The sequence below is a fragment of the Podarcis vaucheri genome, assembly GCF_965113315.1.
Source record: "Podarcis vaucheri genome assembly, chromosome: Z".
Classification (NCBI taxonomy): domain Eukaryota; kingdom Metazoa; phylum Chordata; class Lepidosauria; order Squamata; family Lacertidae; genus Podarcis; species Podarcis vaucheri.
The window spans coordinates 49,124,270-49,355,868 of NC_138758.1; the positions used below are offsets into that span (position 1 = coordinate 49,124,270).

Sequence of the window (231,599 nt, forward strand, 5' to 3'; positions counted from 1 at the left end):
AAGTTACAGGGAACTAGGCAGAGGGCCTTCCTGGTAGTGGCACCCACCCTGTAGAACACCCTCCCATCAGATGTCAAGGAGATAAATAACCCTACAACTTTTTGAAGACATCTAAAGGCAGCCCTATACAGGGAAGTGTTTAATGTTTGATTATGCTTTTATATTTATTGGAAGCCACCTAGAGTGGGCAGGGTACTACTACTACAACTAATAATAATAATAATAATAATGTGTTGGCTGCCAAAATCACCTGCCAAGGAAAACAGCTGAGTTTTTCTTTTTTAAGAACCGTGGAATCTACTCCAATTAAAGTTGTTTGGAGTTTTTGTATAGAACCTTTTCTTGGTATGTGTAAATAATACCCCAGTGAGATGCTGCACTTTCAGTGGATGGTGATGCTTCCTTTTAAAAACCCCATACAGAAGATGTGTGTGTGTGTGTAACCGTAAAACCAGGACATCAACCTATTGCTCCTGACACTGCCATCATGTGCGCAGCTCTCCATTTGTCTTGCCACAAATAACTTGACAGCATTAAGTATAAGAGCCTGGAAGCACTGAGAGAGTGTTTTATTCTAGACATGGAGTACTCGGTTATACAGAAATAATAGTTTATTTTTCAGCCAATAAACAAGAGTTGACAGATCACAGACAGCATCACAGATACTAGCAGCACTGCGAAGATTCACCACAATTTTGGGGCAACAATAACCCAACCATGTACAGCAGGGAGTTGACAATCTCAGACTTCTGGGTGTGGGTTGTATTTTGTTGGGTGCACATGTGTACATTATATATAATCTCCTTACTCAAGTATTTGCTAAACTCAAACATCAGAAGCATTAAAGGCTTAAAACATCTGGACACCATATATATTTAGATCTTTATATTTATAGATATTTATAGATATTTATATAACAGTAAAGATATGTTTCTCATTACTACAATATAGCTCATTTTTTTGTTTAAATTCCTTTAAAGCAACTGGGAGGAAGAAAAGCCAGTTTCACTAGAGTCACATCTGATATGTGCAAGCCACAAGCTACAACAGAACAAAGCTGTGTTTTTAACATGTGCGTTGGACCATTCCAGGACAGAACAGCTAAGAGGCAGATAAAGGATGGATCTCAAGAAGGGATCAGGGTTACATGTCAAATGGTGGTTTTGGACTCTCCGGGCGGGAGGGACTAGCTTTGCCAGGGCGGCTGGAATTCAAGGAAAGAGAGACAAGAACACAAAAGAAAAAACAAGGGGGGAGAGAGAGAGGGAGAGGGACAAAAATGTAAAACAACAGTTAAAATATGGAAAGGATTGGACATCAGAAGTTGACGTCGAGGATCTTCAACAGAAAATTAAAAGTAACAGCACTGGGGTAAAAGGAACAAAAATTGTAAGTGGGGATGGCTGAAATTTTCCAAGGAGGATGTCTAAAGCTGGCTTTCAAAAAGACAGGATGTTGCAGATCTTTTCCCCCACCCCACGTTAAATATTTCTATATTTACCCCTCAACATATACATAAAGAAGCCAGAGAAGAGGATGTCAAGACTAGCAGTTACACACATTTCCCCCCACATTACATATTTGTACCATCAGCATGCAAGAAGTGAAGGTTGGAAGAATCAACAGAATCGTCATGACATCAAACGAGTAGTGTTTTTGTTTGTTTGTCTGAAGCAATGGTAGTTGCACTAAAACACACAGCCCACTCCTGGAAATATTAGATAGTCCATTTCTGTGGAGAGGAAGGCTATCAACCTCTCTCCTGCTTTGTGGAAAGTCAGTTGTAAGTGGTAATACAAGCCAGCTGCCTGGAAATACCAGCCTCTCTTAACCTTCCTTTGCTACTTCAAAAAACGGAGGGTAGCACATTGTGTTGGTTCCTTCCACCTCGAGATAGTGAGAGAATTCTTGGTCTGCAAGACGGCATTATTCAGTAAGCCCTCCACAACTGCTCTCCTGTCCCCAGCTTGAGAGAAGGCTGTGTCAACTGTTCCCTAAAGTTTGCACTTTGACTCTCAAACCCACATACCAGAAGTTACCAAGAATGTTAAAACGTTTTTGTTAACATTTATCTTCATGTGTTAGCCTCTTCCAGAATTTTCATCTTAACTACAGTAGGGAGGGGGGAATTGTTACGTAGCTATAGATTAGAGCTAGAGGCTACAGCTAACCAACGCAGGCAGGATGCTATGCGCAGACCAGGCAGGTTGTCCACAACTGCCATTTTGGTGCACAGCAATGCTCCTGTAAAAACAATGCTCCAAAGATCTTATGTCCTTCCAAGTTCCCCATGCCACTGAACTAGGACTACTCTACGCTCACAAAGCAATACAGGATGCACGAGAGAAGACGAAGAAGAGCTCAATCACTAACGAGCATTTTACGACATGGGGGAAGGAGGGGAGTGAAGGTGCCTGTGGGAGGAACAAGGGGTTGGGTTGCTGGGGCGGGGAGAACCCCGGGCACAGAACTTGTTGCCAGCTTTCTACAGGCCTCGGGTTATAAATCTAAGAGGGACGGTTCAGCTGGTCGGATTATGGTGGGTCGAGTAGGTGAGGCAGGGCCCTTCCGGCTGTGAGAGCAGAGAGAAGAAGAGAAAGAAAGACGAGAAGAGAACACACACACAGAGGTTAGCCATGGCGGTCAGTCACAATCCCTACATGCTTCTCCACCTCATCCAGACCAGGACCTTGGCCTTCACATAGACCAGAGAGGGCAATGCTGTTATTCACAGCCTTTTAAAAATGGATCAATTTCACTGTTGCTGCTTTAAAAAGGAAGACTAGAAACCACCCTTGACACAGATCTATGAAATCCCCATGGATTACTGGTGTTCACTTAGAATCTCACTGAAGGATCTCTAGAAACCAGAGTCCAATTTCCAGAAAGGAGGTCCTGGTACCCAGGTAAGTGTTGAGAAGCATGCAGCACAACCTTTGTGATGCTACTATACCAAGCGAGTGAGGAGCAATGTTACACAGAATGGGTGGTGTCCTCTGGGAGGTGCTGTTTCAGAAGTTGCCGGCCAGTCTGGATCAGGCACCCCCTGCTCTGAGAGTAAAGGGCACCTTTTTGAGCTTGACCACTAGCTGAGTCCAGCTTTTTCAAACACTTCTTTATAACCCTAGAACAAATTTAGTCAGAAATTAGGTTGCAGCATGCCTCCCTCCACCCTCCTCCAATTGACAACTCCCAGACTTTTTGAACCTCTCCAGCAACAACCAAGGGCTGCTTCATACTGTCAGACTGGTGTGGTCAGAGGTTGGCTTTGAGCTGCTGGATGCTGAAGGTGGAGCACCTCTTAGGTATGTCCTTCAGCTCTAGTAACGGCTTCACCCTTGTTTATGTCACCCCAAACTGCTTCAGCATGAGACAGGCAGGTGCCAGCCTCTGCCAATTTCCATGTGATGTTAGCTTGTTTTTTATTTTATTGCTGCCTGTTTTAATTCATGCTTTTTAATTTTGTTACTATCTTATTATATTTGTTTTATTTTTATTGTGTGAACTGCCTTGAGAAAAGATTGAAGTGTGGCTTAATTTTTGCAAAGCAAATTCATATCCTGGTGCATCCATTTTTAGGTGCTGTAAACCTTGGCAGCACTCATTTTTCCAGTGCTGATTCACTTCCGGGAACTTACCTTAAGTTACTGGATAGTCTCAGTATTATAGGCAAGTCTGCCACATAACCCTTCTGATGGTGGGGGTGGGGTGGTGGGGATTGCCACTGTGTATGGATGTCACGAGGCTTGATCAGGTTGGGTGTCTGGGAACAGATTGGGAGTATCCCAGAGAGGGGCTCTCCATCTCCATGGCCATAGCCCAGTCTAGGATAAACATATCTGTGGGCTCTTGCACAATAAATATAACTAACAGAGAAGTTAAATTATCTGTGTGACAGTCCTACATGCATGTAAACCACTGTGAGCAGAAGTTGTCACCAGGGCTTGCCCTTTACCATGGAAGAGTTTGCTTTGGTCTACCATTTTCCTCTCTCAAACCTACATTTGTATCCCCCCCCCCCGCTTAATGAGCTCCAACCAGAACAAGGCTCTATTTTGTAGTGATCTAAAGTCAGCACTGCCTTGAGGATGCAGAGCTTCCCAGCATGTGTACTGTGTGGCTATTTAGAGGTGTGAAGGATCATAACGCATCATGCTCCACGCACAAAAGCATTTGCTACATAGGAGTTGCATAGGAACTTTGTAATGCACGAAGGCTGCAAATGCAGCTCTTCTCTCAAAACCGGAAGGGAAATGATTGTTTGTGACTTCCTTGGTGCTCTTTGTAAAATCCAGGCTCTGGGCAGGCAAAGTTTCCCAACAGCGAGTCCCAGAAGGATGAACGGGCAACAGCCAAGCCTCCTCAAAAAGACCAGCTCCTGCAACCAAACAGCCTGGCAAGAACTGAATGGCAACCTCTGAGCTGCTGTTGAGGAGGGCTGGCAGGAAGCAGGAAAGAGATGATGTTCTGGAAGCAAGTCAGTTACTGCAAAACTGCCGTGATGATGGAACACCGAGTTACAGTCTCCCTGAGCTGCATGGTATACCTCTCACACTCCACAGCTACAGGTTCACTGGGGATGATACAGAGATGTGCCAGGGAGAAATCACCATCTCCACCTGAACGCCACTGCTCTCCGCTCACTCTCTTCCTCCACACCAATGGCCTTGATCAAACTTAGAAGGGCAGGGGCTGAAGTCTTACTATCATTGAAGGCAGGAAATGCTGTACTTACGCCTCTGTCCAAAACAGGCCTTGAAAATTCATTCTAGTATTACGTAAGGATAATGCATCTACAATTAATTTTAGCACAACAAAGATCATGGTCTTTTCTAGATGCAGATTTATAAGTAAGAGGAGAATAGGTGGTTGGCGTATAGACACAAATCAAGAAGTTTAGATACTTGGGGCATTATGTTTTCCTCCACTCTTTCTTGGACTACCCCCATACAGATGGGCGGTAGAAGCTGCTCAGAGTACAATGAAGTGGGACTCCATTTTTTCTAGAGTAAGGGAGCACAATTTATCCCTGCTGCCGTGAAAGTATATAAGGCTAACATCTTGTCTCAGCTGCTGTATGTCGTTCCGATATGGATTCAGGAATTTAGTTCAACAGTTGAGAGTGTTCTTTCGAACTTTTTGCATCCCTTTTTTGGAATCCCATAGTGAGTGCTAACCACTAGTCAATGGCCAGAGATGGGCCTTGCATCTATAGAATAGAAACAAGGCCAGATTTAACTGCCTCCATTCTGCAACAGACTACTTTGCCCCCTTGCGAATAAACACCCCAGAAGGACACAGGAATGGCACCTGGAATATTTCTTGGCTGATACAAAATAATAACAACAGAATTAGTGGCCAGGTTCCTGTTCTAGGCTCAAAGGTCTCGTAAGAAGATTCATGCTAATTTCCATTTGTATCCCATGCTTTTATCTTTTGTAATCGTATGTTAAGTAAGTGTATGTTTTAATGCTCATGGCGTTTATTCTGTGTATACTCTGTCTTAGTAGGTCTGTGACAATATAAAAAATGATTGATTAATTAAATTTACAGGAGATACTCCTCACAATGGGACATTTTTCAAGATTTTACATTCATGTACAAAGACAAGTATGTACAAAACGTTTTCTATCTCTGCCTCTTTCATGTGACTGCAATTCCACAGCTTGCTGCCTTTGCCCACCCCTTTGGTCACACACATCTTATTCCTTAACAACACGTTCATAATGCAGTCTTTCCCTTCCAGAATTCTGGGTGCTGTAGTTTGTTATGGTTTGCTGGGAACTGAAACTACAGTGCCCAGAATTCTGGAAGGGAAAGACTGCACTACAAATATGCTTAAAAGCTGTAGTGTGTACACAGCGTCAGCCTCTCAGGTCACAAATAACAATAAAACAGATTTTCTAGCTCAGTGTGATTTATTATACTGCCAAATTGCTCCTGCTTCACTGCTCCCCTGGCAACAAACAACCCCCAGGACAGGGGGCTTCCTAACTGGAGCTTGCTAGGGAGCAAGAAAACATCGTCCCTGCTTTGGATATACCAAAAGCCAAGGCTTTTTCCCTTCTCTCTCATTACTGCTGTGGAACAGGCTGTATGAGCCACTCAGAACACTGGTTTGCTGTGCCAGAAAGGCACCTGTCACCTGGCCCAGGCCACACCATTTTTATAATCACACTTCAAAAAACAAAACCAATTTGTCTGGTCCTCATGTTTATGAAGAGGAAAAAAACCCTTTTGCTTGTGTAACTATTCTTGCACGCACACGCAAACATGCACACGAAGCAGGCGAGGGGAACTGAATTACTGAATGTGTAATAAATCCTGTGAATCTAAGTAGAGTTGTGTAATGCATATTATTATTATCTCTGTTACTCTTAGAACCTGTCTTTCTCAGCTGCAGAATCTGCAATTGGGTTTCTTTACTGCCCACCGGGCCCTATTAATACTCAATTCCTCATTGCCGAAGTATCTCTTTTGCTGCCCTACCTTTTGCTGTGAATTCTCTTCCTACCTTAACTGGAAACCCCAAAGAAAATAATGCTTGCAAAGGCCCTTCTTTGGTGTTCAACAAATATGCTGCTGCAAAGTTTTGGAAGAGAGAAAGGAAAATAGAAGCAGAGAAGGCAAGAAAGGCTTAGAAAAGCTCTCTTGTTGCAGTGAAGAAAAAAATGGGTACAGGGGTCAGAAGGTGGAATAAAGTTTACAGCACGAAGTTCAAATGAGATGCTTGGCTCCTTCAGTCTTTTCACATTTACAAGTTCAACGTGGAACAAGCTGACTAAATCTCAAGGCAGTAGGGGTGTAATGGTTAGAGTGCCGCACTTAAGACTAGGGAGACTTGGGCTCAAATCCCCATTCAGTCACAAAGCTTTCTGAGCCAGTCGCTGTCACACAACCAAACTTTATCTTGTGAAGATAAAGGCAGGGAACTATGTACATTATCCTGAACATCTTATAGAATGGGAGGGATAAAGTGAAATTAGGTATCTAGATAGATCAAAGAACTTACTGAGACTTGGTCACCTTGTTAAGGAACAAATAAGGCAGCGTTCCATGGCAGGGGTGTGGCCATGAAATTTGTGCATCCCTGAGTGTCAGTGTGTGAGGCTTGCGAGTCACACCACACCAAATAAAACAGTACCAAGGGATATGGAACCAGAATCCCAAAGGGGTTAAGTTTAAGCACATTCAGTGGGAAGTTTGAGACCCAGCAACTTTTATTGCAAGCTGCTGTGTTTCACAAGGAGGGTGCTGTGTGCCAGTGGTGGGGGTTTGGGGTGGGGTTGGGATGTTTCTTAAGTCACAGAGCTTGGAATGAACTAGTCCAGCGGAACAAAGTTCACTCAACTGGTTCACAAACCTCTGGACTACACCTGAAAGTAGTTCCCATAATTGTTGGGTGAAATAAAGGTGAATTCAAGTTCATTTTGGGATAGAATTTTGAATGATTTTGGGGTCTTCCATGTCCATTCCCTCCTGGACTAGCTTTCATTTTTTAAAAAAGTAAATCAAACAGGAAGTTAGTAAGCAAAACATTGATGCAATGTCCTAAGGCTTGTTAGGCAGATACTGTGCTCTGGTGTTGCTGAGTATGTTGTGTCACTTAATCACTGTTGCTAAGCTCTCAGAAGGAAGGGATGTGAGGTATCTCCTATATCCTGCTGAAGAGAGTCATTCTTCCAACAGGAGCAGCTTGCTGTGAGAAGTTACAGGAATAAAGCAGATGATGCCTTGTGCCTTTAACAACTGTGTGGGTGGCACAACTTAAACAGGGCAAGCCTTTTCTAGGTGTAGATGCATGGCGTCGGGGAATTATTAAATGATTTGTTTCAAACCCAGCGGAAGAGAGCTGGGAAGTCTTCGTGGTTTGCAAGGAGACCCTACCCAGAGACCCAAGCGGATGTCAGTGAGAGTGGAGAAAGCCCCCAAAAGACTTGGTCTTGCTCTGGTACCAGCCCAAGTGAAATGTACGGGATGAAAAAAAGCTCACCAGGGCCTAATTTCTCCTTCTGAATCTGAAGGGAAGCAATGCTAGGGACATAACTCGAGACATAGGGATGGGCATGAGGAACACAAGTTTTTTAAGCAGATGAAGGACCTTGGGTAGCAGAAGGTGATGGGAGAGGCCTCCCTCTTTTCCTGAGTCCAGTCAGAGGAGAGGATCCTGGGATGGAAGGACCAGTGGTCTGCTTTGGCCAATGTTTGTGGAAGAAAGCTTGGGGAGAAAAGACCCTTAATAATGGTGTAGCCTTCACAAACTCACTCTCTTCCTCCCTCCCTCTCAAAATCATGTTCCCAGCTGTCCAATTCTATGGGACTTAAGAGGACTATTAGGGATGGTGGCGGTGGGGAAATTATTTTCTTTTCACATAATTTAATTGCAGTAAAAAAATTCCCACCACATTTCCACTACAACGCTCTAACGAGCAGGAATTTGCAGGGCCTGCTTCTGAAGGCCAGGATATCTCTAAGAACTACCTAGGAGAGGCAGGTGGCAGGACAGGGGAATGGGAAGGCATGGCTGGGTGGGATAAGACTAACACTGAGTCATGCATCACTAGAGGCTGAGGGAGGCAGGGGTGAGTGGGAGTGAAGAACGTACCGTAGCTGCCAATCTTCAAGGGTCACTGATAGTGATTCTGAAAGACAACATGAGAGCAACATGGCTGTTCAGACAATTTGAGGCAAGAGGCCACGCAAGTCTGGAAAATGAGTCACACACTCGTGTGCACATGCACACGTGCGTGCACACAGATACTTGTGAAAAAGCACAATGACCAATACTGCATACATGTGCGAGGACAATGAAAGGAAGATGGAAATCTGCAGCTGCACCCACCCACCCACACAACCGCACACACAAGGATGTCTGCATCCTCGCATACCACAATTCCATTGCAAGGTACAAAACTCTGCCTGCACCAGCATGTACAACAGACACATACGACACACGCCAGGACACTTGCACCCCATGCACACTCACACAGCCACAACCATGCACATCTGTGCACGAGCCAACATTTTCAGCCACCCACAGATATGTGGCCGCTGGCACTTTAAGGGCAGTGGCACACAAAAGGACTGGCAGGCTGTGTACAAACTTACCTGCCTCCAGAAGTGAGTGCAGGGTATTCTTTCCTCCTGCCAGGGGCAGCCCTATCATTAGATAAAGTGAGGCAGCTGCCTTGGGCAGCAGATACTTGGGGGTGGGCGTGCACGTGCAGAGGTGTGGCGAAGGTGTTGGGGGACAGAGCTGAGCCTGCGCCCTTGGGTGCAGCAGAGGGCCTTGCTCTGGAACCCATGCTGGGGTACATGGTGTGTAAAAGGTATGAAATACTATAATATTTTGAATGTTTTAATGAGTCATATTTTTTTTTGTTTACCCCGTTTTATTGTTTTAGTCTGTTTGTAAACTACTCTGAGGTTTATCTGTTTCTTGTTTTTTACAATCAAGGTTGTATAAATTCTATGAATTAAAAATAATAAATAAGACTTAACTAGCAGCCTGACTGACTTTTATACACGGAGGGCAAATGGGGAGGGGGAGGGAGCCATCTGGTTCTTCACCAGAGGCAGCAAAATGTGCTGGATGCCTTGCCAAGCAGACTCCAGCATATAGTTCTGCCCCTCCCTCCACATTTCAGGGAGGCTTTTAAAAACCCACACCATTCCCCACCCCCCAGGTACCTAACTCACTTGTCTAGTTAAAATGTTGTTCGGGTGGCCGGGGACTGACTTTGGAAGTGCCACAAGAGTCAGCCAATCAGCACTTTGCACAGCCAGCTGGCTAAAGAGGAAAAGAGACATTCCAGGATTGGTACAAAGGACGGCCAATCAGCCCTCTGGCATCTACTGGAAACAGGCAAAACTGTTACTCCCAAACTGAATCCAGGTTGGAAGTCTGCACGTCTTTCCAAATAAGAGTGAATGCAGATCCACAGCCAGAATTGCATCGTTCAAGGTATGAATGTCTATTTGAAAGGTACACCTTCTGTGTCCCCCTGATGATCTTTGTATTTTAACTGCCATCGCCTTGATCACTGGCTGTGGCTGATGGGAGCTGGAGTCCATCAACATCTGAAGGGTCAGCTGTTCTTTTCCACAAAGTTTGCACCCCAGTATCTTGCTAGTGCAGGAAAACTGATTCCCTTGTCTTGCTCAGATGGGGTAATTCCTAGAAGACAGCTGTCTGGCAGCAATGCACTTCAGGAAGAATATAAGCCTTCTCCCACAAGTCACACATAAGGTGTTTTAAGGTACTTACAACGCAAATGACTTCCTTTCTCAATCAAACACAGAAGCTGCATTCTCACACATTCAGAACTAAGACTACTCACACACATGCCCAAACAGGGACTATTCTCATTATATTGTGTGAAAATTCCCCTTGCCAAAGCTGCCCTCTTCAGATTACTGGACCATCTCACTAAACCAGAGGTGGCTAGATTGAAGCCTCCCCCCCCCCCGGGTGCATACGGACTCCAACTCCCATCATTCCTGGCTGTTGGCCATGCTGGCTGAGGCTGATAGGAGTTGCAGTCCAGCAACAAGGTCACAGGTTCCCCCATCGCTGCACCAAACAGTTGTCAGGTGTAAGGTTATATTCAACAGCATCTTACACTTGGGTAACAACAAGGCCACAGCTTCAGGGCTACACAAGCAAACATATGCACCTCAGCCCTGCTCATAGACCTTGTAAATTAATTTGTTAAAAAGACCTTTACAGTGCAATTCTACACATACCTACTTAGAAGTATTTCACTGGTGCATACTCCCAGGTAAGTGGGTATAGGATTGCAGCCTTAACCTACTATCTGTCCCCAGTTAACATTCTAAACATATGCAAGCACTTATAAAAACTGCAAACAGCAAATGCCATCTTTAAAAATATATGCCTCCCCTTTCTCTCTATCTTGTAGGACTAACTCTTCTAAGATGATGTCCGCAACAACCTATGGATCATCTAAAATTATAAAGAGGGGATGTTTCTTGCTTCAGAAACAATATGTAAATTTATGTGCACTTAATCAACAAATAACCAATTCAAAAGTCCCATGTCTTATTAGAATTCATTTCTTTAGGTTGCAGCCTTAATAATAATTATTACGTGTGCTCAACCTTTTACCACCTGGCATTTGTATAAATATTGATCTACCCCAAAATACTCCACACAGAAAACAAGGTGCAGGCTTTACACTCTTGTGCACAGGCTTTCTCTCTCATGCACACATTTCAAAGAAAGCAAACAAAGATTTGATACCCATTGATGAAGTGCACGCACGCACACACACACACACACACACAAACGTGTGTAGCTCAAAGGCTGAAATGCTGGGCCCCCCTTCAGTATTCCCCGCGCAATGTGGGAAGGCCAAATTTGTGTTAAAAGAAGAAAAACAAAGAAGAAGAAGAAACAGAACAGCAACAAATGAAGATGGTTGTCTGTTCACTTGTGGCCAGCAAACTCAAGCCCAACTGCCAACGTGAACTCTCTTATTCTATATACAAGAGATGGAGCAAGGAGGACTGACTTGCCATCTGTGGGCTGTTGACCAACGGAGTAGGAGTGGGCCAACGACGGAGTGTAATAAAAGAGTTGGGAGGGGAGAGAAAGAGGGAGAGAGAATCTGGAAACACTTGGAGATCATTTGAGCTGAGCCACTCAAGTATTATCAGCACCTCAGCACCTTAAAGACTAACAAATATTGCTGTAGCATAAATATTTGTGGACATTTGAGTCCCCTTGTGGTCCAGAAAAAGTTTGTGTTAGGTCTCTAATGTATTATAAGACTGTCTTTAAAATGCAACAGCCTAACAGGTCTACTTTCCTGGACGCTGTCAAAATTTCATACCGTATATATCTTTTTCTGAGACATGAATGGTTGCAGAGGCGTAGCAAGGTCAGCTGGTACTTGGTGTGAAAATTTTTTTGTCACCCCCCCCCCACATGGCAATTTCTAGAGAGGGCACCCCAAAATTGTTGAGCTGTTTTTAGGGTACCCCAAAGTGGGTGACCCACCCCAAAGTGGGTGTCTGGCACCCACCCCCAAAGGGATGACTTTTAGGGAGGGTTGGCCACGAAACTGATATGCCAGCCAATATCATGAAAATCTGACCACCGATTGCATAAAACCGCCCGCAAGTGCCACATGCCAGAAGGTGCCAGGCTGATTGCCGGGCATATTTGCGTTATCAGCAGGTGGATTTTCACGATGAAATCCGTCCGCCGGGAGTGCGAGCACCACCACGCCGATCCACCCAGGGGGATTTTGTCACACAAACCAGCATGACACCAAAGGAGGGCCAAAAGATATATTTGCGACGCCCCTGAATGGTTGTATCCAATGTATCCTAAAGCATCTAAATGATCTACACTTGCTCCTGGTACATTTCCAGGCACAATTCAGAGTGTTGGTGCTGACCTGTAGAGCCCAAAATGGCCTCAACCCAGTACACCTGAAGGAGCGTTTCCACTCCATCATTCAGTCTAGCGCCGAGGACCTTCAGGCAGTTCCCTCCCTGCGAGAAGTGAAGTTACAGGGAACCAGGAAGAGGGCCTTCTCGGTAGTGGCGCCCTCCCTGTGGAACGTCTTCCGATCCGATGTCAAGGAAATAAACAACTATCTGACTTTTCGAAGACATCTGCAGGCAGCCCTGTATATAGAAGTTTTTAATGTTTGATGTTTTCTTGTGTTTTTAATATTCTGTTGGGAGCTGCCCAGAGTGGTTGGGGCAACCCAGCCAAATGGGTGGGGTACAAATAAAAAAAGTTACTGTATTTACTCAAGTCTAATGCACCATCAAATTTTATGTGCACCTCAATGTTTAGAACGTTGAAAGTAAAAAAAGTATTTGCTGGCAAATGTAAATGTGCCGTCGAATCTAATGCACACCTTAATTTTTACAACATAATTTGGCCAAGAAGGTAAGCATTAGATTCAAGTAAATATGGTATTATTGGTCCTACTCAAAACAGACCCATTGAAACTGATGGGCAGGACTAACTTAGGTTCACTGTTTTAAATGGGCTTGCTCTGAGTAGGACTTCACTGGATACAACCTGATCTGACTGGTCACTTTCATGTTTCAGCTGAACAATGCAAACAACAAGCTCCCACCCCCTTCCTTGACCCACCCAGTTCTGGCAGCCCCTAGACATTTTGCCAGAGGTTCAGGAAGAGTCATGCAGGCAAAACCCACTTCTGTGCAATTGTGGAAATCCCCCCCCCTAAGGCAGGCTTCCTCAACCTTGGCCCTCCAGATGTTTTGAGACTACAGTTCCCATCATCCCTGAACAATGGTCCTGCTAGCTAGGGATCATGGGAGTTGTAGGCCAAAAAAATATCTGGAGGGCCGAGGTTGAGGACGCCTGCTCTAAGTCATGGGCATAGCCAGGATTTATTGGGGAGGGCAGGCTTTATGTTGGGGGGGGGAATGTTATCTGCAACGCAATTAGTTATTTTTATTTATTTACTTGATTTTTTGAGGGCAGCTGCCCCCCCCCCCTACGCCCATGCTCTAAGTGTCCACAAAACAGCTTCTGATGATATTAAAAGGTGAAGCATTTCAGGGCAAGGAAGGAATAGGGACCCCAGAAGGAAGCTGACTGGGTCACAATGTCTCCCATTCGCTGCCAGATGGACAGGCGATCAGAGGTGTGGTTCTTAGGAGTCAGGTGTGTGCAAACACACACACACTTTCCTTACACTATTCTTTGCTGCAGCCTGGCAGTGCCCCTAGGCCCAGAAACCAAACATTTACAAGGGGGAAATGTGGCGTTGTGTAGGAGATAAAAGTCAGAGAGGAGATGAAGTAGAGAGCAAAACCTCATTCATTTCAGCCTGCCTGTATATAGAATATATAATCCATGAGGATGAGAGAGAGAGAGAGAGAGAGAGAGAGCGCATGGCAATGGAGAAATGTGTTGGGGAGACGGGGAGAACTGCACACAGAGGTAAAGCAGCAGAAAGCAAAGCAGATTAGAACTGAATTCAAAAAAAGGAAAAGGAAGAAGAAAATGGCAGAGAGAAGCAAGGAGAGAGAGAAGCAAGAACAGTCAACAATACAGACAGCAGCAGCAGCAGCACATGGTAACAGGCCCTGGCCAAAGGATGCTGTAAACAAGGAACTGGGCCTGCGGAGAAGACCCTGCGCATCTAGAAAGCAGGTGGGTATAACTAACCATTTGCATGCCAAAGTGTTGCTTTTTCTTCATTATTATTATTATTGTAACCAACACATAAGCCAGTGTCCTGCACCTTCTCCAGGCTCGTCCATGCCTGATCCTAATCTAGATCTGTGGTGTGTTTGCAGAGCAAATATCTGGTTGGAACAAGGCCCCACTCAGCCAGGCAAGGTCATTATCAGCAAGCACCGTCCTGTACCCAAGTGGCCGTCGGAGGCAGTGACCAGTCTATAAACCCTTACAATCAGATATCAATATGAGAGACAGGCCCTCCCCAGAAAGGGTGCCTTCTCACGCACAGCAGCACCCATGAACTTACACAGCAAATTGTCACAGACAGCGAAGTCCTTAAGGATATGCTGCAGCTGCACGTGTCAGCTCTTTTTATGGCACACTCACAGGCACCCACAAACCTCTGGGTGAGCGATGCCCGCATGAGAGCAGCAGGCAGAAAGTGTGGAGGTTTCCTCTCGGCACTGCAAAGCTGAGATTTCCCTCTGGACTTACCTCTGACTCCATCCTGTAACAAGTATGCCCACACAAGTAAGAGTGGTACAGCTGAACAGCCCAGAGCTGGGATTGGGGAAATTATAATTTTCTAGGTTTTGTGCTTTACTTCAAACGATAATGTGAAGGTACAGCAAATGGAACCTGGTGGGTTGCCTGAATCATCAAGCAGAACAAACACAGCTAAATCTTGCATTGCCACTGGCGAAGGGGCAGCATCTCCTACACAAAAGGGCAGGGAGCTGGCTTAAGGGGCCCAAGGCAGGCTACATGCAGTTTTCCTGACACCTGAGGAATCCACCTCACTCTGCCTCATGGCAGAGTGTATCTGCACCACAGACTTAAACTGGTTAAATAGCCATTCCTTCTTCCGAGGAAACTGCCCTGGGACATATAGTTGAGGAGGTGGGTGATGGGGAAATCCCCAGCAGAGTATTCTCAGCAAACTGCAACTCCTGAGATTTGTTAAAACCAATTTTGCTCAGTTTGTAGGTCAGGTGAATTGCTAATGACTTAAGTCTTCTCACTGTTCAAGGGGTGCAAAAAAACAGGAGCATAGTAAAAGTTAATGTGATCAAACAGCCTCATGTTCAGTGACAGAAAAGTCCTGATCCATGTTTTCAACTGAGGTCAAGGGCTTTGCCAGGAAATTCTGCTAATTAAGAGGATAAGGCAAGTCCCAGCCAACTCCTTTAAGACACCCTGAGCAGCCTTTCTCAGTAGGAAGCAACACTGAAACAAAAGCTTTATCGACAATCTTCCCACAGCAGTTTCTCAAGTTCAGCTATTTGAAATGAAGCATTTATACCTAGTTCCCTACTCACACATAAAAAAACCCCCAATACCAGCTCTGGACAGCTACTTGCTATTTAAACAAACAAACAAACAAACAATGAACAAACAAATAAATAAAAGACAGCCTTCTTTTGCTTAAGATCAGCAGTTAAATATCAGCAACAAAACTCTTCCCAAATGTTTCTGTATCATTTGCAAAACAAAGTATTTCCAGACACACAAAACCACGTGCAGCAGCCTGGTCTTTTACATGTCTGTTTGTTAATCAAGGCCCACCGCATTCCACAGGTCATGCTCCCATTGTATGACTTAGCAGTGCAAGTCTCCCAACCATATTTACCCAGAAGTAAGTCTTATTGAAGTCAATGGGGCTTACTCCCAGGCAGTGGGTCAGGACTGCAGCCTAAGTTCTTGGTAAACATGCATAGAATTATGCGTATTTACTTGGGAGTACCTCCACCGAACTCGTTTGTGGACTGATCTTCACGTAAAAGTCCGTGGTGCTGTTCTATAGGAAACAAGTTTTGCTATCATTCTCAGTTGTAGTCTTCTGCATGCCAGGTCCAAAGTGCAACATCTTATTCTGGCTAAACTTTCTTCATGTTATAGAAAGAGAAGTTGGCAGAACCATGTTTCCCCCAGGGAGGACCTGGTTGCTCTGGCTGGAGTGGGGGGTCTGTTTCTATGGGGCTCTCTACCTTGGAAATTCATCACAAAGGGGGTGAAATACAGTTCTCCTCCTCAATCAATAATATAACACTTTCTTTCTTGCAAGAACCACTGGACAGGTGGGGTGGTGTCACACAAGAAAGCCCTAAGACTCTAGACTGAAGTGACTTCCTACTCTGACTGAAAGCCCTGCATCAGAAAAGGATAGAAAATGCTTAGTAAGAAATTCTCTAGAATTCTCTCACTTACATCTTGCGCTCCCAGGCGTTCAAAGGTCTGGGGGCAGTAGCTCATGAGACAGATTTACATGAAATCTGCATAAGTAGTTCCTGTTTGTACTGAACTTGGCCTCTCCTAAATTTCGGAACGTGCTTCCTTATAACCATGCCCACATTTCCCTGGCTGCCAGGATGGACAACCTAAGCAAAGTTTTAAAAATGGTGGAAGAAGGTGATTTGAGGCCCACTATAGGAGCCAGGACTGTCCTAGGCTTTCTCCCTAACGAGGCCCTTGCACCTAGCCATTATGACAGATCTTCTTCAACACCAGCACACCACTCCAGGCAGTGCTGCTGCCTCCAGTGATCTCCCAAACCACCTTTTCCTCAGATCCACCAAAGGATAAAAAAAGATCCCAATATCTTCTCCCAAAGGGAAGCTCAGCATGCAAAGAATGAGCAGGTTCTCATGAGCAGCAGTTGGGGAATCCAGTTACTACCTTGAGCACCGGGAGAGGCCCTTAATGGCACAACCCTAAGCATATTTACTCTGGAGGAATCCTCGCTGTGTTCAATGGGCCTGACTCCCTGGGAAGTGGGCTGAGGTTCATGAGGTTCTAGTGCGGCTGGTGGCCGGAGGCTGTTTTCCCCTTCCCGCCCACCCACTGCACAGCCAGACTTACCTGGGGACACCGGGAGGTGCACGGTTGGGCCGAGATGGAACCTGAGGGGGAGGCCCAAAAGGATCAGGGGAGGCCCCAGGCCTAGAGGGCACAGGAGGAGCACCACCCAGAGTGGGACCACCAGCAGGCGGTGGTCCAGGAGCCGGGCCTCGCGATCCAGGTCTGGCTGGGGGCACTGCAGGAGCTCTCCTCTGGGGTGTAGGGCTGGATGTGGGAGACCTATTGAACAGATAGAGGGTTTCACTGCCGCGGCAAAGTGCTCTGGCACATTTAAAGAACCCTTCAGGCTAGAGACAAAACCACTTTCAAGGGAGATGGCAGCATTTTGAGGGAGGGAGGCACCCATGCTTTTGGTGAATATGTCTTTTGCCTCATGGTCTCTTGCCAAGTAGGTGCAAATCCTGCAGTAGTGTTTACAGGATTTGCAACACTACCACAGCCTACTTGTTTACCTGAGGCAAAGGTGTGAGGATCGTGTACACACCATGTGCAGCAATCCCTCCTAGGGATCTCTTCGGGGGCCCCAATAAAATATTTGAAGGGGCTGAGCCCCACAAAGTGGATGAACATTGCCATTCAAATCGTGTGTGTACAGAATGTCTTGTGATCAATTGTGCGGGACGGGGCTTACCTCCCTTCCCCATTTTATTCAAGTTGGCGCCCCTGGCCGCCATCCACCTCCATCCTCCACAAGCCTTTTGTGCGCTGGGTGAGCACCAAGGTCCCAGCGACCCCTGCGATGCTTTGTGAGCACAAATGTGGCTGCTTTGCTGAGCTGCAATGCTCCAGCGCCCAAGCTTCCCATTCCAGGAGTGGGGCCCACCTAAGTTGCTAAAAGAGGCCTCAGGAAGGTCTGCAGGGGCCTCCCCCTGAGCCTCGGGTACCTGCGTCCGGACGGTATGTTCTGCACCTGCAGCCAGGAGTCGTCCACCGGCGGAGGCAAGGGAGTGCTGATGGTGGTGGTGTTGATGTCCCCGATGATGTGGTGTGCCTCCTTCAAGGCATGGTACATGCGCAGCATCTCGTCGCGCCGCTGGGCTTGCTCGGCTGATTCTTCCATCAGTGTGTTTTGGTCTCCACAGGAATACAGGTTTGCCAGCAGCTCCGAGTGGATAAAGTCCTTTGTCTACCAAAGGGGGAAACAGAGGCAGTCACCATTCAGAGTAGATCTGCAATAGAAACATTTAAACTGCTATCCGCCTAGGCCACTTTTTAGGTAGCCCCTACCCTGAGATTCCTAGCAGTTCAACCTAGCAGTTCAAAAGCACGACAAAGTGCAAGTAGATAAATAGGTACCGCTCCGGCGGGAAGGTAAACGGCGTTTCCGTGCGCTGCTCTGGTTTGCCAGAAGTGGCTTAGTCATGCTGGCCTCATGACCCAGAAGCTGTACGCCGGCTCCCTCGGCCAGTAAAGTGAGATGAGCGCCGCAGAGTCAGTCACGACTGGGCCTAATGGTCAGGGGTCCCTTTACCTTTACCTTACCCTGATGTTCCAGGCCCCTTTGTCTAATATTAAGCATCTATTTTTGCTACTCTATGCTTACTTAACAGGAAGTAAATCCCATTGAATGCAGCTGGACCCACTTTTGAAGAAGCATTTATATAAGACTGTTTTTCCTAATACAATATGCATGCCAACGGCCCAGTCTTCCTAGTCCTAGTCTCCCATTCTAGCTGTTACCTCCCATTGTGCCTCCACTGTCCTAGGTGACATGCAGTCCCATAGACTGTTTTTTGGGATACATACATTGTTTATCATAAGGTGCATGATGGTCTTAGGCATGAGGTCACGGATGGTCTTGTTGACAATGGCCATGTAGGAGTCTACAAGGTTCCTGATGGTTTCCACCTGTCTCTCCAGCTGAGGGTCCATGGAATGCATCAAGCTGTCAGATCCATTCTCTTCCGACTCACTGGCCTATGTAGGATGTTGAAGAAACAGGTTGTGCCTTTAGCAAGGCAAACACACGCCACACCTCCAGGGGCAAAAAAAGGGAAGGGCTGAGGAACTGATGAAACACCATGAGAAGACATGGGGCTTGTCACTTCAGAGCTGATGATCTCATTCTTACCTAATTTCCCAGTATATCCAAATCACACACACACACAACCCAGAAACTCTGGTTGTTCTCAATTCCAGCCTTGGGAGGGGGATGGGAGGGTGCTGAGCTGCTAGATCTTGACCAATCAGGTGCCCCCTTCCCAAAGCAGGAGCGAGAGAGCTTGGAGAATCTCCTACGACACTCCTTGGTTATTTTATTACATATAGATGCACGAGAGGATGCTTTCTGGTTAAATGAATGAGCTTTATGTTGGCTCGCCTTGCCTATAAAACACTATACAGATTAGAAGCCACCTACACCAATTTCTGTGAATTTGCCCAAAGTGTTAAATGGTTAAGATAGCTAGATTAGATAAGCTGAAATAAGTATTCTCAAGAGGCCATGAAAGGGAAGAGACAATTTTGTGGCATTTCTATACGAAGCCTAGACATATACAAGATAAGCCCACGGGAAGCTCACAGCAGCAGTCATTGGCAATAATGCAATCTTCAGCAATGCTCATTTAAAACATCTGTACTGGGAGAGAAGTCAGTGATCTTGATTAATGAGTCCTAAACAAATCAGGAATCAACGTTTGCTGACAAACTCTAGTTCAGCAGTTTACCCATATAAAACTGCCAGATGAGGACACACTTTATGCACATGATGAAGTAGGGTCTAATCCAGGGAAGAGGAACCTGTGGCTCTCCAGATGTTGTTGGACTCCAGTTCCCATCAGCCCCAGCCAGCATGGCCAAGGCTCAAGGAGAGTGGGAGCTGGATCCCAACAACATCTAAAAGACCACAGGTTCTTCGCCCCACTATAGCCCACGACAGGAACAGAGCTAGGGCTCTAGTCCCATGGAAGGAAGGTACCCAGAAGTGCAAGGTGGTCAGGCATGAGGCCAGTCCAGTGGCGAGTAGTCCCACAAGTGGGACAGGTACTACAGGGGTATACTATGCGTATGACAACTGTATGTTTACTTCACTTACTGCTGTGTTAGCCTATGCAACATCGGTTACCTGAAAAGGGGGAGGATGTTAGTATTTCATGCCTCCGATGCTGCAGGTGAGATTGGTGTAAATCACATGCCTGTCTGGGAAGAGTGTGGGAACGGAAGACAGTCTTATCTCTTCCGTTGTATGTATTATTGTACTGTACTTTTGCTTTTACTTGCTCCTCTGTTTCCCTCTCGGAGCTGGAGAGAGAGGACGCCATGACTCCTTTGTCTGTACATAATAATAATAATAATAATAATAATAATAATAATATCTTTATTGTCATTGCCCCCTTCGGGGACAACAAAATTACTTGACTGCTCCATAGTGAGTAAATAAATACGTAGATTAGTCTCATGCTTCTTGATGTTTTGCTAGAAGATTAGTGTGCACATATCATTTGATATATGCTGCTGAAGCACACTGGAGAAGAAGGGAAATGCCTTTTCCAGAGCTGCGCATACCAGAGGACACTCGGAGTTTGGGGGCTGCAGAAGGGGCACCCCCAGGGTGTTTTTCCAACAGCTGTGTGGCACAATGCTTGTTTCCATACTTAGGGTGCCCACCTACTCCTTTTGATCATTCATTTTATTTTCTTCCCTAGAACACCGGGGCATCAAGTGAAGACAGATTTTTTTGGGGCGGCAACAGTCTCTCACAGAGGAAGGTTCTTTCAGCTCAGGTCTCTTTCTCCACCCCCAACCCAACTTTCTTCCTTTGTGGTTTTGTCACAAATGGTTGATGAAAGCATCACTGCGGTTTTGGAAACGGAAGATGAAGGGGATTGGAAACCGGGACAATGAGGGAGCGGAGAGACTCTAAAAACAAGAACCCAAGATGGGGCAAAGGCTCATTTGGATGCAACTCAGAAATTGGGCAATCAAATTCCAAAGACAAGGACACTCAAGACGAGTAAAAGGAAAACAGAAGCAAGAAGAATGGAAAGAAATTAAACAGGCAAATGTGGCAGGAAGTGCAGAGAAGAGGAAGGGAGGAATGCATGTCTTTTGGGACATGGAGACAGAAGGGTGTTTTGGTATTTTTAAAAAAGAAAGTAAAAAAAATAAAAAAAAATAAATTCAAAAAGAGCAATTCAGAAATAGACGATGAGATTCCCACTATAGGGCAGAGCAGGAAAAGGTGGGCCGTCACTTACTTTGTCTTTGTCCTGGAGGGCCATTTGAGCACAAAAAGCAAAAAGGGAAAACAAAAACAAGGAAAAAAATGTGACTTTTTTTTTAAAATCCATGTATTTTACTTTGCATCATCTGGTGCACATCTGGTGTATCAAGTATGGCCTTGAAAATATGGCAAACCTCACCAAAAAATGTATGTTTAAAGGAACTCAAAGATAAGGCAGATAGTTAACCAAATAAAATTGACTGGAACGGAATATCTGCAAAGCAACAGAATAAAAAATAAAAAAGTAAAACTGGCTCAATAAGTATAGATTCCTAGAGAAAATTACTTACCAGTAGTGACAAGGGTTTGTGCCCCCAGAACTTACATTGGATCTAGTTTAAGAATATTGGACAAGGAAGCAGGGCCCATGGAGAGCCCATCCACAAAATATATCAAAGGACAGGGGAATGCAAAGCGAAGGAGGGGAAGCACGTTGATTAAAATGGGGTAAAGCACGACAAGGGCAGAATGGGTTTTAAAGAGTTCAGAAGGACAACACAGCATATGACGGACTCAGAGCCAGAATCATTCCACTGTATCACCAACAAGGTGGCACCACAGTCACTTAGCAAGTCATACAATATGGCAGCCTGGTGGGTTGTGATCCAATGTAGACCAAGTGATCTGCTCCGTGCATGGAAGACATGGTGCGTGTGTGGAGCCTGTGAGAAGGAAGAGGAAGTGGGGAATAATGAGTGGGCAAAGCAGGGAATGGGGGCTGTGAGTGGTACAATAAATGGGATATCTAGAAGAGATGGGGATGAAGAGGGCTGCCACCTCTTCTCCAGGCACTACATGTTGTCCTTGTTGGAGTGGGAGCTGCTTCTCCTCACCCACCCATCCCCCTCATGGTCCTGTCCTCAATTCCCCTCCTATGGAGAAACGCACTCTTGCTCCAAGTGGTAATTTCAAGGGCCTACTGTTGTCTGGGGTGGGAGATAAGCAGCCTTATGACAGGGAACGGTGTTGGTGGTGCCTGAAATGTAGGGAAGGGCCTGTGGACAAAGTTATGATTGGACATCACTGGTGATCCGTTGCTAAAAAATGAAAATAACAACTCCTGTAGGTGGATGCGGGGAGAACCTCACTCTGCCAACAAGCCAAGGAATCTTAATAGTGAGAATCTTGGCCACTGTTACAGGTTCTAATGAAAACAACAACCACAAGACACACCACCTAAGTAATCCTATCAGTTTCGAACCTCCTTCTTCGCAGCATGAGTCTGTGACTCGCCATTATACGAAACACAAGACCTCGCATCAGTTGAAAGCCATTGGTCATTGGCCATGCTTGCTAGGATAATGGGGCTGTAATTCAGCAACATGGGGGGGAGGGAGAGCTTCCCCACACCTGGTTTGAAGCCAGTCAAGAGCCCCTCATAGTTACGCCATTTACATTTCCCCCTTTTTGTTTCATGTCTTAAAGAGGCATGAATTTGTTTTGAAATACATCTGCTTCTCCTCTAATATGATAGGGAATCTCAGATAAGTAAAGAGACCTTGAAAAGGAATACTGTCGAAACAATTCATCTGTGAGATCCAGCTGCCCAGGAAGTTGTTAATTCTAAGGAAAGATGGTCCCTTATCAGAAGATAAATGATCTGTATATACGAAAACAGAGTGACACAAGATTATACTCTGTCTCTTTTATTTTAAATGAAGGCCAGTTGTCGACACTGCCCTCTCCAAGGACAGTCAGCACCAAACATATTTTAGTTGTACTCCACTTTTTAAATTAAAAATCCTAATGGAACAACTAATAACAATGATATTTGAAAGAAATCTAGATGGTGGGAATACCCTCTGGCTCCAACATTTGGACTGATGCTTTGTGTTTTTTGCTGCTTTTATATTTATATGCTCTTTACTTATTTAGAAAATACAAGCTCTGTTTTGCTCCTAAATTTAAAACTTTGATTGTGTTGTCCTTCTTCCTTTCTTCCTTGATTTTACATTAATTGAAATACTTTATAAATATATGGAAATCTGGAAGTGAAGTACTTCTACTATCCTAACGTTCACATTCACTGACATTAGTCCTAAGCTGCTGTTCTTCCTGTATTGGTCACTGCTAGAGTGTTCAGGCAAACAGAAACTACCTTGTGAGTAATCACAAAAGTATATTTTATTTATCTGTTTTTGAAATCATTATAACCCAACCCAATTCAAGATAGCAGTGCGGGCTACAAAATGCAAAATAAAAGTAACCAACCAAAGCATAAAAATAATAGAACCATTAGAACCAAACGAAACATAATGTCAGCTGCCATGTTTGCTGTTCACATCTCTACCCCACCTGCGTATAAAGCAGGGCTGGGCATCCTATTTTAACATCCTCCCCCCTGCATTCCTTCTCAATTGAGAGGAGCAGAACCTTTCTCCTCTCTTGCCTTGCTTAGGGCCCTTCCAGACTAGTAGATGTTTTTTGTGGCCAGCATGCCACTGACACAACAATGGTGTATTAGTGCTAGATCACCACACGCCCGCACATCATTCTGCGTTCCTGCAATGTGTCCCTTGTGTTGCTGCAGTATTGCCACCTGAACAGGTACTGTTGCACTTTAGCAAAAAAAAAAAGGGGGGGGACAAAAAGATAAATCAGAACATTTGTGGCATAAAAAGGTACAAGATTTTCAGCAGGAAGCTACAGGAAGACACGGAAAAGCTAAGAAAGGCAGAGAGGTTGGTGGGTGAAGTCTTCAGGGATGTTAAAGATGCACCCCCGAAGATAGCGCCTCTGCTGTCAGGGGAGAAGGGGGGGCTTGAGGAAGAAGAGTGTTGCTCTGAGGCAGATGGGAATGTTTCTTTTGAATGGACCATTTCCTTGGAGGAAGAAGAGCTATCCTTTCGTGTCAAGGGAAGCTCTCTAGGAGGTGGAGGGATCCTGGCAGCAGCTGATTCAATAGTTAAAAACATAGATTGTTTGGTGCAGGATGGACAAGCAGACCAGAGAGGAAATCACCTGCCTGTCTGGTGTGAAGGTTGTTGGTGTTGCTCATCACCTTGAGAGCCTGGTTGATAGTGCAGGGGAGGAATCAGTGGTTGTGGGGCACATTGACACCACTGACATGGGAAAACCCAGTCATCAGGTCTCAGGAGCCAAATTTAGGTTGCTAGGTAGGATGCTACCTCCAACGCCTTGGCTTCCATGGGCAGGGACAGCTGGAGAGGCACAGCTTTGTGGCCTCCATGTGTGGAAGAGACAATGGTGTCAGGAAGAGGGCTCTGGATTTGTGAGCCAATGGGGAACATTTTGGGGCGAGCTAGGCCTGTACAAAAGGCACAGGCTCCACTTGAACTAGGTTGGAACCAGACCATTGGCACTTGAAATGAAAAAGGTGACAGAGTAGCTATAAAACTGATTGTGGGGGGAGCTGAAGGGAGCCAAGTAGGGTCCAGTTCAAAACAAATTTTCTCCCTGAGATGAAGAGGATGAAACTGAGGGAAATTTAAATGGGGTGTGTGCAAAGCAAGGCATTATATGTGCAAGGGGACAGGGCAGCAATTCAGAGAGGCCACTGCTCCAAAGGCAAGTGTCAAAGACACGTGAAGAGAGAGAGAGACTGTATTCAAGTGTTTGCTTGCTACTGCTAGAAGCCTCCGAGCCAAGATGGCCTTAGAAGACAGCATTGATATAGTGGACATAAAGGAAACTGTGTGGAAGAGAACCAGCAGGGCAAGGTTATCTCTGGTGAAAAACTCAATGGGAAGGACAGGGGAGGACGCATCAGAGATGGTGGCGCTTGGCATGTCAAAGAGGGCATTGAGCACAGCATGTCAGAAATCCCCCAAGCAGCAGACTCTTCCATTGTGGTGATACAGGGCCCCAAGAGCAATCTAAATACAGACATACCTTGTAAGTCGAACGGAATCCATTCGGGAAGTCTGTTCGACTACCAAAATATTCAACTTCCAAGGCGGGGCTTCTGATTGGCTGCAGGAGCGTCCTGCAGCCAATCGGAAGCTGCGCGGGACATTTGGCTTCCAAAAATCGTTCGAAAACTGGAACAATCACTTCCAGTTTTTGATCGTTTGGTAGCTGAAACGTTTGAGTTTACAGGCATTCGGCTTCTGAGGTTCCACTGTACTGGGGACGTGCTATTGTCTCCCAATCAAAATGTTCAGGGAGATCTTGAGATGAGCAGAAATTGAAGGCACAACAAGAAGGACACGCAAGGTTCCACTGCTACAGGTAATGCTACCTTTGGCTGACCTCTGATGCTGGGAGCTGAGGCAATGGACTGTGTGTGAGAACCTGGGGGGAAAGTTTGGCTTCCCACATCCATCACTCATTCCCTCTTTGCTTTGTACATGAACAGAGTAGATCATATGAACAAACAAACATGGCTGCCCCTACCAGGGAGGGTGGTGTCCTTCATAGGCATGGTTTGCTCTAAGATGCTTTCACCCCCACACTCCTTTACCCTTCTGTCGCTGCTGTGGATCAACTCACCCCAACACGCTCCGGGTAAACTCCTGCGCGCAAGAAGGAGGCCTTCCAGCTATCCACCTCCTCCTGGGTTTCACAGGCCAGCTCCAGCTGCCGGTAATCTTTGTACACATTCCTGGGGCAAAAGAAAACAAAAAAAAACCTAATATAAAACACATTTTAAAAGTTATCTTCACACATATATGCATTTTTAAAAAGCACGCTTTATCCTAATATACGTATTTTCTACACATTACTCAGCTAGGAAACTTTATTGCAAAATTCTGAGAAGTGAGAATTTCAAAGGAGGACTGCGTTTCAGTTTGTGGATTGGTCCTGAAAATATGAATTAGGTAGATTTGGCTTTAACTGAGAACTGAGTTGAGTTTCTCTCCCATCTGTAGTCACAAGTTAGGAAACATCTCAGGAAAAGGGGCCAAAAGGAAGTAATCAGTCTATATGCTGCTTGTTGTGAGACTGCCAGCTGACGAACAGTTCCATTTCCAAACATAGTTTGCAAAGCCTCTTCAAACCACAGTTTCAAAAAATGACTTGGAGGTTATCCCTGGCCATATTCGCCCAGTCTGGACATCAAGCAAACCATGTCTCCAGTAGGGATGCTTCATTAACTTGTTTTCTGTTAATCCTGCCATAAAGGGTCCTAATTTGCACCCACCGGTCTAATGTGAGAATGTGAGAATTTGCACTTCTCTGAATTTTGCAATATAGTGCTCAGCTGAAAAAGTGGACCAAAAGGGGTTTTACAAAGGTATATTTTAGGATAAAATATATTTAGAAATGGCAGAGCACATTTTTAAATATAAATTTCCATACAGATTATTATTTTTAATGGCAGATTACTGCACAAGGGGTGGTGGAACTTACATAAGAAAGAACTCATCTGAAAATGACATGAGCTTGAAATATACTGATGCATCCATCTGTAGGCTGAAATCAACAGAGCAATGGAGGAGGGTGCAACCCCCAGTTTTCCAAATAATAATTTGGAGGATCATCTGAACTGAGTTTTATTTGTCAGACAGAGGGTGCAATTTCATATCATACACTGAGGGAGAGCAGGGTGCAGAGAGGCTCCCATTCAGCCTTGGCCTCGTTTGCAACACCAGCTGCATCAATGTGAGGCATAAACCACTTCTTTTCTGTGCAATTTAGCTGGGTTAATCATTTGCAGCCAGGGATCTTCTGCATCCCTCCACCATTGCATTCTGCTGCTGGCTCTTCCACAGGCAGCCACCAGCCTTGTATCAGGAAAGTCACAGAGCCCAGTAGTTCCTTTGAACTTTAAAAAACAAAATGTGATATATCCTGATCACAGATTTCCCATGCCTGAATCCTGCTTGGTCCTTAGAAAGCAGGGCTTTCAGAGTTTAGGACACAGTGCTTTTACACTTTCCTATAGCATCACACACACTCTTGTTCTTTATACACCTAATTATCCCCAGAGTAAATACATCTGCCATCCTCTGCCTTTACTGATGCCTTTACTAATTGTTGCCTTCTGCCACCATGGTGCCAACACCTGTCCTCTTACACCCTCACCTTCCTAATACTTGCCATCCCGCGACCTCACTTTCCTCACACTTGCCATTCTCTGCCCTTCTAAAACCCCAAATTGTGCAGATGGAATGGTATTACTGGAATTTCAGATAAAGGGCAGCACCTCTGCTCAGTGTTGAAGAGGGCAAAGATGTGCTTGCTGGACATGAAGCCCTTCTCGACATCCCGCACCTTCAGATTATCCACTGGCAACATGTATTTCTTCTCTTTTTCCTGAAAGGCACAAAGAGCACCCGCCAGTTATTTCCCAGCCCTGATAAGCATTCAACACCATTGTGGAGTGTGCTGATTTCTATTTAATTAAAGGGGCTAATAGCAATAGCAACCATCATATTTATTTAGCTATAAGTCATAACAGGGAGAAGAAGAAAGATGTTCAGAGTTGAGCCACAAAACTGGCTCTTGATTTCCAGAAGCATGCAAGTTAATGTGATTTCCCTTGTCCAACAGCAAAAAGCACACAATCTCACTTGATGTAATAAAATTATCCCTGTGGACCATTGATCCCCTGCTGGTGAGGCTCGCTGATCTCCTGGAAAAGCAAAAATTTGACCCTCTCCTGTCAGGCTAAGATCATAAGACAACCCAGATGGTCGCCAAATTCTGTGTCCAGATTTGTAGGTGCAGACCACCCCCCAACCCAAACTAGTTCGTTAAGAAAATCCCCAAACTCGGTTCCATGGGTGACTCTGTGTCATCTCTCTGTGGTAGCTTATCTTAAAGTTTTAAGTGTCTATATACTTATCACATTTATAAATTTTAAATTTATTGTTGTACATTGTTTTAAATGTTTGTTTTCCTTCTGGGATTGTACCCCCAAGTGTGTTTTATAAGCTGGTGTCCGACCGTATCTATCTATCTATCTATCTATCTATCTATCTATCTATCTATCTATCTATCTATCTATCTATCATCTATCTATCCCTGTGGATAAACTGAGATATTTTCCCACAAGAATTTTTAAATAGAGGACACGGGCTAATGTAGTGAACAATGTCCTCTATTTTCCAAAACACACAGGAATGCTGTTCCAAAGGTGATTTCTTTTTTTTATATATATAAAATATTTATTAAAGTTTCACAAATTATACAGACAAACACAACAATACAAACACAAACAAAAAAAAAGAGCAAGTATAATTTCAAACCCTCATTTTCATATAACTTACTTCTCCGACCTCCTCATACCTCCCCTTTCTGCATTCCAATTTCAAATTTTAATTCAGCAAATCCTCACCCTTAAATTTATCTAATTTTTAACCTTTCTTTTCTTTTAACTTAATCCTTACAACTGTAATCCACTTAATTTCTAAACCAGCATCATTCTAACATTCCCAAAGGTGATTTCTTAAAGTGGCTACCCAGAAGGGCAGGGGGCATAGCACCAACCCCCCCAAAAAAACCAGTTCTGCACGGAGCAAATGGAAAGTCCTATTCACAGTTAGGAGAATGGTGGGGAAATACAAGGAAAAGTGTGGGAGAAAGATCAATAGACTGGAAGACATAATCTCCCCAACAAACGAATCTGAACAAATGTTCAGTAAGATGGGGCATTGCACAGCCCACACATAAGCTCTGTGCACAGTGGCCACCAAGATGTCTCTGGGAAGCACGCAAGAAGGGCCTGAGCACAAAAGCCCTCTCCCCACTGAGGTTCCCAGCAACTGCAGTTCAGAAGCTATCTCCAGAAATCAAGGCTGGAGAGTCCATGAAGAAGGCTGAGGCAATTTGTCTTGGGTAGCAGCTGCAGGGTGACCTTGGGTAGTCATACTCCTCTGAGGTTTCTCAGCCTCATTCACCTCACAGAGTGTTTGTTGTGGGGGAGGAAGGGAAAGGAGATTGTGAGCCGCTTTGAGACTCCTAGGGTACTGATAAAAGTGGGAAATCAAATCCAAACTCTTTTTCTTCTTCTACTGATAGCGTCATCCTCCATGAATTTGTCTAATCCTCTTTTAAAACCTCCCAAGTTTAGCTATTTATTTGTTTATATCCTACTTTTCGTCCCAAAGGAGTGCTGGGCAGCTAACAACAAATGATTTTTCTAAAACCTCTATGTGTTCTAGGTAGAGGACTTTCTTCCATCTGTCCTGAATACTCCAACATTCAGCTACATAAGATGTCCAGTGAGAGAGTGTTATGCTGTTGTAGTGTTACTGGGATGGTTGATAAGCAGCTCACCCAGTCTAAACCATAGCTGTCAACCTTCCCTTTTTTTGCGGGAAATTTCCTTATTCCAGCGCCGTTTTCCGCTGCTATCCCGGATTGTTAGATATCCCGTAGACTGTCCCCAGGACAGGTGAGGCTGCTGGTCCCTTACTTTTGAGGCTGCTGATACCTTATTTTCAAATCTGAAAGTTGACAGCTATGGTCTAAACCCATAAACACATCTTTCTGTGACCACGTTGCAAATCAGTAGAAAATACTGGTATATTTAAAATGACCTACAGGGGGAACCATTAAACCAGAAAGAGGGAGAAACGTTTCCGTCAGCCCAGAAGCCTCTCCTGCATTCAACTGTGGCTGCTTTATTGGAAAACTGAAGCAACATGATCTCTTACAGCAAGACAGAAAATGGAAAAGGCAGGCTGGCTGGCAATTCTCAGGGGCCAAAATCTAACTAGAAACCACAAAAGCAAAGAAGGGGATGGTGTCTGCATTGTTGTTTGAATTCTGACTACCGCCCTGACTATACCAAACAGGGTTGCTGGGCTTTCTCCTTGCTGTTTGAAAAGAACAGACGGTGTGTCTCACAAACACTGTAGCCACAGGAGATTTTGAACAGTGAGCAGAAATCACTCATTAGCCCCGGGGTGAGAACCTCAGGCCCAGGGACCTGCTATGTCCACACACCTCCTCTCAATATTGGACCTGCCTGGGGTGCAAGTGCAGAGACAGCCTCACTATTCTCCCTTCCATCCATACTTGCTTTTTTAAAGGGATCATTAGACACATTCCTGAAAGTAGGAGGAAAGGTTGCAGCATCCAGTATGTTTTCATTTAGAGAAAAGGCAAGCAACAGGCAACGTCATAGAAGATTATAAGATGATGGATGTGCCCGCAAGGAACCATAGTTCTGGAAATGCATTTTACTCCACGATCCCGTTCAGTTGTTTCATAGGCATGGAAATGGGTGGCCACTTTCAAATCTATGAATCACATTGAGGTCAGGTCATGTTACTAGTCATTTCCTTTGCTTTTCCCGGCATGAAAAAGTGCGTTGTTTGTTTGTTTGTTTTAAACAAATTGCAGCACAACAACTGTGAGTTTTAAGTCAGGCTAAAACTTGACCAAGGCCACCCAGTGAGTTCTTGTGTTCAGGTCCAGCTTGCCTGACCCTGCAGCTTCTGTTATGTTGCTACAGCACCTAAGTTCCTGAGAGCTCTGTTGCATCAAACCAAGGTTCCACTTAACCCAACCCCAGAGTTCAACAGTGACCACCAGATGGTTTTGGGAATCCCACATGCAAGATATGAAGGCAGAAGTCCACCCACCAGGTGACTGGTATTCAGAAAGACAAAGCAAATTATTGGTTCTCCTAGCTCACCACTGCCTATGCTAAATGGTTGTGAGGGGGGGGTCTCCCAGCTTCCCAGCTCTACTGGAAGATGATGGGAGCCAAGCCCTGGACCTTCTTAATGCAAAGCAGGTACCATTGAGCTTCTGTCTGCCAAAAAATAAAATAAGATTCTAGTTCTCATGGTTCTGTATGGGTTGCATTAAAAAGGAACATAGGAATCTGCCTTATACTGAGCCAGAGCACCTGGTACATCAAGCTCAGTGTCATCCATACTGGCTAAGGGCTTATCCTCATTTACCTTTCATCCTGTGCTTCCCAGGCACTGGTCTGCACTTAAAAGCCCTATATCTGAGCATTTTTGCCTTTGCTCTCCTGGTGAAAATCCGCTCTTTAGTGCTCAATCAAAGCAAGCATCAGTTCAGGTTTTCCACGGATTGCCATTGCCTCTGATTCAGCTTTAAAAAGCGGGTTTTTGGGGAGAAATCTCTGGGAGAGAGGTGCTCAGTCATGCCTAGAAAGAACAGAGGAAAGGTAAGTGTGGGTCAGAGGTGCCAGCTTCTCAAGATGATTGAGGGGGTCCGACATGAGGGGGGCCCAGCCCCCTCCAAAAAAAACTATGGAGGGGGGGAAATGCACCAGCCCCCAGGAGCTGGTGCTTATGACATGGGTCAGTGGCTCCCTGGGCCTTCTGACAAGGATTTCCCCCAGTCCTACCCAAAGCCCTACTCATAGATGCCAGGGAACACAACTGCAATATTTCTAATGGAAAGCATGTGCTCTAGCACTGACTTTTTAGCTAATAACCACAGGCAGAACCCTCAAGGTGTACAAGCGTGTTCATTTGCACCATAAAGGCCTTTCCCATCTGATGATTACAGGCTGCAGTGCTTATGAATACTAGTTGCTGGAAATAACGGGGGGGGGGGGGAGAGTGCACATGTTCAGGTCCCACAGAAATCTGTGAGAAGAGGAGGCCAGAATGGATGGACCATTGGCTTCTTCTTAGGTTCTTATGTTGATGCTATGGGAGAAAGCGAAGGTGTACCTGGCTCACAGTCCATTGCCCCGCAATCCTTTGCCACTGCTTACAGTTACTGCTCAATAATTTCTACCCATTTCAAATCCTGAAGCTACAGGATATGGTATCTCACCACCAGGAAGATGTCACTGGGAGGAGGAACACAACTACAACAATTTGCTTTCCGTTTTTCTGGATGAGGTACTTCAATGCTAACATTCATTCAGTTTTCACTGCTAATATGTGCTAAACACAAGAACATTAAGGGCTGCTTCACAACTTAGCTATATGCTGCAGGGAAATCATACGGTGCAGCTCTTGCTGAGATGGAAAACAGTGGACAGCCAGCAATGGGTTTCTTATCTGAGTGTTCTTCTACATTTAAAATTCCTTGCCCATGGAAACATAGCATGTCAGGGATAAATAACCTAGGCTAGGCTTCTTCTGGGGAAAACTGGTTTCTAAGTGCCTGTTGTTGCTGTTTATCCTGGGGAATATTGAAGCTTGTAATCTGGAGTCCAACAAGAACCGCATGATTCTTGCTGGTCACATTGTTTGGCTATGACACGGTCCCTTCCCAAACTTTGGTATGACACATGCATGCTTCTCGTTGCAATAATAACCACATCCGATTATATTATGTGTGTTGTTGTTACATGCATACACGGTAGAAGGTCAAGATTATAAGGTCATGTAGGAATTTCCTAATGTAGGATGCAGTCCTGTAGGCTATATGTTCCTACAGCTGCTCTGCATGTTCTGGTGTTGACTTGCAACTGACCTCCCACAGTATCCACACCCACACCCACACACCCAAGCTACTGAGCTCTTCAAAGGAATTCTGCTCTGAACTAGCAGCTCAGCTCTTGGAAAGCACACATTGCCCCTTGCCAGTTATGTGGCTCAGTTAGGAAACACCAGTGAAGCAAGCTCAAACTTTTGCAGCAGTCCTGGATGCAATAAACCAGGCTAGCAACAAGCAAACTACCCTAGGATTCAAAGTACCAGGTAGGGTTGGAATCTGGCATATCTGGATGTGACCGAAGTGCCTGTAGGACGTGCAGTGCGATGCAAGAGACCTTCTGGGACCCCCCAGTATCATGACCCTTCTCTTGCACACATGATATGCTGTGCCATTGGCCCCCCACTCTAAATTCCTGGCCTCAGCCTCTCAAGTATTTCCATCTTCTCCCCTTTCAGCCAGCCTGTTTTATATCAATGCTCTGACTTCATTTCCTGAATATAGAGACAGGAAAATGTGTAACGAGCTGCCGAGGGCCGAGACCTTCAAAGTGTTGGATGGGAGCCTCCAGCCCATGTGTTAGCAATCAAGCTGTGGGTATGTGTGTGTGTGCAGTGGCTGAAATGACCCAGAAGCATCCCAGCCAAAGGAGTAGGATGGGGCGGGCAGGCGGGGGCTGACTGGCAGTAGGGGCCTGCCTGCTTTGGGGCTGGGGGTGGGATGCATGTTTGGGCTCAGTACCAAGACATCTACAGCCTGCATCTCTCATCCTCTCTCTTTTTTAAATTAATTATAAATTTTATTAGTATTTTCCAAACAACAACAACACGAAAAATATCAAAAGATAACAATACAGTCATACCTTGGGTTGAAGTTGCTTCAGGTTAAGCCTTTTCGGGTTGCGCTCCGCGGCGACCCGGAAGTAACGGAGCACATTACTTCCGGGTTTCGCTGCTCGCAGCTGCGAAGACGCTAAAAATGACGTCATGTGGATGCGTGAAAGTGGCGAATCACGACCTGCACATGCAGAGACGCGGGTTGCGTTCACTTCAGGATGCAAACGGGGCTCCGGAATGGATCCCGTTCGCATCCAGAAGTACCACTGTTCACAAAACACAAAAACCGACATTCAAAAACCCAAATCCATATCTTACAAGTTAATAATATAAACACTAGAAAGAAAAACAAACGTTGACTTCCACCAATCCCACAGCACCTCCTTTACCTCTCATTGTGTCCTCCTGTTTTCCTTATCACCTCTATCCTAGCATCCAGATATAAATCCCTCTTTCTTATCCTTTGACTTCACAAGGTTATTCCAGACTCGAAACTTGGCTTTTAAGGTATTCATTTAGACACTCCCATTCCTTTTTCACTTCACTTTTTGTATCTGCCTTATTATTGACTGCATCTCTCATTCTCAGGCATCTCTCCTTGAGCCTGAGGCTGGAAAGGGAGAAGAAGCTTTAAGTTAACGCAGGCTCAGATGATTTGTGGGTAGTCGTTTTTTTCCAGGACACGGAGCAAAGGGATGTGGTAACATGAGTTCAGTGTTTTAATAGAGGTATAAAACAGAGGTGGGGGAGCACCTATCACATTCTCCCCCCTCTGCAGCCCCCCGCTTCCTCTCACTCACTCACCTACACACATATCCCATCCACGTGCAAGCGTGACTCAGTGGTGAGAGAAAGCAGACTCTGGTCGTAACTCAAATGCACTCCCTTCAAGGATCTACGGACACCCAGGGATCGGGGGGGGGGCGGTGGGGGGGGGGAGGAGACGCAGGGCATCTTCTATCTGTGCCTGTTTAATAGGTATGGATAGGTGGGAGTTATATTCTCATCCTCTCCCACACACTCCAGCTGTCCTTATTTGTGTAACTTGTACCACCCTAATAAACCGCCATCCTGATTTTTGTCTTTTGAGAAATCCCTTGTCAAAATGTCACCGTGGTGAGTTGCTACAGCAAGGCGTGCTATTTGGGTGGGGTGGGGGGTAAAACTTCATTTCGCAAATTTATTGCAAAAAAATAATATGCTTTTGGATGTGAGGAATTCAAATCTGCTGTTATTTTTGTGTTTTGACAACATTTCGCTTGGTAAGTCTCCGTTTGATGGACAAGCATATAAACTGCTTTCGGAAAACCAAAGAAGCTTTATTTTACCGTCTGAAAATGTCGGGTAATGCTAAACAACAACAATGTATAAATGCAAGTACCTGGCAATCGTTTTAAATGATACCAATGCAATTTTACACACATTCTATTTGCCAAGCAAAACTAAATTATATTAATTTAACCAAAATATCTTTTGAATTCCCAAGTCGTGTTACAAATTTTTAGCACCCCACATTTTGGGAATTTGGAAGTTGAAAATTCAACATGCCCTATAATGCTACTGTGCTCATTGTGCAGGGTCTAGGTCCCCATGCCACACCCTCAGACTCCAGAAATAAAATCTCTGGATGAGAGGGTAGGTGTGTCTAATGTACTCATGCACACACATGCATTACACTTAGGTACCGTATAGGGATGGGAAGCCCATGGCTGCCCCCCCATACTGTTAGACTAGAATTCCCATTGTTCCTGGCCACTAGTCACACTCATTTTGTGCTCATGGGAGTTGGCGTCTGGGAACATTCAGAGGGGACCATGTTTGCAAGCCCTGGCTTACAACCCTCTACCTGCAAGCGGGGAGGTGCATGAGTGTGTGTGTGTGTGTGTGTGTGTGTGTGTGTGTGTGTCTCCCTCCTCCCTCCCTCCAGCATCCTCTATGGGAGGTTGTGAAATAAAGATAACAACAACAACAATAAGTTCACACCCTCCCCACACCCACCCCTTGGATGCTGGCGTATTCAGCATTGGAGGGAAATGAAAGTGGATGGATCTCCCTGCCTCTCTATATGTTTCTGTTGCTCACGTGACAAAGATGCTCCACGCCTTAGAGCCAGGGTTGGTACCTGCAGCCCTCCAAGTGATGGAAGGACCCCTAGCTCAGTAGTGGGACATCCATTTTGCATGACATTCAACTCTAGAATTTCCATTTAGGGCTGGGAAAGCCTCTTGCCTGAAATCCTGGAGAACTAGCTGCTGCCGGCCAGTGTAGACAATGCCAAGTTGGATAGACAACAGATCTGCATTGATCGAAAGGCAGCCAACGATGCTCCTATCCTGAACGACTACAACTCCGCCACCCCTGGTCATTGGCCATGCTGGCTAGAGCTGATGGCAGCTGGAGTCCAACAGCCTTAACTGGACCGAAGCCTCTCCACCCCTGCCTTAGATTGGCTTGAGAGCTGAGTTTTGCAAGATGCCTTTCTAAATTGTCCTAAATTGGTTGATGCACTTAAGTCTGAGGCTCAAATGCCTGCTCCACCCCTGAGCACGTGCATGACCAATTCTACTATTTTGCCTTTCGCCTGTTGTCTTTATGTGACTGCAGTTCACCTCCTTGCTGGCACTTCTGCTCATTTCAGGCAACAAGAGGGAGAAGAAAGAAAGAGACTGTGACCGACTAGCATCTGAGCTGGAGGGATGATAAAAGCGAGACAGCAAGGGCAGGTGTGATGGCTGATGTCAGATTCCCATTATAAGCCAATGATGCTCTTTTCAAAGCACACCTTAAAGCAGTGCTTCCCAACCTTGAGTCTTCAGCTGTTGTTGGACTATGCTTCCCTAGTTAGCCGCACCAGTGGTCAAGAATGATGAGAGTTGTAGTCCAACAACAGCGGGGGACTCAAGTTTGAGAAGTGCTGCCCTACAAAAAACCCTTCCACAGCTTGCTGCCCTCTGGACGGTTTGGGCTGTAACTCCCACCAGTGCTTTTTTAAAGGGGGTACTCAAGGATATGCAGTACCTGCACTTTTATTTTTGTTGAAAACAAAACTGTGCCCTATTTTTCTAGGGTGGGGGGAAACACTGATTCCCATCAGCCCCGGCCAAAACATATGGAGGGCACCAGACTGAAGAAAGCTGCCTTGTAGGATCTGAATGGGGAAAGTTTATATACAGTACTCGTGAGCAGATGACCCAGCTCTGCAAGTGATCGTTGTTGCTCACTTCCCCTGAACAGATCATACTTGCGTAACTGCGCCAAATGCCTTGCATCCCACACTCCAGAAGTCAAGGAACGTGAGTATAATGGAAGAATGGTCATGGCGGGCCTCCGAAAAGCAAGGGGAGTGACCCGGGTCCTCCAGATCGGTTGCTAGTTTTGTTTCATCCCTGATAAACCATGGATTCCAAATCTCCCTTTCTTCTGCCTCCCCCCACCCCCATCTTGTGTGTGCTGGTGGGTTTGCATATTGTGCATAAAGCAGCCTTTATCCCTGCAGCAATAGAGAGGAAATAGAGCACATGGCCCTTGGAACATCTGGAATCGCTACACGGGAGCCGCGCACCAGAGGGAAGACAACATTCCTTGAGTTTCCATCCAAGGTATGGAGCCTTCTTTTCCCCTCCCTCGCAACCTTATCCACCAGGCGGCTCAGTTCCTGTCGAACTTTGACCTTCCCAGCAGCTGGCAAGCTCCTCCTTCAAGCCTCGTTAGTTTTGCACTGCCACGTCAATTGAGGCAGAAGTGCAGGAGAGAAGCAGGAGAAGGAAGGGAGGCGCAAAGACCAGAATGACGGAGCCACAATGAGTGCCAGATGCTGGGTGGGGACTGGAGGCCACAAAGGAGGTGTGGGAGGGAGGCAGATCACTCTCCTGGTAGCCAGAGGCTAACTGCAAAGGCAAGTGGCCAACGTGGGAGCAAAGAAGCTTTGTGGCGGACCTGATCACAAATGCCGCACTCCCCGGACATTTGCTGTGGATGCCAAAGCAGAGTTGGAGTTCCTTTGGGGCAACAGCAGCAGCAGCAGCAACCACAAAAACCAATAAAGCGTTTCATGGAAGCGTTGTGTGGATACTACAGGCCCAAGCGATCTTCTACCAAAAGCTGACCAGATGTGGGGGTTCCCTAAAAGGAGTTGAGGATCCATAACTACTCCACCTCCAGCACACGGCTGCATCTTCCAAGAGACCCTTCTCCCAATTTTTCAGTTGGTGACAACTGTTTGCTTTCTTCTTTTATTTAATTTTGTTTCTATTTTCCCTCCCCCTAAGGAACCTGTGATGTGGCCGAAGGGATCTGGGTGGTTTTCCGTATGAAGAAGCTTGGAGAAGAAAGGGGCAGGACGGTTGAATGGATTCTGCGAATGCGGGGATCACCGAACCTGGCGCCGATGTTTCTTCTCTGGCAGCTGGTAAAGTAAGCTGCTTCTTCTGACAGGACTTGGTCTTCCCATTGCCTGTTTCCCCCCCTCTCTCTGTCTTTCTCTCCCCTGAGAACTGTCAGCCCGGAGGCAGGAGCCCGGGAAAGAAGTAAGTGCACCACCTGCTTGCCGGCTTTTTGGACTCAGAGGCTCCACTCCGTCTGCCCAGTGTTCGGACTACCTGTTCAGGATTACAATATTGTACAGTAGTCTGCACATTGGTTAGGCTGTGCTGGGATATACATCGTATGCTGCTGGCACTGTGCAGGGAAAGAGGTGCTTGCCTGGCCAAAGGAAAATGATGCCTGGTTTCTCTCCCCATCCCAGTTTTCATCTCTGAACTTCACCTTTTCTTAGCTGTCTTGCTTCATTCCACGTCCCACCTCCCTCCCCTTGCAGGAAGGTAGGATGCTCTCTTCTTGGGTTTGCAGTGGGGGGGTGCAGACCACAGAAAGTGAGATAGCAGGAGATTTTTGGCTGGCACATGTTTGCGATGCAAGTTTTAGCGGGTCACAGTGAAGCAGCGTTAGCTGTCTACTAAGTACCAGAGATGCTTGCCATGAAGGGTTTGAATAGTACAGTGGTACCTTGGGTTACAGACGCTTCAGGTTACAGACGCTTCAGGTTACAGACTCCGCTAACCCAGAAATAGTACCTTGGGTTAAGAACTTTGCTTCAGGATGAGAACAGAAATTGCGCCGCGGCAGCGGGAGGCCCCATTAGCTAAAGTGGTACCTCCGGTTAAGAACAGTTTCAGGTTAAGAACGGATCTCCAGAACAAACTAAGTTCTTAACCCAAGATGCCACTGTGGTGAGACTGGAGAATTCAGTATAAGTTGCATCTTCAGCTGAAAGCATTCGTTGTGTTGAGCTATTTCAATTGCTTTTGTTGGATCTGCTCATTGTACACAGTCCCTCAGTTAGCTAAGAACTCTTCTTGGGGCTTCCTAGGATGGGAAGCTGGAAGCTGGCAAAAATGCTGCTCATTTTTTAAAAAGCATCAAAAGGATTCTCAGAGCTCTCAAATATTGTTTCAATATTTACTCTGGCACCTTTCTGCAACTTCGGGACGAATGTGGAAGAAAAGGGCTTATCCACACTTCCATTTGGTCCACATTTTATTCTGTTTGCCCCATGCTTTCCAGGCATGGTCCCGATAGGCTTTTTGTTTGCCCTGCCGCTTTCCCCAGGAAAATCCACTCTTTGGTGCTGAACATCAGTCTGCAGAAAGCCCAATTTACATATGCTACAATTCAGCATTAAACAGTGGGTTTTCCCTGTGAAAAGAGCATGAGGCAAATGGAAGTGTGAATGAACCGAGAGAGAGAGAGAGAGAGAATGAATCATGGAAGATGGGGAAAGATGCAGGGAAAGTCACGAGTGCCAATCAATATGAATTGCTGCCATGTTATCTGCAAGGGATTGAGAGTCAGAAAACAAAAGTGTGCTCTCGTATCTCAGAGGCCCTGTGTTTTCATGGTGTGGGCTTTCCCAAACATCAGGCTCTTTCATCGGATGCCTGAAGAACCCCTGGAATCTGGGGGAAGAAGCTGCTGCTCCTTCTGAGACCATTCCACAAGAAATAAATCAGAGCCCTGAGAAGCCGCAGCAGTTTCCTCCCCTTTTTACCTCTTATCTGGGATGAGTTTTCAAGGCAGAAATTGAAATCAGGGAAGGAAACAGTGATAACATTCGGTTCATCCACTAAACTCGCTGGAGTTACTTCTGTCTTAATGACTGATGATGAAGTTCAAGAGGCAAAAGGGAGACAAACTAAGGAAATGAGAAAGCATTTCATGCTGGCTGTGGAGTGCGTGTTCCCCCCTTAAGTGGCTCTTGCAATAAACAAGAGGTTTATTTTACCCAGCTGTCATGTTTGGATCTCTGCCCCTGGGCTCCCTTTTAATCTTGCAAAAATTGCAGAACTCTTTTTGAATGGTGAACAATGAAAGTTTAAATTAGCTTGTGTTCACTGTGCTTAAATCCTGTCACCTGAAAGAAAAATGGATGGGAGGCAATATTCATTCCACGTTTTTCAATAACTGGAGCACCAAGTGAAAAACACAGTGAGATTTTGATTTTCACTCAATGGAGGCATGGTATAATTTGGGACAGGGTAATCTAAGTCAGTTTTCAGCGTCAAGGCCAGGGCCTGGTACCCAAACATACGGAATACAAATAAAAGGGAGAGCAGCTTTGGGCATCTACAGAGGGCTTTCCGTATACAGTGGTACCTCTAGTTATGAACTTAATTCGTTCTGGACCTGAGACTGTTCTTAACTACCGGCGTGCTTTCGCTAATGGGGCCTCTTGCTGCCGCTGTGCCGCCGGCACACAATTTCCGTTCTCATCCTGGGGCAAAGTCCTCAACTTGAGGTAACTCTTCCAGGTTAGTGGAGTTTGTAACCTGAAGCATTTGTAACTCGACGTACACTGTACTGCTTGGTAGTAACACCAGACCCTCAAACATCCAGTAGCTGCATTTTAAATTGCATTTTAGCCTGTATTTTAAATTGGTTTCCTCCCGCCTATTATGTTTTTACTGTAATTTTTAGTGTTGTTAGCCGCCCTGAGCCCAGCTCTAGTCGGGGAGGGTGAGGTATAAATAAATTATTATTATTATTATTATTATTATTATTATTATTATTATTATTATTAATTTCCAATGCGGAGGGGCTGGCTTCAGCTGCAGCATTTCCTGAAGAAATTAAGCCCCAGGAGAAAGTCACAAAACAGAGATTCCTACAAAAATATGCCTAACCCCACCCCCACCTCAGAGGGTTTCAGTGATGGCGGGCCAAGGCACAGATGCATACCGACTCAATGCAGAGACAAGGCATAGGTTAAAAACGCAGATAAATCAAACAGATGCTTGATGAATGTGGCTATTATGCAGAAGGGTAAAATGTCCACCCTTCTTAGTCATTCACACATCATCTTCTTAAGTTCATTTAATATGGATTAGCAACTGCCCATTAACATGCCTTAAGCACCAGTCAAAGAAGGTTAGAGAGTAGGAAAAAGGACGGATCAGTGCCTACTCCCTTCCAGCCATGTGCTGGAAGTAGTGGACTGTCAATTATAGTATTCCTAAAACGGTGCAACCCTATGCACTCAGAAGTAAGTCCCATTTAATTCAATGTGGTTTGCCCCCTGGTTAAGTGGGGCAACTTAAACTAGAGAAAACGTTGGTGATGGGCTTAAAATAATAATAATAATTGTGCACATCTATGGAAGATTCATCAGTGGCAACTAGCTCTACTGTTCAACAGACACTGAAGATTAATAACAAGCAAAAGGCTGAGTCAGAGAGGTCACTGGGATGAATCAGCTAGCATATCCCTCTTCTTCCTCTCTGCCTATCATTAGGCAGGCACCCTCACTGTATAGGCAGCTCTCCCATTTACATGCACAACTGTGTATACGCACATTGTGCTGACCCTGGAAGTGATCCAGAAACATCATAAAGCCATCACTGAAACGTCACTAAAATTGCGGAACAGGGGCAGGAGTGAAATGGGGTGTTTGCAGACTTTTTCAATGGGTTTCAACTGTACGCGATTTCACTGATGTCTGGAAACGTGACCCCCGCATAAATGGGGGGCTACCTGTACTGTTTAAATGCGAGTTGAATACTTTTTTAATTTTAGCATATAATTTTGTTATGCACAGCTGTTTTTAAAGTCTTCCTGTTTTTATTATTGAGAATTATTTTGTATTATTTTGCAGGCACTGCATTTTTTTTAATTAAGCAGTATACAATTCCCCCCCCCCCTACATAAAATAAATACACTTTACAAATGTTTTGTCCCCACCGACAAACACACACGTTTTCTGAGAAGTGGGAAAATTAGGGCAGCCCTTCCAGCTGAGTTAGGGTCCAGTTGTTAGGTTTTTGCCTCCCATTATGGCCAGTGGTCAGGGATGATGGGAGCTGTAGTCCAACAACATCTAGAGAGTTGCACCCCACTGCCTATTACTCAGAAGCAAACTGCCCCTAAACCAAAAGCAAGCTGGTAGCCGTTACCACTTCTTGTGGCAGTGTGTGCTATCAATTAATTGCATGTTGTGTGAAGGAATACTGTCCCGATTTTCAATCCAACTGATTTACTTATGTTTGGCGGGGATACGGGAGAGTGGCTGCTCCCGGACTCTGGAACTCCCTCCCTGGAGAAGCCAGACTGGCTCCCTCCTTGCTGTCCTTCTGCCAGCAGGTAAAGGTGGCTTTATTCTGGCAGGAATGTGGGACCTGACTGCTTTTAAATGTGTTGTTCTATTTTTACTATCTGTATTTTAATAGATTCGTTTTTAAATGATTTTAATTCCATTATAGTTTGTTTTATAACAATTATATTTTAGCTTTCTATGTTTTACCTGTGATTGTTTTAACTTTTGTAAGCATGCCTTGAGTCCTGTCTCTGGGGAAATGTGGAGTATAAAATAAAACAACAACAACAAATTATTTGTTAAATTTATATGAATGGAATGCTTTTTTAAAAATGATATCCCACTTTCCCATGCAAAATGCCAGATTTTCACTGGGCCCCAAGTTCTAGTGATATGAGAGAGGGAGAAAATTTTCACTTTATCCACACCATACCCTGTGTCACAAACCGAATCTTGCAAGCTTTTCTCCCAGGTGAGTTGTTTTGGCCCCGTGACCATATCTGGTTGCCCTTCTGCTGCTCTACAGCACCCTGCTTGAGACACAGCAACCAGAAATATGCACAGTATTACAACCATGGGTTCCCCATAAGTTTTTTTAAAGGCACTGTGATGCAGGCAGTTTTACTTTCAATCCCTTTCCCAATAATCTCTACCACAAAACTCACATACAGCTCTTGCAAAAGTTCCTGTCCTCTACTAGCAGCTTATTGCATTGTTTCGGGAAGCCTTGAGGAAGAGATAACAGTCTGGTAGCATTTGAAATGGATTTGCCTTGAAAGAGGAGCGAAGTGGTGCACTGCAATCCTATGCAAGTTTTCTTGGAAGTAAATCCATCTAGGTTCAATTGGGCTTAGTCCCAGGTTGGTCTGCATAGGACTGGGACCTTGTGTAACACTGCAGAGTCCTGGCATTAAGTAGTCTCCTTTTATAACGTGCTGCTGCCGGCAGGATTGGTCTAAGAGCCTCTTATAAAACAGCACCACTGGATACTGGGGGCATCTCATGAAGAGAAACAACTGGGCAGGTGAGATCACCCCACTTGGTCAACCCACTGGAAGCAATCGGTTCCTAGCTGAAACTATTGCTTCAGTGAATCTATTGCACAATGGCTCTCTACAGATCAGGGATCCAGCCCGTTGGGAGGCTGACAAAGGAAAAGAAAACAGCCAAGAGAATCCAAAAATAAGAGGGGCTCTTGGACGTAGGGCAGTGTAAGGAGTCGGCTTTCTGCCCCTGCTTGGCAAGTCTAACCCCATCCATTTCCCCATTACACACCATCAGCCACTCCTTTCACAGCAGGCAAGAACCCCATCTATGCTAAGACTTTCGCCCCTTTAAGACCCTTTTACATTCCAACCATTTCCTTCAGCGGGGGCGGTGTGTGTGTGTGTGGGGAGAGAGAACAAGGCAGCTTTTGCGGGAAAAGGCCGGGTATTTTGCTAATGGGGCCCAGATGTTTTCACCACCTAGTCTGGCTGCCCAGCTCCACTGCAACAGGGTGGGAATAGGCTGAGCTACTCTCAAGTAACAGAAGTACCTTGCTTGACTCAATGGCCAAACTTGCTCTGCTTCTCTTGTGTAGAAAAAAACAGCCCTTTGGTTTAGCCGCCACAGAGAGGTTGGGACAAAAAAAGCACAACATAACCTTATGAAAGAGGGGGTGTGGGAGGGGGGTTCAAGCCCCCTATTGTGCATATGTGCGCACACACATACAAATGCACACAGCCCTCAAGAGATAATTCACTGAATCCTCAATATGTTAATTTAAAAAAACAATAAGGAAAAGCCTTTGAACTCCATTAAGCTGGGTATTAAATTGGGTGGAGGGGGATTCCAAAACAAACTAACCTGATATTATTATTATTATTATTGAAAAGGTAAAGGTACCCCTGACCGTTAGGCCCAGTCGCAGATGACTCTGGGGTTGCACACTCATCTCGCTCTATAGGCTGAGGGAGCCAGCGTTTGTCCGCAGACAGCTTCCGGGTCATGTGGCCAGCAGGACTAAGTTGCTTCTGGCAAACCAGAGCAGTGCACAGAAATGTCGTTTACCTTCCCGCTGGAGTGGTACCTATTTATCTACTTGCACTTTGACGTGCTTTTGAACTGCTAGGTGGGCAGGAGCTGGGACTGAACAACGGGAGCTCCCCCCGTCGCGGGGATTCAACTTTCTGATTGGCAAGCCCTAGGCTCTGTGGTTTAAACCACAGTGCCACCCGCGTCATTATTATTATTATTATTATTATTATTATTATTATTATTATTATTTCAATGCTACCCTTCCTCTGAAGATCACAGGGCAGCTTACAATATAAAAACACAAAAATGCATACCATAATAACAATCAATAACAACAGCACACCCCACATAGTTTAAAAGGCTATAGATTTTTTAATTAAGCAAAGGCCTGCGAGAAGATGTTTATGACTGGCGCCTAAGTATATACCTGTCTTCCTGCCTTCCTGGGGACAGTATCCCACAAACGGAGCCACTGCAGAAAAGGCCCTGTTCTCATGTTGCCGCCCTGCAGACCCCTTGCAGAGGAGGCACACAAAGAAGGGCCTCAGATTATAATTGCAGGATCTGGGCCATATGTGGAGACTGTCCTTACAGTATTGCGTTCCTAGGCCATTTAAGGCTTTATAGGCCCAGAAACTAATTGGTAGCCAGGGTTGGCGTTATATGCTCAAACTGTCTTGCCCCAGTGGGGAACCTGGCTGTTGAATTCTGCACCAGCTGAAGTTTCTGAACTGTCTCCAGAGGCAACCCCACATAGAATGCGTTGCAGTAATTTAACCTAGAGGTTAGATCTATACCTCCTGGGCTAATGTACATATCAAGACACAGTTATCTTTCAGAATTTGCAGTTGACCGAATTTTGCAATATTGTTCTCAGCTCAAAGAAAAGTATCAAAATCCATTTTTTAAAAAAAATCTTATTTTGGAATTTAGAAATGCATGCACCAAGATTAAATATATACTTTATGATAAAATACATATCTATATATGAATTTAATTTTTCTGCAGATTTTTTTTAAAATTACATATTAATATAGAGACTGGTCTGAACAGTTTTATGAATGAACACATGTGAAACTGACACAGACCAAAACCTATCTATCCATTTATTATACTGCCCTATACTCATTGATCTCAGGGTGTTTCAAATCAGCCGGATCCAGCCATTCTCTCTCTCTCTCTCTCTCTGTGTATCTAGTCTCTAACATGTGTACATGAAAATGCATCGTTATAAACCCTAACCTACTCCCTGGCAGTGCACAGACTGCCATTTTACACCCTGAAGATCCTGGGTTATGCAGTGGAACCTTGGTTGTCAAACGCTTCGGAAGCCAAACAATTTGGAACCAGGAAGTGAATGTTCCCATTTCCGAACGCATCTCGGAAGTCAAATGGTGCGTTTCCCAATTTTCCCCATTCATTTTGCTGACAGCCCTTTGATCCTTGGTTGTTGAACGTTTAAGACAAGGGTCAGCAACCTTTTTCAGCAGGGGACCAGTCTACTGTCCCTCAGACCTTGTGGGGGGCCTGACTATATATATATATATATATATATATATATATATATATTTGGGGGGGAGAACGAATTCCTACGCCCCACAAATAACCCAGAGATGCATTTCAAATAAAAGGACACATTCTACTCATGTAAAAACACGCTGGTTCCCAGACCGTCCGTGGGTCGTATTTAGAAGGCGATTGGGCCAGATCCGGCCCCCTATGCCTTAGGTTGCCTACCCATGGTTGAATGGTCTTCCGGAACGGATTACATTCGACAACCAAGGTTCCACTGTATTTCAAACAGTTGACTACATATTGTAGGTCATACAGCCTTTCCTGGTAATTCTTTAACTCATCACCCTGGCTTTTATATCGGTGGGGACCAGACAACTATATTGGAGAGTAACTGAACACAGCAAGAGCGTAATGAGAGCCAGCTGGATCGTGCCAATGGACAGTGCTTTTTAAAAAAGAAAAAAAAGAAAAAGAAAAATGGTGCTGGTACTAACCATGAGGTGGTCACAGTAAGTGCCATCCTTTAAACATAGGTTGGGGGGAAGTTGCTGGTACCCCCTTGGAAAAAAAGCACTGCCAATGGCGCTTCTAGTCCAGCACAGTTGACTGTGGTCAACTAGATACCTGTGCGGAACCTGCAAGCTGAGCCGAAACACAAGAACAGTCCCCACCCCACCCCTGGGGTTTCCCCCAGTAGTATTCAGAAGCACCTCTTGCCTCCAATTAGGGAGAGAGAGCACAGCCATTGTGGCTAGTGGCCACTGACAGCCTTCTCCTCCGTGAAATTTGTCCAATCCCCTTTTAAAGCCATCTAATTTGGTGGCTATCGCTGCTTCCTGTAGGAGAGAGTTCCATAGTTTAATCATGCACTGTGTGAAGGACATCTGTCCTCAACCTTCCAACCTTCATTTGATGCCCACAAGTTCTCCCCCTTACAAGAGGTGGAGAAATACTTTTGTCTCTCAATTTTCTCCATACTATGCATAATTTGGCAAACTTCTATCATGTTGACTCTTCCTCGCCTTTTCTCTAAACTAAAATGTCCCAAATTCTGCCACCTTTCCTCCTAAGGGAGTCTCTCCATCCCCTTGATCATTTTGCTTGGCCTTTTCTGAACTCTACAACGGCAGACGGAGTAGGGAGCCTTCGGCGATGTGACGGTGGTGGTAAGTCCTTGGGCAATGGTAATAAGATCAGGCAGGGGTGTTACAAATGTGTTCTGTTTTCACCTGTGAAATGCCAGAGGTTATGGCACTCTCCATGAACACTGGAGACAGCTGGCACCCAGGAGCACCCTTCATTGTAAAGCCAACAAGCTGAAAGACATGATCTGCAAAAAAATAATAATCCTAGGGCTCTCTATAAATTCCTACTAAAATATACTGCTTTGCTTCTAAGTGGAGTTCAGCTACAGACTTCCAAGTGAAAACTGCTTATGTTTCCCTCCAAAGAGGCCAAGGAGCGGGACCTATGAAAGAGGAGGTGTGTGTGGGTGTAGGGATATGGTGCTGAAGTGGAGCAGGAGGAGCGGAAATAAAAACATGTTCCCCCTTTCCCTTCCACTCTGGTTGAAACAAAGGCCCCTTTCTTCTGCTCAGCTCCTGCCCCATCAGCACTGCATTTATTCAAGGGATGGTGGCTGGCAGGTAGCTGCCTTAATTGGGCAATGCTGCCTCTCAACATCCATCCAGAAGGGAAACAATACAAATCTGCAGCTGGTATTCAGCCCGAGGGCTGCCCTCACCCAAGGATTAAAAGGAACTGCTATCCCCACACACTTCAGCCCCAACCCCTGCAGCTGGAACTAGTTAAAATGGCTTATGTTTCTGAACTGCAGTCATTCCCATCACCTCTGAGTAACTGGGGGATTCTGGACACCTCTGGAATCCAGATGCAGAGGCCAATTCGACATCGAAACCCAATATTTGTGTCTCTCACACTCTCCTGCCTAACTCACGCCTAACTCTGAGGGGGATGGACAACAAGGCCATATCAATTTGACAGAGATGTGCTGCCTTGGAAGCTTTGTGTCGGCAGCAACGGGGTGAGTGATTGATACTGCAATACCTTTGATAACCAAAGTGCTACTAATTCATGCTTGCCCATCTGATGGATGGGTGAAGATCTCAGAAGGAAAGGGTGCTGTCTCAGGAGCTGCCTAACCAGAAATAAGGGCCATTCATTGTGTACAATAGCACACTGTTGGTCTGAAATGCAGCTATCCTTTATGATAAATCCATGTGGTTTGAAATAAGGAACATCTGGAAACATAGTACTCAAGTTACAAGGGAGAGGCCACTCTCCCCATTACTCCCTTTTCATCAGGCAGAACTGGAAAGGTAGCTAGGGGCCATTTCATACATGATGTTTTATTTACCTAAACGGATTTGGTGGAGGGGCAGGAATAAGTACACCATCATGTGTGAAGACAGTGCACTCATCTATTTCAGTTCCTTGGAGGGTCCTGCAATGGGAACAGGTGCATTTTACTTGGCAAAAGAAGCTAAGAGCATTGCACCATGTTAAAGATCAACAGCAGTTTCACCGGGTGAAATTTACAGACTTTCAGTTGTTTGCAATGAACAAATCAAAGAAAAGCCACTGAAATAGCTCAACACAACAGGTGCTTCAAGTGGTTCCCCCAAATTCAGCTGAAATTGCAACTTATACTGGCTTCCCCAGTCTCACTATTATTCAACCCCTTGAATGGAATCCCTGTAGATTTTGATAATAAACCTGATTTGAAATGGGAGTTGAATAATTTCGATTGCAACTGTACATGCTTGCTGAATATGCACATTTTCTGCAAACAAACAAACAATCTCTATAATCATACATTTGTATGCCACTCTCTCTTCAAGGCCCACTTTGTTGGGGTGTGCACATTTCTGTGCCTGTTACTTGGTTGGAGAAGTTCAGGAAAGTGCAAATCTTGGGTGGCTGTGTTTTAGTTCTCATAAAGTGCAGATTAGGGAGCTTTAAAATGCAAACCAAATCTAGTTTCTCCCCCACCCTTACTATAGAACCATCTCCCAGCCTTTATCTTCTTTTCTCCCTCAAACTGCCATTACCACCCTTTCAGCTGCCCTCAGACCCCTTCCTGATTGGCTGGGTGGCATTTCCTTGAACTCTTGACAGATGAGAGACTCAAGTAGGTAGGTAACCTATCTGAAGGGCTGCTATTTGACCACTTTATAGTAAAACGAAACCTTTGTAGTAAAAGGAACCCTCAGTCTGATTTCAAACCCCCAAACCTCCAAACCTAAGCTGGACAGAGGAAATCCTTGTTAGAGTCTGATTTATTTTCTACACATTCCAATCTGATTTATTAGACAGGATTTGGCTAGGGAATTTGCCTTGCAGAAGCAGACATTATTGCTCATTCAAAACAATACTTTTCTCTCTCGCTCGCTAAAGACTCGCTATACATTTTGAAATCATGAAATGCACTAGCTACTTCAAACCCTTGCATGGTCCATTTGTGTCTGAATTTCCCTCCCTCCCTCTCTCCCATGTGTGTGCAAATGTATCTGTATTTTATTTATTTTTACCTTATTAAAAATAAAATAAAACATCTAGCCCTCTGATCATCTACTGAGGGGATGCAATAACATAAAACTTAAACAAGTGAAAATAGCACAATTCACAAAACAACTGAAAGAGGTTAAATATATTACAGTTAACATACAATCATAAAGCTGCTCTAAAGCTACGGAACATCTCTCTCCCATGGACTGGGGAAAAATAGAACCCCACAAGTGCCTGGGTAAATAAATAGGTTTTAAGCTGGTGCCAAAATGAGATAAAAGTCACTCCCAGAGGGGAAAGCATTCCAAAAAGGAAGACCCTGCTTTCCCAATTGCACAATGAACCTTTTGCCCAACGATGAATTCTGAGGAGGGTTACCTCTGACAATTTTAAAATGGGCCTGCTAAGCACCCCCTAGGGCAATCAGAAATTTGACCCTATTTTTTAAATAATTCAGAAATGGCAATAAACATTTTAAAAAACAACAACAGCATATGTATAATGCAAAAATGTTTTCAAAACTTACCCGCAAGAATGTCTAGAAGTCAAGTTTAAAGGAAGGGAGAGATGAAGATGTGAGCACACTAGTGAGAGTGAGATAATGCTGCCCTCTTCAAAAATTCAGTTGCCAGACCCAATAATTTTAGGTGCCAGTGGATTCTTCCACCTATCCTGATATGATTGACACCTCCCTTTTCAACTCATTCCTGTTGTGCTGAAGTTGGTTAGTTCACTTTACTGTGTGCTGAGCATGTCACATAACTATTTTAACGCAACTTCCAATTTCAAGTTGGTAACTCCTCACAACACTTCCAGAAGTAGGTTAGAGAGAGGAAGTTCAGAGGCATGGCAATTCACACAACCAGCTCACAACGTTGCACATTCAAGCAGAAATTGACTTCACCATGTAATGTCAAAGTAGTGAGTTCAAGATTATCACAACTGACCCACAGACTGATTTGGGGTGAAATGGAAGGGGGAGAACTCAGGGTAAGTTCGTAAGACATGAAGTGTCTGATAAGCTACAACAATATATGGTGCTGCTGCTGAATTTTGTGGACTCCAAAAGTGGATCCAATGAGCCGTCAAGATTCTTTATTTTTAAATGTGTAACCCCCTCTTTTTGAGGAACTTCCTCCACAAAGCTGCTTACAATATCCAGTAAAAACCAACTCCACCTCACAATAAAATGTATTTCTTAAAAATACAAAATACAGTACAACTAAACAATAAACCAGCATAAGTCCCCTTGATGGCAATTCAGAAGGAACAGAAAACACCAACAGAGAGTTCTTACCTCATCGTCCTTGTACCATGAGAGGTTCTCAGCCGTCAGGACGAACCAGTACTCTTTGGAGCCACCCTTCATGATGCCAATGTTGTTGATGGTGAGCCAGCCCTTGCGGATCACCTGTGTTATAAAAACGTATAATTGTTACGCATGCCAGCAGCTGACTCAGTGGATAAGAAGAGAATGGCATTACACACACAAACATAGCAGCATATCAAACAGCAGGGCTGGTCCAACAGCTGCTTGGATATCCTCTATGGAGGATGAACCTACGCCAGCAAACTGAGACCTGCTTAAAAACAGGAGAAAGAGCCAGACCAAGAAGGCAAGAACTTGCTTATCTTAGCTCATATATCCTCTGCCAAGAACACATGAGGAAGGCTCTGGGGCAGAGATCTATAGGGCTGCAGTGAAGAGCAACAAAACCTCTGATGCCTTTGCCGGACACCAGAAAACAAATCATAGTAAGAGGTCCAAGTCTGAAGTCAGGAAGGTACACACCATTCAGCAAGACTTGGAAGGGGAAGTCTTATTGGGTTGCAAGGTGAGTATTAAAAAGACATTTCAAAAGACCAGAATCAAGGGCTATGGTGTTCCAGAATAAAATAAGAGGAACATCTCAAGAACAACAGACATCTGGGAGCCCCAGTTTTTCCATTCTTGATGGTGGGGATAAACAGGGCTCTGTGTACTCTGTAATTCAGTGCAAGTGCAGGGAACCCCCATCCTCACAACTCAGTTTTCATTTTGTCAAAGGAAATTTCTACCTGATATGACTACCAAAATAGATTTGAAAATGTGTTGGCAATATCCAGCCAAATCCCAGGAGCTATATCAGGATTTCCTGTGGTCATCGAAGGTGGTTTCAGGACCACATGCCACTCTCCTTCATACGAATTAAGTATGCAGAATTTGGCATCCCCTGACATATGCCATACAAGCTGGAGAGTTCAGCTTATCTTTGCATGGTACTTGTGTTGCTTTGGCACAGTTTTTTTAAAAATCTGCAGTACACACAACCGTGTTTAGACCCCACTCCGTAGCAAAGATTGAGTAGATCAAACAAAATAAAAAGAGGATTGCAATCAACAAACAATTGAGTTAATAGCATTTTTAAAAAACAACAGTAAGTATCTGGAAGCAAAGGTGCATCTGGAATTGATATCCTGGATTTAATATGTGTTTGTGTGTGAGATAGAGACAGAGACAAAGAGAATGAAAGTGCTGTACTTGGGAGGTGCGTTGTCACTACACCAAGAAACAATCAGCCTGCAGCAAAATACTGTCTGAAAAATCTTTTAGCATGAACCATCTGTGTTCCACGAGGAAAACGGAGTACTACAAAGACTAACACAACTGCTAAACTGACTGATTTTCTTTCTTTCTTTCTTTCTTTCTTTCTTTCTTTCTTTCTTTCTTTCTTTCTTGTGAAGACAATTGCACAACTACTGCCTCTCATTCTGCAACAGCAACACCACCATCAACATGTCTAGCTACATGAGTCAATGACACTCATGCAAGTTGTGGTAAAGCTACAGTTAGTGGTTTGCCATGACCATGCCAATGCCCCCTGCATCCTCTCCTAGCACAAGGGAGGGGGGGAATAAGCCATAGTCCCTGAATTAACATTTGGTCTCAACTGAGGACTGTGGCTTGTTTCCTGCCACATAGCCGAGGGCTTCTCCACACTCACCGTTTGTCCACTCTTTTCCAAGCATAGGTCTGCACTTTGAGGCTCCATGTCTGGGTGCTCTTTCAGGTTTTCTGTGAGTTGCTGGATTCAGCTTTAAAGAGTGGCTTTTCATGGGGGAAGCTCTAGAGCAAAAAAGGGCACTCAGATATGGAGTTCTAAAGCACAGACTGCCTGGAAAGCATAGAGGAAAAGTAAGTGTGGATAAGCCCCAAGATGTAAAGCCAAGGTTTGGTCTTGGTTTCTTTGAGCAAAACAAATCATAGTCCCTGGACAAAAAGGCTTGTGGTTTGTTGTCCCTGCTTGCACTAGAGAGGAAATGAAGAGGAACCAATTTGCACATTGACAGTAAACAATTAACTACAGCTTACTATGATGTGTGCACTGGGCTGTTCATAAGGTAACCATGTGTCCTACTTTGCAATGACAGGTTTCTACCGTATTTTTCGCTCTATAACACGTACCCGACCATAACACGCACGTAGTTTTTAGAGGAGGAAAATCCGTAGGCATGCCACCCGTAGGCATTCCCTCCATAACACGCACAGACATTTCCCCTTACTTTTTAGGAGGAAAAAAGTGAGTGTTATGGTGCAAAAAATACGGTATTTTGAAAGGCTGTCAGATGGCAGCCCTCTATTTGAAAGTATTCTCTATCTGAGGGTTGTCAAGTCCAAGTCTAGTTTAAAAATAAAGGAACCATAAAAAGGGAGAGGAACTTTGAAGTTGCCCACAATGGCTAGTTAGTAGAACCTGGTCAGCAGACTGAGCAGGCGCAGAAATTACCTGGTGCCTTCTCTACTATTGTTTCTATTTAAATTATAGTAATTATTTATAAATTTGCATTTGTACATATGAATTACCACATGCCAGCTTCTGTAATTCTTGAAGATTCTGTATTCTTGGATACCAGGCACTGTATCCATCCCCTTAATGCTTGATAAAACTTTATAATAAAGTTTTAGTGCAGGTATGAGCGCTCAAAACTCAAAGACAGCCTGAACATTTAATTGCCAAATTTCTTTTGCAAACCAGTTTTTTCCCCCAAAAATGGAACCATCACACTTTTTAGCACACCTGGATAAAAATTTAGAAGGGTTGCAAGGGAATAGGGAGGTGGGATAAACTTTTTTGGCGAGGCCCTGGGCTATCATAGCTGTTATAAGGAATAGTTGCTCTGAAAACACCTGGAAGAAAAATCTGGAAGCCAAGAAAACTCCACTTGTTAAATAAAATAAATTCATCCAAGTATGCATGTGTGCCTCCTAAAGGCCCTGAATAAAGAGGGAGGTTTTTGTGGGGAGGGTTGTATTCGGATTCTTTCTTTCTTTAACTCATGGGATGTATTTGAACAATCATCTCTCAGCTTAACAACAAGATAGCATATGAAGCTATAATTTGATGTTGGCTTAAGATCCTGGCTTGTTTTGAAGCCATTAGCCACAGTTTTCTGGTTCAGATAAAATGGAAAACTATGGTTAATTGAAGATTTCCCCCTGATTCAATGACTCCTGGTCCAAAAGTAGGAGTGAAGGGCCAGAATGTACAAACCATACCACTCTTATCTAGACTTTCTTTCTTCTTACTCCTCTTTCTTTATTATTTATTTCATCTTGGAGAGACCTACTTCTGCTCCCACTACACCCTCCTGGTTTTAATCTTCTTATTGATTACAGCTAATCCCCCCCCAGTTATACTCAGAAACAGACTAATTATTAACACATGAAGGGAAGCAACATTACAGAAAAGTAAACTTCACTGGAAGGAAAGCAGTATGAAGATGTGTAAGATATTACGGCATTACAATCACTTATTTAAATAAAGATTGTTTATTTGTTTACAAAGATAGTCAACGTAACTCAAAAGCTTTACACTGCCTCCCTTCCCTTGACTCGTCAATCTTCATTCGTTTTGCTATCTCTGTGACTTTGATGTCAGAGAGCGAGATCTCATGTCGGATCCCCCATTCCTGCTGCCATGGAAACATCTGGGGAGGCCTGGGAAATAGCTCAGATCCAAAGAACCCAAAGCTAACACGCCCCCAAACCAGGAAGAGATTTAGAGCAGCTCCCAAGCTAGTCTGAATTTCCCTTGACAAAAGAAAAAGTGCAGAGGAGCTGAAGGGCGATCCTTTGACCTCACGTCTGCCCTGCCAGTGAGACCTCAGCAGGGCTTTGGATGGGCAGTTAAACCAACTTCAGATTCCACACATCAAAAACATATAATTTAGGATTGCACAGTCATTGGATGAAAATATATTTCATAGTTAATCTTTAATTTAGCAATGCACAAATCATGCAACACCACAATTTATCTTTCCAGTTTTTCCATCGTCTATTTAACCTACATGTGGAATAAGGTATCAGCAAAACGTGTGTGTTTGTACTGGTTCCCTTTAAGGCCAACAAAGGAGAATTCCACCATATCTTTTGCAAACCTTTGGACCTAGATGTCATCCTTCCACATTTTAATGTGAAACTATTTCCTGCCCTAACTTCTAGTTCTAATAAAATGTAAGGGACTCCTTTGTTGCCTTGGAATAATTTCAAATCCAGGTCACAGTGGTTCTCATTTCTGGTTGAAATAAAATCCCTTAATGGGAAATACTGAAATAAATGGAACAGACTCATGATTCATTTGAAGCCCTAGTTCATCTAGGCATCCAGTTCTTCCCTGCTCCACTTCAACAAGTATTGTCAAGCCATGTGCACTCAAATTGAATTTATTCCCAGGCAAGTCTGCTTTTTCCTATTTATAACTTCACTGGTGTTTTAAATATACAGTGTATTTGTATGCTTGTTGTTGTTTAGTCGTTTAGTCGTGTCCGACTCTTCGTGACCCCATGGACCAGAGCATTTCTATATTAAAATATGGTTACATCTTTTAGTGGTGAGCTGCTCTATACTTGCAGCTTGTGGTGTGACTTTAAGCAAGCATGCCTAGCACCTTTGCCTAAAATCCCTTCACACGGCAACATATTGCACTTCAGCAACTGGATTTTCAGTGCTTACAGCCTAGTGCATTACTGCGAAACCAGCTTCCCATTTGCTGCATTACTACTGCAAGTCCTTTCGGAAGCAGTTTCCTTCCTCCAGGCAAGAGTGAGCCATCCAGGCTGCCCCAATTATTGCTCTGTCCAGCCATGAAAACTGTGGAACGAAGGACGCAGTTGCCGTCCAAGTGCATATAAAGAGTTAGGTGCACAGGAAACAATGGGACACAGTCCTTTCCACCAAACTACAGGAAGTAATGGCCACAATAATTCTGGTATTCTCTAAGCAGAAAACACGAAATTCTGCAACCGGAATTAAGAATCTCTCCAGCCACCCCATAGCAGACCTGAGCAACTTAAGACTGAACACAGCTTCAATAGCCATGTATTGCAACCTGCTATCTGATTGACAACTGTCACGTTCATTTTCCCGCCCAAGGCAGCCAGCAACAGAAAGAGGGTTACTGAGCCACCAGACATGGCTGGTATGTACTGCTGGCTGAGTTGTAGAAGCCAAACTTATAGGAACAGCATCCTATCAATCCAGAGGATATCTCTGGTCTACCTAATAGCAGACTACATGCGATAGCAGCAAATCTATATTTTTGGAAAGAACCTTATTGCTAATCACGTTTAAAGGAGGCAGGTGTCGGGGGGTTAGTTTAAACCCCCAAGGGGTACAAATGTAAGGGAGGCAGAATCCTCTTCCCCATCTACTAGTCTTCTTCAGCCCACCAGGGGTCCTGTGTCCAGTTTTGGGCACCACAGTTAATGGAGGATATTGATAATCAGTGCTGCATAATGGTTAGAGGGTTGGACTAGGACCTGGGAGACCAGGGTTCAAATCCCCACCCAACCATGAAGCTCATTGGGTGACCTTGGGCCTCACAGGGTTGTTGTGAGGATGAAATGGGGGGGGGGGAGAACCATGTACACCACCTTGAGATCCTTGGAAGGTAAAAGTGGTATATAAATGTAATAAATAAATAAATAAAATAAAATAAATGTGGAGAGGAGGGCGACCAAGATGATCAAGGGTCTGGAAACCAAGACTATTGTTCTATGGCTCTATCACTGCCTGAAGTCCACTTTCCTTGCACCCATGACCTGATACCAGAAGTGAGCTCAAGTGGGAGAAAATTGCTTGGGAATTCAGTAGCCCGTGCTAGAAACCCTATGGGTACTCTAAATCACACCATCTCCCTGTTAGACATGATTGATAACAGGCTTGTGTTTCTGTAGTTTGGACCCGAAGGTGACACCACATATTATGCAGCAGACATGATTGCTGTAGCAACAATGGCATTATAATGGTTTCCCTCCTGCAAACACTGTTGACAGGTGAGTGACGTACCTGTGACTTTAAGCCAGAGGAGAGAGGAGGCAGATCAGGATCTACTGGCAAATCACTGAACTGCAGGAGATTGGTAAGGTTTTCTAACTTGCAGTTGTGTTGTAATAGCAACAGCCTTTTAAATGTCTTTGTGGGAGGGGGAGTTATTGTTTAGCTGTTTCTGTTTTAACTATTTAATTGTGTTTTATCTCATGTTTTTATCTTGTGAACCATCCTAAGATTTTTACTATACTAATAATTTTATTACTTGTATTCCACCAATCTGACCTGATTGCCCCAGCCACTCTGGGCGGCTTTCAGCATATACAGAAACATAATAAAACATCAAGTGTTAAAAACTTCCCAATACAAGGCTGCCTTCAGACGTCGTCTAAAAGTTGTGTAGTTCTTTATCTCCTTGACATATGAAGGGAGGGAGTTCCACAAGGTGGGTGCCACTCAGTGCTTTTTTTCTGGGGGAACACAGGTGTACGCATGCCCCTAAACATTTTGTGAATCTAAGTTTGGCCTCATTGAAGGGCAGTATTTCAATATGAGTAGGAAAATGAGAGTACCCCAAAACACTCTTTTAGGGGGGGGAAGCACTGGTGCCACTACTGAGAAGGCCCTCTGCCTGGTTCCCTGTAACTTCGCCTCTCACAGTGAGGGAACCACCATAAGGCCCTCGGAGCTGGACCTCAGTGTCCAGGCAGAACGATGGAGGTGGAGACACTCCTTCAGGTATACTGGGCCGAGGCCGTTTAGGGCTTTAAAGGTCAGACCAACACTTTGAATTGTGCTCGGAAACGTCCTGGGAGCCTATGTAGGTCTTTCAGGACTCGTGTTATATGGTCACCAGTCACCAGTCTAGCTGCCACATTCTGGATTAGTTGTACTTTCCGGGTCACCATCAAAGGTAGCCCCACGTAGAGTGCATGGCAGTAGTCCAAGTGGGAGATAACCAGGGCATGCACCACTCTGACAAGACAGTCCGCAGGCAGGTAGGGTCTCAACCTGCGTACCAGATGGAGCTGATAAACAGCTGTCCTGGACACAGAATTGACCTGCGCCTCCATGGACAGCTGTGAGTCCAGAATGACTCCCAGGCTGCAGACCTGGTCCTTCAGGGGCACAATTACCTCATTCAGGACCAGGGAGTCCTCCACACCTGCCCGCTCCGTCTCCCAAAAAGAGTACTTCTGTCTTGTCAGGATTCAACCTCAATCGGTTAGCTGCCATCCATTCTCCAACTGCCTCCAGACCCTCACACAGGACCTTAACCATCCTCACTGATCTCGGATTTAAAAGAGAGGTAGAGCTGGGTATCATCCGCAGACTGATGAACACCCAACCCAAACCTCCTGATGATCTCTCCCAGCAGCTTCATGTAGATGTTAAAAAGCAAAGGGGAGAGGACGAAACCCTGAGGCACCCCACAAAAGTGAGAGGCCAGGGGTCTGAACACTCATCCCCCACCACCACTTTCTGAACACAGCCCAGGAGGAAGGAGCGAAACCACTGTATAAAGGTGCTCCCAGCTCCTCTAGACAGTCAAGAAGGATACCATGGTCAACAGTATCAATTGCCTTTTGATGAAGGACATTATATAAATCTAATGAATAAATCTAATAAATAATAATAATAATGAATAACCGTTTTCACTCTGTTCACCAACTAGTGACTTTTGCTCCCTCGTTTTCTGTTCTGCCGGACATAGTATTAGGGTTTACTGTACTTTGACTCCCTGCCCCGTCTGCAGCCAACGGAGGCATCCCAGCTTTTCCCCAGATGCACCTAAATTAGTACTTGTTAGCACTGCACATTGAGTGGCCTTTTTTACTCACCAGGATCTCATCCTGCAAAAAGAGGGCCATAGCAACAACAGCAGCAGCAGCAAAGACAGGAGCAAAGAAAGGAGAAATCATTACTCAAGAAAGCGGGAGGAGGAGGAAGAAACTAGGCTCCAAAAATAAAGGGGGAGGGGGGAAAATATAAATATATAACAAAACCAAACATTTATCACTAGAACCTTTTGCTAAATCAGCACTCTAGTTGCAAAAACAGCAAAAAGACCACATCACAAAACAAAATCTGCTTAGGTAAAAGAGGGGGCGGGTTGTTTTGATTTTAAAGCACCTAAAAGTGAAACAGACTGAACAGGTCTGCAGGGCCTCCTTCTCTCCCACTTGGGTGGTATAAAGTGGCTGGCCTTGCCGGAGAAGCAGTGAAGAAGTAGCATTTTCAGAAAGGACCTTGGGCCTAAGTCCACCTAGTGGTAGGTCTGAGGTTACATTCATGCTACACATTTATATGTATTTTATACCCCTTTAACTGTCACGGCTTCCTTTAAAGAACAGCAAGAATTGTAATCTGGCAACTGTGTGCTGAAGGTTCCTCCAGCAGAAAGCGGAACCCCTGATCACAGGGTTGATCCCTCAGCAATAGGGGGAAACAATACTGTGTTTTAAACACGCCGTAAATGGATGTTCTGTCCATAGCTGTCAACTTTTCCCTTTTCTTGTGAGGAAACCTATTCGGAATAAGGGAATTTCCCTTAAAAAAAGGGAGACGTTGACAGCTATGGTTTTGTCCCATGGTGACACAGGGCTGCGGTGTAGGAAGTTCTTTACTCCACCCAAATGGGGCCTGAAAATTTCCAAACTCATAAGAACTTTAGAAGATTGAATAACACCCCAGACGCTTCCTTTAAAATGCAACCTTTTCAGTGTTGGATATCTTGTTCTCACGTAATTCTTTGAATAATAAAGGTTGTATATAATACTAAATGTACACAGAGAAGACCCACTGGAACTGAGGGACATGACATAGGCTTTGTTCACATGGCTGTTTATTCGATTTCCATGACTTTTCTCAACTGTTCCACATTACATTTGAACTTTCACACTTCCAAAATCCACTTCCAAAACTAGTGGAATATAGTGGAACTATAATGGAATACAGTGCATGTGCAACACTCAGTTGCACAATTTGCAAAAGGATTCTTTTCTGGAATCAAATAACATGGAAATGAGCACTAAATTTGTACTAAATTCTGCTTTTGTTCCAGAAGTGGCTTTTGAGTCATGTGTAAGCTCAAGTATTAACAGTTAGAGAAAAGTCATGGAAATGGAATAAACTGTCATGTGAATGCAGCCTAGCTTAGGCCCATTAATTTAAATGGATCAACTCTACAAAATAGTTGTATTTGGCTACAACTCTAAGCCTGTGAGAAAGGACCATGCTGTTCTTAATTTTTGTAAAGTGCAGAGCAACTTTAGAAATTCAGTAATAAAAACCAAAACCACAATGAGCACAACTGTTATTCTGTTATTATTATTACTATTAATATTATGCTCTTTGGCCACATTGAAGTCAATCTGAAAATATAGTAATGGCTAAATTCAGTCCTACTCATTTCAGTAATACTTATTCCCAGGTGGGTGGAAAGAATTAAAGCCTAACTTTGTTTGGATCCTATCAATTACCATTATTATTATTATTATTACTGCCACTATCACCATCCACAAGGTTATCCCTCCATACACCATGCAGAGACAAGTATACAACTACCAGTGAGGTATAAGACTGGAACAAAAGTGGGTTGTTTTCTTCTTTAAAAAAAAAAACATTAGGAAGTGTGTATCCAACGATTAATTCAAGAAACTTATTTCGGGCCAACCAGTGGAGCTAGCAGGCAACAATACAATTAAAGCTTTATCTGATTAACTTTACTAATGAATATTAAAGCTCTAATGAGGATTACCCTCCAGGACCCCCCTACCACCCTGGGTATGGAATGTTTTGCTTCAGTGAAATGGGTTCGATGAGTTGACATTTCGGTTCTTCCTGTCTTCCAAGATGTGTCAGTGAAACTTCCATTGCCTCCTGCAAAGCAAAGTGAATATCCATCTCAAGGCTTTAAAATGTGGCCCAAGGTAGCTACGAAAGGGGCTTACCTGATTCCCAGCTGTTTTCTTCTTGCTCATCTGGCTACTCCTTTGCTGAGCACTGTATGAGAAATTAAAAAAAAAAAGGCTGAAGACGTTTTTCTTTTCTTTTCCAGTTTTGACTCTCTTGGGATGGCTCATATGAATCCAGATTTCTTGGCCTCTGCTTGAAATCCATGCTTAGCCTGAATTGCTCTCCCGGGGGTGTGTGTGTTAATTTTTATACCCCCCTCCCCACTCCTTCTGTGATCCTGATGAAAATACCCCCCCCCCACACACACACACGTATACACACTGTAGGTATTATTTCCAGGAAAGAGAACTCACTAAGAGAACTCAGGTCTTGCAACCCTCTTTCTTAAGTGGGTAACTGCTACTAATTCTCAGCACACAAGGTTCTCTGCTTGTGAAATTTAGGATATAAAGTGCTGTGCAGTATTATAACTGCTATTTCATGGGACTTCTAAAAATAATAATGGAAGAAAGGATATATTTACACATCCCAGGTGTCTTGTGCAGATGAGACTGTCACTTTTTACCAAACGTGCAAAGGAGCAGAAAAAGATGGGAATTACATTGGTAAAACTACAGGCAAAATACATCACCCAGCTCACCACAAAGAACAAAACCTGGTATAATATTGTATGGAGTTCTAGTCAAACATGAACAAGGGCTCATCCTCACTTCCTGTGCCTAGAAATCATGGGTATGAACAGTTTTACACATGATCTGTGGTTTCTAGGCATGGATTCGAGTGGTTTTGCCTTTGTCCTGCCACTTCCCCTTGGAAAACCTGCTCTTTGATGCTAAATCAGAACAAACAGCAATTAGCAGGAAACCTGCTTGCCATTCATTCTGATTCAGCCCTAAACCATGGGTTTCCCCAGGGGAAAGCAGCAGGGCAAATGGAAGTGTAGATGAGCCCAAGTCTTGTGGCACCTTAAAGCTGTTTAAGAGTTCATGGCTTAGGATCTACTTCATCAGATGCATGGAGTGTGTTCCTGAGCTGATGGCAGAAAAACTCTTGGCAAATGCAATGCAGAAGATATAAACCATAATTAAAGGTCCCTCTAGAATCATGTTTTCTTGCAGGTCTAATTGTGCAACATGTCACCGATACAAAAATACTGCATTAGTGGCGGATTTAGTCTGGATTGTCCACACATCCTTCTGCGTTATTAGTTCTGTCACTGTATGATTGCCATCTGTAGGGGTGGCCCTCTTGCACGACAGCAAAACAAAAGTGGGACAACACAGTCTGCCCAGAACATTTTAGTCTTTAAGGTACCACAATATTCTTTTATCCTTTTTGCTGCAGCTGATGAACACAACTGCTACTCCTCCAGGGGAAAAAAAAACATGTCATCTCCTCATTGCTGGTACTTACTTGGCAAATCCAATAAAATCTTCATGGTTTGTGTTCATGTAGGCTAGTTCAATATCTATCAGGAGCATGACCTGGGAAGATAAGATAAGAAAGAGAGGAATGAAAAAGGTGAACCAGTTACTTGCTGGATTACTGCAATGTGCTCCACGTGGGGCTGCCCTTGGGCCTGGTTCGGAAGCTCCAGCCGGTACAAAGTATTGATGGGGATATTTGGCTGACAACATGTGACACCCTTGTTAGAGCATCTTCACTGATTACCCACCAAGCCAGGTTCAAGGTCCTTGCATTTATTAAAGCCCTGAACAACTTAGGTACTGGTACTTCAGGGACTGCCTGAACCTTTCTATCCCAGCTCTATCACTGAGGTCATCTGCAATAGCATTGCTGGTCGTCCCCCAGATTGGCAAGTCTCATTTGACAACAGGAAACCCAGCCTTTAGTGGCATCAGCCCAGGACTGTGGAATGCTCTGCCAATAGAGACCTAGTGGGCACCTTCTGCCTCAATTTTTAGACACTTACTGAACACCTTTCTATCCCATCAGCCCCAGGCTTTGCAGAGCACCACCGGCTACTGCTCTTCCTCACCACTCCTGCCACCTCCTTGTTTGAGAGGCAGAGAGGTGGTCAGGCAGTGGCATCCGCTGGTTGTCCTTCTCAGCATCACCAGGGTGAAAAAACAGTTTGTGACACTGAAGAAGAGGAGCAGATCTGTTTGTGAGAGAGGGTGGGGGAGAGAAGGGGGCCCTTTCAAGATCTTAGCCCATGGCAGATTCCCATCTGTGCTCGAGGCTGGTTGTGTATGTGTCTGTGAAATGAGAATCCCCTCCACACACACCTGATCTTTGGTTCTGCTCTCTCGATCGCGGATGTGGGTTGTAACAATTCGTTCCATTTCCTCCCGTAGGTGCGGGTATTGGCTGAGCTGCACAGGAAGAGAAGGGGGGAAGAACATGTGCATATGGGGAAATATAGGGTGGATAGAGGCCAGGAAATTACTGCTGCCACCACCACTGTTCAGTCCTCATCAGAAGATCCGGTCGTTGGGATGGGGTGGGATAGGGGAGGTATAGAAAAGAAAAGTAGCAGAGAGATTTTCCAAGTTCCAGCCATGATACAACATTTGCTCTTCTTTACATCTTAGACAGCATCTTGGTCTGGTTTGACATGTTTGAGAGGCAGCTTTGCTGGAACTAAATCCCCCTATTCTCACCAGCAGGAAATGTTTAGCAGAACAGCCATCTGTCAATGTGTCTTCTTAGGTTATTCTTTTGGCCTCCAGGCCTGAATTCATTTTATTTGAGGGATGTTTGGAATCTGGGCTACATGGCCAAGTTTCAGCCTCCAGCAGGGGTAGCCAACATGGACCTCTCCAGATATAGCCAAAATGGCAGCCTCCACCTCCCAACAGCCCCAACCAGCAGGGCCAATATCAGGGGTGACCAGTGTTTCAGTCCAACAACATCCAGAGGTTACCACATTGATTACCCCTGCCCTACTGTGTAAGGCACATAGTAGATTCTCTGCAGAAACTAAGTATGAAGATACAAAATCTTAAGAAACGGCATCTGATGCCTGACCTCATCTCAGGATGCTACAAGCAGTGGTTGGTACAATTTAGTCAGTACAGTAATCATTAACCTGGACCACTCAGTTAATTCCTAAATTAAAGGCACCAGGATTGAAGACTACCTGGATGTTATACACTACTGACCTGTAGCTGTCTATACCAACCATCTTTAACCCGGAATCTTCCAGATGTTTGGACTCCAGATGTGCTGGCTGGGACTAATGGGAATTGTAGCCCAGCACATCTGGACAGCAGTAGCATTCCGTTCAACACTCCCAGTTCTGCTGGGACACCCGTGGACTTAGTAAAGCCACCACAATTTCTGATCTAATCCCTGGGCGCCCCAATTTCTCCCTGTAAGAGGACAGGGGCTGCAGAAGCAGTTCCTAGGATTGGCAGTGGTGTTGGGAAGGATGCATGCTGTTTGTTTTCATCCACTCAGGGCACCTCTGCAGCAGCATTTTCCACAGAGACGAGGAACTGCCTCCCGCGCTGCCAGTTCCCAGCCCCCACAGCCCTAATGGGCTAGGTTGCAACAGTTAGAATTGGTGGGAGGCACTACTGAGAGAATTCCCACCTCAGGGGCTTAAAGTGGGGGGGGGGGACCAGTTTCATGGGAATTTGAATTTAGGAATGAAAAAGCCTGGGCATCCCGAGAGGGACTTAGGGTTCTGCCTCACTATCTGGGTGATGGGAAGGGACTTCTGGACAGGCTGCTCTCGTGCTACCTGGGTAAATCGAGGGCCCAGAGACGGAGGCGTGGACATGTAGCCTGCACCTCGAAATATGTTTATTCTGCTCTCTCTTTCAGTTGTCCTTCTCCAACCCTGATAAGCAGTGGTGTTTTGTTGTGCAGTCCTGCATGAGTCACCTGACTTGCACAGAATGTGGCATCAAAGGACATCATCTCAATTTTCTTCTCGGGAATGTTGGAAGATATGCAGTAGGTTTGTGCAAGCTGTTTTACACTCTGATTGTAAGTGTAAGGAGAGGAATAGCTAGTTGTGATTACCAGTGGTGAGATACAGGCATTATGCACATGCCGAAGACACTCTCCCTTATCATTACTAAACTCTAGCACTGGAAATAGTTTTTGCACAGTTCTTTAGGAGACAGAGACCTAAAGGGCTACGCCTGATATTAATGTCTGGGTAGATCCTTGGAGAGGAAAACAGCATCTAAGCTGCTAAAATCATAAGAAATACTTTTGCTCACAATAAGGCCCGAAGCACCTGTGCACATGTCAAAACATTCCCCAATTAAAAACAAAGCAGAAGAGTATGTAAAGTTTAAGGTGATCTACACAGATTGAGTGCTTTGCTGTTTTCTTCATTCCCAAAAAGCTGGATATTGTGAGCAGCTGGGGGGGGATGCAGAAGAGCAATGCTTTGTAAAAATAAAAAAAGTCTGATGAAAAATGACAATTTCAGAGAAACATCTAGATCAGAAGCACCAAGAGATTTGGTATTAATAAAGAGCTCCAAAGTCAATGTGCATTTTATATACTTTTTTGTGTGTTTTGTTTGTTTTTTAACTTGTTTAAACCATTTTTTGAAGGGATTGGTGTGAAACTTGGGCCTTTCTAAGGCTCCAGCACCCATCAAGCTCTGAGCCAAAATGCAATGGCAACCTGAATGATTTAGCAGAGGCTGTTTATATGATGGCTCAAGAGAATCAGATGCAAGATGCACCTTTTCACAAAGTTGATGCACTAAGGGCTGATCCACACTTTTACACTTGGTATAAAGAGCCCAGAGATTCTTTAGTGAGAACTTTACTGAGAACCCTACCTGAAAGACCCACCTAAATTCTGATATCTTATTGAGGGGTTTTTTGCCCTGGAGTTTTCCCGTGAAAACTTGCTCTTTAGCCCACAATTGGAGCAAACATCAATTCGGGTTTTCAGCAGATTGACATTTGCTACAATCGAGTGCTAAAGAGTGGGTTTTCACAGGGAAAGCCCACCTTTTTGCTGCATTATCTTGTCCAGAGGCAACTATACTTATAAGTATGTGCCATACCTGAGCTTTGAGTCCTACAAGAGCCTAGCAAGGGCCCTGTCAGATAGAGAAGTTCCCTTCTGGATATTTATACCAAGGGTAATATAAGATGTGTGGTCTATCAGAAGAATTTTTCCATTTTGACAGGGGGTTTTTAAAAGACATTTTATAGCCCCTCTTGTTTTAGTTTAGTGATTAATAATTTAAGTAATTCATGAGCTTAATTAGGATTAATAAAGACTGTGTTTTGGCATATGCATCTTTTCAAACTGCAAACTGCTTTGAAATTTTGGAACACAGGATAGACTATAAATACAGTATGCAGAAACATGCTATGTCACTTTGGCTGAAATTAAAATAGCAGATATGCCTCCTTGACAATGGTAACTGTGAAGTTGAAATTAGGAGTGGCAATTATAGCTAATTTTGCGTGGCCTGGTACATAGCAAAAATGGATGCATTGAGAATACTGGTTATCAGAAAGCTGAACAGCATAGGATAATATTGCTTCTCTGTACTGAAGCATTTTGGTCTTATTTACAAGTTGTGTTACTGTTTTCTGTGAAACAATAAGATTTAGACTCATTGGAAAGAATTTGGTTACATTGTTAAGCAATCCATATTTTTGGTTCCAGAAGAACAAATATAAAGGCAAATATAAATAGGCAAACACTAAGGAAAGAAACTATGAACCGAACATCTCATTGCTTACTTAAATTGAAGCTGATAGGCAAGATTATAATTGAACATGACATGGTTACGGTCCTGTGCACACTTACCTGGAAGTAAGCCCCGTTGAAAAGAATGAGATATGTAAATGATATGTTTAAAGCAGATGAGAAAAAAGGATTTAGTACAGAATTTTCAAGGTATGAAAAGGAATTATTGGGAAGCAATGAGAAGTTATTATTTAGAATGTATAAACTGTTGATCGAATGGCACACAAAACACGAAGAAATAAAATGGGTAATGATAAAATGGGCACAAGATACTGGGCATAATATCCAACTTCTGTTTTGGGAAAAATTATGGAAGGAAGATCTAAAATTCACAGCGTGCTGTTCGTTGAAGGAAAACTATATGAAAATGATGTATAGGTGGTATTTAACACCAGCAAAATTAGCTAAAATGTATAGAACTGCTTCTAATGTATGTTGGAAATGTAAAGAAAAATAAGGCACGTTCTACATATGTGGTGCAAGATAACTAAAGCATTCTGCGAAATGATATATAATGAATTGAAGAAAATGTTTGAAATAACTTTTGTGGAAAAAACAGAGGCTTTTTTGTTAGGCATTTTAGGTACAGAGATTCTTAAAGAGCAGAAAAGACTATTTATGTATGCGACGACAGTAGCAAGAATATTACTGGCCCAGAGTTGGAAAGAAGATAAGATTCCAACCAGAGAAGAATGGCTAATGAAGATGATGGACTATGCTGAAATGGTAAAATTGACAGGGAGAATGAGAGACCAGGATGAGAAGAAGTTTAAGAAAGAATGGGAAAAATACATAATTTATTTAAGAGAACACTGTAAACAACTAAAAACTTTGGCAGGATTAGAGTAATACTTGTAACGTACGAAACAAAGCAGAAAAAGGTAATAATATTGTTAACAAATTAGATAAAAAATGGATAAGTTGAAAGAAAAAGGGATTGACATTGAAAACCAGAGAAGGGCGGTAGGAAGTCTGGGGATTCTGAGAATCATAAATGTGAAGGCGAACGATATGTTTAAATTGAAATATGTTCTGTAAAACTCAATAAAACATATTTAGAAAAAAGAAATAATGAGACTTCTGAGAAAATGTGCATAGGAAGCTGTAAAGCAGTCAGACAAGGACTGGACAGCGTATATAAAGTATATTTCATCGTGAATCTTCTAACTGAAGTCATTTTTAAGGGCAGCCACAACTGCAACGTTTGACATTACCAAGACCGGAATGTCTGAATATTTAGCTGCTTATTGCTCTAGATCAGGGAAGGGCAAACTGCAGCCCTCCATAAGAGCCTGCTGGATCAGGCCAAATGTCCACCCAGTCCAGCATCCTGTCCTCAAGGGGCCAAGCAGATGCCTCTGGGAAACCTACATGAAAGATTCAGACACAAGAGCGCTCCAACTTTGTTGAATATCCATGAGTTCTAGAGTGGGAGAAAATCGTTTCTCTATGCACTTTCTTCATGCTATACATAATGAACTTGTATCATGTCACTTCTTACTTGCAGTCTCTCTAAACTAAAAATCTCATAATGCTTCAACCATTCTTCATAGGAGAGTCACTCCATCCCCTTTATCGTTGCCGTTTTCCGAACCTTCTCCAACTCTACAATCTCCTTTTTGAGGTGAGGCGACCAGAAATGCACACAGTAACAACTCTAGGTGTTGCTGTGCTTTTATCATCCCTTTTGACTGACCATGTTGACTAGGGCTGATGGGAATAGGGTGTCCCCAAACCTGCTTCAGACAGAGGGAGAAACATCCTTACTTCTTGCTGGTTAAGATAGAAGGAACCGTGCCAGGAAAAACCCAGGAAATTGGAAAATCTTTCTCAGCTTTTTGTTGCTGGAAAAATAGAAAAGCAATAACCATCTTGTTGACACAAAACAAACTACTCCAATCTGTGAAATGCTCTCAGTTTATTCAAAACTTTGACTATTTGATAAAATTTTCAAACAAAGCAGAAGGAAAGGAAAACTGTCATAGCCATGTTCACCAGAACTCATGCGGGGGAAACACCACACCTAGCGCATGCATGGGGGTCAAGCGATGCTGGGGAAGAGCAGGCCACAGGCACACCACGGGATACCACGCCCACAAGGGATCATGCGTCAGGATGCAAAGGGGCAAGGTGGGGAGGCAGTAGCACGACGAAGCACCCAGAAATGCCATGATCCTGAACAGGAGAGCAGGTGAAACCTAAGAAAGGGGGCTGGCTTGGAAATTGGTTCTCAAATATTTGCCAAGTGCACATTTCCCTCTCCTGGACTTTCACCATCGTGTCCTTTATTCCAGAATGTGACAGCTGCATCTACAGGTGTCTCCCTAACTTAGGAACCTTCTTCCATGCTATGGAACTCGCAGTGGACAACCTCAGACCACATCTCCAATCAAGTCTCTGCTTCTTCCTCTCACCTCCCTCTGCCCTCGCTTCTTCCTCTACTGTTCTGACGGCTGCCTCGCTCAGGTCCAACGTTACATATGGGCTGGTGCAACCTGCTGAAATGGTTGTCCTAGGCCTGGCCTAGAGCTAGTAATTACTACTTTGTAAGTAGAAGGTTGGTGGCCACCTTCTCTGGCAGAACCCCTGCACCTTTAACAGCAGCCTGGCTCAACACATAAAATAAACAGGTGAAAAGCACTATAGCTCATCGGTAGAACATTTGTTCGGCCTGCTGGCAGCTCCAGTTTCAACCCCTGATGTCTTCAGGTAGGCCTGGCAGGGCCAGACTAGGGATGAGTGAATCTGCTAATTTCAGTTTCTCATTTTCCCAATTCTCCACATTTTCACATTGCCATTGTCCACCCAGGGACAGCTGTGGCCAGGATTCCTGCAGTTCAGGGGGTTAGACCAGATGACCCTAACTCTATTCCAACTATGATTCTATGATACACATTAGTTTATATAAAAAAATAAAGTCTGTGTGAGAATTCATAAGCATTATAGTGCAAATGTCTCCTAATGTGTACATTTGTGTAAGCATTATTGTACACTACTTTAGCTAGGGGCTCATTTATCCACACACATCCTTCCTCCAGCTTTCCAGGCACAGTCCATGTTTTAAAGCTTCATGTCTGAAAGCTTTGTTGCCCTGGAGCTTTCGACATGAAAACCTGCTCTTTAGCACCAAACTGGAGCAATCCATGGAAAACCCAAATGGTTGTTTGTTGTGCTTCAGCTTTAAAGAGCACTCAGATACAGTGTTTTGAAGTGCAGGCCTGTGCCTGGAAAGAGTGGGGCAAAAGTACCGTATTTTTCGCTCTATAAGACGCACCTGACTACAAGACGCACCTAGTTTTTGGAGGAGGAAAACAAGAAAAAAAATATATTCTGAATCTCAGAAGCCAGAACAGCAAGAGGGATTGCTGTGCAGCGAAAGCAGCAATCCCTCTTGCTGTTCTGGCTTCTGGGATAGCTGCGCAGCCTGCATTCGCTCCATAAGACGCACACACATTTCCCCTTACTTTTGAGGAGGGAAAAAGTGAGTCTTATAGAGCAAAAAATACGGTAAGTGTGGATCACACCTATTGTATTGATTTTTATGTATGTTTATTTACATTACTATATGTACTTTTTTGCATCTTACTTGGTGGATAACTTCATTGCATTTCAGCTCACACAATGTTCTGTAAAGTGTGAATTAGGTAATTTTGCCCATCAGTGCAAATTGTGTCAAACTCCTGCCCCATGCCTTTGCTGGACTAAAACATTTTGCTGCCTGAAGGAAGGAGCAAGATCAGACACATGCCCTGGTACAGAAGCTGCCCAGGCAGCTGAATCTCACTTAAACTCTGGGCCACCATTATCCACCGTTCCTGGGGGCAAAAGGCCAGTTTGGAGTGAGGGTTTGCAGACCAGGCTACGTGGAAGGCGCAGCCCTGCCCTTGAACATCCCTGTCCCCTCACTCTGCCTGACAGAAGGGCTGGTGGCCCTTGCTTGAAAAGATTCCTGTCTTAAACCTGAATTTCCCATCTTTCTATCCCCCTGTTGGAAAAGTGGCAGCTGCTTGATTTCTCAGGGTCAGGCTCTCAAGAAAAGGCAGAGGAGCAGAGCCGTTAAAAAAAGGGGGGGTGGCCATCCTGTTAAGGTGATGTTAGAACAGCAGCGCGTTCAGGCTGTGAAGAGTCTTGTCATGTGTAAAATGAAATGTCAGAGCCAGGCCTGCCAGGCCTAACCGAAGGAACTATTTGTTTCCCTACACTTCCACCTCTTCCTCTAGCTTTTCATTCTTTTTTCAGCACCAGCTAAGTTTTTCCATCTTTTCTTGTGGCTCAGTTATATGCACCCACACATCCATCCACACCCACACAGACCGCTCAGAAAAACAGATGGATTCATTTCCCGTGCAATTTGCAATGATTAGTAACGATCTTTCGCTGATGGACGGGGATGGGGTTTTATAACTCAGGTCTGCCTTTCCTTGCGGCTTCTATCAAGTCACTCTGGGGGTGAGATGGAATATTCAGAACAGAAATTCACTCACGGAACCAGGAAGGTCCAGTGAGCGCGCACATACACACACGCACAAGCAAACACAATTCACCTAACATGTAGGCCTCAAGACACCTAGATTAGCATTTCTCTTAGAACTCCAAAGAAATTCCCTGAGCACAGAGTTGTGTTAGACCAATAGCCAGCATTACAAAAGGCATGTCTTGCATTCATAGCTGATTCAGAGGGAAGGATTCCACCTGCTGAAGCAGAAACATCAACTCTTCTAGCAGTTTCCCCTTCCCACCCAATCCAAGTCTAGGACCTTCTGGGTTCTGGGATTTGAGTTTTCAAGATATATCTGCTAAGCATGTGACACTGTCTGTAATGTGACAGTGAGAGCAAGAGAGGTGGACCTGACTCCTCTACCAACAAATAAGAGGAAAGAGCCCAAAGTGGAGCATTGTCTTATTCAGTGGGAGAAAACAAGTCACAAAGAGAGGGGGAGCTGCAGGGCAAGAATTCAAGTGCTGAAGGAAAGTGGGGTATAAAATGTCTCTTGAAAAGAGGTGCAGGAACTAAGAAAATGTTGCTTGATTGTCTTGGAACCCTCTTCTCCCAAGCTGTCACTTCAGAGAAGAGATTTTGCTCGGGACCTCAGCACAGAAGGAAAGGGTTAAATCTCCCTTTCCCATCCACTTGATTCAACCCCATTAATTTTCAGGATGCTATTTACATTTTTTTAAAAAAACAACAACCATGCATGTTAAAGATTCATTTAACGTCACCTCTTATGTAGCCCTGACATTTTCGCAATTGACTCATGGTGCAAGCCACACATTCAGTCAGAAGTAAGTCCCACTGAATTCAATGGGACTTAACCCCAGGATAATGGGGTATAGGATTGCAGCCTTAAATTGCTTTTGCATTTCTCATTTTGGACTGCTGTGTGCAGGCACTCTTCCTACTTCTACTCTCAAACCTGGGAATATCTCTTTGAGATTGCTGGATCCAGTCCTGGAATACAGGAGAGAAACGGAGTGGTTTTTAGTACAGCACTTGCAACTTTACCTGAGCAGGGAGAGTGAATTGTTAGGACACTAATCCAGCTGTAAACGATGAATGTATCAACTAAAGGGCAAGCTGGCCTCTTTAAAGAGGTGTGTGGTGCCCCCTGATGGAGTCCACAGGTTCAGGAAAACAGCACTGATCTGGCAGATGTGAGGTGGCATCGTCTGGAAGAGATCTGGAATATCAATCTCAATTTATTTATTTATTTATTTATTTGGTTTTTGTTTGTTTGTTTTAATATCCACAATCTCTTTCTCTGCTTCCTTGTTCTCAAAAGTTTGGCTTTCCAGATGGGGAAAAGCAAATAAAGCAGGTTTTCAACATGCAAATCAGGGACAGTTTGAAATTGGGGCCGTGTGTGTGTGTGTGTGTGTGTGTGTGTGTGTGTTGCAACAAGACTTTATTCTGAAACAAAGGGAGAGTATAACAAGAAAGGGCTTGCTAATAAGCAATCACCCTTTTTATCCAGCTGACTTCTGAATTCCTATCTTAAGAAATTTATAGCAGTTGGCTCTGAGTGATGGCAGACACAATATTACATTGTAAGTGGATCATTTATTAATTTGGGCCCCTCTTCCCCCTAAAGAGCTTGAGAACAACACTACCATCACCAACACCACTTTAACGTCTGAAAGAGCAAGATGGTTAATTTGCTTAATTATACCATCTGGAATTATGTAACAAGGCAAAAGGGGATTCATCTGGTCTAGCACCCTGTTCTCAAAGTGGCCAACCAGAAGCCTGAATGGGGAACCTGCAAACAAGACCCGAACCCAAGAGCCCTCTCTCATCCCGTGGTTTCCTGAAACCATTGAGGCAAAGCATAGCCACCGTGGTTAGTAGCCATTTGTAAATGAATGCATTACTAGGCACTTAGGAAGCAGGTAGATGGCTGTGACATGGTAGATGTTATGGTGTTGATCGGGCCAGTTTGCAATCACAAACACAGCTTGGGGTTACTTATTATTGGCTGTGCAAATGGCTTGTTCACAGTTCCTTCACTCATATAACCAAGAATGAGGTTGAATCAGGTCTTCACTGAGAGGCTGTTATCCCTTTTACTGGAAACAGTAGGGTATAAACCTTGTATGCGCATTGCTCCAGCTCCCATCAACTCCAGCCAGTTCGGCCAATGGTCAGAGATGGTGGGAGCTGTAGTCCAGCAACATCTGGAAGGCACCGGGTTGTCTAACCTTGTTCCAGACACTGGACAATGGACAGATATAAAGCCATGAGATTGTACCCTTCTGTGACCCAGTGGCATGCCAGACTTTGTACGAAGCCAATTGGCATGGTCATACTGTAGGATTTGCCACCACCTGCAAATCCTCGTTATCAATATTGCTTTAATTCTGTTCTGTGATTTTTAGTGATATGGTTTATTTATTCTTACGTAAACTGCTCTGAGGTGGCTTGGGGATGAAAAGCTTCACATCAACACAGTAAATAATAATAAAAAAAACAACTGTTTTAAAGAACTCAATGCCTATTGCCTACTAACAAACCAAGAGCCAAACTCTGGCACACGTCCCTAATTTTCCTCTTTTTGCTGGCAGGGATCGCTGCACTCGGCATACCAAGAAATGAGCCCCTGTGTCTCTGTCCCTGGATGGATGGGTATGCCTGGGTGCAAAGTGGCATTGTGCCAAGGTTCCCTCTCTTTGGGGGCGTACGGTTTCTTTACCTTTTCGCTACACTTTCTGATGGTGGATGTGAGCTCACTCACTACCATGTCCACACACTTCAGACATGGCTCATTCAGTTTCTGCACCTGCTTTTTCACTATGGCTTCAAAAGCGAGGTCAGGCGTGAAGAGACCCGTTCTGCGTGGCGAAAGGAGCAGGGAAGGAGAGAAGCAACAACAAGAAGAAGAAAGGAGTGCGAAGCAGACGGAGGAGGAAAGAAAGAGATCAGACAGAGGGGAGGGAGGGGAAGGAAGAGAAAGAGAAAGGAAGAAGAGAAAAACACAAGGCAAAAATGAGATTTTGGTTCACTCCACAGGCCAGGGGTAGCCAATGTGGTGCCATCCAGGTGTTGCTGGGGTCCCAGCTCCCACCACCCCTGACCACTGGTCAAGCTGGCTGGAGCTGATGAGTGCTAAAGTCCAGCAGCATCTGGAAGGAACGATATTGTTTATCTCTGCCTTAGGCAAATGTAACCCAAGTGAGCGTCACTAAAGGACCCAAAGTGCTGCCAAGCATCAGGTGGATTCTACAAGAGGAAGAAAAGATGGAATGAAAAACTGCAAGCCAGGGTGTGGCCAGTGAAATGGACAGATGGGAAAATGCAGGGATCCCTTCTTCCCCAACCCTACCACTCTCTCTGACTCCTGAAAAAAATGAAGCCTTCATCTCCCTATTGAGAGTCTAACTGGGGCCTCAGGTCATCTCTCATCCACTCTCAAGGCTGCTTTCTATGTGGACACCTATAAAGCTAAAACATGAAGCTTAAGGTCCTTGAAGAAGTAACCCTGAAAACCCTAACATATGTGTCAGAGGGAAGACCTACAGCAGCGGTGGAGAACCTGCAGCCTGCCAGATGTTGCTGGACTACAACTTGCATAATCGCTGACCATTGGCCATGCCAGCTGAGGCTGATAGGAATCAAGATTCAATACATGGGGCATCACAGACTCCCTGTCCCTGATCTACAGGCTCTCTTCTGCAGCTTTTACTATGTGTGACTTTTCTCTTGAAGATGAACATGAGTTAAAATTTACCACTGTATGTTGCCACATAACATGTGTATGCACTCTGCTAGACTTTTTAAAACTCAGAATCATGTATAGTATTCTGTAACCTGAATAATAAAGCTTCCGTACTATAAAGCTGGATTCTGCAGCTTGCATAAATCAGGTGCCAACTGTTTCCCCCTCCCTGTGTGCTTTCATAAGGGAACAGCTGCCAAACAGCAACAAGGGTGTTTCTTACCTTTTGAGTCTGAGTATAAAAATATTGGTGTGAGGAGACAAGGTATGTTGTCAGGTGCTAATGCCACCAGCTTTGGCCTCACTTTAGAATATACTGTTAATTGTCTTACTGCATGCTTACTTTTGATATATTACAAATGAATTGCTATTTGATGACTTGCTAGCGTTATGTTGTAGTGATATCCTTTTCGTTGGTTATTGTACTACTGTACAATCTTGAATTCCTGGCTGCATCTGCAAAACCTACCAGTGGCCAATTAGGCACAGTTCCCTCTCCTCAAAAAACACCCCAATGTACATTTGCATGTGCTACTTTCTGTTTACAGATAACATGCGTAGAGGCCGGTGACCAAGATGATAAAAGGTCTGGGAACTCAACCTTATGAGGAACAGTTTGGGGAGCTTCGTATGTATTGCTTAGATGAGAGGTGATATGATAGTCATCTTCAAATACCTTAAGGGGTTCCACATGAAAGATGAAGCAAGCTTGTTTTCTCCTGCTCCATAGCGTAGGACCCGAACCAGTGAATTTAAAAAACAAGAAATGAGGTTCCGACTAAACCAAAGAAGAAGGTGGACTCTCCTTTACTGGAGGCTTTTAAGAAGAAGTTGGATGGTCACCTGCCAGGAAACCTTTAGCTGTGATTCCTGCATTGCAAGGAATCGGACTAGAAAACCCTTAGGGTCCCTTCCAATGCTACAAAGCTATGATTCTATTATTCTAAGTTGGTCAACTGCCTGCCCTGCACAGAACTACCCCTGAAGGAGCAGGTACACAGCTGAAGAGTGTTTCTGGGACCAACATTGTCCTAGAGGCCCGCATAACCTGAGTGGCTAGAAGTGTTTTTCCCCAGCTGCAGTTAGGATGGCAGTTCTGACAGGTGAGGAGGAACGAAATGGAAAAGGGAATGGCTGGCTGGCTCCCTGAACAACAGCACTTTATGCTGCACCATTTTGGTACAGTTTCCACTTGTACAGGGTTATGCTGGACTAAACAACACTCTTTCCTTTCTCTCTCATTCTCTCTCTCTCTCTCACACACACAGCGCCAAGGGCCTCAGTCACAGGCGAATTCAAACTGCAAGTGTTGGTTCTGTAGGAACCAGTGATAACAATCTCTATCTGTCTGCATTCTTTCCAACTTTTCCATTCTTACCTGCTTCCTAATTGCTTAGAACAATTGTGATGAACCTTCAGCCCTCCAGATATTATTTGACTACAACTCCCATCAGCCCAATCAAGCATGGCCAATGACTAGGGATGGTGGGAATTGTATTTCAGCAACACTTGGAGGGCCAAAGGATCCTCACACCTCTGGATACCCAGTCCTCACTAGAAAGAAGGAAACTGTTCTTCATGACCGTTTTAGAAAGGGTTTCACTACAGATACAGATTTGCTCTTGTTGGGGGAGGGCGAGAGAAATAAGATAAAGAGGAAAGAATGTGAATAGCACAAACAAACAGAAAAGGAGATTTGTAGAAAAGCAGAGAATGGTGATTAACCAATGGGAAAATTAACAGAGAAGGTACAAGTGGACTGGGCAGGGGCATGAAAAATTGGCCCTTCCAATCCAGTTATTCAGATGACACTGCATACTTGGCAGCCTAGCGGCTTGTGTTTAATCAGGCACTAATGGCAAGATTTCTGGGTGCTCCCCACAGCCACAGACCCCCCAACACCCCCATAAGGAGAGCAGGGTAAAAAAACAAAAGTCCTCCCAGCATTCTAGAACTTCAAGGAACCTATGACAGATGCGCTCACTTTTGTTTGCTCCCAATCTGAGCCCAAGAATGATGAAAACCGGTCATTGTGGCCTCTTGCCAAAGCACCAGGCATCTCCTCATTTGCCTGGACTCAGTCTTTGCCACAAATAACATTCTAGAATACTCCACCTTTCACCCTGCCCAGTTACCTGTTCCCAAATGGCCACCAGTTCGTCCAACATGCCAAGGGTTCCAAGCGCTCACACTCTAGAGAGTCAAAGGCCTTTTTAAAATTAAATAAATAAATTCCAGTACCTGGGTGTCTGCCTGAAAGGAGCAGAGAATGACTAAGAGAAGGAACACCTGTCTCTCCTGTATTTCTCTGCACCTGCAGTCATTTGGAATAAAATGGGGTGAGGTTATGGTACCTCTCCCGTGACAGCCAATCATAGCCTAACTGAATGAAAGATGGAAACTTCCAAGGCAACTCATTCCAAGAGACTGAGGAGAGAGTGGTGGGCAATCAAGAGAGGAGAGATGTTTTTAGTTTAGTTCTCTTCAGCCAGTTGCTGCTCTTCCAGGACAGGACACAAACCAAGCCAATCAGAAAACGTACCAAGCTTCAGAGGTTTTAGAACAGACCCATGTGGCTATGGAGCCCTCAGAAATTGAAATCCCGAGATATAAAGACATTTATTAATGGTGGAGACAGACTGTTAGAAAAATATTATGTGCTACTCTAAAAAAGAAAAAAGTGTGATGTTTGAAGGCACTAGGTGTTCCAGTCACTGGTGTGCATGTCTCTAAGAGATGTTGTGAAGCCAAGTCAGCTGTAATCGCTCTGGGAATGCTAAATCTGTTTCCACCCTAAGCATTGTTTCCTATCTATATCCCATTCTGAAGACCTGAAATCTCCAAAGGAAGCTCTAATGGAGAAATCAGAAGCAAATGGAGAAATCACGTAGGATTCTGGTGAAGCTGTGGGAGGTGGGGACAAGGCTTGTTGGGTTCTTTTTTTTTAAGTATAAAATTTTCCTCCCGTTTGAGGGCCAGCTGAATGCATTTGTTCCTCAATGTGCAATAAGTTGTAGTGGGACCCAGGATTCTAGAGCTCATGAAGAAATGGCTGCGCTTTGTTTGGCGGAAGGAAAGCTAGCCACACCCCTTAAGCTTCCCCATCTCTTTCTGATTGGCTAGGGAACTCCAGCCTGGATTCGCTCAGTTCTAGTCATGCTGTTAAGGACGGTAGTTAGAAAATACAACAAAACGTCACTGCCAGGCAGGGTTGTCACCCAGATCACAAATGCTGTGCTTCAGCCAGAGGGGATGTGGGCAAGAGCATGTTGGGACTCCATGCTCCCTTTCGGGGTTACCTTCTTGGTGCACTGTCTAACGGTATTGATTAACTCCGAAATCACCATATCCACGCATTTCAGGCAAGGCTCTTTAATCTTCTTCACCTGCTTTTTCACAATGGTCTCAAAGGCCATGTCGGGCGTGAAGAGACCGGTTCTAAACACCCCGGTGGGGAAGGGGACAAGACAAAGTGGGAGGAAGACAGGGCAAGAGGAGTGACACAGCATTACAGATCAACTTCAGAGCAGTTGCTCATATCACAGAGAAGCAGCTTTGGGTGTGCTGGGTGAGACTTGAAGAATCAGGAAGGAAGAGAAGAGCTCTCTGGGTGCTACACAACCCACTTCCACACATGGACAAGGCCAGGGGTGAAGGACACTGTGGCTCTCCCAGCTACCATCAGCTCCAGGTGATGTAGTCAGGGATGTAGGGAGCTGAAGTGATGAGCCAACCTCTGGCTTAGATGGAGAGGAGATAGCCCTCCTGTCCCAGCAGGCTTTGGGCCTCCCAAGCTGACCCTTCTTCTGCCCTACTGCACTGTTCTCTGAGCATTGCTTGCAGCAGGAGTGGGGAACCTTTGGCCCTCCAAATCAGGGGTGAGGAACCTTTGTCTCACACACTCATACAGGCAACCTTCCCAGGGCTGCATGCTGCAGTGGATGGGGCCAGAGGCTGAGCAATGGAAATGACTTTTACCTTTGTACCGTACTTTACATCCCAGCCATGCAAAAGTCAGGTGTTTCTACACAAACACACACACTACCAATCCATCCACCATCTAAGCAAGCGAGAGGCATTCTCTCAGTTCAACAACACATTCAAACCAATCAAAAGCCTTTGAGGAGGGCCCAGAGCAGGGCCTGGCAGGGGCTAGATGAAGAGGCTTTGGGGGGTGCATTTGGCTCCCTTGCCTGCACAAAACCTTGTTGGACTCCAATTCCCACCAGTCTTGACCAGCTTGGCCAATGGCCAGGGATGATGGGAACTGTAGTCCTACAAGATGTACAGGGCCACTGGTTCCCCACTTTTACATTAGTAATTTTTCATTACTGTTTTCAATTTGTTCCTTTGTAGCTTGGCATGTGCTACTTTATGGGGTTCTATTGCTGTGCTGGCTGGGGATGATGGGACTTGTAGTACTAAATTTTCCCAGGGCACCAGGTTGGTGAAGGCTGCTCTTGTCATTGCAAGGAAGAGAAGAGGCTCAAGTAGCGGGAGCAGTTCTGCCACCAGCACCACACCTAGTTAGTCCCTTAGATTGCATATCTTTTCTAATGACACACTTGCAGTGAGGGCAGAGGGAGCAGAGCATCAGATGAGAACAGAGCCAAGAGAACTTTGAGGCTGATTATCACTGCATACAGAAGCAGCAACAAATGTGTATCCCAACTCAACCTTTACGATGTGGGCCTTAGGCAGGATGCACACCCCATCATGAGTTGCTCATCGTGGAAAACTTAAAAGTGCTGAGAAGTCATGGGAAGTGAGAGGGGCAAAATGCACCTCAGGGCTGCTCTGTCCCAGCTGGCATGCTAAGAACCTCCTCCCTGTCTTAATCAGGCCAAACTACAGCCAGCCCCTGGGCTTGGTGCAACATCAAAGCCATACGCCTGAAGCTGGTGCTATCCAGATGTTTTGGTCTACAGCCCTCATAATGCCAACCAGTGACCACATGAGCCAAGGCTGAAGAAACATCTGGAAGGCATCAGGCGGGGGAGGCGGTCTAAATGGGTCCTGCAAGTATGACAGGCCTGTTTTACACCAGTGCAGGTTGCAGACAGAAGTGGCCTCACCACCAGAATGGAAAACTGAGCCGTTGTAGATATTCGAGGGGGGAAAGCAACATGAAACAATAGCCAGGGTGGGATTACTTCCTGGGGTACTTATTCTTGCAGATGACATCACTTCCCCTTCCACAGTGAATGGAAAGGCAGCTTTATTTTACATGCTCCTGGCTCAGGGAAACAGGAAGCAAGCCAACGGGGATCAATAGTGGAACCTACCCACAGGTTTCAAAGCCGACCACCTCGGCAGGCACTTCTGCCCATCTGCCAACCTACCATACCTCTGATGTCTTCAGGACCCAGCCCTGGAAGTTCTAGAAATACTGTCAAAGAAACGGCGCAGAGGCAGCCTGCCTCCACTGCATTGATACATGCCTGATTCCATGGATGTTCTTGATGGCGTAGCTGATCTCTCTTCGCAGCTCCTTCTCATCAAATTCCATCTGCGTGGGGAGAAAAAGCCATCAGCACAGACATTGCAGCATGTTGCTACACGTCTGGACTACCTCAATGTGCTCTATGAGGGACTTCCCTTGTACAGTGGTGCCCCGCAAGACGAATGCCTCGCAAGACGAAAAACCCGCTAGACGAAAGGGTTTTCCGTTTTTCGATGCGCTTCACAAGACGAATTTCCCTATGGGCCTTGCTTCGCAAGACGAAAAAGTCTTGCGAGTCTTGCCATTTTTTTTCGCTTCCCCCCTTTTTCTAAGCCGCTAATAGCCTTTTAGCCGCTAAGCCGCTAAGCCTTTAATAGCCGCTAAACCGCTAATAGCGCTAATCCGCTAATAGGGTTGCTTCGCAAGACGAAAAAACCGCTAGACGAAGAGAATCACAGAACGGATTATTTTCGTCTTGCGAGGCACCACTTTACTTGATCAGGAAGCTGCTATTACTGCAGAATGACAAGCGAGGATCTGGGAGGCCAGGGTTCAAATCCCTACTTGGTCATGAAACTCAGTGGGTGACCTTGGGCCAGTCACTCACTCTCAGCCTGAAACTACCTCACAGGGCTGTTGTGAGGATAAAATGGGGAAGAGGAGAACTATGTACGGCAGCCTGAGCTCCTCAGGATATAAAGGCAATAAATTAAGAAGGTGGGATATACCGTTGCCTCAGGAGAGTGAGGAAAATTCTCAGGGATGATTCACACCCTGGCCGGCACTTTCTTGATCTCCTGCCCTCGGGCAGAAGATATAGAAGCATGATTAGTCGCACCAACAGGGTAAAGAACAGCTTCTATCCGTGGGCTGTTAGGCTGCTGAATGAAAATATAACAACAGGGCAACTGACTTTCGGGTTTGGTGGGTGGGTGTCAGCAAACGAGGGGAATTAAGACTAAGAGAGCTGAGTGGGGGGTGCGCGTGTAATCTCACTGTATACAAGCTGGACAAGTGACAATAAAGTATTTCAATATACATGCAATAAATTAAGTAAATAATAAATAAGCACAAGGGCAAATGGCCTCTTGTTATTCACCTCAGCTCTACAACAGTTCTCTCAAAAAGGTTGTCCCTCAGGAAACTGAAACTTACACCCCTGTTCTTATAGGTTTTCAGGGCCTCGCAGAAAGAAGACAGGGAGCACCACCCCAGCTGCTCCAGGGGGTGGGATCCAAACCAATGGATTCAAATGAGGAGGGAGGAGATTCTTTATGGGGAGATGAAACTTTATGGGGGCAAGAGCCATTTGACAGTGAAACAGGCTCCCTCAGAAAACGGTGGACTCTTTGCGGAAGGTTTTTAAACAGAGGATAGCTGTCTGTCAGGGATGCTTTAGCTGCAATTCCTGCACTGAGGTGGTTGGACTAGAAGATCTCAGGTTCCCTTCCTACTGTACAGTTCTATGATTCTATGATTAGCAAAAAGAAGGAAAATGGAAGGAAAAGAAAATGAAGAAAGCAGCATGTTACCCTGAAGGAGACCAGTTGAGAAGAAGAAGAAAGAGTACAGGGAGAAAAAAAGGAAATGCCAGCGGCAGCCTGTGCCAGCCACCTCAGAATTCATTCCAGCCGGCACAGCTGTTCAACAACCCAGCAGGACGCAGCAGGGCTGGTGGAAGTTGTAGGCCAAAATATCTGCAGGGAACTGGACTGCAGAAGGCTGGCCTAGGCAAATGCTAACGAGGGATCCGTTTTACCTTCACCAACTCAAAGGGGAATCTCTCGTGGAAGATGCGGTTGATCCTGGCACCTCCAGACAGCTCATAGGTATCGATCTGATCGCCAGAGCCTTCAATGCGCTTCTCGAAGTCGACAGCAAACTGCTGGACCATTCTATGCAGGGAATTAAAGAAGGGAGGAAGAGATTTCATAAATGTAGAACACCCATCCAATTAAAGTTCACTGAAGCCATCACATGTTTTACCGTCAGCTTGTGAGCTGGCTGTGATTGGCCCTTTCTATTGCACACTCCAGAAAAAAGGTCTAAATCATTTGCTACAACATATATGACACAAGCTTAAGAATGGATAGAGAGCCTAGCAGACAGCACTGGCGAGGGCTCAGAAGCCAGTGTGGAGTAGTGATTTTAGAGTGCTGGACCAGGACCTGGGAGACTGGAGTTCGAATCCCCACTCAGCCAGGAAGCTCACTGGGTGACCTTGGGCCAGTCACCATCTCTTAGCCTAATCTCACAGGGTTGTTGTGAGGATTAAATGAGGAGGGAGAACTGTGTATGCCCACCTTGAGCTCCCTGTAGAAACAGGTGGGATACAAATGTAATAAATCAATAAAGTAAATGTACTTATGAGGTCCCAGGAACCAAATTTAGGTTGCCAAGTAGGATGGTGTAAGCCAGGAACTCCAGTGCCTTGGCTTCAAGTGTTTGTTTGCTACTGCTAGAAGCCTCCGAGCCAAGATGGCCTTAGAAGACAGGATTGATATAGGGGACATGAAGGAAACCGAGTGGGAGAGAACCAGCAGCGTACGGTTATCTCTGGTGAAAAATTCAATGGGAAGGACAGGGGAGGACGCATCAGAGGTGGTGGCGCTTGGCACGTCAAAGAGGGCATTGAGCACAGCATGTCAGAAATCCCCCAAGCGGCAGACTCTTCCATTGCGGTGATACAGGGCCCCAAGAGCAATCTAAGTTTGGGTTACCAGACGTCCCCGATTCCCGGGGACAATCCCCAGATTTGAAATCTGTCCCCAGACAAATTCCGTCCCCGAAATGTCCCCAGATCTGCAAATCTGCTCCGGGGAAACGTGGCAGCGGCAGCCTCAGCAGCCCAGAGCCAGCCTGGTAGCGCAGTTGGCTCTGGCTGGCTTCAGGAGCTGCTTGCTGCTGTGGGGCCCGCCATTTTGCCTCTCCGGAAGTCCCCATATGATGTGTCTTATGCGCAATCCATCATACGGAGACTTCCGGAGAGGAAAAATGGTGGGCGCCACGGCGGCGAACAGCTCCTGAAGCCAGCCAGCGCCAACTGCGCTACCAGGCTGGCTCAAGGCTGCTGAGTGCTGCTGCTGCCACCACTGCCAAAGGTGAACCAGGGATGTCCGGTGGTACAGATCTCTTGCCCCCTTCCCCTTTGTTTTGACTGACTGGGGGAGGCTCGGGAGTCACGTGCGGGTGGTTGTTGCCTGGTTTTTTAAAAACTCTGCGCATTTATGTTTCACAGCTCGCAAAATAAGGGCTTTACACCTTTATATAATACACCTGTGTGCTTGGGCCCAGGGTCTTTGGCCTCACCATCCCCACTACTGACTCCCTGTTGCTACTCAGCTTCAAAAAAAGGGGGAGGGGAAGTGTCCTTGGATTCATTGAAAAAAATCTGGTAACCATAATTTAAGTGCTCTTAATTAATAGGTCACTCACTGAAGCAGAGCTTTGGTCTTGCGGGCAGGGTCATCAGGGCGGAAGTTCTTGTATTCTTCCACTTCTTTCTCAATGGAGAGAAGCTGGCTCTGGAGTTTGTTTCGCAGGCCTGGCAATGTGTCTCGGATATGATTGGTCAGTTGCTGCACAAGGAAAGGAGACCATTGACAAAAATGAGCTAAAATCCCATTAGGCTGGTTGACGCATAGGCAAAAGCAAGCTTTGTACTTCAGGATGATGCTTCAGGATTGGATATGCTTTCGTCTCCCCTCCCTGCTTCTTGGGTTTTGTTCTCATGCCTTGATAGTTTGTTTTTATGCCTTGATCAGTCAAACTGCGGGTTTGCACAAACCAAAGCTTGCCAGAATTTGAAACCTACTTCAAATCATGCTTTTCCTATTCTTGGATAGGTAAACTGTTGTTTGCACAGGTTAGGAAATAAGAGAGGGAACTAGATCACATGAGGGAGGAAGAGTACATGAGCTTGGTAAAGTCATAGTAGCCAAACTTCTGTTTAGCCATTAAGTATGAACCAAGTCTATGAAGACAAAAATTAATTGTACTCTTTTGTCATCATTGTTTGATGGTCAGCATACAACATTGTACAAGGCAGCATATTTTTAATGCTGCACATGTCTGTCAGTTGGCATCATCTCAGAACAGACTTTGTCAACTGGTGCCCTCCAGAAGTTTATTACTATTGCTCCAGTCGTTTAGAGGGGACCAGGTTGGTGAAGGCTGTCTTAGGAAAAAAATTCTCCTGTGTGCAAGAGAAGACAGAATGCCTGTTTGAAGGTGGTCCTTGCCACCTGTAGATTTTACAAACAACTGCTTTTTTATAATAATAATAATGATAATGATATCTGCTGCCTTATTAGTTAGGGGCACATTTTTCATCTACTAGGGATGTTTTACTCAATTAATCTAATGGATTTATCCAGAAGAGTGTAACTAGAATTGATAAAGAATCATCTACTTCACATTTTGTTTTTCCGGCTTAACATTTGCAGCTCTCTAAACTGTTCCTCATAGAAGCAGAAACACAAAAGCAGTTTTTAAGTCTCTGAAGGTCTGCCAAGGAGACTTGTTCTCTGTTGCTTCAGAGGGAGGGACTAGAGCCAGTGGGTGGGAAATGCAGGGAACCAAATTCCAGCCAAACATTGAGGCAACCATCCTAGTGGTCTATGCGTGCATGTGACATCATTTTGGGCGTCTGCACATGTGCGAGCGGCAAAACCCGGAAGTAACGCGTTCCGTTACTTCTGGGTCGCCACGGAACGTAACCTGAAAACGCTCAACCTGAAGCATATTTAATCCGAGGTATGACTGTAGCTGAATTCTGAATTGTGCATCGTGCAGAGTGGGGAGCTGAGCTCAACCTGAAGCATATTTAATCCCAGGTATGACTGTAGCTGAATTCTGAATTGTGCATCGTGCAGAGCGGGGAGCTGAGCTCAACCTGAAGCATATTTAATCCGAGGTATGACTGTAGCTGAATTCTGAAATGTGCATCGTGCAGAGCGGGGAGCTGAGCTCAACCTGAAGCATATTTAATCCGAGGTATGACTGTAGCTGAATTCTGAAATGTGCATCGTGCAGAGCGGGGAACTGAGCTAGCTGTTTTCCAGCCCTCTGATCCCTGCACAATCTCAATGTGTTTTGTATTATTCTTTCGGTGGTACCCCAGGCAGAAGTCCCAGCCAAGTCAGCCCTGTGTGCATCAGCCTTTACCTGGTTCAGTACTTTCTGCAGGTAGGGCGTGCCCATACGATCGGCCATGTGCCTGTACGCTGGGTGGGTGAGAAAGAACTTCCTCTCTGCAGCCAACGCAGCCTGAATATCCTTCTTTCCATCAATATCCTTCTGGCTTCTGTTGACCACACCAATGTAGCCTAGGAAAGAACAGATCCGAAAGTGCAGGTATCAAAGAGTGATAGACACAAGCTACATGACAAGGATCTGGATGCAACGAGGAACTGAACTGTGTTCAGTAACAAGTTTGGGGAATCTGTGGCCCTCCAGATGTTGCTAGACTACAGCTTATAAAAACATAAGAAGAGCCTGAATTCTTTATGAAAAAAATAAGGAAAACTTTTAGGTTGCAAACTCATACTTGGAAAAGCCAGCCTGTCTAGTATCACAGTTGTATGAGTGCTTGATTTATTTGACAAGAGATTCTGCAATAAACATTTTTTTTGGCAACTAAGAACTCACTATTGGAATCAGGGTTCTCTGCCTACATGGCTACTAAAACAAAATACAGTGGTGCCCCGCAAGACGAATGCCTCGCAAGACGGAAAACTTGTTAGACGAAAGAGTTTTCCGTTTTGGAGGTGCTTCGCAAAACGAATTTCCTATGGGCTTGCTTCGCAAGACGACAATGTCTTGCGAGTTCCTGCTGGTTCCCCCCCTTTTTCTAAGCCACTAAGCCACTTATCAGCTGATCCGATCATCAGATAAGCCGCTAAAAGCCGCTAATAGCGCTAATCCGCTAATCCTTCAATGGGCTTGCTTCGCAAGACGAAAAAACCGCTAGACGAAGAGAATCACAGAACGGATTCTTTTCGTCTTGCGAGGCACCACTGTACAGATTCCGCACCAATGCAGAGCCAGATATTCCACTGCAGCTGTCCTAAATTCAACCAGCTATAGCCACATTGTGCAAATCAAAACAGTCCCATCTCTCTCGTTAGAATCTAAGTTCCTGAGCTATGTTTTATTGTTCTTTTTCAATGCCAAGTGGCATTTTTGGTTTTGCAACTGTAAAAATGGTTTTAAATACCATCTCTACGTGGGTAACATATTGTGGATTTACAATGTCTGCTTTGAATTCATTCTCAAATGTTTTGTCTTACTTTATTTTTGCTGTTGTTGCTTTTCATTTATGTAGTTTAGTGGAGAAAACAACACTTTGAATGATATAAAACTTTATGTTCAACATGCCCAAATGCTTAAAAATACCTTCCATTGTCAATACAGCTGTCATTTGGTTTAGTACCTATGTAGGTGCTAGGTGAAAATATTGTCGCCCTTAGGCCATGTAGTCGAAGATCCATTTTTCAACGAGAAAAAATAAGTTTAGATCAAAATTTAAGCTATTTAGAATTTGAAAAATATTTTGTGCTGTTGCTATATGATAAATAACAACCAAAAACATAAAAAATAGAGTTAGGTAAAAAAAAAGTAAAAAATGCACATCAATGCCTTTGGCTTAAGGGCAATGATATTGCTCCATGACGAATTTCTCTCCGGAAAAGTGCTTCACGACTCAGCAAAGTTTGGGAACCACTAGACTATGTCACAAAAGTAAGGCGTAGTGGAAGGGACTTGTAGAAACCCGCTGAAGATCAAAGCATATGGGTAGCTTCAGAAACGAAGAGATGGTCTTTAAGGTATCCCAGCTCCAAATCGTTAAAAGGTCACCTCCAACAATCAATTAGAAATCCAAAGTCAATTGTTGAAGTTCAGGAGTAGCGTCAGCCAACATTGTGTCCTCTAGATGTTATTCAACTACAGCTCTCATTACCCCTGACCACTGGCCATGTTGACCGAGGTTGGCAGGAGTTGTAGTAAGAAACAGCTGGAGGGCACTACATTGGCTACCCCTACTCTGGAGTGTGAAAAGTTTAACCCATTTAGAATTCCCAATGTATTTTCACCCAGACCTGGTGGTTCATCTTGAGCCTGGGAAAACATTTCCTTTCTCCTTCTTTTGAAAGATTAAGGGCAATGTTGGCAAGAGACATAAATTGTCAGAATGCAAAGAAGGACTAGGAGCTGAAGTAGGCCCTGATATTAGGAGGAGAATGAAAGCGAAAAGAGAGGAAAACACAAAAGTCCTTGCCTCTCCGTAGTGGAAGCAGCTTGTTCTCTAGGACATCACGAGCATCAGTTCCTTCATCCATCAGGTCCAATTTGGTGATAACTCCAATGGTACGCTGGCCTGTTAGATAATAAGCAAACAATGAGAGTTATGGGGTAGTACATTGACCTATTTCATTCCAGTACATATCCTGGACATTTCCCACATATGAAGACCAAGAGGAGACCTGAATTCATGGTTAGTGAGAAAAAACCAATATCCATATACAGTATATGGAATGAGTTCTCAATGGGATACCTCATTGCTTGTGGGGAAGAGGGGAATAGAATAAGCATACACCTGTTTCCAGAAGGGTAGTCATATTAGCCTGTTGAAGCAAAAACAATGAAAGACCTTGTGGCATCTTAATGACCAGCACATTTATGATGGCGTTGCTACAAAGATCTGGGAGCTTATCTGGAGCTAGATAAACAGGATGCAGATTGGGGGAGGAAGGTGAAGCTGTAGGAGTTCTTAGTGCTGTTGTTTGGGATCTCATACAGGATTAGCAATGGTGCCACCTGCTTTAGCATTCTGCTTGCTTACAACATGATCTACCTGTATATTTGTAAATAAACTGGACTTAACGGTCAGGGGTCCTTTACCTTTAAATAAACTGTTATTACAAAAACATTCTAAGTCTCCAGCACTCACTCTCATTACAAGGAAAATACAAATGTAAAAAATGGCACCCCTGGAACTTTGTGCTGCTTGGAGTGAACCTTTTTTGGTGATATTTGCAATAGCCAGCGGTCAAGGGAAGAAAAGGAGACCATTGGGGTAGGAAAGGGACAAACTATGAGAAAAATATAAACACAAGAGCTGAGTTTACCTTGAGGGTCGACTTCTTTAGCAATCTTGAGAGCATCAGAGTTGGCCAGGTCTGAATTTGCTGGGGACACTGCAAGGATGAGGCAGTTTTCTTTGGTGACAAACTGCATTAGCATTTCACGGATCTGGAACTCAATGTCAGCAGGCTGGTCTCCAACTGGAACCTTAGTCATCCCGGGAAGATCCACCAGGGTCAGACTCAGGACTAGATAAAGGAAGAGAAAGAGATGTCTCATAGGAACGTAAGAAGTGGGGAAAGTATTCTACAGCCTAGAGAAGAGGTAGTCAATGTGGTGTTCTCCAGATGGGATGACAACTGCCAGGGATGATGGGAATTTAGTCCAGAAACAGGGCCACAGATTCCCCACTCACGGTCTAGAATGCTGTTTCACAATGTTCAAAACCAAATGTCCATCCATAGGAGCCAATTCCAAGGTCCCTTCAGCCCTCCCAATAAAATATTTGAGGGGGCCAGGCCCCCCCAAAGTTCATGGGGATTGCTATTCAGTTGGGTTGTATGCACCCCATGTGGGGTTAATTATGCAGTGTGGGGCTTACCTGACCTCTCCAATAATTTATTCAAGTTGGTACCCCTGTATCCATCTGTTCCACTGCTTTACTTTCAAACACAGATCCAACCAGATGTCTCTGGGATGCAGGTTGATATAAGTCAGCCTTCCCTAACCTGCTGCCCTCCAGATGTTTCACAGTTCCCATCAGCCACCCACAGCCAGCATGGCCTTAATGCAGGGGTCAGTGAATTTTTTCAGGGCCAGTCCACTGTCCCTCAGACCTTGTGGGGGGACGGACTATATTTGGGGGGGGGATGATGCAAGAGCATCATGAGCCCCAGTAGCTGCTTCATACAAGATGGAGTCTGAGGCTTCCACCACCCACACCTGGCACAAAAAGGGGACTTACCATGGGGAGAATAGACTCGCAGATTGATTGGAACAGGAGAGATGCCCTTGTTTGAGCCAGTTATCCTGTCAGTCTCAGCCTCGATCTCCTGACGTATCTCATCAAAGTCAGTGAACTTCTTTCCTTTGCAGTGTAGGAACTCACCATATTCTAGAAAAGGGGTGGGTGGGAGGAAAGGTCAGGTTTGCATTTCTGGTACAGAAAGTATTGGTTTAAAGTGCAGAGATCTTTCCTATTCTAATTAATTCAAGAAAGTTCTGGAAACTTCTCTGTGTGATACATGCTGGTGCAAGCTGGAAGTTTCTAGCTGACAAGTAAGACCATTTATCATCTTGGTCACCTCGCTCTGCACATGGTTCCACCTTGTCAAGCTCCTTCTTAAATTGTGGAGCCCAAACTGGACACTGGACTCCAGCAGTCCAAGGCAGAATAGAATGGTGCTATTACTTTCCATGATTTGGACACTTGATGCAGCCAAGAATAGCATTAGCTTTTTTTTGCTGCTGCATCACAATGTTGACTCATTCAGTGTATCTGAAGAAGTGTGCATGCACACGAAAGCTCATACCAAGAACTAACTTAGTTGGTCTTTAAGGTGCTACTGGAAGGAATTTTTTTTATTTTAATGTTGACTCATGTTAAGCTTATGGTCTACTAAGACCTCCTAGATCCTTTTCATATGTACTTCTGGCAAGCCAGGTGTCCTCCATCTTATATTTGTGCATCTTATTATTCCTGCCTAAGTGCAGTACAAGGGTGAGATGCATTTCTATTTCAATTATCGTCATTATTACAAAAGATGCATCTTATACAGTGGTGCCTCGCAAGACGAAAATAATCCATTCTGTGATTCTCTTCGTCTAGCGGTTTTTTTGTCTTGCGAAGCAAGCCCACTGACGGATTAGCGCTATTAGCGCTTTTAGCGGCTTATCGGATCAGCTGATAAGCGGCTTAGAAAAAGGGGGGGCAGGAAAAAAAACCAGCAGGAACTCGCAAGACATTGTCGTCTTGCAAAGCAAGCCCATAGGAGATTCGTTTTGCGAAGCACCTCCAAAACGGAAAACTCTTTTGTCTAGCGAGTTTTCCGTCTTGCGGGGCACCACTGTAAGCAGAGATATGCAATTCAATGCAAATCTCAATCTTTCTTTATTATCTTTTTTGTGATGCATTCCTTTCCCCCCCTGAAATTACATCTTGCATATATGAACACTGTGCACGGGAACAACAGCAGAAAAGAAGTGTTGAGTTTTCCCTATTGGTATGAAGAACAGAAAGAATTATGTGGAACTTTATAATAATAGTAATAATAAATTTTTATTTATACCCCGCCCTTCCCAGTTCAGAAAACCGGGCTCAGGGCGGCTAACAACAAATTTAAAACACTTAATTGATGCAACAAAAAACAGCATAAAATACAGTATAAAACATGAATAACAATAAATTCAGAATTCAAAAATCTATTTAGGGGGAAAATTAAACCAATAAACATTAGATGATCACCAGGGCTAGCTGCCTAAATTAGTCCTATTTGGGCCGGCGAGGAGACTAGGGGAGAATTAGCTGTGGGATCCCACTGAGCGGGAACTTTGGGAGACAACTTTGCATTTACACCACTCTGAGATTTTCTACAAGTAGCATATAAATTTTTCGAAACAAAAATAGAAGACTGAAATGAAAGAGGAGATAGAGGGGCTGGTGTACCTGTGGGGGAGTTGACCAGTTGCAGGACCAAGGGACGCCTGGTGACAATGCCGGATCCACGGGGCAAGAAGTCCCTGAAAAGCAAAAGGAGAAGAGTTCTGATGAAGGGTAGCTTCCCAAAAACAGACTGCATCATTGGATCACTGCAGTCCAGTGGTGTAACGTGGGGAGGGGAGCGCTACAAGGATGGTTGCCCTGGGCACAAAATTGTTAGCAGTGCAAAATTTCAACTCCTGGTGTTGCCTCAATACAGCTGCATGCTTCCATCACTGGGCTCCATTAAAAACAGCTTCTCCATGCTAACCAGGAAGTGACCTCTCCAGACAACAGAGTGACTCTTCTTTTATTATCTCTGTGGCTAGGATCTCCTGGGTGATGTGGACGCCATTAGGCAGTTGAATGTGCATGCGTACTCCATCCGTTTCCCTCCATCACACACACCCTCCACGTGGATCCTGGGAACTGGCAACCTATGTTATGCCACTGCTGCAGTCTCTGGGTTCTGCATAACCAAACAAGTGGAATGTGCTTCCCCTTCCCCTTTTCTTTGGTATGATGCATGTTTTGTTCAAAGATCACAACATAACTGCATCAGCCGTAATGGAGGGAGGTCAACTTGGGGGGGGGGGGTTTGACTCGGATTTGCATACAGAAATGCATGTCCAGCTGTTAAGTTTTATATGTAGTCACCCACATGGCAACAAAACAAACTTGGAAAATCTTTTATGTTTCAGGTTAAGCTCACATCCACAGGATTATGCTTCAATCTCAAGAGTTAAGATAATGTCTCCATAGTGGCTCCTGAGACTGAGATGGAAGAGGCTCTCCTATTGTTAATAAAGGATATAAGCTGAGACCCTACCGAGTCAAACTCATCTTTCTTTGTTATTCCTCTTATCCAACTCTGGTGGTGAGCCAAGCGCTCTGGAAGTACTCCCTAAATTCCACAGGTATTGGGTCCCAAACTCTGTGGTGGGAGGGGGAGCCCCCCAAGTGGAAACAACTATTTGCCTCACTGCTGTCATAAGAAGAAAGACCAACTCTTTATGCTTGACATTTTGATTTATATAATTTTCCATTGACAACAGGGCTAACATGGGATCAGGTACAAGATGTTGCCCCATAATGGCAGATGACAGTGTAAAATACAGTAATACTTCAGTCCAAAGACACAACAGCAAAGGCACACAAATCCCTTAATTACTGGTTTCGGTGTGATACAGTAGAGCCAGTGTGGTACAGTGGCTAGAGCGTTAGCCTGGGAGACCAGGGTTCAAACCCCACTTGGTCTTGAAGCTCACTGGGTGTAACCTTGGCCCAGTCACTGCCTTCTCTTACCCTAACTTGCCTCGCAGGGTTGTTGTAGAGATTAAATGAGATGGAGGAGAAGCATGATAAAATGCAACAAACAAACAAACAAACAAACAAATAGAATTATTATTTCTATCTATTAAGTACTTAACAGTGAAATAGAGCTTTTGCACTATTTTTTTTTTTTTAAGGGAAGAAATAAGAAATTGCCTGGCAACTTATCTGGCAACAACTCCCACTAAACTCAATGGGACTTACTTTTGAGAAGAAAATGCAGGAGATTTCAGCCTAAAGCTGGCACTGGGGTAATTCAGAGATTATTAATAACAAATACTCCACCCACATTCATCAGCCCATACCCATCAGAAATAAATTAGGATGAAGCTGCAAGGAATAGGTTTTTAATGAACACTGCAGAGTATCTTTGCTAAACAGGATTTACTTAACATAACCTAGGAGGGTCTATGCAGGGAAGACATAGCCAGACAACATAGCAATGCAATAGTTAAGTGTTAACAGGAAATCTCTGCTTTAATACTGCTTTTAGCTAATTGTGGAAAAGCCATGGCCGCAGCTCTGAAGGCCCCCAGGGTGAGAGCAACCAAACTGCCGCTTAAGTTGGTTCCACGAATCAATGAGATCCTGTCAGCTGAGTTCTAGCACACTGCTGAAACCCACAGAGGGCAAACAATCCCTCTGCAACAAAATCAGTTACAGCCAAGCATTTGCTTCTCATTTGGATTCCTCCTCTCTGCTCAGAAAGAGGCTTGCACTTTCAAATCGAGAGCAACAGGGAACATGGTGGCAAAATGCGGCGGCAAATGTGGCAAAATGTGCACCGGGAATTTTATGGGAAGGGAGTTTCCTTAGGATTGCTGATTTAGGAGCCACAGCCCACAAGTATCCCCCCTCCCCAAGTAATTCTAAAATGACTCTCTCTTCCGTAAAGCTCTGCAGTGCACGCACCACAAAGCGAGTTGTGCTGCCCTCTCTCTGACACTCGCAAGTCCCACTAGAGTTGCATCAGCCATCTTTGGCTTCAGCTCTGGATGTCCTGGATTCCTCTCTTTGCAGAGTTCTGATCACACAGGGTGCTTCCATGTGTGGACAACTTAACACAGCCTTCTCCAACCTGGTGCCCTCTAGATGATTTGGACTACAATTCCCTTTGGCCCGAGCCAGCACTAAAGATGTCCCATAAAGAAGGAGCTGGCCAGAAAGAGGCCACAACAAGACAGAAAATGTCTTGAACGGCAGTGCAACAAGCCATCTTTACACTATTCCACACCTCCTAGTGGTGCAACAATAAAACAACTAGCACATTTGCAAAGCTAAGCAGGGTCCAGTGTGGTTTCAAATTGCAACTGCATGCTGAGATTCCTGAAGCTAGAGTTCCCTTCCAACTCTACAACAATGAAATCTATGAAATTGTGCAGATAGTCTATCATGTGTTAAAAGGGGTAGATTTTCTGAGCACATGTTTCCCACTCTACTTGCACAAAAATGGGGCAAGCGATTAAACAGCACAAGGTGCACAGGTGTTTTTGCTATTGATGCTGGAGTGGGGAACCTGTGGCCCTGCTGCTGCTGTTGCTGGATGACAAATCACATCTTTCTCCCTGACCACGCTGACTGGGGCTGGTGAAAACTGGGAGTCCAGTAACTTCTGTAGGGCCACAGATGCTCCACTCCTGTCGTACATGGTGCTGTAGAAGAGCCTGTGTGTGTGTGTGTGTGTGTGTGTGTGTGTGTGTAATGCGTCTACATCTCAACTTTCTCCCCAATTTGGATACCAAGTCGGCCCTCAGGCAGGTATGCTGTACTTAAGCCAATAGAGGTAATTTCAGGCTTGCAAAAATGGAATCACGGGGTGCCAGCTATTTCACTAATCATGCATTTTAAAGGCCCATTTCAAAGTAATGCTTCATGCAGCAAGAACGTTCCAAACACTATGGGAATAAATGCAGCATTTTTATGTGCCAGCCATAAAACATTATTTGTATGAATGAATAGTAAGTGCTGGCATTCTGTGAAGGTCCCAGTTAGCTTACAAGTTAAAAGAATCAATATTAGTGCATTAGTACCCCCAGAGAGCACTAAAAAGTTTTGTCTAGCTTGTTGTATCCCATACAGAATGAATAAAAATGGACACCTCTTGCCACATACATAATGAAATATCATTTGGACAAGAGTTCTACATCCTGTTTATCACAGTCAGGTTGCCAGGTCAGGAACCTCCCAGATCCTGAGACTGAGTTGTGTGCCCCAGTGACACCCATAAGCATGACAAATAAAGCATCAACCACAGTCACTGAGAGCATTTCATTCAAATAAAAAACACAAAGCCCAACTAATGGGCAAACATGTCCCTGCTTAGAAGTTAAGACAGGAACCTTAGCTAAAGGAATGCTACTATGATAGGGAGGGGAGGTGGGCAGACCCCACCACCACCACCACCAGAGAGTCTTAATTTGCAGAGATGGAGGTTAATTGGGAAGGGGAAGGAAGGAGGGGAGGAGGCAGACCCTGTGGAGAGTTCATTCAATAATTTGCAGCCTGCTCCTGCAAGGCTGAAGCTTGCAAGCTCTATGCATAGTTGACATCATGATGATGATGATGATGATCATCATCATCATCATTTAAGGGCACTCTTGCTCACTTGGAGATTCAGGCACTCTACCTGCCATCCATAGCTGTCAACCGTCCCTTATTTGGTGGGAAACTCCCTTATCCCAGTGCTTTGTCCAGCTGCTGTCCCTTATTGCTGATGTCCCTTAAATTTCGCAGATTTCAAAGGAAGCAGCTCTTCTCCCTCCCTCCCAGGGAGGAGGGAGGCTCCAACTGTGTTGCTTGGCTGCATTGCTCACCCAATAAGGAGTCTAAGAACGACTGGGGGGTGCAGCTTGCATGCCTTGTGCAGGTCAAATTGGCCGTGTTGCCTGGGGACTTGCCTTTGCTCAGCGCTTTCCAGCGGAGAGGTGACGGTGGTTTTCCTTGCTGCATCCCCTTTGCCAGGTTGCTGCGCTGTGGGAACCACCGCTTGAGACTTCATTTGGCTTCTGGCTGGGCTTTCTGCCTTTGGCTCAGAAGCTGAACATACCTGTATTTGGAAAATCCCTTATTTTGGCTGCTGATCCCTTATTTTTGAGGCTGCTGGTCCCTTATTTTCAAATCTGTAAGTTGACAGCTATGCTGCCATCTGGAGTGGGGAAGGAAAACCTAGAGCCCTGGAGTGTCTGCATTTGGTCTGGATGGTACAACCAAAATTGGGGATCCCAAAGCATGCTGCCTCCAAACGACCTCCATGACTCTACATGACTAGAATGTGAGCTTTTAGTTAAAATGCACCTCTGGGTTATTTTGGGGCATAGGAATTCGTTCATTTCCCCCCCCCCCAAAAAAAAAATAGTCTGCCCCCCCCCCACAAAGTCTGAGGGACAGTGGACTGGCCCCCTGCTGAAAAAGTTTGCTGACCTCTGTTTAATACACTTTAATCACAAAAACAAAAAATTCTGGTATATGCTCGAATCCCTCCTACAAAATACTGACAATCTAGACATCCCCTATGACACTCCCTCCCCCACTACACACCCACAAACTTATATTTATCATAGGGCTCCTATTTGTTCATTATCTGAGATAAAGGGACCACAGCTTTTTTTGGCACATAATATGACAACTCTTGACACAACTTGGGAGACAATGGTACTCTTCTGTGTTTGGGTGTAAAGCACACATTGTACTGGCCTGGCAATGCTGCATTGATAGACTGTGAATACACTCGTTATTTTGAACCACAATTGTGCAAATGGTGCTTGAAATAAAACCAGACAAAAACTGCTCACACGTGCCAGTTCGGACGTCTGACAATGGAAGATACAGAAGGTGCAGCAGTCCAGAATTTAAGCTCTCCAGACAGAAGTTGTGAGTGGGCTCAATGAGGACATAAAACTGTGAAAGATGTCAAGGCGCAGGACGTGGGATAGAGGAGCTTGTGGGGAAATCCTGATAATGTCAGTTTTTTAAAAACAGAACAACTAAGCAAGATTTGTAGCAGGCCAGAGAGAAAGAATGCTGGAAATGGACCGTATAATGCACCAGTCCAAAACAATAAGCATCCATTTTTGTTTCAGATAGAATACCTGGAATGGTAAATGACAGAAGTGCTTATCTCAGGAGTGCAGGCTCACCATTTGCCTGCAGAGGGTACCCAGCAGCAACAACAGCAACAGTTAAGCAGGGATGAGAAACTTCAAGATACTGTTGGACTTGAGGTCCCATCATCCCTGGCTATTAGTGATGCTGGCTGGGAATGGGTGGAGTCCAGCAACATCCCTGAGTCAAAGAGCCCTAGGTAACAGGTGGGACTAGCCCTACTATTAGACAGAGGGAGGCAATTGCCTCAGGTGGCAGATGCTGAATGGCAGCCCCAGCTTCTCCTCCAAAGTCTCCTGGCCATAACCTTCTGTTGGAGGGCAGCCCCATAGTTACCCTATTGACCTCAGGTGCAGTGGAGGATGAAATTTCATTGCTAGACTTGAAGGAAGAATCAACTGCCAGACCAACTGACTTTTGTGTATGGAATTAGTCAGTCTGTCAAATTTGTTTGTTAGAAAGCACTGGTCATCACAAAAATACAAACAGTAAGTTCCTACATTTCAGCATAGGTGGTCCCCAGTCCAAGGGGGAACCCCTGCACCCAGAATGTACAATAAAATGTTGTCTGACCCGATAAGCTCCTAAAACAGACATGGAGGATTGCAGCCTATGTTAGTCCTACTCAGAGTAGACCCACCGAAATTGGTGGACATGATTGAGGCCACTGAAATCAGTAGGTCTGCTCCAAATATATTTTCGTCAAATGCAACCCAAAATCTTTATATGCTGTGTCTTAATTCCAATCTATCCTCAGATAACAGATTTTCTCTCTATTGCTCAAAAAGGAAAGTCTCGGGGCAATTCCTTTAAGAAACCTTTCCCAGGGAGAATTATGCCAGAAGCAGGACCTTGAATAATGAATGATCCCTGGAGGCAGATTCACAATTGAGGTTTTACAGGTATTATGGCATCTCTCCTATCCAAAGAGGCTTTAGGCATAGTTTGAAATCTCAGAGCTTTAAATGCCTTCCTCAGCACACCAACCAATAATTTTTAAAAATGTGATCTGGGAGTCTATATAACCACATTTCGCAGAATAATGGTGATAATTGCATAGCTTGGAGATGACATATTGCGAACAAAAGGTCCCCACAAAGGGGCTAAGAGATGTGACAGAAAATTTTGTTTTCTGAGCAGGTTGAGTCATCAAGTGTTTTTTCCCCCTACCAGCAAACAATTAACTAACTACAGTGCCTGACTGGCCAGAGTTCCAGGGGAGGCAGTTGGAGTGGAGGCAGGAGTGTGTGAAGGGATTCTGTCAGGAGGCTGAGGAGAGCCGAGAACTCCCAGGAGATGCTCTCAGGTTCTCAATCGCAGAAAAGACACAGTCCCACACGTGCCTACAGGGAAAAGGGTCCCCAGAGGGAAAGGGCAGTAGTGATTCCGAGGCCAGGGAGGATTTGGGAGTCTGCAAGGGAAACAGTCCAGTTAAAATCCTAAGTTGCTGAAGTTTGTGTGGAGAAGTCTTATCAATGGAAGATATGTAAAAGAAGGTAACCTTAAGCCTGAAGAGCATACGGTGGTACCTCGGGTTAAGAACTTAATTTGTTCTGGAGGTCCGTTCTTAACCTGAAACTGTTCTTAACCTGAAGCACCACTTTAGCTAACGGGGCGTCCCGCTGCCGCCACACCACCGGCATGCAATTTCTATTCTCATCCTGAAGCAAAGTTCTTAACCCGAGGTACTATTTCTGGGTTAGCAGAGTCTGTAACCTGAAGCGTCTGTAACCCGAGGTACCACTGTACAGCCTATAACCTGAAACAGTATATGTTTTAATAAAAAGCAACAGCACTGTTTCTTACATTTCTGTGGAAGAAGGAGAACCAAAACTCCTTGTTTACATCTGTTATAATAAAGTTTGTTTGCAACCTGTTTTCCCAAAAGAAAAACCCACTGTCGCTCGTGATACATTCTCCATTGGAGGAATTCACCTGAGGGAAAGGGAAACTGAGGGCTGGCACAGCGGCGCCAGGGAGAGAGAGGGCCGTTGCACCTTTGCAACAGACACCCCTATCTTACACTTTGTGAGGTGCTACCTGAACCCACTCTAAGTCCTGTCTGTGAATAAAGTTTTGAATTAAAATTAATAGTCTTGTCAACATTTTTATTGAGCAATCTAAGCCAAAATCTCTCTCTCCCTCTCTCTGTTTATCAAAGCACTGATCTATTCCTGACTTTACAAAATACAGCTTGTTCTTCCACTGTAATATTCTAGTTGTCTGCCCAGGTCTCCAATTTTAGCAACAAGGAAGTAGTGGGTATAAATTTTAGATACCATATCCAACAAACATATAATATTTCATGTGATTGATCTTAGAACCCCTTCTTATGAATGGGTGTAATAAGAGATGGGATCTTGCAAGAATCATTGAGTAAAAAGCTTCTCAAATAGTAGAATACTTGCACCAGTCAATATTTTATTTATACCTTTGTAGGGACATTGCATAGTCACTGTATATTCTTAGAAAGCCTTTAAGATATTTATTCTTTATCAAATACCCACAGACCTTACTCTCTGATATATTTTGGCATAACTTTTTAATTCTCCAGATATGCTAGTTATCCGGATAATTTGACTATGCCCAAGTATTGCCATGTCTTTTCTAAGGCCAGAGTCAACTGTCTCCCTCCTGCAATATTGTAAGGGTGTTATCAAGGTGCCCCAAATGAAGACTGCTTGTGTCCCTATAGAGACGAAGTAGCTGATACTTTGGGTATTTATTTATTAATTTATTAATGTAATCTTCATAGTGAGGAAAGTAGTAGGCTATTTAGCCCTTGCCCCTCTTCCTTATGAGAAAACACTCTGGAAGGACTAAGGGATGGTATTTGAAATATTTATTGGCTAATAAAGACAATTAATGACAGTTAGTGGCCAAGTTTCTTTTCTCAACTCAAAGATGTTCACAAGATAATACTCTCATTTTAATTGCCGGCTGTATCTTCTCTTTTTATCCTTGTTTCATATTTCATTTCGTGTAAGTGAATCTTTCAATGATCACTTTTTTTCTTTCTGTTGGCTCTTGTCTTAAAGGGTCTGTGACTGTACAATAAATTATTGATTGACAGATCAAGAGTCTCTTCCCACTGTGTGATTGACACTTGTGCTTTGATAGATACCGTATTTTTTGCACCATAACACTCACTTTTTTCCTCCTAGAAAGTAAGGGGAAATGTCTGTGCGTGTTATGGAGCGAATGCCTGCGGGTGGGATCTGCTGCAGTCGTGAGCAGAGGATCCATGGTTCCCCTTCCTTCCCTCCTCCGTGGTTACAAAGCATGGATCCACATGGATCCTCAGGATTTTTGCATTGGGCTACTCCAAACTCACTGTCAGATCACATGTCTGTGGCCACAGCATGAACCACAAAAATCATATATTCACTATTTCGTTTAGAATATTATTTTTCTTGTTTTCCTCCTCTAAAAACTACGTGCGTGTTATGGTCAGGTGCGTGTTATAGAGCGAAAAATACGGTATTTGGTCTCCCTCATTCCATGCAGTGCAATGGATCAAACACCTAGCTGAGTTTTTCTCCTTCTCTGGACAACCCAACTCTATCCAGAACTGGAAGGGGAAATCCTTCATTCCCCCTTTATATGAATATGTTACTATCATTTCTACATACTGTCATTAGGGCTGCAGAACTGTATTTGGAGCTGTGGGGTGCTATTTTGTCCTTTGTGTCAGGCAGCATAATGTATTGGGCCTGGTAGCAGGCCCTGGCTTGAAAAGTCATTGGGCTGAGGCTGCCAATCAGAGCAGACAACACTGAGTTAGGGTGGGTATATGGTCTGCCTCAATATAAGGCATCTTCATAGTAGTGTTGGCCTCATGTATCACTACAAAACCAGATTTGTAAAAGGAGAATGATGACATATTTGTATCGCCACCTAACACCCTACTCCCAAAATATTGTTACTGGCTACTCCAATCTCTGCTGAGCGGTGCATGAGATTCCAAGGGGTCTTGGCACTCAACCAGGTTCTGGGTATCTTTGGGGGAAATGAGGCTCGGTGGAATCCGCAATGTCTTTGAAGTATGATTTGTTTACACCAGACGCTTTCAATGGAAAGAGGTTCCACGGCATTCGCATCTCGGAAGCAGCCTGCCTTTCACAGCAGCCCAGCATTGGATTTCCAGACACCTCTGTGCCTCTTGCATGTGCCGTGCAAATCCCCATAGCAGAACTTAGCCCAAAGTTTGCAGATGAGCTGCAGCAGCTTTGGAAGGGCAGCGATGACAAAAACAGTGCTGCATCATTCGCCCATATTGCAGAGACAGCATCACTGCATGGCAGAGCAGCACTTAAATAGAAACATAATTCCCTTTGGAAAGCTACCGAGGGGCTGCCGCTGCCCGCAGGGATTTCTGACTCGACACTGCCCCTGTGCGATGTGGAAGACTTATGCTTCTGATGAGTCACAGTTCGAAGCACCGGCCATGAACCTGTGCCAGTTCCAAGGTTTTTTGGAGAGAGGGGCATGTGTTGGCCCTCTACCTGAATGCACCCAGTTCCTCCTCCTTCGCCCCTCCAGAGGTTGCAGAACCACAACTCTAATCACATCTGGCCATTGGCCATGCTAGATGGGGCTGCTGAGAGTCGTAGTTTAGCAACACTTTGAGGGCCAAAGGTTCCCAACATCTGAGGCAGAGGATGCCTTAAAAGAGAGGATTGTCATGGCAGATGAAGGTGATTGATTACATGGAACTGGCAGAAATGACTGGCAGAATTCGAGACCAGGGAGAAGAGTCGGTGAAAGAAGACTGGAAGAAATTTAAAGACTATTTACAGAAATATTGTAAAATTAATGAATGCTAGAAGGATGTTGGTGCTGGAGGAGACTCTTGAGAGTCCCATGGACTGCAAGAAGATCAAACCTCTCCATTCTGAAGGAAATCAGCCCTGAGCGCTCACTGGAAGGACAGATCGTGAAGCTGAGGCTCCAAGACTTTGGCCACCTCATGAGAAAAGAAGACTCCCTGGAAAAGACCCTGATGTTGGGAAAGATGGAGGGCACAAGGAGAAGGGGACGACAGAGGATGAGATGGTTGGATGGTGTTCTTGAAGCTACCAGCATGAGTTTGATCAAACTGCGGGAGGCAGTGGAGGACAGAAGTGCCTGGCGTGCTCTGGTCCATGGGGTCACGAAGAGTCGGACACAACTAAACGACTAAACAACAGAAGGATGTTGGATAGAAACTAAGTGGTTTCCAGCTGTAATGCTTTAAGAGATAGGAAAAAAGGTTTACAAAAGGGCAAAAGCTTAATGGTAAGGATTTGCTGAACTAACAAACTGAAGTGGAATACAAAAAAGGGAGGTACGAGGAGGTCCGGGGAAATAAGTGTAAGGAAGATATGGAAAATCAATGTATTTTTTAACTGTTTTTATTTTGTATGGTCCCCCCCCCCCCGTTTTACCGTTATACTTTAAAAACTTTAATAAATATCTTTTAAAATAAAAAATAAAAGAGAGGATTGTCCTCTGACAACAGCTCTTGAGAGGGGACTCTTCTCACTAAGCTGGACACTTGGCCACCCTAGTGCCACCACAACTGATCCTCTTATAAATAATTTTTATTAATTTTCCAACATACATTTATAATATCCAATCTAAATTTATCACATATTTTCTCTTTTGAACTTCCTTCAGCCTCTCTAACAATCACCCATTATTCAATTTTTCAGTTACACATTTCCTAATTTTTATATTGCCACAACTGATCCTCGGACATTAGCTAATAGGTACTATGTGACATCCTATGCTCTTTTAAAATGGGGGGGTGGGGCTTATTGGGTTGTTTTTATTTTGATTATATATTTTGTGGTTTTGTGTTCTGGTTTTGTTCTCTGAGACACCCTGAGACCTCCAGGTATAGGGTGGAATATACAATAAATAAATAAATAAAATATCCTTTAATCTCTGTATCTGCATAAAGATTATGATGGATTGACAGCATGCATGACAATACATGCAGCTTCCTCTAACATGGAGATTATGAGAGGAACTCTGTAATAATCTTAAAGTGAAACTAATGAGAACTGAGCATGCTCAGCGGCCACACAATGCTGACTGACAGTGAAGGGTGAAGGGATGGAAAACCAGAGGAAGACACAAAATCTACCCACCTTGGAAGAATGGCAGATGAAGGTGATAGACTACATGGGACTGGCAGAAATGACTGGCAGAATCCGAAACCAGGGAAGAGAGATGGCGGAAGAAGATTGGAAGAAATTTAAGGACTATCTTGGGAAATATTATAAAATTAGTGAATGTTAGATTGATGTTGGACTGAATTTAAGTGGTTACCAGCTGTAATGATTAAGATAATTGGGGGGAAAAGAAGAAAGAAAGGTGTAAAATTAAGTGAAAATTAAGGGTGAGGATTTGCTGAAGGAATAATTTGAATTGGAATACAAAAAGGGGAGGTATGAGGAGGTCCGAGAAATAAGTTAAAAGAAAACAAGTGAATGGAATTATATCTGTTCTTAATTTTTGTATTTTTGTTTTTTGTCTTTTTTGTATAAACTTTGAAAAGTTAATAAATATATTAAAAAAAGAAGGGATGGAAAACCAGAGAGGGCAGGAGGAAATTGCAACAGAGAGACTGGAACACTCAAGAAATGCTCTACGCTTCAGCATTTTGTTGCAGCTCCCACTTGTGTTTAAATGCTGCCTTTGAATCCTGTTCTTCTGATAAGGAGTGCAGGTCAGTGAGCCATTTTTCCACCTCTCCTTTTCCCCTTTTTGTAACAACACTTTCTAAGTAGAATATCCACCCTGTGGCCCACTTTGGAGTTAACACTGAGAGTCATACCCAACATTACGCATACTTGGTATAGATCAATTGAAATTAATAGACTTTATTCGGATGTCTACTTTGGGTATGTCTTGGTGGGATATAGCTCAAAAACAGCCTTCACCAAGCTGGTGCCCTCTAGATGTTTTGGGCTACAACTTCCACCAAGCTGTTGGAAGTGATAATCTAAAACTTCTCAAGATCACCAGGCTGGCAAAGTCTGATCTGAAGGAGGCTACCATTACTAGATGTGACTATGAAGAACATGATACCAGGATATTTTTGGTGCATGGTTTCATGTTTCACCTCAACAGAAATCCCAATAGTTTGATCAATTTCTTTGGCAACCAACTCATGCTGCAGTAATTATTAACAGTAGCAGAGACAGATCACAGTTCAGTGATAAAAACACATGATGTAGAAGGTCTAAAGTACATCTCCACTTTAAAGGATCAGGTGGCAAGACTGCAAGAATTTTCATTTCCAATAAAATAATTTTTATTTCACAACAATATAAATGTACATATATGAATAATCATCCGTTGCAAAATTACTCACTTACAGTCCAAACATCTTAATCATATATATCCATTTACAAGTCTTACAATAAATTATCCATAATCAATCCTCTCTTCTTACAACTAAATAATTTAAAGAACTCAAGCTAGCTCACAATAAATACTCCAATTGTTTCTTAACTATTTATTAATTTTGTCTAACTAGCTATTCCTAAGGCAGGAACATTAGTATTATTTTTTAATTTTTTATTTAATTTAAAAATGATCCAAACATGCATTTTAACACCCTCCCCTCCTCTTTCCCTGTTCTTCATCCAATGAGTTAACAGATTTAATTGAAGCTCAACAGTTCATTTCTCAATCCATCACTTTTGGCACCTCCAGTTGGAGGAATTTTCCATGTGTACATGCCCTGGTAGTCAGCCTTGATGGTGGCCAACAGGGCAAGGAGTGCAAAATGCAAACCATGCTTCAAGGCAAAATGGATGGGCAGTGGCCCAGCTCTTCCAAAACCTTTCTCTCTCCTGCAGAAGGACATCCTATTCATATTCATCAGCATCTGCAAAACACTGTTCTAACGCAGGCCTTTATCTGCCCACAAGAGCAGTATAAGGAAGCTTTCATCCCACACTCTTCAGATGGCAAAACAAAACAAAACAAAGCCCACCCAGAATTCCTTTACATTTATTATCATTATTATTATTAAATTTGTATACCACCCTGTACCCACAGGTCACAGGGTAAAATTTACAGGGCAAATCACATTATAAAAACACAAAATATAGAATAAAAACAAGAATAACCCAATAACACCACTCCCCCTGCCCCTGGGGATGAGAAAACCTTTGGGGCAAAACCTCAAAGTCCTCAAATTCGGTTTTTAAGTCCTTTCTATTTTTATAGAGGCAAGCCTCTCTCTCTCTCTCTCTCTCTCTCTCTCTCTCCTGTTTTCTACTGACTAAGCAACTTAGCATCTGGCCATACGTTTCCAAGCTGAGAAAGCATACAGGCCAAGTTTCAGTTTAAAATATTTCTCCCACCCAGCCTCTTAGGACTGATTCATGCAAAGCACAAATGATGATTGGCTTCCCACTGCAGTATTTAACCATGTGAGTTAAAAACAAGGCAGAAATCACAGTGATCGTATAAAAACAACGCCCCCACCAAAAAAATTTGCATTTGTATTCCAACCCAGCCTTCAATATTTTGCTGACCTGCCCTCATCCCATCTCAGTGATCAAACCCACACTGGGTGCAAGCTACTATTACTAGATGTGAATATGAAGAGCGTGACATCGGGATACTTTTGACGCATGTTCTACTTCAACAGCAATCCCTAGTTTGCTCATTTTCTTTGGCAACCAACTCATGCTGTGCAATAACAGCTAACAGTAGTAGAGAATTCACAGTTCAGTGGTAAAGCACATAGTTTGCATGCAGAAGGTCCTGGGTTCAATTCTTGGCATCTGCAGTTAAAAGGAAACCGGTAGCAAGCAACTGGAAGCAATGGAGAGCTAGATGGGTAAATGATCTGATCCGCTTTAAAGCATCTTCCAGGGGAAGGGCCACACTAGCAGTTTTTCATGCAGAAGGTCCTTGGTTCAGTCTCCAGCATCTCCAGGTAGGGGAAATACCCCTGATTGAAACCCTGGAGAGCTGCTGTGAGCCACTGTAGAAAGAACTGGGCTAGGTGGACCAAGCAGGTGGTACTCCAGACTTTTGTGGAGGTAGTAAGATTGGCATACATTTTGCAATGTTTACTAATGTCACAGGAGCATGTTGGTCAGTAACCAAACAGTTCAAAGTTGAAAACTCTTTATTAGCAAAAACAAAATTTCCACACAGTTGGCTGAGCACCAGGCCTAATGAGCATAGCAGCTCATTCCCAGTGGTCTTACTCCATGGAAATCAGTTGCCAAGACTGAAGGTCCCTGCCTCCCCACAGCTGCCTAAGTCCCCTCTTCTGGTTAGACATAAGTCCCCTGCCTAAGTCCCCTCTTCTGGTTAGACCTGTGAGAAGCCCACTTCTCCTCTGCCCTCTTCGTGCCTCTTCTGGTTCTGGGGAACAAGGTGGGAGAGGAGCTTGTCACAGCAGGAAGGCGAGACACTTGTGCCTCTTCAGCGGCCAGACTCATCTCTGCCTCTTGGCCTCTCTCCTCTCCTGCTTTAGCTTCTGCCTCTGATTCTGCACTGCTCTCTGCTGCACACTCTCCCTTCTCACTAAAGCCTGTTACCTCTTCTGCTTCTGGCACCTCCTCCAGTCTTTCTCGGACCACTCATTGTCTTCCCACCACCAGTCCCTGGGCAAAGAATCTGAGCCTTCTTTTCGTGGTGGTTCCCCAGCTAGTTCCTCCCACCATTTCTCTGAGTCCAACCAGTCCATGACAACTTGATACAATAATAGTGCTTTAGTGGTGAATTTATCCTGGACTGCCCACACGTTATTCCACTTCAGTATTTATTGTCTTCCACAGTGTTACAACAACAACCTCCAAACATTTGTAGTACAAAAGGTTACGGTATTTCAGCCAGAAGCTGCAGGTGGCGCAGTAACTGGAAACGAAGCAGTATGTCTGCCATGTAGCTTTTGCAGGCACAAGTTGGTCTTGGAAGTGGGAGGGCCTAAAAGTGGGAGGGCCTGATGCCATCATAAGCACAAAACAGCATGAATGTACAGTACAATATAAAGGATGTTTAGGGAGCCTCCGATGTTCCAATATGGGTCACATAAAATGTCTACATGGAACTGATCCAGGAAAAGGGCCACAGCCCAGCAAGTGAGCAAATGCTTTGCATGTGTAAAAAAAAAAAGTCCCAGATTTATTCCCTAGCAGGGCTGGAGAATACACTCGTCTGAAGCACAATATGCTGGCTGGTAATGATGAGAGATTTCGTCAACAACATCTGGAGGGTGCCAGGTTAGCAAAGGCTGGTTGAGACAATACTGAGCAAGTCTATCTCAGGATAAGGTAGTTTTCTACTTCTCCATGCTCACTGCCCCCCCCCACACACACACAGAGAGGTGCTTCTATTAAAAGTAAAAACACAATCAGCTTAACTAAATAGGCAGAGATTACCAAAGAGATCACAGAAGCCAGGGAGAGAGAGAGAGAGAGAGAGAGAGGCACATTCATCAGAATTTGACCTCACTTCCACTAGGGAAGACTGGAAGCATTTGATCAGGGAAATGTTTACTCTTTTCTGAGTGATAGGAAGTTCAGGCTGAGCTCAGGTATGAAGATTTAAGTGTGTGTGTTTTTTTGCATGGCTGCAGCAGTAAATCTACAGTAGCTAGTGTAGAGGGCTGTTGTTTTTTAAACCACCCAGCTCTCTTGTGCATTAATAACATGTACACAAATAGCATCAGATCAGCTTAAAGTTGCTTTTAGTGTGGAAAAGGCTCTCTGGATGACTTTTGCAGAGAAAACAGTGGAGACTTAAAGAATTGTGTAGTGATGAAGAACATGAACTATAGGTACACATTCCAATCTTAAATCATAAGAACCTGAGAGGAACCTTGATGCTCCATTGGGCCAATGTCCCAGTCCAGAATCCTGTTCTCTAGTGGCCAACCAAATGATTGTGGGAAGCACACAAGCAGGACCCAGTCACAAGAGACCTTTCCCCTTGTGTGGCTTCCAGCTACTGGCATTCAGAAGCAGTGCTGCCTCTGGCCTACAGCGTAGGCATCCTGGCTGCTAGTCTTCAATAGTCCTCTTCTCCATGAATTTGTCCAGTCCCTTTTTAAAGCCACCCAAGTTGGTGTCCATAACGGCCTCCTGTGGGAGGGAGTTCCGCAGTTTAACTATGCGCTGAGTGAAGAAGTCATTCCATTTACCTGCCCTGAATCTTCCAACATTCAGCTTCATTAGAGGTCCACGAATTCTACTGTTACAAGAGGGAGGAAAACCTTCCTCCAACCAGGCATATTTTATAAACTCCTATCATGTCTCTTCTTACTCGCTTTTTTTTCTAAACTAAAAAGTCTCAAATGCTGCAACCTTTCCTCCTGGGGAGTCGGTCCATCCCCTTGACCATTTTGACTGCCCTTTTCTGAAACTTTCCCAACTTTGCAACATTCTTTTTGAAACGAAGTGAGCAATATTTGTCAGTGTTTGGATACTGGGGCTGGAAATGTGCCCAGTCTGAAATCCTGGAGAAGCCCTTACGGAGTTTGCACAAAACACCACAGGGGTGGCAGTGGGGCAATTCACCTCAGGTGCCAAAATGCCTCAGGCAGCCCCTGACATAACAGGTCCAAAGAGCACCAGTTTCAAATGCAGAACAAAGGCTCCTGGGGCATTTGGCATAACCTAGGGGGGACGCGGGTGGCGCTGTGGGTAAAAGCCTCAGCGCCTAGGGCTTGCCGATCGAAAGGTCGGTGGTTCGAATCCCCGCGGCGGGGTGCGCTCCCGCTGCTCGGTCCCAGCGCCTGCCAACCTAGCAGTTCTAAAGCACCCCCGGGTGCAAGTAGATAAATAGGGACCGCTTACCAGCGGGAAGGTAAACGGCGTTCCGTGTGCTGCGCTGGCTCGCCAGATGCAGCTTTGTCACGCTGGCCACGTGACCCAGAAGTGTCTCCGGACAGCGCTAGCCCCCGGCCTATGGATGTGAGATGGGCGCACAAACCCCAGAGTCTGTCAAGACTGGCCCGCTCGGGCAGGGGTACCTTTACCTTTACCTAGCCCATTTTTTGACACAGGTTTGGCCGCCTGTCAATATATCATATCCAAACTTGACATGGGAGTTCCATTGGGGCATCTGGTTGGTCATTGTCAAAACAGGATGATGCACTGGCTGGCAGGGAATTTGACTCGATCCAAGAGGGCTGCTCTTACGTTCTTAAATGAACCTCTTGGGGCAAGTGATTCCACAATTTAGATATGGTCACAGAAACAAGACCATTCCCTAGTCATCTTCAGCCAAGCCTCCAATAGAGATGGGATAAAGGAAAATAGGAAGCTTCCTTATGCTGAATCCGACCATTGGTTCATTGAGCACAGTACTGTCTCTGCTGACAGACAGCAACTCTCTAAGATTTCAGAGACAGGGAACAACCCCAGCCCCATCTGAAAATGTCAGGAATTAAATCTGGGACCTGCATACAAAGCAGATACTCTTCCACTGGGTTATAGTCAAAACCACCACTTTAAAGTCAGCTTGGAAAGGAACTGAGAGTCAATGCATTTAGTGAAGCACAAGATGAAATAACTATTAAATAATTGCCTTTTAGGCTGCCTTTTAGACCCAGAGGTCCCTCCATCATATCCCAGGGTGCAGGCTGTGTTAGAAGCAAACAGTCCCTAAGGAATCCTTGACTTAAGCCATTTCAGGCTTTAAAGGTTATCGCCAACACTTTGAACGGTATCTGGAAAGAAACTGGTGGCCATTGCAGTCCTTGCCCCAGTAAATGCTTCAACCCATTTGAAGTCAGAACTTTGGACCAGCTGTTTCATCTTTCCTTACTTCGAAGTTATCACAGCTGCCACACTTTATGTGTGGCTTCAAAAGAGTAGGGGCAGGATTTCAAACCTGCGCTCAGTGCTGTGTATCAGGACTGCAGAAGATAAATATTATTCTCCCTTTAAGGGGGAAAATTGTCAGATTTATTTTCTGCTGGTGCCCTGATAGCTGCTGCGATGTTTGCAAAGTGCTGTGTCCTCTTTCCAAGGCCCAGAGCTCTGACGAAGCTGGAGGTACAAGATCTCAGAGCGGCTGTTTCCAAGGGTAACTAACAACGTCTTTGCCACCACAGGATGATCTTAATTGCATCTGAAACTGCAGAGGCTCAATGTCCCTGGCAGACTTGCACTATTCCTCTATCTCCTTCCAAGCAGATGGAGCCTGCGTACTGAATTAAATCCTTAAGGCCTGATCCTATGCGGTCTCACTCACAAGAGAGAGGCCCCAGTGGTATATACCTAGACAATTTTATGGTCTTACTGTGAAAAGCAGAGGAGGGTCACTAGGGGTAGCTATTTTATTTTGGTTGTAAATCATTCGCATTTCATTCCTGCCCCCACCCCATGCTTTAGAACTGCTTCTACATTCCTATATGTTTGAGAGGGACTTTGCCAACTCTGAAAAACAAGACTAATCTAAGCACGTGCAGTTTAAATCATAGCAACATTATGGCTGCAAGAATAAAGTGGAATTTGCTTCTGCTGTGCTAACTAAATGCTTTAATTTTGCAGCAAGCAATATTTTTGAAATATACTCGGAGTCGAGAGTGGATTTCATGCGCTTTATTCAGCTCATAGTGGTGAGGAGGAATGGAAGTTCCCCCAGAATGTCTGCTTTATATACATTATTTACACAATGGGGGCCCCCACGTGATTGGCTAATTCCGGGATTCTCCTGTAGGCCAATCAGGTTGTGGATTCACTTCCACCTGGAGCTGGATTGGGTGGCTCCTGTGGACCAATCAGACTGCTTGATTCTGGGTCCTATTGTTCTAGGACCAATCAGACTGCTGTATTTTGGATCCTATTCAACTCAGTACATAACAATTTTGTTGTAGAAAAATATATTTTAAAGAAATAATAATGATGAAATGAGCATCTGTAACCATGTACTTGACTGGCCAGCTCCCCTGACTATAGAATGGCTTTCAAAAATAAGAGGAATGGGCCCTGGCATGCCTGTGCCTCCTTAAATGCTGACTCTGCGTTTTTGCTGCTGCCTGTACACTGGGAGATAAGATGACATTGGCTACTTAATTAACATTCATTCTGATTTGTTTCTGGGGAGGTTAGATGATGTCGCATCAAAGTGAGAATTGGCCTTATTTCACCATCACTATCTTTATCAGTTGCTGAAAGTCCAGTCTTTGGGGGAAGTGGGAGTGTTGCACAGGAGCTCCAAATCAGTTTTATTTATTTTTTATAATAATTTCTATTGAAATTTTCAGTTATACATTTTCCACGATTAGAAATCCACCATTAAAATAATACATTCATTGACTTCCCATCTTCTCTTTCCATGGTTCTTATAATTTTCCCATTATTACTGCATATTCTATTTCAACCATTTAGCTCCCCTCCCCTTTTCATGTCACCTCATCTTACTTTACACTGTTGAATTTACCTTAATCCTGCAAGTGCTTTCACTTGTTTACAATTATTTTCCAAATATTCCACATACAAAATGCATTCCTCTTTATAGGCTCGATCTTCTTGTTCTCTTATTCTGCCAAGTTACTGCATATTCGTTTTAAGTTGCCATTCTCTATGCTTGGATTTCTTGCCACCAAGGTCACAAGGATCCAGAAAGTTCACTGACTGACTCACTAGGGAGCTGGATTGCAATAATAGTAATAAGGCAAAATGATTGGCAAATGAAAGCATCCAAAATCTCCTCCAGAGTAAAGCTTTATCTATCAACCAGACATTCTAAACAAATGTAGATACAGACCGGGGAGAACAGGAACAGCTGCAGGTAAGACAGCCTGAGTCACCTGGAATCTTCTTGCCAAAGTCACTGTTCATGACCAAATCCACCCAGGAGGACCATCCACAAGGGAAACCTTCCAGGTGAGTCATCAAGGGGGTTATCCACACTTACTTTTTGATCCATTCTTTATTTCCAGGCACAAGTCCACACTTAAAAGCTCTTTGTCCAAGCATTGCCCCCCCCTCCAAAAACCTGCTCATTATAGCTGAATCAGAACATACATCAATTCAGGTTTTCCGTTCACTGGCATTGAGCACTAAAGGGAGGGTTTTTGTGGGGGAAACTCTGCAGCAAAAAAAAAGGGCATTTGGACATGGAGCTGTTAATAGTGGACCATGCCTGGAAAAAGGGGGGGGCAGGTAAGTGTGGATAAGCCCCCAATTTGTTTACATGCATCAAACTATGTCTATCCAGAACCTTCCCCATTACATTGTTGGGGACTTCTTCTCTTGAAGCCCTTCCCCTGTGCACAAACACAGGTACCTGGATCTTACTCTGTCTCATCTCATTCCCTCATTTTGACCACTTTTCATGAGTCATCACCATGTCAACTCAGGAGACACCCTTTGGATCCCCTACAAGGCTATTTAAGGCCAGGTTTCAGCATTGCTCATCTCTCCCTGGGAAACCCCAAAAAAGACTCTCTAAAGACCCTCTCTACTCTAATCACTTTGGGCATAGACTCCTGAACTCAACACCTGGGTCCCTGACTCTTTTAACACAATCCACACAAACGCAGTTTCAGGAGCGCTTTAGCCAGCTTTACCTAAGAGAGGTAAATCTTCACAGCTGTATTCGTCTTCAGTGCCATTTCCCCCTTTCAGTTTAGAATCCCTGATTTCTTTAAGTTACAAGTGCGCTTGTGTAAAATTATTCTTTTTATGTGTGCCCAGTGCTGTGGATGTATGCCACTGTGTTTTATAGTTCCATAAAGCATTAAAGGTAATTTTGATAAATGCCTTCATAAATTAAAAATTGTAACAAAGAAGGAAAACATCTATAAACCACCAAAAACACACAGAAACCTGCGTAACAGCACTTTTAAAATTGGCAGCTACTGAATTAATGTTTTCTTTTATTACTACAAATCAACTGGAAGTCGTTTGTGTTGTTATGGCAGAAACAGGGGGGACTGTAATTGATTGTATATTTGTTCTTAAATTAAAAATAATTTTAAATAAATAAATACTTTATTTCCCCATATTTTTTTGGACACATTCCTAACTTAGGAGAGATCGAGATATACACACAGAACAGCACTCACTTTGACTCCAGCTAGGAATCCTCTTGGGGGGTAGATCAGGCACGCCAACTGTTGCGGAGGCCTTTGTGCTGGCACATCCCTTTGACAATTGCCAGGGTGCCTTCCAGGAAAGTGTGCTGGTGATCTCATAGGGACGCACCAAAGTGTCTTGCAGAAGGGGGAAGAGGCAACCTCACTGATACAGCCTCAATTTTTTGGCGGCGGCAGCAGGCGGTGGGTGGGGGTTGGTGGACCAAGTTGGCCTAGCTGGTTTGGGCGGGGGGACTTGTGGCAGGCATGACGTCATGCACACGCGATGGACCCCCTCCAACGTTAGGCGCAACTCAGCGACTCTGGAGTGGATTGTGTTTCGGGGACCACATGGATGGAAATTGCACAAGGGTCCCCCAAATAAACAAGTTTGTCAACTCCTATGTTAACAGATGCACTGCCCTCTGACCCTGCAGATCAGGGCCGGCCCACTCATGAGGCAAGGTGAGGCAACTGCCTCAGGCAGCTGGATTCACAAGGGCAGCAAATCCTGATGTAGATATTTATTCCCCACACACACCCTTGTTAATGATGTAGTTCATCACTCACCCCTTCTTCCCTCAGGGGAAAGGTGGACCATTTTGTGGTTCATCTCAGGTGCCAAAATATATTGGGCTAGCCCTAGTCCAGATGTTGTTGAGTTACAACTCCCATCATTCCTAACCATTGGTTATGCTGGCTAGGGTTGCTGGGAGTTCTGCAACATCTGGAGGGCCACAGATGTTTCCCATCCTTGCCTTATATCCTGGCTTCAGACCTGCATTTGGGGCGCAGCTCCACATGATGATAACCTTGATTTCTGGTATTGGCTTGAAACGTTATCACAGCGCATGCCAACCTAGACCCTCCAGGATATATGTTGTTATTTACTTCATTTATAAATCACTTCTACAAAGCACCCTGAACCAATTTTGCAGTGTAGTAAAAGCATGTAATTTTTAAAACTTCATGTATTAAAACTGCTAGAACTGCACCCTCCTATAGCTCCTTCATCAAGGGCAGCCGCTTGCTCCCGGGCTGGCCTTCAGGGCTGCTCCACTCCCAGGTCAGGCCAGCAGAAGTGTCGGAGAGGTGGCAGCACTGCCCCTCTGCTGGCCCCACGCAGCCTACAAAAGCAGTGTGGGGTGGATGCATGCGGAAGGCCCTCTTCTACAGAGCTCAGTGGTCAATTGGGTAGATAAGCTGCCTTTAACCCTGGCCAGCACAGCTATGGTGGAGTAGTCAATACAGCTGTGCTGTCTGGAGTACATGAGCGTTGTCTGAAACATCAGGAGGGCAATAGGTTGGCAAAGGCTACTGTGAGCCAAGGTAAAAATATATGTTTCTCAAAGACCAGATCTAAACTGAGCACCTAATCCTGTGAAAACAGCACAATAAATTTGCTTTAAAAACACAGAAGCTGGGTAATTCCATGTGTGAGTTTTTACACTGGCAGGAGGCTGATTCAGATGTCCATCTCGTTTTGCTGCTTTAGTGAACTGATTTCTCTTTCCAAATTCTAGAAATGAGCCTTGTAAGGGGGGAACAGAGTGAGTGGGTTTGACTCTTGTCTGGAAATAAATTCTCTGCCCAACACAGCATGACAAATTCAGCCCCTGCAGCTAAGGGAATTAAGAGCTGCATCTTCTCCAGATCATTAACTTGCAGCATGGAGGATTTGCAATTTTCCTCAATCGAGGGCCTTATCCTGGCAAAGCACTGAGTCACCCATTTTGGCTCAAGGGTCAGACCAAAGTAAGCCCTCCATACTAAGTCAAGGCACATAATTAGCTGAGTGGCAGAGCAACTGCTTTGTTTGCAGAAGGTCCTAAGTTCAGTTCCCAGCACCCCCAGGTAAGGCTGGACTGTCCCTGGAGAGCTACTGCCCATCAGTGTAGACCAGGGGTCCTCAAACTTTTTAAACAGGGGGCCGGTTCACTGCCCCTCAAACACTGTTGGGGGCTGGACTATAGTTTTTAAAAAATGTGTATTTACGTGGAAGTCGCGCCCCTATTTTTTACTCAAGAGTAGACCCATTGGCATGAGTGGTCATGCCTAACCCGGGCCGATTCATTCCAGCAGGCCTGCCCTCTGTGTAAAAGTTGACATCACATCCCACCAGAGCACAACAATTCCAGAGTAAGTGCGCACCATGCAACGGTCACACAATATTGTGGCAAGGTCTCTATCGCCATCGCCTTCCCTGCACGCAAATCCAAATGTCGCGGATTCGGGTTGGCTGCAGGAGCTTCCTGCAGCCAATCCAAAGCTGCACCAGCGTCGCCGCCTGCACAGAAGCCATGCCAGCGTCGTGGAAGTCAGTCCCTGTGCGGCGAGGCGTCTGCAGCGCATGTGGACTGACCAAGCGGGCAGCAGGGTCTGTAGGCCGGATTTGCAAGCCTGGGGGGGCGCATCCGGCCCCTGGGCCATAGTTTGCCGACCCCTGGTGTAGACAATACTCAGCTAGAGGAACCAATGGTCCAGCTTTCTATGATCCTAGTAACTAAGTCAGCCACAGTTATTTTGAGGCAAGAAATCCCACAAGTATCTCTTCCTACTCCTCCCTGGCAGTAAAAGCACAACACCGACAAATTAAATAACCAGTAGCTCACTGATCTTTCATGACCCTTGCCCCAAAATCTGCATACTGAGGCGACTGCCCCACTGGTGCTGTTTGGTTCCACAATCAGATTGCTTTTTTTATATATATGCCACGACCAGTGCAGCTTGCTAAAATGATGCCCCATTGAATGCAGATGTTCCAGCTGTTCACCTTGGACACTCCATGTCTTGCAATTCCTAGTAAATCACAGTTCTTACGTTGTCTTTATGTTTCCTTCAGGGCTCACTCCTCATTCTCTCCGAGGTCTCCAGAAATTCAGTCTCTTATGGATGTACCTTCTCTAGTACATACAGTGGTACCTTGGGTTACAAACGCTACAGGTTACAGACTCCACTAACCCGGACGTAGTGCCTCAGGTTAAGAACTTTACTTCAGGATGAGAACCGAAATCGCGCGGTGGCAGCGCGGCAGGCCACATTAGCTAAAGTGGTACCTCAGGTTAAGAACAGTTTCAGATTAAGAACGGACTTCCAGAACGAATTAAGTTCTTAACCCGAGGTACCACTGTACTCACGTTGTGCTAGGATCATGTGACCCCCCCAATTTACATTTATTTATTTATTTACTTACTTACTTACTTACTTACTTACTTACTTAACTATCATCCCACCTTTCCTGCAAGGAGCTCATGCTAGCATATACAACCCCACCCACATTTTATCCTCACAACAATCCTCGGGTGTAGGTCAGGCTGAAAGACTACAACTGGTCCAAGGTCACCCTGTGAGCTTCCTGGCTGAGTGAGGATTCAAACTCTGGTCTCCCAGGTCCTATTCCAACACTCTAACCACTATGCCAGGTTCACTCTCAATGAATGACATAGGACTCCCAACTGGAATATGGTATTTATTGTTTTAGAGTACAACCCCCGTCAGACATGCTTGGTAGTCTAGTGGTGATTGTAGCCCAAAGCATCTGGAAAGTGCCAGGCTGGCAAAGGCCGCTTTAACAGTTCTTCCCCATGTCTTCTGCTTTCCCTTCCAGCTTTCAGACTGTCTGGACTGGTGGGGTTTTTGCCATTGTATTCTGCAATGTGCCCACTGTCGTTATAGTAACATTTTAGTGGTGGATTTCCACTGGACTGTCCACACATTATTCCACTTTGTTCTGTGATGCCCCTCCGCTGTTACTGCATCTTGCCATCTGGAGGGGCACAGGATCAGAGGCACAGCAAGGGGAGGAGAGGGGGGCACTGGGCGCCACACTGTGGGGGGTGGCACTTACTGTGGGATAAGCAGCATACCCGAGTGACGCGGTGGCTCAGGGCACCTGCAGGCTTCGTGGTGTCCGAAACGGCAGCTTGGGGCTTGCATCTGCCTGCTGCCTCCTCCTCAGCCACTCTACTACAGCTGAGGGGGAGGCAGCAGGCAGATTCCTTGGAGGCTCCACAGCGCTCCCTGCCCCAGCTCGCCGTGCCCCGTGGGCGGCCTGCCTTGCCCCCATGGGCGGCTCACCCTGGGCACAGGGCAGGTGTGCCACCCCAGGCGCCCGAGCGGCTAGCTAGGCCACTGCACAAGATTCCAGGATTCCAGCAGGAAGTTCTGGGACTTTGGCAAGTCTACGTAAAGCTTCATAGAAGCACACTGGTCAGCAGGAATTGGTGAAAACCCAGTCCTCCCTCAGTGTGTATGGAGGTCATGGGCTGTCCAGACAATAGGATGGCCTCCTCTTAGCCTCACTGATGTGGTCCAAAGGGAAGCAGAGCAAGACTTTAGCACCTGCTTGGCTGCAGGAGTCTTCAAACAAACAAACAGAATTGGTGAGTCCAGCACCTGCCAAGGTAGTCTGTCCAGTCTGGTCAGGGATGCTGGGGTGGGGGTGGAGTCTGACAACACCAGGGCAGAGGGAGGTAAACAGTGGTGCCAAAATGGCAAAGAAACTGAAAGTGTACAGCTAGGATGGGCTTCTGAGCGAAAATGGTGATGAGCAAGGCTGCTTGTTTTGAACTCTGCAGCCTGTTCTAGTTTTCATTTGTTTTGATTGGCAGTGAGTCAGTGTGTCTGCCCTCAAAACAGTTTTGAAAGTGGGATAAGTCCTTGATAGTATCATTGAGCTCAAATGCTCTCCTGAATTGCTCTCCTGAAGGGACCCTTTGAAAGCAAGGACCCTGATCCAGGACTTTTCTTTCCCATCTCCTTCCATTCCACTCAAATTAGGAGCGTCTCCATCCACATGCACCCCTAAAGCTGCTGAGAAGCTCAACCCTTCTCTTTTAAAATTCCTCCCCCACCCATTCGGTCCTTCTCCACCAGGCTGAGAGGCGGGCTTCAGTGTTCCTGGGATGAGGACTGCCAGCTGTCCTCCTTCCTCAGGTTCATCCCACGCTGCCAGTTAGTGGCCTTTATCACCATAATCTGGTGTTGCAAGCACCACACTGCGTCCTTAGCAAACTGGCACATGCACCCAGGAAGACACACACACACAAACAAACAAACACAAACACACCAGCTCCCTGGACATCTGCTATTATAAATATAGGCTTTGCATGGTTGAGTAATCCATTAACAGACCAGTAAGTGATACCAGGGGAATAATTAGGAGTGACTAGCGCTGGGGATCCACTCTACTCTAAAGAAGAAAAGGAGCTTCTGTGAAATATCTCACGCTGATTTTAGAGGGTTGAAGTTCTGTCTCCCTATTTTTACACTGATTTATTTTTCTTCTTCTTCGCCAAACCTTTATTGGTCATTACAAGTATAGGCCATCATAAAACATCCATATATAATTTAAAAAAAAATGTATAAAGAAACAGCCCCGTAAAGATTTGTTTTAGCCTGCTATTCAGTTCTAACGCATGAAATGAGTTTTAGCAATTTGTTTTTACTGTTTTTTATGAATTTTACAGACGTTCCAGTAAGCCACTTTGAAATTATTCTAAAAAGAGAAATGCAGTACGTTATATTAATAAGTTACATTGCATTGTACCCTGCTTCATCTGCTTGCCAACCCCTCCCAAAAAGACGTTACTTGCTGAATTGTATGCTAAAATCAAATCATCCCGGTTTTTCCTTCTGCGGCTCCATTTTGCACCCGCTTTCATCTTCACCTCCATGCCCATGCCTCCTTCTTCTCCCGCCTCCCTTCGTGCAACCCCCTGGAATGCAAATCACCCCCAACACAGCCTCCTGCATCTTCCTCCCACACACTGGAACTCCAAAGCATCCTTTTCACCTTCCACCCAGTTATAAAGCCACCTTCACCTCCAATACAGGGCCCCCTTTCATATCTCTGCTTTCTTCTTCACCCCCATTGCCATGCCTCCTACTCCTTTTTGGGAACCCCCTTTGCACTTCTCCATTTTCACCCTCACCCCCTGAAATATACTTGGAGTCGAGAGTGTATTTCATGCTCTTTATTCAGCTCCTAGTGGTGAGGAGGAATGGAAGTTCCCCCAGAATGTCTGCTTTATATACATTATTTACACAATGGGCCCCACGTGATTGGCTAATTCCGGGATTCTCCTGTAGGCCAATCAGGTTGCGGATTCACTTCCACCTGGAGCTGGACTGGGTGGCTCCTGTGGACCAATCAGACTGCTGCATCCTGAATCCTATTGTTCTAAGACCAATCAGACTGCTGCATTTTGGATCCTATTCAACTCAGTACATAACACCCCCTTTCTCCTACCTATTTTCAACTCCTCCTCAAACTAAAACCACCCCTTTCCCACACCTCCCCCCCCTTATTCTGAATCCCTTCAACTTCTGCAAATATACGTTATTATATATTTAAGATGAATAGGCTCGTAAGAGCAAGCCCGTCTTCAGAGAGAATTCAGTGATGGATGCTGTACATATATGAGTTTGTGCTGCTTAATAAAAATACCTGTTATTTGTTACTACAGTGAATCTGGAACTTCATGTAGAAGACAGCACATGGTATCAGGAGAGAAATAATATATATAAGGCAGCTGAGGAATGGAAGACAGAGAGGTCTGAGCAAAGCAGGGGCGGAAATGCACTGAGAAGAAAAAAGCAGCAATTTTAAACAATATCAGATGTTTGACTAAAGAAGGAATGGGAAAAGACTACGAGGGAAAAAGTGGTAGTTTTGCGTGTTCAGACCCAAAAACCTCTCCCCTAAATAAATTCACACTTGACTCAAATTTTGGTTTTTGGCAGAATTTAGGCCACAACTTTAAGCAACAGGGCTGATTTGAGTGAAGCAAGCTGGATGGGAACAAAGGAAAGAGAGTTGAGAAAGGCTTTGCTGTGTTAGCTTTTTGGTGTTTGCGTCTGTGTTGTACCCATTGCCCATTGCCACTATTTCTCCTTTTTGATATTTAAAAGCAATCAAAAAGGAGAAATGGTGGCAATGGGTACAATACAGAAGCCTACACTGAACAACAACCCATTAGCATTCTTCCCTTCCCAAGCGTCTTGGACCTCTCCCATTGTTTTAAATCCCCACTTTTCCATGCTCAGTTTTTCCTCCCTTCTTGCTCCTACGCCATAGCCGCTGCTGTTGTGCAACTTTCCTTTTGCTTCTCTAACTAGCCCTGACTTCATGGAAATCCAGAGATGTGACGAGGCATTCCAAATCCTCCAGTGGGGGCCACATGGTGACAGACAAGTGCAAATATAGTGTAGAGAGATATCATATACACAGAATCCTTTGCATTACATTGCACTTGCGGGTTGGCAACAAAACTCTCAGAGATGGTTTATATATTCGGCATAAAGCTTTTTTTGGACTGTACCACTTCAGGAAAGTGGAAGAGCAGGTATCTGAATGCTTTCCTAGGCAATGGAGAGGGAAATAAAAAGGGAAATTTGATTGGTTTATGATGATGATACTGCCATCAATGTGCATGGTGATGTACAGACCTAGTGGACTTGCAATCAAAACAACAAAGGACATCCTATTTAGGAAGCTTGCAGGCTTACAAGATAAGACACAACACAACAGGAAAAACAGAACCGTGATGGAAGCGGGTGGGAAGCAAATTCTTAAAAGTTACATAGCAGTCCTTATAATGACCAGCTTGAATGGAAGCAGTTCAAGGGAACGATGCACAGTTTGATGGAGGTGGGCTTTCAGCAGAGCTGATGGAATGAGTCCTGCTGATTCCCATCCCTCCCACTGAGGTAACCTACTGGAATGACTGCTCCCAGCTGACAGTTGTGGGAGAGGAGGCTCCTGATAAATCTGGCCTGTCAGCAGAGCTGAATTAGGGATCTGAATTCCCTGTAGGGTAGTTTTCTATACGCAAGCAGTTTTGCTTGTTTTTGCACAAGAGAGAAGATGAAGCCCAGGTACAGCTCTTTCCACTTGATTTTTTCTGAATGGATAAGTTTCCCTTCGGTGGTCAGGTGTGTAGCTATAAATCTATACCTGCTTTCCTCAGAGCAGGAAACAACAGTCTTGGGGCAATTCTGGACAGTCGGTTTATTGCACATTCATCCTGACTGTTTGCAAGGAAAGTACATGACACAGGGGCAAGCAAGCTGTCAGGTTGGACACATGCTGCTTAACATCTACATGAAACTGCTGAGTGGGGTCATCCAGAGTTTCGGAGGACGTTGTCAGCAATACGCGGAGGACACACAGCTTCACTTCTCCTCTACATCTGCTGGGAGGCAGTGGATGTGCTGGACCATTGTCTTGCCTCGGTAATGGACTGGATGAGAGCCAACAACCTGAAACTCAGTCCAGATAATACTGAGGCACTGTTGGTGGGTGGTTCCCTTGACCGGTTGGGTGGGAGGTGGCCTGCTCTTGATGGGGTTACACTCCCTCTAAAGGAGCAGGTATGTAGCTTCGGGGTTCTCCTGGATCTTCTGCTGTTGCTTGAAGCTCAGGTGTCCTCAGTAGCCCAGAGTGCCTTCCATCAACTTTGGCTGGTGGCCCAGCTACACCCTATCTGGACAGGGACAGCGTAACTATTGTTCTGGTAACCTCAAGGTTGGGTTACTGCAATGCATCATACATACATCTGCCTCTGAAGATGGTTTGGAAACTTCCGCTAGTGCAGAATTCAGTGGCCAAGTGCTCACCAGGGCCAATTCAAAGTGCTGGATTTTACCTATACAGCCTTAAACAGCTCAGGACCACAATACCTCCAGCACTGTCTCTCTCCATATGAACCTCTCTAGACCCTGATATCATCTCATGAGGCCCTTCTTCGGGTGCCTCCTCCACAAGAGGTCCAGGAGGTAGCAACACAAGAACGGGGACTTTTCTGCAGTGGCTCCCCAATTGTGGAATACTCTCCCCAGGGAGGCCCATCTGGATCCTTCTTTACAGATATTTAGGCGCCAGATAAAAACATTTCTCTTCAACCAAGCATTTGGCTGGTTAACATTCTATGGTCTTTTAATTGTGTTGTAGAAACAGAGATTATTGGTTTCTGTTTGTTATTTTTACTATGTATTTTGAGTTTTTAATATTTTAATTTTATGTAGTGAACTGCCCTGAGATCTACAGGTGTAGGGCGGTATAAAAAACTTAATCAATAAACAAATAAATGAAGCAGATCAATGGGAGCTCGTGAGGAGATACAGGATCTTCTACTTCAACCAATATGATTCAGCAGCTAAAAGGCTAGGTGACCCTCACTTGCTACGGACCTGCTGTGTCACCTTAGGAGTCACACCACCTCTCGGCCTCTGACAGGAGCTGTCAGCAGGAACACCGCAGACAGCCAACTTTTGGTGGACACAAACTCAGTCTGTGATGCAGTGTGAGGCAGATGTGTGGGTACCTTTTTCAACTTGAGGGCCACTGCCACATCTAGGCAACCTTCCAAGAGCCACACACCAGTGATGAACTGAACGGCAAATGTAAATGTTCCGTTTGTACAGCAGAGTTATTTATACGCACCCATCTCTAACCTCCACCCAGGCAGAGAAAAGGCTTGTTCAGCGCTAAAGACATGGCAAAAATGCTTGGGCCACATTCACACCATACATTTAGCATGCTAGGATGCCACTGCAGACACTCATGGGAGGTGTAGCTCGTTAAGGATGCTAAGAATTCTTAAGTGACACCTATTCCCCTCCCATAGCTACAATTTCTCCAAGTGGTTTAACAATCCCTCTTCACCGGGAATTATGAGAATTGGGAATAAGGACCTCCTGAGAAATCCCAGCACCCTGAACAAACTACAGCTCCCAGAATTCTTTGGGGGAACATTGCCTGTTTAAAGTGGTGCTACTAGCACTCTAAATGTATGGTGTGAATGTGGCCAGACAGAAAGCCTTGGAGGCTAGCAGTAAGGTGAGGGTGGCTGCTTACACATCACCAACAGAGAGGGAAAGCAGGGGTGTGGGACAGCAGCAGCTGCTGGCCACTCCTCCTGAGCCCCCTGGCCATTCCCCCTTACTGGAGGTCAGAGGGGTATGTTCCATGCATGGCCTGCTCTCCATCCCCAAAATTAGCCTCAGGGGCAGTGCAGGATGCTCTCCCATTGCCAGTGTGGGATGCAGTAAGAGTCAATTACCTGTCCACTTTACTTTTCTAAATGGAATAGGGACGTGGGTGGCGCTGTGGTCTAAACCACTGAGCCTCTTGGGCTTGCCGATCGGAAGGTCGGCAGTTCGAATCCCTGCGACGGGGTGAGCTCCCGTTGCTCGGTCCTAGCTCCTGCCAACTTAGCAGTTTGAAAGCACACCAGTGCAAGTAGATAAACAAGTACTGCTGTGGCAGGAAGGTAAACGGCGTTTCCATGAGCTCTGGTTTCTGTCACAGTCCTCCATGCACCAGAAGCGATTTAGTCCTGCTGGCCACATGACCCGGAAATCTGTCTGTGGACAAACGCCGGCTCCCTCAGCCTGAAAGCGAGATGAGCACCGCAACCCCACAGTCGCCTTGGACTGGACTTAACTGTCCAGGGGTCCTTTACCTTTTATCTTACCTCTAAATAGAATGGAGGAACAGATGGAAACACACCATCTTGTCCTCTGCATCAGGCAGCACAGTGGGTTGGCCTTGTCCTGTTTATGTAGTCTTGTCCTAGAGCAGGGTGGGGCATCTGTTGCTGGGTTCTAGCTCCCACTGTCCATGACCGCTGGCCATGCTGGCTGGGACTGAGGGGAGTCCAACAATATCCTGGGTGGGACGCAGGTTCACTGCCTTTGTCTTGAGCCACCTGACACACGGTGCTTGGTGCAGAGGTTAGATTGTTGGCCATGAAGCTCACTGGTGTGACCCACCTCTATTCTACATGAGAAAGGAAGCTGAATTTTCCAAGGAAAGAATTTCAAAGGCACCCTTAGCATGGTGAATTAAAACTCGTCGGTCAGTTCTATCTATTTAGGTTTGATCCAAGATAAATGACCTGTCCAAGTCCTAGTATTACTAAGAGGACTGGGTTTTCACCAATTCCTGCTGGCCACTGTGCTTCTATGAAGCTTTACATAGAATTGCCACTGGCTGTACACTTTCAGTTTCTTTGCCATTTTGGCACCACTGTTTACCACCCTCCGCCCTGGTGTTGTCAGACTCCACCCCCACCCCAGCATCCCTGACCAGACTGGACAGACTACCTTGGCAGGTGCAGAACTCTCCAATTGTTTGTTTGTTTGTTTGTTTGTTTGTTTGTTTGTTTGTTTGAAGACTCCTGCAGCCACGCAGGTGCCAAAGTCTTGCTCTGCTTCCCTTTGGACCACATCAGTGAGGCTAAGAGGAGGCCATCTTATCGTCTGAACAGTCCAGGACCTCCATACACTCTGAGGGGAAGTCACCTCAGTGCTATTAGCACAGCAAGAATAACACGGGAGGCAGCAGCTATGAGTCTCTGCAGTCACAGAAAGCGCTGTGATTCTCCAGTAGTTTGACCTGACCCCCAGAGGCACACTCCATTCTCCCTCAAGACAGACGGATGCCAAAAAACAAAGTTCGTTTGGGGCTGGTAGCCAAAATGGCTCAGTGCTCATTTCAAGGCATGAGTTCTGTTGCCTCATTTTTTACCCCCCCCCCCAATAAAAATAAAGACCACAGGCTACTTGAAGGAAAAGCAATTTTTACTTACTTACTTACATTTATTGTCACCTTTTTCCTCCACGGAGCGCAAAACACACTTCTCCCCCTCCCTATTTTATCCTCACAACAACCCTTCGAGATAGGTTAGGCCTAGAGGCAGTAACTGGCCTGAGGTCACCCAGAGGGCTCCTTGACTGAGTGGGGACCTGTACCCTCGTCTCCCAGGTACCACCACTCTATATTTGAGCAGAAATGTTTAAAGATGTAAAAGTGTTCTGGTGAGGTGGGAACCTTGGTTCTGAGCATGTTCTGAGTGGATGCTAAATGCATGGTCAGTGTTAAAAGGGATTGAGACCCATGCACATCCTAATCAAGGAATTTAGTGAAACGCCTTTGGTGCCTGAGTGGCACCAACACTCCCCCCCAGAAAAAGATCCAGACCCACCCCCTGGTGGGGTGGAAGCAGCATGCTACCCAAGGCAGGTTGCCTCACTGGTACACCAGCCATGCTAGGGCAGCAAGCTAGCTTAGGGGCTGCAGGGCAGAACATATGACACAAATTTCTAGCCAATTTCCACCCTTCAGAATTTACTACCTGGGACAGCAGCCTCACTCTGCCTTGTGGTAGGGCTGGCGCTGCCCAGAAGCCTCAGGGGGCAGATCTACACACATGATTTTTAACGTTAAGGAAGGGTTTAGGAATGGTTTTGATAATGTAGGTGGACACATGACGTCCTACTTTTGAGTTCATAATGCATTATTACATTGTCTTTTTTATCACTTAATTTTTAATCGTTTTATGCTACTATATCGGTGAAACACTGCCCATATGTCCCTATACAGTGGTACCTCGGGTTAAGAATTTATTTCGTTCTGGAAGTCGGTTCTTAACCTGAAACTATTCTTAACTTGAGGTACCACTTTAGCTAATGGGGCATCCCACTGCTGCCGTGCCGCCAGAGCACGATTTCTGTTCTCATCCTGAAGCAAAGTTCTTAACCCGAGGTACTATTTCTGGGTTAGCAGAGTCTGTAACCTGAAGCGTCTGTAACCCAAGGTACCACTGTATAGCATTTTACCTTTTTTTCACTGCATTAAAAATCTGAACCCCCTCCAATGGTATTCAAGGGGCAGATAACAAAGGACAGGGAGGGGGGAGGGAGGATTAAATTTTTACACCAGAGGGCAGAACAGAGCAACCAGCAACCAGCAGCAGGGAGAGAAACAGCATTTTGGAAAATGGTGTTGCCGGGTATTGCTTACATTTGACAGAAAACCAAGGGAGAAAAATGCTTTAATTAGCAAGTGTGTCCTGGGTCGTTTTAGAACGCCATATCTGATATCGTTCTAATAGGGGGATATAATGTTAAACAGGTCAGTGTAGATCCAGCCACGGTCTTGGAAGAACCAATCCCATTGTAGTTCCAGCTTAAATCTCCTTGCTCTGCTTAACACCCTCATTTGGGGTCACTGGCTGTAGCCTGTAGTCTACAGCTTTCTGCTTGCTCCAGGCACCTTCCACCGTCAGTGGTGCAGTTAGGGACTTGTGCAGTGTGATATAGTGGTAGCAGCACTAGCCATAGACCTGAGAGACCAGGTTCCTAATCCCCACTCAGCCATGTAGTTCACTTGGCCAGAAACACTCTCTCAGCCCAACCTACCTTGCCGGGTGGCTGTGAGGAAAAATGGCAGTTGGATAATCGTGTGTCCACCTTGCGGGAGAATACGAGGCATTACCAGAAGTGGCGAGAAGGGTATTGCTGGGCTGACGTCCTTCATCAACTATGAACAATTGATCGCTGCACACTTAGAACTGTATTGCAAGATTTAGATTAGATTTGTATGTGCGAGATATTATATGATTTGAGATCATCTCTATAATGGCTTTGTGGTTACAGGTTGTACAGTGGTACCTCGGGTTAAGAACTTAATTCGTTCCGGAGATTAGTTCTTAACCTGAAACTAATGGGGCCTCCCGCTGCCACCATGCTGCCAGCGTGCGATTTCTGTTCTCATCCTGAAGCAAAGTTCTTAACCCGAGGTACTATTTCTGGGTTAGAGGAGTCTGTAACCTGAAGTGTCTGTAACCTGAAGCGTCTGTAACCTGAGGTACCACTGTATTTTGTATTTCATTTGTAGACCTTGCGACTGGTGTTTCTGTTTACTGTCACTGCTATCCTCATGCAAGAAAACAATATACATAAATACATAAAATGTGTGCACTTTGTGGTCCTTGGAGGAAAGGCGGGTTATAAATGGTTGTTGTTGTTTTTAAGGGACTTAAACCTCTTGGGATAAAATGTGGCTGTGCTGGGGGGCCATTCCTGCTCATTCAGATGAGGGCCCCAGACTTTTGCCTTCAAGCCTTAACAGAACCACTTTCCACTCCTTAAAAAATGGCCCCCGCTCTGCCGGGTCTGCAAATGGCGGACTAGAGGCCTTCATGAAAGAATTCTAAGATTTGCTTAAAGAACAATAATTTTAAAATCTGGAGGTTTCAGTGCATAGAGTCAATGTGTGTGTAAAGCACAGTCAGCCTGATTGTCATGATTTCAGACTCTGAAGAGACTCAGTTATTCCCCTGCTACTCATCAGGTCAGCAGAAGGCCTGTGCATCCTTCTGACCCTGTTTGAAGCCAATCTACACTATGTTGTTTTGTACCTCCTTTTATTCAGGGTATGTGTGTGTGTGTGTAACTGCAGCCCCAGACCGTTCAGAAGCCAGTATTCAAAAGACACACTTATTCAGCAGGATTATAGAATGGTTTTGTAGGGGGGGTTTTAAGCTATCAGACACAGCCAAAGGGGTATGTTATCAAAACACAGCTGCCTGCTGCCATCTTCACAATTTGCTGCTGTAATGTAAAACAACCTACATAGCATTTCAAATGCAGTTACAATAGGCTAAACACACCACACTCCCCAACCCAGTCTTCTAAGCCACTTAGCCCTCTGACGGCATTTGGTATCAGGAGATGGCATCTTAGCCCCTTTCCCCCCAATAATTTATCTGGAAGGATTTAACTTTTCCTCTGCCCTCGCACTCAACAGCTCTGCTTGAACCCTTCAAGATCTAAAGAAACTGCAGCACTGTGAATCTGCTGCCATGGAGACAACCAGAGGAAATCTAGTGAGGTCACATCCCCATAGGCTCTCTTGGAGAAAAGACCCATCAGAAGAGGACAAAATGCAGAAATCCATTCATTCACCTGCCCTCCATCCACCAGGCACTCAAGTAAACAACAGAAATATGAATGCATTGCTCATCTCATGGCCAAAGGATATTTCCAGTCTGTCACTATTTTGGAGGTGGGATTCAATCTCGTACCAGCAAATCCAGGTTGCATGGTTCCCCAAAACCTGTTTCCCTAAAAGATTATGGACTTTTTGCAATAAGGACATTTTTTTTAATCAGCCCACATTACAGCTGATGAATAAAAGGTCTAGCCAACTCCCCCACCCCACCTCAGCTGCAGGCCCCCATTTTTTTCAGCTGATTTGATGACAACAATAAGTGTCTTTGCAAGGTGGGGATTGACTGACTCCACCTACAGTCAACCTGGTCATGCAAACAAAAACCTCAGGACATTCCAAATGTGCACCCAGTGAAGGCTTTTCAATCCTATAATAAACAGACCCCTTGGATGTCTGTTGTTTTAGGTTTTTGCTGTGGAAGCAGCAGTAGAGACATACAGCTTTGCAGCTTGGGCTGTCTCTTAACAGTGCTGATCCTAAATGAAATTCAACAGCTCTCAGGTCATTTTGGTTAAGAATGGAGCTGGAAGCAGCCATTTGAGATGCAAAGGTATCAATGCTATTTTAAAAAGACACACACACAAATTTTCATTGTGGACATGGAGAGAGGGAAGGGTGACACAACTATATTGTATAGAAAACTGAAATACGGCTTGTTTCCAGAAGCCCCTCTTCTCTTAGTGGGAATCACAAGGTACCAATCTCCTAGCCTTAGTGAATTCTTCCCAATTGAAAAGGATTAAAATAAGCATCAAAACGCTACCAGCCAGCTCATAAGTGTCCCGCAGGAACAGCCTGTGTGAGCCACCTTTCCTGATCGCCTGCTATTTGCAGAGGTTTCTGGAGGTTGGCTTGAAGGTCACATGAAAGTAAACCATCAGCAGTATTTTACTATAAAAAGGGAGCACCCAAAATGCTGATTTTCCTTATCAAGGAGCAAACATTTCATCTTCCCCTCTGGATCCTCAACATGGTATCACCCAAGATACGCAGAGAAGAGTATACCTAAGAGATGCTAAGCTATATTGCTAGCTGGCCTAGTCAATAACCACCTCCCATCTATTATCTGCTGGGTAACTAATTCCCTGTGAAACCAGGCAAATATATGCAAGCAAAAGGTGTGCTGCATTCGATTAACCCCCCCCCCAGTCCTTCCTGGAATTTCACCTGGTGCAGGATTGTGTCCGAGGCGAGGCTTATAAACAGAGGAGACAAATACCTCCTAGGGGAAAGGCACTGTCCTTAGCACATCTTGGCAGTGAATGTGTGGTGCATCACTAATACATTTCTTGACAAGGAGCGCATTTCATATGTGACCAGCAGAACTGTTACACTTGGCTCTTCTCTGCACCCCTATAAGCAGCTTCAGAAATTGTAATGTGGAAAAACACACATTGATGCATAAATTGCATCATTTTGCAAGAGAGGGAGGGAGAGAATGCTGAATCCAAAGACAGAAAATCCAAAAAATATGGCTAAGCTCCCTACCATTATATTTCTTTACCATCTTGAGATTACATAACATAAGAGAGGCTTTTGTCCGGGCTTTGAAAATCTCCAGAAGACTGGAGATGGCAAACGCTCTCCTTGAAGCAACCTCCTCTTCCTTCCTATCTGCCCACCCCCTCCCCTCACCGCAGCCCTGCAATTGCCCTCTGGCAACATAATGAAAAAGGGGGGGGAGAGGAAGAAACAGAGGAAGAGACGGACTCTCTCCCCAGCCTCGCTCTGCCCCAGGAGCTATTCTGAATTCTGCCTTCCTACATAGAGCTTCCCCCCCGCCTCTCTAAATAAATAAATGATTTAGGATTAAAAGCGCCAAATCTCCCCCTGCGCGGTGATGTGGACACAGCACAGCACCAGACGTCGGATTGCTTCCTTTCGCTCTTCCTCTTACAACTCGCCCCCCCCGACCCCAAATGGCTGCTTTTGTGCAGTAAATCACTCCTACGAACAGCGGAGGTGGCGGCGGGCGATGTTGCTATAACGCGCCCTTCAAATTTTGTGCACACAGTGATGCTCACCTCCACCCTTCCCTTCAGACGTACACGGCAAGCTTCTTTTCACTGAAACCGATCGTGATCTCTTTCTCAGGGCAGGGATTACATTTCATACCCACCCAAAGAGAAGGAGACAGAGGTGTATACACACACACACACACACACACACACACACACATTCATACATCTATAGATTTCCCCCTAGTTTTAGCGTATGTGAAACGCAAACGCGCCGCTTCTGGAGGCTTGCCAGTAAACAGGGACATTATCTTATCCCTTCGGGGAGGGAGGAAGGATGCGGAGCCTCCCCTCCATCCTGATGAAGGTGATGGCTCGTGGAATGTCACCTGCCAATCACGGGGGCTTCCTGTTTTTCTGCAACATCCTCGGCGCGGAGGGCGCATCCGCAGTGCTGAGGAATGGCGGCGTGAGAGGGGGGAGAGCTTTTCCCGCTCCCCCATCGCAGGGAGCCGAAGCGGCTCCAGATCCTTCCCCTCCCCTTCCCCAGCCTCCGTTTCCCCGCTATTTCGGATTTCCACTGGGCAAGGGCGGCAGGAGGGGGACTTCCGCGCATTAAGCCGGATGTCTGCTCCGCACGAGCATCCACAGAAGCCCAGGACTAATTAAGGCGCGGGGGGATGGTATGAAATAAAATAGATGGTTTAAATAAACACCACCGGCTCCCTTACCTTCCGACGAAATTCTCCAGGACGGAGCTCTTCCCGGCGCTCTGCCCTCCGACCACAGCGATCTGGGGCAGGTCCAAGTTGGCATTCTGGCCGATGGCAGCGAAGGCATCCTGGAGCTGGTTGACCAGGGGGATGAGATCCTCCATTCCTCGGTTCCCCATGGCTGCTGCGCGCGGCGGGGAGAGATCTCACGTCTCCAGCGGCTTGCAAAGCGTCTCTCTCGGAGGGCTTTTTATTTTTTTTGGAGGGTGGGGGGCTCTCGTCTCAAAGGCTCGTCGACGGCTCGTCTGTGGCCCCCCAAGTCCTCATCGGTGCGTGTCTCCTTTTTGCGCGCGCGCAGATGGGAGTCCTGCCCACCTTCCCAGCCCTGGGACTTGGAGGTGCCCGAGGGGGCTGCTACTGCAGCGCCCTCCCTTTCCTCTCAGCAGCCCCGCACCCCGCTCCGCCTAAATCAGGCTCCTCGCCGGGTCTCTGCAGCAGCGCTGCCTACCACGAATGAAGCTGCCTTTGGCCACCTGGTCCTAAGCCGGATCGAGAACGTACAGTACTTGCTCACAATCGCCGCCAGAGGGGGATCCGCAGCAGCCACTCGGCTCAGAGAGCTTCATGGGAGTCGTAGTTCTTCCCTTTGGTTTCCCTCGGTCTCCCGTCCCCTTCCCCAATTCAAGTTCAGTTCATATACTGGGGGTGCGGGTGCGGAGGTGTCCTTGTTCCTCAGCTCCCACCATCCTTGACCTCTGCTGGTACGGGTGGCAGCTGGAGAGGCACAGATCCCCCATCCTTTGCTGTAAGCAAGAGATAGAATGATAGATGTCAACATATAGAATGATAGAACGATAGATGTCAAGATAGGGATGCATATAGATCAGCATGTGCATTTTTTAATGCAAATATTTGTCCTTTTGTGAGGGTGATGCCGTTCCTGTTTTTGGGTGATGCGTAAAACAATGGACTCCATACTCAATGAGGTTGGAGGGAGCAGAACTGTAGATCAATGAGCTCAAAAAGGAGCTAACTCAGCAAAGGTTGAGAGGACATGGAGAGACTTGTACAGTCATTGGCAGTTCTCTTCTACCAGGTCCGTTGCTTCTTGCTGAACCCTTGCCTGCAGTTGGGTCTTCTCTCTCCTCCCAAGTTGTCTGGCAGCCAAATAGATGCTCTCCTGGGAGCTCTGGGCTTTCCACAGGGTCATCTGCCACCTTCACTCACGAGGCCTGGAACACAGGGCTTGATTTCTGGGGGTACTCAAGGGTATGCAGTACTGGCACCTCCCTCCCACCCCCAAATGTTAAAAGTGGGGCACAGTGAGTACAGGCACCTTTCTTTTATTTTCAGCACTGGGGCTTGAGGTGGGGTCCTTGAAGAACCCAGGCAAGGCATCCCCGATATGTGACTTTTCAGAAAGCCTTTGGACTATTGAGCGTTGCATGCAGGTTTTCGGTTGGGGGGGAGCAGCATTCTCTGCAGAGTCCCAGGCCTCATCCTCTGAATATGTCTCCCCTGGACTGGGTTGGGAATAATCTTGGCAGTTGCACCCACAGGTTCCCTCTTTCCTTTGGAAGAAAGGAATCTCTGGAAGCAATGTGCACAAGAAATCAGGAATCCCCTGGCAGCTCTCCTGCAACATCACCTATCCTTCTTTTGGCCCTTCCTCTCCTTTGTGTGAACCCTCCTCTCCTTCTCATTTATGGAGTTAACCGTATATAACATGGGTAGGCAAACTAAGGCCTGAGGGTCGGATCCGGCCCAATCGCCTTCTAAATCCGGCCCGCTGACAGTCTGGGAATCAGTATGTTTTTACATGAGTAGAATGTGTCCTTTTATTTAAAATGCATCTCTGGGTTATTTGTGGAGCCTGCCTGGTGTTTTTACAGTGGTACCTTCGGTTACATACGCTTCAGGTTACAGACGCTTCAGGTTACAGACTCCGCTAAGCCAGAAATAGTACCTTGGGTTAAGAACTTTGCTTCAGGATGAGAACAGAAATCGTGCTCCAGCGGTGTGGCAGCAGCAGGAGGCCCCATTAGCTAAAGCGGTACCTCAGGTTAAGAACAATTTCAGGTTAAGAACGGACCTCCAGAACGAATTAAGTACTTAACCCAAGGTACCACTGTACATGAATAGAATGTGTGCTTTTATTTAAAATGCATCTCTTGAGTTATTTGTGGGGCATAGGAATTCATTCATCCCCCCCCCAAAAAAAATAGTCTGGCCCCTCACAAGGTCTGAGGAACAGTGGACCAGCCCCCTGCTGAAAACGTTTGCTGACCCCTGGTATATAACATCTGCACTGCCCTTTTCACTAACTATGGTCAGATCTGGACCACAGCTTGCAACCATGGTCAGAAGCGGGTTTGCAAGATGGTTTGAGTTACCGTAATCATGGTTAGGAGAACACGTGGATGGAAATGTACAAGTGCACTGCAGTTTGCTCTGAACAAAAAGGGGAGGGATGATTCATTTGAGAAAATGGGGAGGGGGAAAGTGAGTGCACAAGCTCAATCCGGGTGCAGCAACAAGGAAACCTGAAAACAGTATTGGGAAGAATGTCCTCACCAGTGCTATTTTTCTAGAAAAAGAGGTGCCAGAACTCACCTTGAATTCCTCCCTTGTTCTCTTATAATTGCAATGGCGCTCACCTGAGATGTGCAGGAACTGAGTTCCAGCGAGAACTGGCTGGGGGGGTGGAGCCCTGGTCCTCATACAGCACGTAGCTGAACTATGACATTTACTCCCACAAGACCGAGTGATGGCCACCAACTTGGATGGCTTCAAAAGAGAATCATGCCAAACCCATGGAGGATAAGGCTCCAAATGGCTCCTAGCCACAAGCTGTGTTCTAACGCCACTGTTGGGGGCAGTATGCCTCTGAATAACAGTTTCGGGGAGTCACAAGAGGAGAGGAGAGCACTGCTGCACTCAGGTTTTGCTTGTGGTTCCCCCAGAGATACCTGGTTGGCCAACGTGAGGAAAGGATGCAGGCCAACATGGACCTTTGGTCTCATCCAGGATGTCTCTTATGTTATCAACAGTAGTCTAATGACTTGCCTATTAATGTGCATGAGGCAGTTTCATTGCTTCCTAAATTCTCAGAGAGGGAGAGGACACAGGAACCTGTTAAATTACCTTAAAATGGCAGGAGGATCCAGTGCACCATATACACCTCCACCTAGCATACAGTCTAAAATAATACCTGGGCCAGCATCTACCATGCTGCCCGAACTGCAGCTTGCCTCATTTTGCAACAGATTTCGAAAGGGAGGACACAAATATATGTTGACATGGCAACTGTTCTCTCTCTCTCGGCCCTGTTATTTTGTCCCTGCATCATCTGGCAGCAAGCGGCAAATTCCAGGCTCGTGCGTGAATCAGAGTGGGTGCTGAGCACCTCCACCTCATTTTGATGCCAGAGAGAGCTGCAGGTGCCCAGTGAGATGCTAAATAAAGCATATTAAGTTGATTTGATCCTACAGGAAAATAGTTCTTGACAAATATAAACTGCTGAATCTCAAGGTGTAAGAACAGAGCAAGCCTTGTGACACCCCACCAGTCTTCCCATGCTGGAGGAACTTGGTGGGGGGAGAACTGTAGCTCTGTGGCAAAGCATCCACTTTGCATCCAGAAGGTTCCAGTTTCAACCCCAGCATCTCCAAATAGGGCTGGGGATATCCCCAATATGAACCACCAGAGAGCTGCTGCCAGTCAGTGTAGGTGACACTGTGATAGATGGGCCAAGGATCTGAATCAGTATAAAGTAGCTTCCTATATCCCTCTAGCTCCTACGAGGCATAGCTCAGCGACTGGGCACTTGCTCTGCGTGCAGAATGTCCCAGATTCTGTCCCCGGCAGTTCCACTTAGGACTGGGAAATGTAACTTGCCTGAAACCCTGGAGAGCCACTGCCAGCTGGTGTCAACAACACTGAGCTAGATGGAACAGATGAAGATAAAGCTGGCTTTCTTCCAGGACAACAAATGAAAGATAACATAAGGAACGTACAGTCATTCTCGGGATGAAGTAGCTTCGGGATGAATATTTTCAGGTTGCGTTCCGCGGCAACCCAGAAGTAACGGAGCATGTTACTTCCAGGTTTCGCCGCTCGCGCATACGCAGACGTTCAAAATAATGTCATGCGCAGACACACAGTCACGTCTTACGTTTACTTCAGGATGCGAATGGGGCTCCGGGACGGATCCCATTCATATCCAAAGGTACCACTGTAGTTGATATAATTGAGTATTTGATAGCCAGGAATGATAAGCAAGCGGCGTTGATATTTGTAAATACAGAAAAGGCCTTTGATAATATTTCTTAGGAATTTATGATAAAGAATTTGGAATTAATGGAAATGGGACAATCTTTTGTAAGAGGTATAAAAGTGATATATTCAGATCAAAAAGTTAAATTGATAGTAAACAATGTATTAACGGGGGGGGGGAATGAAATTATGAAAGGTACAAGACAGGGTTGTCCTTTCTCTCCATTATTATTCATTACAGTCAATAAAATGAGAAAAGCAGAAAAAATCAAGGGAATTTCTGTCGGTCGGAAAGAATATAAATTAAAGGCGTTTGTGGACGACTTGGTTATAACAGTGGAAGAACCATTAACTAGTGCTAGAGAAGCACTAGAAAAATAGAACAATTTGGACAAGTAGCAGGTTTTAAATTAAATAAAAAGAAAATAAAAATGTTAGTTAAGAATATGAATCAAGATCTGATAGATATATTGCAACAACAGAGTGGGATAGAGGTAGTTAAAAAAGTAAAATATTTAGGAATTTGGTTAACATCAAAAATATAAATTTATTCAAAGATAACTACACACCAGTGTGCAATGGTATCAAAAGGAACTTAGAAGTGTGGGGAAGGAGGAAACTATCCCTATAGGGTAGAATTTCTGGTATTAAAATGAACGTGCTACCGACAATATTATTTTTATTTCAATCAATCCCGGCTATCAGTGGTGTAGGTATCTTTAGAGAATGGCAAAAAAATAATTTCAAGATATATTTGGCAAGGGAAGAAGCCAATAATTAAATTTAAACTACTTACAGATACAAAAGAAAGAGGTGGCTTCTCCTTGCCAGATTTGAAATTGTATTATGAAGCTTCTTGCCTTTGTTGATTAAGGGATTGGATTTTGTTGGAGAGTACAGATCTATTAGATCTGGAAGGATTTGATAACAGATTCGGATGGCATGCATATTTATGTTACGATAAGGTAAAAGTTCATAAAGGATTTGGGAACCACTTATTTCAAAAATCTTTGTATGAGGTGTGGGATAGATATAAGAATTAATTAGAACGTAAATTGGGCCACCTATGAACAATTAGTGAAGGAGATGGATAACCAATGGAAATGAAAACCATATGAGGAGGTTAAAGGTTTTGTGAATGATTGGTTGCATTTTTGTCAAATTAATGAAATGTTTAAAGATGATAAAAAGAAAAATGGATTTGGATATACAAAATCGAGATTTGAATTATAATTGTTAAATAATAAAGTTAAAATATTATCTAAAATATAGAAATTAATATTGGAATGGCATTTGAAAGATGAGGAAGTTAAATCAGTTATGATACATTGGGCTAAAGACATTGGTCATAACATACAATTAGTAGATTGGGAAAAATTATGGAAAGACGGAATAAATTTCACTGCCTGCAGTGCTTTAAAGGAGAATATAATGAAAATGATGTACAGATGATATATAACACCAGTGAAATTAACTAAAATGTATAAAACAAACAATAAATGTAAGAAATGTAAGAAAAAAGAAGGTATTTTTTACCATATTTGGTGGGAATGTAAGAAAGTGAAGGCCTTCTGGGAAATGATTTAAAATGTTGAAATATACATTTGTAAAAAAACAAAAACCAGAAGCCCATTTACTTGGTATTGTAGGTACAGAGATTCATAAGCCTGATAAAAAAATGTTTTTATATGCGGCAACTGCAGCAAGAATACTATTGGCCCAACAATGGAAGCAGGAAGAATTACCAACAAAAGAAGAGTGGCAGATGAAATTGAAGGATTATGCCGAGTTGGCGAAATTAACTGGGAAAATTTGGAACCAGCAAGACCAGACTTTCCCAAAGGACTGAAAGAAATTCATGATATATCTGAAACACAATTGTAATCAATTGACATTGCTTGTAGGGTTACAATAAGTTTTGTAAGGAGAATTATATAAATTATTGCAAAAGAGGACTAAGAAGGAGGGTTTTTTAGATTTGGATTTTATAGCAATAACTATTAGAATAAAATGCAGAATTAGAAAGGTTAGAAAACCATCAGTCAAGGTTGATGGAAGTCCTAGGTGGTGATAGCCAAAGGTCTGTTATGTTGTCTAAGATGGGATGTTATGTTTGGAAAACGTGTAAAAACCAATAAAAATACAAAATACAAAAATTTTTAAGGAACAGAGCAGCTTGCAAATATCAAGGAGAAGACAGTCCATGTCCCCAAGCTCATGATCTAAGAGACACAGCACAAAAGGAAAAAGGATGGTAAGGGAGGAGAATAAAGGCAAACCCCATGTTCTTAGTTAGAGAGTCCTTGTTATGAAGACCAGGAATGGGAAAAGTTGGGGGGGGAGTGAAAGGTTTCTGGTCAAGGAATGGGCCCTCCAGTTCCACTTTTCTCCACCTGTCCGTCTCTCTCTCTCTTCCGTAGTCTGAGGGAAGGGCTGCTATATGAATATGGCCAAAACCATATGATGAAAATGTTTGGTGCAGGGAGTTCCACAATTTAGAGACTGCCGCAGAGAAAGATTTGGGGCATGACATGGCAGGACAGGTACAAACAAAGATGTGCTTTCTAAGCTTGCATTCCCAGCATGTTGGTACTTCTGTCTCAGCGACGTCTACTGTGACTGGTTTGAGTTACAGATAGGTAGCTGTGTAGGTCTGCCATAGTCAAAATAAAAAAAATCCTTCCAGTAGCACCTTAAAGACCAACTAAGTTAGTTCTTGGTATGAGCTTTTGTGTGCATGCACTGAAGAAGTGTGCATGCACACGAAAGCTCATACCAAGAAGTGTGCATGCACACGAAAGCTCATACCAAGAACTAACTTAGTTGGTCTTTAAGGTGCTACTGGAAGGAATTTTTTTTATTGTGACTGGTTTGGTCACAATGCTGGATTTAAGTATAAGCTAAACAAGCTATAGCTTAGGGTCCCACTCTCGGGGGGGGCAAAACAACTTAGAGGGCGGGAAACTGGATGTACATTTCCAAAATATAAGATAAAAAACAGCAGTGTTTTGTGTTGTGTAGGCTCCTATGATGTAAGTAATGGGCCCAATACCAATGTGTTTGCATTATTAAGTTTGTTACGAATAAAAAATCATTTTAAGTTCAGGCTTAATAATTATTTCACTATTAATACACTTCTTCTTAATTGTATTTCAGTTCAACAATTACTTTGATAAAATACATATTTTGTTATGTGCAAATGGCTTGAGATACCTATTAGGTCCATCAATTACCATATAGCATATATTCAACACAAAAAACAGTGACAAAAGGGCCCCATTACTTTCAGCAGCTTAGGGCCTCATCAAACCTAAATCTGGCCCTGTTTGGTCATGTCCACAGATTGGAGGGTAGCAGGATCCCCAGGGATGTGTTCAACAACAGGCACCAGGACTATTGGTAGACCAACCCTGTGGTACAAATATGTCTGCAAAAGTGTCGTGAAGGCTGACAAAATTAATTCTGCCATATGGGAATCTGTTATGTACTGAGTTGAATAGGATCCAAAACGCAGCAGTCTGATTGGTCCTAGAACAATAGGATTCAGAATGCAGCAGTCTGATTGGTCCTAGAACAATGCAGCAGTATGACTGGTCCGCAGGAGCCACCCAAGCCAGCTCCAGGTGGAAGTGAATCCACAACCTGACCAACCACATTGTCTGGAGACAGACTGTCAGGTCTGACCAGAGGAAGAATGACCGTTGAGAGGACTGCAGAAAGAAAGGAAGAAATGCCTTCATCTGCCCCAGCTGTACAACCCCAGCAGGTGCTATAACTCTCCAATCGTTTGGCTTCCCTCCTCCTCCACGGTCTTCTGAGAGAGACAGATGCCAACAAGATCATTTCCAGCAGCAGGAACTGGTGAAAACCCATTTAGCCTAGCATTGCCATTAGCTGTTTTGTGACGAAACACTTGCTTTGCAATAAGAAGGTCTCAATTTCAATCTCGAATTAAATCAGAGGTGAGGAAACTGTGGCCCTCTCCCAGCAGCCCCTGCCAGGACAGCCAATAGCCAATTATGGGAGTTTTACTCCAGCAAAATCTGCAAGGCTGCAGGGTTTCATTCCTGAACTGAAAGATCCTAGTTAGCAGTCACTGGGAGACCCTGACTAGAGAGCCCCCATCAATCAAAGTGGACAGTTCTGGGCTAGGTAGACAAATGGTCTGACTCAACATAAGGCAGGTTCATCAGTTGATTCCGATGCAACCAGCTAACTTCACTTGTTGGTCATATTTACATATGATGGCAGGATTCATTGTTGACTTGTGTCCAGAAAGTGGTGGTGGGGGATGAGTGTTCAGACCCCTGGGCTCTCACTTGTGGGGTGCCTCAGGGTTCTGTCCTCTCCCCCATGCTTTTTAATATCTATATGAAGCTGCTGGGATAGATAATCAGGGGGTTTGGACTGGGTGTTCATCAGTATGCAGAAGACACCCAGCTCTACCTCTCCTTTAAATCAGAACCAGTGAAGGCGGTGAAGGTCCTGTGTGAGTATCTGGAGGCAGTTGGCAGATGGATGGCAGCTAACAGATTGAGGTTGAATCCTGACAAGACAGAAGTACTGTTTTGGGGGGACAGGGAGCGGGTTGGTGTGGGGCATTCCCTGGGCGGCTTCCAACTGAATATTAAAAACAGTACAGCTTCAAACATTAAAAACTTCCCTAAAGAGGGCTGCCTTCAGATGACTTGTTTGTTTATTGCTTTGACATCTGTTGTTTATTGCTTTGACATAGTTGTTTATTGCTTTGACATCTGCTGGGAGGGCGTTCCACAGGGCAGGCACCACTACCGAGAAGGCCCTCTGCCTGGTTCCCTGTAACCTTACTTCTCGCAATGAGGGAACTGCCAGAAGGCCCTCGGCGCTGGACCTCAGTGTCCGGGCAGAACGATGGGGATGGAGATGCTCCTTCAGGGATACTGGACCGAGGCCATTTAGGGCTTTAAAGGTCAGCACCAACACTTTGAATTGTGCTCGGAAACGTACTGGGAGCCAATGCAGATCTCTCAGAACCGGTGTTATGTGGTGCCGGCGGCCACTCCCAGTCACCAGTCTAGCTGCCGCATTCTGGATTGAATGGGGTAACTGTGCCCCTGAAGGACCAGGTGCGCAGCCTGGGAGTCATTCTGGACTCACAGCTGTCCATGGAGGCGCAGGTTAACTCTGTGTCCAGCGCAGCTGTCTACCAGCTCCACCTGGTACGCAGGCTAAGACCCTACCTGCCCGCGAACTGTCTCGCCAGAGTGGTGCATGCTCTAGTTATCTCACGCTTGGACTACTGCAACGCGCTCTACGTGGGGCTACCTTTGAAGGTGACCCAGAAACTGCAATTAATCCAGAACGGACACTGAGATCCAGCACCAAGGGCCTTCTGGCGGTTCCCTCATTGCGAGAAGTGAGGCTACAGGGAACCAGACAGAGGGCCTTCTCGGTAGTGGCGCCCGCCCTGTGGAACGCCCTCCTATCAGATGTCAAAGAGATAAATAATTACCTGACATTCAGAAGACATATTAAGGCAGTCCTGTTCAGGGAAGTTTTAAATATGTAACGCTGTACTGTTTTTAACACTGATTGGGAGCCGCCCAGAGTGGCTGGGGAAACTCAGCCAGATGGGCGGGGTATATTATTATTATTATTATTATTATTATTATTATTATTCCTGCTGGATTTCGCTGCCAGCCTGAGGCTGGGGGCACTTTAGAATGAGGTGGTTTAAATAAACAAACACAGTCCCTGGAAAGAAGCCAGAACTGCAGGATGCTGCAAACAGCTCCCTGCTCAGGCAGCAGCTCAAACTCTCTTAACAGATTGCCTCATATGGTAGGTGGGTGGACCAATCATCTGAACAAAGGACTCTTGACCTATTTGGTTGCCACAGCAAATAATTGATTCCCCTCCCGCACCCTGCCTGTCCTCCATTCCTGTTCTTGATTCATACAGGATTTGGTGGATTTTTACAGCCAGCAAGAAAAAATTAATGATGGTAAGGCTATGCTCTAACCATCCCTTTATATAAGGGGCAAGTCTCTATTTTCAGCATTGTTATATCATCAGCCATCTATGTGTTATAGAACCACAACAACCTTTGGCAACCTGGTGCTACTACTGTGGTCAGGCGTTCCCAGTCCAGGAATGGCCACAGACCTGTCAAATCAGCCGCAGTTGGTTAAAGGCACTACTAGCCCCTGAGGCTACCTCGGCTTCTAGTGACCAAGGTGGACCCAGAAGCACCTTCAAACTATGAACCTGCTCTTTGAGGTGGCTTGCAACCCCATCCAGGGTCGGTAACTGACCAATTTCTTGGACACAGGAACTACTCACCCACAGTGCCTCCATCTTGCCACGACTGAAGTTCAGCTTGTTTTTCCTCATCCGTTTCACTACTGTGTCCAGGCAACGGCCCAGGAACTGTGGGGTAACCAGCCTCATACAACCCATATGCTTAAGGCTAATAAATGCATTAAGGGGTTAAGACCATGGTGTAAGCTGTCCTGCTCTGTCTTACAGGCCACTCTTGAATTGCTGTATGAATATTTTAGGAATTTTCACTGCTGTAACTTTACAGCCTGTGCCACTTTTTCTGAATGCTGTATGGAAAAGCACATGAATATGACCTTTGGCTTGAGAGCAGTTCATGTGAAAAGGATCTAGGAGTCTTGGTTGACCACAAACTTGACATGAGCCAACAGTGTGATGCGGCAGCTAAAAAGGCCAATGCAATTCTGGGCTGCATCAATAGGAGTATAGCATCTAGATCAAGGGAAGTAATAGTGCCACTGTATTCTGCTCTGGTCAGACCACACCTGGAGTACTGTGTCCAGTTCTGGGCACCACAATTCAAGAAGGACACTGACAAACTGGAACGTGTCCAGAGGAGGGCAACCAAAATGGTCAAAGGCCTGGAAATGATGCCTTATGAGGAACGGCTAAGGGAGCTGGGCATGTTTAGCCTGGAGGAGGTTAAGGGGTGATATGATAGCCATGTTCAAATATATAAAAGGATGTCACATAGAGGAGGGAGAAAGGTTGTTTTCTGCTGCTCCAGAGAAGCAGACACGGAGCAATGGATCCAAACTAGAAGAAAGAAGATTCCACCTAAACATTAGGAAGAACTTCCTGACAGTAAGAGCTGTTCGACAGTGGAATCTGCAGCCAAGGAGTGTGGTGGAGTCTCCTACTTTGGAGGTCTTTAAGCAGAGGCTTGACAACCATATGTCAGGAGTGCTCTGATGGTGTTTACTGCTTGGCAGGGGGTTGGACTCGATGGCCCTTGTGGTCTCTTCCAACTCTATGATTCTATGAGAGCTTGTAAGCAAACAATTTTTAACTTACCAAATGTGTAGTCTTTTTCTCTGCTAGGGGAAGAGGGAAGTTTTGGAACTCACAAGGGTATAAAGGTCTAACAGCCTATTATTTCCACACTTTACTTTGCTGTGTGTTTTTTGTTTTAAATCTCTGCTGGCGTTCTCTCACCAAGGAGTACTTGCCCCAAAACTTGGATCTTGGCATCCTGAAACTCTCCTTTTTACCTTTAGGTATTTTTTCCTTGCACCAACAGGGACTGTACAGCCTCTTCTGATTCAGATATAACGGAGAAATAGAGCTGAGTGTCATCAGCATAGTGAGAATACCTCACCCACTAACTCCTAATGATCTCTCCCGGATGCTTCATGTAGATATTAAATAGCACTGGAGATTCTTGACCATTATTATTATTATTAATATTATTAAAGTTAATTAACTTTGATATTAAATCAAAACAATTATATCAATACAATTGCAATACTAAGAATTACAGAATAAAATACAGATTCTTGTTAACAGCAACTAAATCAATATCTCTTAACAATACCAGTTTTTGCAGGCACAAACAGTATTGATAGCCCCGGTAGCATTATGAGCACAAGTAGTCATGAATGTGCAGTGAAATGGATGTCTGGAGGGGCCCGAGGACCAGTTTAAAGATCAAGAACCTTAAGAAAGGAGAGCAGGGAGTGCCTTAAAGCTGTCCATCCAAAACCTTGCACCTGGACTGCAGAATGAGCTGGCAAACAGACTCACTTGTTCAGTCCTGTTCCCTGCTATGGTGACGCATGTTGAATTCCATTTAAAAGATAGGAATTATTCCTAAATTTGCATGTAACTGGAGGCACCGCTTCTATGCACACGTACGATGTGCAGAGCGCTTCTGCGCATGCGTGCAACAGGTTTGCTGCGTTCGCAACCCGAAGGTTATGTATCCAGAGCGGTAAGTAACTCAAGGGTCCACTGTATTTCCAATTCAGGTAGGTAGCCATGTTTGTCTGCCGTAAAGGTAAAGGTAAAGGGACCCCTGACCGTTAGGTCCAGTCACAAACGACTCTGGGGTTGCGGCACTCATCCCGCTTTACAGGCCGAGGGAGCCGGCGTTTGTTCAGACAGTTTTTTCCTGGTCATGTGGCCAGCATGACTAAGCCGCTTCTGGCAAACCAGAGCAGCACACGGAAACGCTGTTTACCTTCCCGCCGGAGCGGTACCTATTTATCTACTTGCACTTTGATGTGCTTTCGAACTGCTAGGTGGACAGGAGCAGGGACCGAGCAACGGGAGCTCACCCCGTCGCAGGGATTCGAACCGCCGACCTTCTGATTGCCGAGTCCTAGGCTCTGTGGTTTAGACCACTCCTGCAAATGTTATGTGAATCTTTGTCCTGCCCTTTCATGTCCACAGTGGGACTGAGGTGCAGAGCACTTCCAGATGACCTGTTTGTTCAGCATTCATCCTGGTGTGCTTGCAGGGAGACCAAACATTAATACAGTAGAACTATAAAGTTATAAGGGACCCTGAGGGTCATCCAGTCCAACCCCCTGCAATGCAGAAATCACAGCTGAAGAATCCCTGGCAGGGGAGGACCATCCAACCTCTGCTTAAAACCTTTCCAGAGAAGGGGAGCCCACCACTTTCCAAGGGAGTCCATTCCACGGTCAAACAGTAATATGAATCCGATGGTGTGGGTCTTCCCTTGTGGTAGCCCCATTCTGAGCTTTCACTCTGATTTGTTCACAGGAAGGTGAAACCAAGTTGTGTCAAATCAAATCATTATTCTGTACTTTCCTGCACATTTCTCTGTCATTTGTTTTTTGTAAAATGTCAGGTTGTGGTTGGGAGTGGGTTCATTGTGCAAGACCACCCAATGAACTATAATCGCACAAGAATTTTTCTATATGCAAGTACAGCTGCTAGAATAGTGATTACTGCTAAGTGGAAGTCACAAACTATACCTACAAAGAAGGAACGGATTTGTAAACTAAATGAATATTTAATTTTGGCAAAATTAACTGCTATAATAAGAAATCAGTCAAATCAAAAATTAAAAAAGGAGTGGAAATGTTTTGATGAATATATGGCAAAATATTGCTCAAAAAAGATACGCTAATATGCCTAGATTCAAATGTGAAGTACTGGATGGAAGAAAAAATAGTAAGGAAAGATAATAAGAATATATGGATGATTTGAGAAGATTGTAGAATGCAAAGATTACTGTAAATTGTATAATGTGGAGGAAATCGAGGGGGGGCGGAGGGAAGTGGGAGGAAGGAGAAAATAATATGATTGGTTGAGGAAATATAAATGTATGGGGGGGTGGGGAGGAAATGGTGTTGGTTTTGGTACATCTGTATTGTAATGTAATATGTGAAAACCAATAAATACAAAAATATACCGTATTTTTCGCCCCATAGGACGCACCGGCCCATAGGACGCACCAAGTTTTTTGGGTGCGCTGTGGGGCGCTTGTGGGGCCGGCAGCGGGGAGAAGCACTCTTCTCCCCGCCACCCGCCTGCAGACCAGGTCCGGGGACAGCGGGAAGACGTGCTGCGCCTCCCTGCTGTCCCTGGAGCTTGCGGGGCTGGCGGCGGGGAGAAGCACGCATCTCCCCGCCGTCAGCCTCCAAACCACATCGGGAGACAGTGGGATGGCGGTGTTCCGCCTCCCCGCTGTCCCCCGACCTTGTGGGGCTGGCGCTGCGGCTCTCCTGAAGCCTGGAGAGCGAGAGGGGTTGGTACGCACCGACCTCTCTCACTTTCCAGGCTTCAGCGAAAGCCTGCATTCGCCCCATAGGACGCACACATTTTTAGAGGGGGAAAAGTGCGTCCTATAGGGCGAAAAATACGGTAATTGCACAATGCCCATAAAGCTCATCAGGTGACCTTGGGCCAGTCGCTGCCTCTCAGCCTAACCTTCCTCACAGGACTGTTGTGGGGATGAAGTGAGGAGAAGTGGGACCATGTACGCCACAATGAGATCCCTGGAGAAAAAGGTAGGATGGAAATGCAACAAACAACCTAAATTTCCCGATAGGTGACTGAATTCCACCCAAATCGTGACACTCCGAAAATGCCTTTAATCTGATTTAACTTTTTCCTAAGTAAAACGTATGCTGTCACTGCATATTGTGCAATTGCAATTAAAGCCTTTTTTTTTGTTTTTAATGTAAAATAAGCTTATTGCTGATAGAAGCCATATCAATATTTCTCTGGGGGCAGGTGCTGGTAACATGCTGGAAAACTATGTCAAGATTTCAGGCTATTATAGCATGTTAACTCTTCCTTTTAGAGGGAACACTTTGTACAGCTCAGTTGCACACACTTCCTAAAGGTTTGGGGCTGGTCTGCTGGCAGTAAGGAGATCAGATTGTGTGCCTTTCTTATGTCAGCAACAAGCATCCCAAGATTCCTGATGGTTCCCTTCCCCTCGTGGAAATTACCATCTGCAGTAGGTACTTAGGGTTCAGTCCAAATTATTCCAAAAAAACAACAACACCACAAAGCTCTGGGTTACCATCTGGTCTCTCTTCAACACATCATGCTTTAGCCATTTATTATACTGTACTCCTGTGGTCCCCACCCTGAACATATGGTCACTCACCCCACTGATAACCCTGCTCAGATGTAGGTGCATAAAAAGGCCTATTGGTTTGCAGACAGAAGGATCAGTAATTAGGGTGAGATTCCAGACCAGGGGTCAACAAACTTTTCCCACTGTCCCTCAGACCTCGTGGGGGGCCAGACTAGATTTTGAAGGGGGGGGGGGAATGAACAAATCCCTGTGCCCCACAAATAACCCGGAGATGCATTTTTAATAAAAGGACACATTCTACTCATGTAAAAACACACTGATTCCCGGACTGTCCACGGGCCGGATTGAGAAGGCAGCCCTGTTTAGGGAAGTTTTTAATATTTAATGCTGTATTGTTTTTAACACTTGATTGGAAGCCGCCCAGAGAGGCTGGGGAAACTCAGCCAGATGGGCGGGGTATTAATAATAATAATAATAATAATAATAATAATAATAATAATAATGGCGATTGGGCCGGATCCAGCCCCCGGCCTTAGTTTGCCTACCCATGTTTCAGACTGATGGGCAGGGAAGGTGTTTAAAACACAAGAAGCTGCCCTTAATTCAAAGGTGCTAAAAAGGAAATCCCAGGGGAGAGAGGGCCTCCTTGTTCCCTGTAAAGAAAGATGCAAATACCTCCAAGTTGGTTCCTCCATTAGAATCATAGAATCATAGAATCATAGAGTTGGAAGAGACCACTAGGGCCATCGAGTCCAACCCCCTGCCAAGCAGGAAACACCATCAGAGCACTCCTGACATATGGTTGTCAAGCCTCTGCTTAAAGACCTCCAAAGTAGGAGACTCCACCACACTCCTTGGCAGCAAATTCCACTGTCGAACAGCTCTTACTGTCAGGAAGTTCTTCCTAATGTTTAGGTGGAATCTTCTTTCTTGTAGTTTGGATCCATTGCTCCGTGTCCGCTTCTCTGGAGCAGCAGAAAACAACCTTTCTCCCTCCTCTATGTGACATCCTTTTATATATTTGAACATGGCTATCATATCACCCCTTAACCTCCTCTTCTCCAGGCTAAACATGCCCAGCTCCCTTAGCCGTTCCTCATAAGGCATCGTTTCCAGGCCTTTGACCATTTTGGTTGCCCTCCTCTGGACACGTTCCAGTTTGTCAGTGTCCTTCTTGAACTGTGGTGCCCAGAACTGGACACAGTACTCCAGGTGAGGTCTGACCAGAGCAGAATACAGTGGCACTATTACTTCCCTTGATCTAGATGCTATACTCCTATTGATGCAGCCCAGAATTGCATTGGCTTTTTTAGCTGCCGCGTCACACTGTTGGCTCATGTCAAGTTTGTGGTCAACCAAGACTCCTAGATCCTTTTCACATGTACTGCTCTATTAGAGATGATGCAGGCCTAGTTCCCTCCACACGCCCACAGTCACATTTCCCTGGGTGTTTTAGTTTAGAGTTTCTGGGCTAAACAGACAGACAGGCTGAGTCAGAAAACAGCCCACCAGCCAGAGCTGGTCTTTGCAATGCGATGGGAATCCTATCGAGAAGTGGTGCCTGAAACACCACTCTTGTATGTGCAGGCCTGGCCCTACTATTACACAATCACCTTAGGTGGTCCGCCTCCAGCCTTTAACAACCTTGGGACTAGCTTACTTATGAGATCACCTTACCCCACATCTAAGCCCTCTTGACCGCTTTGATTGCTGGCATTTGCTCCAGTGCAGGTGCCACGTAACGACCACTCCACATTTGTAAGAATTTAACTGCTTAGTGTGGCAGCACCTACCCTTTGGAACTCCCTGCCTCTTGAAATCAAGCAGGCGCCTTCACTTTTACTCTTTTCAATGCCTGCTAAAAGCATTCTTGTTTAGACAAGCCTACCCAAATGCTTCTAAAGTTGAGGTAATTTTAATCCATTCTAAACTTTTGTACGGCTGTGAGTTTTCTTTCATGTTTTTGCAAACCCACTCTGAGGTTTTTACAACCCAGCAATGTATAAATTTTAAGAAATAAATAAATAGGTGAAAGCTAGGCCTGGTGAACAGACCCTTGGGCTGAGGTATTGTTCAGGATTTCTTTGGATCATATTATGACTTTTGTGGAAATTGTTTGATCCGGTTGTGTACTTTTTGATCTTTTGTTATTTATGATGACTTCCATTATGTTTGTAATTATGCAAATCTTATGTTGGAAGCTGCCTTGAGCATGGAAAGGCAGCATGCAAATAAGTTGGTGATGATGCCCTGAACTCCATAAATTAGTCTGAAGGAACTGAACATCACTTAGCACAATTTTAGATTTTATAATGAATGGTCTTGCAGATAATGTGTATTACCTTATTAACTTCAAAATGTGGCATGCCATTTCTGCTCCCTTTGTAAACTCTCTTATTCATCCTTCTGAATGAGGCCCTGGGTTTCTGCCCAAAGTCAGGGCTGGCCCAAGGCATTTTTGGCACCTGTGGCAGGGTTCCTGGGGCCAGTCCCTAGATTTGCAAATCTGTCCCCAGACAAATTCCGTCCCCAAAATGTCCCCAGAAAGCTGTTCATTATACTGGAGACAGAAGTTTTTGGATGTGGGGGGACGACTTGGAGCAAAGAACCACCTTCACCACAAAATAGCCTTGAAAGTTAGCTATCATGACATCAAATCAGCTAAACCCCCTTCTTTTAACTACAGTCATACCTCATGTTACCTTTGCTTCAGGTTGCGCGTTTTCAGGTTGCGTCCCGCGGCAACCCAGAAGTACTGGAAAGGGCTACTTTTGGGTTTCGCCACTTGCGCATGCGCAGACGCACAAAATGACTTCACACGCATGCGCAGAAGTGGCAAATCGTGACCCACGCATGCGCAGATGCGGGTTGCGTTCTTTTCTGGTTGCGAACAGGCCTCCAGAACGGAGGATCCCATTTGCAACCAGAGGTACGACTATACTTTGAATTATGACTTGTGTGCCAACTAATTCTCACCTAGAATGCAAATTGACTGCTGAAGTAAGAAGAGGCCTTAATTAACAGGATGGCTGATGAAGGACCCTGTGTGAGAGACAGGGAAGAACTCTCAGGGTGGGAGGCTGAGAGGAAAAAGTGAAGCTCCCAGATGAAAGCTGGGAGGGCACACCCAGGGACGGAGGAAGGGGTGGCGGTCGGCCCTGGGTGTCACCCCTGAGGGGGCGACAAAATGCTGGGCATCACTCACTGCGGGGCCAGCAGCGTGCCCAAGCCACATGTCTTTCCTGGGAGAGACATGGTGGCTTATGCACGCAGGCTCCATGCTGCCCCAAATGGTCCGCCCGCTGCCTCCCCCCCAGCTGTAGGGCGGCTGAGTGGGAGAAGGCAGGCAGATTCCTTGGAGGCCCCACAGAGCGTCCTGCCCCCACTGGCTCCACCCCATAGGCGGCTGGCCCTGCCCCTGGGCGCAGGGCATGGGCGCCGCCCCAGGCGCTCGATTGGCTTGTTCCGCCACTGGGCCCACCCACCCTCTTTTGTGTGAGACAAGGATTAAGAACTACAGTCATACCTCGTTACGTTTGCTCCAGGTTGCGCGTTTCCAGGTTGCATCCTGCGGCAACCCAGAAGTACCAGAAAGGGTTACTTCTGGGTTTCGCCGCTCACGCATGCGCAGACGCGCAAAATGACGTCACACACATGCGCAGAAGCGGCGAATTGCGACCCGTGCACACGCAGATGTGGGTCGCATTCTTTTCAGGTTGCGAACGGGCCTCCACAACGGATCCCATTCGCAACCAGAGGCACCACTGTACCTTTGATGGAGGGCTTTGTATTTTCTTTCTTTCTTTCTCTTTCTTTTGTTTCATCCTTTTATTTAGATTAGTTTTTTATTGTATGTTGAAAAGTTTCAATAAAAAAACTTTTATATTATTTTATTGCCTTGTGGTCGGTAATTTTGTTTTGGTGGGTGCTGTCTTTTATTAAATTAGATTTTATTAGATTAATTTTCATGCTTTTAGGATGCCACCACAGAATCTGCTGGATGGATGGCACAGAGATAAACTACATTCTGTTTTGCGTCCCATGCAGAGCAGCTTAACAACTGTTTTTCTAAATGCTCATGGTTCTTTCCCAGAGGGACTCACAATCGAAGAAGACCAAATGATTTATTTTATTTTTAAAGACCCTGCAAACACAAAACCCGTTAATAAAATGAAATAAAAATTGTTGGAACCAATCAATAGTACCTCACCTGCCTTGCATACAATAGATGGCATTTGCAGAAAGCTCTGGGGAAACTCCAATATTAAAACTGCTGCCAGTCCGTGCAGACAGAATGTACCAGTGCTGCCTGTCAGAGTTGTGAGTTAGATGTACCAATGCTATGGCTCACTCCAAACCACCCTCCTATGTTCCTCTGCTGATGAAAAAAGGAAGAACTACGCAGCAACTAACTTTTAACTGCCTGTTTGTTAAAAAGCTACTTCAGAGTGCAGACGTGAGTGATTATATATTGCATTTAATATTTTTAATATTTTTTCCTGCTATTGAATTTTGTTTCATTTCCCATGCGCATTTCAGAAGATTCACCTTAGGAAGAAAACAGAGCTGCTGCCCGCCGCGGCCGCCGCCTCCTCCTCACCGCCCACCCCGTTTGCAAAAGGATGCAATAAATAAACTTTTGTTTCTTTTTTTAAAAATCTCTCTTGCATATTTCATAACGTTAACTGTTACAGGAAAAATAAATAAGTACGGTACTGAAGCCTTCTGCATTTGCGAAAGGATGCGCTGGGGCGCGTGCGTGGTTACCATCCCTGTTCTCCGGTACGTGCAAGGGGTGGGGACGCCTCCCGTCCCCCGCCCCAAACACACCCACAAGGTGTCCCGTGATCGCGATGGTGGAAACCCACGCACCCGCACGCGAGCCGCCGGCTCGAAAGCAATGAATGGGTCTCCCGCTGCAAAGCAGCACGTTTAGCTCCGCTCCCCTTCTCGAACGGGAGCCTCCTGCTCCGGTTTTACCCCGGGGTCTCGGAGCGGGGGGGCCCGCTTTTTTTTTTTAACCCCACCCCCAGCCATGTTCAACCAGCAACAGCAGCAGCTCCAGCAGCAACTGTTGCAGCTCCAGCACCTCCTTCAGCACCAGCCTCAGCAGCAGCAAGCAAGCCGGTAAGACCCTCTACCCGAGGCCGGGGATCGTGGGCCTGGCTCCAAGGGAAAGGCGCCTGCTCCACACCCCTTCTTCCCTTGCAAACCTCCTCCGCCCTCCGCGCAGTTTTTGCTGGCGTGACTGCATCTGCTTTGCACCTTGCTCCTGAAGCGTTCCTGCCTCGAAATTCACTTGCATTTCATATCTAGCCCTTTTAACATGTGTTTTAAATGTAAATACAGTACATATGTATTTAAACTGTATCCTCAAGCGAGCCTTGCTGCACTTCAGGGACTAAGGCTACAGTGGACCTACTCAGAAGTAAGCCCCATTGCACTCCCAGCTATGTGAGCGGGCCTAACAATTCTTGTATGGACTCAAGCTTCAGCACATGCACGGAGATTGTGTGTGTGTGTTTCTGTGTGTGTGTGTTCACGCACTTGCTTTGTATAATAACATTTTTTAGCTTTGGTGCCATATCTCACAACTCCTGCTGGCATATATTGCTGAGGTCCAAGAATCTGCACATGCATAATTACCTGTGGCCTAGCAGTGTTCATGGTGCAAAAAATATATTTAGCTGTTTCGTTACCCTCCAACCCCACCACACACACCGTAAGGAAGAATATTTCCAATATTCCAAGCTTCTTCTAGTGTAAGCCCCCTCCTGGTTCAACTCCCCACCTGCAAACAAAGCAGCTTGCTCTTTACTCCACATAAAAACAAACCATCCCACTACCCAAAACTGAAAAGGGTTGGCTGGCATACTGTTAACAGTTCTAGGACACAATCCACTGGGGAACTCTCCTGTGCAAGAGCCAAGCTATGTTGTTGTTTGTCAAGTGTTTTGTTGGTGTGCAGGTCTCACTAATTTCACGGAGTCTCCTCGGCCACATCTTGGTATTGAATGGCAGCTTTTGGAAAATTAGGATGAAAAAAAGTCCCTTGTAGGGCATGGTAAGAACAGGTTCTGAAAGGAATTAGGACCACCCAAGTGCTTGTATTGTGGAAGTCTTTCTAGGTACATGGACTGTGTGTGGACCTGCCTTCTTAAGCATCTCCATGTCAACACTGTCCCATAATATTGTTGCGCACATATCCAATATACAGTTGTGCCTCGCAAGACAAAATTAATTCGTTCCGCGAGTTTTTTCGTCTACCGAATTTTTCGTCTTGCGAAGCACAGTGTCGGAAAAGTTTTGGAAAAGCTTCAAAAATCACCAAAAACCTCAAAAAAGGCTACCACACCGCGTTCTATGAGTTGCTCCTCGAAGTCAGGTCGCAACTGTATTAACGGTGTTAAGAAAAAGGAAACAAACTTGCAAGACGTTTTCGTCTTGCGAAGCAAGCCCATAGGGAAATTCGTCTTGCGAAGCAGCTCAAAAACCGCAAAACCCTTTCGTCTAGCGAGTTTTTCGTCTTGCGAGGCATTCGTCTTGTGGGGCACCACTGTACCCCTATAAAATATAAAAACACTGTTCCCTCTTCCTAAGCAAAGGTTTTGGTATGAGCTGTAGTTCTGCAAAATTGATAAGTTTGTCCCTAAGCTTGCAGACAGGCATATTTCTTACACATATTCACTCACACTCACACTCACACTTGACAACATGGTTTCACCATGTTGAATGATATGATATGATATGGTTTCACCATGTACATAATAATGATATAATTAGGGTGCTGAATTGAAGAAAACTTGGGGTAGCTAAGCGTGGACATGATTGAAAGGGTTGTTGAGAGTCAGTTCAGTTCTGGAATGCAAAACAAATTCCTAGACTGATAATGTGCTCAGAGGCACCTTATTCTTTAATTTCACCACATTCCTTTCTCACCAGGTTCTGGAGCTTTAGGACTCTTAATAGAAAAGGAAATAGATCCAGCTAGCCAGAAGTCCCCCCTGCCTGTGCCATATGGCATCCAAAGGAGTTGTTCAACTAGTGCCAAGTACCTGAGCTGTTTCCAGAGGTGTTTCTCCTAAAGTAGAGTCTCTCGCCTCACCCCCCACCCCCACCCCCACCCCCCAAATCTATCCACATGCTCCTTGGTAACATTTGAAGCTGCCTTTTAAAAGGGGTATATAATGTCCTATGGGGTGCCCTCTTTTTTTCAAGGAGGGGAAAAATAGTAAAATAATAATAACCAAAACCAAGCCTTCCAGCATCTGTCAGGCATCATCTGAATCCAGTTTCCTTATACTTTGTTGAATGAAATTATTCTGAACCTGCTTAATCCTGACATTGAAAGGCTGCTTAAAACAGTGTCAGTGGTGCTTCCGAAACGATACAAAGGTTGTGAGAGAATTACTTAGGGCAGATGCACACATAGAGGGTTGTATCCAGTGTCAGTCCTGCTTAGAGTAGACCCAAGACTATAATGGGCATAACTAACCTTGTTCTATCCATTTCAGTGTGTCTACCTTGAGTACAACTTAACTGGATGCAACACATAGTACCAAAAACGTGCTCATTAACTCTATCAGTACAGTTAACATTCCATAAATTGGCTGGGTCACACTTCAAGGGAATTGTTTTTGGGCAAAAACATCTTCAGTAGTTGCCTAATGTTGCCTTAGTTTTCTTGAGCAAACCGCTCTCTGTCCTGGGATTTCTGCTGATCTGATTCTACCTCCTTCCTTCCCAGGTGTGTGATACCATCGCAGCAGCAGCAGCAGCAGATGTTGAACCTGCGAGCTACTAGTCAAGCCTCGCTCCTCAACGCCAACCCCATGCTTCAGCGGGCCCTGCTCATCCAGCAGATGCAAGGTATAGCGCTTGCCCTCTGCTTTGGGATGGGAACCCTGCAGGATTGATGCGGAAGAGGCTGAGCAATGCATGCTGGGATACTTGGGAAACTGTCACACTGGATGGTTTTTATTTACTTGGGTATCCTCTCTGTTATTGGGGGGGGGGGGGAGTGACTCCCAAGGTACCCAGGTAGGACCTGCAGCAAAATGGTCATTGTTCCAGCCACTCTATTCCATGTCTCACCACCCCAACCACTCCTTTCAATAGCTAGTCTGCATTCTGCTGCTGCCGAGCAAGCTCAGTTTTCATAAGCCACCCAAATGTTCTTTGTTCTTTCACAAATATTGGGGTTCCCCACAAAGCTGCTGCTGCCTCCCTGTTCTGGGTGGCGGGTGCTGTTCTGGGTACATAAGTAATGGCACTCACCACCCAAACATTGGAAATACAATTTTTAAAAAAAACAACCTCCTTCCAGTAGCACCTTAGAGAGCAGCTAAGTTTGTTATTGGTATCAGCTTTCGTGTGCATGCACACTTCTTCAGATATCTTCTTTTGGTGCTATTGGAAGAAAAAATTTTATTTTGTTTCGACTATGGCAGACCAACAAGGGATGCGGATGGTGCTGTGGGTTACAAAAGGGCAGGACAAAGATTCACATAACATTTGCAAGTGTGGTCTAAACCAGTGAGCCTAGGGCTTGCAGATCAGAAGATCGGTGGTTCAAATCCCCGTGACGGGGTGAGCTCCCATTGTTCGGTCCCAGCTCCTGCCCACTTAGCAGTTCGAAAGCACGTCAGAGTGCAAGTAGATAAATAGGTACCGCTCTGGCAGGAAGGTAAACGGCATTTCCGTGCGCTGCTCTGGTTCGCCAGAAGTGGCTTAGTCATGCTGGCCACAACCCAGAAGCTGTACGCCGACTCCCTCGGCCAATAAAGCGAGATGAGCGCCGCAACCCCAGAGTCGTCTGTGACTGGACCTAATGGTCAGGGGTCCCTTTACCTTTTACTGCAGACCAACATGGCTACCTACCTGTATTGGAAATACAGCGGACCCTCGAGTTATGTACTACTCTGGATACTTAACTTTCATATTGTGAACTTGGCAAACCCGTTGCACGCATACGTAGAAGCGCTCTGCGCACTGTGCACATGCACAGAAGTGGCGCTTCCAGGTACGGACTTTTCAGGTTAAGTACGGACCCCCGGAACGAATTTAATTCGTATCCGGAGGGTCCACTGTAGAGTGAATGAACTGATTGAGTTCAGTAATGGGCAGGAGAGTAGTGGTTATTTTGAGGAGGTGCTTCCTTGATCTCCCAGCAGGTGAGTAACTTCTGTTTATTGGGGACAGGGAAGAGTGAGGCAGTGGTGGGGAGGGCACCAAGATGCAAATACACAGGTAGGATGGCGATACACAGGTAGGATGTCCATTGCTATGTTTCCACTGTGCTGACCTCCCAACCACTTTCCCCACCCCCTCTTGATAAGCAGCAGCAACTCACCTGCTGGGAGGTTAGGTAAATGTCTATTTGCTGCTCCTACTGATTACTCTTATTTACATGTTGCTTTTTTATGTCAATGAAAAAAAGGCATCCTATATCAGATTCGTAGATAGCCTTCTTTCCCAGGTACTAATCAGATTCTGAGCTCTTGCAAAGTAGCTGTGCTCTGTGTCTTCAGATCATGTTTTTATTCCTTTTTTTATCCCATTCTTTAAGGCAGTGGTTCTCAAACTTTTTTTCTCTGGGCCACACTTTCAGAATAAAAATTTGCTCACGCCACACTGATTTTTTTATTGGTAAGAAATACATTGGGAAACAAAAAGAAACAAATAGCAGTGCTTGATTTATAACATAGAACACAGCTACTTTATAATATGATCATGGAACATCCAGGAAGTATAAAACAATGCAGCTACATAAGAACATGAATCATTCCCAAAATATACTTATGGGCCTTATATTAAGCATGTCTACAAACTCAGTAAGATGTGTGAGCTTGCCTTTGCCAGGTAATCCCATTTAGACTAGGTCTAATTTGAGAAAGGGGCGCAGCTGGCGCTGTGGGTTAAACCACAGAGCCTAGGGCTTGCCGATCAGAAGATCGGCGGTTTGAATCCCCGTGATGGGGTGAACTCCCGTTGCTTGGTCCCAGCTCCTGCCAACCTAGCAGTTCAAAAGCATGTCAAAGTGCAAGTACAGGGGTACCTTGGGTTACAGACGCTTCAGGTTACAGATGCTTCAGGTTACAGACTCCGCTAAGCCGCTAACCTTGGATTAAGAATTTGTTTCAGGATGAGAACAGAATTCACTCAGCAGCAGCGCAGCAGCAGCAGGAGACCCCATTAGCTAAAGTGGTCTTCAGGTTAAGAACAGTTTCAGGTTAAGAACGGACCTCCGGAACGAATTGAGTTCTAAACCTGAGGTACCACTGTAGATAAATAGGTACCGCTCTGGCGGGAAGGTAAACGGCGTTTCCGTGCGCTGCTCTGGTTCGCCAGAAGCGGCTTAGTCATGCTGGCCACATGACCTGGAAGCTGCACGCCGGCTCCCTCGGTCAGTAAAGCGAGATGAGCGCCGCAACCCCAGAGTCAGCCACGACTGGACCTAATGGTCAGGGATTTATTTACCTTTAATTTGAGAAAAACTCATCTCTTTAACACAAAGAAGCCTTTCTCTTTTCTCATCTTTCATATTCGTTCACAACAATATATCAAGGAGATCTGTAGAAGAGTAGCCAATGTTCTTGAAGAGAAGTGTGGAGTTTATGGTTGTATATCCACACAAAACATAATTTTTATACTATACTATGCTTTGCTGATACTGATACTTCACTGAAGTGTTTAAATATTTCTTTGGTTATCCTTGAATCTTACTGCCACCCCTGCCACCCTCTCCTGCTACACCAACATGGCCGCAGCCTTTGAGAGCCACTGCTTTAAGGTGCTCAGGGATGCCAGTGCGGTTTCCACCCCTACTCCATTTTATTCTTTACATGGGTTCAGAGTAGGGAGAGGAAACTTATCTCCCTCCAAAAGTTGCTGGACTCAGCAGCCAGCATGACCAGTGGTTGGGGATGATAGCAGTTGCAGCCCAGGAACAGTTGGGAGTGCCACATGTTCCTCTTCTCTGGTTTAGCAGTTGACAGCGCAATTCTATGCATGTCATCCCAAAAGTCAGTCCCATTGAGTTCTCTGGGATTTTTTCCTATACTGGGAGCGGTGGTGGGTTTCCTATAGGCACCTGGCTGCCACTGTGAGAGGAGGATATTGTACTAGGAGGGCCATTGGCCTGGGATAGATATAAGATATATGTTCAAAAATACAGTAAAGATTCGCTATCTATGCTAGCATTCGATTGACATTGGAGAGAAATTGAGTTGAGAAATAAGATCAAGGGTACCTATTGATACGGGAATGTAATAGATAAAATGTAAAGAAATTTACAATAAAAAGAGTACATTCATTTGTAAAAAAAGGAATATACAACAGGATTGACAGGAAGTCCATAGTGTTGGTACATGTATGATTTTGGAATAGCTTTTTGTCTTTTTGTCTTTCTTTAAGGATATAAATTTTGTATGTAAACTTTGTATACATGTTGGAAGTTATGGTATAATAAGCCCTGTGATGTAATATGACAGTGTATGCATATGTAACACAAGAACGTTAATAAATAAAAGCGCGGGGGGGGGGCATTGGCCTGATCCAGGAGGCTCTTATGAGGTTCTTATGAGGTTCGAGGTTAACTCAGTAAGCCTTGTGGCTGAGCAGGGGATTTGAACCTCGATCTCCCTGGCAGTGACAATCAGAGCCCGGCATGCACAGCCCAGCCCTTGCCGCTGCCGAGGAGACACCAGTCCTGAGCCACTTTGTGAGGCTGGAGTGACCCCAGCCTTGCAAAGCAGCACAGAACTGGCTTGGGGAGGGCACCACGCTCCCCAGAAAAATGCTACGCATGATCCTACACCCCTGGTCCCAGTTTCACACTCTTAACACAGCGACGAGGAACCTCTGGCAGAATTGGCCCTCCCAGGCTGTTTGGAGCCAACCATGTCCACCTTCCCTGCACCCACAATCACTTGAGCTCAAGTCGGGAAGATTTTCATCTTTAAACTGTTTAACATGGTTGCACTGAGAGAGGTCTTCGTTGCATGCCATGGGCTCCAGTTTAAACAATTACATAAATTAGAAACAACCATAAACACTCAGATAAATGTTTATGAATATGTTTAGAAAGTTGCGTTGAAGTGTACATAGCAAAATTATTATGGATATGAAATGATGTCTAGTAACATGTATCACTTAGATTGGTGGCATTAAGTAAAGTGTATTTTGTATAAATAACACTTAGAGGCCAAGATGAATTTCCTTTGTAGCTGCAGCTTGAATTCTTCCTAAAGTTCTGCTGCATGGTGACAGAAGAAGGTGCCAAATTTGGTTATAGTGGTACCTCAGGTTAAGTACTTAATTTGTTCTGGAGGTCTGTTCTTAAGCTGAAACTGTTCTTAACCTGAAGCACCACTTTAGCTAATGGGGCCTCCCGCTGCCGCCGTGCTGCCAGAACACGATTTCTGTTCTCATCCTGAAGCAAAGTTCTTAACCTGAAGCACTATTTCTGGGTTAGCGGAGTCTGTAACCTGAAGCATATGTAACCTGAAGATATAGGTTAGGTTGAGAATAAGTGGCTGGCCCAAGGTCACCCAGGTCCTGGTCTGACACTCTAACCACTATGTCATGCTGTCTCTTGACAAAGCTTTGAATTAGCATGCACTCCAAATTCTTCTATTGTGTCTCTGACTTGGAGGTTCAGTCACCTTAAGTTGTTTGCCAGGCTTCACCCACCTGCCAGAATGTTCTGCGGAGGGTTGGCCTGTTCTCCATCCAGCTCTCCACCCAGAAATTGTTTTAACACCTCTTGCCCAACCAGCCACCACATTGGCTCACATAGTTTTACGTCTCCCCTCCCAAGTCTGAAGCTGCACACCTGTACATCTAAAACCATTTTTAAAATCATTTGTAATAGCTACAATCTCTCCTTACCCCACTCATGTGCCCACTCAGCTTTTGATTGGCAGAATTGGCACTACTGCAGGTGCCCCATGATGTGCTTATTACACACTTGTAAGAACTCTGATCGTTCATTGTGGCGGCACCTGCACTTTGCGGCTCCCTGCCTATTGATATCAATCAGGCTCCTTCATTGTAGTCTTTTCCGCACCTGCTAAAAATGTTATTGTTTAGACAAGCCTACCTAGATGCCTAGTCTCGTAATCTGGGGAACCGGGTTCGCGTCTCCGCTCCTCCACATGCAGCTGCTGGGTGACCTTGGGCCAGTCACACTTCTCTGAAGTCTCTCAGCCCCACTCACCTCACAGAGTGTTTGTTGTGGGGGAGGAAGGGAAAGGAGAATGTTAGCCGCTTTGAGACTCCTTTGGGTAGTGATAAAGCGGGATATCAAATCCAAACTCCTCCTCTTCTTATTCTTCTTCTAGAAAGCGTGGTGTGAAATATAATTTGTTTGAGTATTTTAACTCTTTGTATGTTTTGATGTATCGTATTTCCCCTCCCCTCCAATTTTATGGTTTTATCTTTTTGTGAACGGCTTTAAGGTTTTTCTTTTTAAAAACAAGCAAGCTGTGTATAAATTTTATTAAATAATAAAATAAAATAGCATTGGCTGTTGAAGCATGTTCTAAGTCAACCTTTCTCAACCTGTGGGTCCCCAGATGTTGTTGAACTACAACTCCCATCACCCCTAGCTAGCAAGGCCAGAGCTCAGGGATGATGGGAGTTGTCGTCCAACAACATCTAGGGACCTACAGGTTGAGAACCTCTATAAGTGCTCCATGCAGGCATTCCCTCCAGATGTTGCTGGACTCCCAGCTCCCATCATCATTGGCCATGTTGGTTGGGTCTGCAGATATTTGGAGTCCAATAAAGTCAGGAGGGCACAGTCCTAGCTATTCTGTAGTATAGTCGTGCCTTGGATCCCGAACGCCTTGCGACTTGAATGTTTTGGCTCCCGAATGCCACAAACCCAGAAGTGAGTGTTCCGGTTTACAAATGTTCTTTGGAAGCCAAATGGCTTCCGATTGAGTGCAGGAAGCTCCTGCAGCTGATCGGAAGCTGCACCTTGGTTGTCGAAGTCAAACGGACTTCCGGAATGGATTCCGTTCGACTTCCGAGGTACGACTGTACAAGCCAAGTTCCTATTTATCGTTTTAGAAGAGATAAGAGATAATGCCCTTTGAGATTCTCTGGGGAGGTGGCTGTGTTAGCCCAGGGGTCAGTGCAGGAAAAGTGCTGCAGCACAGCTTCAGTGGCTGATGGGAAACTCCATGAAAGGCTTGGCGTGTGTTCCTTTTCAGATCCTCAGAGCCACTGACCTTCCAATCAGTTAAAAATCAATTTGGGGTGTTTGAGGAATGCTGATTATTTATCAGCTGCCTGTGGGTAAGCTGGTGCCAACAGTGATAAAATGAAAGGGAAGTTGCATTTTCTGATTCATACGTATAAAAGTATGTTTTATCCTACAGATTTGCAGTTCCTTTGGTGCGGGAGTGGTGGTTGGAATATGACTAATATCCTATTTATTTTAAATTTTCATTTATTTTTGTTTTATCTCCCTCTTTCTATGTATGTGTGCGCATAAATATGCATGTTCTTATAGCCTTTTCTTTTTTAAAAACAGGAGCTCTCCTCTTTATGGAGTTGATTATTCAGGGGTTATGCAATTGATAATCACATTACCTTCTGTAATAAAGAGTTGCCTGAGCACTGACAGTCCTCTGAAATTTCCTGGTCAACTGCAAGGTTTGGGTTACGTTTGAGAATACTTGATGCCCAGATACTTGGTATCTGAGAAAGATCTGAGTGAATAATTCAGCGGGTGTTTTAACCTGTGGTTTCAGCAGTGGAAACTAGTAAGCTGAGTGTGTAATTCTCCCCGCCCCCTTTCTGTAGCAGAATTGGAGGTGTGGTTTCTAGAGAGCTAACCAAGCCTTTGAGCCAGGGGTCAGCAAACCTTTTCAGCAGGGGGCCGGTCCACTGTCCCTCAGACCTTGTGGGGGGCCGGACTATATTTTGAAAAGAAAAGAAAAATGAACCAATTCCTATGCCCCACAAATAACCCAGAGATGCATTTTAAATAAAAGGACACATTTTTCTCATGAGGCGGCCAAAGTATTGGAGCCTCAGCTTCAGGATCTGTCCTTCCAGTGAGCACTCAGGGCTGATTTCCTGTGCCCATTTAATCATTACATATTAAACACCTTCAGCTGAAGCGCTGTGTACTTGTATCTACATCTGTCTGCATTATATAAATAATGAGTTGTTGGCTTTTGGGGGTAGCTGCTTAGAGAACGTGGGCTGTATTCTATGTTCATCCTACTCAGAGTAGACCCACTGGAATGGATAGTAACTGGATCTTTTAATTTCGGTGGCTGTACTCTGCCTAACACTTGGTTGTCTACAATCCAATATATGCAAGGGTGTAGCAGCCCTGAACTGACCTTAGAGGATCTGAGCCGTGAACTGATTTGGAGTACTTCCACAGTGATTGTGTGAGTTTTGTTTACAGTGGTACCTCTGGATGCGAATGGGATCCGTTCAGGAGCCCCGTTCGCATCCTGAGTAAAACGTAAGATGAGACTGCGCGTGCGCGGGTCATGCTTTGCCGCTTCTGCGCATGCGCATGACATCATTTTTGAGCGCGTGCGCGAGTGGCGAAACCTGGAAGTAACACGCTCCGTTACTTCCGGGTCGCCGCGGAGCGTAGCTTGCAAACGCTCAACCTGAAGCACATCTAACCCGAGGTGTGACTGTATTGTGTATTACTGCTTCTGTTATGTTTGCAGTTGTGTAAATCTTTTCATGTTGTAAGCCGCCTTGAGGAGAGTCTTCGCTATGGAAAGGCGGCATACAAAAAAAAGCAGCAGGAGGAGGTCCTGAGCATGGGCGCAGTGACCAAACCACAAACAGCTTGTTCTCTTTTGTGTCTTCAAGTTGCCTGGTACTTAACATGGTATCTCTGTGTCACTCACCTGCCGCTATTTCCTGTTCTTGGTAGGTAACTTGAGAGGCTTCAACATGGCCGCAGCCCCCGTGCTCCAGCAGTTTTTCCCTCAGGCAACAAGACACTCCCTTTTGGGTCCACCTCCTGTTGGGGTCTCCTTGAAGCCGACTCGCCTGGCTTTCCCTGGGGGCCTCCCTTTTCAGCGGCAGAATCAGACCTTTCGCAAGGTGAGCTCATTTTGGGTTATTGTTCTTGTTGTTTAGTCGTGTCCGACTCTTCGTGACCCCATGGACCAGAGCACGCCAGGCACTCCTGTCTTCCACTGCCTCCCACAGTTTGGTCAGACTCATGCTAGTAGCTTCAAGGACACCATCCAACCATCTCATTCTCTGTCGTCCCCTTCTCCTTGTGCCCTCCATCTTTCCCAACATCAGGGTCTTTTCCAGGGAGTCTTCTCTCCTCGTGAGGTGGCCAAAGTCTTGGAGCCTCAGCTTCAGGATCTGTCCTTCCAGTGAGCACTCAGGGCTGATTTCCTTCAGAATGGAGAGGTTTGATCTTCTTGCAGTCCATGGGACTCTCAAGAGTCTCCTCCAGCACCATAGAGATAATTAGGCAGTGATTAAAGGCAACCAAGGCATAAATCTTGATTGCCAAAACTCCCTTTTGAGGTAAGTGGGGACAGAGATTAACCCCTCATGCTCAGAAGACATTCATCACACTGTGAACAAAGAAGTTTTCAGTGCAGGAATAGCGATATTGTCCAGGGACACTCATTGTTGTGTCATCCCATCCCCCGGCGGTGAATGAAATTTAGTGAGACATGCCGGTATATCAGACAAAAAACCACGGTTCCGAATAATACAACAGGTACTTCAGTGTGAAAGAGAAAACAGGGCAGAAGTAATTGTAATCCGGAAAACTAATGCAGTGTTCTGCACAGGCTTCTGCCAGCTGGGGGAGGGCAAGGCACTTTTTTGGGGGGGCAAATCTCTTAAGGAGGGAGCTGGGCCCCCTCAGTATTGGGTGGTAATGGTGGCAATGGGTGGCAATGGTGGGGGCAAGCTGGCACCTCTGGTTCTTCTCCTGAGGTGGCCAAAGTCTTGGAGCCTCAGCTTCAGGATGTGTCCTTCCAGTGAGCACTCAGGGCTGATTTCCTTCAGAATGGATAGGTTGGATCTTCTTGCCAGCACCAAAATGCTGCTTTAAAACTCCCCAAAACATGAAGAACCTAAACAAACACCCATACAGTATCCTCATAGCTAATAATTTCAGTGTTTCCAGGAACTGTTATCTTTCAGCCTGGTTGAACAATGTTTTCAAATTCCTCCTGAAAATTGAAAATGAAGAAGGCAGAGCTACATCACCAGGGAGAGTGTTCTGTTGTGGTCAATTTTCAGTTGTGTTGAGTTTCCCCACGTTCAATTGTGGTCAATTTTGGCCTGTTTTTGAAGTCTTTCCTCCTTCTGGCTTTTATTTCTACTGCTACTCTGCAGCTCACTGATTCATGAGTGAAACTCAGTTGGTGCTGATGAAAAGGCTGTTGATTCAGCAAAGGCCTCAATTAGCACATCCTTCTCCAGAATACCAACTCCCATCAGCTGATGATGAAACCTATAGCCCTGCAAAATATGGAGAGCCCTACTCTGGAGGAGGCTGCACCAGCAATTTTAAAAACAAATTTCTCTTTGCTTATGTAGCACCCACTCACCTGAATCAGTCCCAGAGTGCTGGGGAATCAGTGTTGGGCTGCAGCAGAAAAAGGGAATTGTAAAAAAAAAACACCTCCCTTTAGCGGATGCCTCCATGGGATCAAAAGCCTTTTTTTGTGTAAAAAGACTGAGCTCTGTTCAGTTCCAATCCCAAGCACAAATTCCTATGCACAGAATATGTTCAGAGGTACGGTTTTTGTACCTCATTCTGGTTGGTCATTCTTGGGGTTCTAATATGCAAACAAACAAATAAATAAGACATAGTTCCAGCAAGCCTGGCTCTGTGGATTGTTTGCATCTCTCTTTTCTTGAACCATTGCATTCTCACCTGCAGGACTTCTCAAGGACCTCTGAGAGGAAACGGGAGGCGGATTCTGCAACTTCCTCCTCTCAGGGCCAAGGAGCGGATGAGAGCCTGCCTGCGCTGGATATGCCTATCATCAAAGAGGGGTCTGAGCAGCCGAATTCTCCACCTCCAGGTAGGAGAATACTTGAGTTTGCTTTTTCCTCTCCAGCAACACAGAATAGGGAGGTGTTTTTTAAAAAAATAAAATAAAAAATGAGCAGGTGAAGATAAGTTGTGCTGAATCATACAAAATGTTTGTTTAATCTAGCATCTTGTTTATCACAGTGGCCAGCCAGAGATACTGGGAAGCCCCTGGGGGGCTTGGGAGCAAGAACCCTCTCTCAATATTGTTGCTCAGTGAATGGTATTGAGAGGCATGATTCTGGAGGCAGCATCAGGACTGCCTGCCATTGATAGCCTTGTCCTGTTCTATAAACCTGTTTAATCCCATTTTGAAGCTGTCCAGGTTGGTGACCATTGTTGTAAACAAAAATCTGTCCATTTTCCCTTATGGAATATCCAAGAGCCCATATAGAGTCCTTATGTAGGTTCCCTATTGGTAGGAGAAAATAACAGAGGCCAACCAGAGAATATTGAGAAGCAAAGCAGTTAGTAAGCTTGATCTTTATTGATCTGTTGCAACAGGGTCCTCACTCACCACACGCAGGAGGGAGGAGGAACCCAGAACAAAAGTGTGCCTGTCCTTATATAGACATTTTAAATTCCCTCCCTGGAGTCCAAGACCACCCCCAGAAACATCATACATACATCACAGAAGGGGTGTAGCTCAAGACCACCCCCCAGATACATCATACCTACATCACAGAAAGGGCAGTCTACAGCAGAAATAATCTGAGTGCGTTGTTTACCTCCTGTCTGCCAGGTTACCTGTTAATGCTTACTTGATTGGATACCCTGGGGAGCCTGGCCAGTCTTTTGTAATGATAAATACTTAAAATAAAAAAAATTCCTTCCAGTAGCACCTTAAAGACCAACTAAGTTAGTTCTTGGTATGAGCTTTCGTGTGCATGCACACTTCTTCAGATACCATGCACACGAAAACTCATACCAAGAACTAACTTAGTTGGTCTTTAAGGTGCTACTGGAAGGAATTTTTTTATTTTGACTATGGCAGACCAAAACGGCTACCTATCTGTAACTGGATAAATACTTATTCCTGAGCCAGGTCACAGGCTCACACCCTATTCCTATCTTAAATGTGCCCTTAAGACAGGATTTGTGAAGGAAAAGACAATGGGGAGGCTTTTCCATTTTCCTTTGACCTTGCAGAGAAAACATTTGCTCAGTTTGGGAATCAAAATGGTTTCAGGTCCGTCTTCCTGTGCGGATCTATGTATGTGCTTGGTTGGTACACTTACGAACATTTAACATATATCTAAGACCTCAAAATTCCTATCACACCACTACTGCATCTTCTGGTAGCAATTCCATTATTTAGCTCACGTGCTGTGCGAATAAGGGCTTCCACTTACCTGTCCTAAATCACCCACCATTTAGTCTAATTGGGATGACTCCCTGCCAACCCCCCCAAAATAGTAGCTAGCAGGAAAAGCAGTCGGGGATGATGGGAGTTGTAGTCCAACAGCAGCTGGGGACCTGAGGTTGAGGAACACCACTCTAGAGGATACTTGGCTGCTCTGAAGCAATAACTTCCTTTTTCTGGGCCCACAGAGACTCTGGCAGAATCCTCTTCAGCCGACGAGCCGGCAGCCAAGCGGCTCAGAAGGTAAGGATGGCAGTTGCCAGGATCTGCACCCCGGCCTGAATTGTAAGAACAGCTTTGCAAGGTGGAATCCTAAAGATCCACCTGGCGCATTGTGCCTCTCTTTGGTGGTGAGCTGGCCCCTCCAACAGGCGCAGCTTCGCTGGTGGCTCCGCTGGGCCCTGAGTGCATGGGCCTGGCATTGCTGGTGGGAGTGGCTGTGCAGGATCACCCAGAGGCCCTTCTCGCCAGCCCCCTCCCCCTGTCTAAGGGCTTGCACCGTAGCCTGCTGGACAGACAAGCCCTCAAAAGCTCCCCTGCTCACCTCCCAATGTCCCTGTAGGTGTCATTCCACTTGTGGCAGAAGCACTGCCTTTGCAGTGGCAGCTATGATCCATTTGTGCTTCAGCAGGGACATGGCACGATCTCTTTGTTGGCCACAACCATCTGGCGGAGAAGGGACTTTTCCTATACATGCCAGAGCAGCTTCCTGTCATCAGTGGGAGTGGCATGGCCAGAGAGGCCTTCCTCAGGGTCAGCCATGGCAGCCAGGCGAGGTCTGGGTAGATAGCTCAGCCAGATAATAAGAATAATAAGAAAATAAGAATTTATTATTTATACCCCACCCTTCTGGCTGGGCTTCCCCAGGCACTCTGGGTGGCTTCCAACAGAATATTAAAATACAGTAATGCATCAAACATTAAAAGCTTCCCTAAACAGGACTGCCTTCAGATGTCTTCTAAAAGTCTGGTGGTAGTTGTTCTCTTTGACATCTGGTGGGAGGGTGTTCCACAAGGCAGGTGCCACTACCGAGAAGGCCCTCTGCCTGGTTCCCTGTAACTTGGCTTCTTGCAGCGAGGGAACCGCCAGAAGGCCCTCAGCACTGGACCTCAGTGTCCGGGCTGAACGATGGGGGTGGAGACGCTCCTTCAGGTATACTGGACCGAGGCCGTTTAGGGCTTTAAAGGACAGCACCAACACTTTGAATTGTGCTTGAAAACGTACTGGGAGCCAGAGATTCATTCATACATTCCTAATTCTATTTGTGTGCTGCTTTGCATTACACACACACACACACAGAGAGAGAGAGAGAAACCTGCTCAAAGCAAGTTACAACAATGAAAACAGGAATGCATTTCAAAACCCCAAACAGTGCAAAAATAATATCGTAGCAACATAATAAGACAAAGTACTTTGAAGATAACAAAATTATATTAGCAACATCCAAACTCCAATAGCAAAAGCAACAAGGGAGCTTTACAGTTTCACTTTGGTCCCAGAAAAACCCCTCCTGTGATGTTGCTCACAGTTCCTCTCCTGCAGCAGTTTCTTCTAAGGCTTCCAGTGGCTGCATCCCAACCCATTCATCCTGGCAGATCTTGCTACTTGGTGTGGGATCCTCCTTGGATTCTGGGCTGTGCATACAAGGTCATGGCCATCGCAGTACAGTTTCTTCGCCTCCCACATTTAATGTACTAACAGCTTCTTGTTTAAAAAACAAAACCATTTATCCCACCAGGGAAGCTGGGGACACAATCCCAGAAGAAGCAGTATGTCTTCAGCAAGTGGAAGAGTCCGACACAGAATCCCACCTGGAAGGTGAGAGCTTCACAGTTGCCTGGGATCATGCAAACTAGTCCCAGGGGTCTAGCATCAAAAAGCTGTGGGAAAATAGATGCCTTGCAATAGGTTGAAAGCAATACAAATATATTCACCCCAGCCTGTATCTGTATTTAGTTTAGAATCGTCTTTATAGGAAATAATGGATTTAAAGTATTTTTACATATGGGGTTGTTTTTGTTGTCCACGCTTTTACTGTGAAACCGCTTCAATATATTTTATGGGAAGCAATTCACAAAATAATAAAATAATAACTGTGAAGCACAGCTTGCAAGGGCCAGGTAACTGGTACATGGAATCTCCAGTCCTAGAACAGGGACAATTAGGCCCTGCCTGACTCTTCGAGGTTGCTGGCTGTACAGAAATCTGCCCAGTGTATGTCTGTGTGTGTTGCATGTTTCCTGCTCCTCTGACTAGATTTGAGTCTGGGAAGGGCTGGACAGTAACACCCACCACCAGCAAACAGCCCCTGCCAAAGACATGCATCACACATACAGTGGATGCTCGGGTTGCGCACGTGATCTGTGCAGAATGCACATTTGCAACCCACAGCGGCGTGTCTGCGTACGTGCGGGTTGCAATTCGGCGCGTATGTGCAAAGCGTGATTTAGCACTTCTGCACAGGTGCAACCGCCGAAACCCAGAAGTAACCTGTTCCAGTACTTCCAGGTTTTGTCGGTACACAACCCAAAAAAACGCAACCTGAAGCGTCTGTAACCCGAGGTATGACTGTACCACCTTTCAGGTCTCCAGGAAATTGCCCCCAGTCTTAAAAGGCATACTTTTCCGGAGGGGTTTCGCAAGCAGCTGCAAGGCCAGACTCTGCCCTCCAGCTGCTTCCCCTTCTTTTTTGTCCTTTCCCATGGGTGCATCCTTCTGAGGCCACATGGGGTCCAGAGTCATTCTGTGGAATGGAGAGAAAGAGAGCAGAGCTGTGCTTCTTTTTATAGCCAAAGGGAGGGAACTCTCCAGAATAAAAATTTGGTGGGTGCTGCGGGAGGTTTCTGGAAGTTCCATGCTGCCCGTGAGACCATGTTGGGGACCTCAAGGATTGGCGATGCTCCTGAGAGCTCCCACCTTCCGCTCCTGGGGAAATTAAATTCTCTTTCTGTCTCCCTGTCTTTCGTAGAGAATCTGGCTGCAGATACTTCCAAGGAAAAGAACATTTCTGGAGAGCTGAATATTTCGGAGGTGAGCAGAAAGCTTCTTTAGCTCCCGGAGAGGGAGGATGACTAGCAGCAGTCAGGTTCTTCTGCTGCTTTGTTAAAAACTGTTGGGGAAATGTGGGTGGCATCCTTTGCCAGCCTAGTTCCCTCCAGCTGGCATCATTCGCTGGCATTGATGGGAGATGCAGTCCAAATCATTTGGAGGCACCGTGGTGGGGAAGGCTGGTGTACACAGATAGCAACATGGAAAAACACACTCTGGCTCAATAACCAAAGATCCAAAGGAGCCTTTTACCCAGCATGCTCTCCTCCAAGAGGGCCATCAAGCAAACCAAATTAACCATAGTTTCTCCTTCTGTCCAAACCGGGAAACCATGGGTAAAAGCTACTTTCTCACAAGAAATGAGGGAAACAGTAACTGTACATCACAGGTTCCTAGAATGCTAGAAACATACTCATTTAAAAGGAAAGCTGGGATTGGGGGTGGGGGGCAAATAGCATTAATAGAGAGGGAACTGCCTCCCTTGTACCACCACTGCACAGACGTCTGTGCTTCATATGTGCCTGTAGTTTATATATATTTGGATGAAACTCTAGTTAATTGAAGCCTTCCTGTTCTTGCTGGGGCTTCGTGCGTGGGCAAAAGTCTTTTTCCTACCTTGGCTTTTTAAGCTGAAATATGACCATCCAAATTCCTTCTGTGTGCAAATGCAGAAATCTCTAGATGCAGTCTCTGTATCCTTCCTGTAAACACTGCCTTCTCTCCCCAAACTGTATGTATCTTCTTTTTAGCCAAGTAATTGTCTTCCATAAACACGGTTTTAACAATGAGTCTGTAAGTGGCTGTGGAGGCCACTTCTGGATCCACACGTCCTTCCACAGTGGGGAAGTGTATAGCCGCTGTCTGGATGTGGCCTGAATTATGGGCTTCTTCTACTCTCCAGAGCTGAGGGATTTAATAGTTGGCTGATGGGCAACCTGAATTGAATCCTTGAATCTTCTCCAGGTGGTCAGCTCTGCAGGCTCTCTGAAAGTCACAATTCAGCAGAGCAGCGAGAACCGAGCTATCAGCACCACAGCCCTAAAGCCAGCCTTCTGGACCTCTGAGATGGGGACAGCTGGGGGCAGCTCCGAGGCTACCCTGAAGTTCTACTGTTACATATGCAAGACTAACTGCTACAACCAACAGGTAACAAGACACGCTTCATCTGAGGAGTTGCAAAGTCGGGATTTTTGCGACCCTGCCGCCCTCCCTCTCCTTACCTGCATCAGTATTCATTCCTTTCCTAGAGCAGCTTACTGTCTGTAGAAGTGACTTGAGTAGGTAAAAATATAGGCTTGTGTATAAGCACACAAAAAATGGACAAGAAAATCTATATCAAATACTTCACATTTTAAAAAATGCATAAGCGCTATCCATATTCACAATAACAGTATCAGTATAAATAAAATTGAAAGTGTAGAATCCCCGCCAGCATAAAACGCTCTGTTTTGCGTTGCAGCCCTGAGCTGTTTAAGGCTTTATAGGTCAACACCAGCACTTTGAATTGGGCCTGGAAATTAACTGGCAGCCAGTGCAGTTGGACCAGGATTGGTGTAATATGCTCAAGCCATCTTGCTCTGGTGAGCGACCTGGCCGCTGAATTCTGTACCAGCTGATGTTCCTGAACCGTCTTCAGAGGCAACTACATATAACACGTTGCAGTGGGGCTTGACATTCTCATCCCACTGGATGAGCCTTCTCCCAATCTGAGGCTTTTTATATGTTGCTGAACAGCAACTCACAGCATCCCTGATCACAGGCCAATGTTGTCTGGAGCCCAGCGCATCTGGAAGCCATCGCGTTGGGGGAAGGCAGCCTTACGGAGCCATTTCTGATCCTGGCCAGTATTTCTGAGCGTGCCTGTCACCCCTTTCATCACTTCTGAAGTAGCCCATCTGAACTGGATAGGCTTGCCAGGTTTCAAATGATGTAGTGTGACTCATGCCACAAAGACTTGCGAACTACCCAGCCTAAAATGAACTTATAATGTCTGGTTTCAATAGATTTTTCAAATGCTTAACTCGGTCTTTTAGATAAGTTCATGAAGATACCAACAAAAGGTAAGTTCGGTATTATTCACAGTACCGAGAGATGCTAGTAGAGTTGTAGATAGATGTTAATAAAGTTGTAGATAATGAAGTTGTAGAGACAGGGTGCCGGCGTTTTGCACCTGTTTCACCCTGGCAGTCCAAGTAATCAAAAGGCCGTTGTTCGCCCCCGACGGGGCCCTTTAACTGGGGCTTGCAGGTAGCACACCCCCAAGATAGTTTTTGGGGCTGTTTCAGTGGTCTAATCTCAAAGTCTTGATGTGCATATTGATATTCAATCTTATAGAGAATACTCTTTCTTGGCTTAAGCTTAAGAGACTGATTTGCTTAGCCTGAGACTGATTTGCTTAGGTTTCAAATGATGGCTACTCCATGTCCTCTCCATCTCTCTCTCTCTCTCTCTCAGAATTTCCAGGCTCACATGGCAGGAGCTCAGCACCAGCAGCGACTTCGAGAGATCCAACACATGAGCAACATCTGCCTTGTCTCATTGTTGCCTGTGGTGAAGGAGCAGAAACCAGTGGCTGAGAAAGATGGGTAGATAGTCCTTGTGGGGTGGGGTCCTTCCAGCTCTGCTTCTATGTGCAGGCTGTAAAATTCCGTGACTGGAGAATGTGGAGCTCTCAAACTGATTGTTTACCCACCCAATCCCTTCACAGGAAGAATAAATCAGGGCTGGAGAGTCTTTTCAGTTACTCAGCATGGCAGGTTCTGATGTTCTTTGCAAGCAATGGGGAACTTATTTTCCGGCCAAGGGCAGTATCCTGGTGTGGGCTGCTTCTCTCCCTTACTATAGCAGACACAGCTCATGAGCAGATTCCTCATCCCTGTAGTTTCTAGAGCACAAAATTGTATGTTGGGATTTGTGCATGTTCATTTTTGTTCCAAGCGGATATGAAAACACCTATTTCAGCTTTGCTCCTTAGTGGCTCCTGTTGCAAGACTATGCACCACTTGGGGCAGTGCAAAGGTGAAATGATTTGTTTTCATGTCCTCCAGGATTCATTTGATTAGCCTAGGGATTCATTTGATTAGCCTAGGGACTTGGTAGAAATTACCTGCATGCCTTATTGGATAGCTGAAACCTGCAACAAACTTTGCAAATTTGGTGCCTCTCAGATGTTATGGACCACAGCTCCCCTCAGACCCGGCCAGCATGGCCAGGAGTTAGAGAGTGTAGCAACATGTAGAGAACCACAGATTCCCCCATTCTTTCATATGTTCTTCAGGTGTAAAAGTCGCTTGTTCAGAAAATTGTCACACAAGACAACTAGTAGTGGCAGAATTGAGGAAACAGGGGTCTAAGAATGTAATATTTTCACAACTCCCCTTTGCTACCTGAGTCTTTTGTGTTTCCGCATGTTTCCTGTTTGAGGGTTAGAACTGTGCTCTAAACGCCCCACAGCCTGGAGAGTTGAGATTCTCAATGATGCCAGACGTGTCACCAGGCAGTGTATGAGATCCCAAATGACTGACTAGCAGAATGCTTTTTTTTTTTTTACTATATAAAGGCAGTGGAGCAAGTGGGGGATAATGCTGTGTTGCCGTTTTAGTAGAATGTTTTTGTCCTTGCAGAGAGAGCCAGCAGCGGTGGTGTAACACCTGCCAGATACATTTTACAGGTGACCTGATCAAGCACCGTCGGACTCAGGAACACAAGGTAACTCTTTGCCCAGATTTCTCTTTCCTGTAAATAATGGATAGGCAAACTAAGGCCTGGGGGCTGGATACGACCCAATCGCCTTCTCAGTCCAGCCTGCGGACCGTCCAGGAATAAGTATGTTTTTACATGAGTAGAATGTGTGCTTTTATTTAAAATGCATCTCTGGGTTATTTGTGGGGCATAGGAATTGGTTCATTCCCCGCCCCCGCCCCCAAAAATATAGTCCAACCTCATGGTATTAGGGACAGTGGACCGGCCCACGGAGGAAAAAGGTTGCTGACCCCTGCTGTAAATGTTCAAGGAAGGGGTTGAATGCTGATTAGCTCAGGGGAGGTGATAGGTTAATGTCTTTTATATAATAATAATAATAATAATAATAATAATAATAATAATAATAATTTATTATTTATACCCCGCCCATCTGGCTGGGCCTCCCCAGCCACTCTGGGCGGCTTCCATAAAAACCAAAAATACAATAAAATATCACACGTTAAAAACTTCCCTGAACAGGGCTGCCTTAAGATGTCTCCTGAATGTCAGGTAGTTGTTTATCGCTTTGACATCTGCTGGAAGGGCGTTCCACAGGGCGGGCGCCACTACCGAGAAGGCCCTCTGCCTGGTTCCCTGTAGCTTTGCTTCTCGCAATGAGGGAACCGCCAGAAGGCCCTCGGTGCTGGACCTCAGCGTCCGGGCAGACTGATGGGGGTGGAGACGCTCCTTCAGGTATACTGGACCGAGGCCGTTTAAGGCTAGAGAATAATAAAATATTAGAGAATATTTTAATGGCAAATTAAGGCGCTGACACGAAAGCAAAATATGCTGTTTCCAAGAAAATTGGGCTCATGCATTTTGTTGTTGAGTCATGTCTGACTCTTCGTGACCCCCTGGACCAGAGCACGCCAGGCACTCCTGTCTTCCACAGCCTCCTGCAGTTTGGTCAAACTCATGTTGGTAGCTTTGAGAACACTGTCCAACCATCTCGTCCTCTGTCGTCCCCTTCTCCTTGTGCCCTCCATCTTTCCCAACATCAGAGTCTTTTCCAGGGAGTCTTTTCTTTTCATGAGGTGGCCAAAGTATTAGAGCCTCAGCTTCAGGATCTGTCCTCCCAGTGAGCACTCAGGGCTGATTTCCTTCAGAATGGAGAGCTTTGGTCTTCTTGCAGTCCATGGGACTCTCAAGAGTCTCCTCCAGCACCATAATTCAAAAGCATCAATTCTTCAGCGATCAGCCTTCTTTATGGTCCAGCTCCCACTTCCATACATCACTGCTGGGAAAACCATTGCTTTAACTATATGGACCTTTGTTGGCAAGGTGATGTCTCTGGTTTTAAGATGTTGTCTAGGTTTGTTATTGCTTTTCTCCCAAGAAGCAGGCATCTTTTAATTTCATGACTGCTGTCACCATCTGCAGTGATCATGGAACCCAAGAAAGTAAAATCTCTCACTGCCTCCATTTCTTCCCCTTCTATTTGCCAGGAGATGATGGGACCAGTGGCCATGATCTTAGTTTTTATGATGTTGAGCTTCAGACCATATTTTGCACTCTCCTCTTTCACCCTCATTAAAAGGTTCTTTAATTCCTCCATGGACAAAGACAACGGGCTCATGCATAGGGAGTTTTAACAAGTAACGGTAGTGACTGTTTAGTCAACCTGGTGCCCTCAATCTGTCTTTGACTATAGCACTGCTGATGGAGGATCTTTGCTGATATTATATAGCAGTTTCTTTCTTGGGTTAAAAAGGGAGCAAAAAACATAGTAAGTCCTTCTGAAAAAGGCATATTTGCAGGTTTGTTCTTGCGGTCTCCCCCTCCCCTCCGCAGACGCGGGCAGTAATATTCAAGTTCAACCATTTCCATGTCTGCAGTATTTTTTAAATAATCGCTTTTAAAGCTCCATTTGTTTTATTAATTCCACTTACAGATTGCTTCCTATGAAGCATCTCAGAGTGATCAACAGTAATATCACCAGTGAAAACATACAGAATAAGTTCATGTATTCAGCAACGCAAATCCAATAATAATAATAATAATAATAATAATAATAATAATAATAATAATAAATTTTATTTATATCCCGCCCTCCCCAGCCGAAGCCGGGCTCAGGGCGGCTAACAACAATCAAATAAACAATCAAATAATCATACATTCTAAAAATATTTCATTATAAAATTAGTTAAAATCAAATTGATGGCAACCGATTAAGCAAGATTTTGTGCAGGTTGCCAGAGGAGGGGGTCAGGCTGCGCCCTGACCAAAGGCCTGGCGGAACAACTCTGTCTTGCAGGCCCTGCGGAAAGATGTCAGGTCCCGCAGGGCCCTAGTCTCTTGTGACAGAGCATTCCACCAGGTTGGAGCCGCAGCCGAGAAGGCCCTGGCTCTAGTTGAGGCCAGCCTAACCTCTCTGAGGCCTGGGACCTTGAGGATGTTATTATTTGCTGACCGTAGGTTTCTCTGTGGGACATACCAGGAGAGGCGGTCCCGTAGGTACGAGGGTCCTAGGCCGTATAGGGCTTTAAAGGTTAAAACCAGCACCTTAAACCTGATCCTGTACTCCACCGGGAGCCAGTGCAGCTGGTATAATACTGGATGAATGTGCTCTCGCAGCGAAGACCCCATAAGGAGTCTCGCCGCGGCATTCTGCACCCGCTGGAGTTTCTGGCTCAGTCTCAAAGGCAGCCCCACGTAGAGCGAGTTACAATAATCCAGTCTGGAGGTGACCGTCGCGTGGATCACAGTGGCTAGGTCAGGACGAGAGAGATAAGGGGCCAACTGCTTAGCTTGGCGGAGATGAAAAAATGCCGCCTTTGTTATAGCTGTAATCTGCGCCTCCATAGAGAGGGAGGTATCGAAGATTACACCCAAGCTCTTCACGGATGATGCTGGCACTAATTGCACCCCCGCAAGAGACGGGAGTTGCCCCCTCAATCCCATATCGTCCCGTCCCAGCCAGAGGACCTCTGTCTTCGAAGGATTTAACTTCAACCGGCTCCCACGTAACCATCCAGCCACAGCTTCCAAGCATCTGATCAGTGTGTCTGGGGCCGAGTCAGGATGGCCATCCATCAACAGATAGAGTTGGGTGTCATCGGCATACTGATGGCAACCCAGCCCAAAACTCCGGACAAGTTGGGCGAGGGGGCGCATAAAGATGTTAAAAGGCATCGGGGAGAGAATTGCACCCTGAGGCACTCCACACACCAAGGAGTGGCGTGATGACAATTCCCCCCCAAGCGCCACCCTCTGTCCCCGACCAGAGAGAAACGAGCGCAGCCATTGAAGGACTGTGCCCTGGATCCCCACGTCGGCAATGCAAATGCTGCCCGAAATAAATCTCTAGATTGGGCTAAAAAAATACTGGTTGAAAGAGTTTTGAGTTTAGCTCCTTGCTTTCTTCCTGCTTCTCATCCATCAGCCACCAAGGCCTCTTTATCAGTGATAAAAGAAAACCTTGAATAACTCACCTTCAATAACTTTGTCAGTTGGCTAATTCCTGAATTGCTAGTTCAGTTCTGTTAATTTGGATCTGAACAGAGACTATACTACTGTGTCCCACTGCAATTGTTAATTTACTCAGCACTGCTAAGGTGTTCGAGTTATCACAAATTACTGCTGTTATGAACAGTCCTTTTGCATACATTTAAGCTGCAATAATTACAAGTTTCACAGACTGTACTGTTGGAATTCCATTGCCGTGTAACCCCAGCCTTTCTGTTTCCCCCCTTCACATCCATGTGCATGTAAAGGTGTCCTCTGTGCATCTAATGAGATGGGCTTGAGCTGATGCTGTTATTTTTTTAAAAAAATCTTCCTTTATATATATCCTGCACTTCCTCCCGAAGGAGCCTGGTATTTAAGGTGGCATCAAATCAAGTGTGCTTGAAGGCTTCCTGTTAGCAAATGCCACATTATTTCCTACCTGTCCCCCTTTCTTTTCTTATCCTAGCTTGCCAAACGCTCCCTCCGACCCTTTTGCATGGCGTGCAGCCGGCACTTCAAGACCCCCCGCAAGTTTGTGGAGCATATGAAGTCTCCAGAGCATAAGCAGAAGGCCAAAGAGGTAAGGGCAGCTGTACTTCAGGGAAAATGGTGGCAGTTGGGATGAGCTAGGTAGGACTTTGGCAGGTGGGCAGAGGGCCATGTGCCTGCTGCAGAGCTGTGCCTCAGAAACATCAGAGGCCCTGGCAGGTTTTAAGGGAGGGTGTTAGCTCAGTGGATAAAACACCAGCTTTGGGTGTAGAAGGTTCCAGGTTCAATCCCTGGTAGGGCTATGAAATCCTGAAAATGAGAGAACCGCTGTCAGTCAGTGTTGACTACAGTGGTACCTTGGGTTACAGACGCTTCAGGTTACAGATTCCACTAACCCAGAAATAGTACCTCTGGTTAAGAACTTTGCTTCAGGATGAGAACAGAAATTGCACAATGGCAGCAGGAGGCCCCATTAGCTAAAGTGGTACCTCAGGTTTAGAACAGTTTCAGGTTAAGAATGGACTACCGGAACGAATTAGGTCCTTAACCTGAGGTACCACTGTACTGAACTAGATTGACCGGTTATATTGTCTGACTCAATATAAAGCAGCTTCCTTTGTTCCCAGACTTAATTGTCCATCTGCTTTAATATTATCTACTGTGACAGGCAGCAGCTGTCTAGGACAGTGGCTCTCAAAGGGTGTGTCGTGTGCCACACTGGTGTGTCAGGAGAAGGAATCGCAAGTGTGGCAGGAAAATTCAAGGACAATCAAAGAAACATTTAAACATTTCACTGTCGTATAGTATGAGATTTTGTATTTGCAGAATATGGGTAAATTTATTTTCAAAATGAGAGCAAGAGCATCAAGTGTGTAGGAATGATTTGTGTTCTTATGTTGCTGCCTTGTTTTATACTTTCTGGACGTCCCGTGGTCATATTATAAAGTAGTTGTGTTCTATGTTATAAATCAAGCACTGCTAGGAGTCCCCCCCCCCCCAAGTATATTTCTTACCAATAAAAAAATTGGAGTGGCACAAACAAATTTTTATTCTTAAAATGTGAAACTTAAAACCATGGAGAGACTTGGTCTGAATAGAGACATTGGATTCTTATCTCATTTTTAGCCATCTCACCCCTTGCTTTTCCCTGTAAGACCATTGCAGTTGTTAACAGTCGTCAACAGGTTTACCACACCTATCAGCCAATCACCCATTCCCACCACCCTTCTGAGTAATACCCTCTCACTATATATGAGGGTCTGGTGACTTCTGATTGAGTGTATCTGAAGAAGTGTGCATGCACACGAAAGCTCATACCAGTGACAAACTTAGTTGGTCTCTAAGGTGCTACTGGAAGGAATTTTATTTTTATTTTGTTTCAACCAGAGAAAACAGTTTGAGAACCACTGCTCTAGGGTCTCTGGCAGGGGAAGGTCTTTCCTGTCACTTTCTACGTGGCCTTTTTTGTAACTGGAGATGCTGGGGATTGAACCTGGGAACGTTTGGAAGAAAAGCAAGTGTCCTAGCACTGAGCTATGGACCCTCCCAGGAGAATATGCCGTCTGTGGGCTTTATGGCCTGTAGGTGCACAAGACTGCAAGGACTTGTGGGTTCTCTTGCTGGGACCCTGGCCTGTTTACTTTGATTAGATTTTTTACTTGCCCCTTTGTGGTAAGGGTCCCAGAATGGGTTAACAGCAATATAATCTTCTTTGGCCATCACTTGTGGCCGAGTAAGATTGTCTTTCATGAAAACTGTCTTAACAGTGTATCTGTAAGTGACTGTGGAGGCCAATTCTGGATCCACACAACCTTCCACAGTGGGGACATACGTTTCTGGGTAGGAGTGGATCACAGTGAAGGTTTGCCAAGTGTGCCTTCCTCTTAGCTCGTTTCTCCATTTCATCCTGAGTTCCAGTGTCTTCAAAGCCCACGACACCTTTGGTAAAGGCTGTTCTCCAATTGGAGCATTCGCAGGCCAGTGTTTCCCAGTTGTCGGTGTTTATACTACATTTAAGCTGTCATTACCTGTCATGGGCCAGGAGTCACCTTCACCCGCTGAACAGCATCCTGGAAAGGGAGAAGGCAGAGTGACTCCACCTGCAACTGATTAACCTCCAGTGACACAGAGGAGAAGGCATTGATGAGAACCAGCTGGCTTCAGCCTTCTTAAACAGAGCTCTCAGCAGACAAGAGTTTCCATCTGGACTCTTGGCTTTGTGATCTAAATAGTCTGACCACGTGGATTGCTGCTTGCCCAACCCTCGGAACAGACTTGACTTCGTATTCTGACTCTGCCACGTCTGAGACTCTTCCGTTTGTTTGGCCTCACACTCTACATGCGGTTGCTAGGCAATGCGACTGACATTACACCAGCTTCCTAGGGTGGTGGAACTACTGAGAGAGTACCCCGCTGCCCTGGGAAATATTAACACACACCCCAGAAAAAAATGTCTACTGTTAGTCATCCTTGGGCTATTCCAGGAATGGGAAACCTGTGATGTTCTAGGGGTTGCTGGACTCCATGTCCCATCAGCCCCTTCCAGCATGGCCAGTACTCAGGAATAATGGGAACTGTAGTTCAAGAACCGGTGGAAGGCTACAGGCTCCCTATCCCTGGGCTAGACCAAGCTTCTGCCAGTCAAACGGAGCAAGTGGATTCTGCATGTTAGTTTCACACTTTATAAACGTTGTTTTAGGCTGTTTTGTTTACTTGCCCCTTGGTGGGGTCCGTGTGCTAATAATAATAATAATAATAATAATAATAATAATAATAATAATAATAATAATTTATTATTTATACCCCGCCCATCTGGCTGAGTTTCCCCAGCCACTCTGGGCGGCTTCCAGCCAAGTGTTAAAAACAATACAGCATAAAATATTAAAAACTTCCCTAAACAGGGCTGCCTTCAGATGCCTTTTAAAGAGAAGATAGCTGCTTATTTCCTTGACATCTGATGGGAGGGCATTCCACAGGGTGGGTGCCACTACCGAGAAGGCCCTCTGTCTGGTTCTCTGTAACCTCACTTCTCGCAATGAGGGAACCACCAGAAGGCCCTTGGCGCTGTATCTCAGCGTCCAGGCTGAACGATGGGGGTGGAGACGCTTCTTCAGGTATACAGGACCGAGGCCGTTTAGGGCTTTAAAGGTTAGCACCAACACTTTGAATTGTGCCTAGAAATGTACTGGGAGCCAATGTAGGTCTTTCAGGACTGGTGTTATGTGGTCTCCCAATCACCAGTCTAGCTGCCGCATTCTGCATTAGTTGTAGTTTCTGGGTCACCTTCAACGGTAGCCCCACGTAGAGCGCATGGCAGTAGTCCAAGCGGGAGATAACCAGAGCATGTACCACTCTGGCGAGACAGTTCGCGGGCAGGTAGGGTCTCAGCCTGCGTACCAGTGTGGAATGCCATTACACTAGGGAGTGCTGGAAGTGGGTGGTGGGAGTTGCCCTTTGATCCTGGCCTCCTAAGAGACTTGTCCTTCCTGTCTCTCACCCTCCCTTTGTTGTGTCTGGCCAGGTGAAGTTGGGGGAGAAGGAGCAGGCTGGGCCAGAGGATTCTGAGGAGCTCATAACAGTCGATGCTGTTGGCTGCTTTGAAGATGACGAAGAAGAAGAGGAGGAAGATGAGGAGGAGGAAGAAGAAGAGGAGCAGCAGCAGCAGGGAAATGCTGGAGAAGAGGGAGCCTCTGGACAGCTGGATAAGGAAGAGTCTCTCATCAAGCAGGTATGTTTTCCAAGAAGGAGTGCAGCAGTGGCTGCATTGAATGTGCCCAACTGGCAACCGAAAAAGGCTCGTTTGGTTGCTACAGTGACACTGGTTGCATGTCACTCAAAATCATGGTTTTCTGTTCCTTTAGCACAGTGTTTCTCAACCTGTAGGTCCCCAGATGTTGTTGGACTACAACTCCCATCATTCCTAGCCAGCATGACAAGTGGTCAGGGATGATGGGAGTTGTAGTCCAACAACTTCTGGGGACCCACAGCAAACCATAATTCCTAGCTTGGTGTTACATTCAAACTGGGTCATTGTAGATTGCTTCCCACCAAATCAAAATATGAAATCCTGGTGCAGGAATCATGGTTTCTTTTTATTGTAATTTTTGGTATGCTTTAAACATATTTTATATAGGTATATAGTTTTAATTCTATCAATGCTTAATTGTTTTTTATTGGTTTTTCTATGTTTTTAGCAAATCTTTAGAAAAATAAATCTATAAGCCCTGTTAGGGAAAAAGGCCAGGGTATAAATAAATATATTATCATCATTGTTTGGAGCACAACAAACCAACCCCTGAATTTGGATGTAACACTAAACCATGCATTATTGTTTGCTACTCGTGCTATAAAAAGAGCTAAACAATAAAAGTATCACAAAAATAACAATTATTTAAAACATGCAAAAAATTAAAATAACAATAAGCTAAAAACAAATTAAAACTTGGATCAACTTTCTAAACATCTGGGTTAGGCTTGTCGGTAAACATTCCTTTTTTTTTTTTTAGCAGACATCAAAAAATATAAAGTGAAGGCACCTTCTTGATATCTTGATAAGCAGGGAGTTCCAAGGTGTGGGTGCAGCCACACTAAGAGATTGACTTCTTACAAATGCAGAATTGGAATTCCATATGTGGTAAGGTGATATCATAGGTCCTAATTGTAACTGAAAGGCCAGGGTGAACAGGTTATTTTTTTCAGTGGTGACAGAAACCCATCTAGGTTGGTACCAGGTGACCCTATGAGGGAACCGCATTCCACAGTCATGGTGCCACTACTGAGAACACCTTCAATCTGGGAATTGTAGCCTAGCAATATCTTGAGAGCACTAGGTTGGCTGGCTCCTTCTGCTTCAAGACATTTAAATTCTTCTTGGTCTCCTTTCTGGCCCTAGTTGGACCAACGTGGCCAGTTAGCACTGGTGATCATTTGATGTCTACTGACTGGGTCCCGTCCCCCCCAATGACCCCTGAATTTTTGAATTTTATTGATATTGATGCTGCATTTTATGTTGTGTTTTATCCTGCTTTTAAGTCGCGTTTTAATCAATGTTTTACATTTGCTGTTAGCTGCCCTGAGCCCAGTTTTTAAACTGGGAAGGGTGGGGTATAGATAATAATAATAATAATAATAATAATAATAATAATAATAATAATATTCAAGGCTAGGTGCAGAGGTCATTAATTGTCCAGTCTCACAGAACAGGCTGTCCACGTTTATCCATTAGTGCTGTAGCTTATCAGCACACCTGGTGCATTTAGGGCATTGTGTTTCCTGGTCAAGTAGCTTGGTATACATTCATGCTTTCCGCCAAGTAATGGAGTGCAGTGGAAGCGCATCTTAACACAGAAGCTAGGTTCCAAAACCAGTGCATAAGGTAAAAATCACACAGAGCCCAAATTACTTTGGATTATCTCCCTGGTCTGGGCTGCAAGGGGCCACTGCTTATTTGCAGCACCTCCCTCAGTCCCTGGTCCTTCCTTGAGCAGGAGATGGATCAGTGGAGATGGGAGAGGGTCTTGCCCACCTTTGTGCTAACTGCCGGCTGGCAAAGTGTGGCGGGGGGGGGGGGAGCTGCATGGGGAGGCCTTTCCTGTGTCTCCACAGTCTCCCCCAACTTCTGCATGTGTCTGCGAGCGACCAGGTCGGTGGGAAGAACGTTGGTGACTTGTGGAATTCAGTTCACCACACCTCATCCAGTGTGATTTACCAGCAGAGTATGTGGAGCCCCAGCAGAGTCTAGAGATTTCCTGCTCTTAGTGGAACAGCTTCTTCCAGAGTCCTTGGTTAAGGGGGAAAACTTCTCTCCCACAAGGTTCAAAGACAAGACAAAGCCAGACACCTCTGTCTACTAGATATAGTGCTCCTGGTCTCTGAAGTAAAGATACATGTGCAGAGAGACCCACTATCACCATGCTAGCTAATGCTGCTGTGTAAAGCCCACAGTTGCTTCTCCTGACTTCCACAGATTCAGAGTCAGACCGTGACAGCAAAGAGGGCAGGACATAGACAAGGTATCATGAAAGCAATGCCCTAGAGAGGATTATACCCGTCTCTACATTCCTGAACCAATGGCAGGGGGAATAACTCAACAAGTGCTGGTGTTTTGTTTTTGTTTTTTTACATATTTCTTGTATGGTTATTGTCCAGAATAGTTGGATTTGTAAAATAACCAAGCAAGTATTAGAAATCACCCCAGAATTGGCCTTACTAAACATCTTCCAAGACAACAATGCCCATTTACACCACAAAAAACTCATAACCCACCTACTTTCAGCAGTCAGAAACATCATAACCAGACATTGGAGAGACCTGTCAGGAGTAAGCATGGACCAATGGTACCAAATAGTATGGGAAACAGCCCTACTAGAAAAATTAACCAATAAACTGAAACTGACACGGGGACAAACAGAAGAAGACGCCTTCACCCCGGTATGGCTTCCCTTTATCACACACACAGCCCAACAAGACAATGACAAAAATCCACCAACAGCATACGAATCAATATGGCTAACCTGATCCAAAACACCCACCCACCCCACTCACACACGAAAACAAAGACCACCACAGCCAACCACAAATCAACAGCCACACCCTAGGCCAACCCCAACCTCTCTCACCACCAAAGGAACACAAGCGAAGAGGGGGATTTCTTCCAATTCTGGTTCTGTGATTTTGTGAAATGCTCTCGTGACCTCAGCTTTAGTTTGAAGAAGAAGAAGAGGAGTTTGGATTTGATATCCCACCTTTCACTCCCTTTAAGGAGTCTCAAAGCGGCTAACATTCTCCTTTCCCTTCCTCCCCCACAACAAACATTCTGTGGGGCTGAGAGACTTCAGAGAAGTGTGACTAGACCAAGGTCACCCAGCAGCTGCATGTGGAGGAGCGGAGACGTGAACCTGGTTCCCCAGATTACGAATCTACCACTCTTAACCACTACACCACACTGGCTCTCTGTTTGCACAGGAGCTTCCCTTCACCGTGGAATGGATGACCCTCGTTTGGGGTCCCTTCCAACCCCACAATTCTCTTATTCCCATTTCTTGTTTCCATGCATGTTGGGCTGAAGGAAGCAGCACTGGAAGATTCTGGAGGGAGTGAGGAGTACTGTCCAGATACCATCTATGGTAAGGAAACCATCATAATTGCTGCTGACTTGGGGCTTTTTCGTCTTATTACTTCCTGCTACTACAACCCCTCCATATTTATGCTTTCTAAACTAGTATTTTGCCATTGCTTGAAATCTTGTAACTACCCTAGATTTAGAAATTCATTATAAAACAGGGACACTAAGGGCAATAGGCCCATAGATAACCTGTTTTTACTTTCAGGCCAGGCTCTTACAGTAGCTAATACTCAGGGAAGGATTTCAAAGTAAGATTCCCAATAGTTTTCTTTAAAACAGCAGATATTTAAGCTTTCTCTTTATTGTTATTTCTTCCTCCTCCAACACTGGATATTCTTTAAACCATTATTTTAACATAGCCAATTTTGTTGCGCGATAATAACCGTTTATTCTGGGTGCTGCCATACCGCTGCTGCTGGTGTTTTTTATACAGAGTTTTGGGCAGCTACCCTAAGTGGTTTTTTGTTCCATATGAAATGCTGTATCAATCTCTGCCATTTTGACAGTATTTCAGATGGAATACTAATGGAATGTTTAGGAGTATAAATAAATTCTGGGTAGGACAGTCATTTTTACAGTAAATACTCTCCCATACCATGAGATAGATAAGGAATTCCAAAATTGATTTCTCCCAACTCACAAAACAGCTTTTGGTGATTAGTCTTTACTATATATTCAAATTTGTTTGTAACCTATATTCCAAGATATCTAATTCTGTGTTTATTTCTCCACTGTATTTTGGTTATCCATTCTTTATCTTTCTTTCTGTGTGTTCGTGTGGGGGGGGGGGTTGTGGGTGTGTGCACCCACTTTGCACTTTTCTGTTTGTTCCAGTTGCTGCCTGATTATCAGCTGTGCAACTGGACTACAGTGAGCAGAAAGCGCTCTATTAAAAAAAAAAATGCTTTCCTTGTTTAACAAGAGCAACGTTGCCTTTTAAAATATTAAATAAATAAATTCCCCTACCCATTTTCACATATGCTGTAAGCCCTTGACTTAAACAGGGATTGCGTTTGGGGGACTGCGCCTAAAGCCAAAATCGCACATAGTCAAAGCACATTGGGTGCAATGCCAGGTGGGATTGCCAAAGTCCTTTTTCTCAGACACCCAACCCCTTTTCTGCCTCTTAATTTTATTTATTTATTATGTTTTTGCTAATCACATAAAGCTGAATGTTCACAAGTTAAATGCATGTAAGTTGTGGGCTTCCTGTATTTATGTATCACACGATGCTTTATAAGGGGGGCGGGGAAGAAGGTTTTATTAATTCATTTTGGTTCTGTTCAGTGTGATCTGTGACTTCCCCTCCCTCATTTCACAGGCCTGGATTTTCTGGTTCCTGTGGTAGGCTTCCTCTGCCGGCTGTGCCACAAATTCTGCCATAGCGACTCTGCTGCCCAACTTGCCCACTGCAAATCCCTGATGCATTTTGAGAATCTCCAGGTGAGACCCTCTTCTGCCTTGGTTCCTCCCATCCCATGTCTGTCTGCTCTGCCCCCCCCCCCCGGCTCCTTCTACGCCTTTAGGCTCCAGGCTTCATAATGCCTTCCTATTACTCCCCTGCAGTCTTGCCCCCGCAAGCCTTCCCTCCAATGCCTGCTCTGTGCTTCTAGATTAGTACCTGTCCCACTGGCTGACAGTCCTGCTGTCCCATATGGTCCATTCCATCTGCTTTCCCAAGAGGAATGGTCCTTCTCTCCATTGAGGATCATGGCCAACTGCATGTGACCAAATGGTTTATAAGGCGTTGATTCCAGACTAAATTCTCTATGAGACAAGTTAGTTGTGATTTAAAGTAAAGGTAAAGGGACCCCTGACCATTAGGTCCAGTCGTGACCGACTCTGGGGTTGCACCGCTCATCTCGCTTTATTGGCCGAGGGAGCCGGCGTACAGCTTCTGGGTCATGTGGCCAGCTGGACTAAGCCGCTTCTGGCGAACCAGAGCAGTGCACAGAAACGCCGTTTACCTTCCCGCCAGAGCGGTACCTATTAATCTACTTGCACTTGACGTTGTGGGGATTCGAACCGCCGACCTTCTGATCAGCAAGTCCTAGGCTCTGTGGTTTAACCCACAGCGCCACCCACGTCCCAAGTTGTGATTTAGGTTACGCTGAAATCAATGATGTGGCAGCTGTAGCTTTTCCTAAAGAGCAGAGACTTTGCATACAGCACTTGCATGTTTACTGGCTTCTGGGATTGAGTGCTGTAATGCACAGACCATGGGGTTGCCCCTGAGGAATGATTCGGATTTCAGGTTAACACAGTTCCCATTCTCTGTTCAGACTAGTCTGAGTGTTTCTACTTTACATTGGACAATGTCAGTAACTGTCAAACTTGTTATGTGTGATGCTACCCATTAGGCAGCAAATATCGTACAGTGGAGAACTGGTGCATATTTCATGCTAAAACCTGAAAAACTATGCAGCAAAAATGCACAACCAGTTCTGCAGTAAAAGGTAAAGGTAAAGGGACCCCTGACCATTAGGTCCAGTCATGACCGACTCTGGGGTTGTGGCGCTCATCTCGCTTTATTGGCCCAGGGAGCCAGCGTACAGCTTCCGGGTCATGTGGCCAGCATGACTAAGCCGCTTCTGGCGAACCAGAGCAGCACACAGAAACACCATTTACCTTCCCGCCAGAGCAGTACCTATTTATCTACTTGCACTTTGACGTGCTTTCGAACTGCTAGGTTGGCAGGAGCAGGGACTGAGCAACGGGAGCTCACCCCGTCACGGGGATTTGAACCGCCGACCTTCTGATCGGCAAGTCCTAGGCTCTGGTTTAACCCACAGCACCACCTGCGTCCCAGTTTTGCAGTACCTACTATATAAATTTGGTCTTGCTTGTCACTAAGTCAAAGGGCCCTGAAGGACCCTGAAGTCCTGACTCCCCAACCACTGGAAATCTTACTCAGCACCACCTCTCTTCTACACTCCCCACGGATTTATCTGAAGCCATGAGGACTAGTATGCATCTTTGGTAAAAAATAAAGCACAGTGCTGGGTTGCGTTCCCCTAGGACTGCATCAGGGCCACTGGCTATCAAGGGTAGAGACCCTCTTGAGTGAGGAGTTGCTCCCAGTTGCTGTTGCACAGGTTTGCCCACCACACGTTTGTGGGGTGGCATCCTCACATTGGGGACCAGATTACGAGTAACCTTGAATTCCTTTTATATTCAATTGCAGCGGTACAAAGCCATGAGACTCCAGCCTGCTACTGCATTTGTGGACAAATCCAATAATCCCCAGCAGGAGCTGAGTGGCCTGAAGACTCTGACTCCGACTCCTCCTGCTGCTGCTGCTCCTCCTGCTGCTGCCATTGACAAGATGGATTGTAAAACAGAGGCTCCTAGTGTAGGAAAGCAAATTACAGTGTTAATGGAAGCATGTCAGTCTTCAGGAGAAGAGGCTTCCGCTGCAGATCAGAGTCACAATTTGAATAGATGATGTGTGTGGAGCGCTGCCCATCGTGGAGGAGGTGAAAGGGCCATCTCCCGGCTGCTAGCAATGGTTCCTTGGGGAGACAGGCCGCTGCTGCTGTAGGGAAGGATCCGGACTTCCTGTGAAGGTGGAAGAGTTCCATGGTTGAAGGGAGGGTCTCGGGAGATGCTGGAGCAAGTGCATCTGCAAAAGGCTGAGGCCAGGGAAATGAAGCGGACGCCCTCTTTTCATCACAGCTGGTTGGCTAGGTAGAGGGTCAGATTAAGCTGCCTATTTGGTGGCGGGGGGGAGCTTAATTCGTTTAATTTTTTTTCTTTTCCTGGAAAAGCCTTATTCCTTTTCTGTCCCCCCACCATCTTTTACCCCTTGTCATCTCCTTTTAGAGAAATAAAAGTATGCTGTAGTTTTGTTGCTGTTTTTGTTCTAAAGGACTTAAGGGTGGGGTGAATCCATGGCTTTGCATGTCCACTTGCTAACAGGATTGCTGTGAGCATTTCTCTTCATGGCAATTCTTGAACCCACTGGACCAGGAAAAGCACTCTGTAGAGCAGCCTTTCTCAACCTTTGGTCTCCAGCTGCTGCTGGACTACAACTCCAGCCATCCTTGACTACTGGGACTGCTCACTAGGGATGGTGGGAGTGGTGACCCAACAACAGCTGGAGACCTAAGGTTGAGAAAGGCTGGTGTAGAGAATTTGAAGTCATTTAAAGCACCCAGCGTATGATCTTCCACCTCATCTTCCTGCTTTTTAATAGAGCCACTAAAATATTTTGCATTTTTTTGCAAACACAGTGTGGGGGGAAAGCTGGGTATTTGAGGAATATGTGGCCCTCCATTTGTTAATTGGATCCCAGATTATTGGCTGGGGCTGATGGGACTCCAGCTCTCAATAGAACCTGGTGTGTCACACGCTCCCTTTCTCTGATCTCAGATGTAACTGACATTTGCATTTTAAGCCAATGTTCATAGAAGCAACTCATGATATCTCAGATTGTGGGTTCGAGCCCCACATTGGGCAAAAGATTCCTGCATTGCGGGGGGGGTTGGACTAGATGACCCTCATGGTCCCCTTCCAGCTCTACGGTTCTATGTTGTTGTTTTTGCATTACATTGAAATGGGGCTGGATTAGAATAGATCCCACTGAAACAGAACACCCACAGAGGCTTTTTCCATAATCACTCTTGATTTATTAAAAGTTGCATCTTTAGAAACGTTGGAGGTTATTCAGAGTAAAATTGGTCTTTGAGCTCTTATCATGAGATTACAGTGATAATTAGAAATTTCACAGGCTTAAAAGGGTGACACTGAGTTAGAACTTCATAGCAACAAATTGACATCATCCCCGAGTGCAATGACTGAAGAGTCCGATCCCGTTGTGATCCGGAAACATTGCTAATGCCATCGGTTGTTGGACCTCAACTCCCATCATGCCTGACCACTGGTCCAGCTCACTGGGAATAATGGGAGCTGTGGTCCAACAACAGCTGGAGACTCGGGTTAGAAAAATACTGGTCCTCTGCAGGCAGTAGCTTCTTTGTAGAGTAAGGATGAGGAACTCATGTCCCTGCAGTTGTTGCTACTCTATAACCCCCATCATTCCTGGCTGGGGCTGGTGGGAGTTGTAGAGTCCAAGAGTAGCTGGAGAGGGCTTCAAGTTCCTCCTATTCCTCCTCTTGAGCCACAACCAGGAATTACTAGAGAAAAGCGGGCAATGCTTTTACACAAATCACTAAATCAGGAGTGTGCCACCCAAGATTGGGGGGGGGGGGCAGTGAAATACAAACAACAAATGGAGGCCAGATGCAACATACTCCATACTTAATCCACATTTATCTTTTCTTAGAAATAGTAAACCTAACCATTTTGGTAAACAGTGGATTCGTTTAGTACAGCTTCAGAAGATTACAAACATGTCAATACCATGATTCAGCTGAAAAAGACTGGTCCTAAATATTCTTACTGCAGAGTACACCCTGTTGCAGAAGGTATCTGTGGGCCATAGCCCAAGTTCTGGAGGACCGCTTAGTTTCTTCTAGGATTATTGCAAAGAATACCTGGTGTTTTGGGCTGCAGAAGTGCCCATCCCCAAGCAGGAGTGATGACCCAGCAAGGGGAAAACAGTCGTTTCTCCCTCCCCATGCAGCCATGCTGGATAAGTAGACAAAACATCTAAACAGTTGCAGCAAAATTCTGAAGCAACTGGGTGGACTTTATAGCAGGGCTGGGTAGTCATTCACTGCAGCCTTATTGACCACCTTCTGGCCAGTACTACCTGTATGTGTTGGGATTCTTCATGGTAATGGGGTTCCCAGCTTGGGGGATCTCTCGGCTTTCCTGATCGCCTCACTCCCAAGTAGTCTGAGGACCAGCCTGAGCTTGGTGGCAGAGGTTTCTCCTCAGGATTTAGGGGAGGCAGGCTGTAGATCCACAAGGGAAGGACCAGGACGTGGATCCATGTTCAGAGGTCTGAGGCCATGACACTAGCTTGGGTGGACCTTGGTTGAAGTAGCATGTTAGTTCTACAAATGAGAAATTTTGTAACAGGGTAGATAAATAGGATCATTTAATTGTTTAATTGACAGTTAAGTTGTACAAGGAGTACACAGGTTAATATTAAATAATGGAAATAAAGGACCATGAGCCATGCAGTTAAATTCTAAATTGGATCCGTTGCTTTACCATTGTGATGGGGAACCTGCAGTCTTGCAGATGTTGCTGGACTCTTTTTTTTTCCTGGGCACACTCCATGCCGGCTGAGGCTAATGGGAGCTGTCCAAAACATCTAAATGGATATCAAATTGAGGGAGGCTGCTATATAGCAAGATTTCATAAAGACATTTCATAAAGATAGATGAAAAAGGAAAGCATGCCAAATATACGTATACACTGTCTGACAAAAAGATACAAAGCCTAGATGTAAGAACGAAATGGCAGTATGAATAATATACACTGTTGAGTTGCAAATTTAGCTTAGTTTAATTGGACGTGGGTGGCGCTGTGGGTTAAACCACAGAGCCTAGGACTTGCTGATCAGAAGGTCGGTGGTTCGAATCCCCGCTACGGGGTGAGCTCCCGTTGCTCAGTCCCTGCTCCTGCCAACCTAGCAGTTAGAAAGCGTGTCAAAGTACAAGTAGATAAATAGGTACCGCTCCGGCGGGAAGGTAAACGGCGTTTCCGTGCGCTGCTCTGGTTCGCCAGAAGAGGCTTAGTCAAGCTGGCTACATGACCCGGAAGCTGTATGCCGGCTCCCTCGGCCAATAAAGCGAGATGAGTGCCGCAACCCCAGAGTTGGCCACAACTGGACCTAATGGTCAGGGGTCCCTTTACCTTTACCTTTTAATGGTCACATTTGCACCATTGCTTAGGGGAAAACATGGAAAAAGTAATCAGTAGGAAACTTAATTTAAAAAGAACAATGACTGAAACCAACCATACCCACAGCTTTATCACCAAGCTGTGGTGTGTCTTAATTTAAAATCAGTCTGCATATTTAGTGATGTCAAGGGTCAGCAAGCAGCACTGAAAAATGTATAGACACAACTGATGACGTGTGCGGGCACTAGTAAGAAAAAAGGTCAACCAGAGGCATCTCTACCACTACCCTATAACTGAATTCAGTGGGACTTGCTTTGTGGGACTTAGCTGTGCGCGCGCACACACATGCACACACACACACACATATATATACAGATGAAGAAGAGTTGCATGGCCTGTTTTGAATCTGTGTGGGGCAGGGCCTGAGCTCAATGTTGGAACATGTGTATTTTATTCTGAAGGTCCCAGCTCAGTCTCTAGGATCTCCAGACACAGTGCAAGGCATCCTCCCATGTTTTGCATTTTTGAGAAACATGCGTTCTTAATATGTCACATTCCTAAATAAGCAAGTGTTGCCACAGGGCATCTCAGTGAGGCTGAGCCCCTGGGGTTGTCTCCAGTGTTAGCCGTTAACTCAGAGTAGACCCACTGAAAGTGATAGCTATGACTTCCCTAGCGACATAAATTCCAGTGGGTCTGCTCTGAGTAGAACTTACTTGGACACAACCATTAAGTTGTTTGTGTTGGTCTCACCCTGCAAAGCGCAGGCCCAGGAGATCCCTCCCACCCACCGTCTAAATCTGAACAGAGTCTTGCTTTATATTACAATATTTCCTAAAGCCTGTCCATGCCAAGCCAGACTCCCCAATCCTGATCCCTTGTTCAAAATGCAGCAAGACGCTATCTCCCACCCCAGGCCAAAAAATGGTCTTATATTCAGTCTTTTGGTTGCAACAACAACTTGACAGCTCAATTCGTATTCCACGTTAAATGGCAGGGCTCCCATTTGTAACACCGCAATTTTTAAACACTTAATAACTGTGTGATGTTCTATTAATATTCTCTGGACCCAACCATCACTTGTGGGCTTGTAGTTGGGGTGTTTTGAGTCATGAGGATAAACCACACAGCAGTGACCCTTTTTCACAAAAGGGAACCAAACACTCCTTTTTGCCTCTGGCCAACTTATTTTACGAGGGAAATGAATGATCCTGCCTATCTCATGACTGATTTTATTGCTGAACAAACTATGTTTCCTTTCTTGATTGAAACAAAATAAAATAGTCATACCTCGGGTTATAGACACTTCAGGTTGCGCGTTTTCAGGATACAGACACGCCGAAACTCGGAAGGACTGAAACGGGTTACTTCCGGGTTTTGGCACTCGAGCAGGTATCTTTTGGTATCTGAAGAAGTGTGCATGCACACGAAAGCTCATACCAATAACTAACTTAGTTGGTCTCTAAGGTGCTACTGGAAGGAATTTTTTTATTATTTTTTTATTTTATTTTGTTTCGACTACGGCAGACCAACACAGCTACCTACCTGTAACTACTACTTTCTTGCTAAATGGATGAGATGAGACAAGGAAGGAGCTGCCCTTGACAGCTCAATATCAAGAGCTGTTCTCGCCCACCCCCCTTAATATAAATGTTTGCTTCCAAAAAGGAAAATAGGATTTTAAATCAGAAGCACTGCCCATCATGGCAAACAAGATACAACTCCACAATGTGCACATCCACATTGTAAACTTTGGCTGCTTTTAAACCTGTTTATTGCCATCCCTTTGGCAAAGGAATTATGGGTAATCTGGTATGGGTGCCAGTCACTCACTGCAGTCTATTATGAAATGAAGCAGGTTACTGAATTTAGAATTCTGCACATCCAGCGACTGCTATACCAAAGAACTATTGCCAGGAAATAAGCCTTGCAATGATGAGGATGTTTGCCAGTGCAATTGCCAGCCCGGAAAGCTCATAAACTGTCATTCCCCGCTCCTCATTTAAAGGTGTTTATAATAGACAGAGGTCTAATAACCAGGGCCGTCTTACCCATTAGGGTTAGTGGTGCCCTGCGCCACAGCACCCACCCATCAGGATGCCCAGCAGTGGGAGTCCGGGACCGATCGGGAACAGCTGTGAGGGCATGCTGGGCAACAGCAGCTCTTCCTACAGCCAGATGTGTTCTCTTGCTTCCTTCTCCCTCCTGCCCGCCCCGCAGCAGTAGCAGGGAGGATGGGGAGGGGCACCGAGAACGTCGCCCCCAGTCCCTTCCGTTGAGAAAAAAGGTGGAGGAGGGATCCATTCAGATTTGGGGTGGGAGGGGAAAGCTATGGGGTGGTGCACTACCATTAGGACTCAGTTCGGATGGACTAGAGAGCGTACTCTCCATGCAGTTGGTTAAAAACAAACACCAACGAAAAGTCATTTAAAGACGGGAGCGGGTTTTAAGGGCCTATTAGATTCAGCAGGGCTTACTCTCAGGTAAGTGCAGTTAGTTTTGCATCCTTTTTAGGTTCAGGATGTCACTGCTTTACACCCACACCCACCCACCCAATATTTGAAAACGTCATCTTTGTACTTAAACACAAAATGGCCGGGAACTTCATTCTCTGTGTCTTTATCAATTTATTTAAAGAACAACAAACTGGTGATCGCTTTAACTTTTTGATATGTGTTGATTTGAATCATGAGGATGAATTAGAAGAACAGCTGAGTCTTGAATGAGTCTTGCTTTGGAATTGAGGACTTCACTAGATCTTCTGCCTTTTCATTTTATTTTGTGCTAAGGGCTTATTAGAGATAATGTGTAAGCGTGGTGTCAGCTCCCTAAAAAAAATCCTATACAGTGGTGCCTCGCAAGACGAAATTAATTCGTTCTGCGAGTTTTGTCGTCTTGTGATTTTTTTCGTCTTGTGAAGCACGGTGTCGGAAAAGTTTTGGAAAAGCTTCAAAAATCACCAGTCTTTAAAAACCTCAAAAAAGGCTACCACACCACATTCTATGAGTTGCTCCTCGAAGTCAAGTCGCAACTGTATTAATGGTGTTAAGAAAAAGGAAACAAACTTGCAAGACGTTTCCGCCTTGCGAAGCAAGCCCATAGGGAATTTCGTCTTGCGAAGCAGCTCAAAAAACAAAAAACCCTTTCGTCTAGCGAGTTTTTTGTCTTGCGAGGCATTCGTCTTGCGGGGTACCACTGTACGTGCTCTGGGAAACGGGGGGTGGGGGTGGGGGTAGGGCCGCCAGAGGGATCTTTGCACCACAGCACCGGATATGCGTAAGGCGGCCCTGCTAATAACCAACAATTTCTGTCAAAACTAAGGAGACTTGTTTCATGTATCTCATCATGGAACTACTTCTAGCCAGACAGAACTAGGGGCTAGCAACCTTGGGAATCAGATTTTCCTCAAGAGTCCTCCAATTCTTGACATGGTAAATTCATCCAGAAAGGACACGGCTCAACGTAAATCCTGACGTGTGATTCAGCTTAGACCTATCCAGTTCTTGCCCTCTACCCTTCACAAACAAGCAGACCCCGTTTCCTTGAGAGCTTAACAACATAAGCAGCCATAACCACAACTCCGGAGGAGAGGAGAGCAGGTAGGAGATATTTAAAACAAACACACGAACCAAAAGCACCTTTTTCTACTCAAACTAAGCCCATGGTGAAGGGGAGGTCCCACTGGAAGCAGCAACCATGTGCCTACACCTCCTTTTATCCCACATAAGGTTGGTGGACATTAAGTGTCTGGCTCAGGTCTCTGCGTGTCGTTCTCCCCATCCTCGCCTTCACTCAACTGCTGCAACTCCAGGCGCGTCTGACGGTTGCATTCCAACAGCTCCTTCAAGCGAGCGTGCAGGTGGTCGTTCTTCTCCTCCAGGTGATCCAAACAAGAGTTGATCTGGTCCAGCATAGAATTTATAGCTGCATATTCTGGTTGGGGAAAGCAGAGAGAGAGAGGGAGTAAGATGACCTGAGTACAAAAATCGGACCTTTTGTTCTAGCATGAATTGACAGTGCAAAATTAAGTCAGTAGCCAGTGGCACCCACAAACAGAATAAGACCTGGGTTCAAGGTCCATATCAACCAGAGAGCTGCTAATTCAGGGGTGGGGAAGCCATTTCCCTCTTTAATTCTGCTGGACTACAACATCATTTCTGCAGGACTTGGCATCTTTCCGCAGGGCCTGCAAGACAGAGCTGTTCCGCCTAGTCTTTGGTTTGGACTCAGTCTGACCCTTATGTTTCCCTCCCCTTATGGTTTTGACTTTTAAAATGAGGCTGCATTTTAAATTGCATTTTAACCTGTATTTTAAATTGTGTTTTTTTTTCTTTATTGTGTTTTTACTGACATTTCATTGGTATTAGCCACCTCTGGCCGGGGAGGACAGGGTATAAATAAAATTTATCATCATCATCATCATCATCATCCCAATGGGAGTCCATCACTTGGGAGGCCACAGAATCCACTTGAAACAGGTTGTCAGGCAGGCAGGCACAGAAAGACTCAACCATGGGATTTAACTGAATAGATCAAATCAACAAAAATGTACACATGTGGGGGGGGGAAACAGTTTTAAACTACTGTACTTGCAGCAAACTGCAGCTGTACTTGTATGGAAAATTATTCTAAAGTGTTTAAATCTGCCCTGTTACCAGGCAGAGACTTTAAAGAAAAAAAATGATTTAAATAATTTAAATCAATCAAACTGCCTCTGGGGACTTCAGCTCTAAGAGCCACAGCCAATGGTAAATGGGTATAGGATTGTAGCCAGAGTTAGACTTGTCCTCCAAACATGCACACATCTGCTGCGCTAAGAGTGAGAACAGTCAAGCTAAGACTTTCCCCTGATGTGATATCTTTCCATCTGAAGGGATTTGGTAGAGTTGCATGAAGTAAACCCTTCAACAATAGGAGTCCCCAACCCTGTCAGTCTGAAGATCCACTGCCCAGACATAGTTTGACCAGACTATTATTATTTATTCTTTAAACTTCATATAAGGATCACAGGACAGTTTACAATACAAAAACACAGAAATGCATAGCCTAAAGGTAAAGGTACCCCTGCCCGTACGGGCCAGTCTTGCCAGACTCTAGGGTTGTGCGCCCATCTCACTCAAGAGGCCGGGGGCCAGCGCTGTCCGAAGACACTTCCGGGTCACATGGCCAGCGTGACATCGCTGCTCTGGCGAACCAGAGCCGCACACGGAAACGCCGTTTACCTTCCCGCTTGTAAGCGGTCCCTATTTATCTACTTGCACCCGGGGGTGCTTTCGAACTGCTAGGTTGGCTGGCGCTGGGACCGAACGACGGGAGCGCACCCCGCCGTGGGGATTCGAACCGCCGACCTTTCGATCGGCAAGCCCTAGGCGCTGAGGCTTTTACCCACAGCGCCACCTGCATAGCCTAGTAGCAAACAAAAACAATACCACCACCCCTAGTCCATAGATTGTTCAGCCATAGGCCTGGTAGAAGAGGTATGTTTTCACCTGGTGCCTAAATGCATGCAATGAAGGCTCCAGGCGAGCCTCCCTGGAAAGAGCATTCCACAAATGGGGAGCCACTGCAGAGAAGGCCCTGTTCTCATGTTGCCACCCTCTGGACCTCTTGTGGAGGAAGCACACAAAGAAGGGCCTCAGAGGATGATTGCAGGGTCCAAGACTGTTTATATGAGGAGAGGCAGTCCTGGAGGTATGGTGGTCCTGAGCTATTTAAGGCTCCATAGGTCAAAACCAGCACTTTGAATTGGACCTGGAAACCAACTGACAGCTAGTTCAGTTGGGCCAGGATCAGTGTAATATGTCCAACCGTCTTGCCCCTTGAGCAATGTTGCTGTTGAATTCTGCACCAGATTTCTGAAGTTTCTGAACTGTCTCCAGAGGCGGCCCCACAGAGGCAGCCCCAGGTATAATGCTGACCTAGAAGTTACCAGAGCACGGACAACAGAAGTTAGGCTATCCTGGTTCAGATAGGGGAGCAGCTGTGTCAGCAGCCGAAGCTGAATAACTAATAACTCTGTGAATAACTAAAACGAATAATGAAGCCTAGAAATCAGTAGGAATGGCTCCAGATTTGTTAATAATAATAATAATAATAATAATAATAATAATAATAATAAATATTATTTATACCCCGCCCATCTGGCTGGGTTTCCCCAGCCACTCTGGGCGGCTTTCAATGGAATATTAAAATACAATAGTCTATTAAATATTAAAAGCTTCCCTAAACAGGGCTGCCTTCAGATGTCTTCTAAAAGTCTGGTAGTTATTTTTCTCTTTGACATCTGGTGGGAGGGCGTTCCACAGGGCGGGTGCCACTACTGAGAAGGCCCTCTGCCTGCTTCCCTGTAACTTGGCTTCTCACAGTGAGGGAACCGCCAGAAGGCCCTCAGCGCTGGACCTCAGCGTCCAGGCAGAATGATGGGGGTGGAGACACTCCTTCAGATATACTGGACCAAGGCCGTTTAGGGCTTTAAAGGTCAGCACCAACACTTTGAATTCTGCTCGGAAACGTACTGGGAGCCTGGACATAGTAGTTTTCTACAGGAAGGGATTATTGTTATTTAATATTGAGGAAAGCTAGACTATGGGGAGCCTGTACTTGTATGGTAAAGAGGCACAGTTCCTACAGGTTACTCAGCGAGGCTCAAACCTGCTTAACTCCTAATGCTGCAATCCTATACGTGCTCTGTAACGTAAAGGTAAAGGGATCCCTGACCATTAGGTCCAGTTGTGGCCGACTCTGGGGTTGCGGTGCTCATCTCGCTTTACTGGCCGAGGGAGCCGGCGTACAGCTTCCGGGTCATGTGGCCAGCATGACTAAGCCGCTTCGGGCGAACCAGAGCAGCGCACGGAAATGCCGTTTACCTTCCCGCTGGAGTGGTACCTATTTATCTACTTGCACTTTGACATGCTTTCGAACTGCTAGGATGGCAGGAGCAGGGACCGAGCAACAGGAGCTCACCCCGTCGCGGGGATTTGAACAGCCGACCTTCTGATCAGCAAGTCCTAGGCTCTGTGGTTTAACCCACAGCGCCACCCACGTCCCGTGCTCTGTACCAGGGGCCAAATGCAGTCTCTCTATCTGACCATCAGGACCCTCCCCGGACCGCACCCCTCGAGAACCCCGCCTCACCCGCTCCTTGAGCGTTTTTTCATTGGTCGCGACGTGCCCTTTAATCTGACGACGACTCTTGATATGACTGAAGGCTTAGAAACTGCGCTGTCAAACCCAGCCAGCGATCTAAAGGATGGAGGGCTGTGTTGAAAAGGGGACATCGCGGGAGGGGGGCGCTGCTGCTTTTGGAAGGCTTATCAGTGTTACCTGCCTCTCCGAAGCCACTGTGGTCCTCGCCGTCCTCCCGCTCCTCTTCCTCGCCCCTCCCCAGGCTCAGGTGCGGCTCTCCATTGGGGCCTGACATCGCTGCCCAGGCGAGCACGGAAATCGCCTCCCAGGTTTGCAAAGCAAGTGGGTGTGTAAGGGGTTAAGCCCCGCCCCTTACTTCCCGGATGGAACGCGAAGACGCTGTTGCAAAGGGACGAGCCACGCCCCCTTTTTCCCACGCTCACTGCTTTCATTGAGCCCTCTAGCTAGGGCTTTTCAGCCTTGACGGAGCGGGTTAGAAGGAGAACCGAGCTGTCAAAAAGGAAGTAAACACCCCAAGTGTAAAAGTAAATAGTGTGTGTGGGATAGTACGTATTTTAAGTGGCAAGCTATATCCACTTTCAAATCTATATTGGATTTGAAACTGGTTTCACGTCCGTGCGTCCCCCACCAACAATTTAATTTTTATGGGGTTTCATTTTCAAAAATACAAATGTTGCTGCAAAGAAATACAAATTTGTTTGCATATGCTCACAGCAACTGAACGGAGGAACAGCAATCCAAAGATAAGTTAGCAGAAATTTAAAACTAAATACTGAATTTGCAGACAGTCATTGGAGAAAACCCGAGCAGTTAATTTGCAATGTGACGTGTTATGAGGTATGATGTTAAACTGGAGAATACAGAAAAGCAATATTTTAAAAACTGTCGGTATTCTGGATTTACATGTTTCACTTCACTACTAGTTGTGCATACCTGAATTAAAACTAAAAAATAATAAGGAATGGAGGAGAAGAAAATGATGAGGGGGGCGGGAGAGGAGGTAAAATAATTTAGACATGACAGACTGCATTACGCACTGCAGGTACTGCTCTGCCACATGCTCCATCATTCGTGTAATTGATAAAATCATACCAAACCACATAGAAATTGCCGTGTTTCTTTTGTCCTCTTGCCATTTTAAATTTCTGTGTCTGTTAGAAATTGGTTTCATTTATGGAATTCATTATAGAATTTTCATTTCATTTATTCATTTGTGTCTGTTAGAAATTGGTTGTTTTTAATTGCATGATTTTTTTATTTGTTATTGCTTGTATTTGTTAATTTTTTATGCTGTCCTTCATCCAAGGATCACAGAGGTTTAGCCAGGTGGGACAGGGGGCACTGGGCGCCATGCTGTGGGGGGCAGCACTTATCATGGGGCCTGCAGTGTGCCCAAGCCACACATCTCTCCTGATGTGGAAGTCAAAATGCTTGTGTCCACCTGCAGCCTCCCACTCTACAGCTGCAGGGGAGGCGGCACTAAGTCTCCGCGCAGCGCCCCCTGCCTCAGCTTACCCCATCCAATGGGCAGTTCACTCTTCCCCTGGGCGCAGGGCACAGGGCACACACACCGACTACCCTGGGCACCTGAGGGCTAGCTACGCAGCCGCAAAGTGGATAAGGTAATACTGAAAACAACAACACACTTCTTCCCCAGTTTTAAAGACCATGGATTGCTTAATTAGCCAAAGGTCTGGGAGAAGGCTTGGCGCCTAAATATATGTAGAGAATGTGCCAGGCAAGCCTCCCTGGAGAGTGTTATGTACTAAAGTTCTCACCCTGGGCCAGCAGGGGGATACTGTAGATAGTTCAGGTCCACATATGCAAATAAGGGATCGAAAGTGATGTTCAGTGATTGGATAGTTACAGAAAATGGTTGCTGTTGCATTCTAATGGAGCTCTATATAAGCAGACTGGCTGAACCCTTCAGTTCAGTTCTGTTCTGGCCTGTGAATAAACAAGAGCTGTTTGAAGAATCGCTGTGTCGTCTGATATGTTCACCCACAACTTAACAGTGGTGACGAAGGTGGGATGGATGGACAACAGAGCACAGCCAGATGCAGCCACCCTCTGAATGAGGAGCCAACACAGAAAAGGCCCGTTCTAGTGTTGCCACCCTCGGGACCTCTCATAGGAGGCACACAAAGAAGGGTTTTCAACAGTGGTGTAGCGTGGGGGGTCAGGGGGGGCCGGCCGCACCGGGCGCAACATCTGGGGGTTAGGGTTAGGGGGCGCAAATCCACGGCTTAGGGGGCGCAAATTACTTGCCTTGCCCCGGGTGCTGACAACCCACGCTACGCCACTGGTTTTCAATGATGCAGGGTTCAAGTTAGTTCATACACAGTGGAACCTCGTTTGTCAAACATAATCCGTTCCGGAAGACCGTTCGACTTCCGAAACGTTCCGCAAACGAAGCGCAAAGGGCAGTTGGCAAAGTTAATGCAGAAGAAAAGGGGGGGGAAATGCAGCAGAGGCCGTTTGACTTCTGAGGCGTGCTCGAAAATGGAAGCAATTACTTCCAGGTTTTTGGCATCCAGAAACCGGAACGTTCGACTTCCAAGATGCTCAAAAACAGAGATGCCGCTGCATTGTATTTTTATGCAATATATTGCATATTGATTAAAACATTGGTTTTAATTATGATTGCACAACATGCAGTGGTAGCAACTCCTGAGAAGTAAAATTTCACTTAGTGAAAAGTTAAAGCAGATTAAAGGTGCTTTCAAGGTGTCACTATTGTGGGGTGGAGTTCAATCACCTGCTGGCAACTTTAGGTTGTCTTTGTTTATTTTGCTCATTCCATCTATATCCCACCTCTTCCTCCAAGGAGCTTGGGTGGTGTCCATGGTTCTCCCCCTCCTTATTTAATTCCCACAACACAGGGTGGGTTAGGCTGAGAGGTAGCAACACACCCAGTGAGCCTCATGGCCAAGGAGGGTGTGGAATTTGAACCCTGGTCTCTCAAATCATAGTCTGGCACTCTAACCACTCTAACCAAAATGTGGGGTATAAATAAATACATTAAAAATATTAATGTTAATGATGATAATAATAATAATAATAATAATAATACAGTAATAATAATAATAATAATAATAATAATAATAATAATAATAATAATAATAATAATTTTTTATTTATATCCCGCCCTCCCCTGCCAAAGCCGTGCTCAGGGCAGCTAACAACAATAAAATAATACAACATTCTAAAATCATTTCCTTATAAAATTAATTCAAATCAAATTGATGGCAACCACTGGGCTAGAGTTCTGTGAAGATTGCCAAAGGAGGGAGTCAGGCTGTGCCCTGGCCAAAGGCCTGGTGGAGCGGCTCTGTCTTGCAGGCCCTGCGGAAAGATGTCAAGTCCCGCAGGGCCCTGGTCTCTTGTGACAGAGCGTTCCACCAGATTGGAGCCACAGCCCAAAAAGCCGTGGTATTATGATAATACCACACTGGCATATATGCAGATCATTTTTTATACATTTGGGATTATTTTTGGTGGTTTTTTGTTGTTGTTCTGTTTTTACATTTGGGAGATTTTACATTCATTTTTACTGTGAAGTCTCTTCAATATATTTTATGAGAAGCAATTCATAGATAGACTCCAATAAACGAACATTCACTGTGTTGCACTGTGCTGCAGTACACTCATCTCACTACAGTGTTAAAGGAGATTATTAGTTCTAGTAGGAAGCAATTTCTAGGGGGAGCTGCCAGCCTCGTTTCCTGTGCCTTCAACTGAAAAAAATCTGATCACCCTAATTGCATCTGAACTGCAAGCATTGCGGAATCAATTTGGCGCCCTACTGATGTTGGACTCTAACTCCCATCAGCCTCAGCCACTGTGCATGATGGGAGCTGTAGTCCTACGCCACCGCGTAGGCTGCTTATGACGAGGAGGTTGATGACGGAGGGGAGGAAAGGTCAAAATCTGTGACTTTGACAAGCCACGCCCCTTCTGCTTAAATTATATGGTTATGGAGAGGGTGGGCACCAGGCGAAGATCGGAAGGGCGAGAAACTGTCTTCATAATTGGAAGCTGCACCGCAAAATGCATACAGATCCCCAAACTGGAGGCCTTTTTTGTGTATTTCTGAAGTTCCTCCTTTTGCAAAGAAAACAGGGAGGTTTTATTTTGTCATGCTGGATTGTGTTTGAATTTTTATTGCAGGTTGCATAAACGCTCTTGCAATGCTAGGGATAAGAGTTATTCTCAGTATCATAATCATAACCAACCCACTCATACCCACCTTAGTTTTCTTTCCGAGTAAAGCATGCATAGGTAAAGGGACCCCTGACCATTAGGTCCAGTCGTGGCCGACTCTGGGGTTGCGGTGCTCATCTCGCTTTACTGGCCGAGGGAGCCGGCGTACAGCTTCCGGGTCATGTGGCCAGCATGACTAAGCCGCTTCTGGCGAACCAGGGCAGCGCATGGAAACGCCGTTTACCTTCCCGCTGGAGTGGTACCTATTTATCTACTTGCACTTTGATGTGCTTTCGAACTGCTAGGTTGGCAGGAGAAAGCATGCATAGGAGGCATAAGCCCTACTAAGTGCAATGAAAGAAACTGACACCCCAACACACACAAAGTGGGCGCTGCATCCCCGAGTGGACGGCTCAGGGCCTGCATGCCAGGTTGCAATCTCCCCTCCCCACGCACTTTCATGGGAGCATGACCCATCAAATTCGGTGCAACTTCCTTCCTGGTACCCCTACATTAGGGGCAACTAGCCTAGACAGACTCCAGTGAGAATAATCCCCCTTAAAATGATTCTCACAGCCTGATTTGCCTCAGGATTGAAGACATTTTCAGGTGAAGACATTTTCAGTCGTGTTTTCTTCTCCCTTTTTTACAGCTTTTAAAAAATATTTGTTGCTGCCGAATGTCATTTTCTTTTTCTAATTTATCTAAAATGTATAATCTATTGTTGGAGTGGCATACAAAGGATGAACAAGTTAAATCTGTGATGATAGATTGGGCAAGAGATGTGGGACATAACATAATGTTTGAAGACTGGGAAAGGTTGTGGAGGAAAGAGGTCAAGTGCACTGCATGTACGGTGTTAAAGGAAAATATTCTGAAAATGATGTATAGATGGTACTTAACTCCTGTAAAATTAGCAAAGATATATCACAATAGTGATAATCTATGTTGGAAATGTAAAGAAAAAGAAGGAACCTTTTATCATATGTGGTGGACCTGCCCCAGAGTGAAAGACTTTTGGGAGAAGATTTATAATGAATTGAAAAAAATGTTGAAATATACATTTATTAAGAAACCAGAGGCATTTCTTCTTGGAATAACAGGTTTGGAAATTGCCCAAGAAACATGTTAGATTGTTTTTGTATGCCACAGCTGCTGCTAGGATTTTATTGGCCAAGAATTGGAAAACACAAGAAGTGCCAAGTGTGGAGGAATGGCAGATGAAGATGATGGCCGGAAGAGTTCGCAACCAGAAGGAGGAGAAGCACCAGGAGGAATGGATGAAATTTAAAGACTATTTAGCTAAATATGCTAAGATAACTTAAACAGAAATACTTGCAAGTATCAGATTGGCTAAGGATTTAAATATGTGATGTTATAGAATAATATGTTTAAAGTTAAATATGAAAAGAAAGAAAGATGTTAATTGACTAAGTAAATCTTATGAGAAATTAGTTTTGGAAAACTGTTACAATGACATACATTGAAACTCAGCCAGGGGGATTTGAGGAAGTCACCTAACAGTGTTAACAAAAGTGGAATTATTACAGTTAGCCTTTATGTTTGTTTGTTTGTTTGTTTGTTTGTGTTTGTTATTAATTTGGAAAATTCAATAAAAAAATGGGGGGGGGAGAATGTCATTTTCTTTTTCTGCATTATATTTCAGATCCCTTTCTGTATTTTTTTCATTTTAGTTTTTAACTTGTGAACCACGCAGAGGACTTTTGTCGTTAGGTGGCATATGAATGAATATTGGAAAGAAACAAACAAACAGATGATGGGAAGAACCACGTTGAGAAATAGGTGGGCGATAAACCAAATTCGTTACATTACTGAGCAGCGCGGCGCATGCGATGCAATGCGATTTAAAAAATAAACAAACCAGTGTGGTGCTGCGCACGTGCATTTCAGGCCGGAGCTTCAAAAATCTTGCAAATCTGGTAGGGGCCCTGTCTCTTTAAATCCCCTTTCGTTATATTCCTAAACTTCCGGACCCTCCCGCGCCGCTTTTTCCCCTCCGGAGAGCGAAGATGGCAGCGTCTTGCTGCGGCAGCTGCGCGAAGGGCTTCTGCCAAATTGCGCGAAGGGGTCTCCTGGTCTCCGTGGGGGCCGGGAGCCGGGGCCGTTGCATCGCCTCCTCCGGCGCGGGCAGCTATGGGCGAGGCTGGCCCGGGGCAGGGAGACCCCTTCTGCTGGGGGCAGTCTTTGCCCTTGGGGGCGCCTTTGGCGCTTACCGGACCCTCCAGCGCCGCTTCCGAGGCCAGAACCCTCTCGCCAGGCAAGAGGCGTCCAAGGTGAGGCGGAACGGGGCGCTCTCCTCCGGGGAAGGCTTCTGCCGGCGCCTCTTTCGTTGCGCGGCTCCTGAATGGCAGCGGGTTGGGCTAGATGACCACTGGGGGTTCCCCTTCTCGTCTCCGCAGTTTTGTGAAGCTCCCTTCCAGCTGGTAACAAAGGAAGGAAGGGAGCTGGCTTGGAGCGGCCTGCTCTGGCTGGCAATGCGTTTGGCACCAGTTTGGCCGCACGTGCCAAAAAGTGCAGTGCAATGCAGTCCATAATAATATACGCAGTGGTTTTTTTCTGGGGAGACGCAGGGGTATGTATTTTTTTGTCCACTTACTATATTTATTTCCCCCGATTTGAACTTTCAAATTGTGATTTTCTTGAGTCAAAATGAGAGTACCCTAAACACCTTATTTTTTTTAAGAAAAAAGCGCTGATAAGATGCACCTAAAACCTCTTGCTTCTCTGGGTGGAGGACAGAGGCAAGGGAGAGCGTGTAGAAGCTTCTACTTTAATATGGGTGAAATTTACATTCATTGGTCCACCCACTTTTGCCTAAGGCTCTGCCTGCAACTGGCGTGTGGCCCTCAGAAAGTTGCCTATGGAATTGTGCAATTGTGGCCCTTGGGTCCACAGTGGCTGGCAGCAATGGCTCTGTTTCAGAGCAAGAGACATTCCCAGCTTGGAATTGCCACTGTGGGTTGAACCTGGATCACAGCCCAGGTCATAAGGTGGATCATGGGAGCAGAACGATCACCATACAGTTCTATGTGGAGAAAGGTGTTTGGGCTAAATAAGGGTTCTGGGTCTGCAAAGGTTGCAAATTGCTAACCCAACCTATTGGTGGTCTTCAGACAGTGAGTTAGGCTTGCAGACTGATCTCAGGTGAGTAGCAACAGCAGCATCACTGATACCATACTAATAAATGTATAAGTAAATTATTTTAAAAAATATTTCTGTGCTGTCATTTAAAGGTTTACAACAGGAGGTGGGGGACCATTTGAAATAGTGAATGCCCCATTCCAATAAAGCAGAGTTTTAAACAGTAGTTTAAAACTCGTTACCTGTTTCTATGTTGTTTTCTTATGAAAATCAATTTTTAAAAATTAAAAAAAAGAACTCTTGCCATCCATCTTACCTTGTAAGCAGTTTGAAACAGCCACCAGTGCAAACTGTTGTAGCTGATAAATAAAAGTGATTCTCCATTGCATCTAGAGGGGAAATGCGGACTTGAAAAGTTTGAGCATGAGGAACCTGACGCTTATTCCACATATTTGGGATAGGGATAGGGAACAGAAGGCAGTGCTCAATCTGGCTGATTCCGCCATTCCCCTTTATGATGTGTAGTAAGTGGATAGAGTCAGTCAGTTTTATTGCACATAGCCAAAGGCTGCCACAATGTACACAGAATCATTCAACAATTAAAAGAAAATACGCTGCATTAATACAAAAAAACTTAAAACATTTTTATTATCAAGACATTACCTTCTCTAATCAGAGATATAAAAGTACCTTAATATACAGGTTAAGACATTAAACAATAAAATTTATAGGCTAAAATCATCACATGGCCACTAATATATTAAAAAATAACGTTAATTAATACAATGTGCAATTATATTCGAAGTTTGGTGATAAAGGTAGAATATAACTCGATGTAGATAGGGTCAAATAAATTCATCTCCTTTACAGTTGGTGGCTATCTTGGCTATATAATTTGCTCTAATTTTCCTAGCGGCAGTTGCAAAGAGTGCTACACGCCAGGTCACATACTTATCTGTGTCTGCGAGGAGATATAAAAACACATCAGAGGGGTTCTGGCCAGGGATCCTTGTCCTTATAGGTGCTAAAAATCGTTCCCTTGCTTCATTATATAAGGGGCAGCGCAAGATATAATGCATAAGGTCCTCTACTTCAGGACATCCCCTAATGCAAACACGTTCGTTTGTTGGTCTGCCTCTGTGTCTCCCATCTCTATAAGCAGATAGACTAGAGGAAAGTGTTTCTCCCTCTCTCATCACACTAGAAGTCAGGGTGGGACATCCAGTGAAGCTGAATGTTCAGGACCACCGGCGGAGAAAAAGAAGTCCCATCATGCAGTACATAATTAAACTAGGAAAGTCCCTTCCACAGAAGACGGTAATGGCCACCAACTTGGACGGCTTGAAAGCAGGACTGGACAAATTCACGGAGGAGAATGCTATCCATGGCTCCCAGGCGTGATGGCTATGCCTTGCTTCCACGGTTGGAGGCGCTATTAATAATAATAATAATAATAATAATAATAATAATAATAATAATAATAATAATAATAATTTATTATTTATACCCCGCCCATCTGGCTGAGTTCCCCCAGCCACTCTGGGCAGCTTCCAATCGAGTGTTAAAAACAATACAGCATTAAATATTAAAAACTTCCCTAAACAGGGCTGCCTTCAGATGTCTTTTAAAGATAAGATAGCTGATTATTTCCTTCACATCTGAAGGGAGGGCGTTCCACAGGGCAGGCGCCACTACCGAGAAGGCCCTCTGCCTGGTTCCCTGTAACCTCACCTCTCACAGTGAGGGAACCACCAGAAGGCCCTCAGAGCTGGACCTCAGTGTCCAGGCTGAACGATGGGGGTGGAGACGCTCCTTCAGGTATACAGGACCGAGGCCGTTTAGGCCTTTAAAGGTCAGCACCAACACTTTGGATTGTGCTGGGAAACATACTGGGAGCTAATGCAGATCTCTCAGGACCAGTGTTATGTGGTCCCGGTGGCCTCTCCCAGTCTCACCAGGCTTTTGCTTTTGAATGCCAGTTGCTGGAGAAATCCCTTGTGCTTGGGAACTCCTCATGGGGGCATCTGGGTTGCCACCCTGAGAACCAGATGCCGGATGAAATGGACCCCATTGGACTGATCCAGCAGAGCTCTTCTATTCTTATGTTCCTCAAAGTGGCCTGGGAGGTGCTGCCAGGAAGCCCCCCACCTCAGTAGAGAGCCAAAGCAAGGGTACTCAGGGTAGACTGCCTCTGGCCATGCGGGCTCCTTTAAGCCGTCGTAATAAGCAGCTTTTTGTAGCCTTATTCCTCTGCCTGTGATAAACGCTGCTTTTTTTGGGAGGGGGGGAGGTATTTCTTTAGCCAGATTAGTGATGCCCTTGACATCTCTGCCTGTTCAGCTCCCAGAGGAGAACCTGCAGTTGACCCTCTACCAGTACAAGACCTGCCCCTTCTGCAGCAAGGTCCGAGCTTTCCTGGATTACCATGGGCTGCCTTATGAAGTCGTGGAGGTGAATCCAGTCATGCAGAAGGAGATTAAGTTCTCTGCCTACAGGAAAGTGCCCATTCTCCTTGCCAGCGCTGGAAGCACAGTGGTGAGTTTCTGGTTGGGCAATTTAAGCTCCTTGGTTTATTTTACCTGGTGTGCCTGTCACAGGGGGTGCAGAGAAGGGCCTAATATTCTAAGGGGATTCATAGTGTGTTTTAATTATGGATTTTTATACTATATATATATATTATATATTTCATAATCAAGTGATGTCTTGAACCCTGGTCTCCTAGGTCCCAGCCCAACATGCTAACCAATACTGCTCCCCACCCCTCCGGCATGATCTTTCGCTTTGGAAGTCTGAAGACAACTTCATTCACCTTTTCTTTAATTAAAAAAAAATTGGTCAAGGGCCAGTGAACAATAACTGACTTGTTTTATTTGGAGCATGTAAGCCTGCATTAATTTTATTGTGTCTACCTGATATTATCATGGTGTCTACCAAAGCAATGTAATGCATTCAAATACAGGATCAAAACCCTAAAGCAGAGCTTTCCAAACGTTTCATGTTGATGACACATTGTTTAGACATGCGTCATTTCGTAATACAGTAATTCCGCTTCACTAGCAAACTGGAGATTCAACTAACCTCTTTCCATCTGGGAAGAGTGCAGGGAGCATTCACACAACACATCTATAAACTGCAGCCAACACACTTAACATGTTGCGGCACACAGTTTGGAAAGCTCTGCCCTAAAGACAAAGCCCCTTCTAGGTTTGGTACCTACATGGATGAATCAAGTTTTTGTCTAACACTGTGCTTCGCTCTCTCCCCCTCCCCATCCCCCAGCAATTGAATGACTCTTCTGTGATCATCAGTGCATTTAAATCCTACCTCGTTTCCAGGTAAGGGATTTTAAAAAAAAGAATAAGATGCTGAGCTTATTACAAATAAAACCATCCTTATGTGTCTACAGATTGGTTTTTGTATCCCTTTATGATGCTGCGGTTTTAGGACTTGCTCCAAACACAAACTTCTCTGAAACTTGCCCCCTCCCCCAATATGGAACCTAATCTTCTAGGATAAAATAAGCTCCAGGAACAAAGGAATAGCAAACGGTCAGGCACTTTTTACTTGGCTTGGTTTAGTTTTGTACACTGCTAAAACGATCGTGGAGATAGAACCCCACCATTCCAGAAGAACCCACAGATACACACTAGCTTCAGATAAATCTTGTTGTACTCTTGGGGGGGGGGAGGTACTTTTATGTATGTTGCACTTGAAAAGTGGAAAATAAAGGTGTGCTTTAAAAAAGAAGCCATAATTAATTATTAGCTTCACCACTGAATTGATTTGAGGCTGGATCCTAGTTGGGTATTTCCCAGATTGACGTTTTGTGTGTGTGCAGCTCTTGAAACTAACAGATTACATTATCCATTTATGAAGCTCAGGATTTTATTTTTTGTTTCTTAGAATTCTTAAGCAATGCTGGGTACTTTCAGCTAGTCTGCTATATATTTTGGAAGGTTCACTTGTACGGACACCATTTTGAACCAATATGGCAGACGGAACCTTTCAAAACAGCACTGATTTTCTTGTTGTTTCTTCCAAGTTTTTGAGCAACACTAGGCACTTTCTGTTGGTGCCCAGAAATGATTGGTCAGAGTTAGTCTAACGTGGCCATTGTCTTATTTCAGGAGATGTTCTTATTGAATCCCTCTCCTTCTGTCACTGCCTGGTCATGGGATTGGGAGGATGGAATATAAAGTGTGTGGTTGTTCTTTGACTTCTGCTTTTATTTCCCTAGGAGGAGTTTGGACGAGATTATGTCATACTACCCTGCTATGAAAGCCACAAATGACCGGGGCAAGGAGGTGATTGAGTTTGGCAACAAATACTGGCTTATGCTGGATGAAAAGGAGACTCGGAATCTTTATCCTGTCAAGGAAGCAAGGGTGTAGGTATTAACACAGTGACCCTTCATTGCACAGCACAGTCTTGATCCTGCTGCCCCACGGCCGCTATTGTATAAGGAAAAACAGTTATGCAAGCTGTCCTTTTGATTATCTGTGTGTTCAGAAAATTATGGGAGTCCCCACCCAAATTATCACTTCAGAATGTGAGTTGGGATGGTTTGATTGCATGCTACCCTGTCCCCAAAAGCAGCTTATTAGAGAAAAATATTATACAGTGGTACCTCAGGTTACATACGCTTCAGATTACATATGCTTCAGGTTACAGACTCCGCTAACCCAGAAATAGTGCTTCAGGTTAAGAACTTTGCTTCAGGATGAGAACAGAAATCGTGCTCCGGCGGCACAGCAGCAGCAGGAAGCCCCATTAGCTAAAGTGGTGCTTCAGGTTAAGAACAGTTTCAGGTTAAGTACGGACCTCCGGAACGAATTAAGTACTTAACCCGAGGTACCACTGTACTAGGATCCTTCTCAGCAGGCTTCCAACTGATGTGGGAAATTCTTGACGCAGATGAGCATATGATATCAGCAATTGTGCTGGGATGTAAGGATTCCCGGGACCCCTGAGGTATCCTAGACCCAAGTTGTTCTGGGCTTTGTAAATCAATACAAGAACCTTGAACCTGACTTGGTAGCAAATGGGCAGCTGGAGCAGCTGTTTTAACAGTGGTATTGCATGTTCTCACAACTAGAAGCTCCCATCAGCAATCTGGCTGCAGCATTCTGCACCAGCTGTAGCTTCTGAAACAGACCCATCGTGTGCACCGGAAGCATTTGCTGTGTAAAACAATAAGATGGTAAAAAATTGAAATAAAATATATATGATGGTGAACTCAGTAATGTAAAACGTTATGTGTATTTTCTCGTACTTTGTTGCCATAGTGCACAGTAAACATGCTCTACTTTTCTATAAACAAATTATTTTGTCTTTCGGAAGCAGATTCCTCCCCTGTCCCAAGTCTTGTGCTGATCTTATTATTTATTTCATAAAATGTGTGTACATTTTGATGGCAAGACAAAACAATCTCAGAGTGGTTTAGCTGTGATCTGCTCTTATCTGTGTTTTGGAATGCGGTGCTGGGATCAGCCACTGTGTTGTTCTTTGGATATTGTTAGGCTCCAACTCCCATCAACCCCAGCTAGCGTGGCCAATGGCCAGGGAGGGTGGAAGCTGTAATCCCAACAATACCTGGAGACACCACGTTGGCTTCTGATCTGTAGAACCATAGAATTGCAGAGTTGGAAGGGACCCCTGAGAACCATCTAGTCTAACCCCTGGCAGTGCAGGAATAGGCAGCTGTCCCATGCGGGGATCAAACCGGCAACCTTGGTGTTATCAGCACCACATTCTAGCCAACTGAGCTATCCAGGCTAATAGTTTAGTTTAAAGGGACTTTATAACCTGGCGGCACCATTTATCTCCCCACCCGGCTTTATCCAGCTCTTTGACGTCAATCCCATGTGCAAAAAACGTCTCTGCTTTTCCTGTCTTGTTTGCAGGGAGGAAATGAAATGGAGGCAGTGGGCGGACGATTGGCTTGTGCACCTCATCTCGCCCAATGTTTACCGCACGGCTGGCGAGGCCCTGGCATCTTTCGACTACATTGTACACGAGGGCAAGTTTGGCACAATCGAAGGCTTCTTTGCCAAATATGTTGGGGCTGCTGCGATGTTCTTCATCAGCAAAAGGCTAAAGGCCAGGTTGGTGCTTCTGAAATTTTAAGGCTCAAGGGTAACATTTTATCTTCCACTTCTCGACTTCAAGGACGGCCAGACTGCTGTCGGTTGTTGAGGTTAATCAGGGGCGGCCCATCCCATTTTACCCCATGGAGAAACCAAGTAGCAATGTTGTACACAGGAACACCCTGGCTCTTTCAGAACTTGTGGGTGCCAATGCGTTCTCTAAAGCATGAGTAGGCAAACTAAGGCTCGGGGGCCAGATCCGGCTCAATCGCCTTCTAAATCCATCCCGTGGATGGTCTGGGAATCAACATGTTTTTACATGGGTAGAATGTCTGCTTTTATAAAATGCATTTCTGGGTTTTTGTGGGGCGTAGGAGTTTGTTCATCCACCCCCCCCAAAAAAAAATATAGTCCAGCCCCCCACAAGGTCTGAGGGACATTGGACCGGCCCCCTGCTGAAAAAGTTTGTTGACCCCTGCTGTAAAGCATAACTGCCCAGCTTCTCCAACCAGGGGTGGGGGAAATGAGTGGCCGTGTCACATGCCAGAACACCTCCCTCTCGCCGCCGCCAGGGGAAGCAGTGGGGCAGGCAGAGCTCTTCCTCTTGCACTTTTGCCACTGGGGTTCCTTGACATGGTTCCCTTTTATGTCTGCTTGTGTTTGACCAAGTCATTAACCTTAATGTCTGGCACATATTTAAAAAGCAAGGGGCCTTAGGAACTCTTCCTGAAGTCAGTGAGATGATGATTCATCATGATGTACAGAAACCCTCCAGCTTCATTTTGCTGAGTAATATGGGAACACATTTATATGCTAACTTCTTTATTTACTTGGCAGATTTTGTATCTCACCTTTTTTGCCAAGACACCCAAACTGCTTTACAAATTTGAAACACTAAAAGAAAATAAAAGTGGATCCTCTCATGCTAATTGAAAGCCGGTTGCACAAGGTTCCTGGCCTGAGCTTGTCTATTCGGTTCATATGTTAGTGGTCTTAATATTACACCCGATTGCCTCTGTTTGAATTTATGTTCTTGGCAGGACCTGATGGCTGATCTGTCTTCAGGATCAACAGTCCCTCTTCAGTTTGCTCAGGAAGGTTCAGTTGCCGTCCCACCTAGATAATCATAAAAGGATCCTAGATGGAATTGTATTCTAGAGTAGACCCATTGCAATCAATGCTCAGGTCTAACCTAAGTCCATTTAATTCAGTGAATCCACTTTGAGTGTGACTTAGCCAGAGACAGCCCCTTTTCTGTTATCCTCTTTAAGATTCAGAATCCTTACAAGGATTCTGTGATATTGTCATAATGGGTACATTTGGGTAGCATCCAGTGGTAGCCCTATTGAATTAATGGACATTACTAACTTGGTAAGAACATAAAAGCCTTCTGTCCAGCTTCCAGTTCTCACAGTGGCCAACGTTATGTCCTGCAAGTGCAGCCTGGACAAGAGCACTCCCCTTCTCCACAACTGGTAACATTGATTCGAGTGGGTCTACTCTGAGTAGAACTTAGTTACCCATAACCCATTATTATGAACTGAATTCCAGTGTGTTAATTTTTTCCGTAATTCGCTTTGCCTGCAGGAAGATTTGAAAAAAAATCTAATGAATTGACTAAACTGATCGTATGTCTCTGTTTTTAGTTTTGTTGCTTCTTATCCCTAGACTTGGAATCTTAACCAAAAAAAAAAAAGTTTGCTGTTTTGCAAGCCGTGTCTAAAGTTGAAGAAATGTAAATGAAGGAAATTCATCAGTTGTGGAAGCTTTAAAGCCATTCCCCCGCCCCATTCTCTCTCTGCAGGCACCACCTGCAGGATAATGTCAGGGAAGACTTGTACAAAGCAGTGGATGACTGGGTGGAAGCTGTCGGCCACCACAGGATGTTCATGGGTGGATCTCAGCCAAACCTTGCAGATCTGGTAAGGACCTGGCAAGTGGCCATTTGAAACCACCACCATTCTGGGGAGGAATGGTGGCAGGCTAGTCATTGGCTGCTGACACTCCCATTGTTGTTTAGTCGTTTAGTCGTGTCCGGCTCTTTGTGACCCCATGGACCAGAGCACGCCAGGCACTTCTGTCTTCCACTGCCTCCCGCAGTTTGGTCAAACCCATGCTGGTAGCTTCGAGAACACTGTCCCACCATCTCATCCTCTGTCGTCCCCTTCTCCTTGTGCCCTCCATCTTTCCCAACATCAGGGTCTTTTCCAGGGAGTCTTCTCTTCTCATGAGGTGGCCAAAGGATTGGAGCCTCAGCTTCAGGATCTGTCCTTCCAGTGAGCACTCAGGGCTGATTTCCCTCAGAATGGAGAGGTTGGATCTTCTTGCAGTCCATGGGACTCTCAAGAGTCTCCTCCAGCACCATAGAGATAATTAGGCAGTGATTAAAGGCAACCAAGGTATAAATCTTGATTGCCAAAACTCCCTTTTGAGATAAGTGGGGACAGAAATTAACCCCTCATGCTCAGAAGACATTCATCACACTGCGAACAAAGAAGTTTTCAGTGCGAGAATAGCGATATTGTCCAGGGACACTCATTGTTGTGTCATCCCATCCCCCAGCGGTGAATGAAATTTAGTGAGACATGCCGGTATATCAGACAAAAAGCCACGGTTCCGAATAATACAACAGGTACTTCTATGTAAAAGAGAAAATAGGGCGGAAGTAATTGTAATCTGGAAAACTAATGCAGTGTTCTGCACAGACTTCTGCCAGCTAGGGGAGGGCAAGGCACTTTGGGGAGGGGGGCCCAAAGCTCTTAAGAGGGGAGCTGGGCCCCCTCAGTATTGGGTGGTAACTTTGCGTGCCTCTTCAGCACGTCACATGCTGTCGGTCCCCTCAATGGTGGGGGCAAGTTGGCACCTCTGGTTCTGCATATCTGAAGGCACCCATAAAGGGTCTGTGCCCTCCCTCTGCATCCAGCCTGACAGCACAATCAGGCGAGAGGAGAAGGTGACAGGAAGGTGCTGATCCATCTTGTTCTTTCTGTCGCTTGCATGCTCAGGAAAGGCAGGTGTGTGCAGGCCCCAGCAAGGCCCAGAGGGTGTTCAGTGGGCCTCCTTCAGGACTTTGGAATCATAGAGTTGGAAGGGACCCCAAGAGTCATCTAGTCCAACCCCCTGCAATGCAGGAACATCAGCTCAAGCATCCATGACTGATGGCCATCCAACCTCTGCTTAGAAACCTCCAAGGAAGGAGAGTCCACCACCTTCCGAGGGAGACCGTTCCACTGTTGAACAGCTCTTACTGCCAGAAATTTCTTCCTGATACTGAGTTGGAATCTCCTTTCTTGTAACTTGAAGCCATACTGACTTCCTTATGCTGGATCCAGTTTAGGCGACACAAGCAGACCATGGCTTAGTTGCCAGCACTGTATTCTGGGCTTGTGTGTTTATTTCCTTGCCTGCTTTAAGGTTCAGTGTAACTGCTTGCCATTGAACTTGAATCGGGGAATGCAATGGTTACTGCAATGCATGGATTGCCTCCAAATCAGAATTGGAAGCCAACTGGCGTTTCTGGCAAACTCTGCTTTGCTGCAAGCCATGTTTGCCAGTTCAGGCAGGCAGTGGCTAGCGGTGGTTGTTGCAAGCTAGGAAGGACAGGGAGGTAACCTTGAGTCCATTAGCATGTGTACCAAGGGGACAGTCACAGCACCAAACTGTGGCTTGGCTGTGATGTCAACTCTAAGCCATCCATTACCACTGAGTTAAAGTTGTAACTGGAAAGATGCAACACAAACTAGGCCTTTAGTAGAAAACGAAAGCTATGTCCAGAGGGAAGATGGGATCTGTTCCCTTTAAAACAGGGAAGTTGCTCTCCTTAACTTCAGTTCCATTAATTATGCAATGAAGGAGGCAAAAGAGGGAGTTTGAGTATTTCCACCACAGGTCTCTAGGGCTTTGACGCACCCTTGTATGAGGGTACCCCAATAATTATGGGGTGTCCAAAACAAGGAATGGGTTGCTGGGGTCCTCAGTCTGATCCAGCAATGCTCTTCTTATGCTTCTATGCCCCGAGTCTTTGTCCAGTCCCTCCTTCTGAAGGTGTTCTTAGTTATGAGATGCTGGGAGTTGAAAATGGAAGCTTCTGAGATGCATGTGTTTTCCCACTTCTAGCTGAGGTTCTTCTCACCAGTTTTCTTCTCTGTTCTGTCTGCACAGGCGGTTTATGGAGTTTTGCGTGTCATGGAAGGCTTGGAAGCTTTTGATGACATGATGACCCACACCAAGATCCAGCCTTGGTACCGTCGTATGGAGGCAGCCATTGGGCAGTCCAGAGTTGCTACGCAGCACTCCAGATGCTAAAAACAACCCTTACATTGACCAGGAAAAGCTCATAAAGCAAAGCAGGACTTATTTATTTTCTAATTCCAAAGCCAAAAGGGGTGTATGCAATGAGAGTCCACCACCAAAGGGGTCTTGGAAAAAGCAGTGGAACATGACGCATGGACTATTATTTGTAGAAAGCCTTAAGGGTATCATACTTGCTGAGTGAATTTTGATTGTTAGGCCCTTACTAGGCCCTTCTGCTTTGGGATTTGACTTTGTTTTTCCAAGTGTCTAAAACAACCTTGTCTGTCTGCAAAATATTTGCTTGGTCCTGGAGGAGGTGGAAGAAGTGTTTTCCTAGGGGTTCATTCTGCTGATGGGAAAGAGTCTGCCAGTTTGCAGGACGCTGAGTCGTCCTTGTTGTTCAGAGTGAATAGATCTGAAGCCACACTCTCGTTGCTGCTTTTCTCTGGGTCCCTGTATGGCATGTGGGAGTTCTCCATTACCAGACTGTTGACCCAGAGAGGGTAACACAAACAAATAAAGAACAGTTAGCAAATAGTGTGCAATATTTATCTGAAGCAGGTGCAGGGAGAAGGCTGAAGTTTCTGGAAATGTGCCTTTGGGATAAAATAATGGTATTCTAGGAAAGAGAACAGAAGAGCCTTTACTCTTGCTACCCATCAAAGGGATCTGTCAGAATTTCCAGATGAAAGGCAATTCCTTTTTAAATAAGGTGTGGGTTGTAAAATGTGGCGATGGCGCACATCTGTGGTGGTCTGCCACGTAAAAGATTGCCTTATGTGGCATGTTAATGTTGGAGAAGGGTTGTAAAGTGTGAAGCAGCCCTCACACTTAGGAGGAGCACATGCAAGTTCTGTTCAACAGACACAGCTCACTTTGCAAAGGGTTTCAGTTACTTAGTTCTTTAGAGGGGCAGGAAAGGGGGATACAAGTGACAGCTCAATTAAAAACTTGATTAAGTTTGTAGGCGTGAGTTTCTTCAATGCAATTTGGCCTTTATTCGAGTCAGAGGCATACCTAGGTCCCTTGCACCCTTGGCAAGGAGCTGTCTTGGCACCTCCCCCCAGAAAAAAACACCACTTTTACTGCACTAGCCACATGAGAAATTCCTATATTTTTATGAGACCCAAGTACTCAAAGGATCTGGAAGAAGGGTGAGACGAGGAAGGGTGAAAGGTGCAAGAGCACACACATGTACACCATACACTCCATAGTCTGATAGGTGATTTTTGCACCTGGAACCCTGGTGGGGGCTGGTTCCGCCAACCCTTAGGGTTGCACCACCATGTGCAGTAGGGCTTACTTTCAAACAAATGCACACACGAGATTGTGTTGCTGTTGACACATGCTCTGCTTTGTTCAGCCTGATCCCAAATCATTTTGGGATTGCAACCCTGGATACGTCCTCTGGTGTAACTTCGCTGCAGAATTCAGATATGCAAACTCTGTCTTGGATAAAAGTATTGGTGTCAGTTGAGCTACTTGGAAATAAAGGTTTTCTTTTGATGGTAGAGCTTTCAGTGTCCTTATTGATCAGCTTCTATAACATGAAGCTAGCACATCTGATTACATTTCTAGACCAAAATGTTCCTACTAGGCTGGTTCCTTTGTAAGTGAACAGAGAACTTGCCCCTAAAATGTAACTTGCATTTATTCTTCCAATCCCTTTTTATCTGGTTTAATGCTGGTATCTTCTGGATACTATCCTTTCTCATCTCTTCAAAGCATTCTTCCTCCAGCCCAGCACTCCAGTCCAAAACATATAGGATGTATCTGCACATAACGCTAAGCCAAAAAGTGTGGCTTGTTTGACAGTGCATGCTGCCTGAGCACTCCCACTTTGCTCCTCTTTGCCACCAGTGCCAAAACAAACCACAAACTGGTTGGCTTAGTGTGATATCCAAATCTGGGATCATTGTATGTTTCATACTGAAACAAACCACCATCATTAGGCAGCTTGAAGCCATGGTTTGTTGCTGACTTTGCAATCAAGGTTTGTTAGGGCAAAACAAACTATGACCCCCAGTTCGTTCATACATTTTTTTTATTTGTTTGCTTGTTAAATTTATATATCACCCTTTATCCGAAGATCTCAGGGCAGTTCACAGAATAAAATAACAAGATAAAACCCAGTAAATAATTAAACCAAAGCAACAAAACAATACCACCCTGCTTCCCACAGATACACTGTAAGCTAAAGGCCTGGTTGAAGAGGAACGTTTTCACCTGACGCCTAAAAATACATAATGAAGGTACCAGGCAAACCTTCGTGGAGAGAACATTCCACAAATGGAGAGCCACTATAGAAAAGGTCCATTCTCATGTTGCCACCCTTCCAGACCTCGCGTGGAGGAGACACATGAATAATGGCCTTAGATTATGAACACAGAATCCAGGACGGCTTATATGGGGAGAGGCAGTCCTTAAGGTATTGAGTTGTTAAAGGCTTTATAGGTCAAAACCAACACTTTGAATTGGCCTGGAAGCTGATTGGCAGCTGGTGCAGTTGGACCAGGATTGGTGTGATATGCTCAAACCGTCTTTCCCTGGTGAGCAACCGGGCCACCAAATTTGCACCGGCTGAAGCTTCTGTACCATCTTCAGAGGCAGCCCTATGTATAATGTGTTGCAGTAATCCAACCTAGAGGTTACCAGAGCATAGACAACAGACGTTAGACTATCCCTGTCCAGATAGAGGCGCAGCTGGGCCACCAGCCGAAGATGATGGAAGGCACTCTGGGCCACTGAGGCCACCTGAGCCTCAAGCGACAGCAATGGATTGAGAAGTATCCACAAATAGTGTACCTGCTCTTCAGAGGCAGTGTAACCTCATCAAGAGCAGGCCACCTCCCAGCTATCCAGTTTAGGGAAAAGCCTACTAACAGTGTCTCAGTTTTATCTGAATTGTGCATCAGTTTTTTGGCTCTCATCCAGTCAGTTACCGAGGCAAGACACTGGTCCAGCACATCCTGTATACCTGAAGGAGCGTCTCCACCCCCATTGTTCAGCCCGGACACTGAGGTCCAGCGCCAAGGGCCTTCTGGTGGTTTCCTCGCTGCGAGAAGCAAAGCTACAGGGAACCAGGCAGAGGGCCTTCTCGATAGTGGCACCCTCCCTTCAGATGTCAAAGAGATAAACAACTACCTGACATTCAGAAGACATCTTAAGGCAGCCCTGTTCAGGGAAGTTTTGAATGTGTGACATTTTAGTGTATTTTTGGTTTCTATGGAAGCCGCCCAGAGTGGGCGGGGTACAAATAATAATTATTTATTTATTTATTTATTTATTTATTTATTTATTTATTATCCACTGCCTCACCAGCAGATGTAAACAAGACGTAGAGCTGAAATATACTCTGAGCTGAGTGTTTATTTCATGCTCTTTCTGATTCACTTCCTCTGGAGCCGGATTGGGTGGCTCCTGCAGACCAATCCAGTTGCTGCTTTCTAGGATCCTACCTGCCTATTGTTCTAAGATCCAAGCTCAGTACATAACATACACCCTCAGCATATTGCTGACGTATTCCAAAACTTTGGATGACCCCACTCAGCAGTTTCATGTAGATGTTAAATAGCATGGGGTGGGGGATTTAGCCCTGAGGAACTCCACATTGAAGGCTCCATGGGGCTGAAAAGCACTCCCCAACCATCACTCTCTGGGAGTGAGCATCCAAGTAGGACTGGAACCACTGTAAAGCAGTGCCACCTACCCTCAACTCAGACAGCCTCTCCAGAAGGATACTATGATCAATGATATCAAAAGCAGCTGTGGGGTCAAGAATTAACAGTGACCTATTTCCCCGGGTGGCGCTGTGGGTTAAACCACAGAGCCTAGGACTTGCTGATCAGAAGGTCGGCGGTTCGAATCCCCATGATGGGGTGAGCTCCTGTTGCTTGGTTTCTGCTCCTGACAACCTATCAGTTTGAAAGCACGTCAAGTGCAAGTAGATAAATAGGTACCGTTCCGGTGGGAAGGTAAACGGTGTTTCCGTGTGCTGCTCTGGTTTGCCAGAAGTGGCTTAGTCATGCTGGCCACATGACCCGGAAGCTGTACGTCGGCTCCCTTGGCCAATAAAGCGAGATGAGCGCCGCAACCCCAGAGTCGGCCACAACTGGACCTAATGATCAGGGGTCCCTTTACCTTTACCTATTTCCCCTGTGTCTCTCCCCACAGAGATCATCATGCAAGGTTTCTGTGCCAAAGCTGTGTCTAAGCCCCAATTGAAATGGATCTAGAAAATTAGTTTCCTCCAAGTACACCGGGATCTGGCCCCAACTACCTGTTCAAGAACCTTGGTCTAGAAGGGGAGATGAGCAACTGGGGGCAGTGAAGCTGCATGCATACTATGGTTTAATAAACCAGACCTTCTGCTTATCATTATGTATGAACGCAATATTTATTCAGAAGTAAGCTTTGTAGAAATCAATGATATTGCTTTCTATATAATATACCAGAGTGTGGTGTGTAGGTTTTAACTTTCCGGTTTGCTTGCTTCTGCAATAATTATCTTTTGAGACCAAAAACATGAAAGGAAGCAGTGGATTGGGGAATGGGATGTTGCTGGTTTCTGATGCAGATTTTATATTTTCAAAAATGGTTCCACCGTTCATGGGTGTAGCGGGGAAGTTGCCTCCCAAATCAAATAAATAAATAAATAAATAAATAAATAAATGAAACGAAACTACTTAACTAACTGATCAATTGCATTGCAGATAAATTAGTCCTGACCCCAACATAATGCCTCCCCCCCAAAAAAAAAATAATCTTGGCTATGTTAAAATAAAATAAAAAACCAGAAACTTTTCCCCAAAACTTTGTGTGGTATGCAAAGAGTTCTGTTATAAAGTTTCTCAGAATTGCAGTTTCGTCCTAGGTGAGAGGCAGAGACATTATTTGCAATAAAGCGATTTTGCTGCTGTTATTGGAGCTGTTTTCTGCTTACTCGGCAACAAAACAGCAACATTAATGTTTAGTATTTGCAGTGATATTTTTCTAGAAAAAGAGGTGCAACAACTCACCAAGACTCACGAGAACTCATCTTGTTCTCTTATAATGGCAATGGTGGCTACCTGGGAGGTGTGGAACTGAGTTCCGGTGAGTTCTGGCTGAAAAAAAGCCCTGAGTATTTGCATATGTTATTTTGATAATCCTTAACAACAACCCCATGAAGTAGGTCATGCTGCAGAAGAGGGGCTGAGGCTGAATCAAGCTAGAATATATAGTTGAATAGGAATTTCCTAGCTTAATAGCTCACTTTCTCACTAACGAAGCAATCTCCTACCAAGGAACATAACATAGAAGGTTTAAGCCCCAAACAGCCCTGTGAGGTGGCTGAGGCCTAAAGGTTAGGTCCGATGGCTACAAGTCATGATGTCTCTATGATCTGTTGCAACAGGGTGCTCCCCTCACACGCAGGAAGAGAGAGGAGGACCCACAACAAAGGTGTGCCCACCCTTATATAGATATTTTAAATTGCCCGCCCTGTAGATCAAGACCACCCCCAGAAACATCATACATACATCACAGAAGGGGTGTAACCTAAGACCACCCCTCAGATACATCCCACCTACATCACAAAAAAGGTGGTCTAAACAAAAATTTGAATGTTGTTTTTCTCCTTGTCCTTGTTTATCTCCTGTCTGGCAGGTTACTTGATTGGATTACCTGGGGAGCCTGGCCATTCTTTTGTAGTGACAAATATTTAGTTCCTGGGACAGGTCACAGGCTCACACCCTATTCAAACACAGACATACTGTTAAGACTGGATTTGTGAAGGAAAAGACAATGGGGAGGCTTTTCCATTTTCCTTTGACCTTGCAGAGAAAACATTCGGTCAGTTTGGGAATCAAAATGGTTCCAGGTGGTCTTCCTGTGCTGATCTATGTGTGTGCTTGGTCGGTACACTTATGAACGTTTAACATATATCTAAGACCTCAAAATTCCTATCACACCTGGCACCAACTTCTGAAATGCCAGAAGCCTAGGAAGTGCTTGCCCAGCTTTGGAAAGGAGAGAAGGGCTTTAGGACCTTGCCAGAATCCTGCAGCCTCCTCCTCAGAGTCAGTTGCCTGGCTTAACTACAGTAGAGGACAGGGGTAGGCAAACTAAGGCCCGAGGGGGGGGGGAGGCTGGATGCAGCCCAATTGCCTTCTCAATCCAGCCCGTGGACGGTCCAGGAATCAGTGTGTCTTTACATGAGTAGAATGTGTCCTTCTATTTAAAATGCATCTCTAGGTTATTTGTGGGGCCTGCCTGTTGTTTTCATATGAGTAGAATGTGTCCTTTTATTTAAAATGTATCTCTGGGTTATTTGTGGGGCATTGGAATTTGTTCATTCCCCCCCCCCCTCCAAAATATAGTCCGACCCACCACATGGTCTGAGGCAGGTGTCTGCAACCCGCAGCTCCGGAGCCGCATGTGGCTCTTTTACACCTTTGCCACGGCTCCGGGGTGGATACTAGCAAGGGGAGGAGCCGCATTGTGCGCCCCGACACTCCCCACTGTACTGGCTGTGACGTCACATGGGGCGGTGCGTGCGTTAGTCACGCACCGTCCCGACGTCACCTTCCCGGTTTTGCGGCTCCGTTTCCCCCCCCTTCAGAAACGGGTCCAAGTGGCTCTTTTTGTCTTAAAGGTTGCAGACCCCTGGTCTGAGGGATGGTGGACCGGCCCATGGCTGAAAAAGGTTGCTGACCCCCTGGTATAAGATCTAGGATCCAGCAGTTTTCCTGCCCAGGGTGCCATCAAAGTCTGGCTTTGGGAGTGCTGTGCTAAGGGTCAGGGGGTGAGATTGGCAGTTTTCCTGTTCAGGGTGTTGAGGTGAGGTGATGCAAAACTGAGACAGTCCACTTGGGGGGTGCTAAGGATCACAAAGATTGGGAGAGTTGCTGAGTTGCCACAAAATTGAGAAGACCCATAACTGAGAAGATCTACTTGGGGCAACAAGTTATGGAAGATTGCAAAGTCTGCCCATTTTGTCTAGCTTTGGAAAGTTGTCAGAGCCCTGGCACACAGGTCTCAATTTTATGGAAAATTACAAAGTGATGCTCTCAGAGCACTGGCAGAAGCCTAGGAAGTGCCTGGCTAGCTTTCAGAAGAAACAAAGGGTTGTGGGACCCTGCCAGAGCTCTGCAGCCTCTTTCCCAGAGCCAGACAGCAGTGTGAAGTAGAGGTGTGAAGTAGAGGCCTTAGTCAGGTCAATAAACACCATATACAGGGGTTGGTTCCGCTCTCCACTTTTTTCTTGAAGCTGTGTAGCAGTGAAAATCATGTCCACTGACCCCCTAGACCAGTGATGGCCAAAGTTGACCCTCCAGATGTTTTGGGACTACAACTCCCATCATCCCTAGCTAACAGGAACAGTGGTCAGAGATGATGGGAATTGTAGTCCCAAAACAGCTGGAGAGCCAAGTTTGGCCATCACTGCTCTAGAAGGTCAAAACTGGCCTCCACAGTCACTTATAGACTCACTGTTCATGGAAGACAATCTTACTTAGCTACAAGTGATCACCAAAGAAGAAAAAGTAGCAGTGGTGCCAACTTGAATAAAATAGGGGGGCAGGTAAGCCCCGAACTGCATAATCGATCACATGATGTGGTTCACAGACAGCTTGAATGGCAATGCCCATCAACTTTGGGGGGAACGGTTACCTCAAATATTTTATTGGGTGATCTAAAGGCCCCTCAGCAAGGCCCCTGGCTCTGGAAAGGAGGCTCCAGAGCTCTGGCAGGGCCCTACAGCCTTTCCCTTATCCCCAAAGTTGGGTGCCAATAATTGACTCCCCTAAGTGGAACCGCCCCCAACTGAACTGTCTGTTTTGAGCCAGCTTGCCTCAATCCCCGGTGTCGATCTCCTCTCTGCCTGGTTCAGGGTCCAAGAGTCCTTCTCTCCACTTCCTAGGCATCCCAGAGCTCTTGCACTGCCCTCTCAATGCCATACAAAATGGAGGGGCTTCGGTAATCTTTAATAAAATTGTGCCCTATGCAAGGCCAATATTTGATGCCCTTGAATGGATCTTCTCGGTTATGGATCTTCTCGGAGCCCTGTGCGGGAAAATTGCAGATGTCCCGCACTGCGGCAAGCAAGGCGCCTGGCTCCAGGTAGGAGGTTCCAGGACTCTGTCAGGGTCCTAAAGTCCTTCCCTCCTTCCCAAAGCCCGGTGCAAGACCAATATTTGGCGCCCCCAAGTGGATCCTCACAGTTATGCATCTTCTCAATTTTGCGGCATCTCAGCACCACTTTCAGCTTGAGGGAGGCGGTGCCAGGGCTCTGGCAGCATCCCAGAGCCCTTGTGCCATTCTCCCAAGGTCAAACAAAATGGAAGGGCCTTTGTAATCTTCCATAAAATGGCGTCCTGTGGAGGCCAATATTTGGCGCCCCGGCTTTGGGAAGGTGGTGCCAGGGCTCTGACAGCATCCAAGAGCCCTTGCGCTGTCCTCCCAAGGCCAAACAAAATGGAAGGGCCTTTGTAATCTTCCACAAAATGGCGTCCTGTGGAGGCCAATATTTGGCGCCCCAGCTTTGGGGAGGTGGTGTCAGGACTCTGACAGCATCCCAGAGCCCTTGCGCTGGCCTCCCAAGGCCAAACAAAATGGAAGGGCCTTTGTAATCTTCCACAAAATGGCGTCCTGTGGAGGCCAATATTTGGCGCCCCGGCTTTGGGAAGGTGGTGCCAGGGCTCGGACAGCATCCCAGAGCCCTTGCGCTGTCCTCCCAAGGCCAAACAAAATGGTAGGGCCTTTGTAATCTTCCACAAAATGGCGTCCTGTGGAGGCCAATATTTGGCGCCCCGGCTTTGGGAAGGTGGTGCCAGGGCTCTGGCAGCATCCCAGAGCCCTTGCGCTGTCCTCCCAAGGCCAAACAAAATGGAAGGGCCTTTGTAATCTTCCACAAAATGGCGTCCTGTGGAGGCCAATATTTGGCGCCCCAGCTTTGGGAAGGTGGTGTCAGGACTCTGACAGCATCCCAGAGCCCTTGCGCTGTCCTCCCAAGGCCAAACAAAATGGAAGGGCCTTTGTAATCTTCCATAAAATGGCGCCCTGTGGAGGCCAATATTTGGCGCCCCCAAGTGGATCCTCACAGTTATGGATCTTCTCAATTTGGCAGCACCTCAGCACCACTTCCGGTTTTGGGAAGGTGGTGCCAGGGCTCTGGCAGCATCCCAGAGCCCTTACACCGTCCTCCCAAGGCCAAACAAAATGGAAGGGCCTTTGTAATCTTCCATAAAATGGCACCTGTGGAGGCCAATATTTAGCGCCCCCAAGTGGACGCTTCAATTTTGTGCCACCTTGCCTCAGCACCCTGTAAAGCACCCGGCTCAAGGTCCAAGAGTCCTTACTGCCACTTCCTGGCATCCAGTTTTGGGAAAGGCTCTGGGGGCATCCCTCAGCCCTTGCACCGCCCTACCAATGCCAGGCAAAATGAAGGCACTTTGGTAATCTTTAATAAAATTGTGCCTTATGTGAAGCCAATATTTGATGCCCCCGAATGGTCATAGATCTTCTCAGAGTCCTGTGCAGGAAAACTGCAGATCTCCCACACTGTGGCAAGCAAGGTGCCTGGCATAGGGTAGGAGGCTCAAGGGCTCTGGTAGGGTCCTAAAACCCTTCTCTCCTTCCCAAAGCCAGGTGTGAGGACAATATTTGCTGCCCCCAAGTGGATCTTCTCAATTTTGCACCACCTAATCTCAGCACCCTGTGCACAGAAACTACCAATCTCCTGAACTGCAGCTAAGCAAGGCCCCTGGCTCTGTGAAGGAGGCTTCAGGGCATTGGCAGGTCCCAGAGCCCTTCCATTGTTCTCAAAGGTGGCCAAGCGCTTACCAAGCTTTGGGAAGAAGACCCTGAAATGTATCTTTGCAGAGCAAGGGCAGTTTTCCTGCGCAGGGTGCCCAGCCAAGGTAAAGCCAAAAGCAGTGCTGAGCTGCCACAAAATATAGAAGACCCACATGGAGGCGCTAATTTATGGAAGATTGCAAAGTTTGTCCACTTTCTCTGTGTTTGGGAGGGATGCTGCCACAGTACTGCTACTGCCTTCCCAAAGCTGGAAGCCTAGGAAGCCCTTTCCCAGCTTTATGGAGGAAAGGGCTCTAGGACTCTACCAGAGCCCTGGAGTCTCCTTCCCAGACCCAGTGCTTTGCTCAGTGTAGTGCTGGATCTGGGATCCTGCAATTTTTCTGAACAGGGTGCTAAGCTGAGGTGGCACAAAATTGAGAAGTCCCATTACCAATAATAACCACTTGGTGGCGCTATAGGTACTGTACAGTTGAACTACTATGCTTAATTTTGTTTCTTCTAAAGATAGTTTCCGAGAAACGAAGTTGCCCTTCAGCTATGGGCTTTTAAGGGCTTCTGTTTTGTTACTTCAGGAGAGCCATCCTCTTATCACACTTCAATGACAAGACATCCGCTAAGGAGTAGCCCTACCAAAGGCGCCTCAACTGCTGCAGCCAAGCTGGTGCCAAACCTATTGCTCTGCGTTCCTTTGGACCACATCAGCGAGGCACAGAGGAGGGTCTTGTAAGCCCAGGACTTCCATACACACTGCCAGACCTGCGCCTCAGAGAGGTCACTTTGGTGCTGCAGATGCAGCAAAAACATAATAAATGGTAGGTCTTGTACATACCGGTATCCCTTTGCCTCAGCCTTATCAGCCACCTGCTAGCTAGAGTTACAAGGACAGAAGCAGTGGGAGGGGTGTGTGCATGCATTTCACTCTGCTATTTTGCTGCAAGTGTATTGCGTCTCCTAAGGACGGACGGAGGGCTCTGGGACCCTGCAGCTTCCTTCCCAAAGCCAGGCACCTTGCTTAGCCGCAGTGCGGATTTGGAGTGCTGGAAGAATGAGTTAAAGTAAATCAAAATAAGATTTAAAAATAAAAATAAAACAGACACATGAAAAACGTTTTAAAAGGCAGAGGAAAACAACAATAACAAAACAACAAAAATGCAATTAAGGTTACAGAACTATATAGCATATATGTAAATTGATTAAATTTATCAAGATTCAGGTAGGTAGCCATGTTGGTCTGATGCAGCTGGGGTGGAAATAAAAATTGTCCAGTAGCACCTTAGAGACCAACTAAGTTTGCTCTGGCTATAAGCTTTGTGCATGCACATGAAAGCTTATACCCAGACCAAACTTAGTTGGTTTCTAAGGTGCTACTGGATAATTTTTTAATATTTTTTATTTGTATCCCTCAAGTATATGTTTGTTCATAGCTTACTATGGTTTTGTTAAATACATTCCAAATATAATTAAATTTGTCCATGCATTATCTTCATCTGGGTTGCAAGAGTTGTCATGACATCTATCCACAGAGGTCATATTTTTGTCCTTCCAACGTATTAATATCAATTGTTTGGCAGATGTAAGGGAACAGAGAATCTATTTACATTGACCAATTTCAAGCCCCATATATTAGGTATATAGTTTAAGATTATGTTATCTTCTTAAATTTTAATTTATTCCCCACAATAGAATCATAGAATCATAGAATTGGAAGAGACCACAAGGGCCATCGAGTCCAACCCCCTGCCAAGCAGGAAACACCATCAGAGCACTCCTGACATATGGTTGTCAAGCCTCTGCTTAAAGACCTCCATAGAAGGAGACTCCACCACACTCCTTGGCAGCAAATTCTACTGTCGAACAGCTCTTACTGTCAGGAAGTTCTTCCTAATGTTTAGGTGGAATCTTCTTTCTTGTAGTTTGGATCCATTGCTCCGTGTCCGCTTCTCTGGAGCAGCAGAAAACAACCTTTCTCCCTCCTCTATGTGACATCCTTTTATATATTTGAACATGGCTATCATATCACCCCTTAACCTCCTCTTCTCCAGGCTAAACATGCCCAGCTCCCTTAGCCGTTCCTCATAAGGCATCGTTTCCAGGCCTTTGACCATTTTGGTTGCCCTCCTCTGGAGACGTTCCAGTTTGTCAGTGTCCTTCTTGAACTGTGGTGCCCAGAACTGGACACAGTACTCCAGGTGAGGTCTGACCAGAGCAGAATACAGTGGCACTATTACTTCCCTTGATCTAGATGCTATACTCCTATTGATGCAGCCCAGAATTGCATTGGCTTTTTTAGCTGCCGCGTCACACTGTTGGCTCATGTCCAGTTTGTGGTCAACCAAGACTCCTAGATCCTTTTCACATGTACTGCTCTCAAGCCAGGTGTCACCCATCTTGTATTTGTGCCTCTCAATTTTTTTTGCCCAAGTGCAATACTTTACATTTCTCCCTGTTAAAGTTCATCTTGTTTGTTTTGGCCCAGTTCTCTAATCTGTCAAGGTCATTTTGAAGTGTGATCCTGTCCTCTGGGGTGTTAGCCATCCCTCCCAGTTTGGTGTCATCTGCAAATTTGATCAGGATGCCCTTGAGTCCATCATCCAAGTCGTTGATAAAGATGTTGAATATGACCGGGCCCAAGACAGAACCCTGTGGCACCCCACTAGTCACTCTTCTCCAGGATGAAGAGGAACCATTGATGTGCACCCTTTGGGTTCGGTCAGTCAGCCAGTTACAAATCCACTGAGTGGTAGCATAGTCAAGACCGCATTTTGCCAGCTTCTTTACAAGAATATCATGGGGCACCTTGTCAAATGCCTTGCTGAAATCAAGGTAGGCTACATCCACTGTGTTCCCTTCATCTACCAGGCTTGTAATTCTGTCAAAAAACAAGATCAGGTTAGTCTGACATGACTTATTTTTCAGAAATCCATGCTGACTATTGGTGATCACAGCATTCCTTTCTAGGTGCTCACAGACTGTTTGCTTAATGATCTGCTCCAGAATCTTCCCTGGTATTGATGTCAGACTGACTGGGCGATAATTATTTGGGTCCTCTCTTTTCCCCTTTTTGAAAATAGGGACATTTGCCCTCCTCCAATCTGCCGGGACTTTGCCTGTTCTCCAGGAATTCTCAAAGATGACTGCCAGTGGTTCTGAGTTCACATCAGACCTTTAAAGCCCTAAACGGCCTCGGTCCAGTATACCTGAAGGAGCGTCTCCACCCCTATCATTCTGCCCGGACGCTGAGGTCCAGCGCCGAGGGCCTTCTGGCGGTTCCCTCATTGCGAGAAGCAAAGCTACAGCGAACCAGGCAGAGGGCCATCTCAGTAGTGGCGCCCGCCCTGTGGAACGCCCTTCCAGCAGATGTCAAAGCGATAAACAACTACCTGACATTTAGGAGACATCTTAAGGCAGCCCTGTTCTTTTTTTTTTTATAAGATATTTATTGCGGTTTTCTTTACATGACACAAAAATGAAAAAACACCAAACATACAGAATTCCATCACCACATAGATATAAAAAAGAGTTAGACAGAAAGTAGATAAGAAAAAAAAAAAAGGAAAATATAAAATACAGTTGTTAACTAGTCATCTTTCCATAATCTTAAGACTTCCTCGCATCTCCCTTCTCTGCGTTCTTAGTTCAAAATTTATCGACAGCAATTTATTAACTTGTTTCAGTTCATAACTTTTCTTATATATCATGTTTCAAAAATTAAATATCTTTATCAGCTTATTTTCTTATGTCTTATAACCCAATTACTGTTGTCCTTTTACTTTCAAACTTACACCCTCCTAACATTCATACAGTTTGTAATGTTTTTGAAGATAGTCTTTAAATTTTTTCCAGTCCTCTTCCATCGTCTCTTCTCCCAGGTCGCGGATTCTGCCGGTCATCTCTGCAAGTTCCATATACTCTATCAGTTGAGTCTGCCATTCTTCCAGTGTGGGTAAATCTTGGGTCTTCCAGTATTTTGCAATGAGTATTCTTGCTGCTGTAGTTGCATACATAAAAAAGTTCTGTCTTTCTTTACCACCCCTTGGCCGACAATGCCCAAATGAAGGCCTCTGGTTTCTTAACTTAAGGCAGCCCTGTTCAGGGAAGTTTTTAACGTTTGATATTTTATTGTATTTTTGGTTTCTGTGGAAGCCGCCCAGAGTGGCTGGGGAGGCCCAGCCAGATGGGCGGGGTATAAATAATAAATTATTATTATTATTATTATTATTATTATTATTATTATTATTACATCTGCCAGTTCTTTTAATACTCTTGGATGCAGTTCATCTGGCCCTGGAGACTTGAATACATCTAAACTAGCCAAGTATTCTTGTACTATCTCCTTAGTTATTCTGGGCTGTGTTTCCTCTGCTGAATCATTTGCTCCAAATTCTTCAGGTCGGGCATTGTTTTCTTTATCGGAGAAGACTGAGGCAAAGAAGGCATTGAGGAGTTCAGCCCTTTCTGTGTCCCCTGTTTGCATTTCACCATCTTCTCCTCTGAGTGACCCCACTGTTTCTTTGTTCTTCCTTTTGCTACGAACATTCCCATAAAAGCCTTTTTTGTTGCTTTTAACCTCTCTAGCAAGCCTGAGTTCATTCTGTCCTTTAGCTTTTCTGACTTTGTGTCTACATGTGCTGGCTATTTGTTTGAATTCCTCTTTGGTGGTTTCCCCCCTTTTCCATTTTTTGTACACATCCTTTTTAATCTTAGTTAAAAGTTCTTTAGATAGCTACCCTGGCTTCTTTAGGCACCTTCCATGTTTCCATCTCATTGGTATTGTCTGAAGTTGTGCTTTTACTATCTCCCTCTTAACAAACTCCCAGCCATCATGAACTCCCTTTCCTTTTAGTATTACTGTCCATGGGATCTCACCCAGCACTTCCCTAAGTTTTATGAAGTCGGCTTTCTTAAAGTCAAGAAATTGAGTCCTAGTATGCTTGGCTGCTCCTTTCCGCTGTATAGTAAACTTCAGAAGAGCATGATCACTCGCGCCTAATGATCCTTCCACCTCTACCCCACTAACCAGGTCATCAACATTGGTTAGGACCAGATCTAAAATGGCTGTTCCTCTTGTTGCTTCTCCCACTTTCTGGACAATGAAGTTGTCTGCAAGGCCAGTGAGGAATCTGTTTGACCTTATGCTCTTGGCTGAGTTTGACATCCAACAAATATCCGGGTAATTGAAGTCCCCCATTACTACAATCTCCCTTCCTTTTGCATGCTTGGCCATCTGTTCCAGGAAGGCATCATCTATGTCCTCGTTTTTATGCATTCCAATAGTCCCGCCCCCAATTTGCAAACACCTAACACTATATAAACATAGGTTTCAAACAAGCATTTTATTGCATCTCCAGTGTTTATGCAGTCGTAATGGAATCCAATAAACTTGAAATAAAATATTTTGCTGTATGAAACCCAAGTTTATAATCTAATGACCTTAGACATGGAGGCTAAAACATTATCCCATTGTTTAACTAAGATGGGGCTTGCTAATTCTTTCTTTATCTAATTTCTCAAAGTCTGTGCGTCAAATTGATCCATAGACACTAAATAGACACCTGGCTTGAGAGCAGTACATGTGAAAAGGATCTAGGAGTCTTGGTTGACCACAAACTGGACATGAGCCAACAGTGTGACGCGGCAGCTAAAAAAGCCAATGCAATTCTGGGCTGCATCAATAGGAGTATAGCATCTAGATCAAGGGAAGTAATAGTGCCACTGTATTCTGCTCTGGTCAGACCTCACCTGGAGTACTGTGTCCAGTTCTGGGCACCACAATTCAAGAAGGACACTGACAAACTGGAACGTCTCCAGAGGAGGGCAACCAAAATGGTCAAAGGCCTGGAAACGATGCCTTATGAGGAACGGCTAAGGGAGCTGGGCATGTTTAGCCTGGAGAAGAGGAGGTTAAGGGGTGATATGATAGCCATGTTCAAATATATAAAAGGATGTCACATAGAGGAGGGAGAAAGGTTGTTTTCTGCTGCTCCAGAGAAGCGGACACGGAGCAATGGATCCAAACTACAAGAAAGAAGATTCCACCTAAACATTAGGAAGAACTTCCTGACAGTAAGAGCTGTTCGACAGTGGAATTTGCTGCCAAGGAGTGTGGTGGAGTCTCCTTCTATGGAGGTCTTTAAGCAGAGGCTTGACAACCATATGTCAGGAGTGCTCTGATGGTGTTTCCTGCTTGGCAGGGGGTTGGACTCCATGGCCCTTGTGGTCTCTTCCAACTCTATGATTCTATGATTCTATGATATACTAAAAGTAGTATCTGGTTATTTTACCTCTAAGGATGCAATCAAGCATTCAAATAACCTTATGCGATTGCAGCTTTGCACAGGTGGGACAGCGATGGCCGAATAAATAAATGGAGAGTGGGTCTCCTCTGCTCCCATTTATCATTTATTTATTTACTTCCCACTGCCCTGTCCACATAAAGCTGTGATCCCATAAGTAAAATAAGAATAAGATGATATGATGTGAGTTACCTTTAGTGGCACTATCAGGACCGGACTTGCAAGGGTTTAAAGTACAAGGTTCAATTGGGACAGCTCTGTCAGTAAAGCATGGGACTCTTAATCTGAGGGTTGTGCCCCACTTTGGGCAAAAGATTCCTGCATTGAAGGGGGTTGGACTATCAGCGGTTCTCAACCTGTGGGTCCCCAGATGTTGTTGGACTACAGCTCCCATCATCCCTGAGCTCTGGCCTTGCTAGCTGGGGGTGATGGGAGTTGTAGTTCACCAACATCTGGGGACCCACAGGTTGAGAAAGGCTAGACTAGATCAATGTTTCCCAAACTAGGGTCCCCACCTGTTTTCGGACTACAACTCCCATCATCCCTACCTAGCAGGACCTGTGGTGAGGGATGGTGGGAACTGTAGTCCAAAAACCGCTGGAGACCCAAGTTTGGGGAACCCTGGACTAGATGATCCGCATGGTCCCTTCCAACTCTATGATTCTATGATGGATGGTGACTCATCTACATGTGCTCCAAAGCACATGCCCTCTTCTTCATTTACTATTCTCTTTGGAGAACTGGCCCAGAAAAGGAGGTAAGCCCACACATGAGGCAACTTGCCACAGAGGCAAGAGCATTCACATCACATATGATTCTGGAGACCTCTGTTCGAATCTTTACTAAGCCATGAAGTACTGTGGGTCAGCATATGACCACCTCTCCCAAACCAGGCGTACCTCACAACGATGTTGTGTGGATTAAAAATACCGCAAGTGCTGCCCTGGCAGCAGGGCGGAGAGATTTAAATATAGATGCAGAATACAGGGAAGTTAACAGAAACTATATAAGAAATACAGTGGTACCTCGGGTTACAGACGCTTCAGGTTACAGACTCCGCTAACCCAGAAATAGTACCCCAGGTTAAGAACTTTGCTTCAGGATGAGAACAGAAATTGCACGGCGGTGGAGAAGCAGCAGTGGGAGGCCCCATAGGCTAAAGTGGTGCTTCGGGTTAAGAACAGTTTCAGGTTAAGAACGGACCTCCGGAACGAATTAAGTACTGTATGTAACTGTGCGGTATTAGATAATCAACAGATAAAGTACAGCAAGACTAATTGGAAGTCATTTTTAATTTCTTGTTTTACAATTGTTTACATCATTGGGAGTACAGGATGTTAGTTATAAGAATTGTGTTGTTTCATATATTGCTACTGTCTGTCAATTCATAGTTTATTTGACTGTATGTTTGTCTATTGGTTTGTTTGCTTTCCTGGCATAAATGTATCTATGTATTTTCAAACAATAAAGATATACACATTGTAAACAAAATAATATACATACAGCTGTACCTCGGGTTAAGTACTTAATACGTTCTGGAGGTCCGTTCTTAACCTGAAACTGTTCTTAACCTGAGGTAACACTTTAGCTAATGGGGCCTCCCGCTGCCGCCGCACCGCGATTTCTGTTCTCATCCTGAAGCAAAGTTCTTAACCTGAGGTACTATTTCTGGGTTAGCGGAGTCTGTAACCTGAAGCGTCTGTAACCCGAGGTACCACTGTACATACATACATACATACACGCCCAGCTGTCCTCACCCGCCCCCCATGCCAATAGCGGACTTCCGAGGTCTTCCGGCCTTTGCCGGACTCGAATTCCCGTCAGCCCTAACCATTGGCCGCGCCGGCTGCGGGCTGATGGGAGTTGGAGTCCAACTCAACAACCGTTGGTAACGTCTCCAGGCCTCACCTCGCGCGCGTCCCAAAACAGGACGCAAGCCGCTCAGTTCCCATAGCAACCGACGGGAGGAGGCGGGACTCTTGTGACGCCACGCGCGCCCCCGGCCCGTGCCCAAGAGGGGCCGGCAGGAGTGCGCGCGAGCGCCAAAGAGAGCGCCTGTGGCGGCCGGGCGATCGGGTTGGGGTCACGAGGGCGGCGGCGGGGGTTTGAATCGTCCAATGGGGGAGCGGCGTGCGGCGTGCCGGGGGCGGAGCCGGAAGTCAGCCTGCGCGTCCTGGAGC

General features: G+C 45.3%; 4 protein-coding genes and 1 long non-coding RNA gene across 25 annotated transcripts in view; 2 read left to right on the forward strand and 3 right to left on the reverse strand.

Moving 5' to 3' along the window:
* Window positions 1–554: 554 nt before the first annotated feature.
* Window positions 555–129,930, reverse strand: DNM1 (dynamin 1). 20 transcript variants are annotated; one of them, XR_014215878.1, is made up of 23 exons: window positions 129,380–129,926; window positions 90,377–90,450; window positions 88,676–88,825; window positions 87,756–87,959; window positions 86,906–87,004; window positions 84,793–84,953; window positions 83,062–83,204; window positions 81,386–81,521; window positions 79,625–79,692; window positions 77,483–77,621; window positions 62,523–62,609; window positions 61,687–61,757; window positions 60,309–60,360; window positions 58,197–58,208; window positions 50,344–50,457; window positions 49,573–49,584; window positions 27,391–27,500; window positions 25,734–25,845; window positions 18,806–18,976; window positions 17,970–18,185; window positions 17,060–17,278; window positions 8,606–8,642; window positions 555–1,204 (listed from the first exon to the last, which is right to left on the reverse strand). XR_014215878.1 is itself a non-coding variant. In XM_082208863.1 (23 exons), exons 1-22 carry the CDS (start codon window positions 129,538–129,540, stop codon window positions 8,621–8,623), a joined length of 2,559 nt encoding a protein of 852 aa, XP_082064989.1. In that variant the 5' UTR covers window positions 129,541–129,925; the 3' UTR covers window positions 555–1,204; window positions 8,606–8,620. The 20 variants fall into 20 exon arrangements, 16 of the variants coding, with proteins under 16 accessions (XP_082064989.1, XP_082064988.1, XP_082064987.1 ...); XR_014215879.1 differs by having other exon boundaries at window positions 555–2,572; XM_082208863.1 differs by having other exon boundaries at window positions 17,944–18,185; window positions 129,380–129,925.
* A 19,352-nt stretch (window positions 129,931–149,282) lies between these two features.
* On the forward strand, window positions 149,283–185,592 carry CIZ1 (CDKN1A interacting zinc finger protein 1). The gene is made up of 15 exons (XM_082208730.1): window positions 149,283–149,600; window positions 152,221–152,342; window positions 160,393–160,565; window positions 162,382–162,526; window positions 164,086–164,140; window positions 165,636–165,715; window positions 166,866–166,927; window positions 167,909–168,091; window positions 169,400–169,530; window positions 170,569–170,653; window positions 174,600–174,713; window positions 178,143–178,349; window positions 181,689–181,746; window positions 183,067–183,188; window positions 184,930–185,592. The coding sequence occupies exons 1-15, from the start codon at window positions 149,509–149,511 to the stop codon at window positions 185,188–185,190; spliced, it is 1,890 nt and encodes a 629-aa protein (XP_082064856.1). The 5' UTR covers window positions 149,283–149,508; the 3' UTR covers window positions 185,191–185,592.
* Window positions 185,593–191,108: 5,516 nt separating this feature from the next.
* On the reverse strand, window positions 191,109–195,987 carry BBLN (bublin coiled coil protein). The gene is made up of 3 exons (XM_082209036.1): window positions 195,825–195,987; window positions 191,695–192,434; window positions 191,109–191,341 (listed from the first exon to the last, which is right to left on the reverse strand). The coding sequence occupies exons 1-2, from the start codon at window positions 195,919–195,921 to the stop codon at window positions 192,241–192,243; spliced, it is 291 nt and encodes a 96-aa protein (XP_082065162.1). The 5' UTR covers window positions 195,922–195,987; the 3' UTR covers window positions 191,109–191,341; window positions 191,695–192,240.
* Window positions 195,988–201,630: 5,643 nt separating this feature from the next.
* On the forward strand, window positions 201,631–214,186 carry PTGES2 (prostaglandin E synthase 2). 2 transcript variants are annotated; one of them, XM_082208979.1, is made up of 7 exons: window positions 201,631–201,653; window positions 205,293–205,487; window positions 206,232–206,287; window positions 207,190–207,339; window positions 208,856–209,056; window positions 210,843–210,960; window positions 213,200–214,186. In XM_082208979.1, the coding sequence occupies exons 2-7, from the start codon at window positions 205,416–205,418 to the stop codon at window positions 213,341–213,343; spliced, it is 741 nt and encodes a 246-aa protein (XP_082065105.1). In that variant the 5' UTR covers window positions 201,631–201,653; window positions 205,293–205,415; the 3' UTR covers window positions 213,344–214,186. The 2 variants fall into 2 exon arrangements, with proteins under 2 accessions (XP_082065105.1, XP_082065104.1); XM_082208978.1 differs by lacking the exon at window positions 201,631–201,653 and adding an exon at window positions 201,849–202,144.
* The window catches only part of LOC309524438, a 25,480-nt gene continuing 3,724 nt past the window's right edge, over window positions 209,844–231,599 (reverse strand). The window contains exon 2 of the long non-coding RNA XR_014215925.1: window positions 209,844–210,154. This is a non-coding gene — a long non-coding RNA (uncharacterized lncRNA). The remainder of the gene's footprint in view (window positions 210,155–231,599) is intronic.

What these genes read in the sequence shown, in the direction of transcription:
- DNM1 (XM_082208867.1), bottom strand. Translation starts at nt 129,540, where the DNA reads ATGGGGAACCGAGGAATGGAGGATCTCATCCCCCTGGTCAACCAGCTC. An exon ending in GCTGCTTCCACTACGGAGAG is followed by an intron (nt 84,954 to 86,905) that starts GCAAGGACTTTT and finishes GTTCTTTCCTAG; the next exon opens with GCTACATTGGTGTGGTCAAC. An exon ending in AACATACCGTCCGGACGCAG is followed by an intron (nt 17,279 to 17,943) that starts GTACCCGAGGCT and finishes TCTGTTCAATAG; the next exon opens with GTCTCCCACATCCAGCCCTA.
- CIZ1 (XM_082208730.1), top strand. Translation starts at nt 149,509, where the DNA reads ATGTTCAACCAGCAACAGCAGCAGCTCCAGCAGCAACTGTTGCAGCTC. An exon ending in CAGCAGCAGCAAGCAAGCCG is followed by an intron (nt 149,601 to 152,220) that starts GTAAGACCCTCT and finishes CTTCCTTCCCAG; the next exon opens with GTGTGTGATACCATCGCAGC. An exon ending in GCCGAATTCTCCACCTCCAG is followed by an intron (nt 162,527 to 164,085) that starts GTAGGAGAATAC and finishes CTGGGCCCACAG; the next exon opens with AGACTCTGGCAGAATCCTCT.
- BBLN (XM_082209036.1), bottom strand. Translation starts at nt 195,921, where the DNA reads ATGTCAGGCCCCAATGGAGAGCCGCACCTGAGCCTGGGGAGGGGCGAG. An exon ending in CAGTGGCTTCGGAGAGGCAG is followed by an intron (nt 192,435 to 195,824) that starts GTAACACTGATA and finishes TTCCCCAACCAG; the next exon opens with AATATGCAGCTATAAATTCT.
- PTGES2 (XM_082208978.1), top strand. Translation starts at nt 201,881, where the DNA reads ATGGCAGCGTCTTGCTGCGGCAGCTGCGCGAAGGGCTTCTGCCAAATT. An exon ending in AGCAAAAGGCTAAAGGCCAG is followed by an intron (nt 209,057 to 210,842) that starts GTTGGTGCTTCT and finishes CTCTCTCTGCAG; the next exon opens with GCACCACCTGCAGGATAATG. An exon ending in AGCCAAACCTTGCAGATCTG is followed by an intron (nt 210,961 to 213,199) that starts GTAAGGACCTGG and finishes CTGTCTGCACAG; the next exon opens with GCGGTTTATGGAGTTTTGCG.